The sequence below is a fragment of the Vulpes vulpes genome, chromosome 16 (assembly GCF_048418805.1).
Source record: "Vulpes vulpes isolate BD-2025 chromosome 16, VulVul3, whole genome shotgun sequence".
Taxonomy (NCBI): domain Eukaryota; kingdom Metazoa; phylum Chordata; class Mammalia; order Carnivora; family Canidae; genus Vulpes; species Vulpes vulpes.
The window spans coordinates 71,615,208-71,849,447 of NC_132795.1; the positions used below are offsets into that span (position 1 = coordinate 71,615,208).

A 234,240-nucleotide genomic window follows, 5' to 3' on the forward strand; every position below is an offset into this window, starting at 1 on the left:
TGTATTTTCATTTTCAGTTTAGTTCAAAATATTTTTAAATGTTTCTTGAGACTTTTTGATCCTTGTGTTATTTAGAAATGTGTTGTTTTAATCTCCAAACATTTGGAGATTTTCCCAGCTATCTTTCTGTTATTCATTTCTAGTTTAATTTCATGGTCTCAGAACATACTTTGTATGATTTCTATTCTTTTAAATTTGTTAAGGTGTATTTCATGGCCCAGAATGCAGTCTATCTTGGTGAATGTTTCATGTGCAATTGAGAAGAATGTATATTCTGCTCTTGTTGGATGAGTATCCTATAAATGTCAATTAGATCAAGTTGATTGATAGTGCTGTTGAGGTCATTCATATCCTTATGATTTTTTGTGCCTGCTCGATTTATGAATTACTGACAGAGGGTGTAAAAGCCTTCAACTATAATAGCAGATTTGTCTATTTCTCTTTTAAGTCCCATCAGCTTTTGTTTCATGTAGTTGGACACTCTGTTGTTAGGTACATATAAAGTACAGATTGTTATATCTTCTTGGAAAATTAACCCTTGGGATGCCTGGGTGACTCAGCGGTTGAGCACCTGCCTTTGGCTCAGGTCTTGATCCTGGGATCCAGGATCGAGTCCCACATCAGACTCCCTGTGAGGAGCCTGCTTCTCCCTCTATGTCTCTGCCTCTCTCTCAGTCTGTGTCTCTCATGAATAAATAAATAAATCTTTAAAAAAAAGAAAAGAAAATTAACCCTTTTATCAATATGTAATTGCTCTTTATCCCTGATAATATTCCTTGTTTAGAACTCTCTTGGATTAAAATTATTATAGCCATTCCAACTTTCTTTGAGTTAGTGCTAGCAAGGTATACCTTTTTCTACCCCACTACTTTTAACTGAGTCTTTATATTTGAAGTGGATTTTGTTGTACATAGTATCTAGTCTTGTTTTGTTTTAAATCCAACTTTAGGGGCACCTAGGTGGCTTAGTTGGTTGTGATCCCAGGGTCCTGGGATCTGTCTTGCATTAGGCTTGCTGCAGAAAGCCTGTTTCTCCTTCTGCCTGTGTCTCTGCCTCTCTGTGTGTCTCTCAGGGATAAACAAAATCTTAAAAAAAAAAAAAAAAACCTGAAAACATCTGTTGTTTAACTGGTATGTTTAGACCATTCACATTTAAAGTGATTTTTTAAAAAGATTTTATTTATTTATTCATGAGAGACACAGAGAGAGGCAGAGACATAGGCAGAGGGAGAGGGCAGGCTCTATGCAGGAAGCCTGATGTGGGACTTGATCCCGGGACTCCAGGATCATGACCTGGGTGTGAAGACAGACACTCAACCAGTGAGCCACCCAGGCGTCACTAAAGTGATTCTTACTATACTTGAATTAAAGTCTATGACTGCTGCTCCCATGTTTCTCACTCTTACATTAGTCCAAATAGCTTCTAGCAATTTATCAAAATTTCCATGTAAGTGTTCCTACTTTCTTATGGCATCCAAAAGTTTCTGCTCTGGGGAACCAGATCCTATGCTATATACTCCGGATATGCTTATCTCTAGATTTTTTGGGTGGTGGTTTGTCATGTAATCTCAGTTCTCTAATACATCTTAAAAAAAAAAAAGTTACTGATTCTTATAAGGATGGGAGTGATGACTTCCAAGGTCTCTAGAGATCAAAAGTGAAACTGGAAGTCCAAATTCCTTTTTTATATTCAGGATCATACTTAATATATATCTTAATCTCAAAATTACTGTCTTATTTAATGTGAAACATTGAACCCATTCCCATTAAAATTAGGAACAAAGCCGTTTCCCACTATTTTAGCTATGATATATTGGAGATATTAACCAAAGCAATTAAATAAGAGAAAAATGATTGGAGGAATAAAAATTACAAATAAAGAGTTAAAATGATATCTGTATGCAAATTATATGAAAAACCCAAGAAAATCAATGAAAAAATACCAATTCAAACAATAGGCCTCTTAGTACAGTAGAAGAATATACAATTAACATAAAAATCAATAAATTTCATATAAACAATAACCAGTATAAAAAGATAATAAATAAGGAGACTATTTACTATTGGAACAAAAACACACAAATAAAATACATAAAAATAGAAATGTGCATAAACTTATACAGTCAAATTTTGGGAACCTTCTGAAAGATTCCAATGTGACAATGAATAAATGGAATGATGTCCCAGGTCCTTAGATAAGATGACTCCCCATCAGAAATTATCCCCAAGTTTACATATAAGTTTAATGAGATCCCAATAAAGATATCAAGTTCCCCCTCCCCAGAGAACTATATAAGTTGATCCTAAAATGAAAAAATTAGTAAGCATCAATAGCTAAGAAAGCCCCAAAAGAGAAGAGTAATAGTGGTAGCCTTATTAGATTACAAAACAAAAGTTTAAACAAATAATGGGGTGGGGGCACCTGGGTGGTTCAGTCAGTTAATTGATCAACTCTTGATTTTAGCTCAAGTTATGATCTCTGGGTTGTGGGATTGAGCCCCATATTGGGGCCGTGTGCTCAGTGGGGAGTTTGCTGGAGATTCTTTCCCTCTCCCTCTGCCCCTCCTCCTCCTGGCACTCTAAATGAATACATACATACATACATACATACATAAAATCTTAACAAAAAATAACTACTGGAGTGTGTTAGGGGAATAGGCATCAACTTGAATGGGCTATAACTGGCCAAATCTGGAACAATTTACACATCAAAAAGGATGAGTATAATTAATTGCAAGATTACAATAAATAAATATTTATGAGTCCATTCAAATTTTCAAGAAAAAGGAGGAAAAACAAAAAGAGAAAGAAAAAGCTCATTTATCACCATTGGAGAGAACTATTAGATAATACTTTTTCTATGAATATTAGTAATTAAAGGGAAAGAATTAAGCATTTGCCTTCCCTTTCAAGGAAAAATGATAGTTTATTCCCAGTTGATATGGGCAGTTCTTTTTTTTTAAAGAAAAATGCCATCTAATCAATGTGGGAGAAAATATGGAATTAGAAAATCACTTCTTTGCAGCCCAATACAACAACCGATTCAGTACAAGATCATCCACGAATATTGAAACCGTTGGGTTAAAATGTTGAAGAGACTATTCACTTGCTAAAAAGTACTCAACAGCATGCACAGCGGAAAAAATGTGCTTTTACAATGGAGAGATCTGGCTGTCAGCACCTAGCCAAGGATTTAACTTATTATCAGCAGTAATGGGACAAACTGTACTTCCTGTTTTGCTTTTTTGTTTTTCTGTTTTTTTTTTTTAAGATTTTATTTATTTATTTGTGAGAGACACAGAGAGAGAGGCAGAGACATAGGCAGAAGGAGAAGCAGGTTCCATGCAGGGAGCCCAATGCAGAATTCTGTCCTGGGACTCCGGGATCACGACCTGAGCCGAAGGCAGATGCTCAGCTGCTGAGCCACTCAGGTGTCCCTGTTTTTTTGTTTTTAAGTAGGCTCCATGGCCGGTATGGGGCTTGAACTCATGACCCTGAGATCAAGAGTTGTGTGCTTTACCAACTGAGCTAGTCACACGCCTCTATACCTGTTATAATGGACTGTGAAGCAATATGTATGAATGGTTTTTGCCAGTGTGGACTGGGAAATGAAGGTAGCAGCGTCCAATCTGATCCCATAGTTTGAGAAGTGTGAGAATGGCACCTAGGTCCCATTGGGTAGTAATGGTTGTTTAAAAATGAAATTCAAGTATTATTTTTGCTTCATTTTACGTGTATTTTTTTTTTAATGTCTACTAAGTTGTTATGTCACAAATGCTTATTAAATTGTTTGGCCTTACTTCCTTTATAAATAAAACTGTTAGGTATTTCTTTTGCCCAAGAATGCTGTGAAAAAAAATTAATGAGGGATCCCTGGGTGGCGCAGCAGTTTGGCGCCTGCCTTTGGCCCAGGGCGCGATCTTGGAGACCCGGGATCGAATCCCACGTTGGGCTCCTGGTGCATGGAGCCTGCTTCTCCTTCTGCCTGTGTCTCTGCCTCTCTCTCTCTCTCTCTGTGACTATCATAAATAAATAAAAATTAAAAAAAAATTAAAAAAAAATTAATGAGCCTCAGTTCCATGATCAATCAATATAATCCCTCCCTTGAATACATCCTCAATTTCTTTGCCTTTTCTCTGTGCATTATACTTGCTTTGCAAAACCCCTACCCTGGTCAAATCCAACCCACTGCTTCCCCTGTGCCTGTACCTGGGCACCTGGACCTAATACAAGACTTCCTGACTGCCTCCAACCCTACGTTCCATGCAAGAGCCAGAGTGACTTTCTGAAGTTACTTTATCAGCTAATACTCTTTATGATTTGAGGTGCCTGGCTGGCTCAGTTGGAAGAGCAAGTGATCTTGGGGGTCTTGAGTTCAAGCCCCATGTTGGGTATAGAGATTATTTAAATAAATTAAAACAAACAAACAAACAAAACTTGTGGCACCTGGGTGGCTGTCAGTTAAGTGTCTGCCTTGGGCTCAGGTCATGATCTCAGGGTCCTGGGATGGAGCCCCTGCATTGGGCTCCTTGATCAGTGAGGAGTCTGCTTCTCCCTGTCCCTCTGTCCTTCCCCCCTCTTCCTACTTGTGCTCGCTCTGACTCAAATAAATAAAACCTTTAAAAACCAAAAACCAAAACCAAACAAAAACTTAAAGCCAAACAAACCCTTCAATGATTCATTACCCTTAGGATACAGTCAATACATTCATATACTGTAAGGGGCCCTTTATGCTCTTGCCCCTACTTGCCTCCCTAACCTCCTTTTTTCAATATACCCCCCACCTATATCCCTCTGTACTTTGCAGTTTCTGGAATGTTCCCTGTTCTCTTTCTCTTCTTTGCCTTTGCACATGGTGCCCTCTCCGTGGAGAGTGGCATTCCCATAGCCAACTCTACTAGTATCTCGGTCTTTACTGAGATGTCCCTCCCTCTAGGAAGCCTCCCTGACACCCATTCTGTGTTCCCATAGAACACTTTCCAGTGGCAGTCCTGAACCTGTACTGCTGGTGCCTGTTTAAAGATTTGCCTCCCCTTTCTACCCTGGAAACTTTTCACAAGCAGGAAGTGGATTTTGTTCTTTATTAACCAAAGAGTGAGTGGCATTCAGAATGCTCATCATTACTAATTGTTGAATCATCCTGAATTTTGTGAACTATGTTATTTAAATATATATACCTGTCCATGGTCTCTTTTTACTCTGTAAAAACAGATAATGTGTTTAGACAAATTAGGTCTTGGTAAACCAATTCTGGTTCCAAATTCCTTTCTAAGTTTCTGTGGGTTTGTGCTCATTCTTCCTTGTTATTATTTCATCTTTCAGCATAATGTGCTCAATGCCTTACAACCATCAGCATGATGGTTCTTTCCCATGAGTAAATCACAGGAGTTATTGTGTGTATATCACCCAAGGGACTTGAGTACAAATCTCTGTTTTAATGGTTTCATGTTTTTATTTTCTGTTTTTGGTATTTGAGAGACTAGATGTGGATGTTTTCAAGGAAAGTTTACTGCCAGATGCAGAGGTTAAAGGATAAGAGCCATGTCCTTTCCCAGGGCTATCCTTGCAAGTGTCTGCACTTTCATAGGCCCTTTGAGATGTCAGTAATGATAGAAATCTCAAAAATAAATTTTAATGAAGCTCAAAAAAGAGGAATAAGGTAGAGTTCCCCAAAACATCTCCCAAGTGTGGGAGTCCAGAGTGGCTCTCTCAGTTGCATTACCCAAAGGTCAGGCCAGTTCCCCTCAGACTGGGAAAGATGGTCCTCATGAGAATACATGGCAGTAAATGAAGGATGAATGTAGATGACTGGACAAAATTGAAATAAAAGGCTCTTCAGACATTGTTTAATATGTTATGGGATAGCATGTAACAGAATATTCCAGAATGAGCAAAAATAAAACTGACAAAATTATATGAAGGATTCTAGAGTTTGTATACATTTTTTTAAAATGTAGTTTTCGGCTCTCTTTTTATTCTATTTTTATGTAAGGAGCAATGTGATTTTTTTTCTTTCTTAGCAGAGGCTTTCTACTAGTTAGCACTGAAATGCAGTGACACCATCCTACCATATTTTATAAAGGTGTTGCCAAGGTCAGCGCAATGTGTTTCTTTCTTGAGAGAAAAAAAAATTCTCTAATAGGAGAGAGTGGGAAAGGAAATTGCAGTTGAAATACAATAGTACATTTCCTGTAGATTTCTCAAGTTTTTTTCAATTTGAAAATCAAGTTTTGCCATTTTTTGTTAACAATGCTGCCATTTAGGGGTACACATTAAAAAATAGTTAAGAGGTTACTACTGTCCTTCTGTGAGATCTCAGCAGATGAAGATTACCCTTAGTTGCAATGGGCAATTGATTGTGAGCCTGCTGAAAATACGCAATTTGTACTAAATTATGACGTCTCAGAAAAACATACCACTTGATTTTGCTGGGTTAGAGACAATACCGAAGTTAAAGTGCATCTATTAAGTCTACAAAATGGCAAAAACAGAAAAGGCTAGGATAAAAGGAACAAGTATTCGAATATTCTCTGAATTACCATTAAATCAGTCTCAGCTCCGCAAAATCAGTTTTCCAAAAAGTACCGTTTCCTAAGTACGTTCAAACTCTTCAAGTATCTTAGGTAAGGGACTAAGGGAAAGAAAGTGTTGGGGCTTTGCACCGAGGGTCGCTTCATTTTGCTCATTACAACAATAAAGACTAATAGTAACGTGGGATCTCTTGGCAAAGCGACACTGCCAAAAAGGGGGGAATTGGTCCTTATGGAACAATTGTCTTTTGCCGGAAGGCCTTCAATTAAAATTGTATTTAAGCATACACAGGATACGATTTTTTTTTTTTTTTAAACGATAGTCGAAAATTGCTTTCGAGTGTTCCCCCCGCGCTGCACGTGGGCTGGGCCACCCGCCGTCGGTCCGCAAACATCCAGGCGCAGTCCCGGGCGGACACTCACAGCGCAGCCAACAGCGCTGGCGTCCCCGCGGGAGCCGGCGACAACCGCTCAACTCCGTGGCGCAGTGTTCGCTCCCGCTAACTACGTGGGCCGTGGTGCTCGCTCGCTCCCTGACACAGCCGTGTCGGCTCGCGTGCGTCCCCTCCTCCGCTAGATGTCACTGTGAATCGGTCGCTAGCGGAGGGGGCACCGGGTTGCAGGTTGTCTTGAGACACTACGAGGGTTTCAGGCAAAGCATGGTCGGTCTCCTCCCGGGCTGGGGAGTGCCTCGCGCGGCGGGGGCGGGGGCGGGGGCGGGGGCGGGGGCGACCCTCGGAAGCGCAGGCAGCGCCCCCTCGGCGGCCCGCGGCGACCCAGGCGCGGCGGCCCGAGCGGGAGGCCAGCAGGCTGCGCCGTGGCAGGGCCGCCCTGCGCGCCGCGCTCCTCTCCGCCTCCGCGAGCGAGACGGTCACGTGCCGCGGAGGCGCTGCCCCCAGCGGGCGGCGGCGGGAGGGCGGCGGGGGCGGGGCCGGCCGCCGCGCAGCTCCGAGGCGCGGCGGCCGCGGGGCAGGGCGGCCCGGGGCGCGGCGCGGGGTGAGCGCGAGCCGAGGCGGGGACAGCCGGCCGCCAGCCGCGCGCCTCGGGCCGGCCGGCGCGCACGGGGGGAGTGGCGGGGGGGGCGGGGGCAGGGGGCGGAGCCAGGGGCGCGCGGGCGCGGAGGGGGAGGGGCGGGGCGGAGCTGCGGCGCGCGCGCCCGCCCGAGGGAGGGAGGGGCGGGAGCCGCGGCGGAGCGCGCGCAGGGCCGGCCGCCGTGAGCGTGGGGCGAGCGTGGGCCGCGGCGCGGCTGGGTGACTCCTTCCCGCGACCCTCTTCTCGGCCCCCGGCGGGGGCGCGGTGCGGCGGCCGCAGCGGCGCCGGAGCCCGCGAGGCCCAACGGGCGGCCGTGCCCGGGCATGGTGGCCCGGGGCAACGCGGAAGGTGAGCGACCCCCGGGCCGGCGGCGGGGTGGGGGAGGGGTGGGACCGGACACGCGTCGCCCGGAGGCGCCGCAGACCCGCCCGGCGGCGGCCCGAGCGCGGACGGCCCGAGGCGGGGCTGGGGAGGGCGCGCCGGCCCGGGCGCCGCAGGCCGTCCTCCCGCGGCCTGGGCGGCCCGCGGCGTCCCCGAGCGCGGCAGCCGCCGGGTTATGTAACGCGTGACCTCCCCTTCCCCCTCCGCCATGGCGCGGCCGGCCGGGCGCCGCCGACCCCGCCGCCCGCCGCCCGCCCGCGGCCGCGCCGCGCCCGAGAGCTGCCGGCGGCCCTTCCCCGGTGCTCCCGGGGCCCCGCCGGCGGACGCCACCCCCGGCCCCGCTCGCAGCGCGCCGCAAACTCCTTCCCCTGCGGCGGCGCCTGGGCCGGCCATTGAGCGCCGCGCCATTCATTCGTGCGCGCGTTCGGCCGCGGGTTCGTCGAGCGTCGCCGGGGTCCCCCGCCCGCCTCCCGCCTCCCGCCTCCCGCCTCCCGCAGCCCGAGCCTCCCCGCCCCCCCTCCCCCCCCCGGGGGTCCCGACCTCGGTGTTGCACTCTCCGACGGCGGTTTCGATTCACTTAGTTTTCCCTGTTCCCTTAGCGAGCAGGGCAGCCTTCCCCCGCTGTCCTTACAGGTGCCCTTTCCGCACTTCCCCTCGGCATTAAGATGACCGAGCGAGCCCTGCGTGGACCGAAGCGGGCCTTTCCCTGCATGTTTCGCTGCTCTTCACCCAAACCCGGTCTGTGAGGAAATAGAATACCTGAATATATCACACCTAAGTTGAGCCCCCCCCCCCCGCCCCTTGTTTAAAATAAAATAATTACAGATGGTGTAAGTTTATGATTTCTGTCGGTTGCACCTTCGCAGGGCATGTACAGAGTGGAGATGGTATCGTTTAGAGGGCACCTCCTGTAAAAGGACCCGTAACTAACTTTTAAGGACTTTTATGTAACGGTTCTTAATTCTGTGTGTCTGGTCTCTCTGGCCTCCCCACTCCAGTCTTGGGGGATTGGCCGTTTCTTCTTTAGGATTGGGCACACCGTAACGCTGGTTCTTGCTGGGAGTACGCAGAGGCCCATCCTGCGGCGGTCCGGCCCACCTGCTCTCCAGATTTCCCATCTCTGCTTCCCCACGAGCCTTGTCTTAGCCGGTGCAGGTGCTGCTAGCAGCGGTTCCCCCCTTAGGTTTCCTATGCTGGACTCTTGGAGGTTCACCTCGCAAGGACCCCAAGTCCCTAGGAGGACCTCCACTCAGTTCTTATTTATTTGCCACTCAGATTCTACGTGTGTCATGATGATTATCCTTTTGTCGGTGTCCTCTTTTTCTCTCCATCCATTCCAAACTCGTCTTTTGTCATAGAACTTTCATTTTATAGTAAACAATATGGTTAAGACTTTTTTTTTTTTCCTAAAAAGACAGGAATCACTCTTTTAGGATTAATGCGTATGATACCCCAAGTGGAAAATAATTTTTCCAAATTAATGTGTTTGAGTTGGTAGGATCACTCCATGCAAACTCCGTTTTGCAGAAGAAAAAGAAACCCCGTCCTCACGAGCAACATGTTCGTCATTAATAAGTTGGGAATACTTCATATATTTGATAGCTTTTTGACAGTTGCTGTAGTGGAAAGATCACTTTAGAGATAGATGTAGACTTAAATTCTGGTTTATTGGCTGTGTGACCTTGGACAATTTAGGTTATTAATATTTGATTTTTTTCCTTAGGTGTAGTATGAAGACATTATTTTCTACCTTGAGTAGCTAAGGATTAAACGAGTCTTTAAAAAATGTAAGGCATCTAATGAGTACTTGGTACACAGTGATGCTCGATAAATACATATTCCCTTTGGTATACTTTTTTTTTTTTAATTTGAATTCACAATTTAGAATGAGCCAGGATATGCTGGAAACAAAACATGAGAAGAGAGTTGATTAGAAGAGGTGCTAGGTACTTCTTGTCTCCAGGTAAATGAGTGAGCTCTAAGCTAAACAGTAGTAAGCTCTATCTGCTTCTCAAGAATGTAGGCATGTATGTGGCATGTTATACATTATAGAATATTGAACAGAACACATAAATGAAGGAAGTTTGGTTGGTTTTTGTTTTTTGTTTTGTTTTTTTAGAGAGAGAGTGAGCAGGGCTGGATAGGGTAGCAGAGGGAGAGGGAGAGAGAGAATATTAAGCAGGCTCCACTCAGGGTTTGATCTCACTACCCTGAGATCGTGACCTGAGCTGAAATTAAGAGTGGGACACTTAACTGAGCCGCCCAAGTCCCTCCTGAAGAAAATATGTTCTAATCTTTCCCCCCCTATATATAAGCACCAACTGAACCATTAACTTGGATATTAAAAAAGAATCTGATTTTTTCCAAGTCAAGTCAGGAAGAGGGGATGAAGATGACGGGAGGAAGCATGTTTTAAAAACTCTATTTTAGAAACAATTGAGTCCATGGTCTTCTTTTAGTGTTTCATCTGCTTAAAAACCATGAATCCTAGTCTGAGTTCCAGTACTTCTTCCTTAGGCTGTTGTAACAGTGCTTCCCTGATATCCCCGTTTCTCTTGCTTTTCTTCCTGACTGATCCCCACATAAAAGAGTGATCTTTTTATTTATTTGTTTTTTATTTTTTGATTTTATTTGACAGCACTCACGTGTGCCCTCAAGGATGAGCACGCTAGGGGGCAGAGAGAAGGAGAGGGACACGCAGACTTCCCGCTGAGCACGAAAAGGAAAAAGGGAGGGCTGGGTCCTAGGACCCTGAAGTCCTAACCTGAGCCCAAAGCAGCTGCTTAACTGACGGAGCCACCCAGGCTCCCCCACAGCTATTTTTTTAGAGATATAAATCATACTGTCATTCTTGTGCTCAAAAGCCTCTGAAAGCTTCCTGTACCCTAAGTATTGAATCAGAACTCTTTGCTGCAGCCTCTCGGGACATTACGTGATTTGGCAGCTACCAATCCTAAGTGGACCTCTTACTGTGTGACTTTTAATCACCCTGCCCCAGCCCCCTGATCCTTTTGCCATTTTTTGAACTAACCAAGCTGTTCCTACATTAGGGGTGTAAAACTTGGCTGTTCTCTTAGTTGAGCTACCCCTTCCTCCTCGTGGTTATCTTGCCTTTATATCTTCTGTTTTCTGGTCAGATGTCATCACCTCAGGCCTTCCCTGATCCCTTTCGTCTGCCACTTTTGATGCTTTCATTTTTATTTTTGTTCATAGCACTTATTGCTAGGTGAAGATACACTGTTTACTTATTTACCAGTTTTCCCCATAGACTTGTTTGCTCCAAGGCCTCTTTCCCACTAGAGGGCGGGGGCCTTGTCTGACTTGTTCTCACCATTGTGTCCCCAAAGCTCAGAATTCTTCCTGGCACACAGTAGGTGCTCAGCAAAGCTTGTTACATGAAAGAATGGTATGCTTAAACTCTGTTATGGAATCAGACAGGCTGGGTCAGCATCCTATCTCCTACTATTTACTCATTCTGTAGTCTTGGGCAAGTTAATATCTTTTGGTGCTTCGGTTTGCTTCTCTGTGAGATGGGGACCATATGTACCTTTTAGGATTGTGGTGAGTAATAATTGAGTTAATATACGTTTGGTGCTTAGAACAGGGTTATTTTGTAGTTTTTAGAAACAGTATTTGAAATTAGCTTGGAATCACTTACGATTTTGTGTTTCTGCAGGAGACAAAGGCATAATCATTGAAATTTGTATTTTGGTGTTATTTTTGGCCACCAAAGTCATTTGTATGGACCTATTTAAAAACATTTGTGGATGCCTAGAATGGATTAAAAAATAAACTGTTGGGATGCCTGGGTGGCTCAGCGGTTGAACGCCTGCCTTTGGCTCAGGGCGTGATCCCAGGATCTGGGATTGAGTCCCACATCGGGCTCCCTGCGAGGAGCCTGCTCCTCCCTCTGGCTGTCTCTGCCTCTCTGTGTGTCTCTCATGAATAAATAAATAAATCTTAAAAAAAAAAAAATTAACTGTTGAGGATGGCAACTAGTATTGGTCTTAATGTGGAACTCAGTTTTTTCATTCTCAGATCTGTGGAAGATGCTAGGAGAGATTATTTTAGCAGCTGCCCACCAGAGTAGCTTTTACATATTTCCCTTTGAAGTTCTGCTGGAGATAGGACTGTGGCGATGAAAGGACTTGCTGGAGGCTGAAGATGGAAAACCCTTGAAGATCCGGTTGAAGGATGAGTCCCAGAGTATTTGGGAAAGGGGAAGTGTTTTATCATCTTGTGTGTTCAGTTTGTTATTTTTCTTTATGGGTTTTCCCCCCAAAATTGCATTTGGTTCTTAATTAGAGCTTATAGTGATCCAACTATACTTTTTATATATATATATACATATATATACACACACACATATATATATACATATATATATACATATATATATATTTAAGATTTATTTTGAGAGAAAGCAAGTGTGTGCGACTGGGGGAGAGGGAGAGAGAGAATCCCAAGCAGACTGACATGGGCTCAATCTCATGATTCTGAGATCACAACCCTGAGGTTTTGACTGAAGCCAAAACCAAAAAAGGGGCACCTCAACCAATTGTGCCATCCAGGTGCTCTGACATCGCATCTTTTTTTTTTTTTCCCCTTTTCTCTTCATCTTTTCATAATGTGATTTAGTTTTTTCCTTAATGTTTTTATAGAAATTGAGAAGAAAGAATTAATGGGACAGACACTAGATGTAACAATTGATACTTTGAGCTAATGCAACTTGAATTCTTAGAAACTAAGTCTCCCTGTAGTAACCGCACTTGCTTGCTTCCAGTTATTTCTACTTAGGCCACATGTCTTTAGTAAAGCGCCTCTTTATAGGAACATGTTTTATTTCTTAGTCTGAACTTTAACCATTAGGATCCTATCTGTGGGCCCTAAACTTATGGAAAAAATCAAAATGTTGCTTCTCTGTGTAACATTTGTTCGAAAATTTAATAATTGCTAAATTACTTAACATTGTGTCAGGCCCTTTGCTAAGCCAGTGTCTCATTTAATATCCATAACCACTCTAAGGTAGGCACAGTTACAAAGAAACAGATAACGTTCCTTGGAGCCAGACACACAGGTAAGAAAGGAGCTAGGATATCAATCTATTCCTACCTCATTCTGTAACCCAGGGTCATAACCAGTTTGCTCTGAAGCACTTTTTTTTTTTTTTTTTCTGAAGCACATTTAAAACAAAGTTTCTCTTTGGAAACTTGTTAATATGTTTTATCATGTTAGTTTGTGTGTGGTGTTGCTCTAACTACAAGTAGTTTCATTGTTTGTGGCTAAGTTTGTTTTTGAAATTAACCCATACTTAAATACCTATATATTTTATTATAAGTGAAGAATGTTTTGATAGTCAAAATAATTTTCTTTTTCATTACAGAGTTACTGAAACAAGTCAAAGCATCTGTGTCGTGGAAGGTCAGCTTTATAAATAGTTTGAAAAAGTTTTGCATATAATAGATGTGATTTAAGAAAACATGGATATTTTTCAATTTGCTTAAGGCTAAAATATCAGATGGCAAGTAAACACTTAGTAAAAGCTAATGATTATGAAGTAGATCTTTATCATCTTTGTTTTTAATAAGGAGGATATTATTCAGTCAAAATATGTTTTCTCATGTAGTCAGGTAGCTGCCTATGCACACAGGATAGTTTGAGTAATTTTTTTAAGTTTGTTTGTTTTAAGAGAGAGAAAGCTTGCATACACACAAGCAGGGGAAGGGGCAGAGAGGAACTTCAGCAGACGTCTAGCTAAGCGCAGATTCCCCAAGTGGACTCTATCTCAGGCCCCTGAGATCATGATGTGAGCTGAAACCAAGAGTCCTGTGCTTAACTGAGCTACACAGATGCTCCTAGTTAGAGTAACTTCTAAAAAATATTTTATTTCCTTATTTTGAGAGACCAAGAGTGAGTGTCTGTGTTTTAGGGCACTGAGCAGGAGGAGGGGAAGAACCAGAGGAGGAAGCAGACTCCCCGCTGAGGTGGGGGAACGGGCTTGATCCCAAGACCCCAGGATCATGACCCTTAGCCCATGGCAAACACTTGACTGAGCCGCCCAGGCACCCCTAGCTTGAGTAACTTTTTAATTTTAATTTTATTTTTAAAAAAATTTTATTTATTTATTCATGAAAGACAGAGAGAGGCAGAGACACAGGCAGAGGGAGAAGCAGGCTCCATGCAGGGAGCCCCATGTGGGACTTGATCCAGGGTCTCCAGGATCAGGCCCTGGGCCAAAGGCAGGCGCCAAACCACTGAACCACCCAGAGATCCCCTTGAGTAACTTTTTAAAAGTCCATTCTGGTGTTGTGGCTTTATGGTTGAATTAAAGATTAGGTAGGGTGGGGGAAAGTTGATTGTCATGTGAATGATTATTTGAATCCAGTGTCTTTTTTTTTTTTTTTTTTAATTTATTTATGATAGTCACAGAGAGAGAGAGGCAGAGACATAGGCAGAGGGAGAAGCAGGCTCCATGCACTGGGAGCCCGACGTGGGATTCGATCCGGGGTCTCCAGGATCGCGCCCTGGGCCAAAGGCAGGCGCCAAACCGCTGCGCCACCCAGGGATCCCTGAATCCAGTGTCTTGAGTAACCAAAATGTTTCTTAGTGGCTTCAGTCATTCCTGATTATAACCAAGGCTAAAATGAACTTTTTGAAGATTTAGTCAGAAAATAGCTGAATCTATATTTTCTAAATTGCATCATTTCTACACTTGAAATTACTAAGAATGAACTTGATATATTTTTATCATTTAGGCATTCGTCTTAATTATTATTTAGATTCCTTTCCCTTTTAAATGTTTTTCATCAGACTTCTGAATTTTATCTTAAAATAAGTTCTATTTAAGCATTTTTCCAAAAAATTGAATCGGACAATCCTGAATTTAAAAAATATTTTAAGTTTCTTCCTTAATATTTATTTTTTAATTTTTAAAAAGATTTTATTTTATTTATTCATGACAGACACGCAGAGAGGCAGAGACACAGGCAGAGGGAGAAGCAGGCTCCCTGTGGGGAGTCCAGTGTGGGACTCGATCCTGGGACCTTGGGATCAAGACCTGAGCTGAAGGCTTAGCTACCCAGGTGTCCCTCTTCCTTAATATTTTTGAGAGCATAACCAAAAAAGTCCTTTACTCTTTGTAATGGTTTATGCCTTAAAAAGTGCTTTCCCTTGGCTTTTTCTCATTCAGTCCATATAGGAGAGAGATGAAACTGTGTATCCTGTTGTACAGCTGCCATGTGATTCTGGCATTAACTACCCATGGTTAGGGCAGACATTAGATTACCCACTCTAAGCTCAAGGGTTTCCAGGCCACCTGTACTTGTGACCAACTTGCTACAAATTTGGAAGTTCTCACTACTCCTTCAGATTTGATAATTTGCTAGAGTGGCTCGGAACTCAGGAAAGTGCTTGCATGAACTGTACTTGAAATATTTTTATTATAAATGATACAAATCAGGGCAATGATTTGATCCTAGAAGGAAGAGATCCCTAGAAGGAGGTCCAGAAAGGTCCCAAATATGAAGCTTCCATGTCATCAGGATGTGTTATCCTCCTGCTACATTGAAAAGTGATTATCAACCAGGGAAACTCACCTAAGCCTTGGTGTCCAGAGTTTTTATTGGAGTTTTATTACGTAGGCGTGATTAATTGAATAATTGGCCATGTGGTGAATCAGTCTCCAGCCTTTTCCTCTTCCAGGAGGTCAGGTTGATACCATGTGGCTCAAAGGCTCAGCCCTCCAATCACTTGACTGGTCTTTTTTTTCTTTCATTCTTAAGATTTTTTATTTATTCACTTGAGAGCGAGGGAGAGCGTATCTGAAGCCAACTCTGCGCTGAGCACAGAGCCACACTCCGGGCTTGATCACACAACTGCAATATCATGATCTCATGATATGAGCCAAAACCAAGAGTTTGTTTTTGAGCCATCCAGGTGCCCTTTGCTTGATGGCCTTTCAAGTGTGGCTAGCCCCATCTTGAAACAAAGAGCCCACTAAGAGTTGTATGTTAATATAAAAAGATATCTTACGGGCCCACCAAGGATAAGAAAGACACTTCTATCAGTTGTGAAATTCCAAAGATTTAGAGTCACCATCCCAGGAATCAGGGACAAAGGCCAGCCAAATTTTATATTGTACAATAATAGCTGAAGAAGTGTGAACAGACATTTGCCCAATTTGTGACAGTTGAAACTAGAACATATTTCTGTAGTAGTAGCCCAGTGATCTCCATTACTGAAAATTATAAAAGGTTGCATTTGAATATATTTATGTAGGTAGAAAGATTGCTTTCTCGTGAAAATTGTAACATTTTCTTTTATTGCTAAAATTGTGTTTAAAACCTGGGTCCATGTTCATTTGAGTTATATACTTACATAAATTGTGTTGTAGGTGAGTTTATAAACTACATACTTTTTAGTGTTTCAAAAGCTCAGTAATGTTGGCTGTGAAAGTTTCGTTTTTGGCATTTTTGAATTTGTAATTTTAGACTTAAGTTAGTAGTGTTAAGTGAGAATAAATCTAAATATGAGGTGAGATTTTGTTAGTGAGGTAGAGGTGTTGATAATTTATTGATTGGTTGTTAGTGTTGTAAAGTGTTTTTAGTAACTTAATTGCCATTTTGAATTTGAGCTCTTAAGTTAGTAGCTGTTGAGGTTTACAGTATTGAAGGTTGATAATGTTTTTTTGCGTATTGTTTATGCCCAATAGGAAATCTTATTTCTGATTGTTATGTTTAAAGGTTGTATTACATTCTGTTGGAACTCACTGAATGCTTCTCAGAAATAATCTATTAGCTAAACAAACTGTTTCATTGAGTAAGACCCCTAATGTTTTTTGAGGAATGCAGTATCCTATTGGAATGTCATATCATCTTAAAAATTAGTTCTTTTGTTGGTGTTTTGAATACGTGATAGGGAGTTCTTGGCAAAAAACAAAGGGAAAAGAGGCTAGAAAGTTAAAACAAAGGCAATTTCTTAAACATCCTACTTCATTTTCAGTCGTAGGTACATTTAGTATAAGGACTTGCAAGAAAAGAGATTTGTAGCAGTTGGAATGATAGCGTATCTACGAAATAGTGAGTTTGACCATATTTTTGAATTTCAGTTATTCAGAGGAATTTGTTTTTAGTTGTATGTCATTATACAAACTTCTGAGTTAGGAGTTCTAATTTATTTATTTAGGGATAGAAGACATAGGATGAGGACCTCTGCTAAGACGGGTTTATAGACAGGTTTGTAGATTAGGCTCAGGAGACAGAACTTCTGGTCCATGTGCAAGCCACCCCCACCCTCAGCATTTACATACACAAATTTATTCTTCCTTTCCTAACTTTTACAAAGGTTCAAACTCCTTAGTATGACTTTCAGAGCCTTGTGTTTTATTTCCTCAACTACCTTACAAGTTATCACTACCTCTGTCCATGTGTCAATCCAGAATTTGCCTTGAATTTCTTTTTTCTTTCTTGCTTTTGGTCATGAATATCCTTCTTCCTGAAATCCCGCCTCACCCTCTTGTGCCCATTAAAATCCTACTCCTTGTTCTTGGCGCATATCTGCCTCTTGAGTGAAGTCCTCTTGGATGGCTTCTCCAACATGAAATTTGTTGCTGTTTTCTCTGTGTGTTTGTTTATTCCTTCTTGTCACTGCCTTTGGTGTAGACTTCTGTAGTGTAGTTTCACACAGATCATTTTGCTCTAATAGATAACGTTGGATTTTGGTTTATACTTACTTCACTCACCTTGAAAATAAATTATAGTAAATGTTCTGTGAATATGGAGTAAACGGTTAGATCAGACCTGGAATTTGGGGAGAGGGAGTGCAAGGCACTGGATGGGAGAGATCTTACCTATAATCTAATCAGCATTTTGATCTGGTGAGTTGCATTTACTCCTGTTATTTTGAAATTCTTTCTCTTTGGTGTACATTATTGCAGCCTTCTTTCTATTTGATGTATACTTGATCTCCTCTGAACTCCTCCTTTACTTGTCTCTGTTTGCAGTTACCACTCTAGATACACTGCAGGCAAAATCAGTGGTTCTCTCATTGTGTACCCCAGACCTGCCACATCAGCATTTACTTTTCAGAAATGGAGATTCCTGGTTCCACTCCAGACCTACTGAATGAGAAATTTTGGAGTTGGGGCTCAGCAATCTTTGTTAACCGCGCTTCCAGAATATTGTGGTGCATGCTCAAGTATGAGAACTACTGAAGATGCAGTCCTCTCCTCTTTGATATTATCTCCTTTATTCTCCAGATATGCTCTGTCCTTGTTACTAAACGTCTGTGGCCTTTGGAATCCTTGATTTACTGCAACCTTGAACTTTCCTATGGATAATTATTTGGCTTCCCTGTGAGAATATACCACTTTTTTTTTTTTTTTAAGATTTTATTTATTTATTCACAAGAGACACAGAAAGAGGCAGAGACACAGGCAGAGGGAGAAGCAGGCTCCATGCAAGGAGCCTGACGTGGGACTCAATCCCAGGAATCTGGGATAAAGCCCTGAGCCAAAGGCAGATGCTCAACCAGTGAGCCGCCCTGGCGTCCCTATACCACTTCTTAATGAAGATCACTGGCTTTTTATTCCTTCTTTTAGACTCATTTTTTAATCATGTCTTCTGCAGAAGAACATACCTTTGTTTTCTTTACTTTGTAGCTTGAGCCTGCTTTTGGCCATGCTTCCTTTGAGATGCATGTGGGACATCCTGGTGGAGATTTTTTTTTTTTAAATGTACTTATTTGACACACAGAGCAAGCACGGGGCGGGGGAGGGGGGGGGGAAGCAGCAGGCATTGGGAGAGGGAGAAACCGGAGTCCCTGCTGAGCAAGGAGTCAGGTGTGGGGCTTAATCCTAGGACTCTGGCATCATGACATGAGCTGAAGGCAGATGCTTAACTGACTGAGCCACCCAGGTGCCCCTTGTAGAGATGTTTAATAAGCAATTGGGCCTCATGGTTTGGAGTTTTTTCAGAAAGTCAGGAAAATTGAGGGAAGGTGTTTAGAAATTAGTTGATTTTGCTGTACCCTGGAGAATCAGAGAAGGCAGTTCTTTGTACTTTATTAAAATAGTGGTCTTCATTTTTTTTTTCCCTTCTATGGAAGTCTGTAATTACACAGAAGAAAATTTTAGTAATTCTTTTAGAATGCCTCTTTCAACTTGTATTCAGATGACTGATTTTATGAAATCAATCCTATTTTTTATTTTTGTTGTTACAACAAAGAAGATGAGAGAAAAATTTTTGTTGTATTGAGTCATTTGGGATAAAAACTTCTTTTAATAAGATCAGCCTCAGACTGGGACATTACAAATATTTGTTATATGTTTTCATTTGTAATATATCCAAATATTTTTCTTACACATCTCATTTTTCTCTGTAGTTTATTTAAATACTGACATTGTATTAATGTCACTATATTATATTAAATACTGACAAAATATTAAAATGCTGAAATGTACTTCTATTCATGAGAGTACAAGGTAACCTGCTATAACAAAAACTTACAAACACAGTGATGCAAACAATAATGAAATTTTTCTTTTTCGTGTAGTAGTAGGTAGGCAGTCCACAGTGGATGAGGGACTGCATTTTATTTTTAAGGTTATTCATGGTCTTGGGTTCCTTCTGTTTGCTTAGCCATCCCCTGTGGTATTGTTCTAATTTTCAGGTTGAAGCCAAGTTACCTCATAGCTACATACCAGAAAGAGAAATAAATCCCTTCCTTTAAGAAGATGGCACAGATTTTTTTTTTTAACAGTATTATTCTGTTGGTATCTCACTATCCAGAACTTAGTCACATGGTTGCTCCTGATTTTAAAGGAGCTTAGGAAGTGTAGTCTCTAGTTGGTAACTCTGCTTCCCACTGGGGGTAGGGAGGGGGAGAAATGTTTTATTACTAAAAGAAAGAAAAGGAGAATGAATACTGGAGGACAGTTGTCATTCTCCCACTCCAGAGTTTGAGAGTACCAAGACCACTCTCGTATCTGGTATCAAGTGCAAGTTTGGGGATCCTCAAGACCACCCTCACTCAGGTACTCAGGTTCAAGAATTCTTTTTTTTTTTTTTTTTTATTTTAAATTATTTATTTATTCATGAGAGAGACAGAGAGGCAGAGACATAGGCAGAGGGAGAAGCAGGCTCCATGCAGGGAGCCCGATGTGGGACTTGATCCCAGGATCCCAGGATCACAACCTGAGCCAAAGGCAGATGCTCAACCACTGAGCCACCCAGGTGCCCAGGTTCAATAATTCATTAGAAGGACTCAGAACTCTTGAAAGCTGTTGTGCTCATGATTATGATTTATTCAGTGAAAGGCATAGATTAAAACCAGCCAAGGGAAAAGGCACATAAGACACAGGTAGAACTTCCACTTGTCCTCTTTCACTGGAGTCTGGGACAGCACTAACTTCTGGCAGCGAGTGACAGTACACACAAAGTATTGCCAACCAGGGAAGCTTACCCAAGCCTTATTGTCCAGAGTTTTTATTGGAGTTTGGTCATGTAGTTATGGTTGGCTGCCTATGTGCCTGACCTTTAGTCTCTAGTCTTTCAGGAGATTGATGATGCATGACCCAAAACTTCTACCATAAATCACATTGTTTGACTGTTTGCAGTGGCTCATAGTCCCTAGGTAAAGAAAGACATTTATGAAGCAGGACCTTCCAGGGGCTTAGAGATCACCTTCCAGAAACCAAGGGCAATGGCTAGTCCTCTTTTTGAGTAAGGTTAATTTTTTACTAGATAGCTGCTTCTGCAGATAGGCACATCTTGTTTTCCAGAAGCATAGACAGCATTGCATAGTATATATGCTTTCATTCTAAAAGCTTTTTATTCTTAAGTGAATAGATATATGGAATCATGTACATTTTAAAAACTGAAAGAGCCTGGGTTTTGTCAGGTTCAACTCTATCCACAGAAAGAACTGAATTTGACTGTGTGATTTGCTTAAGTTCAGAGAACCCATTTAACAAAGTTGATACTGTATTTGGATCTCAACTTCTTAGGAGTATGGACTTCTTAACATTTGGAGTCTAGATGGAACCTTATCTGTAGGACCTATTTTCTTCCTTTGTCCATGCATGTCTGTGAACTACTGTATCTGACCCACACAGATGCTAGATTCAAAGCATCTGTTTTAAATTGTATAAGGCTGGTTCAATTCAAGACGAATATTCTTACTTTTCAGAAGTTTATTATGTTGGTAATATTGTTAGTTTTTCCACTGAAGACTGGGGACTGTTACAAGTTAAGTGCGATTTTGTACCACAAACCAGCAATGCAGCCTTATTGAAAGCCTTTAGTCTTTCTACTCTAGCAGGCAGCCAGGTACAAAATAACTAGTATTTGGCTTACATACTCCACAGATATTTGTGAACATAAATAGTAAATGTAAAGACCTCTTTGAAAAAATGTAAGTACTAGAGAAGTTTAAAATACTACTAGTATGTTTAAATTTAAAGAACTTAAATGTTAAAAATTTCATACTTGAAGGAAATATAAACTGTCAGTCAAAAGGTGAATTTTTTTAAAGATTTTATTTATTTGAAAGAGAGTGAGTGAGCAGAAGTGAGCCTACGGTAGAGGGATGGGCAGAAGGAGAAGCAGACTCTGAGATCATGAACTGAGCCAAAGGCAGATGTTCAACTGACTGAGCCACCCAGCTGTCCCAAAAGGTGAAATTTTTAAAAGATGGTGGATATATGGTAATTTTCTCTTTCATTTTTTCTCTCCTGTATTTTCTCCATTTTCTGCAGTAAACATGCAGTTCTTTTATAAATAGAGTGAAGCAAACTTTAAAAAAGGACCCCTATCAAGACCAAATACTGGCAATATGACAAAGCAGTGTATCTTTGTATGATAAATCATGAATTCGGTGGATAATAGAAAATTTCTCAAGAAAAGATGGAAAGATCAGACTCACTTCTAGAAAGGTTTATGTACCCAAGTCTATCAGCTTTTGTTTAGACAGTGCTGTGTATGTTATAGCCACTTTTATTTGGTGGTTTAAAGTTCTCTGATTTCTGTGTGTATTTGGTGTGGATCAAGAAGTTACCTCCTATAGTTTAGGGATTCTTTCATTGCAGCAGAAACAGTTGGTCATAGGAAAATGTCTCAGTATACTGAAGGTGAGGGAACCAGGTTAAAAACTTTACGAGTCCTGTTAGGAAGAATACTTGGTTGAAATCTCTAGAAATTTTATATATTTTTCAAAGGTATTTTATTTTATTTTATTTTATTTTATTTTATTTTATTTTATTTTAAATTTTTATTTATCTATGATAGTCACAGAGAGAGAAAGAGAGAGAGGCAGAGACATAGGCAGAGGGAGAAGCAGGCTCCATGCACCGGGAGCCCGACGTGGGATTCGATCCCGGGTCTCCAGGATCGCGCCCTGGGCCAAAGGCAGGCGCCAAACCGCTGCGCCACCCAGGGATCCCTCAAAGGTATTTTAAATACATACAGTATTCTTAGGATGTAAACTGTCAGTTTGGTTTTGAATCTCTAAAAGCAAATACATGGTAAAGTCTAGAGCTGCTTGTTGTGCTTCTTGGTTATAGTTACAAGGGCCTGGGGATCCCTGGGTGGCTCAGCGGTTTAAGTGCCTGCCTTTGGCCCAAGGTGTGATCCTGGAGTCCCAGGATCAAGTCCCACATCAGGCTCCCTGCATGGAGCCTGCTTCTCCCTCTGCCTGTGTCTCTCTGCCTCTCTCTCTCTCTCTCTGTCTCTCATGAATAAATAAATACTCTCTCTCTGTCTCTCATGAATAAATAAAAATCTTTAAAAAAAAAAAAAGCTACAAGGGCCTAATGTCCATCACCTAGGTGTCTGATTTTTGTTTTTAATAGATTGATGAGAGTCTTCAAAGTTAAAGCCTGACTAGTGTGTGGATATGTCTAGAAGAGTCTACTTCTCTGGGTTATGAAATTCAAGAATCTCTGTGCCCTTGTAATTTCAGCAGTGTGGGAACTATATAGATCATGATGGTTTCTATGGTTGAATCAACCTAAAACCTCAGAACAGCTGTATTTTTCTATTTAAATATTATATAAAAAATTGTTTATCTGATTTTAAAGCCTTTACCATGTAAGGACAAATAAGAGCATGTTGGAGCAGTCATTGTCCAATCATGTTAGTGACTATGTGTTAGCACTTTGTTTACTTAGTCACTTCTATGGGCAGTACTTGGTCCTTATAAATTAGTTCTGCAAATGACTTCCCATTGTCTTCTCCAAGAAAAAAAAAATCCTACATATTGCTATATAGGTTCTTTCCCAGTGTTGTACTCCAAATGAACATTACAGTTACCCTCTTCTCTGTAGCTTGCCAGTCTCTGTGATCCCAGCTGCCTATGGAATGTTTCTAGTGTCAGAAGTCCTTTTTTCCTTTGCTTATTTTTTAAAATTTTATTTTTAAATTTTTAATTGAGGGAAAGTCACATGTAAAAGTTACCATTTTAACCATTAAAAAAATCTTTTTAGGGGCGCCCGGGTGGCTCAGTCATTGGGTGTCTGCCTTTGGCTCGGGTCAAGATCCCAGGGTGCTGCGATCGAGCCCCACATCAGGCTCCCTGCTCAGCGGGGAGCCTGCTTCTCCCATGCCCTCTGCTGTTCTCCTCACTTGTGCTCTCTAGTTTCCTCTGTCAAATAAATCCTAAAAAAAAAATTTTTTTTTTTAATTTTTTAAAGGTTTATTTGAGGTAGAGCACAAGTAAAGGGGAAGGGGCTGAGGGAGAGGGAGATGCATTTCCCTGCTGAGATGGGATCCATCCCAGGTTCCCCAAGATCATGATCTGAGCCGGAGGCAGACACTTAACCGACTGAGCCACCCAGGCACCCCATTTTTAACCATCTTTAGGTGGACTGTTCAGTGGCATTAGTACATTCACACTGTGTTATATAACTGTCACTGCCATCCATCTCCAGAATGCTTTTCATTCAATAGCTAAAACTCTACCCATTAAACTGTAGCTCTCCATTCCCATTCCCCTCAAAGCCCCTGGCAACTCTTGTTTTACTTTCTGTCTGACTACTTTAGGTACCTCATAAAAATGGAATCATAGCAGTGTTTCTCTTTTTATGACTGGCATAGTGTCTTCAAGGTTCATCCATGTTGCAGTGTTTGTCAGAATTTTCTTCCTTTTTAAGGCTGAATTATATTCCATTGTATGTATATGTCACATTTTCTTTATCCATTTATCCATCAATGAACACTTAAGTTGCTTTTTTTTTTTTTTTTGGTTTCAAATTTTTATTTGAATTCTAGTTACTTAACATATAGTGTAATAATATTGGTTACAGGGGTAGAGTTTAGTGATTCATCACTTACATACAACACCCAGTGCTCATCACAAGTGCCCTCCTTAATACTTCTCACCCATTTACCCACCTCCCTCCGTCAACCTTCAGTTTTTTTCTCTATAGTTAAGAGTCTCATGGTTTACGTCTCTCCTTTTTTTCTTCCCATATGTTCATGTTTTGTTTCTTAAATTCCAGGAGTGAAATCATACGGTATTCGTCTTTGACTTATTCCACTTAGCGTAATATACTCTAGTTCTACCCCACAGTGTTGCAAATGGCAGGATTTCATTCTTTTTGATGGCTGGGTAGTAAGTATTCCTGTGTGTGTGTGTGTGTGTATGTGTGTATGTGTGTATCTTTATCCATTCATAACTCAGTGGACATTTGGGATCTTTAGTTTGGGTATTGTTGATAATGTTGCTGTAAACATCAGGGTGCATGTGCCCCTTCAAATCTGTATTTTTTTCTCTCTTTTGTTTAAATATCCAGTAGTGCAGTTGCTGGGTCATAGTGTAGTTCTATTTTTAACTTTTTCAGGAACCTACATATTGTTTTCCAGAGTAGGTGTACCAGCTTGCACTCCCACCAACAGTATAAGTGAGTTCCCTTTTCTCCTCATCCTCACCAACATCTGTTGTTTGCTCTGTTGTTAATTTTAGCTGTTCTGACAGGTGTGAGATGGTATCTCATTGTGGTTTTGATTCGTATTTCCTTGATGGTGAGTGATGTTGAGCATCTTTTCATGTGTCTGTTAGTCTTCTGTATGTCTTCTTTGGAAAAAAGTCTATTCATGTTTTCTGCCCATTTTTTAACTGGATTATTTGTTTTCTGGGTGTTAAGTTTGAAACATTCTTTGTAGATTTTGGATACTAACACTTTATCAGATACCTCATTTGCAAATATCTTCTCACTTCTACCTTTTGCCTATTGTGAATAATACTGCTGTGAACATGGGTGTACAAATATCTCTTTGAGACTGTGCTTTCAGTTGTTTGGGGTATATACTCAGAAGTGTAATTGCTGGATCCTAGGGTAATTCTATTTTTAATTTTTTGAGGAACCACCATACTGTTTTCTGTAACAGCTACATCATTTTACATTCTTACCAACAGTGTACAAGGGTTCCAATTTCTCCACATCCTTGCCAACACTTATTTTCTGCTTTTTTTTTTTTTTTAAGATTGTATTTATTTATTCATGAGAGACACAGAGAGAGAGGCAGAGACATGGGCAGAGGGAGAAGCAGGCCCCATGCAGGGAGCTCCATATGGGACTCGGTCCTGGGACTCTGGGATCATGCCCTAAGCCAAAGGCAGACATTCAACCACTGAGGCACCCAGATGTCCCACCACTCAGCTATCCAGGGGTCTCTTCTGGTTTTTGATAGTATCCATCCTAATAGATAGGAAGTGATCTCACACTGTGGTTCTGATTTGCATTTACCTAATGATTGGTGATGTTGAGCATTTTTTCATGTGTTGCTTGGCCATTTGTATATTTTTAGAGAAATGTCCATTGAAATCATTTGCTCATTTTAAAATCAGTATTTTTTTTAAGAGAGAGCATGTAAGCGGGGGGTGGGGGTGGGGAGAGAATATCAACCAGGCTCCATGCCCAACTTGGAACCTGATATGGAGCTTGACTTCATGACCCTGAGATCATGACCTGAGCTGAAATCAAGATTTGGATGCTCAACCAACTGAGCTGCCCAGGTGCCCCAGTTTGTTTTTATTGTTAAATTATAGGAGTTCTTTATATATTCAGGATATTAAATTTCTTATCAGATTGATGATTCTAAAATCTTTTCTCTTGTGGGTTGCCTTTTCAGTTGATTGTGTCCTTTTTCTGCACAGTTTTAAATTCTGATATAGTCCAGTTTATCTGTTTTTCTTTTTGTTGACTGTGCTTTTGATGTCCTACCTATGCCATAGTTAATGTCATGAAGTTTTTCTCCTGTATTTTCTTTTAGAAGTTTTATTGTTTAGGTTTTTGATTCATTTTGAGGTAACTTTTTGTGTGGTATATCATAAGGATGCAACTTAATTCTGTTGCATGTGGATATCCAGTTTTCCCATTTCCTTTGGCAAAAAGACTGCTTTTCCCCAGTGAATGGTCATGGGGAAGTCTTCTTAAATACATATGTCTCTGGGGTGTATCATACCATAAACCAGTTATTAATAACTAGGTCCTTGGGATCCCTGGGTGGCGCAGCGGTTTGGCGCCTGCCTTTGGCCCAGGGCGCGATCCTGGAGACCCGGGATCGAATCCCACGTCAGGCTCCCGGTGCATGGAGCCTGCTTCTCCCTCTGCCTGTGTCTCTGCCTCTCTCCCTCTCTCTCTGTGTGTGACTATCATAAATAAATAAAAATTAAAAAATAAAAATTAAAAAAAAAATAACTAGGTCCTTAATTGTTAGCAGAGAATTGACAAGCTAAGGTAAAGAAAGAGACCTTGAAGAAGAAAAGAAAGATGTTGAGTATCAATATAGTAGAGAGCCAAAAGTAAACTTACTTTACTTCAGACATGCCTAGTGATGATCTGGGTGGCCACAGGCTACTTTCTTTGTATTTGTGTCATATGTATGAATTAGTATACTACTGTAATATATGCACATTAATTCATCCATTGCATATTCATTTGTATATTCCAATTCATTCTGCAGCTGTTTCTTAACGATTAAATGAAGATAAGATAAATCCATACATGTACACAACTAGACTAATAAAACTGCATAAAAGCCATTCAAAGAAAGTATATTTTGTTTTGTTTTATTTTATTTTAAAGAATTTATTTGAGTGAGAGAGAATGATCAGGAAGGAGGGGCAGAGGAAGAGGGAGAAACAGACTCCCCACTGAGCAGGGAAGCCCAATACAGAGCTCAATTCCAGGACCCTGAGATGATGACCTGAGCCATAGGCAGACTTAACCGACTGAACCATCCAGGCACCCCTAGCCTATATATTTTTGAATTACAGATCTGTAACTAACAGATTAACATCAATGAATATGTATTTGGGCAGTTTCTGGATATGTAGTGGGAGTTTTGCTGGTGTATAAACTGTTTAGAACCCTATATTAATAATTCTTCAGGAAATAGATGGAATACCACTTTTGCATGAAAATTATTCCTCCTGGTGATTAACATCATTCTGTGGGTAGGTATTAAAAGCCACCACTAATCATAATAAAGCAGACAGAAGTTTTGTGGGTTTTGTTTTGTTTTTTAGTAGGATTTGAGTAGCTGCTTTTAAGAAGCAGCACATTGGAAGTCCAGAGGGAACTGATAACTGTGTGCTCCAGCAAAAGATGAAATAAAGTTAGGGGAAAAGTCTGAATAAGTAATTTTGATATACTTTTTAATAAGCAGATCCTTCATAAGACTCTTCATAGGGTTTTGAATATCCCTGTTAAGAGAATGGAAGAGTCAGGCAGTTTTTAGCATTGCAAGGAATTTAGGGTCCCTGGGCTCATAAATACAGCTGCTGTCCTGTTCGGGCTCAGCTGGTTAGCTGTTATTCTTTGTTGACACTGGGGGCTGGGCATGACTGCACTGACAGCTTCTCATTTTGTTGGTCTTAATAATTTCATTACTTGAGGACTGGTTAATAGGTGAGTCTTTCAAGGGGTGGAACTATTCCATTTTCAGCACCTTTTGTTGTCATATATGGGAACACAGAACACAGCCAAAAGTTTTTAGTTATTCATTTTGGTTTTGGTCTTTTTCCATTGAGCTTTTTCTTTTTTTCTTCTTCTTCTTTTTTTTTTTTTTTTTTAGATTTTATTTATTTATACGAGAGACAGAGAGAGAGAGGGGCAGAGACATAGGCAGAGGGAGAAGCAGGCTCCATGCAGGGAGCCCGATATGGGACTCAATCCTGGGACTCCGGGATCATGCCCTGAGCCGAAGGCAGATGCTTAACTGCTGAGCCACCCAGGTGTCCCCCATTTGAGCTTTTTCTTATTCAGACCTCTGATCATTTAAAACTTTACAGAGCAGGTTGTTAAAATTGAGGTGGATTTAGAGAGTGGACTCTTACCTGCTTGCTCTTTACCCAAATTCTGTTTCCTCTGTGCTACATTCATCCTATATATTGAGTTCATGGTTCCATAGGGATTCTACTGAGCACTAGTCAGTCAGACTTTGCTTTGTAGGTGAAGAGATATGAAGCTCAGTGCTCTTGGATTCATCCCAAGTCATATAGCTAGGCAATGGTAAAACTGATTAAAGCCCAGATCTTGTGTCAGTAAATCTATTGCTCTTTCCATTATGTTGTACACCATGGATAATGCATTTAAAATAATGTTGTGTGTGCTTTATAATCTTCAAAGGGTTACCACACGTGTGGTCTCATTTGATTTTCACTCTGTGACTTGGTGGGGTAGATTAGTATAATAACAGCTAATGTTTATTGAAGGTATAACCTAAATGCTAGGGATAAAGGTACTTTTGCATATATGAGTCATTTTTTTATCCGTTTTTTAACTAGTTTTTTTTTTTTTTTAATTTTTTTTTATTTATTTATGATAGTCACAGAGAGAGAGAGAGGCAGAGACACAGGCGGAGGGAGAAGCAGGCTCCATGCATCGGGAGCCTGATATGGGATTTGATCCCGGGTCTCCAGGATCGCGCCCTGGGCCAAAGGCAGGCGCCAAACCGCTGCGCCACCCAGGGATCCCTTTTAACTAGTTTTTTAAAACCTTAGCAGTTGACTTCTGTCGATGCTGCATAAGATGTTCATAGGTTATTCTAGGTTGTTTATTACAGTTTCAGAAACATTTATCACTTTCCTCAAGGTCATCAAGCACTGTGGGACTAGACTGGGAATCCAGTCTGCAAGAATTTTATCAAGAAGACAATTTTTATTTACAAGTCTGATAATTGGATGGCTTGTTGATAAAGGGTTAGCAGAGTTAGTCAAGAGGACACGTAAGTCAGAGGTTGCTTAGAACAGAGAAGATGAGAACTGTGTGTGTTATTTTTTTTTTTTTTTTTTTTTTTGTTATTTTTGAGGATTATTACTATCAAGCTTTGGTATCCTGACTTAACTGCTCTTTTCCCTTCTATGGTAAGTCCAATTTGAAAAAGTAAACCAGTCATCTAGAGTGAAGAACTCTTGTCTTAAATATGGCTTGGGAGCCTCTTTTTTGAAGCTCCATACTGGTTTGCAGAAACATAAACCTTGACTTACCACTTTGTAAGAATAATAGGTTTTTATGTTAGCTGTTTCCTGATTTCACACTACAAAAGAAGCACTGTAGTCTTCAGAACCCCCTAAATGATTTATACTTAATCCCACCTGTTGGGTGGTTCTTGATAGCATCAAAAGCATGTATCATTGACTAATCTTGTCTGTGTACCATTTTGGGAGGAGGAAGTGTATCTTATTTCTGTTTATTAAACAGCACAGAATGTGTCAATCTTTGGAAAGGTGTTTTAAAATAAGAGAAATAGGAGCACCCTGCTGGCTCAGCCAGGAGAACATGTCCTTCTTGATCTTGGGGTTGTGAGGGTTTTTTTTGTTTTGTTTTGTTTTGTTTTAAGATTTTATTTATTTATTCATGAGAGACGCAAAGAGAGAGGCAGAGGGAGAAGCAGGCTCCATGCAGGAAGCCTAACATGGGACTTGATCCCGGGACTCCAGGATCATGCCCTGGGCAGAAGGTGGCACTAAACCGCTGAGCCACCGGGGCTGCCCGGGGTTGTGAGTTTGAGCCCCACATTGGATGTGAAAAAGAAAATAGAGAAATTAAAAAATAGGTAAGATTAAATATACAAGGTACAGTTTCAAATACAGATACACTGGGGTACACCGTACTGAGACATTACTCTTGCTACCTTCCTTTATTTCTTTCATATGCATTCATTTTCTTTATTCAGCAAGAATTTATTGACTTTCTATCATATGCAAGATTAATGACTTTTATATATATAGTATATTCTTCATATTTTTATTCTATAATGTTTTGAGTATGAGAAAGGAAAAGAGTGTGTGTCTAACTGAAGTAAGTGAAGTATGAATAATCTTTGATGCTGTGTACATATGAACAGAAGTGTGATAAGCCTACTTATTACTTGCTTCCTGTCATCTGGGTTTCTCTTTTATTGACCTTACAGTTTAGGTTGTCAGGTAGCTTTGCTGCATGCCAGATTGGTCTGTTACTACTCTTTGCCAGCATCATAGATGTAGGTTATGTAGTTTTCTTTGCATCCAGAGTTAGTTTTTCTTTTTCCTCCCTACCCTTCTTGCCTAAAATCTTTCCCTTCAGTTCATTTGTAGAGCTAGTTAGTATTTCCTTAATTGGTGCTCATTTCTTTTTAGATAAATATGTAAAATATTTGAACTCAAACAAAAATGTCTATAATTTTATTTATCTTAGTATTGCCTATGATAATATGGTGCTTTATACACAGTAATATTCCATTAGCTTTGATCTATGGGTAGTTTAATGTGATGTCCCTTATACACATTATCTGAATTATTTCTTAGATGCTATAATTATGAATGCTATGAGAAGTAATCTATAGTTGTCTGCTGAACTATCTAGCATCTATTGTTTGACAGAAGAGAGTTACACAACTGATGTCATACAAGAGTGACAGTGATAAATTGCTACTCCTAATATTCAGCATATGCCGGATTTGCAGTTAGGTTTTTTTTTTTAAAGATTTATTTATTTATTCAGAGAGAGAGAGAGAGAGAGAGAGAGAGGCAGAGGGAGAAGCAGGCTCCATGCCGGAAGCCTGACGTGGGACTCAATCCCGGGTCTCCAGGATCCCACCCTGGGCTGCAGGCAGTGCTAAACCGCTGTGCCACTGGGGCTGCCCTGTAGTTAGGTTTTTATCCCAATCCACTGTCATAGGTCATCTTAGTCTATACATAGATTATTTAAATGAATTTGATAGGACAAATTACCTTAAGTCTTTTCTGGAGTAAGTAAAGGAGATGTGCATAAATAAACATAGAGCATCACAACTGTTACATAATCAGATTCTAAAATTTGTTGCTAAAGTATATGGATATAGTGTTTTTTTATATTTGATTTCTGAAAATAGTTCTTTAGTGTGTCTTGCATAGAATACAAAAGGGAAATTGTGAAATAATTTTAATCTAAAATGGAGCCAGAGGATATGAAATGAAGAATCTTAAGCATATGCCCTCAGAGGAATGAACTTAAAAACTTAGGGACTGATTTCCTGTACGTGCCTGATGTACAGAAGATGGAGTTTTCTCTCTTGACCAATGAAGAGCTGCCAAGAATCTCTCCTCATCCTCATGCCTTTGAACTTACTGCTTGGACTCTAGCTTAGCTTCCCCCTTTGGCAGTCCTTGCCCATAAATACAGTCCATCCCAAATCCTCAACTTGTCTTATCCCAAACTTGCCTATAGCTTGGTAGAGCATACATTTCCCAAATTAGAATTCCTCTGCTTTTGTCAAATAAATTCAATTTCTGGTAATAAGAGCTTTCCTCAGTTTTCCTCTTTATTTAGGTTGACAGAAATCTAGTAGTCAACTACCCAAACCTCTTACAGTAAAAGACCCAGACAATATAATAATTGAAACTCAGAGAGATGGAAATGTCCCAGAGATCAATGAAACCAGTTAGTGGCAGAGCCTGGATTAGAAACGGTTCCTTATATCCTTACTCTTTTATTTATAATCTTTTGATTGACTTGTGCTTTATATTATGGTACCAAAAAAAAATCAAATTGATTGTCATTACTGTACTTTTATTCAGTCAGTATTTAACAATGGTTAATCCACATATTTATTGTTTTCCTTGCTGCATTTTTTTCCTGTATTCTTGACCTTCCAAGATAATTTTTCTTCTACCTGAGGGATGTATTTTCAGATTTCTTTTGCAGATGTGCTTGTGGCATTAGCTTCTGTTTTTATTTGCCCAAAATACCTTTATTTCATCTTTCTTGACAGCTTTTCTCTGGGTATAGAATTCTAAGTAATTCTTTTCTTTCAGCACTCCTGTCTTCTGACACTATTGTTTCTGCTGAAAAGACAGCTGTTGTTTAATTGGTTCTCCTTTGAATATTTTGAATGGATTCTCTGCCTTCCACACCCACGACAGCTACTTATTTATTTCATTGAACATAGTAAGCATAGTTTAATTTTTAATCTGGCTTAAAATCAGTATCTGGAGTCTGTGTAGGTCTGTTTTGTTTCTGTTGGTTCTCACTCTTGTGATCTTACTACTTAGTGTGTCTTGTTATATTTGTATGACAGACTTTATATTTTCAAAATGATTTTCAGAAACATGGGAAGGTTGGGATGTTGTCATCTTCCATAGAAGGTATACATTGCTTCAGCCAGATGCTTTGGAGCACTGAGGAGTCTGGGATCATCTTTTCGATTTTCTTTTTCCATTATAATTCCAGTATAGTTCACATACAGTGTTAGTTTCAGATGTACAATATAGTGATTCAGCAATTCTGTACATCACTCAATGCTCATCGTTAGTGTACTCTTTTATCCCCTTCACCTATTTCATCCATCCCCCCTCTCACCACCTTTCTAGTAACAGTTTGTTCTCAGTCTGTTTTTTGGCTTGTCTCTGTTTTGTTCCTTAAATTCCACTTATGAGTGAAATCATATGGTATTTGTCTTTTTCTAACTGGCTTATTTCACTTAGCATTATACTCTCTAGATGCATCCAGGTTGTTGCAAATGGCAAAATTTTATTTTTGTAATGGCTGAATAATATTCCATTGTAGTGTGTACACACACACACACACACACACCACCTCTTTATCCATTCATTTATCAGTGAATACTTGGGCTGTTTCCATAATTTGGCTATTGTAAATAATGCTACAATAAACATCTTTTCATTTTTTTTTTTTTTAATTTTTTATTTATTTATGATAGTCACACACACAGAGAGAGAGAGAGAGAGAGAGAGAGGCAGAGACACAGGCAGAGGGAGAAGTAGGCTCCATGCACCGGGAGCCTGACGTGGGATTCGATCCCGGGTCTCCAGGATCGCGCCCTGGGCCAAAGGCAGGCTAAACATCTTTTCAAATTAGTGTTTTCATATCTTTGGGTAAATACCCAGGAGTGAAATTACTGGATCATATAATTTACTTATTAGAAATAATATAATTTATTTTAAAAATCATTTAGTTTTTTGAGGACCTGTATACTGTTTTCCACAGTAGCTCTACCTGTTTGCATTTCCACCAACAGTGCAAGAGGATTCCTTTTCTCTATATCCTCACCAACACTTGTTTCTTGTGTTTTTGATTTTAGCCATTCTGGCAGGTGTGAAGTGATAGCTCATTGTAGTTTTCATTTGCATTTCCCTGATGACAAGTGGTGTTAGGCAACTTTTCATGTGTCTCTTGGCCATCTGTATGTCTTTGGAGAATGTCTGTGTCTTCTGGCCATTTTTAATTGGATTATTTTTTTTTTGGTATTGAGTTTTATAAGTTCTTTATATATATTGGATACTAGCTCTTATGGGATATGTCATTTGCAGATATATTCTCCCACTCAGTAGGTTGTCATTTGTTTTGTTGATTGTTTCCTTTGCTCTGCAGAAGCCTTTTATTTTGATGTAGTCTCAGTAGTTTATTTTTGCTTTACTATTTCTTGCCTCAGGAGACATATCTAGAAAAATCTTGCCAGAGCTGATGCTCTCTTCTAGGATTTTTATGGTTTCAGGTCTCACATTTAGTTCCTTAATCCAGTTTATTAAAAAAAAAAAAATCCAGTTTATTTTTGTTACATGGTTTTTTTTTTTTTTTTAATTTTATTTATTTATGATAGGCACACAGTGAGAGAGAGAGAAGCAGAGACATAGGCAGAGGGAGAAGCAGGCTCCATGCACCGGGAGCCTGATGTGGGATTCGATCCCGGGTCTCCAGGATCGCGCCCCGGGCCAAAGGCAGGCGCCAAACCGCTGCGCCACCCAGGGATCCCTGTTACATGGTTTAAGAAACGGACCTAGTTCCATTCTTTTGCATGTAGCTGTCTATTTTTCCCAACACTATTTGTTAAAGAGATTGTCTTTTTCCCATTGTGTATTCTTGCTTTCTTTGCCAAAGATTAATTAACCATATAATGGTGGGCTTATTTCTGGGTTCTCTTCTCTTCCATTGATGTTTGTGTCTGTTTTGGGGCCAGTACCATACTGTTTTGATTACTACAGCTTTGTAGTGTATCTTGAAACCTGAAATTGTGATACCTCCAGTTTTGTTTTGTTTTTTTTTTTTTTTTTTTCAAGATTGCTTTGGCTCTTTGGGATCTTTTGTGGTTCCATACAGATTTTAGGGTTATTTGTTCTAATTCTGTGAAATACGCTGTTGGTATTTAAATAGAGATTGTATCAAATCTGTATATTGCTTCAGGTAGTATTGCTTTAACAATATTGGTTCTACCATCCATAAGCGAGGAATATCTTTCCATTTGTTTTCATCTTCAGTTTCTTGCTTCCCTGTTTTATAGTTTTCAGAGTACAGGCTTTTCCCATCCTTGGTTAAGTTTATTCCTAGGTTATTTAGTTATTTATTTGGTGTAATTATAAATGGGGTTGTTTTATTAATATCTCTTTCTGTTCTGTTATTATTAGTGTATAGAAATGCAGCAGATTCCTGAATATTGATTTTGTATCCTGCAACCTTAACAAATTCGTTTATCAGTTTCAGTGGTTTTTTGGTGGAGTCTCTAGGGTTTTCTGCATACAGTATCATGTCATCTGTAAATAATGAAAGTTTTCTTCTTTACCAATTTGGATGCCTTTTATTCTTTCTGTTATCTAATTGTTGTGGCTCGAACTTCCAGTACTATTAAATAAAAGTTGTGAGAATGGACATCCTTGTCTTGTTCCTGATCTTAGGAAAAAAGCACTCAGTTTTTTTTTCACCATTGAATATGATGTTACCTGTGGGTTTTTTGAATATGACTTTGTTATGTTCTCTCTAAACCTATTTTGTTGAGGGTTTTTTGTCATGAGTGGCTGTTGTACTTTGTCAAATGCATTTTCTCCATCTATTGAAATGATCATAGGATTTTTCCCTTTTTTTTTTGTTGATGTGAATATTGAACCACCTTGCATACCTGCATCCCACTTGATCATAATGAATTATTTTTTTTAGTATATTGTTGGATTTAGTTTGCTAATATTTTTTTGAGGATTTTTGAATTAATGTTCATCAGATAATGGCCTGTAGTTTCCTTTTTTTAGTAGTGTCTTTATCTGGGTTTTTATATCCAGGTAATGCTGACCTCATAGAATGAGTTTGAAAGCTTTCCTTCCTCTTCATGTATTTGGGATAGTTTGAGAAGAATAGGTGTCATCTCTAATTTAAATGTGTTCTAAAATTCACCTGTGAGGCCATCTGGTCCTGGACTTTGGTTTGTTGGGAGTTTTTTGATTACTGATTCAATTTCATTGCTATTAATTGGTTTGTTCAGATTTTCTATTTCTTCCTGATTGAGTTTTGGGAAATTATTCTTTCTAGGAATTTATTTCTTCTAGATTGTCCAATTTGTTGGTATGTAATTTTTCATAGTCTTTTATAATCTGGGGTACCTTGGTGGCTCAGTTGGTTAAGTGGCTGCCTTCAGCTCAGGTCATGATCCCAGGGTCCTGGGATTGAGCCCTGCATCCAGTTCCAGCTCAGTGGGGAGTTGGTGTCTCCCTCTGCCCCTCCCCTCCCGCTTGTGCATGTGTATACTCTCATAAAATCTAAAAAGGAAAATATATTCTCTTATAATCTTTTATATTTCTGTGGTGGTGTTTGTTATTTCTCCTCTTTTATTCTGATTTTATTGATTTGAATCCTCTTTTTTTCTTAATTTTTTTTTTTAAATGAGTCTGGCTAAAAGTTTATCAGTTTTGTTGATTTTTTTTTGTTTGTTTCAAAGAACCAGCTCATGGTTTCATTGATCTGTTCTGTTTTTTTAATTTCTGTTTTGCTTATTTCTAAATAAATAATCGTTATTATTTCCTTCTTTCTCTACTGCTTTAGGATTTTGTTTTTTCTTTTTTTTTTCTACATCCTTTAGGTGTAAGGTTAGGTTCTTCATTTGAGATATTTCTTGCTTCTTGAGGTAGGCCTGTATTGCTATAAACTTCCCTCTTAGAACAGCTTTGGTGCCTTCCAAAGATTTTGGGCCATTGTGTTTTCATTTTCATTTGTCTTTAGGTATTTTTTAATTTCCTTCTTGGTTTCTTGGTTGAGTCATTCATTGTTTAGTAGCATGTTACTTCCATATATTTGTGTTCTTTAGGATCATCTTAAATTACCTTCAGAGATTGAAATAATCCAAGGCAAGATATGTTTTTTTGGCAAAATTGGGTGTACTTCCAGTTTACTTACTCCTAGGATCCTACTCCCAAGTGTGGAGATTTATATTCTTGGAGGATCCTTAAATTCCAATTTTGTTCCCTTACTATTTTTGTTCCCTTCTTGTTTTTTTCCCCCCAAACATGGTCCAGCTTTTCAACCACTTTTATAATTGCCACATGCCCTCAGAGGAAAAAGCTGTTCCAATCTGGGAAGGCCAGGTGAGGTGGCAGGTTTTCTTTTTCATCTTCTAAATCTTGACCCAGTAATTTTTCTTTATTTTCTGCACCTTCTATGCCTTTTTTTTTTTTTTTTAAATAATGTTTTGTCTAGATTTCCTCTTCCTCAGCAGGAAGGTTGATCCAAATAACCTAGTTTACTATTTGTTATGGGATTTCTCAAAAGCAGAATTTGGATGTATAAAATAAAATATGTTTCTTGTTTTTCTTTCCCCCCTTTTTTGGTCTTATTATTTGAATCCTGAACCAATATGAGTTTGCTGTACTTGGTCAAGTTAGTGGAAATGAAGAAATTACTAATTTCAGTGTCTCATTCCTTTTCCTTTCAAAGCTTAAAACGTTTGTCTGGAATAGCTATATTACTTTGGAATAGAGGAGGAACCTTTAAAATTTATTTATTTTGTAAAAAAATTTATTACAATTGTTTCATACTTTTCTACCCTCATTAAACCACTGTTAAGGATTTTTTTCATATTGGCCTTTTGCAATAGTTACCCAGTAGATCTTAAATGAATAACACTTTTAAATAAGTGATTAGCCAACTGAATTAAACTTTTTTATTTTTTTTATTTTTTTAATTTATGATAGGCACACAGTGAGAGAGAGAGAGAGAGAGAGAGGCAGAGACACAGGCAGAGGGAGAAGCAGGCTCCATGCACCGGGAGCCCGACGTGGGATTTGATCCCGGGTCTCCAGGATCGCGCCCTGGGCCAAAGGCAGGCGCTAAACCACTGCGCCACCCAGGGATCCCTGAATTAAACTTTTAAAATATATTTCATTCTTTAATTTACCTTCATTTAGCCAGTGAATTGTTGCCTTTAATTTTTGTGATTATGCATCCTTAACATATAATGGCCAGAACTCCCAAATTTTTTACTTCTAAGGAGAGTATAGATTGAGTTTATATGAATCAAGAACTATGTGCTAACATATTTCCCAGACTCCTTTTAGAGAAGTCTTGAGGGACTAAACAAAGTGAGTCTCTTAAAAACAGAACTATTTAGCAGAGCAAAATATGGTAGTTCTGGGACTCAAATGAACACATTGTATAGCCATGCCCCTACATTTGTCAGACTGAAAACAACACCATCTCTTCACAAGCATCCACGACCCCTAATCTGGGTTAATCCCCTTGCCTCCTATTTGCAGAGCTCTTGCTCATGCGCCTTTTCTCTCTATTGGACTTACATTTTTAAGAGACTGTCTATACATAACTTTTAGGCCTCTTTTAAGAGTAGACAGTAAAAATTCATAATTAATACGAATGTCAGCAAGGGAAAACTATAAACCATGCAATATATCAAATAAAGAAATATTCGAAAGAAAATATCTGCTGTTGTTTTTGGCTAAAGTGTCGTATTTTAAGGTGCACTCAGTAACAGATTCTTATAATCTGATTTGACTTGGATAAAGTAACAGAGCTTCTCCAGTAGCATATTAATTGGTACTAACTTTTACATTGTTAGTAGAAGAAAAATAACCTAAATAGAGGGCATGTTAATTTTGTGAAGGGCAATGCAGTCATGTCTCAAGATGTAGCCATATAGCTAGAAGAATTCTATAAGGAGTGTCATTAAGTGTCTGCTTTGACTTCTGAACAATTTATATCTTGCTAACCACTAAGCCAGCTGACACTTGAGATAAGCCATTATTTGGTCAGTTTGGTGGTTTAATAGGATAGTGGGTCAAGTGTAGCCTTAAGGAGAATGCCAGACTTAATAGTTTATTATAAGTGATAATCTTTCTACATTATTTCCCCTAGATGTGTTGTTTTAATTGATTTCTTTTAAGGGTTTTTGCATAATATATGAATTACATCTATTATGTGACTGCATTCTTAAGTGTCTAGTATGTAATAGCAAAGGCAGTATAATAGCCATTTCAGAGGGCAATTCATGAAGGAAAATGTTTTCTTGGGTTCTGTTAATACTAATTAATGTTAATGAGTAAGCATGGCCACATTAGTCTGATTTGGTGATTCTTTATGCATATGTATGTTAGGTTTGGTGCTTAGGAATACATAAAAGTTTTTACTATAAAATTAAATTTATAATAGTTATAATTTAAACCTGATACTTATCTATCAGAGTGTTTTAGGAACATTTTCATGTATGAAGCAGGAGAATATATGTTTTGGAAAACGTTTTAGCTTTCACAAATTGAATATTTGTGAAATATTTGAGTTTCTTTTAAATTCTCATTTTTCTTGATTTGAAATAAAATGTCAATAATTAGACATTATATTATAAAATTTACAGTTTTGTTTTGTTTTTTTCCCTTAATACAGAAGCTCCACCATGAGACGAGGTGGATGGAGGAGGCGAGCTGAAAATGATGGCTGGGAAAAATGGGTGTGTTTTAAAAGAATAAAATACTTATATTTAATTGTCTAGGTATTTTTCATTCTTCTTGTAGATTATATATTTTATTTTTTAAAAGTGTAAATCACTTTAGATACCAACTCTTCTGAGGTTTCACAACGTATTAAAAGTTTGTTTAAACTTTTTAACACTTGAACTTTATTTTATCCTAAGGAAATAAATGTTCTGGTACACAGATAATAATTTTGATAATTTTATTGCAGCATTGCTAGTAGTACTGAAAAACAGGAAAACATAAGATATATTGTAGGTAGGGGATTGGTCAAATAAATTACCTTTGTTCAACTATTATTTAGCTTTTTCTTCTTTCTTTCTTTCCTCCCCCTTCCTCTCCCCTTTCCCCTCCCTCTCCCCTTCCCGTCCCCCTTCCCCTCCCCCCCTCCTTTCTTCCTTCCTTCCTTCCTGAGAGAGTGGGGAGAGGGGCAGAGGAAAAGGGAGAGGATCTTAAGCAGGCTCCATGCCTAGTGTGGAGCCCAGTGTGGGGCTTGATCTCACAACCCTGAGGTCATGACCTGAGCTGAAAGCAAGAGTTGGGTGCTTAACCAACTGAGCCACCCAGGTGCCCCTTACCTTTATATTTATTTATTTTTATTTTATTTTATTTATTTTTTTTTACCTTTATATTTAAACATGGCAAGATGGCCTTGACTAAAAGGTATGATATAAAGGACTATTATATATGAGCCTGTTGTTCTAAAACCTCTATACTCTGAGACATAGTAATAAGCTTTCCAAGTAGATTGATTAGCTCCAGAATTTGGCCACTGAATCATTTATTTTAGTATCTACATGTATGGAGGGCTGTACTGGTTTGTTGAACTGTTTCATTTTACTTTAAGTTACTAATTTTAAGCTTCCTGTATTCAGAAGATAGTGGAAGCCAGTACTCTTACTGATCACTTGTCAACTTTTTAATTGGTTTAAATTTCAGTGTAACTTCTGCTGGACTTTGTAGATAAGAACAAGATTTTATGGTATTAAACATTATTTTTGACCTACCTTTCTCTGATTTTAAAGTAACTGTTATAAGAATGTGATAAAATAATTAAAAACTGAAAAAAAAATAAAAATTGAGTTGATAGAGGGGAAAGTCTTCCTTGACCTGCCTGTTTTATTGCCTTGCCTTATGGTTAATGTTTATAATTATACCTTATGTTGTCATCATATCTTGGTCACTAGCATAGAATAGGGTCAGTTTATTTATTTATTTGTTTGTTTAAATGTAAGTTTCCTTAAGGAAAGGGGCTGAAGAAAATATAACCTTTGTGATTGGTTTACCTTTTTTTAAATTCTAGGGTGGGTATATGGCTGCCAAGGTCCAGAAATTGGAAGAACAATTTCGATCAGATGCTACTATACAGAAGGATGGAACTTCATCTACGATTTTTAGTGGAGTGGCCATTTACGTTAATGGATATACAGGTTGAGTCCTTTTAACTTTTTAGGTACCCTATTTTGGCATGTAGTGTTATTAGGATTGAGAGTGATTTGTTTTAAACTCTGTTTTTATTTATCTTCTATATAAAAATGGTAAAATCCTCTGCTTAAAGTCTTTCACTTTTTCTTTTTGTACGCCCTGTACCTGCCATTGTGTTTTTCATTTTAATTTTTATTGAATTACCATAGTTTTAAAAAGCCAAAGGAGGTTGAAAATGGAAAACAGTAGTCGTCTTTCATAATCATCTGACTGGAAACTCATCACACATGTGTGAGGCATGTACACTGTAAGCTTCAGTATAGTGGGATCTGGTAGGGCCATTTCACCGGTGAACTGTAATTATCCATAGGTCTTTTTGAGCTGATTGGGGTAGAGGGTGGTGAGTGTGTTAGGTTTCCCAGAATCTTACTTAGAGAAGGTATAAACCTAGCTGCCAGCATTTTGGTTGTCACGGGGGAGAGATGGTGGCACAGTTCTCACAGTTTAGAAATAGAATTTCCTTTAATATTCCTCTTCATTTTTTATCCCCTCTATTCACTTCTCCCCTCCTGTATACGTGTTGTCATTGAGTCCATTCTCTGGAAGGGACAGGATGGTCTTCTTTGTGAGTCGGAGTGGAGATCTGGATTTCTGATTTGTCTCTTAGACATTTTAGCCATAAATTCCTTGTTTCATGACCTTTTCACATGGCCACTTTTGAAGGTGCCCAGTGCTTTTTCTGGGCACTGAGTTTCTCTTGCTTTCACTGGCACCAAGCCGACTCTTTTTGTTTCCACATAGCCAGCTTAGATTTTACCTTTCTCTAATCTATGAAGTCATTTATCACTTGTCTGTTGCCTCTCAGCTTTTATTACTAAAATTTTCATTCTCTTGATAATTCCTTTCCTCTTGAGATCATTGTAGTGGGTTTTTTTTTTTTTTCTTTTAAGTGAATCACTGTAAGTATTTGTGTCATTCTGTTATATTTATCCCTCTCTGCTTCTCAGCTGGCTGTACTTGCTTATCTGTAAGGTTTCTTTCTACATCACTTCCCCTCACTTGTCTGATTATCTTCCTCCTGGTGTAGGTGACTTCTAATGCTCCTGTGGAGCTAATGGCTCTTTAGTATCTTAGTATTTATTGGATCTAATTGTAGTTGCTTGTGTACTAGATAAGAGGAAGAGCTACATTTTCATTTTCATTACTGTTTTATCCTTGGTGTCTCTTCAGTGACTGGACATTAACTACTCAGGAAATATTTGTTGAATTAATGTTAAGTTTTAATTAACAGATACATTTTCCTGGTTAAGTTTTTTCAGGCATCATTGACAATGAATTTCATTTAAGAATGTTATCTCAAAATGAATGCTGGTGCAGCTTTGGGAAAGTTGGTAAATGCAACTTTTCTGCTTAGGTATCCTGGAATATTCAAGCTTCACAGACTTTCCTGAGATGCATTATAAAGATTAAAAGTGTTTTAAAAAAAAAGAAAAGAAAGGAAACATTGTGTGTTATATTAGCCAGTAATGGAAGTCCCCAGTTAATGGGGGTGCACTTATTCATATAAGAAGAAAGAGAGATAACCTTGTGTGAGGGAGGAAAAAAACAATAGCGATCACTACTACGGTTGGGAATCTGAAATTCTGATTCTACTTTTGTCACCAATTTTTGTGTGACCATAAGACGTTTTCTCTGTGGACACATTTTATTCAGACCCATTTTATCCCCATCCTTTTCATTATTAACCCTGTCCTTTTCATTATTTTCCCTGTCCTTTTCTTTAGGATAGGGATAATAATACTAATTTTTGCTCTTAGGATTTACATCATAATTCTACAAGTAAAGTTCCATTTTGTTGAATTTCATAGGGACATGCAAACTGTGATGATAGTTTTTTTTTTTTTTTGGAAAAATTTTGAGTTTTAATGAATATTCTGTCAGTTTGTAGATAAAAGAATTGACAACCTCTGTGTAATGAATTAGCAGTAGTCAATTAGTGCTTTAGATGCAGTAAGACTAGTGGAAACGCTATATTATTGTTGATTCTTAATCATGCTCCCCATAGACTTTAACACTTCAAGTTTTCTTGATTCCTTTAAAGTTCCCAGTTCTACCAACTGAACTTCTCTTTGGTGACTCCCATCCTTTGCAACCCAAGTAGCAGTGAACTTGAGATTAAGAAAAGATTCTGCATCTTTTGGATATTGTGTGTCTGTCAACCCATTTTTTTTCCCCCCAAAACATCTTTTCCCTGCTAAGGTTAACCTCTTGGCCTTCCATCCCGTTGTGTGTGTGTGTGTGTGTGTGTGTGTGTGTGTGTGTGTGTGTGTGTGTGTTTTAAGATTTATTTATTAATTTGAGAGAGAGCATGTGTGTGCATATGTTAGGAAGTGGACAGAGAGAAAATCTCAGGCAGGCTCTCTGTTGAGTGGAGCTTGACACAGGGCTCGATCATGACCTGAGCTGAAATCAAGAGTTGGATGCTTAACTGACTCGGCCACCCAGGCTCCCCATCCTGGTTTTAGGATTTAATTTATTTGAGAGAGAAAGAGAGCATATGAATGGGGTAGGAGCAGAGGGTGAGGGATAAGCAGACTCCTCACAAGGAGCAGGGAGTCCGACATGGGGCTCAATCTCAGAACCTGGGGGTCATGAACTGAGCTGAAGACAGATGCTTAACTTATTGAACCATCCAGGTGCCCCCCCATCCTGTTTTTTTAATTTAACTTTTTTTTCTAAGATAATTGTAAATTCATATGCCATAGTAAGAAATAATACTGAGACATACCATGAACTATTTGCCTGGTTTGTCTTGTTGGTAACATCTTATAAACCATAGTAAGATATCAATCAGGAAATGGACTTTGAAACAGTCAAGATAGAGAATGTTTCCACACCACAAAGATTCTTCATGCTACACTTTTATAGCCACACCTGCTTCCCTTTTGCTCTTAGCCCCTTTTTAATCCCTTTAACTACTAACCTGGTCTCCACTTCTATACTTTTTTCATTTCAAGAATGTTACATATATAGAATAAATTGCATATAGTATTTTAGGATTGGCTTTTTAAGTTCAGTGTAATATTCTGGAGAGTCATCCAAATTGTATATATCAGTAGTTTTTTCCTTTTTATTCCTTAGTTGTATTCCATTGTATCGGTGTTCCACAATTTGTTAACCATTTACCTGTTTAAGAACATATGGGTTATTTTCAAAACATACAATTTTGGCTCAGAACATTTGTGTATAGGTTTTGTGTGAACCTAAGTGTGCTATTGTTGGGTCATGCATATGGTAGTTGCCTGTTTAGTTTTTTTTTTTTTTTTTAAGATTTTATTTATTTATTCATGAGAGACAGAGAGAGAGAGAGAAGCAGAGCCCTAGGCAGAGGGAGAAGCAGCAGGCTCCCCACAAGGAGCTGGATGCAGGACTCGATCCCGGATCCTGGGATCAGGCCCTGAGCTGAAGGCAGACGCTCAACTGCTGAGCCACCCAGGTGTCCTTCCTGTTTAATTTTTTTTAAGAGACTGCTAAACTGTTTCTTCATAACTGTACTATTTTATTGTACATTCCCATTAGCAGTTTGTGAGTGACCCAGTTTCTCTGTATTCTTGTTTTGAGCGTTTTTTTAAACATTTTAATATATGTGTTCTGATATCTCATTGTGGTTTTTGTGTTGTAATTGTTCTGCATCTTCACCAGCACTTGATGAAGACAAATTGTTTTTTTGTTTTTTTTTCCAATTAATTTATATATTCTCGTAGATGTGTAGTGGTGTCTCATTGTGAGTTTATTTTGTATTTCCCCACTGTCTAATGATACTGAACATCTTTTGCTGTGTTTATTTGCCATCCGTATGTCCTCTTCAGTGAAATGTCTATACATGTCTTTTGCCCATTTTCTAGTGGGATTGTTTTATATACTTTAGAGTTTTGAGAGTTCTTTATATATTCGACGTGTTACTCCTTTGTCAGATAAGTGGTTTGCAGATATTTTTTGTCAGTCTGTTGCTTATCTTTCATCGTTTTCTCATGGTCTTTTGCAGAACAAAGTTAATTTTCTTGAGATCTAGTTTATCTATCTTTACCTTTATGAATTGTGCTTTCTTTTTTTTTCTTTTTCTTTTTTGTGCTTTCAATTCAGTAGTCTTTGCTTAGTACTACATCTCAATTTTTTCCCAAAATATTTTCATGGTTTTTATTTTATTTTATTTTATTTTATTTTATTTTATTTTATTTTATTTTATTTATTTTTTTCATGGTTTTATGTTTTACATTTAATAAGTTCATGATGCATTTTCAGTTAATTTTTATTAAATTTATTTTTTTGGTGGCCTGTGGATATCCAGTTGTTCTAGCTCTGCTTCTTAAAAAATTGTTTTCTTCCAATGGATTACTTTTGCACTTTTGTCAAAAATCAGTTGGACCTATCTGGTTCTCTGTTTTATTATATTAGTGCATGTGTCTCTCTTCACCAATACCAGCCACATGGTTTTGATTACTGTGCCTATAGGACTTAATATCAGGCAGAATGACTATTTCCATTTTCTTCTTTGCCAGGATTATTTTAACTATTCTAAGGCCAGTGCCTTTCCATATAAATTTTATAATAAGGTTGTCTGTGTTTATAAAATAAATACCTTGCTGAGATTGTGATAGGAATTACATTAAGCCTGTAGATCAATTTAAGGAGAATTGACATGTTTACTATGTTGAGTTTTCCAATCTGTGGAACTTCCATCCCATTTTACTCTGCTTTAGTTGATTGAACAATTGTATTTTCTATGTTGCTTGTGTGTTAGGAACTATAAACAGAGATGATGATTGCTGGAGAATGTGGGTTTTGTGATGAGTAAGTAATCTCAGAGTTTGGTAGAGAGGAAGATAGGTGGCAACACAGGAGAGAAGTTATTGCCTTTGAGAGATAGTCTGAGTCATTCATAGAGGAATTAACCCTTTAAGCTGGGTCTTGGATAAATAGGATCCTGATGTACATTTTCCCCTTTATATTCTCTAATTTTGGTCATTGGGCTTATTCTGATATTTTAGGTTTTTTCTTTATTCTTTCTTGTTTTTGAACTTCTGTTTGTGCTTTTGCCTCTTGTGATAAGCTTCTCCTCACTTCTGTGAATTGAAATTATATTCATCCATTAAGACTCAGATTACATTAGATTTTGTCTCCATCGCTAAACCAGTCCATAGTATTTAAATTTCATAGTATCATTGCTAGAAATATTTGACACCTAAGTCTTAAGTTGTCAGGCCTTATTTGTGTATTATGTTTTTTGGAATCAGAAAGCTCATTTTAGGGATCCCTGGGTGGCGCAGCGGTTTGGCGCCTGCCTTTGGCCCAGGGCGCGATCCTGGAGACCCGGGATCGAATCCCACATCGGGCTCCCGGTGCATGGAGCCTGCTTCTCCTTCCGCCTGTGTCTCTGCCTCTCTCTCTCTCTCTGTGACTATCATAAATAAAATAAAAAAAAAAAAAAAAAAAAAAAGAAAGCTCATTTTATGTCATAGCACCTAGCCAAGTGTGGATCAGAGGTAGCACTGTAGGACCTTAAATTTGCTATTCCATCTGATGTCCTTGGGTCTTAACCATTCTCATCTCTGATCAAATGTCACCTCCTCTGAGACTTTTCCCTGACCATCCTTATCTAAGATAAGTGTGTCTTGCCCTCCAGTTTCTTTCCTAACCCCTTGTCCAGCTTTATTCTCTTCATAGAATTTATTTGTACATGAACTGGTATCATTTATCTTATTAATCTTCTGTGTGCCCAGTGAAATAGAAGTACCATGAAGCACAGACAGGAATCTTGATCATTGCCATATCACAGGGGCTAGAACCTTGCCTGTCACATTGTAAAATGCTCAGTAAATATTAGCTAAGTAAATGAGTGAACAACAGGATTTTGTATTTGTACATCAGAATGTTAAAATATTTTCACTCATGCTAATTCGATTGTCTTCTTAAATCTTTAGGTTTTAATTAAGAAATAGGCTACATCCTAGGCTTTTACTGAATTATAATCTCTGGGAGATAGGTCTTGAACATGTTTATTTTGGTGAAAGCTCCCAGGTGAGCTAGTGCTTCAAATCTAGTGAAGTGTAATTGTTATCTTCTGTGGAGTGGGATTAGGACAGTTACTATGGCAAGAGGTGTTTTGGTTATTTTGAACTTTTTTCAATATGTGGGTAAAAGACCAGGTCCAATGGCTTTGGTATTGCTGAAGTTTGTGGGAAAAACAGATGAACAGGCAGATTCTTTGGCATTAATTGCAAAATGAACAAGGTAGTATGTAAGTATGGCATATTTAGAATTCAAGTGATAAGGATTTGTTTGAAAACTTTATCAACCTTACTTTGTTGTTTTCTGAACATGTCAATGTCATGGTTTAGGAAGAGTCCATTTAATGGTGGCAAACCAAGTTTTTCAGAAGTGTATGCTTCCCAGAAATTATTTTCTTCCTGTATATTTGTATCTTCTTTCATTTTTCAGTGAGACTCTATAATCTTGTAAATCAGAGATGTAGGCATTTCCCTTATAACGTGGGAGAGACTTGTAATTTATGCTACCCACTGTATTTTTGCCAGTGTCTAATAGGTGTTTCCACCTAGTAGTTACTCAAAATTGTTCTGTAGTTGTTTGAAACTTCTTCAGTTTTTGTTTGGTTAAGTGTATGTGGCTTTCAGTTGAATGTGATAAGTCTAAGGTAGTTAGGGAGGAAAGGAGTCAAGGGCGTAATAAGCATGGCTACTGGAGGAAGAGAAGAGTAATGGGTGGGAGTCAGAAGACAAAAGGGTCTGCACAATGGCTGTGTGATTATGGACAAATCACCTAATTTTTTTCTATTTCCTCATCAGTAACTATGCTAAATTATCTTTTCTAATTTGTAGGATTGTGAGACTCAAATGAAATAATGAAATAATGAAGGATATTACTACTGTAGAACCAAAGGAGGTGTAAGCAGCCATTTGGTTTACTTCTTTCTACCATGTATGTAGCACAACCAACATTTAATCAAGTTCTTTGGATATACAGAATGAAATGGTGCGCATAATGAATATTTTCTCATTAGAGATTTATCAAGGAAAACTTCTGTACAAGATTTTAAGTTTTTGTTTATAGAATTTGTTTTAACCAGATGATCAAAACTGTTCTTATAAACTGTGCTTAGAAACATGAAAGTGGTCTTCATGTGGCTCTTTTCCTGTTCTGTAATGACATTTGCTGTGATGGAATTTCACTTGCAGAGCTTTAGGCCTAAATTGTGGTCCTGTGATACATGCCTTTTACTTTACTGTGTGTGATTGTTTCTTACTATGGTTGGTTTTAGTTCTAAACTTTAGTTGCATTCAGAATATTCTTTAAAATTAACTGTAGGAGTATTGTGGAATATAATTTTAAACTTTGAGAAGATACTTTAGGATCCTAGAGTGCCTTCATTGTTACTAAGAACAACCATTATCATTTTACATAAGTAGTTCTGCTAAATAGTTTGAGTTTTTACAATGCCAGAAATCCTTTTATTGCAGTAGCAATACTTTTTCAAACCCAACGCTTTTATCCTTGTTAATGCTATTAACTTTTAGCTGACCTGCTACAGCAAATTATCTGACTTACATTTTATTCCCCCACCCCCACCCCACAGTAGTGTTCCTTAAGATAATGATGAAAAAGAACAATGAGAAGAGAAGAACTAGCTCTGACATCTCAAAAACTATTATAGAAGGCTGTAAGCATTTAAAACTTTGTGTAACTGGTATAAGAACAGGCAGATAGGGATCCCTGGGTGGCGCAGCGGTTTGGCGCCTGCCTTTGGCCCAGGACGCGATCCTGGAGACCCGGGATCGAATCCCACGTCGGGCTCCCGGTGCATGGAGCCTGCTTCTCCCTCTATGTCTCTGCCTTTCTCTCTCTCTCTCTCTCTCTCTCTGTGACTATCATAAATTAAAAAAAAAAAAAAAAAGAACAGGCAGATAAGTTGTTTAGAGTTGCTCAGCCATGTATTTTGTGGGGGCTTCTGGGTGGCTAAGTTGATTAAGTGTCCAACTCTTGATTTCACCTCAGGTTATGATTTCAGGGTTGTAAGCTCAGGCCCCACATTGGGCTCCACACTGGGCATGGAGCCTACTTAAAAAGAAGAAAAAGGAATTATATGTTATGTAAATTAGATATCATCTTTATACATATATATGTATGATTTATTGTAAGTTACATGCATTGTGTTTATTAAACCGAACAGCCTAGTCCTTCACTATTTAAAATATTCTAAGTTAGAAAGATTCACAGATGAGTGGAGGAGAGGGTCGGATTATTCAGTATAATTTGTTGCAACAAATTGGATGACTGCGAATAAGCTTATACATCAAAGTAATAGGACATAAAACACTAACATCCCAATAGATTAAAGGCAGGTTTCAAAAACAGTTTATTTCAGGAAATAGACCTGGGTCACAAATATGGAAATATATTCACCTTTACTGTTATATATTATATATATATATATATATAATGTTATATATTATATATACTGTATATATGTATATATATATGTGTGTATATATATATTATAATATATATATTATATATACTGTTATATATTATATATATATAATTATATATATTATAAATGTATAATGAAGCAGAGTTAAGTTTCTGCAAAGTTTTATTTAATTAAAAAAATTATTACGTGAATATATGCAGTGCAGGTATGGATGAAAGAAAATAACTGCTCCATTCATTGCTGGAGCAAGAGTGTGAGTTGGTAGACTTGTTTTGGAAACTGACATAATGAAACATGTAAAGGGACTTTAATATGCTTATAACCTTTGGCTTAGTAATTCTTAAAATAAGAGTCTCTTCTAAGCCCATGATCCTGATTGGCCTCCCAGTATAGGTTTATAGAAAAGATGATCTTATCACCTTGTTTTTATTTGAAAGAAAAGCTCTGCTTGAAAGCAAAAAGCATTGTATACGAATAGAAATTTAGTTATAAATTGTACTATCTATAAGATGACTTCATTAAAAAACTGGATAATTTGTAATAATACAGAATAATTTTTGGTAAGTGAAAAGGGTAGGATATAAAATGAGAAGTAGGGGATAATCAAACTGTTAGAAAAGCAGAGGAAAAAAATTTTTTATTTTTTTATTTTTTTTATTTATGATAGTCACAGAGAGAGAGAGAGAGAGAGGCAGAGACACAGGCAGAGGGAGAAGCAGGCTCCATGCACCGGGAGCCCGATGTGGGATTCGATCCCGGGTCTCCAGGATCGCGCCCTGGGCCAAAGGCAGGCGCCAAACCGCTGCACCACCCAGGGATCCCCGGAAAAAATTTTAGAAGCAAATCATCACAGTGGTAACTTTCTTTGGGCATAGAACTATGAGTGGTTTATTTTCTTCTTTTTTCTAGATTTTTTATTCTAGGCATGATTTTATTAGACTAGAGAATAATCTTTAATTCTGAACTTTAATGTTATTTATTTTGGGAAACATGAAATTACTATAGTGCCTTTGCTTTTTTTTTTTTTTTTTTTTTTGGCTTTTAGGCTGAACATTTAGGTATAGGAATATGTTACTTATAAGATAGTTTGTAGAAACAAAAACCAAATGATTTATGTAAATATTTCCAAATATACTATATGGTGGATTGTATTTTTGTTCACTGAAATCTGCTTTCCCTCTCTAGGGGAGGATTTTACTTCCCTACTTGTTGAAGTCAGGTTTGGTCATGTTCACAAAATGTGAGAAGAAATGGTATATATCAGGTTGGGGATAAAGCTTTAAAAATTAGTTTGTGCTTCATTATATCCTCTTTTTCTTTTGCCACAATGACTGACAGCATTCTAAATAGAGGTTGCTCCATCAGTCTGGATCTCAGAGTAAAGATGACCTGGAGCCACAGTTCCATGGACATAATGGAACGTGGGATAGACATGTTTGATGAGTGAAAAATAAACCTTTGTTTTAAGTCACTGTGATTTTTGAGGTCGTGTATTATGCAACATAATCTACCATCTCCTCTCTAAGCAGTATCTAAAATAGTGGATAGGAGAAATATCTAGAACAAATATTATATTTTAGGTTTTAGGTTTCGTAAAGTAGTCATCTTTGGCTTTTTTAATTTTATTTTTTAAAGATTTATTTACTAATTTTAGAGAGAGAGCACCCACACAAGCAGGGGGAGGGGCAGAGGAGAGGGAGAGAATCTCGAGCAGACTCCCTGCTGAGCACAAAGCCCAACACTGGCTTGATCTCACCACCCTGGGATTATGACTGGAGCTGAAATCAAGAGTTGGCTGCTTAACCAACTGAGCCACCCAGGTGCTCCTCTGGCTAGATTTTAGATCAGGGGTTGGCAAACTTTTTCTGTAAAGGGCCAGAGCTTTGTGGGCCATGCAACTCTCTTTTGGAACTACTCAGCTCTGCTGTTGTAGCCCGAGAGCCATAGACAATATGTAAATGAATGAGAGTGGCTGTGTTCCAAAAAAACACTTATTTACAAAAACAGGTGCGCCCAAGGGCCTTAATTTGCTGACCTTTTTTTTTAGACCACAGACTCAGAATCTTGGGATTAGAGGGAAATTTAAATCTTCAAATTAGTCCTTGTCTATGTGAGAATTCCTCTTCAATCTTGCTTAGTTACTGACAGGCCACCACCACTCAGCCTCTTGCAGTGACTCCAGTGTGATGGTATACTGTCCTGGGAGGCAAGCAAGTTCATTTTCCAGTAGGTCTGATTGTTTTAGTGAGCTAAAATGTGGATCCCTGTAGCTTCCATCCAAAATGTGGATCCTGTAGTTCTTTCTCTAGGACTCTAGAGCATAAATTCAAACCCTGTCATGTCCTCTCAGTGTGCTCTTCATACTAATTCACCCTACAGCTCTCAAACTCGATTATTCCTAGTTCTTTAAAAGTGTGCTTTCAACCCTGTGGCCACACTTCTCTCCAGTTCCTTAACAGCTTTTCTCATCATCTTTTCCTCAGCTTTCCTGGAATGTCAAAATCCTATTTAGTTTCCAGGTTCAGCTCAATCAAATGTTTATCGGCTCTCTGTTCCCACAGAACTTTTTTTCTGATAGAATATCTTGTGTTTAAAAAAGCATTTGTGGAATCCTTACTAAATTTTAAGTGAGATGCTTGAAAATATGGATACTGAGGATACACTCATGATTACGTAAGGTTTCTGCCTCCTTAAGTTATAAGTAATACCATAAGTGCTATTGGATGCCTGATTAAAGCTGCTGGTTGTTTTGAATTATTAAGTTCCAAAATACCTGAAAGGTTTTGCAGTCTTAAAATTATATGTATTTTTAAGTACACCAAGAACAGATAAATGAAACCTATATGTTATTTACTTGGGATGTTTTTTACCTTTTGTTGTTAGGTTAAGTAGTTTTTACATAGGCTTTGGGATAGAACTTCTTTTAAATAGTTGAAAATGCTAATAGTTCTAATGTGTGTGACTCCGGATTTTCTCACTCCTATGCTAAAAGGCAAAATGGTAATAGTTTATGTTACAAATTGAACTTTCAAAATAAAGTTTTATATAATATTACTTTGTTTGGTATTGGGGGATTTTTTGGTAACGGTTCATTTGAAATAGGGTTCTGCTATTTATAAAAAATTGAAAATCACTAATTTAGATGTCTCCATCTTCTTAAGGCAAAGCAGTTTCTTAATTTGTTTCCTTTGGTGTTTTATACATGACTGAAACATCACTTAATGCTTATTAGCCAGTATGACTTGATTTTGAGATCTATAGAGGACTCCCCCTGATTGAGTTTTACTGTACTTCTCTAATGAAGTTGGTCAGGGTCTAGCATATATTGCATCATAAATAGAATCAAATGTGTTCTAGGCATGTAGTTTGACCCAAGTGAGGTAGAGCAGAACCATCCCACTCGTGGTCTGCCCTCTGTATGTTTGCGTTGTTTGAGTTCATTATTTTGAGGGAGAGGAGGAGGTAAAGCTAATTAAAAAAAGGCAGAGACTTAACTTGGTTTAGTCATGTGAGACATCTTTGTCCTGTGTTGTGTATCAGTTCTCCTACATACTAAATGGTGCTGTTGTTTTAAAATAAAATGTGGAACGTCAGTTTTCACTGTCAAATTTTTCTCATTGAGATATTTTTTGGCCAAGATTACTTTGTCTCTTAAGTTAACTGTCTACTTTGTCACTCAGAAGTGTCACCACCTGTGTTCTTAGTCACGTCCTGAGTTGAGATACTGTGCAGTATAAAGCTGAGAACTCATTAATCTTCCTGTAGATAAACACTGCCTCTACAATCACTACTCTTGGTACTGTTTGCTGAGTTTCCAACATTGTCCTTAGGAGATACATTGTTATATGTTTGCAAAGCTTTCTTTCTAAGATATTTGTAAAATTATTAAATTGTACAGTCCTATTCCTGAGAAATACAGTTTAGGTGAAGAAGTCTCTTGTTGATCAGTTACTCTTTGATGGATCTTGTGTTTTGTCAAGAAAGGACATATAAATGCACATAGAAAAGAAAGGAGTGTATGTTCAAGCTATAAGTTTTATTTTTTATTTTATTTTTTTAAGCTATACGTTTTAGAACCTGTTTTTAGATTTATTAAAACTTGAAAATATTATTTGAATTTTGTATGCTTTATAAAAGAGCCTCCTTCAAGATGTTGAATTTTGGCTTTAAAGTATGTAATAGGAAACCTTCATGGTTTTGCTTTGGTTGAAGTATTTCTAGTTTTTGTGTACCAGTTCTCCAAATAAAATGGCAAAGCTTTAAAAAGTTTGGAAAAGTTGAGGGTTCTTGGGTGGCTCAGTCAGTTCAGAGTCCAACTCTTGGTTTCAGCACAGGTCATCATCTCAGAGTCCTGAGATTGCACTCCACATCAGGCTTTGTGCTCAGCAGACAGTCAGCTTGAGGATTCGCTCTTCTTCTGCTCCCTTCACCCCCAGTAAATAAATCTTTTTAAAAAAGTATCGGAAAGTTGATTGCATGTGCACTGACTCTAGGATTAATATGGAAATTTTTAATCTGCAGGTGGCTCCCATTATCTTCATTAATCTTTCTCTGCAACTTTTCTGAGGTTTAGAATATATATTGAGAGGCAATAAGTTGGAAAAGGAGCATGGGAACAGAAATCAAGGCTTGGATGTTAATTTAATTCTAGATTTTTTTCACTTATTAGCTAATCCTGTCTCTTAGAGCAGTGAGATTTTTACAAGCATCTTTAAAGTGTTAGTAGTAATAATAATGTTCTCCCAAGCTCTTACAATTACTGATTTTGCAGAATTGAAAATTAAATGTGAATAAAATGACAGACATAATAAAATTCAAGTTAATATTGTAATATGAATGGTGGTGTTTTGCTGAAACTAAATTCCTGTTTACAATATAGATGTGGTACTAACTGGTACGTAGCATATTCCTTTGTGTTTAGCATGGCTGTCAAAATGTGGTTTGCTTTTTTAAAAAATGTTTCGAATTATGGCATATTATACATAACAAAGCTTACCACTTTATTCTTAAAGTGTATAGTTTGGTAGTGTTAAGTATAGCCACCTTATTATACAACTGATCCCTAGAGCTTCTTTATGTTACAGAACTGAAACCTTATACACATTAAATGACCCTCCATTCCCCCCCCTCCACCCGCAACCACCATTCTACTTTTCTGTTGGCTGTGAATTTGACTATTTGAGATACCTCAAAGAAGTAGAATCATTCAGTATTTTTTTTTTTTTGTCACTATTTTATTTAGTGTAATAAGAGGTTCAAGGTTCAGGTTGTAGCATGTATTAGAACCTTCCTTTTTAAGGCTGAATTATATATCATTGTGTGTATGTACTATATTAGTGTGTAACATTTAAAGCTGTCCATGACAACAGCACTAGTACCTTCATAACAAAACCTGGGCATTAACATCTTGTGGCAGTGCTTTAGTTAGGAAATGATTATCCAAATAATCCTCCCCAGATGTATGTTTTCTGGTAAGAATAGTATTGAAATGAAATTAATAATCTCACACAGGACTTGTGATGCCAAGACTTAACTGTCAGTTTCCAGTGTTGGAATCACTGGTGGTGAGGAGTGAGATAAGGTATGTCAAGGACCTGACTAGAATAGGCCCTAAATTCATGTTGATTTTCTTTCCTCAGTTTTTTACCTGCTTTGGTTTATAAACCAGCTAATGACACTTTATTCTGCTCTGCATAGAGGTGGATGTTTTTAATAAATTTGACATATATATTGGTGCTACTAGAATGGACATGGGTCTACTGACCATGGGAAAGGAAAAAAATGACATTTTCAAGTTTTATTATCATGTTTAAAAATTTACCCTTGTTATTTTGTTTAGTAAAAATGTATTAAGAGCACTTACTCTATAAAGAGGATATGCCAAGTATTAATGCATCTCTTAAAAAACATATTTTGTTAAATATAATGGCTTAGGGAAACTGACATCTAATCTTAAATTTCTGTATCGGATATTTAGGATTATTGCTAGTAAAAATAGCTGTCAGATTGTTTTGTCATAGAGGAAATTTTCTGAGAATATTGATTCTGTATCATGTTTCAAACCACTGCTGTGTTTCCTCAGTAGGAAAGCTGTAGATGAAAAGAGTAGACTAGTTTCACTTTTTTTTTCAAATGTCTTGGATCTTCTGTGCCTGTATTTTAATGGACAGTTTGGGAGTTGATATAGACGTTGTAGGATATATGAGTAAATGAAAGCACTGACAGTATTGCTTGTTGAGAGATTAGAAGTGAAGACTCCTTAAATTTTTGCCTTCTGTTTACAGATTTTGTTAGCATATGATAGGATCAGGTATAGAACTTCAGTTACAGAGGATAAACTCAGTTGAGCAGGGAATCTGGTAAAATACACATAAAAGATAGTTTATTTTAACCAGGTCATCAAAGCACTATTACCGACTTTTTGATGGATAGTCAAGTTGGTTGTATAATACTTTTTTTTTTCTGTGATGGTATTTAATGTGATGGAAGCTGTTGGTAATTGAATATGAAGCAGTGATAGAAAACTTATCTGGAAGCCAAACAGATTCATAATAGTTTAGGTCTGAAAGGAACCTTGGGAATCATTTGCTCTAGTCATCCCATTTGACCTCTGTCACACTAAAGCATAAAGATAGTAGATACTTGTTAATTTTTACAGAGCTAGACTGAACTCAGGACTTTTGGTCTCCAGTTCACTGTGTTTCCCTTATACTACATATTTTATCTTGTAAAGACAGTATTTGCTTTTAAGTACTTTGTATTACTCGACCTTAAACTTACTGAATTTTATACCTGTCATGTGTGTACAAGACATTGGTGTTTATTAGATAATCAAGATATGTGATTTATTGACCTACCTTTTCCAGTGTCTTGCTAACATATATATGTATTTTTTAACTCATTTACATTTTTCTGCTTTAGTTCCTTCATCCATAAAATTGAGTGACCTGGTTTGCTTTTCTCTCACAAACTTGTAAAATAGTCTTCAAGTTTTGTTTGCTGGACATAATGGTTTTAGTACATAGATAGAATTATATAATAAATAGCTTTGTAAAGAATCTTAAGGATCATCTAGTTTAGCCTCTCGTTTTGTAAAGAGGAAACTGAGGCTAAATGGGATGGGTCAGTTGCCCAAGATATTACAACTTTTCAGCTGGAAACCATGCCTTTTTCATTTTTTCATTTTTTTTCTTTTTTTAAGATTTTATTTATTCATAAAACACAGAGAGAGGCAGAGACCTAGGCAGAGAGAGAAGCAGCCTTCCTGTGGGGAACCTGATGCAGGACTTGATCCCAGACCCTGGGATCAGCCCTGAGCTGAAGGCAGATGCTCAACCCCTGAAGCCACCCAAGTGTCCCAAAACCATGCTTTTCTATCCCGGTTAGCAACATGTTAAGGCTGATCAAGAGTTTTTGGAGACAGAAACCTGGACCTGAATTGTAGCTATCCCACTAGCTGTATGTGACTTTGGAAAGTTACCTTATTCTCTTTGATCTTTTAGTTTTTCTAATAATTAATCTACCTAAAGTTGATGTTATTTATAAGAAACCTTAAGTGCATTGATGAATAATAATTTACTTGTTGAAAAATTCAGTAAATCTCCAGAGAAATAATTTGATTGGCACATGTACCTTTAAAAAAATCTTTTGTTAGAACTGCTGCTTTTTTCTTTTTGTTTGTTTTTGTTTTTTCTTCTGGTAAAGTTGTTTTTGGGAGCCGCTGAGCCTCTGAGACACTCTTACTTAAAGGATCTTCCCCAAGATGTCATTGGTAACCTATGGTGATGATTTTTGTTGGTGATTAAGTTACTTTTTAAATATTCTAATGTATTTAAAAATAATATGTTCAGTGAGGATGTATAATGAGGGTTGAGAGATAATTTATTTACTGTTTGGTCTAGTTGGTTTAAGTTTATTTATACCAATATGGAAAATGAAATGGTTATTAAATCTCTACAGGCTCTTTTAGTTCTGACATTCTCTAGAGGGTAACACCAGTTGTAAAGATTTGGGGGATAAAATGTCTCTGAATAGTTTTTTGTTTTGTTGGATTTTTCATTTTCTTCTTTTGTTCTTGCTAATACATTAAGGACTTTCCTGAAGGAAAAGGTACTGGATGGTGGGCAACAAGATGATTTTTAAAGGTGGGATTATGAATTGAAAAATGTAATGATTTATAGGTAGAGAAAAGCCTCAGACATGGAGTTTTTTCCTTCTTTCTGCTTTTGGGGTAAGAGATGGTAATATAATAATGCTGGTAATAGGTGACACATAATTCTTACTTTGAGCATGGCACTTTTCTTAGCAATTTATAATTTTAGCTCTTAATCCCGTAACAGCCCTCTGAGGCACTATTATTATCAGTTTACATATGAGAAAAGTGAGGCCCTGGAAAGTTAAGTAACTTGCTTGAGGTCCACAATTTAGCAAGGGATTGAGCTAGGATTTGTGCCCACTCGATCTTGCTCTGGACCCTGTGCTATATGGCCTAATATGTTGAGTTACTGAGTAAATGTTTTGAAAATCGACATGGTAATACGACTCACACTCCACTTTTACTACAGGGGTGAAAACCCCAGGCAGAAGGCTTTGATGCATGGGAAATACCAGTAAATTCAGTAAATGTGTACTGAACACCTGCTTTGTGGCAGACATAATGGAAGTGAATAAAACAGACAAGGTTCCTGCCCTCAAGGAGCATGTGCTCAAGGGGGAAATCTAACAACAAATTGGGTAATTTCAAATTGTTACTGGTAGTATGAAGAAAATTACCTGGTGTAGTAGATTGGAGGGATGGGGTTACACAAAGCTTAGTGTCATAGAGGTTTCATGGGGTTGGATACTGTGTCTCCCAAACATTTTTTTCTCTACTTAGCCCACATCTGCTGAATTTAAGGAGCGTGTTAAACACAAAAATGAACTTATTGCGCAAATCTTCAGAGCTGTTGTTTATATTCTTTTGAACTTGTAATGTGGAAGTATGTTCTGTTGCTTGAAGAAATAGAGCCAGAGAGAAATACTGTTTTAAAAATATCAAAAAGTTATAAAAGTGAGGGCAGCCAGCAGCTACCATGCACGCCAGGCTTGGGGCTGGTGGAGTGGTTCCTGGCTGCTGTCCTTGGCGCATTAAATGGCAGTTCTGTGTTTGAAAAGTTAGGGCTACCATGTGTCAGCATCTGTGTTGTCTTCTACCATTTTTTGTATAGGGCTGGATCCTCAAGTCATACAATGCTTTAAAGGAGTTCTGCTGTCATTATAATTTATAATAACAACAATTTTTACATTGAGTACTTTCTATGTGCCAGGCTTATTTATTTGTAAAGAGGAGAAAGCTTTAAGGAGTTAAGTCCTTTTTCAAAGTAATACATCCAAAGAATGTTAAAGCCAAGATTAAATTCAGGTTGGTCTGACACCAGATTTCATGTAATCTTGCCTTTTAACTAGATTGGTTTTTATGGTCCACTTCACACTGAAGAATATGTACGAGTTTGCAAAGTGAACTTCAAGGAGCCTCCTTAATTTCATCCAGTAGGCCAGTAAATTGTCCAGGTTTCCCAGTTCCAAATTTCTGCAGTAATTCGATTTCAGAGAGCAAGTAGTAGAGGGGACAGTGCTTTTACAAGTATGCGTAAACAAAGTTAATGTTTTCTGTCAGCCTGTTTCCTATTTAAATCATTGAATACAATTAGAATTGGTTGAGGAAAGTTGTGGATTAACTTGTAAATACTTTTTTTTTGCATTTCCTTGCTTTTTATTGGATTTGGCGTCTGTTCATATTATGTTCTATCTAGCCTTTGAATTGGTACTTAATACTATTGTGTCAGCCAAATTTTGTAATCTTTAGGGTAAGAAAATAAGTAAACTATAGATTTTCGAATGGCTAGCTGTTTAATTTCCACTGTTTTACATTAAATCATTGTGATGCTCAAGTTTTTGTGATCCCCTAACTCCTGGAAACCTTATGAATTCTGAGTTAATTTTATTTAAAAGTTGTTTTCATTTCCCTTTTTAGTCCACTGTTGAGTTTGGTAAACACTAGCCGCATGTGTTAATAAACACTTGAAATGTGGCTGGTCTAAATTGACAAATGTTGTAAATGTAAAATACACGCTGTAGTATAAACAGAAATGTGAAATATCCCAGGTTTTTGTGTTGCTTACATGTTGAAGATGTTGAAGTGATGATTTGGGATCTGTGAGATTAAAAATATTATTAAAATTAATTTTACCTTTTATTCTGTTTTGTGAGTTTACTAGAAAATTTTAAATTACAGTGACTTGTATTTATGGTTCACATTATATTTGTATTGAGCAGTGCCAGTGCAATCAGTAACATCAAATGAATTGTATACTATAAGAATTTACCAAGACTTGACCAACCTGTCAACATTGTCTAAATGTTCTAAATATATCTTGTTAGTTTTTTTCTGATTCTAAAAACTAAAACTCCCCTAGTTACATAGTTACTATAATAAAAGTGTTTATTTAAATGTGTTGCTTAGACTTAAGATAAATCTGTTGGTTGGATAACAAAGTATCCTCCTGTGATGTCCCGTCCCCCCCCCCCCCCCGCCCCCGGGATATAGCTGTTTTGAGGAAGGTGTAATTTAGAACTTTCATTAGAATAATTAGGTTGGAAGAAACAAACTATTGAAAATAATTAGTTTAATGTGATGTTAGTAATACTGGTCATAACTTCAGTGAGTCAGACTTTTTATGCAAAAGCATAAACCATACTGATTGTTGTTTAAGATATTTTTCTATAGTTTTATTAAAAAATAATTTCAGAGATGGGGGCAGGGAAAAATAATTTGTTTTTTTTGGGGGGGGGGGGCGGAGGAATAATTTGAAACAAAACCGAAAAAGATGTTTCTTTTTCTGTGATTTTTTTTTTTTAATTGGTGAATTTATTTTTTGGCTTTGGTGCAAGTTCATATTGAGAAACTGAGTAAGATTATCTTCTTATATTTTCTTAAATAAAAATAAAAATTATTAAGCTTCATAAGAGTAGCCTTTTAGTAGCCCTACAGTAAGTCTGTTTGTTTATAGTAAGTTATGAGTGGTTTATCTATCTACTATTGTATTATTCTGAAGGAGGTGTAGGATTAATTGGAATCTCTGTAAAGTGATTTATAAATGATTTTATGGTAATTAATTTTTTAGAACATAAGATACCAATGTCAAGGTCATGTAGCTAAATATGGTCAGAAGTTTTAAAACATCTGCTCTGTTATTAATATTTGTTTCATTACTTGAGGTCCCTGTCTGCTCTGGGCATCTCTTAGCAGTAGGTTTTTTTTGTTGGTAGAGTGTCTCTACCAGGCAAGAGGATGTGCTAAAGCGACATAGCCTTATTTATCACTTTGTGATTTACCTCCCAATTTTGTTTACTGGCAACACAGCCCAGGAGGAAGTGGATCAGTGATAGATTCTTTAAGTTGGGCTTTATAAGGGGTTATTCAGTTAGGGTTTAACTTATATATAAAACTCTTAACATTATTTTAATATTAATCTTACAGATCCTTCTGCTGAGGAATTGAGAAAGCTAATGATGTTGCATGGAGGCCAATACCATGTGTATTATTCCAGATCCAAAACAACACACATTATTGCCACAAATCTTCCCAATGCCAAAATTAAAGAATTAAAGGGGGAAAAAGTAATTCGGCCAGAATGGATTGTAGAAAGGTAAGTTTAATTTTTTAATTAAATTTTAATAAGTTTTTAAAATTGGAATGCTTTTTATTTATATTATAAACACCTCACTTACATTGCCTCTTAAGGTTGAAAAATGATGTCTTAAACTGTTGTACTCTTTAACCTCACATTGATAATTTAGGTAACCTAATATGTTAGTGTTCTTGCATCCTCAGCTACCAGGAGTTAGGGGCGATGACTCAGGTAAGCAGCAGGAAGCAGTGATGGGAAGGGGTTGGCTAAACATGATGTTCGTTCAGAAAATGTTTATACATCTCTGATGGGCTCTGTACTTGGGAAATATCAGTGAAGTAAATAAAGATCCTTTCCCTACCTCTTGGAGTTTATGTACTACTGAATAAAACATAAAGTAATATTTCTTAGTATATAAGTAAATTATATGTTAAGAGTTAATACATGCTAAGGGAAAAAAAGAAGAGCCAGGGTACTGGACCTGGTGTACTAGAAGAGAAGGGACAGAGAGGAAGAGCAATTTGCAGTATTATTAATATGTTTTTCAGTTACATTATTGTTCTTTGTTGTTGGTTTAGAACTGATGTCATAAATCAGAGGTGATTCATACTAACTCCCTAAATTTAATTTGTCATCTGATGAGCCATAACTTAAGTGATTTATATTTTAAGTGATACATAATACATAAAAGTAATTGCTAGATTTATGAAAGTTCAAAGTGAAGATATTAAAATTCTCATTTGTAAAAGAAGGCTTAATATTGATATGCTGTGATTAGGTGAGAACTGTTAATTTGTACAAACTATCCAGCACAGTGCCTGGCACATTGTTAGATACATAATATATAAGAAGTTCCTTTCTAACTTTATTTTTATTCTTAACATTATTAAGTATTAGAAAATTAATTCCAAAATGACAAAACTGCATTTTTAAAAAGTGCATTTGGCTTTCAGAAAACCAAATGTATCTTATAGATTAAGGGTTTTTTTAAACTTTGGGGGATTAAGTTGACAGTTTATCCCTGGAACATCTTACTGATTTTCCTTTTCCTGTTTTCTTGTGATTTGTCCTTTCATTACGTAGGACCAATGAATATGACTTTTAGCTATGTGTCTCCTTAAAAAGGGAAGTGTGCAGTTTTCAGTATAAGAAGTTAGTATCATTCCAGAGTTAGGCTGTGTATTGTCATGTACAGACAATCCTATCATCATGTTAGGGCTAACATTGGATCTGAAAATATTAATCTGACTTTGGAGGGAATGGTGGAGATTCAAAGATAGTAGGAAAGTGGACTGAAAAGGGTGCTTGGTGGGTAGAACTTGATTTACTTAGAAAATGTAGTTTTCATTATAGCTGTTTTTGTTTTGTTTTGTTTTTCGTTTTAATACTTGCTTTTCCTTCTTGCCCTGAATGCAATTAGAGAATACAATTGAAAAAGCAACTTAAGGTAGTTATAAGTTTTAAAGTTTACCTGAATGGATTTTATTTCAGATTGAAGTCAGGCTTAATTATTTATTTTTAAATAACTGACGTGATTTTGGACATCCTGATTATATGGCCTGTTTGCTTCATTTTATATATGAGAAGGCAAAGCTACTAAGACTGACTTGCCCAGAAACATCAGGATTCAGAATCCAGATTTTCCTGACTCCTGTTTGGGTCTGCTCTTTGCCATTTAATTAAGCTTACTATAGATGAATTGGCCTATGTGGAAATGGATCAGCCTGGGCATACATCTTAATATATAAAACAAATGCCTAATGTCTACACATCTTAGCATGGAGTCCTTTTGGGAAACCACAGTACTGTTTTCTTTCATACTCTAATCCCAGTCTTGTTCATCTTGTCTTAGTAGTGTTTTGATGAGATTTTATTATACTTAAAATTTTAAGGACGCCTGGGTGGGTCAGCAGTTTAGCGCCTGCCTTTGGCCCAGGGCGAGGTCCTGGAGTCCGAGGATTGAGTCCCACATCGGGCTCCCTGCATGGAGCCTGCTTCTCCCTCTGCCTATGTCTCTGCCTCTCTCTGTGTGTCTCTCATGAATAAATAAAATCTAAAAAAAAAAAAAAAAAAAAAAAAAAAATTAAACATTATTTTAGTTATTTAATGGATGATACATGACATTCTTTTCTTTAATTGTTTTTCCTGTTTTTAGTTAGAGCAGTTTAAAAAGCAGCTATACCACTTTTGAGTGTGTAGGGTGATAGCTTTGCTTTGATTAGAATTCCCTGATGTCTGTCTGTGTATCATTAGACCAGAGTTAATGTGGGGGGAAGTCCTTTAAGGGAGAAGCCTGTGTGCATTAGGTTTAGGTATGAGATTATTTTACTAAAAACTTTGCCTTGCATATCTCACACTTATATATGGTATATTGTAAGTCAGGGATTTTAAAATTTTTGTCATATATAATTTCTTCAGATAATTTAATGACATTTGAACGATAGAATAGTTAATGAGGAGCTGCTGTGATTCACACCACTGCCTCATCAAGCCTGGCAATGCCATGGAGCACAGTTTAAAAACACTGTCCTCAGTTATTAAAGGCTGATTTTATTTTTGTTGTTTGTTTTGTGTTGAGTGTTTTGTAGCAGGGGACCCTGCCTCCTCTGGTTAGGTTTCCACACGGGTCTATTGGCAGCGTGAGTTGATGATTGTTGCAGTTCCATGGCCGGCTCATCGGGATCTCCTGGTGGGGGTGCCTGGTTCCCAATCAGATCTGCCCTTTCTTTTTAAGCTCCCAAACTATAATATGTTAGTACGTTTGTTAGTTACTTATGATACTACAAAGAGCTCATACTTCATATGGGCTAAAATGTTGTTTCTAATTACATTTACTACTAATATCACTGCTTATTCAGCTCACTTAAGTAAAAGTTGTGATTTCATCTTGTTTTTTTTTTTTCATTTCTCTTGTGTTTTTTATATCTTGCCTCAATTTATTCTTCATAGAAAATGTGTTTGATTCTAGTTTCTAGTATAGATTTGGCTTTTATTTTTAAATTGGTATTATTTACATTTCTCTCTCACAGTACTATAGAGTTCTTCTAAAACTATTTTTACTCGACTAGCTAGCCAACAGACACATTTCAGACTTTCCCCCAGGTTACTTGTAGGTAATACTGTATTAGAAAGTGTATTCTCTGTCTTCAGGTTCTCAAGAATGAATAGTTTACTCTCAGTATCTGTAGTAAACAAACATTCCATACTCTGTAGGAGAAGGGGCAAGAAGTTGTATACATTTTTTCATACTTGTTTATTTCCTTCCCTGAGCTCATAGTGTAGAAATTGGAAATCCTCATCCATTTTAGTTATTCTGGAAATACTTAGTATGTAAGATGAGCTTTGAGAAAGTCTTGATAATTCTATGTGAATTGTTTGGGAACTGTGGTAAATATTAAAAGCATGATGGTTAAAATATTGACTAGTCATAAGACTCCATGCATGCAGTTTTGTCATCCTACTCTGCAGTTACTTATTTTCCCCTCAGATTTTTGGCCACTAACTTTTAGAAGTTCACATGTATGTTTCTGCATGAGTAGAATGTCTTATTCTTAGAGCCACAAACACGGAGGGAGATGAACTAAACTAGGAAAATAAGTGGCTCGTTTTTGGTGAAAAGCTCCTATTATTCAGAACAAAAATTATTTTCATGAAGCTTATTTTCCCAAAGTATTGAACTCTTAAATTAGTGTTACTTTTTTGTTTCAGCATCAAGGCTGGACGACTGCTGTCCTGCATTCCCTATCAGCTGTACAGCAAGCAGTCCAACATGCAGAAAGGTCTCAACTTTAATCCTGCATGCAAAGCTGAGGAACCTGTGCCAGGTCCAAGCAGTGTAGCCAAACAGCTCAACAACAGGGTGTAAGTTTGTCTACATTGGAGAGTGTTGCAAAGCTGGGTTTTAGCAGTGGGTATAGCCCCTCCTTTGCTGAGATAGAAACAAACACAAAAACCTGGCCATTCATGTGTATTAAACATGTTTAAAATATGTGTGTAGGTATCTTGTCAAAAAATTATTTTTACTGTGAAAGTTTCATAAACAAAATATAAATAAGAAAGCTTTTCCAGGGATCCTTGGGTGGCTCAGTGGTTTAGTGCTGCCTTCAGCCCAGGGCATGATCCTGGAGACCTGGGATCGAGTCCCACATCAGGCTCCCTGCATGGAGTCTGCTTCTCCCTCTGCCTGTGTCTCTGCTTCTCTCTCTCCCTGTATCTCTCATGAATAAATAAATAAAATCTTAAAAAAAAAAAGAAAGAAAGAACGAAAGAAAGCTTTTCCAGGGGCACCTGGGTGGTTCAGTGGTTGATCATCTGCCTTTGGCTCAGGGTGTGATCCCGGGGTCTTGGGATTGAGTCCTGCATCAGGTTCCCCACAGGAAGGCTGCTTCTCCCTCTGCCTGTGTCTCTGCCTCTCCCTTTCTGTGTCTCATGAATAAATAAATAAGATCTTTAAAAAAAAAAAAAGGAAAAAAAAAAGAAAGCTTTTCCAGTTATTTTAGATTCCCATGTAAACTAATGAATCTTGGGATGCCTGGGTGGCTCAGCAGTTGAGCGTCTGCCTTCTGCTCAGGTGGTGATTATGGGTCTGGGGATCAAGTCTCACATTGGGCTCCTTGCCAGGAGCCCGCTTCTCCCCCTGCATGTGTGTCTGCTTCTCTCTCTGTGTCTCTCTTATTTATTTATGAATAAATAAAATAGTTTTTTAAAAAATAAACTAATGAATCTGAAGTTATTAGAAGTAAAATTTCCCATGGATTTTCCTGAAAGTAATTATTTCCACGGAAGTAATTTGCTGTGGAATGTTGCTTTCTCAAAAAACTGAACTAACTATGCCGGGTGTACTTTTGTTGTGTGGTCTATACATATGGAAAATGTTAACATTTCTAGGTAGTTTTTGAAAAATTCCAAATTCATAGCCATTTTACATATGTAAATATTTTTATAATGGTAAAAATTTACAGTTAGAGGTAACTCTAGACTTGAGTCTAAACTTGAGTCCATGTGACAGGTTTTTAAAAAATATTAAGCTTTAATTGCAATAATCTTGGGTAAAGTGGTTTCATGATTAATTGGTGTGTTGACTTAACATATATGTCAGGTGGTTCATTATCATTAGCCTTCCCCTTATTTATTAAATTGCTTGCTTTGGGAGTTGGATATATATATATATATATATATTTTTTTTTTTTTAAAGGCCAGGAGTCTAATTAACCTGTGGAGATCCAGTGTCACCACCTTCCATAGTTTTTGTTGTTATTTGTTTTTTAGCTTGTGTTCACTTATAAGCATATTCACATTTTTCACATTACATGATACTTTTGATTTTTTTTAGTAACATCAAGATGCACAACAAATAATATCAGAAAATGTTTCTGAACGTACTTGATATCTTTTTCTTACCCGCACTAATAAAAATAGAAAGTAGGTGTGTTTTTTTTTAAATTCTTTGTGCTAGTTTTAGCAAGAATTTATCCTGATAGATTGTACTTTTTTTTTTTTTTTTAGAGATGTTATTTATTTGAGAGAGAGTGAGAGTGAGCACAAGCAGGGGGAGAGGGAGAAGCAGACTCCCCACTGAGTGAGGAGCCTCATGCAGGGCTCAATCCCAGGATCCCAGAATCACAACCAGAGCCAAAGGCAGATGCCCAACCAAATGAGCGACCCAGGCTTCCCTAGATTTCACTTTTTAATCCATATACACTGTTGCCTAATTAATGTGTATCTACCAGTGATATATTTCCACTACACCTACTTTATGAATATCCATTTGTCTAGGCTGAAAAACCGAACTGCAGTACAGTAAGAATATATATTAGCGGTGTGTTTCTTGCCAATATATGCAATTCTGTTGCATATGTTGCTAGTATACTTGGAAAGAATCTTTACTGTTTGTGACACAGAAAACTAGATGTCAGGCTTTTTTGATTTACTTCACTTTTGTTGAAAGAATCTTTACTGTTTGTGACAAAACTAGATGTCAGGCTTTTCTGATTTACTTCACTTTTGTTGCTCTCTGTGATCATTATTGTTTGGTATATTTAATACGTTTTATAAATTCCTTTGAAATTCTTTTATGTGACTTCTTGTTCCCTTGTTTTCTCTTTATCTCAAGGGCCAGACATATAACAAATTAGGTTTTCTTTCCTTCCTCTTTTAATCGTTTCCTGTTCGTCGTCTTTTTCCCTTTCACTGGCATGATCGTCTGTGAGGACTGGACCTAATCAGTGTTGGCTGTCATATTCCATAAGATGGTTCAAACAGACAGAGCCAACCCAGAAATGGGTGGTAATGTTTTGCATTCTACTCATGTTTGTGACTTCTCTGTGTGTTCAGGTTGCTATTACTAATATATCATGTTGGACTTTAGATTAAACCTGCTAATACTGTGGTAACCTCACCAATGCCTGGGGACCATGTATCAGGCAGCCTTCTCTGGAGCCTGAACTATTAACTGGATTAATGATGTGGGTATTTTTCTAAGTGGACTGAATTACAGTTCTGTAATTCAGGTTTTTGTATTTGTGAGATGACTTTTTTGAATGCAAATGAATTTTGTCTTTATAGCAAACATCTAGAGGAGTCACAATGTGAATTTAGCTAAATTTTGTCATAGGCCCTGCATTTATAAATTTGTCATCAGGGATCTTGGTCCAGATTGCCTTGGACCACCTTAGCATCTGAATACACTTTTCTTAGAGATTAAATGCCATTTTCTTGGTTAATAAGTGAGTGTCCTCATTTTTCTAGGTATTTTTTTTTTCCTGAATTACCCATACACATTAACCTGGTCCTTACTTTTTATTTACTAATGCAACAATTGGCCCCATTAATGGATTAGTACATAGAGTCTGTCAGTCTTCCTGAATGAAACTTAACTGGCCCTAGGATTGTAGCAGTATTGGATTTAATGTGTTGAACAGTGCCTTACATAAAACTAAAACTAGGAATAATAATTCAAATAAAGTTTCTTAATCCATTTTTATGGGAGCTATTTATACTGAGTCCCATAATTTATTAACTCCCTAGTAAATGGCAGACACTGTGCCTCCAACTGGATATTTAGAGATTACAGATTCCATTTAATTTTTAGTGGGAAAAATAATTTAAAATAGTTCTTATTTTTCTTCAGTCTAAGATTCCATTGTATTTCTTCTTTGGGAGCAAACCCTTAAAAGACTGTTTATATTCTAGAATTTTCCTAGTTACCTTGCTACTTTGGTTTAGCTAAGAATTATCTTTTGTTAGAAGAGAAAGAATATAAAATTCATGGCTTAATTTTTCAGAGAAATCTTGAAGTGCATATCACTAAGACCATGTTTACATTAAAAATTGTTTTAGCCTGAAAGTCACACATTAATTGAAATTAAATCTTCTTTCCTGCTGTAGAAATCACATAATTAAGAAGATTGAGACAGAAAATGAAGTCAAAGTCAATGGAATGAACAGTTGGAATGAAGAAGATGCAAATAATGATTTTAGTTTAACAGAGCTAGAGCAGATCTTTCCAGGAAGGAAACAAAATGGAATTCCGCATCACAGAGACAGCGCTGCCATTTTTAATGGACACACTCCTAGCTCTAATGGTGCCTTAAAGACGCAGGATTGCTTGGTGCCCATGGGCAACAGTGTTGCCAGCAGGCTTTCTTCAGACTTCACCCAGGAGGAGGAGCAGGCTGAGAAAAATAGCACTGACTTCAGAGACTGCATCGTGCAGCAGTTCCAACAAAGCACTAGAAACACAGATACCGTGCGGAATCCACACAGAACTAATTCCTTCTCCTTATCACCTTTGCACAGTAACACTAAAATAAACGGTGCTCACCACTCTGCTGTTCAGGGGCCTTCAAGCACAAAAAGCACTTCTTCAGTACCTACTCTTAGCAAGGCAGCACCTTTAGTGCCATCCAAACCCTCAGATTGCAATTTTATTTCAGACTTCTATTCCCGCTCAAGACTGCATCACATATCAATGTGGAAGTGTGAATTGACTGAATTTGTCAATACCCTGCAAAGACAAAGTAGTGGTGTCTTTCCAGGAAGGGAAAAGTTAAAAAAAATGAAAACAGGCAGGTCTACACTTGTTGTAACTGACACAGGTAGATACTTACTAAAATTGTTTTCTTAAGAAACAATCATGCTTGACCATTTTGTTCTTGAGCTGTCATTGGTATTCTGATCAATACTAAGCTCTCATATAAGTCTTTAGGAATATCAGGTTATGTAAGTTATAGTAAGCATAGCAGATTATAGAAAGCTTTCTTATTTATTAAAGTATTTTCTTACAAATTTAGATTTAAATGTGGCTAACTGAATATTTTTAGGTAATTTAAACAGTAACAAGGTTGAGATTCTGAGCATTCATATGTAGACCTTTTCAGTTGTGGAAGTTTTGAAATGTGTGAAGTATTACATGTATTATATTCAGTGCATAAACTCCTGTAAGAATAAATTGGTTTGGCAAGAGTAACTGTTAATTCCAGAAGCTGGCATCTTAATGATTTTTAAATTATTAAATAACTGACATAATAGCTATTGTAATTATAGTGGTAAACTTGTAGTGAGATTAAGTATTTTCACATAAAAGTAGATGGGTTGATTGTATTTTGTTTTTTTTTTTTAATACTTGTTTTCAAAAGCAAACAAAACCAATGACAGGCTATATTCCTGTGCAGTCATTATCAAGAGTATCTGTTTTGAGGTTTTAGATGTTTTTACAGAATATACAGTTTTGTTTTGTTTTTTAGAGCGAGATCTCAGAGATTATCTAATACTACCCTTTAACTTAACAGCCATGGAAACTGAGGTACAGAGGGAAGCTCATGGTTTTGTCCTAGAAAGTGATAGATCTTCTCCATGTGGTGTTTTTCTGTTATGTTTGTTGTGTTTGATGTATTCCTAAATGCTTTGTTACTTATGAAATATTTTAGAATGATGTTATAGGTATTTGATTATCCACACATCATCCCTTGACCTTACATGGTAAAGGTCATTTAATTTTGAAAGCTTCAAAGAACTATTACAAATTAGTTTCATGAGTGGGAATAAAGTGATTAATTTTATATTGAATGAAAGCATTCAGTAGGTATATGGTATATATGTTCTGTACTATTTGAATGTTTAAAGCAGTTATTTTGGGTTGTTTACATTATGTGTATATAATACTTCAGAAGAATTATAAGATTTATTTTACAGATCATTTCTTGAGATAATGTAGAGGGTAGCAAGGAAGTTCATGGTTTTGGAGTTTGATAACATAGCCTGAATCTAAATCCTGGCTCTGCCGCTCTTATCCTGCAGGACCATGGGCCAGTTAGTTCACCTCTCTGGGTCTCAGTTTCCTCTTCACGGTAGAGTGGTAGGTAGTCCCTGCTGCTCACCTCATGGGCTTCTAAGCTTAGGGAAGATAACATGAACAAAGGCTTGGTGCCTTGCACATAGTGAGAACTTGGTAAAAAGCTTTCACAGTCAAAATGGAATAGTCTGGACCTTTGGAGAGTAAGGATAAGTTTTTGGAAGCTTATGAAGATCTACCTTCAGTACTAGTATTCTTTATCAGCGAAAAATTCTTTTATGAGATTAGAACTTTATATAAGCTCAGGGTTCTAATTCCAAGACTTGTGTACCCTGGAGGGCCAGTGAATAGGGCTAAGGATGAAACTGATAAAGAGGAAAGCTCTAGTTGTGGCTGGATTGGTTAAAATAACCCTGCTAAATCAAAATACGCAGCTCAGGATGATTGATTAGAAGGTAGGGTCCTTAGGAGAGGACACTCACCTTTATCTTCTTGAAAGTGGCATATATACTTCAGACCTGACTTTTAATAATGTTTAATGGCTTAAGGAGGAAAGTTTATATACATTATGTATATATACAAATTCTTATGTAGATTTTTGTTTCATAGACTTTTCTAAATACATCTAGGATATCAGTGTGATGGCTTGAGAGCTCAAATCAGAGTGCCTGGGGTTGATTACCAGCTCAGCCTCTCACTAGCTGCATAACATAATTATTAACAAATCATAATAGTAATCTGTGAAATGGGCATAATAAGATTACTTATCTCAGCATTGGTGTGGGAATTTACATACACGTCTTAAAACAGTGCATGATACCTACCAAACAATAACAGTGGGAAATTATACTGTTTTGTTTTTGTTTTTGTTTTTGTTTTTAATCAAGGAATGTTTGTAGACTACATGGAATACTGGTCATTTAAAGTTACTTAGCTCCAAGTGTAACTAAATATATGAAAACACCTTTATACACTTTAATAAAATATTGAGCGCACAGAAATAACTTTGGGATAAGTATTTAGCTATACTTTCGATTAAAAACTTAATTATTAGAATTCAGATTAGGAAAATATGGTATCTTCATAATTGGTTTCAAATTATGTTTGGAAACTGTCTATCTCTGAATTACTTTTAGAACCAAAGAAACAAATTTGACCTCTCTTGAAAATAATCTGTAATAGAGCCTATATTTTTTTTTGAAACTTCATTCTAATTATAGGCACTTAAAAAATACAGTTTCTAAAATTAACTAGACCTGATTTTTTAGAATACTAAAAATTAGTTTGGGGTTTGAACATTCTCTTTTTCCTTCTAGGAAATATGTCAGTATTGAGTTCACCCAGGCATCAGAGCTGTATAATGCATGTTGATATGGATTGCTTCTTTGTATCAGTGGGTATACGAAATAGACCAGATCTCAAAGGTCTGTATTCTTGTTTATATTTTAAGAAAATTAGCATTATTATAAATATATGTTCTAAAGGATCTAAAAATCTGCTTTAAGAAATACTTATTCTGGTTTTCCTTGGCAAAATAAATTTCTGCTTCCAACTTTTCTGGACTCAATTATCAAGAAAGATAAAAGGAAATTAGAAACATTTTTTTCTTCCTATAGGGTTCAGGTCTAGGGAATAATGAATAATAATCCTTCAGCCGAAGGATCTGTCATTCTAAGACTAATGTAGATTGGTACTGGGCATTTTCTGTATTTTTATATATATACTATTACTTTGTTATTAAATGGAAATTTTGTGGTAGCATATGGCTGCTACTTGGGTCACTGTGCTTTCTCTCTCTTGAATAAGCTTGATTAACTGTCCTGATGCTACTGCACATTCCCACCTTTTGGTTAGAGAGTAATTTTACATTATTGATTATTGCTAAGATATGCTGTCATCTTGGTTTTAATAGAATTTCAGGTATTTGTGAGCTAGGCAGTACTTTTAAAAATATTTATTCTGGATTTTTCAGTAGTTCTTTCTGTGCTTAAAGATGTAACTATTAGTGTTTTCTTTTGAGAGTCTAGTTTGTTCTTCCTTTAAGGAAAGCACAGAAGCTGCTCGGTTAATACCAGGGCTTTGTTTTTGTCAGTAGCACCTACTGCTTCAGCTTTGAAAGGAGCTTAGAATGTTGAAGAATTGAGCTTAACCTGATGAGTCACTCTGATGCATTATTTTTTTTTTATTCTTACAACACATGCATTCAGTAACATAATATATTAATTATCCGTGCTGTTGCTTTAAGAATCTTGTAATTGAATGCACATACAAAGAAATGATAAATGAAAGATTTTATAACTAAACCAAAAATTGAAGGGGGATTGTGTTCTCACATTGCGTTACATAGTAGGTCAGATTGTGGTTGATTTGTTTCTTTTGCTTTGTAAAATTGAAAGATTAGTTTAAATGTTACCTTTTCTGATATGAAATATAAAAAATTGAGATAAGAGTTGGTTTTTCTTTTCCTTTCCCACCTCTCCAATTCAAATCTGGAATCAGAGTTGACTTGTTTTCTACTACAAAAAGCCAAACAAGAACAAGGGGAAGCAAAGTGATAACGTTGCTTTTTAAGTTGAATACATGTATCAAAATTGACATAAATAGCTTGTTTTTAAGGGGGTATTGATAAATTTAGATGATCTTTGCATGGTAATTAATAATGTTTAGAGATGTTAAGCTTCTTTATGGATGAATGCCTAAGGAAAAACTGTATTTTTTAAATCTTGTGAAAAATTTTCCCTTACATGTTATCAGTGTTGTTAATATTCCTGTACTTAGATTTAAAAATAATTTTTTTCTTTTCCTACCAGGAAAACCAGTGGCTGTTACAAGTAACAGAGGCACAGGAAGGGCACCTTTACGTCCCGGTGCTAACCCCCAGCTGGAGTGGCAGTATTATCAGAATAAAATCCTGAAAGGCAAAGCAGGTACAAATGAGCTCTCTTTGAAGTCATAATGCTCCTGTTGAAGACGTCTGGATTTTGCTGCTGGTATTGTTGTTATAGTAATGAAAGAGTTGAAATAATTAGCTTTTTCATTCAAGGGTTTTAAAGGTGTCAGTGACATCTTAAGGCAAAAATCCGTATGCAGTACAAATGACTGGTTTATAGTCCTGCTTTGTTGAGTTGGATGATAGCATTTTCCTGGGACAGAGAGTGAAGAATGTTATAAGGTTTGATTAGTTTGCTTTGTATACATTTAGGTTGGGGATGAAAATAAAATCATGAACATCATTTTGTGGAATCCTCTAGACTGGAGAGTTAATTACTAGTTGTTTGGTCACTGATCACAGTAAAGACATGAAAGTTCATATTGCTAAAGATTTGCATGCGGCAGTGGAATAAAAAACAATAGGATTTCACTTATTGGAATAAAGATAAATACCAGAAATCATTCCCCATGTCTTTACTGAACCTGCTTCAATATTTTCTTGCCTCACTGGCTTTTGTATTTTTGCTATTAATTAAATAAAAATCATAACTTAGATGATTTACAATACTACTAAGATTTTTATATCTGTTTTCCCCCCTGAGTAAATTCTCTGAGAAATATTTGGTTAGAAATTAAATTCTTTGTCATTGATCAGTTTTCTCATGGTTGTCTGCAGAGCCAAAACATTTTTTAAATTAGTTTTCCAGAAAAATATTAATCAGAGAGTATCCAGAAATTTAGGTACAGTGAAATGGAAGGCAAGCAGTGAAATTTCATCCTGATTATTTCTGGTTCCTAGTTTTCAGTTATGAAAACGTGGGATTATTTTAGAAATGATCTCACTGAAATTAAGGCAAAAGGAAAACCACTGGACATTTCTGAGGACCTTTATGGGATTACAGTGTTTTTGTTGGTTGTGATTATCTGTTTACATAGTGTGAGTGCAAAAGACAGTAATGATAGGAGATAAATTTTTGTTTCATGTGTATCTGTATTTTCCCAATTTCCTAAAGGTTTTCTTGGTTTTTAAATCTTTTAAGAGATTTTTGAGATTCTAACATTTTGTGTGTCATGAGAAGATCTTGGAGTAGCCAGTATTGAGTTTGTTCATATTTAGTTGTTTGAGGTATGTGATAATATGGGTAGTTTCTTAAGTATTGGTAGTATGGTTTTGTGGTAGATTGGTTTTTCTTTTTGTATTTTCGGTGTGGCATTTAAAAGATGAAATCTTAAGTTCTAGAAAACCAATAAGTAGCTTAAGGAAATGCATAATACTTGTCACCTATTGGGCACTCAGTAAAAAAAAAAAAAAAATCAATGAACATTGAAAGAAGGAAAAATACCGTGGACTTAGCATTTCAGTAACGTCGGTCAGTTACCCAGCGCTCAGTTCCTACAGTGGGTAGAGTCTTGTGTTTGCTATACACGTCTGTAGTCTGGTAGTCTCCATCAAGAAGTTTGGCCGTGGCAAGCGTACGTTCCTTAGGAGTAGCGGAGAACTAGTCCTCTTATATCTTTCCTTCCTTCACAAGTGATCTGACCATATGCAGTTTATTAACAGAATACAGTCATTGGTTACTTGATTATCTTCACCAGTTTAACCACTGGATTTTCATAACATTGTAATGACCTTTTATAATTCACATCCCCTCCACTCTAAATGTGGGTGGTAAGTTAGGAGGTAAATATTAGGGGAAATATTGAAAATTCACTTGCCACTGAAAACTGTCAAAAATAGAGTTTTCTGTCACTAGAAAAGGTGAATTTGATACTTTGCATTTTATATTCTTTCTTTAACTTGATGTCATTCACTTTTATTTCCTAAGCCTTTGACCCATTAGGAACTTAACAAAATATTTGTAACATAAAATGAACAGATTGTCCTTTATTATAAAGTTTGGTTGCAGCTAACCTTGTACTTAGAACTTATTTTTTCAGTGCCTTTTTTCTTCTTTCCTTATTATTCCCTGATCTTTCTTTCTCTGGGTCCTTATCAGACATGACACAAAAATTTTAAAATATCGAGGATCTATTTAGGAATTAGAGTCTTTGGCTTCTGCACACTAACTTTAAAAAAAACTCAGTTCAGATGTTTCAGCTTGTGTGTCTAGGCAAAGCATTAGAACAAATAGCATCTTCAGCCCTTTATAGATAGAAACTTGAGTTTCTTGTTCGTCACATTCAAGAGCTCTTTGTCTAAACGGACCAGCATAACCAGGGGCTCTCCATCCATGACTTCCTTTGGAAGCTGCTTCCTCAGCTGTACTCAGCAGTGATGCTTCTCATTGATGACCTCATTTGGAATCCATTTATACTCAAGATTTTGTGGTTGGGGCCTTTTACCCCTTCTTGGATTCCAGGATGCAGATGTTTTCTTATCCCTTCAACAACTTCAGTGTTCATTCTAAAGAACAACAGTTTTTAAAATCGTGTTAGTCATAGATTTATTCTCAGCGATTTCTTTTTCACAGACTTGGGTCCTGGCCTCTGATTTCTCCAACCGTTCCTCCACATTCTCCATGTGCCCGTCTAGTTTGTCAAGTTTTGATGAGCAGTTCTCTACTTTGCCCTCCACTGAGGACAGTGTGTCCCTGAATTTCCCTGAATCTCCCTTGAAGCAACTCACTGCGCTCGTGGAGGGATCCACGCTCTCTGCTGCACTGTGGAAAAGGTCAGCCAGCCCAGTGAAGAGAACCATGAGGTGGTGCCTCTCAGGCAGGGCATTGGGAGCCCAAGGACTACAGACAGTTTTCTCACCCCAAGCATGATTTTTTTGTAATTTTCAAGACAAGTATCGTAGATTATTTAACTACACCTTCAAATAGAAGTCCCCTAACTCCACAGCTTTTAAAGCATAATAAGGTCATAGTGATACCTGTGTAATGCAGCTGGTTGTGGCTCTTCAAGCTTCAACTCTCTTTGTTGTTGTTTGGTTTAGTAGCAGCCTCTCTTGAACTGTGATGCTGACAATCTTGAAATTCTTGCAGATTTTCAGCGTAGAATAAGGACTATGAAAGCTGATATTTAGCCTTCTAAGATGCTTCAGTAAAACAGGGAAATCTGCTCCTCATTCTGTTTTTAATTTTTCATGGTATAACATATGTTTATCATAATATATCAGGAGTCATGGCTCAAATTATATTCTCTGCTGTTTTAATTTTTGAGGCAAGTGGGATTTGAGCCCATTAAGATACCTTATGGCTTGATTTGCATTTATGCTTTGTGTGTATGGGTGCTGGAATCCAAAAATGCTTATTTTGGTTGCATAGTTGGGTAAAAGATGTTGACAATTTCTGGAGTCAGACCTGGAACAGTTGTTTTAGACCACAAAGCCAGATACTTTGCCATGGTGCTTTAACTTGACTGATTTTTTCAGTGAACATTAGGTCTCTGAAATAAGCAGAAAAGAAATACTGGGTTTGCTGGTTACATATTATTACAATGTACTCAAAATAGGTTTGTCTAGATTTAATTGAAATGGTCTATCTTGGCTTGTTTCACTAATTAGTGGTATTTTTTGTTAATAGCATTAGAACTATGGCTGAGGAGATTGTGTTTCAAGAATATATATTTTTAAAGCATATTCTTAGAACATAGTAATATCCCAAGAGACCAAGAACTGAAGTTGTGTTTTAATCTTTCTCAATTGCTAGTGAAGCTAATGGTAAAGGAAGGACAGTGGCATGCAGTCAGTACTCTCTAGATATGTGCTTTTATAATCTTGTGAGAAACTGTACATTTGGTTTGGATATTGAGAGATACTAGTTAGTGGTACTGTTTAGGCTAGAGTTGTTTTCTGTAAAGCAGTTGATATTCTGATCACACTTAATGTTTTTAATTGAACATGCATTGTTAATCCGTTAAGTAGAATTTACTGGAAGGGGGGCAGTGTTGTGAAGTTCTTTTTCCTGATGTGTGTTCAGAAAAAAAATCTTAAGTGTAGGATGAAACCTCTTTATGATATGTGACCTAATGAATTGTTTGATCGAATGACTTGTAGGAAATTGATGTTTGTTGAGTGTGTTGTTAAGTAGCCTCCGGTTTTGCAGGTAGTTTATTTAGGAAACGGCAAAGAACATTCAGAGAAATGTGTATTTTCCATTAACTGTTTCCCATTACAGGGAGCTGTGTGATCTTTTCAAGAATATAGGAGGGGGTTCATCTTCCTGATAACTTTTCATCCTTTTTCATCTCAAGAGACTGTTAAAGGGATAGTTTATATTTATCTTTTGGTACATTTTGTAAACAAATCTTTGCTAAAATGGAACACTTTGAATGTATTATATGTGTTACATGATGAAGTATAGAATGGTGAAGTATAGAATGGAAGCAAACCATTTTAGAACTCTAGTTTTTTTTCTTTTATTGAGTTAGGAGACCAGTACTAATGGATACAACTATATCCGGAACTTATTAAACATTTGTGTATGAGAGGAATGGAAAATATATTTGAGTGAAAAGGAAAATGAATTTTTAACGTATAATCATTAAATTTTGTTATTTTTAAAGCAGAGATACCAGATTCATCAATGTGGGAGAACCAAGATTCTGCACAAGCAAATGGGATTGATTCTGTTTTGTCAAAGGCTGAGATTGCCTCTTGTAGTTATGAAGCCAGGTATGTGGAAATTAAGTGTGTTGTAATCTTTACGAATAGTTAACTTAATCATTTTTAGAGATTCTTTTGGTTTTTTTTTTTTAAAGTCTATTTATTTATGAGGGAGGGAGGGAGGGAGGGAGAAGCAGACTCCCTGCTGAGCAGGGAGCCCGACATGGGACCTGATTCCAGGACCTGATCATGACCCAAGCCGAAGGCAGGCACCTAACCCAACTGAGCCACCCCGGCGCCCCTAGAGATTCTTTTGAAGTGGATCAGATGTGCCAGTCAGGCCCATGTTACACATGTTATGGGAAGAAATATTTCAAGGCTTAATCCCCTTCATTCCTTTTCTCCTTTCACAAATGCTAGATAACTTTAAATAAATACCTCAGTTTACTGATGAATCAGTAGGTCTGACAGTGGAAACCAACAGAAATTAGACAATGTCATTTTTAAACCATTGTCTTTTGAAACGTAATTAAAGAATTCAATATTTAAAAAAAATTTAAAAGATTTTATTTATTTATTAGAGAGAGTACACACATGAGGAGAGAGGCAGGCAGAGGGGGAGAGAGAGAAAGGGAAAGAATCCCAAGCTAACTCTACACTGAGGGCAGAGCCCTACATGGAGCTTGATCCCACGACCCACCCCCGTCCCCCCACCAAGAGCATGACCTGAGCTGAAACCAAGGGTCAGACACTCAAATGAATGAGCCACCCAGGCACCCCAAAGAATTAGATGTTTTGTCATGGGAAAGGGACTTCATGGTCTTCTGATCTAATCATTCTTTTTTATAGCTAAGAAAAATCCCTTGTAATTTAAAACTCTAATAGTATTCAAAATAATGTTAAAACTGATCACCTGTTAAATTATAAGATAATAATTCCATATCGGCATACGCAGTAATCTCCACACTTAAAATTGTAGTGTTGTCAACTCATTAGTATCAACTTTGTATGTATAACTTTATATTGCAGTAAGCATAAACTCTCTTCACAGTGGGCTGTTTCAGTACAAGAAGAAACAGGCATATATACAAGTTCGTCATACTTAAAAAAAGAATCAGTCATTTAAAAATAATCAGTTGTACTAGTTGTAAGATAATCTAGTACAAAATCTAGTACAAATTTAGTTGTACTAGAGGTAATGAATTAATTTAAAAGAACAGTCTATTTTTTTCTTTCCTGGTAACTGAGCAGACATTTTTACCTTTATAACACAGCAGGTATTTACACATTGTTGGCAAGTATTCAAGTATTTAATTAAAAACAGAGTCCTCTATCAATTCTATTTTTTGGTCTTTTTTACTTACGGCTTTGTCATGCATACTTTTCTTTTTATTGAGGTATAGCTGACATACAACATTACAGTACTTTCAGGTGTACAGCATCATGATTTGATTTATTTAACATTTTTCAGTGCTGATTAAAAGTTGGGATTGTCTAAAAGGAACATAAAATATCTCAACATCATCTAACTGAAATAGTTTAAAATCTTGCCAATTATTTTATTTAAAAGATATTTAAGAAAACTTTGTAATCAAATAAGCATAATCATAAAATATTTAAGTTATTTTTCATTTACGACATGTGAAACTTTTAGTCCTAGACTAACTTTCCCTTTCTTACCAACAGAATTATGTTTTAATCTCTTGTTAGTTGATAATGTAGCCTGAGAGCCAAAAACTTAATAAAAACAGTAAGTCAAATACAGATGCATTCTGGATTACCGCATTTTTATCAGCCCAGGCAGTTTAGACTGAATTTGTGTTCATATGTGGAGAGTATGGTGAAGCTCAGACATGCTCTGTCAGCATTTGAGTTCTGCTCAACTGGTGATGAGATGAAAGCCCTACCCTCTCTGTACTGCCTACAAGCTGAGTTCTGGCTGGATGTGGGGAGTGGGGGATAGCAAGTCTACTTCAGGGGTAAAAGTGTTTTCCTGTTCCTGCTGGTTTTGGACTCTTGTCTAGGCTCTAGGCTTTTTTTGGTGTTTGGATATTGCAGTCCTATTGCATTAACTATTTCAAGCTGAATGTACTAGAAAATAATTGGGGTGACGATACTTGGGCCAAATACTATGCAGCAAGCCACTTAGGTGGCAGTTATTTTAAGGAGATTCATAAAGTGATGAAAATGAATTTGAGTGTAAGTTGGGAAATTGGCCCACAAGATCCACAGCAATTTGGTTTTGTTTCTTCCTTGTGATTTTCATTTTGTAGAAAGCTGTTGATAATGAAAGTCTAGAAAACAATTCTTGATATTCTTTTCTTGTGGTGGTCCAATAATTGTATTTTCCTTAGGTGAAAAGATTTTTAAAAAAATACATATATTCACAATTGTATCAGAGAAATGTTTCTAGGGTTGGAGTGGGGACTGGATTGTGGGGATGATCATCCCAGTTCTATACATTGGTGAGTTTCCAGTAGACACAGACTAATAATGGGTCTGCAAAGGAGGGTGTGTGCACATGAGATGGTAGAAATCCTGGAAAGGTAGGATGCATTAGAATATGCATTATTGTTAGTAGTTTTATTCACCAGAAGGCGTAAGCTTTATACATAAGTGAGAAGGTAGATACATGGATGAATGGGTAATAGAATCACGTATTTTTTAAGATCAAATCATTTTTTAATGTTTTTGTAAGGACGCTTTACTGTTCTTAGTGATATGGATACCTATTAACATATTGAATGGACAGAGCAGTGTCCACGTGCAGTGTGAACCTGCAAATAATCTGTTTTTGCATCACACACTGATGAAGTATTGGTAGTTTATCCTGCGTGGGACCTAGTGACAGGAATAGATAAGTCACTGTAGCAGAGAGTCACTTCAGACTGTTGTGTATTTGCCTTTACTCATTTATTTTATATGAACCAAATCCAGTTTCCCAACTACCAACTCAGAGTATTTTGCTTCCTTTAATTACAGGAAACCTCTTAGTCTTTCTTGTTTGTTTGTACTTCCTTATGGTGTCTAGTGGCACCTAAACATTTCTCTCCAAGACAAGTATGTGCATGAATACATTAAGTAGATGTATTATGTTTTGCTAAGTAATACGTCCCTGAGAATTTTTGAATACGTAAAAAATGAAATGAAATTATTGTAAATAAAAGAATATGGTATTTATAGCAATTACATAACATATTTTTTAAAAAAAATGAATTACCTTTAATTTGTAAGCTTAGCCTTTGCATGCCGAAGCTATATAACCAGCATTATTAAAAATGTCTTAAATTGTATGTACTTCTGTATAGACTTCAGAACTATTATACTTCCCTGCCTTACTGAACAAGGTCCATTGACTATATATAATCTATCCTTTGTTGGGTGAGTGCAGAATCATCCTTGTGAACATCATGCGATCTGTTTTGTTTACCATCTTTTGCCCACTATCCCACAAAATGCCTGAGACATAAATTTCTGTTGAATTAATGAAAAAAATCTTTACCATGCTGTTTGTTATTCATCGCTTCTTTTACTGTCACTTTTCCTTCCTATTAGATGTTTCTCGTCTACTGGGAACTTTGCAGTCAGATAATTTATTACTGTCTTCGTGTCCATAAGAAATGGATATGATTTTGCATTTACTTCTGAGTAACTTGGAAGATTCTTTTCCTTCTTGGCTCTCAGTGGTGGTCTGAGATGGGGAGGGTGCCAGAGACCTCTGAGTAATTGAAGCCTAGTATTTGTATATTGATTCTCCAAACTTAGTGTGGCTATACCACCATACTAAGTAAGCACTTGGTAAATATTTATTGAATGAATGTCTAGAATAACTATTTGATGTGTCTACATAGTAATAAGTAATCTGGTAAAACTAGTGCTTGTTATTTTGCTTGTTTTTACTTTAAAGTATTTTTCTTGATTCGTTGCAGAGTGGTCAAATGGAATTTTACTTAATTATGTATAATTCCATAATTATAGTTTTGTGCTGAATGCTCCAAATATCAGAGGTAATGTGGGGCATTGAGACACGCAAAAGATTTAAAATTTACCATTTTCAATTAGGTCCCTCAAAGTTCTGGAACCCTGGCTCCTGCCCAGAGTGATGTCCTACCATATACAATGCTGTTGGCATCTCAACCACTGTGGAGCCACTTCAGGAGCATGGAATTGGTCAATTGGGAATTGGGTGGTAATAGGATGAGTACATTTTGTCTGTTTGTCACATAGCACTGTTTTGTGTAGTTCTTTCGTTTATATTCTTTGTCTTTGGGGGATGAACCCTGGCCAAACTGTGCCATGTGTTAGGGGAAGAAAACCTCTTTTTGACAGCACATTCCTGCTCTGTGGTGGTTGTGATATCACCAGCATATGGCATGCTGGCATCTCTGCAAAGGGCCCAGAGGTCTGAGTCTTAGGAGAAATCTTCAGAGACAGACAAGCGCCAAACCTGGTCTTTTAATAACATATTTTGGCACATCTACACATGTCATTTACACTAATCAGGCAATTGTACAATTTTCCTTTGGGGGGGAAACAAACTTGTAAGTTTTTTTTAATGCTTGTTGTTTATCCCTAATGAGAATTAAGTGAAAATTATGTATTAGTGGCATGGGGAGATACTGTCAACATTTGGTATTTGGTTTTGCATTTGAAAGTTATTCCTAGTATAACCTCCCTTGTGTTTTATTCTTTCTCTAGACAAGTTGGCATCAAGAATGGAATGTTTTTTGGGCAAGCTAAACAACTTTGTCCTAATCTTCAGGCCGTTCCATATGATTTTCATGCATATAAAGAAGTTGCACGAACAATGTATGAAACACTGGCAAGGTACATCATATGCTGCAGTCACTTCTGTGTCTGTTCTTTTGCTTCTGTATCTGATACTGAAGAGAGTCTGGTGTTCTTTAGGGTTGTCAGGGCCACTTTTGGTGGACTCTTCTTTCTTTCAGGAACCCTATCGTCAGCAACTCCAGCAGTCAGTAGCTCAATCTTAAGATACATGTTTGCACTGCTCAGACTGTTCAGATGATTCTTGATGTCGGTGTAAACTGATTCTCTGCCTATATAACTTCAACTCAGTGGCTCTCGTTTTCTTCCTCTGGAACCAGACAGATGAAGGATTGGCATTTTTTAAATCTAGTTATTTTCTTTTATTACATTTGAATTATAGTTTTGTTTATAATCAGAACTGATGGATTAACAAGTAGAGATTCTAAAACCATTTATATTCTAAAATCATTAGGTTTGCCAAAAGTTAGTGTTTATAAAAGTTTTTAGTAATACTTTTAGGGTGGTTGATAGTTGGCTTGAGAAAAGGAGATTAACTTTTATGTACAGTATAGGATGATTGATTGATTGATTTTAAGATTTTATTCTTGAGAGAGACAAAGAGGCAGAGACCTAGGCAGAGAGAGAAGCAGGCTCCCTGTTAGGAGCCTAATACAGGACTCAGTCCTGGGATCCAGGATCACAACCTGAGTCCAAGGCAGACACTCAGCCTCTGACCCACCCAAGTGTCCTCAGCATTGATTCAAAACTCAAAATTTAAAATAAGTATATGGCAAGGAACGTATGCTCCAAAGCAGGAGTCGGCATATTTTTTCTGTAAAGGACTAGATAAGGTCTGTGTTCCAACTGCTGAACTCTGCTATATAAAGTGAAAGCCACAGACACATATATTAGTGAGTGGGTGTGACTGTGTTCTATTAAATACTTACCATAACAGCATCTGGACAGTAGGCCCCAAGGTTCATCAACCTTTGGAGGGTATTAATGTTCTGAAAGATAATTCTTGCACCTCTGTCTTCACTTCTTCCTCTCTCCTTTGCATTATTTTGAATATTTATTGAGTATCTATTAAATACAAATAACTGTTGATGACTGCTGATCCTGTAGAGAGAAACGAAATCCAGTGTCTACTTCAGCAGGAAAAAGAAAATAAAAGGACCAGATGAAATTATCTGGCATTAGTTTGAAGGTCTGAGTGCTGAATGATAAGCCATTTATAATCACAGCTATCTTTAAGATCCCACATATGGGAATGTTGGTGTTACCAGGGGAAAGTGTGTTTTTAAATCCGGTTTCACGGGGCAGCCCGGGTGGCTCAGCAGTTTAGTGCCACCTTCAGCCCAGGGCGTGATCCTGGAGTCCCGGGATCGAGTCCCACATCGGGCTCCCTTCATGAAGCCTGCTTTCTCCCTCTGCCTGTGTCTCTGCCTCTCTCTCTCTCTCTCTCTCTCTCTGTCTCTGTCTCTTATGAATAAATAAATAAAATCTTAAAAAAAAAAATCCTGTTCCAGCGCTGAGGTCGATAGAAGCATCCAGATGAGGGCTGGGAACGGATGACTGAGCTGGGGAGTGGTACTCCTCTGTTCTGTGTTATGAGTATTGAGGCATTCAGGCAGCTACCTACCTACCAGCCTGAGTCTCACATCAGGGAGATTTGAAAGAGAGCTGTGACACATACTGGTTCTGAGATCGTTTTAGTCTTTGGAGACATTGTCAGTGGCACGTGGCTATGCTTGGGGGGGGCGGGGATGTACAGTGTCATTCTCCTGCCACCCTTTGGAAATCCTACTTCGGCTTCGTATTATTTCTGCCTCAGGGCAGCTTTCACTGGGAAGCAGAATTCCTATCAGGTATACCCTTCTGCTCTTAGAGATTTCACCCTTAAGTGTAAACCAAATACTCATTTCTTAAATGAATACAGCCAACTCTGATTTGTAACCTGCAGTAAGGTGGTGAGATAAGGCATAGTGTATGTTAACCAGTAAGTTATTGAAGGTACGTTTTTGACCTTGAGGCCTTTCTGGTTGCCTTCCATTTGTGGTCTGCATATTTAATTACCTTTGGAGCCATAGGATAACTCTGCTCTTTCTTCCTCTCTAGCTAATAAAAACAAGTCTTTTGTGTCAGTAGATCATGACCAAAAGCCAAAGTATTTCCACATTAAGGGAATGGAGTTTGTGTCCTTTCAGACAGGTATTTGGGGGTGATTGGTCTTTATATCCTGTATCCTAGGCCTGCTACAGTAAAAGATATTCAGTTGTTGTGTTTTTGTTTAGGAGATCATCAATTACTTTGATTTATGCGATTTTTCTATCTGTTTAGGATTCTGGTAAACCATGTTTAAACAGTTCTTAGTTTAAATGTCACGATAGTTTTAATTTGCACACTACTTTTCAACTATTCAGAGCTTTACAAAGGTATCCTCAGCATAGAGAAACAGGAATGGTAATATCTGCTGCATTTTTGGTAGTTAATACAGAAAATGAGAAAATACTAATCAATAGGTTTTGCATTTAAAAATTAGGTGACTAAATAATGGCACTTAGGCCACTTTAATTAAAATGCTAATACTTTTTTTTTTTTTTAGCATTTTAAAAAGTCTTAAAAGGAAATATGAAGAAAGATGCCAGGGGAAGACTCGACCCTGCCACATTTGTGTCTACTAGAGGGCAAGCTGCCAGGTGATTCATTGCCTTTGCTTTGTGTCAACAGCTACACACATAACATCGAAGCTGTCAGTTGTGATGAAGCACTGGTAGATATCACTGAAATCCTTGCAGAGACCAGACTTACACCTGATGAATTTGCAAATGCTGTCCGCACAGAAATCAAAGACCAGACCAAATGTGCGGCCTCTGTTGGAATTGGTTAGTATCTAGCTTATCTTGTATTATTTATTGTACTCAAAGCATTGCTTTGTGATCATTGAATATCATTTAATTTTTTGGAGTAATTGTTCAGGTTGTTTTTTTTACTGTACTGCATAGGCCTCTGACTTCTAAGACCATTCTTAGCATTGGTCACATTTGTGCAATACATTAGGTAGAAGTGTTAGAAAGGTAAGTAAATGGATGATGATGATACTGTCTTTGGGTTAAACAAGTTGGAATATTTCTAGTTTTTCAAAAATGGGGAGAAGTGAATTCAGTATTTGTAAACATACTCTTTTTAAATGAACCAAAGCCTTCTTTAAAGCAATGTGGTTGGGGGTGATTGGGAGTTAAGTGTTACTGTGAGTCTTGTTGTAATTCAGTTACTTTATGAACTTCAGCTTCCTGGAGTACTCCACCAGTCCTGTCTTCACTCTCAATTCCAGAAGTCATCCTTATCAACTATTGGCCCTCAATGATTGTCCTGTCTCTCCCCACCCCTTGTTTTGTCTTTAACCCTTGTGCTTAGTTTCCTCAGCTACTTCTACCATTTGTCTGTCCTTGTTTGGTAGAGCCGTCTCTGACACCTCAGCTTCCCTGAGTCCCCTCCTTCTCTCAGAACATACTCTATTGAATAGCTCCTACCAGGATGCCTCTTTACTCGTGTTCTCTCCAGTATTCTGTAGTTCCAGGCATGGGAGGTAGATAGAACATCCTTTTAGCTTGTCATTGTTATTTCCAACCACTCCTCTTCCATTCTTATTCCTCTGAAGTTCTTGGTCTCATTTGTACCCTTGGGGTTTTAATTTCTGGAGAGAACTGAGTAATGACACAGAGAAGCCAATACTGTGGAAAGATTTTTATTACTTACACTTCCCAAGGGGGGAGGAGAAGGCATGCTGCACCATGCAGGGCCACGTGAGGAACCCCCAGTTTTGGTCAGGAGGCAGAAGCAGGAGTGACGGGAAATCCTAGACCAGAGCCTATATTGGGATTTCTGTGGGAAAAGCTGGGCTGAGTGGAATAAACAGCTTTGGATTCACTGTTTTGGATGATCCTGTGTTCCCCTTAGGCCTTTGTAAGCAGGGATCTGTAGTTGCCTTGGACCCTGCCTGGATGAGTTAGGGCAAGAAAATACCATCTTTGTGTGTGACCTTGGTAAGGAGAAGGTTGAGGGTGGCTGGCTTGCATATGCGAGGAGGGCTCCCAAAGGAGTTAGTTGTTTGCTATTCTTAGAAACTAGCTAGCACTGGGAGGGTCATCTCTCCCCAGCCAGCAAGAGTTTTAAGATATCAAAACATAAGATACAGAAAATAAAATAGATGATTAATACATTCATAGCATTCCTCTATTTCCTAGCTAGCAACCTTTCTGCTCCCCTGTTTGGCCTTCACATCCTTCCCAGCATTCATTTAGGGCTTATTTTCTGTTTTCCAGTATCCGGCATGGGTGTAGTTGTTTAAATTATACTTTTTAATTTATAGGTGTGACAATATGAGTACTGCATTCTTTTAGGCTCAATCAAGCAATTAAAATGAAAATCCCACGTGATACAATATTTCCACTCCTCACCCCCTTTTGCCTCTCCACAACTCACCACTGTTACCATTTTGGTGTCACTTTGCAGAACTTTTTCTCTTCATGAATATTTACGTATTTACCCTGGGAAAACACTGTTAAATAAGTCTCCCATAAAACTGAGGCCTGTCCATTTTTACGTCTTCCATAAATTCCAACATCCTCCTCTCTCAGACCCCTGACACCATCTCTGTCTCCTGTACCCTTTTCCTCTGTTCTGCTTTACTTCTCCATGTCCACACCATACTGTCACTATCTGTTTTTAAGACTCTCACACCCGCAGTTTCCACTGCACATGTTCTGATTATATAGTGAGACTTTAGGTTCTTCAGGCTCACTTGTTCCCCCTATCCAGTAGCATTCCTTTGGCTTTATTTTCCTGCTCACCCTGGACTCACTGATTGGCAGGATGATTGAATTTCTGATCATTATCCTTGTTGCCTGCATCTCCCATCATAAAGTTAGGGACTGCTTTTACCATTCCTTTACCAGAGTAGGAGATATTGAAATGACACTTATTTGGGAACAAGGGTAACCTCTGTCCAGTAACCATGTGGGCTATAATCTGTCATATTTAACAAAATTCTGCCAGTTTTACTGTATTTGAAATGATCAGAATTGCACAATTATTTTTCATTGTTTTTGAAAGAAATTTGATAGGTAACCTACCTGTAGATGTCTTTGTTAAGAAATTTAAAAATAATGGTGAATATTTTTTTAAAACTTTTTTTTTTTTACTTTATAGGTTCTAATATTCTCCTTGCTAGAATGGCAACTAGAAAAGCAAAACCAGATGGCCAGTACCACTTAAAACCAGAAGAAGTAGATGATTTTATCAGAGGTCAGCTAGTTAGTAATCTACCAGGTAAATACAGATCTTTGCTTTTTAACTTTGGTTTATTGTAAACATCTGTTAATGCTTTTCATAGTTTTATAACATTACTCTTTTTTCCACAACAGGAATCAATTTTTTTTATCTGTGATTGAGTGCCAAGAGAAACAGAATTTGAAATTCCTCAATTATTAATCCCCTCAGTTGACTAATTACGACCTGAATGTTATCTTTTACTTCTATTTCTCAAGTATTTTACTTTAAATATTTCTCACGTGGCAAGATCAGGGAATTCCTAGAAATCATTTTAAGGAGAATATGATAAAGTTGACTTCTGATCCTTTAAATCATAATTAAAATTGTACTTCTAGGTTAAATAGAAAGTTTTGAGAATTGGTTCCCCTGTTTATAAAATTGTATTAATGGACTCGTGACAGGTTTCTGAGTTTAGTAAACAAATTGCTTTAAAAGTAGAAAATATATAAATCCTATCAGGAAGAATAAAACCTAAAGATGAAGTAATTACATTTTGCTAACTCAGAGGTAGAAGTAAAATTAAAATGTCCATCTTCACCTTTCTCCGCTAAGGGCCAGGACGCTTTGTTATTTTATATCGTGTGTAGTTACTGCATGGCTAACTTAGCTTGTAAAAATCTTTCCATAGAGAAATCATCAAATTTAATTAATTATAACTGAAAATCAGTTGCCCTTTTGGGACCTTGAAGAGATGCAGTTTTTTTGTGTAGTACAATTCATTTCACAATAATTATAGGACAGTTCCTGTCACAGTTACTAAATATTTAGATTTATTTGCTCTGGTAGATAGCTCTTTCTAGGAAATTTCTCTAAACCATGCAGTAATCCTTGATACTGTTTCAGATAATCCTATTTGTTAAAAAACACACTGTTAGTTTCACAAAGCTCCTGTGTATTTATGGTGGAGAGAGCTCAAGACGATGCATTTTTGATGTTTTTTAAATCCATTTGCTTGCAAAAGTGGATTTAGTGATATATTCTTAAGCTTAATAAAAGTATATCTGAAGCAACCTAGAATGTTCTATTACAGGCTATCAAATATTAAATGACCAAAATGCCACTTTATGGTAGATTATTTTGAAAGCTTCCTGACCCCCTATTTACTAATAACTTAAAAAAATGTATTAGTGTTGGAAATCTGAAATAGTACATTTTGATAGTTAGAGATTGAATTGGAAGAATAATTAACCTTATAAAATCAAGCTGGCAAATTGCCTCATTAGACAGTACAGTTTGTTTTAATAACACATGTTACTGCAGGCTTATGTAAGAAGGAACTAGTATAGTAAGTGTATTTAAAGCCGCATGTGAAATCCACATTTAGACTTCCTCTTCTAGCCATCTCTGTTAGTTTCCTAAGGCTGCCGTAACAAAATGGCACCGACTTGGTGTCTTAAGTAACAGAAATTTATTTTCTCAAGATTCCTAGAGCTGGAAGTCCAGCCCTGTCAGCAGGGTTGTTTGTCTACTCCCTGTGTTGTCACGTAGTCTTTTTTCTTTATGTGTCTATGACCTAACCTCTTCTTAAAGGGTCAGACTGGATTAGGACCCACTTGAATATGACCTCATTACCTTGCTTACCTCTTTCTTTTTTTTTTTTTTTTTTTTAAATTTATGATAGTCACAGAGAGAGAGAGAGAGGCAGAGACACAGGCGGAGGGAGAAGCAGGCTCCATGCACCGGGAGCCCGATGTGGGATTCGATCCCGGGTCTCCAGGATCGCGCCCCGGGCCAAAGGCAGGCGCCAAACCGCTGCACCACCCAGGGATCCCTGCTTACCTCTTTCAAGGCCCTATCTCTAGTTACAGTTGTCACATTCTGCTGTATCGAGTATTAGAATTTCAACATACGAATTTTAAGAAGACACAATTCAGTCTGTAACACCGTCTTTAAACTGAATCATTTTGGTTTGGTTTGGTGGTGTGTTTGTTGTTTTTACACGCAGTGTTTAGTTCCTGAACCTAGTAATCTTAACCTTTCACTTTAGTTTGCTTGCTGGCTAGAGGGGCTTTATTTCTTGAAGGGCAAATGTGAAATTCTGTGTCCTGGTCAGATTCTTAAGCCTTGAATTCCCTAAGGGATGCCTGGAATATGGTGGGAAGGCAGCCAGATTAGTTCCCTCTGGCAAGCCACCTTCCTGTGTGGCCTCCTCTCTCCTTCAAAACCAGATTGTATCACCCCAAAATTCTTCATGTGATGTGTGTTGACTTTTATCAAATTCCCAAATTCTTAATCAGATTTCGAACCTTTCAGGCACACACAATGTCACCTTTTGCTGTTGTTAGGCCTGTATTGAAGATGGCATTGTAACCATCTTTTTCCAAAGTGTGCTCTTATAGAATGCAGGCTGTTCCATTAAAAAAAGATTTCACGTGCATACGGGAAGCATCCCTGGTGGAGGGCCCACAAAGTAAAAGTTGAGAATTTTTAAAATATAAAGTAACCTATTTATCTTTGTTAAAAAGTAGCAATTTCCCAGATATTTGAAGATGAATATATAGTGCCTGTTAACATCTTGTAAAACATGCTTTAGGGAAATTTTGCTCTCTAACCAATAGCCAGAAGAAAGTCAGGATGAATACACCTGACCTGTTGTCCTCTACAAGCTCTCTCTGGCCCTCTGTGCCCATAAATCTTTACTTGGCACACAGTGTGTCTAGGACAATATTCACAATTATTGTAGCTACATGAGAAGTAGAAAACGCATTACTAGTAAATTTATGTTTTAGGGGACTCTACAGAATGATGATTATATATTGTAACAAATTATGTGAGGAGATCTATTTAATGAAAGAAAGGATCCTCCCTACTATTTAAATACAATAACTGTTCCTGGGAGTTCTTTGGTTCTTTGCCTGGCCTTTCAACTCATGCATATGCCTTTACCTTGAGGCCCTTCTGCATCTGGTTCAGCCAACCCTGAGTTTGGGCTCTTAGCCTGTGGTTGCCATCTCTTTAGCCATCTCAGAGAAACACCACGGCCATGTAGCCCTACATAAAGATCTGCCTTGATCTTTAAGTGAAGCTAGTAAAATTTAAAGTTAAATTAATTACAGTCAAATAAAATTAAAATTTCGTTCCTCATTTGCACTAGCCCCATTTCGGTGCTCAACAGCCACACGTAGCAAGTGCCTACTGGATTGGACAGCACAGATGGAGAACACTTTTATCATCACAGAAAGTTCTGGGCGGTGCTAATTTAGATGGTGAAAACCTGATGTTTTGGAATTTTATTCTTCTGTGTCCGCTATACTGTCAAGTCTGCTTGCCAGGGGAGACATTTCTGGCTATTTTTGACTTAGTGTAATAGTTCCCCTTCAAGGACAGCAAGTCTGTCCCAGTGGCTTGACCAGAGCTTCCACATCTTCTTTTTTTTTTTTTTTTCCCTCCTCTCCTTCTCAGAGACTGGGTCCTAAGCTAACATATTTTCCTTCACTTTTTCCTTTTTCCGTCGATGCACTCAATTTGACGGTAAAGACCCTGTTACTTTGTCTTTAGAGGTGCCACTGTCTCTAATAAATGCTTACATGATGCAGTCAGTTAAACCAGTGACCCCTGTTTTGCTGCTGATGAATTTTTCCTCCCCCCACCCCCCCCTGCATAGTACGGATTAGAGGTAGACCCCCCTCCGCCCACGTGCCTCCCTCTGCTGCTCGACTTCAGGCCCATTCCATTTTGTTAGGTGAGCTTGCAGTGGATGGGGTCTTTCTGTCCTCCCTAGAGGGACAGTTTACTTAGATTAGGTTGATTAGGTTCATTTGGTGTTATTTAGTATGATAGCCTTTTGTACCTACTAGCAAACAATAATTCTCTTCCACTGTATTGAAGATACTCTTAAAAACATTAGGTTTTTCTCCTGCCCCACCCCAGCACACATAGAATCAATCTAGGATTGTTGCCTCTTGCTGATTTTTCAAGTCCATGAGATGTATGAGTTCTCCAGATCTCTAAAGGAGATATCGTGATCACAGTTTGAGAGTGGGGCAACAGAGACCCCCCCCCCCAAAAAAAACCACCTTTCCTGAACATAAATAGTGTGTAGAGTGTCTGACTTTGGCCAGCTTATGATTTGCTTCTTACCTTATGTTTCTCCTCTCTGCCTTGAAAAATACTCAGATGGATTTCACTTAGAGTTTCACCTTTTTGTAAATGGTATTCCTCTGACCAATTTTGATGTTAAAACAGACTCTGGTATTCTTTCTTATTCTCTGTTCTTACTTGAACTTTAAAATGGCACACATGGGAGGCAGTGCCCTTAATACCATTCATCTAGATCCATGAGGGAATAGCTTTTCTTGGTTTAAACTTGTCTTGCCCACCTCTAGGGCCATAGATCTTCTGTGTAAAGTTGATAGTCTCCCAACCTTATGTCATATGTAAGTGTTTCAAGAGGTTGTCCTGGCAGAACCTGGACTAGTGTCCTCTACTGAAGACCATTCAGAGAACAGCCATTAGAAGGATGATAATCGAGTGATTAGCAGAATAGAGCCGACTTTACTCTGAGCTCTTTCTCACGATCCTGTGGAAGACTAGAAACACTCTTCCTCATTGGTGGAAATTACTGGTTTGATAGTGTGCAGACCATTTTGATAAGAATTTGAGTTTCCCTGGGTTACTTTTCAGTATCTCTTCTAGATATGTGTACCTTTGTTAAGATTTTGGGCAAATTGAGGGTGACAGAACTCATCAGTACCCTCCAGGTGAGGCTCAAACCTGGCATCTGGAAGAGAAGATCACAGGGACACAAAGTGTCCAGCTTTGTCATTCACGCATGTGCTGCATGCTGGCCCAGCTGTAGGAGGGTTGAGACCTCATCAAGGAGATAAACTTCATTGATAAAAGGAATCTGTCTTGCTCCCTCTACCCACCCCCTGCTTAGGAATCTTTATTCCCAGGTCACTTTGTCCAGTATGACAGCAGTAACGTTTTTGGGTTTGGATCTGTGTCATAAGTTCTTGTGTAGTTTCCATTCATAGAAAATGAGGCTGAAACTATTGTCAAGTTTGGCCATCACCGAAATCGTAGTAGAATCCCTAACAGTTGTGAGTCCCCTCACATGTAGGTCATACTGTAGGCCCGTTTAAAGAAGTCTGTAAGTTCATTAGTTGATTTTTCAAATAAGATGGAAATCTTGATATTACTCAGTAATAAAGATGGCATTCTTTATTATATAGTCAGTGTATATAGTGTATGTAGTCAGTGTAACTGACGAACTTAAGTCAGTTACACATATTTGAGAAGGTTCACCTATATGTGGAGCTCAAATTGAGTAGATTCTAGAAATAACTTTGCTAGCATTTGCACTAAAAAATTCTTTAGTCTATGAGCTGCTTCACTATGTCACTTAAAAATTTTAAGGGAGGGCAGCCCGGGTGGCTCAGCGGTTTAGCACTGTCTTCGGCCCAGGGTCTGATCCTGGAGACCCGCGATCGAGTTCCGCATCGGGCTCCCTGTGTGGAGCCTGCTTCTCCCTCTGCCTGTGTCTCTGCCTCTCTCTCTCTGTGTCTCTCATGGATAAATAAATAAAATCTTAAAAAAAAAAAAAAATTTTAAGGGAGATTATTTTAAACTAGTTATTTTGTCTATGAATATTATTATTTCACATTGCTAAATTGTTTTTAATGGTTTTTGTGCAGAATTAAAGAACTATATGTATCCCTTTTTCTAGGAGTTGGACGTTCGATGGAATCTAAGTTGAACTCTTTGGGAATTAAAACTTGTGGAGACTTACAATATATGACAATGGCAAAACTCCAAAAAGAATTTGGTCCCAAAACAGGTCAGATGCTTTATCGGTTCTGCCGAGGTTTGGATGATAGACCAGTTCGAACGGAAAAGGAAAGAAAATCTATTTCAGCTGAGATCAACTATGGAATAAGGTTTACCCAGGTAAAACTTAACTCTTCACAAGTTTTATCTATTTATTTCCTGTTATTTATCTTTTCACATAGTCCCATTTCTCCAACTAGCCCATAGACTCTGGATGCTTGAAGTTAAGACTTTACTCTGTTATTCCTGCAGCTTGCAGAATGTTTGTTTTTAGTAGACCCCTAGTGGGATTTAAATAGTATACATGTTTGTGTTTTGAAAGTGAAAATACTTGAGAATTGTTCAGTGTGTAGGAAAATAGCGTGGAAGTTTTTCTGTTTTACTTTCCATAGCCAAAAGAAGCGGAAGCTTTTCTTCTGAATCTTTCAGAAGAAATTCAGCGACGACTTGAGGCTGCCCATGTAAAGGGTAAACGCCTGACGCTCAAGGTCATGGTGCGAAAGTCTGGGGCCCCAGTAGAAACTGCAAAATTTGGAGGCCATGGGATTTGTGACAACATCACCAGGTAAGCTTATGTATAAAAGGAGTTTGGCTAATTGATATTTTGGTTAGTTTATTATAATTAATAGAAAAAGAAGAAAAGCAAGGAAGAGTCTGAATAAAGATCTGTTACCAGATATTTAGCCCAAGGCCATTGCCATTGTTCACTGCCTTCAGGTTCCGTTAGTCATAGGAACCTGTATGCCTGACCTTCAGAGGGAGTCTTTTGGCCGTGAACTTCTGTGCACAGACAGAAGAAAAGGGTGGCAACAGTTGTGAGTGGCGCCAGGGTCTGGAGGGAAAGGTCAGTATGGTGATTCAGAAAATGATTTTAATGAGACATTTACTTTACTTAAGGGAGGTATAGTTTCTGTTTCTGAAATGAATAATTATTATAGTCTCTACAAACTGGTAGAAAGCATTTAAAAGCTTTTTGTTTTGTTTTGTTTTGTTTTTAATGTGAGGACTGTTAATACAGAACTTCATGTCAGGGCACCTGGGTGGCTCAGTCAGTTGGACATCTGCCTTATAGGCTCAGGTCATGATCCTAGGGTCCTGGGATCAAGCCCTGTGTCAGCCTCCCTGCTCAGTGGGGAGTCTGCTTCTTTCTTTTCCTCTGCCTTTCCCCCTGCTTATGTTCTGTGCCCTCTGCTTGTGTTCTCTCACATACACTCTCTCTCAAATAAATAAAATCTTTTTTTTTTTAAGATTTTATTTATTTATTCATGAGAGACACAGAGAGAGACAGAGACACAGGCAGAGGGAGAAGCAGGCTCCCCACAAGGAGCCCGGTGTGGGACTCGATCCAGCATCCCGGGATCACACCCTAGGCCAAAGGCAGGCGCTCAACCACTGAGCCACCCAGACATCCCAAATAAATAAAATCTTAAAAAAAGAAAATAACTTCATGTAAAGCTTGTGACCAATATGAAAATAATTTTGCGTGCCATTTTATATACCAACGGTACACTGTATTTTATCTGTCAAATCCACCAAAGCTTTGAAATTTCTGACCCTGAAAGCTACAGGTAAAGAATTGTCTAAAAAAAAAAAAAAAAACCAAACCCCAAAAAACAAAAGTAAAAAACCAGTTTTGTTAAGTGTAGCTTATGCCAACTGTGGAAATAATGTTTGTGTGTATGGTGCTGTTGGCCAGTCACAAGAGGACTGTTCACAGGCAGTGTCCAGCTTTGTCATTCATGCATGTATTCACCATGAAAACAAGGTTCATAAATTATACCTGAGACAACATATTTATAAAATATGTTTTTATGTAGTTGTTAATCTTTTTTTTTAAGATTTTATTATTTATTCATGAGAGAGAGAGAGAGAGAGAGGCAGACACAGGCAGAGGGAGAAGCAGGCTCCATGCAGGAAGTCTGATGGTGGGACTCGATCCCAGGACTCCAGGATCAGGCCCTGGGCTGAAGGCAGCGCTAAACCACTGGGCCACCCAGGCTGCCCCTGTAGTTGGTAATCTTTAACTGTTTATTTTCCTATTTTAATAACCATTTTGATATACCTGTATTTCAAGTGGTAAATTGTGTTAGTGATCATTTCTATAATAAGTTGGTTGTTAGCCCTAACTCTGGAATAGAATGATCTCTTTACACGTGGTTTCTATTGGAAAATCAGATCTACTTTATTAATACTTTTTTGGAAATGTAACCTGGAACTTGATTTGTTCAAGGTACATGGGAAAGATCATCCAAAAATTAAATGATTTTTCTTTGGAAAGAGAACTGGCAGTAGAGTTTCTTCTTTTTGTGTATGTGTTTTTATTCATTTTTATTTTATTATTATTTTTTGTTGTGTATGTGTTTTTAAGTATCTTATAGTTACTTAGCATTGTGTATTTTGTGGGTTCACTCTCTACCCTTAATAAGATAATGAACCTTCATTTGGTCCTTTTTGAGAATCCAGGTACTCTAAAAATGTAATTTTTACATTAAAAAAAACTAAAATTAATTATACTTTATCCTGCCTGCCCCCAGTTGAAGGATAATTTTCAGCCTTTTTATAAGCACATTATCTGCTTGCTGTTGTTGGTATTAGTTCCCTTTTTGTCCTAAACTTAAAAAGTTTTATTAGGAAAATTTAAAACATATGTAATAGTAGAAAGAACAGTAGACTGAACGAACCCATCACTTGATTCCAGTAGTTGCTGTCAGCTTCTCTGATACCATCCTTCCTCCCCTTCTTCCCGATAATTTTGAAGCAGATCTCTGATCCCATCTTATTTCTTCCGTAAATATTTCAGCATTCATCTGTAATATGGTGAGGACTCATTGTTTAGTCACCAAAGGACAGTTCACCATCTACAATGCATAGCTAGTGGCCAAGTGTACATTTTGCTGTGCCCTTAAAATATTTACTTTAGAGAAAATGATAAAAAAGAGCACATGATTAATCAAAACAGGTGTAGTTTTATAAATGTTACCAACATACAGACCATTTGTTAAACCATTAACTTCAACCTAACATTTCAGTGGTGTTTTAACTGATGAGGAATGTTTTAGGTGAGCGATTATGAAATATGCTAACACTGACCATATATTTCCTCTACTTCCCTGGTTGACACACTGTTTCCTGTGGACCACATCCAGCCTTGGGCCTCTTTTCATGTGGTTTTCATGAGCCAAGAATGATATTTATATAGTAGTTTGTGAAAAGTGAAGACTGTGAGAGGGACCATAAAGCATAGGCAGTTTACTCCTGGCCCTTAACAGAAAAAGTTCCAAGCCTCTGTTATAGTCCCTATTAAGAAGTGGTACTCCACATTCCATGATTCTGTGACCTCTTGTCAAAGCTACGAGGCAGTCATGTGCTGCCTAGACTCTGATGTTCTAATTACTGTAGAGGAAGGACACATTTTTAATTGCTTATCAAAGAGCCATAGGTACACTGAGATATGTGGCTTATTACATAGGGAAAGTTTTCTTTTACACACACACACACACACACACACACACACACACACACACAGTCCCTTAGTCCCTTACACTGCTTCTCTTCCATTGCCTGTTCCTGTTTGCACGCCTCCTGGGGCTGACCACATGTCCGCTACAACCACATTCCCTTCTTTTGGAACTTGTTTGTTCTGCACTTACTGAGCATCTTGTTTTGGTTTGTTGGCTTTTTTGTGAACTCCCCACTGAGTGTGTCCCCACATTCCCTTCTCTTGTGTTTCAGCACAAGTTAATCAACTGGCTTGATCTTTATTCTTGGAGTGCTCTCTTGGGGCCCCCAGCATGCCAGTGCGATCTAGATTAGTTCAAACCAGTACTGCAGAGTGGGGGGCACAGGGTATCCCTTTTCTGTGATTGCCACAGGACCCTTGTTTCCTGGATTCCTGGTGTCATTCTGCTAGTACCTAGTGAGAAAGAATGATTGCATGGGTGTGAATTGTTTTGAATCTGCCTATCTACATGCTCAGTAGTTCTGAAGTTACATTTCCTTAGACTCCATTGTCACCTTTTTCGCAGGATTACTTTTGAGAAGCTTAGTGCTCTTTTTTTTTTTTTTTTTAAAGATTTTTTATTTTTCTATTCATGAGGGAGAGAGAGACAGAGGCAGAGGGAGAAGCAGGCTCCACGCAGGAGCCCAACTCAGGACTCTATCCCGGGTCTCCAGGATCAGGCCCCGGGCTGAAGGCGGCGCCAAACCGCTGAGCCACCCGTGCTGCCCATTTAGTGCTCTTTTGATTGCCTATTCTTTACAGATTGTTTTTTCTGGAACTTTCAGAACTCTAATTCAGGGGCTCTGAAATTTTATTTGACCTTACTGTGCCAGGTAACTTCGTCAATATTAGTTTATTTCTAACATTTTAAACTTTTTTCTTAATTCTTTGGACATTTAAATATGTTATTTCACAGATGCCACATTCTCTTATCTCTTAAATATTCTTCTATTTCCTGTGTAATTTTTTCTCCCAATTCTTCTCTTTTGACTGCTTTTATATTAGCTGTTTTCTTCCACCATCTGTCTGATAGTTCGTGGCTGACTGTCCATATGTGAACTCCTCAAGTTTTATTTGGAACCTCTAGATTCACAGTGGGACACATAGACCAATGGGCGTCATCATAGATGAATGGTTGAAGGGCTTGATCTTTGGTTACCACAACCAGCTGTATCTGTGGTCTTGCTGTTAAGGCTTATCAATAGGCCCCTTGTGGGATCTTCCCATTTGCTGCCTGTAGTTGGTGAGCAGATGTGAAGATGGCAGCTAGCATTCCGGTTACTTAATAGGAAGAGCCGTCTGAGTGGGAAGAGTGTACATCTTTTGAGTGAGGTGCCTCCCACCTCCCTTGGCCACGCATGAGGTCTCCTAGCTCTCAGCATCGACATCCAGTGTATAGTGCATCCTACATAGGAGGGGCTATCTGTGGGTTGGCCATACATGCACATTCTCCACCCCTCCACTGGTACCTGATATCTCTAATCACAGAGTGTTTTTGAGGTTCTGTAGCATAAATTGGCTTATTTCAAGTTGGCTCTTTGCTTTAGGCATAGGAGACATATTTGGTAACTTAGTATTTACCGATTTGCTTTCAGTATGTAAACTATGATTAACATTTTTCCTCTATCTTGTCTCCTCTCCTACTTGTATTTTAAGACCATTTTTAAATCAATTTTTCGAGTTTATGCTATTTATTTTTATTGTTTAAGAGTTTATGCTATTTAAAAGTCATTTTAAGATAGTTTAGTGGTGTTCTGAAAGGATATGAAGATAAATGCATTAAACCACCATGGTCTACTAAAAATCTTGCTTTCAGTAAAGTTCTTCTGTATTTATTTGTGTGAAATAAAGACAGGGGGATTCATCATTCTTTCATAGCAATCTCAAAACACTATTTACATTTATGTTTTAGTAGCAACATAATATTGTTATTTGTATATATAGGCATTAACTACATCTTTTTAAAAACTTTTTTTCCAATTTGTTTTTAGTTGGCCAGGTCTTCTTTGTCTCTATCTCAAAGTCCCAGTGTTCTATATGATTTTTCTTTTACTCCTTGCTGTCTGTCAGTGTAGTTAATTTGTGATTATTGGCTTCCTTGAAGGAAGACTATCTCATCTCATTCATTTTTAAGGATTATATATTGGTACTTAATTATTTAAACTTTGTTACTTTCTTTATGACTTTCCTATACATCTTTAAACCATGCAGTACTTGTGAGGTACCAGTGAATATATAGGAGGTAGCTTTTGTTCCTTTAAAAAAGTGAATTCTATCACTTACAGGACCGTAACTCTTGACCAGGCCACAGATAGTGCAAAGATAATTGGAAAAGCTACACTAAATATGTTTCATACAATGAAACTAAATATATCGGATATGAGAGGGGTAAGTATATAACTTTAAAATTCTGACTTTCTTTCTATAATGTTTTTCTCATTTAAGGCTTGAACTAAGAATGGCTTGGGGGGGTGGGCAGACAGTTTATGTGCATATTTTCAGCTCCTTTAGAGTAATACCAGGAAGATAGAAACTGAAAAATTCTTGACTTTATCATCTGACCGGATATTTTTCAAATTTGTTCTGAAAGCTCATTTTGTTTCCTGCCTAGAATAATTTTGTACCTTGAACTTTTACAGATCTTTTAATTAACCAAGGGCTTATTTTACATATATTATCTGCTTTCTGTTCTCACTCCCCTAGAAGTAGATGGGACTGAGGAGTGTAGAACTGCAAATAAATCTTATACCTTTAAGGTCTTTTTTAATCAAATTCATTCTTATGTCTCTTGGTGCTCCAGAAGGAAGTATTTACCACAGGCACACAAACATGCCTTTGGGACATGTTGAGAGGGTATCAAAAATGTAAAAACCTTAATTTTCTTAAGGATGAACCTTTGTAGTAGGTTCTGTGTGTGTAGATGTACGTGAATGAAAGGCTTTCATTTGTTATTTCATCAACTCACTGGCTTGGTGTGGCATTTTTGGAAGAATTAAAGAATTACTAAGCCAGACACGATTAAAACTTCTCCCTGAAATACTGTTATAATAAGGCTTTCTGGTGGTGTGGGGGCACAGTTATCTATGCCTGGGGCACTGCCCATCCCACCCTACCCACACCCATTTATTTGAAAAGTATTTTAAACAGAAAAATGATAAATGAAGACTGCAAGTAGACCACCTCTTATAGAGGTCTTGTGGTTTTTTTAATGTTAAAAATGTAGTTGATTAGAACTTCAGTGGGATATAAAAGTACTAAACTTTTTTGGATTTTTTATTTTGAAGAGATTGCAATATACTTGGATAGAATTGGATACCCCAAGATTGAGGTGAATAACTGCTCACTAGCTAATTAGTAGTTTTGGTAAAAAATCATACAGAAGGCTGTTTGAATGTTTCCACTAATCTTTTATTCTAGAAATAGGATCTAGAATACCTTTTTAAAAAGAGCTGAGAAGTTTGCTTAGTTGAATTCATATTCTAGCTTCACTTTTCCTGGAACACATTTTCACTTCTGGTTCTAGGTTGGGATTCATGTCAATCAGTTGGTTCCCACCAATCCAAACCCTTCTGCATGCCCCAGTCGCCCATCAGTTCAGTCAGGCCACTTTCCTGGTGGGTCACACTCTGTCCTGGATCTCTTCCAAGTTCAGAAAGCTAAGAAATCCACCGAAGAGGAGCACAAAGAAGGTCAGTGGTCATCAGTGTGGTTCTTGTTTTGGTGCTGCTTTTATCCTTAGGCGGGCTAATAAGTTAATTCAAGAGTTGTCTGGCATGGCTCTATGTGCCTCTTAAAGAAAACACTGGCATTCTAGATTATGATGAAACAATAGTATAAGTTCATTTTACTTAGTGTATTAAAGTAATCCATATTATCCCATACCTAAGGATCTGAGGAAGCTATTTTATGTATTTTCTATACTTTCAGTATTTCTGGCTGCTATGGATCTGGAAATATCCTCCGCCTCTAGAAATTGCACTTTCTTGCCATCTTTTTCTACACACCTGACATCAAGTGTCAGTCCAGTTACTAGCAAAGCCGAGTCTTCAGGGAAATGGAATGGTCTACATTCTCCCATCAGTTTAAAATCAAGAATTAACCTGAGTATAGAGGTTCCGTCACCTTCCCAGGTATATTTTTATAGTTCTACGTATGATTTAAGTGCAAAAGCAGACATTTTTAGTTAGTATAGGCAAGAAGGGGAGAGGGCTACCTGTTAGGATAGATCAAGGGCAGATCACAGTGTTACCAAATTTCAAATGAGAAATATCAAGGTAGGAGAAAGGTGGTGCTTTTGGCAAAGATCTGTGACTCTTGGAAGTTGTAGAACATGGTTGCAAGCCAGTTCTGCAGACTGCCAGTCAGTAACCACTTTACCTCTTTGTAGCGGCAGTAATCATGTGGATTTAACTCTATTCAGCAATACAGCTTTGGTGGTGAGTTGTAGGGGCCTCTGTCCAAGGTTTTTCTTGCAGCATTTGCAAATGGTTCCGTCTGTAGGGTGAACGATTTTCCTAACGTAAGCTAGTAATTCTGTTGGTGTGTGCTGTAAGTGTGGAACACTGTTGGAACTTTTGCTCCTTGCAAGGTAAGATAGCTCTTTAAGCTATATTGGGAAAGTCCATTTCCCTGCTCCACTTCGTAGTAGGAGGCTGAAGGAAACACACATGCTGGCTGTAAGGCTCAGAAACGGACACTTGATACTTTTGCACTGGGTCCCGGATGCTAGTGAGTCATCCAAAAGTAGTTGTTCCTGGCAAAGTAGAACGTTGGCCTAGCCAGCTTAATGGGATTCCAGGTTTCTAAATGGAAGTGCACAGGTGCATAGAGGAATCTGGTATGTAGGCTAGAGAAAGGGAGATTTCCACAATCTCTCTTGTCTAACACGGTATTGTCAGAACCAGATTTATTTGTATTTGGGGGCAGATAGTCTACTGTGTGAGAGGTAAACTTCTCACCCAGGGCTCTGCGATCCCACTCCTAGGCGTTGGCCCTTGCCCCCTGGGTGAGGTCCAAGATACGAGGTTGACACGGGTTTGTGGGGTCTGGGCTTGTGTGTGGACTTGCCTGATTGGCGGTGCTGCCTCCCTAGACTTCACGTGTTGCTACTACTCAGGCTGCGATGGCAAGAGGCCAGCGGCCTTCCGAAAGTGTGCTGCTTTGGAGGATTTGCTTTCCTAGCCTGCTCCGCTGCGCCTCTTGCTTATTATCCAGAATGTGCTAGCATTCAGTCCTAACCTCCTCTCTGAGCATGCTGTGACTCCAGACTCATGTGGGATCTTACAGCTCGACCAGTCTGTTCTAGAAGCACTTCCGCCTGATCTCCGGGAGCAAGTAGAGCAGGTCTGTGCTGTTCAGCAAGGAGAGCTGCATGGCGACAAAAGGAAAGAGCCAGTAAACGGCTGCAATACAGGAATTTTGCCACAACCAGTTGGGACGGTTTTGTTACAAATACCAGAACCTCAAGAATCTAACAGTGATGCGGGAATTAATGTCATAGCCCTTCCAGCATTTTCACAGGTTAGTCAAACTACAGACCTTCTACCCTGACTATGCTCACCCTTCCTACTGCAGCCCAGGACCTGTCTCACTTCCGCTTTTCCTTTGGATCCTACACTCCCCATAGCATACACCATATCCACTGCTACATCATCTAAAGGACAGACTGGCAGAGAAGAGGGAGCATGTGGTATGTGGATGCTTACAATCTCCACCCAGACATACAACACATTGTTTCTACTTTCTTGCCCAGTGGTGACCATTGGGCCACACTTGAAATAACTGGGTAGAGATCTGTAATTGTAGACTAGAGACACTAAGACAGTCTTTTAAGTTTGGTGTTTGAAAAGATACTGCCCGTGAGCCTGTCTTCTTGTGTTTTGCCTTTCGTTTTCTAGTAATGCTGCTTACCCGGATGGTTCTGCTGTGGTTTGGTTTTATTCAAGTCAGTTCTTAGCTGTAAGTTTTTTTATTCTCACCCTAAAACCAGGATACAGTGAGCTTCAATATTGAGGACCTATCAAGAATTCACACAGATCAGAGAAACATGATTTGAAAACAAAATCTGTTTTGTGAAAAATAGAGCATCAACTCCATTTTGACTTTGAACCTTCTCTTTCTCACTAGGTGGACCCTGAGGTGTTTGCGGCACTTCCTGCAGAGCTTCAGAAGGAGCTGAAGGCAGCTTATGATCAAAGACAAAGGCAGGGGGAGAACACCGCTCAGCAGCAGCCGGCCACCGCGTCAGGTAAGCCCGGGAAGGGACTTGAAACAACCGAAGATAAGAAAAGAGATCATAGGGTGTGGTTACTGCAGCAGGTAACAGCCGGCGTCTGAGCTGCTGGTCCAGCTAAGAGCTCTTTGTATTGAAGGGAACGAGTACATGATGTGCCAAGTGTTGTCACAGTCCTGGCTGGATTTGTATCTGTAACTTCTTGACTGGAAAACACCTTCATTTCAGAAAAAGTCTGAATTATTACCAGAAATAGGTTGATATATCCAAGAGTGTAGGTTTAAATTTTTTTTTTTAATTTATTCATGATAGACATAGAGGCAGAGGGAGAAGCAGGCTCCATGCAGGGAGCCCTACGTGGACTCGATCCCGGGACTCCAGGATCACACCCTGTGCCAAAGGCAGGCGCTAAACCGCTGAGCCACCCAGGGATCCCAACAGTGTAGGTTTAAAACAAGAAATGTGGAAGTGTCTGAACAAGCATTATAGTATGGCCTGAACTGTTATCCTTCACCTGTTGAATTTCCAGTTAATCCTGATGGGCCCCTCTTTATAGACTAGATTTTAATAGGTGACGAGCACAGGTAGTGGGAGCCCTAGAGTCTGCGCTTACCGCCAGGTACTGCATCCCAGTCTTGCTAAGGGGCCTGTGTTGGGATGTGTGCACGCATGCATAGGGGCTATATTTAAGGAGGAACAAGAACTTGTATTGTCTGAACATACTTTGTTGACAATCTCACGTTCGTATTCTTACAGTGCCAAAGAATCCGTTACGTCAGCTAAAACCAGCAGCAGTGAAAGAAAAGAAACGAAACAAGAAGAAAAATCCCATCAGTCCCCCCAAAAAGATCCAGAGTCCTTTGAAAAACAAGTTGCTTAATAGTCCTGTGAAAACTCTGCCTGGGGCCTGTGGGAGTCCTCAGAAATTAATTGATGGGATTCTAAAACATGAAGGTCCTGCTTCTGAGAAACCTCTGGTAATAGTTCTCATACTCTTTAAACTTTGACCTCTTCTTTTACCAGATTTTAATGTTGTACTTGCTGTTACGTATAAATACAGCACTTTTTATCGTTTGTTTTCTTTAACAGGGAGAACTCTCTGCTTCCACTTCAGGTGTGCCAGGCCTCTCTGGTTTGCAGCCTGAGCCAGTTGGCTGTGGGAGACCCCCAGCACCAAACCTGGCAGGAGCTGTTGAATTCAGTGATGTGAAGACCTTGCTCAAAGAATGGATAACTACCATTTCAGGTTGGCTTGGCCGGCGGGACAGTCGCAGACTGAGATATAACAACAGTTCTAGATTTTAGAACATGAACAGACTCGACTGTAGAAATGGAACTCATTTTTCTAAATCTGGTAGGCTAAAACCAGCCACCCTCTAACCTTTCAAACTCTGGGGCCGACTTTGAAAAGTGCCTTAACTATAGACCATTTGTTTGACGGCTCTAAGTCAGTGGGAGAGCTTACAGAAATGCGAGTCTCCTTTATCCCTGCAGCTAGCTGTCTTTAAAAGGAGGCTGGTCCTTATTTGAAGTTTTTCCCCCTCTCTAGATCCAATGGAAGAAGACATTCTGCAAGTTGTGAAATATTGTACTGATCTAATAGAGGAAAAAGATTTGGAAAAACTGGACCTAGTTATAAAATACATGAAAAGGTAATTATTCGATATTTTTATCAGAACAAGAAAATCAGGCATCTCACACAGCTACTCAAGGGGAAGCAGAGTAGCTTTTACACTTCTGGGCAAGCTGCTAACTGTACTCTTTAGAGTTAGTGAAAAGGGGATACTCTATGTTTTGAATCCCAAAGAAATGCCATAATACAAGCAAAAGATTGTTCCCCTCGAGATTTATATGGCTTAAAACCATAGTAGGTACTTTTGAGCATTCTAGGGATTTGGCCAAAATTGGTTCTTATATAAAAACATTAAAACCCTGATGATTTATGTTCAGCTGATTCTTGTGGGAGGAGGAGTCCATCACCTTACCTGATGTCTTTTCTTAACCCACCTTTTAGGTTGATGCAGCAGTCGGTGGAATCGGTTTGGAACATGGCATTTGACTTTATTCTTGACAACGTTCAGGTGGTTTTACAACAAACTTATGGAAGCACATTAAAAGTTACATAAATATCACCAGGGAGCCTGGTGCTCTCTGCTAGCTGTGCCATAAGTGCTTGTGAGGTATTTGCAAAGTGCATGATAGTAATGCTTGGAGTTTTTATAATTTTAAAATTTTGTTTTTAAGCAAGTGTTTTGTACATTTCTTTTCAATAAGTGCCAAATTTGTCAGTATTGCATGTAAATAATTGTGTTAATTCTTTTACTGTAGTATAGATTCTATTTACAAAATGTTTGTTTATAAAGTTTTATGGATTTTTACAGTGAAGTGTTTACAGTTGTTTAATAAAGAACTGTATGTATATTTTGTACAGGCTCCTTTTTGTGAATCCTTTAGGAAGCAAATCCTGCACTGTTAATTCTATTTAAAGGCTGAGGAAACCTACAAGCAGACCATTGTTACAGGCTCCGTACTAAGCTTTGAAATTCCTGAGAGGTCCCAGACTGGGATTCTACTTGTTCCGGGTAAAGCCTCTAAATAATCTTATCACTCTTGTCCCCAAGCATGAACACAGGAGCATGTTAAGAAAATCTTCTTTACTTCTTCTAAGTGGAGGGATTTACACATTTTAAATTAGAACACACACATAATTGAATAATAAGCTTTTCCTGGGAAAAAGATGTCCCACAGATGTTTGAGCGGTCTCATCTCTGCTTCTACTATCCCTGGAGAAGCTTCAGTAGTAGTGAAGAATGGTACAGATTTTCTAGACTATGCTATACCATAATACTTGAAAAATATAATTTATAATCCTGTGCCAGTGAATACGTGGGGACATTTTCTTCAAAACACCCCACACTGCCCTTAGCACTGTGCTATACATAGGTAGTCCAATATGAGAGATCTGTGACCAAAATTCATCCCCCACTAACAGATTCCTTGCCGTGGGGAAAATTTCACGTGGACTTGCCACACTCTTCGGGAAAACTAGCTAAATCCAATTACTGCTATCAACAAATCATGATGTCTCCGCAACAGCTTAGGAGCACTAAGCAAGCCCCAACAGTCCATCAGCTCCCTACTGACTGCCCCATCAGGGAACGTACGCATGATAGGATTTTCTAGGACAAACTAGACCAAGATTGATGTACAAAAATTCTAACACTGACGTGTGCTGGCACACAAGGTATTACATACACCAAAGCTGATGACTCGTGGAGAGAAGCTATGCTAGCATGGAAGCCTAACAGCTCACTGGTGGATGTCTGTTTTCTTTATTGGTAGTTCAGAATTGTGCTGATTACAGTGGACTCTCAGGACTATACAAGCAGTAAATAGCAGCCAGCTACGCTTTACACCATGGTTTCACACAAAGCAGATAAAGAGATATCAGAGTGCCTAATTTTCTATTTTAAAAAATTCCTAAGGGCATACGGCAGAAGAATGCTGGAAAAAAAAATCACCGTGGGAAGGGATATGCATAAATAAAGAAGTATTTCTTACATCAAAAAAGTCCCATGAATCACAAAATCTGCAGAAGCTTGGTTAATCAAATACTGCAGTACTGATTTAATCAGTATAAAATCGAAAGAGCTTTAGATCTGTAATAAAAATCCAAATTTGGGTTAGGGCAAACTTTAAAACAGCAGCCAGTAGAGAAGGGTCGGGAAAGGAGGGGGCAGGTGAACAGGCACGTTGGAACTGTGGGGACATGTAATCGACCACTGTCAAACCAGTGTAAGTTTCTTGGTTTCTCATGGAAAACATTTTATACACCTATTTTTTTCCTTCCATACTTAAGTTCGTCAGTGTCCAGATACATCCGTCTTGTTTTTCTTGGTGATTTTACAACATAATATTGCATTTATTCCAATTTCCTGCCCCATGTGGAAAAATTAGATGATTTCAAATACTTTCTTCAGCTCCACAATAAGCTGCCAGTCACTCTTCTGCATCTCATCTCTGAACCAGTCTTTGAGGGCATCGATGGACTGCCGGCTGATCTGCAAGCCCGAGGCACAGACAGGGTCAGGAACAGGGTAACCATTACATGCCGAGGACAAGCGTGGGGCCTGTCACCAGATACTGCCCATTAAAAAGAAACCTTAGCTAAAGATAAGTGCAGTGCTCGTCTGCCTATTTGGAGTAGTGGACTGAGGAGGCCCCTTCCTCAACAAAGCCAGGGCCCCCTCACAGACCTGCCCCTACCCTGAGAAGCAGCTAATCCTCTCAGAGTGCACAGGTCCAAACTTCCAGCCCTAAGAGCTAGTGCATAAAGGTAGCCAGAGAAGAGTTGACCCCCCCCTTCCCCACCCCTTTCCTAAAATGGGCCACTTTGAGGGAGACACTTACCTTACTGACAAGAATGTCTGTAGCTTCAAAATGTCTTCCATACATTTTGGGAGATTCACCAGGGATAGGTTCTATTTTGACACAGACTTCTTGTCCTTTTTTTGCGACATCCACTTGTTTATGGTTTATTTCAATACTTGTTACTATTCCAATGTCAACAAACTGTAAAATAAGAACTGCAGTGTAAGCAGAGGAATCCTGCCAGTCACAGGCACTGCAACTGGACAGCTGAAATAAAAACTGGAGCAAAAGAGCCAGTTTAAAAGCCCTGGCTCTGTGACCTTCTCTAGCACTCATCACTGCAGTTTTCTCACTGGGAAACTAGGCAATGACACCACCACATCCCCCCTGGCCTTCACAAGATGGCTGTGAAGATCATGTGCTTTAGATAACCTGGGAAGTGCCCTGTCAGTCCAGTGTGGCTTACTACTACTGCCTATCCTTTCACACTACAGGTGCCATATTGCGAGAGAATGGCAGGCACAACACTTCTCAATTAGAAATGAGCTTGGAGTGGGCGGTATGGTGAGCAAGGGGATTGGGGATTACGTCAGGGTGGCAGCCAGGGACACATCACATGGGGTCCCATAGGCTGTTAGAGGATCAAAGTTGTTGAGTGGTCTGAGCTTAGTGACCATGCAGGAGAAAACCACTCCACTGCCTGCCTTGTGAAGAGATAAAGGAGAGTAAGAGTGAAACCAAGGGCTTTGATGTGGCAAAAGCCACAAATAATTGCTGCAAGCAAATGTCCTTAGTCCACTGAAATGGTATAAAAGCAACGGCTCCTGGAAGTAAGTCCTAGTGCTCAGATGACTTCTAAGTGCCATTTCCCACTAAAGGAACCAGGTGTGAGGCAGTGAAAGTACTAGATGAGCCCAGAACAGCAGCACCATAAAGGAAGAAGATGCTCCACGTGCTGTGTGTTAAGTGCTGAAGTAACCAGCTTGAATGGGCTCCCGCTGACCAGAATGGAGAACTGGGGTTTCAAAAATACTGGTATTGGATGGTAACATCAAATTTTATATTTTTCAAATTTTATTTTTAAAAAGTGACTGTGTATAAGGTACCTAATGAAAAGTTGGGGGTGGGGGTGGAGGGTGGGGATCACAATGTTACAAACATTGTATAACTGCCTTAGGCAAGGATTACCAATCACTAAATCTACCAGGATACAGACTGTTGAAACAGGATATTCACAGGTACTCAAAGTGCCCCAGAGATTACTTAGTAATTACAAAGGGAGACAGATGTGTTTCTATTGGCAGTGCTGAGGCAACAGCACCTTCCCCAGGAAAGGAAGATGGCATCGCCACAGTAAGAAAGCCTGTGTGACAGGGCAGGAGGTGCTTGGGAACACCTGCGCATACAGTATCTGTTCCAACAACTATAACTTCTGTATAGTGAGGAGGAAACCATCAGACAAATCCAAGTTGAGAAATAATCTGCAAAACAACTGGACTCTACAGAAAGGATGGGAGGGGCTGTTTCTACTGGGACTAAAACCTGTAATAACCAAAAGCAAAGCCCCTTGAAGGGATCTGGGGCCAGATGGGCAGGTGGCATTAGGAAAGACATTTGGGACAACTGGGGAAATGTGAGAACTATAAACTATAGGACATTAACTCAATTTTTCTTAGGTATGACGCTAATCTCAAGGGAAGGAATGAGTGAGTGTTGGTTATTCTATAAACTTTTCCCCAGGCTTGAAACTTTAAAACATTTTTTACAAGGGCAATAATTCACAGTACCTTGCAACTTTCATTTGCTGAAGCAATAATACTTGGTGCTAGGAATCAACAGTGGCACTTGTACTGAGGTATAAAACAGACGGCGACAAGCTGTGCTTGTCGCCACTCCTGGACTCCCCATTTTACTCATTTAAGAGACCATACTTGTTTTCAAAGTACAACCAGAACTTACATTTTTGCTAGGGACGCACATGGGTGTCCCCTGTTTCACCTGACCTGCTTCCACAGTCACTCCCATCACTATTGGGTCTCGAGAATTAAAAATATACTGGGGGAGGATTTTCATCTTGCAGGGAAATACTGCTATATGCCTAAAAGGAAAAAAGAAAACCCAAGAATTTTGAAGCTGACCAAACCACTTAAACATTAAAAACAAATACAAGTAAGTATGAGGCTTCTGTTGGATAAAAGCAATACCCCCCAGGGGGTGCCAGAGGAGCAAGAAAGACGCTGCTGACAGTGGTCAGTGGTGTCTGTTCTGGTCCAGGCCACCTGCCTGGAATGCTTCATCCCCTCACCATCTTCTTCCCTTCCCTCCCTCCATGCTGTTGCTTCCCAAGTCTTAAAAAAGCTGCCTCCCTGGAGCACTGAGCCCTGCCCCTAAATTTAGATGGGAGTTTAGAACCTTGATGGAACCCACAGGCAGTATCCTGGGGACCACAGACATCGAACAACAGCCACTCTCTCCATACCATGTCCCCCAATCAGGTGATCCAAAAGGCCACTATTTTCCTGCTTATTAGCAAGCATGTGCTCAGTATACTTTCAGTGTCTAGCAGTCTTCTCTAACCAAGTCTTTTTGTTTCCAGTTTCATGATTTTTTTTTTTTTTTAAGATTTTATTTATTCATGAGATACACCCAAAGAGAGGCAGAGGGAGAAGCAGGCCCCATGCAGGAAGCCCGATGTGGGACTCTATCCTGGTACTCTAGGATCACACCCCGAGCTGAAGGCAAACGCTCAACCGCTGAGCCACCCAGGTGTCCCAGTTTCATGATTTCAAGCGAGCATATCTCAATCTCCTAACACTCACCTGGCAATTCTACTTTAAATATGTAGCCCAAATTGAGCCACCCTCTGTCTTACCTGGAACACTGGGAGCTCAACAAGGGCCTTCATGGACTCGCTGAGATCCTCCCTAAGGGCCATACAGAGTCCCACCAACTTCTCTGACCCCATCTCCTACTGCTCCCCATCATTCTCAACGTGGCTGCCCCCAAGGGCTGCCCTGCTGCCTGAACAGCTCACTTCATTCCCTCCAGATCTCTATTTGAAGGGGAGACCTACAGAGCTGAGCTGCTGCCCCCTGCCACACTGCTGGTCACGTCTCTTCCCTGAATTAGGGTTTTCCTCTTCCGCTCTTTGGCACTTACCCTACTTCTCATGTATTCACTACTTGTATCCCCTGAGCTGCAAGAGGAAGGTGGGGGGTGGGGGGGACCTGGTCAGGGTCACTGCTGACTTGTCCAGCACCTGCAGTGAGCCACCATGTTACATGGGGCAAGCTGTGAGGTCAGCTGGAGAAGCAAGCTCTCTTCCAATAGAATACTTCCCTTCATTTCAGTCCCTCACCTTCCACATTCTCATATTGTTCCTTCCTTCCTGTGTAATACCAGTTAAGGAACTCCAAACAAGAGGATTTTAGCAACTACTCACCAATTGATGAGACCCAGGTCTGCCAATTTGAAAATTAAAAACTAAAAGGCTACAGAGCTTTGTTAACACACTGCTGGAATGCCTCAGATGGGCAGAATTTATGGTTTTTAATACATTCCATCAGGATGCAGCCTCTTCTGTTTGAGCAAATGCCATGCGCTTCTACTGTCCACGTACCTTTCTTGCACAGATGTCCCCCACAGGTCTGAAGTTTGCCTATTGCCACCTTGCTTTTACAAAAGACCTACATTAGTACCTGCTTTCTCTAACCTCTGAGGAGAATTTTGCTTTTATGAAAAAAGGCAAAAAGCAAAAACATTTAGCATTTGTTTTACAGTGAGCCATTAAGAGTCAGCGGGCACCCCAAAGAGTGGCCCCGCTGAGCTTGTTCCCAGGGACCACACTCAGCATCTCACTATCATGCTGCCGGAGCTGTGTCTGTCTATGAGCAATTGGCCTTCACCTCAATTTTTTTTTTTTAAATCTGCTATCAAGATGTGTCCTAAGATAGCAGAAAAGCATGAGAGAGATTATAGTTTGAGCCTAGGAGTGTTCAAAAATTTCCCATATGAATTAATGGTAATTGCTTCTTCCCTTCATGCCATTTTGGCTTATGGAAGGTTTCACAGGAATGCTCTTTCAGGATAGTGGACGCAGCCTGCATTTGGTAATTCTTAACCACTTCATTGCCAAAGACCCGAAGTAAGTAAAATCACCAACTTACTTAAATTCTTCTTGTTTCTGTTTCTTGTAGTCTTGTCTATATTTCGTAAAGGCATCAAATAAATGATAAATAATTTCTGCACTAAAAATTCTAACTCCTAAACTATCAGCCATTTCTTGTGCATCCCGTTCAATTCTCACATCAAAGGCCAAAATTACTGCATACCTGAAAGGTTCAAACACAATAAAGATCATTTGGTGAAACACAGAGTATGTCACGAAGGACTGTTTGAAGACAACAAGTAATATGAAAGCCTTCACAGCAGAAGAGAAATTACTTACTGGGGATCATGTTCTAGCATCACTGAAGCCTTCATAACATCTTTTTTATGGACTGGACCAATGTTAATTCCTGCATACTGTAGAAAGGGAATTTCTGAGCTTAAATGCCTGTGTCCGGTAAAAGAAACAGAACCACCAACCACAACTACCACAGACTCCTATAGAGTCAGGTAGAAATACTTACGGGCACTTCTGATGTTTTTAGAAATTCAAGTAGAGCTTCCAAAGATCCCAGCGTAGATGCTTGAACATAGACTCCTTTTTCTTCCAACTTGATAGCATTTAGCGTCTGCTTTAACTCATGGATCAACTCATCCTTGAAAAGAAATTAAATTTGACAAGGTTGTGAATGCATCTCTATCAGCAATGCCTTAGAATTAAGCTGCATTTCTTTTTTTTTTTTTTTTAAGATTTTATTTATTTATTCATTGGAGAGAGAGAGAGAGGCAGAGACACAGGCAGAGGGAGAAGCAGGCTCCATGCAGGGAGCCCGACGTGGGACTCGATCCCAGGTCTCCAGAATCACGCCTTGGGCCCAAGGTGGCGCTAAACTGCTGAGCCACTCAGGCTGCCCACATTTCTGTTTTTTTAAAATTAAGTATTCACCTGAAAATAGGAAACCAAAGCTAAGAAAAAGTAAGACGTAGCAGAACCTGTGCTAGAAAAGAGGCAGCGATTCGGGGGCCAAATCTGAGCTGTGTCCCACACTTCACCTTTGTCTTACACTTCCTAGTACTGAGATCTATTGAGCTTCTGCTGTGCTTCACAAATAAGGTAGACTAGGTGAGCAGAATGAAACAAAAATAATCTTTTCAAAGTTAAAAGCACTTTATCAATATAATGTGTTATGGAAGCCCACAGAGTCTGCTTGAGTGTCTTTCCTGAAATGCCTCAGCATCCTCTTCCTCTGTCACTGCTCCTTTAGAGACGAAGAGATTTTCCCTAGGAATAAGGACAGTCACATCCAAGCCATGAAGGATGCAGAAGTCCATGCCACAGCTGGGACTGGCTGCAGAGGAAGGCTGGCCCTCTTCTCACGGGCCCTAAGGTGGACTGATTCCCTGATGGTGGTGACTTGATGCTGCCAGGACACAAGATAAGCTAATATGCTAGGAACAGAGAGCCATCTTCTCTTTGGCAAGTGAGTATATCAACTCAAAGTTTCCTTTTGGGAAACTATGCTAGACTCCAGTGGGCATCTACTCCTACAGACACATACACAAGCTTTAAAACGACTCCTACTTCCTTGTAATATTTTGAGTTTTGTCTGCGTATTCTGACATCTAAAAACATGAACTACTTCTGGTCTTAGATTCATTTTTTATTTAAATAAAGTGTATATTTTAGAATTCTAGTGTATATAAATATTACTTATGTTAATTCACAGGACTGTGCAAACTGAAGTAATCTAAAAGCATCAACTATTTGCTATGAGCCTCCAGGTAAAGCTTCACAAAGACAAAGGTGCCCACTTCATCCATCATTACTAGGATGTGTCCTGCGGACACACCAGCAGGACCTCCAGTAACTCTAGAGGGGAAAAAAATTTTTAAGTAACTTACTTTAAGAACTGGGATTTCATCTTCTTTATAAGCCACCAGGAGGGGTAAACCAGCCAATGTCTTCTCTAGGTCTTTTCCAAGAATCTTAACCCCCTGAGCTGCTTCTACTTCTTTATGCTTTTCATACTGGTTCTGTAGAGATCAAAACATTTGTTACCACATTTATTTGCAAAGTGGTTGGCAGTAGGAGATGATGTGAGATAATATTTTTAGGATCATGGGGTAGGGAAATTTTTCTTGGACACAAAGCAATAAACACAAAAGATTGATAAATTCACACTAAAATGAAAGATTTCTGTTTCTTAAGATACCATAGAAAAGGTGAAATGACAAGTCACAGAGTAGGAGAAGATGCTGCGATGCATACAAGCCACTAACAAACTAGTCTCCTGACTATACAGACTATTCCCTAATTAATCAAGTCAGACAATGCTGGAGCACAGAGACATTTCACAAAGGAATGAACTTCAATGGTTAATAAACATACAAAATGCCCAACCATATTTCAATCAGGCAAGTACCAAATGAAACAACGAGCTACCAGATTTGAACATTTAAAAATCTGACAGCATCAAAGAGCTGACAGAAGTGAAATAATGAAAACTCTAATATACTGCAGGTGAAAGTGTAACTTGTTGGACTCACTGTGGACAACAGTGTGGCCTTATCCAGTAAAACTGGAGCTGAGCATAAGTGAGGACTCAGCAATTCACTCCTAGGCATATACCCTGCAGAATCTTGCACAATTGCACCAAGAGATAATACAATTATGTTTGTAGCAACAATACTGTTTGTAATAGCAAAAATTTAAAACCTGGAGATAGCCTACAGTTGCCATCAACAGGAGGACAGATAAATAAACCATGATTTTAAATATATATATACATATACATACATACACATTTTTTTTTTAGATTTTATTTATTTATTCATGAGAGACACAGAGAGAGCAGAGACACAGGCAGAGGAAGAAGCAGGCTCCATGCAGGGAGCCCAATGCGGGACTCGATCCCAGGTCTCCAGGATCATGCCCTAAGCCAGAGGTAGACGATTAACCGCTAAGCCACCCAGGCGTCCCAACCATGATATATTTATGCAGTAGAATATCCCACAAAAAAATGACCTATAGCTATATGCAAAAACATGGGTAAATCTTAAAGGTGTTTTGTTTTGGTTCTTTGACTAGAAGAAGCCAGATACAATGGAAATGAGAATGATCCCACTTATATGAAGTCCATACACAATTTTTAGGGGCACACACTCAGGTATTAAAAAACTATTTTTTAAAGGCTATTAATTACTACCATAAAAATTGAAACATGGTTAACTTTTAGGAAGGTGTGGGGGTGGCTTACACCAATGAGAGGCACACAGGCTTCCAGGGTGTCAGCAATGATCTATTCTTCATCTGTTTGTCTGCTTTTTAAAAATCTGTTGAACTTTTCTATGTTTTGTGTAGTTTTCTGTATTTATTTCATCATAAAAAATGTTTAAAAACTAGTCAGGGTAGAACCAAAACAATATACTTCAGTTCTCATGGAAAGCTCAGATGAAAAATAAGAACATGCATACATCTCCACCCTGATGGATGATCCCTTCCGCATGAAGATACCTAATATAGGACAAGGAGCGAGGGCGTATTAGGCCAGGCAGCTCTTGAAGTGAGGAAGTGACCTCAACAGAATTTACACTGTATATGTCCCCATGTGTCAACATTTACCACCTAGGCTTACCTTCACCCTTAATTCCTTCATAGGAGGAGGTAATAGGAGGCCTCGAATCTGAGTTACAATGGGCCCTTCTACTCCAGGAACAATAATTGTATCTCCTTCCTTCAAACGCCCATTGATCAGTATCACATCTATAGTGGTGCCCATTCCTGGTAGAGCCTTAACCTGAGAGACATAAGTGTAAAGGGAATGAGAAATATGATATACTATGCTGACTGAATCTAAAAGCAGAAGACATCCCCACCCAAGAACTCACTGTTAAAGGAATAAAAGAAAATAAACTGAAAAACCCATCAGTACCTCCATAACCTGTGCTCTTAGCTCCTCACAGTGTGCAAGTCTCTTGCTTAACATGGTCTGAGTTAACTCGACAAGAAGGTAGATCAGACTTCCCATACCATCACCAGTATGCGCAGAGGTAGGTACCAAGGACACAAAAGTACGGGGATCCTTATTCTCATAAAACAAAGCTGCATTCAAACCCTAGAAACATAAAAAGCAAAAATCATTCCAAAAGGCCAAGCTGTGGAAGGAAACATCCAGAACAGTATGACTGATTAGATGACAGGCAAGTAGCTTGTCTTTCTGAAATTCCTCAAAAACACTCAAGAGATCATGCATATTATGTAGTTCTTTCACAAAAAAAGTAATTTCTTTCCAGGTTTTCTTTTTCTTTTTATCGATTGGGAGGGAGGGGCAGAAGGGGAAGGGGAGGGGGAGGGGGAGGGAGAGGGAATAGGAAAGAGAAGGGGAAAGGAGGGAGAGGGGTGGGGGGAGGGAAGGAGAGAGGGAGAGAGAGAGAGAGAGAGAGAGAGAGAGAGAGAGAGAGAGAGAGAGAATATCTCAAGCAGAAAGCCAGATGCAGGGCTTGATCTCACAACCCTGAGATCATTGGCCTAACTGAAAACTAGAGACAGACACTTAACAGACTGAGTGATCCAGGCACCTCTTCAAATCAACTTTATTTTTAAAAATAAACAGTCAGATTATAAAAACAGATCTTTGAAGTATTAGCTAATTTAAAAAGAAAAAGGGATAGGGAAAAGAATGGAGAACACTCCTTGGCATTGATAAGGGAACAGAACCAACATTAGTGAAAATGTTGGCTTTAGTATAAGGACAATAGAACAAAAGTAAAAATATTCTATGATATAGACTCTTCATCAAGAAGGAAAAGTTTTCTTACCTGCTGTGCAAATTCCACAATAATAGCCTTTGCTCGCTCCTCAAATTCATCTTTTGTATTCTTTTTCTGCTTCTTTAAAGTAGCAGCCACATCAGAGTCAGGGCTCTTTTTCCAATCATACAACCTATCAATCTGGAAAAAAAAAAAATTCATGAGAAACATCTTTAAAACATTCAAAACACTTAGGAATTTAATTAAGGTTAAAGCTTCTAAAAATTCCTAATGTATATTAAATATATTCAGGAGAGTGTGAATTACTAATATTTTATTATACCAAAAAGCCTGTATAATAACCTGCTTAACTGCATCCCCTCTTAAATTAGAAACTTCTGAGGTAACATGCTGCCCATCAGCTTCCAAACCAATTTATGAAAGGCTGTCATTTGTTTGCAAAAGATGAGATCCTAGAATTATCTTAGGATAATATACTTATTAGTGTATTTTTTTTTTTTGAATTCCAAAATGGCTTTGTTTAGTAGTCAGAATAATAGCAAGTATCATCAGGAAAATTATACACCAAAAAAATAGAAAATAAAAGATAATTACATCCTATTTTAGAGAACAGCCCATCTGAATTTTTATTGCTCAAATTTTCCTTCACTTTTCAAGTGTGATAAATGGGTATAGAGAGGAAAAACTATTTAGTAGTAAAAACAAATAAAATCTGTTTCCTCAGTCTAGAACCACAAGAGTCTGCCCAAATCTGAATGCTACAGAGGAGAAAAATTAGTTAAGCAGAAATAGCCCCAGAAATGACAAAGATGTTGTAATTAGCATATGAGGTCCTTAAAATAGTTATTATAAGATATGTGACTTTAAAGGAAAAACATGAAACCTGTGGACCTAAAAATATATATATTATTTGAAATAAAAATTCACTGGATAAGCTTAATAGCAAACTACATGTTACAAAAGACTGGAGACCTTGAAGATGTAGCAATAAATACTATCCCAACTGAAGCATATGAAAAAAGATGAAAGAAAACCTCACTTATGAAAAATATAACCAAAATTTTTTTTAATTGATGAAGACTACAAGTTCGTAGATCTAAGAAAAACAAACCAAAGTAGGATAAACAAATTATTACATAATCTCAATTGTGAACCCTTAAAATTTCTTAAAAGCAATCAAAGCAAAAGGAAGACATATTACATACAGGGAAACAAAGACAACTAGACATAAAAACCATAAAGCAATGATGAAGGAAAAAAATTTTTTATAGAAGGAAAAAAATTTTAAACCTAGAAGTCTGTATCAAGTAAAAATATTCAGGAAATAATTTGATTCAAATGATAATAAAAGCACAATATACCTAAGCAGTGTTTTTTTTTTTTAAAGATTTTATTTATTCCTAGAGATAGAGAGAGTGCTCACTTGTAAGCACAAGTGAGGGGAGGAGCAAAGGGAAATGGACAAATGGACTCTGCCCTTAGCACAGAACCCAATACGGTGCCCAATCCCATGACCCTGAGAGCACAACCTGAGTCAAAATCAATAGTTGGATGCTTAATCGACTGAGTCACCAGGAACCCCTCAGCAATGCTTTTAACAGTGTGCAAAACATACCCTTAAATGCTTCTATTAGACAAGAAAAAATATCTGAAATCAACAATCTAAGATTCTACCTTAAGAAGTTAGAAGAAGACATGACAACTAAAACAGAAAGAAAGAAAAATGATGAAATTAACACTGGAAATCAAGGAGATAAAAAACAATGAGCTGGTTCTTGGAAACAAATTTCTATACTAATTAGAGAAAAATAAAAACTAAAATAACCTGTACTTGTTTAAAGAGATTCTATGCAGATCTGGTTCCTGGTGAATTCTACCAAACATTTTATCATTTATACACACACACACACACACACACACACACACACACACACAAACTCTTTCAGAAAATGAAGGAGGAAATATTTCTCAATTCATCTTACAAGGCAACATTACTCTGATATCAAAATCAGACAAAAGACACTACAGGAAAGGAAAATTATATAGCAAAATCATTCATGAATATGGACACAAAAATCATCAGCAACAACTTATCAAATCAAACCTGGCAATATATGAAAGGGATACTACATCATGACCAAGTAGGTTTATTCTAGTGATGTAAGGTTGGTTTAACATTTAAAAATAGTGCTGGAACAACTGAGTATCATCCACATGCAAAAAAACAATCTTGACACAACACAGGTCTTTCATGTAACAAAAATTAACTCAGAATAATCACAGACCTAAATGTAACATACAAAACTCTAAAACTCCTACAAAACACAGAAGAAAATGTGATGGTCTTGACTCTTTAGATACTACACTAAAGGCATGATCCATGAAAGAAAGATAAGCTAAACTTTATTAAAATTAAAAACTTCTGTGAAACAGAGAGTGAGTCTAGAAAGTGAAATAAGAAGCCAGACTGGGAGAAAACATGTGCAAAAGTCATCTGATAAAGAAATTGTTTCCAAAATATATTAACTCTTAAAACTCAAAAGTAAGAAAACAAAGAATCCAATTTAAAAATGTGCCAATGGGACGGACGCCTGGTTGGCTCAGCAGTTTGGCACCTGCCTTCAGCCCAGGACATGATCCTGGAGACCTGGGATCGAGTGCCATGTCAGGCTCCCTCCATGGAGCCTGCTTCTCCTTCTGCCTGTGTCTCTGCCTCTCTCTCTCTGTCTCTCCTGAATGAATGAATGAATGAATGAATGAATGAATGAATGAATGAATAAATCTTTTTAAAAAATGTACCAATGAATTTGACACCTCAGAAATGGCAAATAAGCACGTGAAAAGACATTCCACATCTCAAGAGAACATCTTCAGGAAACATATTAAAACAACAATGAATACCACAATATACCTATTAGATGTAGTCCAAAACACAATACCAAATGCTGGTCAAGATGTAGAGCAACAGGAATTCTTATTCGTTGCTGGTAGGCTTGCAATTACACTTACAACCACTTGAGAAAAGTTCAGCAGTTTCTTGCAAAACTAAACATGCTTACCATACAATCCACCATCACACTCCTGGGTATTTACCCAGAGGAGCTAAAAAACATGTCCATGCACAAATCCGCACCTCTGTAAACAGAGGTTTACAGCAGCTTCAATACTAACTGCCAAACTTGCAAGCAACCAAGATGCCCTTCAATGGATGAATCAATAAAACTGTAGTGCATCCAGACAATGGAATTATTAAACAAAATGAATGAGCTAAAAGTAAAAAAGAAAAAAAAAAAGAGCCATGAAGCCATGAAAACACATAGAGGAAAGTTTAATTCCTATTTTTAAGTGAAAGAAGGTGATCTGATAAACCTTATTCCAGAATGCTGTACAATCCCAACTATATGACACTCTGGAAAAGGCAAAACTATGCAGATAGTAAAAAGATCAAGGATCTTTAGGGGGGACTGGGAGGTGGGAGAACAAACAGCAGAGCAGTAAGATTTTCAAGGTCGTGATAATACTTTATGACACCAAAATGATGGATACAGGTCATTATACATTTGTCTAAACCCATAGAATGTACAACACCAAGAAGTAAACTATGGACTTTGGTTGATTATAAGTCAATGAATTTTCATCAATTATAACATACCACACCCTGGTGTGGGAGGGAGTGTACAGAAAATGGGGGAGACTGTTTCTGGGGGAGGAAAGGTATGTGGGAAATCTCTGTACCTTCTCTTCAAAATTGCTGTAAATGTTAAATGGCTCTAAAAATAATAATAATAATAAAGTCTTGATAATAAAAAGTAAAGTCCCCTCAAAACAGCAACATTAGTTCATCTTATGGAAGAGGAAAGCCACATAAATATCTCAAGAGATGGAGAAGAGCCATCTGACAAAAATCAAAACTCATGACTTAAAAAAACCACAAATAGCACTTTAAATAACCTACGGCTGACATTATATATAACTGGTGGAAGACCAAGGACTTCCCCCAAGATGGAGCAGAAAGCAAAGTGTCTGTCATTATTTCTCTTCAACATTGTTCTAGAAGTTAGAGCAGTAAGGAAGGGGAAAATTTACAGAGCACACACATGAAGGGAAAAAATAAAATAGCTATTTGCAGATAATATAATTGTATAGATGGAAAATCCCACATGATCTACAAAAGAAGCTAGTAGGCCTAATCAGTGAATTTAATAAGATCACAAAATTAAAAATGAATACATAAAACTCAAATATGTTCCTATATAAATTTAAAACTAGAAATTTAAAATTTTAAAATGGTATTTACAATAGCACCAAAACCATGGCATACTATGAGATAAATTTAGAAAAATATGTCTAACACATGGACACCAAATATCACCAAAAGAAAATAATTAAGTAAATGTAGAAATATCATGTTCACTTATCAGAGGACTCAATTTTGATAAAATGTCAGTTCTTACAGAATTCATCTACAATTCAAATCAAAATTCTAGAAGGCTTTCTGTAAAAACTAAGAGGAAGATCCCAAACTTTATATGAAAATTCAAGGACCCTAAAATAACCAAAACAATTTTGAGAAACAAAAAGTTAAATGACCACTATCTGCTTCCAAGACATTACTATAAAACTATTATAATCAAGATAGGGTAGTAGTGGCATAAGGTCAGTGGGAGAGAGAAGATAAATACCAAAAAGGAACATATATTACATGCATGGCTTAATTAATTTTCAACAAAGATTCAAAAATAATTCAATGGAGAACTTCTGGTCCAAGATGACAAGATATAGGAAGACAATGAACTCACCACCTCAATGGATACACCAAATCTAACCTATTTACAGAGCAATTCATCCTGAAGAACTAAGAGCTGACTAAACAGCTTCTACAAACAAAGACCACATGGAGAACGGCAAAACAGACCAAGACACTAAACAGAGAACCCCCATCCACAACACTGCGAACTGCTGAATGGAGGGACAGTATTGAGGGACTGTGAGCAGGTTTGTCTACCCTGAGGTACAGAAAAAAAAAAAAAAAAACTATGGCTTGAAAGGACAATTAGAACATAAATCAGTTCTAGAACCTTGCCTAACAGCAGAGGGAACTGCTGAAACCCTCTCCCAGTACTGTCAAGAGGAACTGTCTAGTGCCAGTCTACATTCCCCTCCACCCTGACAGCACAAACAGGGGCATGGTCCAGGCATTCTAGCTGGCCTAACACCTCAGTGAGCCCAGAATCCCTAGCCCACACTAGCCCAAGCCATCCCATCAAGGTAGCTACAGTGCAATGCATACCAGGACATGCTTGGCCAGCCCACACTACAGCTCCAGCAGTCTTGTCAAGGTGACACAAACAAAACACCCTAGAACACTCCAAGACCACACTACCTCAGATCCAGACAACTTGCCAGGGCACCTCTGGTATAGAGCATGTCAGAATCCGGTAACATGCTCCCACCCCATATCAGCTTAGACTCCAGACAAATCGCCAGAGAACTTCCTGCACAGAATACCCAAGAACACCCTTGCCCACACCCACCTTGGCTTCAGCCACCCTACTGGGGTGCCCCCACATGGAGAGCCGTGGAAGACCCCTAGCTTGCTTGTACTTCAGGTTCAGCTGTACTCCCTGGGTGCCGTTAGTGCAGGACTGTCCCAGCCTGTGCCCACTCAGTTTCAGCTGTCCCATCAGAGTATTCTCTGCAGAGAGCCCCAGAATCCTGTGTCTAACATCCACTTCAGCTCTGTGATGCTAGGGTACCCTCTGAAAAGATAGTCCTGGGACACCCTAGCTTTCACCCATTTCACCTCCAGTTGTGCTGTCCTCTGGGTGGAGAGCTGCAGGAATACCTAGCTTGAATGCACTTCAGTTCTGATTATCATACCGGGGTAGCCCCAACATGGGAGTGTGCCAAGACCCACAGCTCATGAACACCACAGTTCTAGCCAGCCACCCAAATTCAATAAGCACAGGAACCCGTACACAAGATCATTCCCTCTAGTTAAGGAAAATAGCTGTTCCACCTAATTCATACAAACAGAGGAAGAAATCAAAACAAAATGACAAAAGAATATATGCCAAACAAAAGAACGAGACAAAAACCTCAGAAAGAATTAAATGAAATGGAGGTGAGCAATATGCCTGATAAAGAATTCCAATTAATGGTAATGAAGATGCTAACCGTACTGGAGAGAACCATGAATGAACTCAGAACTTCAAAAAAGACATAGAAAACATTTTTTAAAAAATCAGAGTTGAAAAATATAATAACTAGAATGAAAATACAATAGAAGGGCACCTAGATGGCTCAGCTGGTTAGCCATATGCCTTTGGCTCAGGTCACGATACCAGAGCCCTAGGACTGAGTCCTGCATCAGGCTCCCTATTCAGCAAGGGGTCTGCTTTTCCCTCTCCCTCTGCCCCTCCACCCTGCTGTGTGCATAGTCTCTCTCCCTCTCAAATAAATAAATATTTTAAAAAATACATTAGAGAGAATCAACAGATTTAAGGATGCATAAGAATTGTTTAGTGATCCAGAAAACAGGGAAATGGAAAGCACCAAAACTGAACAGAAAAAATACAAAGAATTAAAAAATGAGGATAGATAAGAGATCTATCTACTATCAGGCAAACAAACATTCTCTTTATAGAGATCCCATAAGGAGAGGACAGAAAGGGACAGAAAACTTACTTCAGGAAGTAATACCTGAAAACTTCCCTAGCCCTTAGAAGGAAACAAACATCCAGGTCCAGGAAGCACGCAAAGTTCCAAACAAGATGACCCCAAGGTGGTCCATATTGTAACACATAGTTAATATATAAAAGATGAAAAAGAAGGAGTTTTAAAAGCAACAAAAGAAACAACTAGTTATATGCAAAAGAATCTTATAAGGCTACTACTATCAGCTGATTTTTCAGCAGAAATTTGCAGGCCACAAAGGAGCAGAAAAGAACTACAACCAAGAACATTATACCCAGCAAGATCATTCAGAATTGAAGGACAGAGTTTCCCAGACAGGGGTGCCTGGGTGGCTAGGCTGGTTAAGTGCTGGTTAAGCATCTCTCTTTGGCTCAGGTCAAGATCTCAGGGTCCTGGGATCCAACCCCATGTTGGGCTCCTTGCTTCTCCCTCTGCCCTCCCGCCATCATGCTTGCACTCTTTCTCTGTAGTAAATAAAATCTTAAAAAGAAAAAAAAAGTTTTCCAGGCAAATGAAAAGTTAAAGGACTTCTTCACCACTATACCAGCCTTACAAGAAATGCCAAAGAGATTTCTGTAGGTGGAAAAGAAAAGGCGGGCAGCCCCGGTGGCTTGGCGGTTTAGTGCCACCTTCAGCCCGGGGTGTGATCCTGGAGACCCGGGATCGAATCCCATGTCGGGCTGCCAGCATGGAGCCTGCTTCTCTCTCTCTCTGTCTCTGTCTCTCTCTCTCAAATAAAATAAAAATGAAGTTCTTCTGGACTATGTTCAAATGAGTGTGACCACCAAGTTAATATAGACTACTATATACTTTGGATGTTATAGATGAAATTCATGGTAACAACAAACCAAAACCGTAATAGACATACAAAAGAGCTCCAATTGTGACACTAAAGAAAACCATTAATCACAAAAAAAAAAAAAAAAGAGCAAGAGAAGGAAAAGAGAACTACAAAAACAACCAGAAAGCAATTGACAAAATGGCAATAAGTACATACCTATTCATAATTACTTTAAATGTAAATGGTCTGAATGCTCCTTTCAAAAAAACAAAGGGTGACACAATGGTTAAGAAAATAGAACCCATTTATTTGCTGCTTACCAGAAACCCACTTTAGCCCTAAAAACACATGCAGAGTGAAAGAGAAGGGAAAGAAAAAGCTATACAACGTGAATGGAAGTGGAAATGAAAACAACAACAACAACAAAACAAAACTCGGGGCAGCAATGCTTAAATCAGACAAAAGACTTTAAAACAAAGACTACTGGGGCGCCTGGGTGGCTCAGTGGTTAAGTGTCTGCCTTTGTAAAACTCAGCACGTGGTTCTAGGGACCTGGGATTGAGTATCACATTGGGCTTCCTGTGGGGAGCCTGCTCTTCCCTCTGCCTATGTCTCTCATGAATAACTAAATCTTAAAAAAAAAAACAAAAAAACACACACAAAGATTTTTACAAGAGACAAAGAACGGCGCTACATAATAAAGAAATCAATCCAATAAGATGATACTACAACTGTAAATACTTACGCACCTAAAAGAGCATCTAAATACATAAAGCCATTATTAACAGACATAAAGGGAAAAACTGCAAGTAATACAAGAATAGTAAGGGGCTTTAATACCCCATTTATCTCTATGGATAGATCATCCAGGTATAAAAAAAAAATCAATAAAAATAAAGTGTAATGACACATCTGACCAAATGGACTTAACAGTACATGCCGAGAAACAAAAGACTACATTCTTTTCAAGTGCACATGAACATTCTTCATGATAAAAACTCAAGGAAAGATCATTAGGTCACAAAACAAGTTTCAATAAACTTAAGAATGAAATCACATCAATCCTTTCCAACCAAAACAGAATAAAAAAATAAATAAATGACAAGGGAAAAACCAGAAAAAACGTGAGGGCTAAACAACATGGTACTGAACAACCAGTGGGTCAATGAAGTATTCAAAGAGGAAATTTAAAAAAACACCTTGAGACAAATAAAAATGAAAATACAACAATCCAAAATCTTCGTGATACAGTGAAAACAGTTATAAGAAAAAACTCATAGCAATTCAGGCTTATCTCAAGAAAGAAAAATCTCAAATAAACAATCTAACCTTATACTTAAAGGGACTGGGGGAAAACAACAACAACAAAAAAGCCTAAAGTTAGTAAAAGGAAGAGAATAATACACATCAGAGAAGAAATAAATGAAAGAGACTATAAAAACAATAGATCAGTGGAACCAAGAGATAGTTTTTTGGAAAGAAACAAAAATTAATAAACCTTTAGACTCTTTGAGAAAAAAAGAGGACTCAAAATCAGCAACAAGTAACTGACACCACAGAAATACAAAGGACCATGAATCTGTTACATAAAAATAATATGCAGGGGCAATTGGATGACTTAGTCCATTAAGCATCTGCCTTCAGCTCAGGTCATGATCCCCGAATCCTGGGATCAAGGCCCCTGCTTAGTGGAGAGTCTACTTCTCCCTCTGCCCCTCCCCCTGCTGGTGCTCGCTCGCACTCTCTCTCTCTCTCTCTCTCTCTCTCAAATCTTCAAAAAAAATTATATGCCAACAACTTTAACAACTTAGAAGAAATGAATAAACCAGAAAATCAATAAAACAAAACCCAAACAGACCAGTTACCAGTAACAAAATTGAACCAATAATCAAAACGATCCCAACACACAAAAGTCTAGGACTTCTGAAACCAAATGGCTTCACAGGTGAATTCTACCTAACATTTATTTTATTCTTTAAAGATTTTATTTATTTATTTATTCATGAGAGACACACAGAGAGGCAGAGACACAGGCAGAGGGTGAAGCAGGCTCCATGCAGGGAGCCCGATGTGGGACTCGATCCTGGGTCTCCAGGATCACGCCCTGGGCCAAACGCAGGTGCTAAACCGCTAAGCTACCCAGAGATCCCTCTACCTAACATTTAAAGAATAGTTAATACCAATTTTCCTCTTGTACTATTCCAAAAACAGATAAGGAAGGATAATTTCCAAATACATTCCATGATGCCAGTATTAACCCAATTCCAAAACAAGACAAAGACACTACCAAAAAAAAAAACAAAAAAAAAAAAGAAAGAAAAGAAAACTACAGGCTAATGCCTCTGATGAACACAGATGCAAAAGTCCTCAACAAAATATTAGCAAGCCAAATTCAACAATACATTGAAAATGATCATTCACCACAATCAAGTGGGATTTATTCTGGGGATGCAAAGATGGTTCAATATCCAAAATCAGTCAAGGTGATGCACCACATGAACAAAATAAAGGACAAAAGTCATAAAATCATCTCAACAGGTTCAGAAAATGCATCTGACAAACACCAACATCTGTTCATGATAAAAACTCAACAAAGTGGGTTTAGAGGGAACATACCTCAACATGATAAAGGCCATATATAACAAACCCACAGCTAACATCATACTCAATGGTGAAAAACTGAAAGCTTTTCCTCTAAGATCAGGAACAGAGCAAGAATGTCCATTCTTGCCACTTTTATTCAATATAACACAGGAAGTCCCAATAGTAGCAGACACACAAGAAATAAAAGGCACCCAAATTGGTAAGAAAGGGATAAAACCATCACTGTTAGTGCACGACAGGATAATATACAGAGATTCTGCTAAAAAAAAATTATTAGAATGCATGAATTCAGTAAAGTTGGGGAATACAAAATTAACATACAAAAATCTCTTGCATTTCTATACACTAATAATTAAGTAGGAGAAAGGCAAGAAAATCATCCCATTTACAGTTGTACCAGAAAGAATAAAAAGTATCTAGGAACAAATTTAACCCAGAAGGTAAAAACTGGTACTCTGAAAACTCTAGGACACTTGTAACGGGAAAATGACACAAACAAATGGAAAGATATACCACACTCATGGATGGAAGAATACTGTTATAATGTTCATTCTACCCAAAGCAATTTACAGATTCAATGCAATCCCTATCAAAGTACCAATAGCAATTTTCACAGAACTGCAACCAATAATCCTAAAAATGTGTACAGAATCAGAAAGGCTCCAAATAGCTAAAGCATTCTTGGAAAAACAAAACAAAACAAAACAAAACAAAACAAAAAACAAAGCTGGAGTTAGCACAATCTTGGATTTCAAGCAATGTTACAAAACTACAGCAATGAAAACAGTGATATTGGCACAAAAAACAGACACAATTCAACGGAACGGAGAGCCCAGAAATAAACCAATGCTTATAGGGTCTATCTATTACAAAGGAGAAAGGAATATACAATGGGGAAAAGACAGTCTCTTAAATAAATGATGCTAGGAAATCTGGACAACTACATGTAAAAGAGTAAAACTGAACCACTTTCTAACATCATACACAAAATAAACTCAAAATGTAATAAAGACCTAAATGTAAGACCTGAAACCATAAAACTCCTAGAAAAGAACACAGTAATTTCTCTGACATTGACTATAGCAATATTTTTCGTTTCCTTTTTTTAAGATTCATTTATTTATTTATTTGAAACAGAGTGAGCATGAGCAGGAGGGGCGGAGGGGCACAGAGCCTGATGTGGGGCTCAATTTCACAACCCTGAAATCACAACCTAGGCTGAAACCAAAAGTCAGACACCCAAGTGTCTCCAAAGGCAAGGTAAACAGAAATAAACCATTGGGACTACACCAAAAGAAAAACGTTTTGTAAAGTGATGGAAACCCATCAACAAAAGAAAAACACAATCTACTGAATGACAGAAGATATCTGCAAAGGATATATCCAATAAAGAGTTAATATCAGGCATATATAAAGAACATATACACAGCAACATCGCAAAACACAAATGATCCAAATAAAACAATGGGCAGAGAACCTAGATATTTCTCCAAAGACACAGAGATGGCTAACGGACACATGAAAAGATGCTCAATGTCACTAATCATCAGGGAAATAAAACCACAATGAAACGTCACCTTATTATAAAGTCAGAGTGGCTAGTTTAAAAAAGACAATAAATAATAAGTGTTGGTGAGGATGTGCAGGAAAGGGAACTCTGGTGCACTATTGGTGGGAATGTAAATTGGTGCAACCAATCAATGTGAAAAACAGTATGGAGACTCCTCAAAATATTAAAAATAGAAATACCATCATGATCGAGTAATCCCACTACTAGATATTTATCTAAAGAAAATGAAAACATTAATTAAAAGAGAAGATGCACCCCTATGTTTATTGCATCATTATTTACAATAGCCAGGATATGGAAGCAACCTAAGTGATCACTGATAGTTAAATGGATAAAGATGTGGTACATATGTGTACACACACACACACACACGCACTCTGGAGTATTACTCAGCCATAAAAATGAATGAGAGCTTGTCATTTACAATACTGATAGACCCAGAGGATATTATGCTAAGTGAAATTAGCCTGACAGAGAAAGACAAATACTATATGATTTCACTAATAATGTGGAATTAAAAAGAAAACAAAACTAAAACAAGCAAACAAGTAGAAACAGTTCATAAGCAGAACAAAGTGATGGTTATCACATTTCTACCATGAACAAAAATTAACTGAAAATACCACAGACTTAATTGTTAAATATCTAGAAACACTGAAAATTTTTTCATAAATTGGGGTGGTTAAAGATTACTTACAGAGAATCTAAAAAGCACAAATTATAAAAAAAATTTCTCATACACTGGACTTCACCAAAATTAGAAATCTGTGCTTTTCAAAACACATCACTAAGAAAATGAAAACCCAAGTCCTTGACTACAAGTATGTACCCACAATACAAACCACTGACAAAGGACTTATATCAACAATAAAGAACTCTTAAATTCAATAGTAAGACAACAATCCAGTAAAAATAATGAGATTTTAAAATAGTTACTTCACAAAGAGTGGTAAATGCATGAAAAGATTTTTGAGGCCATTAGGCATCAAAAAAATGCAAATTAAACCACAATAAAATTTAGTATTACACACTTATTACACTTGCTGTATGTAAAACAGATGTTGCCAAGAATGTGCAGAATTGAAATCTTAAAATATAAAATCGTATAAACTCTTTGAGAAAATGTCATTTTCTCATTAAATAGAACATATACAACTTACTTGAACCACCAACTTTCTTTTTAAATATTTACTCAAAGTAAGTAAATTTCAACTCAAAGATGTGTAGGAATGTTGATAGCTGCTTTGTTAATAACCTAAAGTAGAATCAACCCACAATTTCTTCAGTGTGTAGTATTAATCAAGATGATGAACTATCACTCATCAGTGAAAAGGAACCAACAATGGTATATGCAACATGGATAAATATAAAATAACAAGAGTAGAAGAAAATGCCAGACCCAAAAGAGTACACACTACATAATTTCATTATTATGAAAATATAAAGCAGACAAAATTAGTCTATAGTAATAGACTATAGTTCTTGGAGTTGAAAAGGGGGTAGGCTTACTAATAAGGAACATGAATGAACATTCTGGGAATATGGAGATGATCTATATTCTGATGGTGGTGGTTATATGTATGTATAAATTAGTTAAAATACACTGAACTTAGCCTGAGTACATATTCTTATATGAAAGTTATACTATGACACATTTGTTTAATCACAAAAATTTAAGAAGCATGTATTCACATTTAATTCTTCAGGGGGGCTTACCTTATTGAGTGCAACAATGAAGGGACATTTTTTAGATTTCAGAAGATTAATAGATTCAATTGTCTGGGGCTCCAAACCATGCATAATGTCAACAACTAAAATAGCAATATCACAAAGAGAGCTTCCTCTGTTTCTCAGATTACTGTTGAAAAGAGGAAAAAATGCATAAATAGAAAATCTTGAAATTACTTTTACCTAAAGAAACAAGTAATTAATTTTTTGTAAAATCTGAATCAAAAAAGCAAAATGAAGTGCATGCATTAAAATTTAAATGCTGTTAGTCCTTAACTTGTCAAATGCTTATCAGACAGTGAACTGACATCAGCTGGAATAAGTTAGTTCCAGAAGTTACTCCAGTATTTCTGCAAATTGTACTGGCCAAGTTTTTTGTGCTAAGGAATATAGCCAAGAGACAACAGAATAAGTTCCACATATAATGGGTTTCACAGAAGACAGACCAAGTATTTATTAGGACTTAGTCTTTCAAAAGAGAAAAGATATCCATAAAAAACAAGTATCCAAATAAATTACTACTTATTCAGTAAGGCACATATAATGATTGGTAGTTTAGACTACAGATTTTAAAATACTACCCTAAAATTAAGTAATCAGACTTTCTCACTCACTGAACTTTAAGACTTAATGGTTTCTAGCAGTCAGCTTGATGACAAATAACCCAAGTTGCTCTTACCTGAAAGACTCATGCCCAGGAGTATCAATAATGAGCATTCCTGGAATTCGTACATTCTCTCTATCAAACTAGGAAAGATGGGGAAAAGTGGAGAGCTTAATTAAGGAAGTCAAAACAATGGCAATTTCTTTATAAAAACAATTATTCTGCCATGGAAACTGAAAAACATCACCACTTCCTTCTCTAAATAAATGGTTTTCAACAGTCAGTGAATCAACTAGCAAAGCACAACAGTCAATATTTTCATTAATCAAAAGGAGTTTGCAGGGGGGAAATATGAAATGAGAAAACATTCTCTTTGTTAAAGTCATAAAACCATGGTGTATCCCAATTTTGAGATTATCAATAAGTAACAAATGACAGCAGCCATGCAGGAGTGCTTATCTATAAAAAAGTGACAGGTGGGCAGCCCCGGTGGCTTAGCAGTTTAGCGCCACCTTCAGCCCAGGGCGTGATCCTGGAGACCCGGGATCGAGTCCAAGGTCAGGCTCCCTGCATGGAGCCTGCTTCTCCCTCTGCCTGTGTTTCTCTCTCTCTCTCTCTCTCTCTCTCTCTCTGTGTCTCCAATAAATAAATAAAATCTTAAAAAAATAAAATAAAAGGTGACAAGCAAGAAGAAATTCTGACTACCTGAAAAATATATCTGGTCCAACTTTAAAGCAATTCTAACTTTGAAAAATATCTCAAAGTATGTTTTAAAGAAAATTTGCTACATCAACCTAAAATATTAAAGAAAGACTGCTTTATTTAAATAACATCATAAGCATTTGATTTTCTGGACAAAGTTCTTTAATGAATGGAAAAAAAATTATAATATGCCCAATAAGGACTTTCTCTTTTAACCTAAAGAGTGGTATTGACCAACAAAATTCTTACACACTTTTTTTTTTACTTGCTTATCTATACTTTTTCTCAATCTTCAAATGGTTTTTCAAAATCTTATCTCCTGATCTAGGTCAAAATGATTCAAATGTAAAACATCTCATATTTGTATTCTGATGATCTTAAATCAACATTCACTGATCACTGTAATTACTTCCACTTCAGTATCTGGAATACAAACAATATAATTCTCATATAAAAGTTATCCTGAAAACTTTAATACAGACCTAAAGTAACACCAGATTTCAAATTCTGGCAAGCGGCAGAAAAAGCTGATATAAAATCCCCAATGACTAACTCATAGAAATACGAGATAAATTATAAATTTAGAAGATAAATTTTATTTTATTTTATTTTATTTTATTTTTTAGAAGATAAATTTTAAATTGTGAATTTGAAAAACTAATTCAAGAAAACTGTCCTAAAATAAAGATTTTTAAACATACTGAAATGGAACTGGAAAATTTCCATATAATTGGAAAAACAATCCAAAACAATCAAAGCCAAGATGCAGAAAGACCACACTACTTCTAAAAGATGAAAACCAACTTATGATCAAACTTGAAAGGCAATATTTTATGTGAGAAGAAACTAGAGTAACAGTTAAGACATTTAAGGAAAGAAAACGTGAATAAGGGTTTTCTATGTAGCCAACTGACTTTCCAGGAAGAAAGCCACAAAGTAACTATGGGATATTCAAAAACTCAAAGAATATTATTCCTCTTCTTCTTTCCATAGGAATCTACCAGGAAACAAGCTTCATAAAACATAATCTCAAACAAAAAAACAAAACCCTCCACAAATTAGAGACAAACTTGTAGACCCTTTCTCTTAAAATAATTAAAAACAAAGAAAGAAGAGGGAGGCATTAGTATGTAATAATTTATGCTCTGGGTGTCAGTTAACTGTTTTGTTACTTCTCAGTTCCAAACTTGCTTATTTCACCTGCTCTGTGATAATGGAACTAGGGAAGTTTTACAAGGCTCAGTTCCAAGCCTAGAGGCAAGGTATGTATAAGATGAGCCTAAAATATCCTGCTCCATCAAACAGCATGGATGCAACCAAAGACTACTAAAACTGAATCAAAAAAGACTCAGGAGTCAATCCCTGGACAAAGAGGAGACTATCTCACCAGATGAATAAGTGAATTAAAACAGTAAGTATGTTTAAACCCAGGAGCTTATAATAAGACAAAACCAAACCACTCTTTATTTTAAAAAATGTAAATAAAAGTAGAGGATCAGGCATTTATTCTACCTTCACTATACATACTGTCCTGAGTAACCAAACAACAGACTAGGTAGTTTCTCTGTAGATATAATTCAATAAATAAATATGGATGATGGGCTTGCAACCTCTAACACATTAAAAGGTAGAGATACTTTAAAAGCTCCTCCTAAGTAGAAGAAGAGTGTTTTGATTGGAAAGGGACATAATAGAGGTCTTCTGAGGTAAAGGCCAAGGTTCTATCTCTTAACATAGGTGACCATAAAAGTGTTTGCTTTATGACTCATTAAGCTTTACCTTAAGCTTATAGGATTTTCTTTATTGTGTTATATTTTGGATAATTAAACTGAGTATCTTCAAAGTAGAAAACATTAGAGAGATAAAGAAAATACAATCAATTTGATAGAAGAAAAAAGGGTGGAGGAAGAAAAGTTTTTCAACATGGAAATCTACAGTAAAAGTGTTAAAACATGCAGGGGTACAATATACTCTAACTTCAAAATAGCAATTGCCTTTGGGAGCAAGAGGAAAGGAAATGAAAAGTGAGGGCTCCTATAACATCTAATGTTTTTTGTTAAAAAAAAAACCTAAAGGAAAATCCAACAAAGTGGCACAAGTGTTAATTATGAATAGGAAACATATGGATCTTTATAATATTCTTTCTTTTCTACATCTGAAATAATTTATTCCTTTATTTCTGTTAGAGATTAAAACACACCATATAGAGTATACTTACATTTTTAATCATCTTAGTCTGTTCATTAATAGCTTCAAGGGGAACATTGGTGGCCCCAATTTGTTGAGTAATACCACCTGCTTCACCATCTTGTACATGTGTGTGACGAAGCTAGGATAAGACAGCAGATTGAGAATTGTATTTCAAAATATAAAAAGCAGCAAAAGCATTAAGAAAGTAGCAACCTATTTAATGTAAAAGAACTACCTGTATGTGCTTTGGTTTCTATTAGTTTTTTACAAGGTATAATTCACTTAACTTAAAAAGTTATATCAAGGCTAACAATACTTTCTTACTTTATCTAGAATTTTTGTCTTCCCTGTGTCCACATGTCCAAGTACACAAATAACAGGAGCTCTTAGCTTTTCTGTATTTACATTTTTACTATGTTCAAGTCGCCGTTTCTAGGAATGAAAAAAAATCACAAAATTATTATTTCAAACCCTATCATTACTGTTCTTTAAACTATGTTGGTCTTAGCAAGGGGATACCACAACCTTCATCCAAGTTCTTCGTTTATTTAACTACACATAATTATTGCATTTCACTTACAACATAAACTTTTCAATTTAATTCCCATCACAGTACCTCTGGACAAAGAAAAACCTATTTAAATAAATTTCAGGGCAACACTGTCAAATATGAGTAGAAATAATGTAAAATTTTGGCTCTGACACTCTGAACACTTTTATACATTTCTTATTTAATAGAATACAAGAAAATTGATCTTATATTCAATTCAGTATACATACAGTACTCACTCTAGCTTACGTGGGGGTTTACATAAAAGGTGATATATTTTTGCATTCAAACAATTTCATTAGAACTTCAAAACTATAAAATATCTTAAAGCAATTTATTTTTAAACTTTATCCATCCAGTGTACAAACCCGATAAAACCTTTCAATTCAGAGGGTTGATTTCATCTTCAGCCTAAGATGTCCAACGGTATTTCCTACCTTCCTAAGATACCACTTATTAGGCATGAGAACCATGTCCTTGCATCACAATGTATTTCTCTTGTAGCATTTACCTAGATACTTCAGCTTTCAAAGAACCAAACAAAAACACACATGACAGCAGCTCTTTGAAATGCCAACTTTCATGTACAGTAAAGCTGGCATTCAAATGAGTGAGATAAGACTTTCATCAAAATTATGAAGTATAAAAAAATATGAAATAATTTACAAAACATTTTCCATCTAAAAACCATTTTTGTAAAAGTTCTTTATTTTCATTTCTATCACTTAACACTGGATATTTCTATAGAAAATAGAATGAAAAAAGATTTTGGAATGTCAAAAATCAGATGCATTTACTAACAAGGAATACTACACAAGAGTTTTATACTCTCTCTGACTCAAATGCAAACATCATAACTTTAGTTAGAATTTGATATGGTTTACCTTTTTCTCCCACATTTGGTATAGCATTAAAATTTTCTGGAGGACAGTGCAGTATAGACTTTAACTCAAAAATTATATCTATAAGTATTTGTCCTGAAGCAATGACATAAGCATAGAGAAATACATGTGTACAACAGTGTTTGTTCACTGCAGCATTGTCTGTAACAGCAAAAATTAATAAGCACTTAATCATCTGTAGCTAGGGATTTCTTAATGAGTGTTTCCTCAATCCCAGGGCTGAACCCTATCTGGTTGCATAGAATCACTTACAGGGATGCCTGGGTGGCTCAGCAGTTGAGCATCTGCCTTTGGCTGAGGGCGTGATCCCGGATTCCCGGGTTTGAGTCCCACATCAGGCTCCTTGCATGGAGCCTGCTTCTCCCTCTGCCTGTGTCTCTCTCTCTCATGAATAAATAAATAAAATCCACCCGCCCCCCCAAAAAAAACCTTAGAAATTCCTATCAGCAATGGAGATTCTTAGGATATCTGGTACAGATTTTAGAAAATTGTATGTAGAAATGTTTTGGAACCATGAAATTTATTATAGACTTAATTTTATCTCTTCCAAATTCATACATCCAATCCCTAACTACCAATGCGACTGCATTTAGAGACAGGCCCTTTAAGAAGTAATTAAAGTTAAATGGGTAGAGTCTTAATCCAATAAAACAGGTATCCTTACAAGAGAAGAAACAAGAAAAATCTCTCTCTGCACATGCTCAGAGTAAAGACCATATCACTCAGTGAGAAGGCATCCATCTACAAACCAAGAAGAGAGCTTTCACCAGGAAAAAACCCTGCTGGCCCTTTCATCTTGAATTTTTAGCCTCAAGAGTGCCCAGAATAAAATCTCTATTGTTGAAGGCACCTAGTCCAAGAAGATCAAAAAGATAGAAACCTTTCACTAGTTTGACGAAGGAAGCAAAGAAAAAAAAAAAGAGACACAAATCACGAAAATCAGAGTCAAAAGACACGACTACTAACTTTACACAAAGGATTATAAAAGAATAACATAAACAACTTTACGCTTACAACTTAGATAAAACACAATAGTGAAAAAGGCAAAAATTACTGAGAACGACTCAAGATGAAAAAGAAAATATGACAAAAAGGTAAAAACATAACATGTAAAGAAAACTGAATCAGAAATCTAGTCGTGGGGCACCAGGGTAGCTCAGGGGTTGAGCACCTGCCTTTGGCTCAGGTTGTGATCACTGGTTCCTGGGATCCAGTCCTGCATCAGGCTACCCACAGGGAGTCTGCTTCACCCTCTGCCCATGTATCTGCCTCTCTCTCTCTGTGTCTCATGAATAAATAAAATCTTAAAAAAAAAAAAAAAGTCTTCCCAAATAAAAACTTTTTGTTAGTAAATTTTGCCAAACACTTAAAACAGGAAAAACAATCTTTCACAAACTCTTGCAGAAAAGAGGAAGAAGGAACACATCCTGACTAATCCTAGGAAGCTAATTTTAAACTGACACCAAAGCCAGACAAATCGTATGAAAAGATACCTACTAATTAACATCCCTCATGGGTAGAGATCACAGTAACGTCAACAAAATATTACAAACCAAATCCAGTAACATATTAAAGAGGATTATATACCAGGATCAAGTGGGATTTATTCTAGGAATGCAAGGTTGGGCTTAAATTTGTAAAACAATATAATACATCATATATTAATACAAAAAAGAAAAAAGAATCTCAATAAACATAGAAAAGGTGCCCATCTCCACTCATGATATGAACTTTTAACAAATTAGGAAAAGGGAAGATCCTCAAACTGATAAAGGGCACTACCAAAAATTTAATGAGAAGATCCTAAGGTTGCATCATAGTTAATGATGAAAATCTGAATGCTTTCCCCACAAAGACTAAAAACAAGGCAAGTATTGCTCTCACCACTTCTATTCAATAATGTATTGTTCTAGCTAGTGAAATCAGGCAAGAAAAAGTACAATGAGACTGGAAGAATTAAAACTGTCCTTGATGGAGAACATGCCACTGATATAGGAAATACTAAGGAATTCACAAAAAATTATTAGAAAAACTATTTCAATACAGTTACAGAACATGGGATTTATAAAATTCAACTGTATTTCTTTATACTAGAAATGAAAAAAAATTTAAAAACTGTGAACCTAGAGAGGAGGCAAGATGGCTGAAGAGTAAGGATCTAAGTTTCATCTGGTCCACCAAATTTAGCTAGATAACTTTCAAACCATCCTGAACATCTATAAATTCAACCTGAGATGTAAAAAAAGAACAGCTGGAATGCTACAGAAAGAAAAAAAGTGATTCCTTCTTACAAGGTAGGAGTGTGGAGAAAAGCAGAAGGGGAGCCTTTATAATATAAGCTGGCTGCAGGACAGCCATACAGTGCACAATCAGGACCTTTAGAAATTTGTTCCCAAGTCTTCCTGCCTGAAAAATGCTCAGTAGTGAAAGAGAGCAGAATCGCAGGAGGGGCAGTGAAGTCTCAATATTCCCAGAGACACAGAATGAACGAAGGTGCCAGGGAGAAAGCTCAACTTGTGCCATAAACCATAAACTGAGGTCAGATGGTGGGACTGATGTTGTCCTAAGTCCCAGTAAAGGACTGGAACGCAGCAACCCTCCACGGGCACCTAGGAGAGGCAGAGCAGATGCACACTCCAGTGGGTGAGCGCTCTCTGCCCCAGGGTCTGGCAGCAGACAGAAGTGGGCTATCCACGTTCCCTCTAGGAGAGGCAGAGCTGGGGAGTGCACAAGATGGCAATGCCTCTCCCAGAACTCTCCAAATTGTAGGAATCAGTGCCCACAAGCTTTCCAAGGAGGATCTGAGCCACTGTGCACTAAGAGACTGCTGGCTGGAGATCTGTCAACCGCCAGCTTTTTTTCTTTCACCCTGGAGAGGCACGGCTTCTAGAGAACAAAGGTCTCACAGGATAAACAGCTCAGGAGGAGCCCAGCTACCTGGCAAGGGGTGGGGCATCTCTGCCCAGGCACAGACACTTAAGAATTAGCATAGCAGGCCCATCCCCCAAAAGAACAGCTGGAAGAACAGGGGAATAGCAAGTCTACTGATCAAGCAGCACTGGGAAACTCCAGGACTGAGGGAAAATAGTATTATACAGATTTCAAGGTTTTTTTCCTTATAATTCACTTATCTTTCAGGTTAAAAATTTCCAATATTTTCTTTTTTCCTGTCTTAACTATAATATTTTATCAATTCTTCCCTTTTAAGTTTTTTCCTTTTTGACATTCATGTCATAGATACATCCTTCATTTTTGGCTTCCTTTCAATGTATTCAATTTAATCTTTGTAGATATAAAAGTTTTGGGGTTTTATTGTGTTTCGCTTTATAATTTCAGAATTTAGTACTTTCTAAAATATGGAACAAAATACATTCAAAACCAAGTAGATCACCTTCTTGGCCCACTTGAGACTATATTCTCTCCCCCACCACTTCCTTCCCCACCTTTTTAAATTTTTACTTTTTTTGGTTTGTTTTTCACTTTCATGGCCTTTTTGTTTTCTGGTCCTTGACCTCTTTGGAATTGTCTAGGGTGTATTTTACTTAGGTCGTGGCTGATGTTCTTGACTCTGCCCACTCCTACAGCCATTCTGTACTGAACAAAATGACTAGAAGGAAGAATTCACCACAAAAGAAAGAACCAGAAGTAATAGTCTCTGCCACAGATCTAATGGATACGGATTTAAGTAAAATGTCAGAGATATAATTCAGGATTACAATTATAAAATTATTGGTGGCTCTTGGAAAATGCATGACTCTAGAGATTCTCTTACTGCAGAACTGAGATCTAATCAGACCAAAATTAAAAATACTTTAACTGAAATTCAGTCTAACCTGGATACTCTAGGGATGCCTGCGTATCTCAGTGATTGAGTATCTGCCTTCAGCTCAGGGCATGATTCTGGGGTCCAGGATCAAGTCCCAAATCGGGCTCCTTGCAGGGAGCCTGCTTCTCCCTCTGGCTATATCTCTCCCTCTCTCTGTGTGTCTCTTACGAATAAATAAAATCTTAAAAAAATTTTTAATAGAAATAAAAAACCTGGATGCTCTAACAGCCAAAGTTAATGAAATAAAAGAGAGAGTGAGTGACATAGAAGACAAACTGATGGAAAGGAAGGATGCTGAGGAAAAAGGGAAAAACAATTAAGAGCCCATGAGGAGAGATTCTGGAAAATAAGTGACAGTTTGAGAAGGAATAATATTCGTCTTCTTGGATTCCAGAGTATGGAGAGAGAGGTCCACAAAGTGTATTTGAACAAATCACAGCTAAGAACTTCCCTAATCTGAGGAAGAAAAGAGGCATTCGTATCTAAGAGATACAGAAGACCCCCTCGACACACAAAATCAACAAAAACTGATCAACACCATGACATATAATAGTGAAGCTTGAAAATTTCAGAAATAAAGAGAAAATCCTAAAAGCAGCTCGAGACAAGATTTCTAACTTATATGGGGAGAAATATCAGATTAACAGCAGACCTATCCACAGAGACCTGGCAAGCCAGAAAGGGCTAGCATGATATATTCAGTGTACTAAACAATAAAAACATGCAGCCAAGAATACTTTATCTAGAAAGGCTGTCATTCAGAATAAAAGGAGAGATAGGGAGCTTCCAGGATAGACAGAAACTGAAAGAATATGTGATCACCAAACAAGCTCTGCAAGAAATATTAAGGGGGACCCTATAAGTGAAGGAGGAAGGCCAAGGAAACAATGTGCAAAAACAGAGGCTGTATAAGTAATACTATGAATTCATATCTTTCAAATTCATATCTAAATTCATATCTTTCAATAGTTACTCTGAACTTAAATGGGCTAAATGATCCAAACAAAAGACACAGGGTATTAGACTGGATAAAAAAGTAAGACCCATCCAAATGCTGTCTACAAGAGACTAATTTTAGACCTAAGGACACATACAGACAGAAAATGAAGGGGTAGAGAACCATTTATCATTCAAATGGCTTTCAAAAGAAAGCTGGGGTAGCAATCCTCAGATTAGATAAATTAGATTGTAAACCAAATACTGTAATAAGAGATGAAGAGGGACACTGTAGCATACTAAACGGGTCTATCCAACAAGAAGACCTAAAAATGATGAATATTTATGCCCTAATGTGGGAGCAGCCAAGTATATCAACCAACTAATAAAGTTAAGAGATGCATAGATAATAATACATTAAGTAGGAAATTTCAACATGATACTCTAGGCAAAGGACAGAGCTTCTAAGCAGAACATCACCAAAGAAACAAGGGCTCTGAATGACACACTGGACCAAATGCATTTCACAGAACATTCCATCCTAATGCAACTGAATACACATTCTTCTCAAGTGCACAGGGAACTTTCTCCAGAATACACCATATACTGGGTCACAAAACAGGTCTCAACCAATACCAAAAGACTGGGATTATTCCCCACATATTTTCAGACCACAATGCTTCGAAACTAGAACTCAATCACAGGAAGAAATCTGGAATGAATTCAAACACTTACTTGGAGTTTAAAGAGCATCCTACTAAAAGATGAATAGATCAACCAGGAAATTAGAGAAGAATTAAAAAGATTCACGGAACTAATGAAAATGAAAGCACAACTGTTCAAAATCTTTGGGATACAGCAAAGGTAGTCATGTAAGAGAGAAATATATCTCAATACAAGCCTCCATCGAAAAACAGGAAAAATTTCAAATATACAAGCTAACCTTATACCTAAAGGACCTGTACAAAGAAGAGCAAACAAATTCTAAACCAAACAGAAGAAGAGAAATAATAAAGATTAGAGCATAACTCAATGAATTAGAGAATAAGAGAAATGTAGAACAGACCAATGAAAGCATCAGCTGGTCTCTGGATGAATTAATTAGATAAACCTCTAGGCAGATTTATTAAAAAGAAAAGAGAGGAACACCTGGGTGGCTCAGTGACAGAGTGTCTGCCTTCGGCTCAGGTCGTGATACTGGGTTCCTGGGATCGAGTCCCCCATCAGGCTTCCTACAAGGAGCCTGCTTCTCTCTCTGCCTATGTCTCTGCCTCTCTGTATCTCTCGTGAATAAATAAATAAAATATTTAAAAAAAGAAAAAAAGAAAAAAGACTCAAAAGCATGAATGAAAGAGGAGTGATCACAACCAATGCCAAAGAAATACAAACAATTTTAAAAATGTATTATGAGCAACTATATGCCAACAAATTTGGCAATCTGGAAGAAACGGATGCATTCCTCAAAACCTACAAATTATCAAAACTGAAACAGGAAGAAATAGAAAATCTAAAGTGAGGAAACTGAAGCAATCATCAAAAACCTCCTAAGAAACAAAAGTCCAGGGCCAGATGTCTTCCCAGGGGGATTCTACCAAACATTTAAAGAAGAAATAATACCTATCCTACTAAAGCTATTTCAAAGGATAGAAATGGAAGGAATACTTCCAAGTTAATTCTATTGAGGCAGCCATTACCTTGATCCCAAAACCAAAGACCTCACCAAAAAAGAGAATTACAAACCAGTATCCCTGATGAAAATGGATGCAAAAATTCTCACCAAGATACCAACCAATAGGATCCAACAGTACATTAAGATGACTATTCACCAAGACCAAGCGGGACTTATCTCTGGGATGCAAGGGTGGGTTCGACATTTGTAAAACAATCAGTGTGGTAGATCACATCAATAAAAGAAAAGAACCATATGATCCTCTCAACAGATGCTTTCTCTAAAGCATCTGACAAAATACAGTATGCATTCCTGATTAAAATTCTTCAAAGTGTAAAGACAGAGGGAACATATCTCAAGATCATAAAACCATTTATGAAAAGCCCACAGTGAGTATCATTCTCAATGGGGAAAAACAGAGCTTTTCCCCTAAGGTCAGAAACATGACAGGGATGCCCACTCTCGCCACTGTTATTCAACATAGTACTAGAAAGTCCTAGCCTCAGCAATCAGACAGCAGAAAGAAAGAAAAGGCATTCAAATGGGCAAAGAAGTCCTCAAACTCTCCCTCTTGCAGATGACATGATACTGTATATAGAAAACACAAAAGACTCTACCCAAAAATTGCTACAACTCATATAGCAATTTAGCAAGGTGGCAAGATCACAGAAATCAGTGCACAGAAATCAGTTACATTTCTATACGCTAACAACGAGACTAAAGAAAGAGAAATTAGGGAATCAATTCCATTTACAATTGCACTCAAAACCATAAGATACTTAGGAATAAACCTAATCAAAGAGGTAAAGGATCTATTCTCCCAAATCTACAGAACACTTATGAAAGAAATCGAAAAAGACACAAAGAGATGGAAAAACATTCCATGTTCATGGACTGGAAGAATAAATACTGTGAAAATGTCTATGCTACCAGAGCAATTTACATATTCAATGCAATCCCTATCAAAATACCATGGACTTTCTTCACAGAGTTGAAACAAATAAGCCTAAGATTTATATGGAACCAGAAAAGACTCCAAATAGACAGAGGAATGTTGAAAAAGAAAACTAAAGCTGGGGGCATTACTATACCTGACTTCACACTGTATTACAAAGCTGTGATCAAGATCATACAAAGCTGTATGGTACTGGCACAAAAACAGATGCAAAGATCAATGGAACAGAAAACCCAGAAATGAAGCCTCAACTCTATGATCAACTCATCTTCAACACAGCAGGAAAGAATATCCAATGGAAAAAAGACAGTCTCTTCAATAAATGGTGTTGGGCAATTGGACAGCCAGCCACATGCAAAAGAATGAAACCGGACCATTCTCTTACACCATACACAAAGATAAACTCAAAATGGTTGAAAAATCTAAATGTGAGACAATAATCCATCAAAATCCTAGAGGAGAACACCGGCAACAACCTCTTTGAACTTGGCCACAGCAACTTCTTGCAAGACACATCTATGAAAGCAAGGGAAACAAAAGCAAAAATGAACTATTGGGACTTCAAGATAAAAAGCTTCTGCACAACAGAGGAAACAGTCAAAAAAACTAAAAGGTAACCTATAGAATAGAAGATATTTGCAGATGACATATCAGATAAATCGCTAGTATCCAAGATCTATAAAGAATGTATCAAACTTAACACCCAAGAAACAAACAATCCAGGCATGAAATGGGCAGAAGACATGAACAGACATTTCTCCAAAGAAGACCTATACACGGCCAACAAGCACATGAAAAAATGCTTCACATCACTTGCCATCAGAGAAATATAAATCAAAACCACAATGAGATACCCCTTTACACCAGTGAGAGTGACTAACAAGACCGGAAACAACAAATGTTGGCAAGCATGTGGAGAAAGGGGAACCCTCTTGCGCTGTTGGTGGGAATGCAAGCTGGTGCAACCACTCTGGAAAGCAGTGTAGAGGTTCCTTAAGAAGTTAAAAATAGAGCTACTCTAAGGCCCAGCAACTGCACTACTGGGTATTCACCCCAAAGATACAGATGTAGTGAAACAACAGGACACCTGCACCCCAATGTTCATAGCAGCAATGTCCACAATAGCCAAACTGTGGAACAAGCCACAATGTCCTTAGATGAATGGATAAAGAAGATGTGGTGTGTGTATACACACACACACACACACACACACACACACACACAATGGAATATTTCTCAGCCATCACAAAGGATGAATATATACCATTTATTTCGACGTGGATGGAACTGGAGGATATTATGCTGAGTGAAATAAGTCAATCAGAGAAAGACAATTATCATATGGTTTTACTCATACGTGGAACATAAGACATAGTGAAAGGGACCATAAGGAAAGGAGAGAAACTGAGTGGGGAAAAAATTAGAGAGAAAGGCAAACCATGAGAGACTCCTAACTTTGGGAAACAAACAAAGGGTTGTGGAAGGGGAGGTGGGTGGGGGGATGGGGTAACTGGTGACAGGCACTAAGGAAGGCAAAAGATGAGCTACGCACTGGGTGTTATACTATATGCTGGCAAACTGAATTTAAATTTTTTTTGAATTTAAATATTTTTTTAAATTGTGAACCCATTTGCAATAGCATTGAAAACAATAAAATACCTAGTAATAAATTTAATAAAAGAATCGCAAATCTTAAACTGTGAAAAGTATAAGACACTACTGGAAGAAACTGTAAAAGATCCAAATGAATAGAGAATCAGCCTATTTACATAGACTGGAAGATTCAATATTGTTAAAATAGATGATAATTCTCCCTAAAATCGATCTATAATTTCAACACAATCTCCATCTAAATCTGAGCAAGCCTTCTGCAGGAATTGACAAGGTGACCACAAAATTTATATTGAAAAGCAAGTTACAATAGCCAAAACAATCTTAAAAAGGAATAATAATATTGGAAGAGTTACATTTCCCTACCTCAAAACTTACTATAAAACTACAGTAATCAAGACAGTGTGGTACTGGCATAAGAACAGATAATACACCTGAGTGAAACAGAACTGAAAGTCCAGAAATAAATCCTCGTATTTCTGACCCATTGACTTGTCAAAGATGCCAAAACAATTCAATAGGAAAAGGATAGCTTTTTCAACCAATAGTGCTAGTTAAATTAATTAAAAAATGAGTTTAGTCTCTGACCCATCATACATAAAACTGATCTTAAAACAGATCAGAGATAGAGCTAAAGACAGAAGAAACTAAAGGCATAAATTTAGGAAAAAAAATAGGACAAAATATTCATGACCTTGAGTCAGACAATGATTTATCTAAAACAACACTAGAAGGAAATTTTGATAAACTAGATGTTAACAAAATTAAAAACTTATTCACCTCAAAAGAAACTTAAAACTCTTACAACTCAATAATAAAAAGACAAATTACAAAATTTTTAAAAATGGACAAAAATTTGAATAATGTTTCACCAATGAAGATACAGTAATGGTCAATAAGCACACTGAGAAATGTTAAACATCACAGAAATACAAATTAAAATCACAATAAGATATACTACTTCATATCCTCTAGAATGGCTATAATTGAAAAGACAGATATTAAAAAGTTTTAATGAGGATGGAGAGAAACTACTAGAACCTTCAACTGGTAGGAATCTGTAATTGTGCAGCCACTCTAGAAAATAGTTTCTGAAAAAGTTAAATGCAAATTTATGATCTAGCAATTTTATTATTAGGAATATATCAAAGAAAGAAAGGAAAAAAGAAAAGACAAGACACATTTCTATATAAAGGCTTACATGCAAATGTATACCATTTATAATAGCTAAAAAACTGGAAACTCAAATGTTCTGTAATTAGTGAATAGAGAATATGGTATACTTATAGAGCACTATTTGGCAATAAAAATTAACAAAACTGATACAGCTACCACATAAATAAACAGGGTAAGTGAAATAAGCTAGACAACAAAAGATCACATATTATATGATTGAATTTATAGTAGTCCCTCCTTATCCAGGGGGTGATACATTCCAAGACCCCCAATGGATGCCTGAAACTGGATAGTACCAAACCCCATACGTACTATGTTTTCTCATATATATACCTATGATGAAGTTAAATTTAGGGATGCCTGGTGGCTCAGTTGGTTAAGCATCTGACTCTTAATTTCAGATCGGGTCATGATCTCAGGGTTGTGAGATGGAGTCATGCATCAGGCTCTGTGGTGGGCATGGAACCTGCTTAACATTCTCTCTCCCCCTCTGTGCTCCCCTCCCCCCCCAAAAAATAAATTAAATTTATAAATTAGGCACAGTAAGAGATTACCAGTAACTAGTAATAAAACAGAACAATATACTGGAAAAAAGTTATGTGAATGTGATCTCTCTCAAAGTAACTGTATTTACCCTTCTGATATAAGATTATAAAATACGTACATAATGAGATGAAGTGAGGTGAATGACATAGTGTTAGGCTACTACTGACTTCTGACAATACATGAGTATCATCTGCTTCCAGAGTGCAGTTGACCACAGGTAACTGAAACCATGTAAAGCAAAACTGGATGGTGGGACTCCAAGGGTGGGAGTGAGGAATAAGGAATGATTACAAATTGGCACATGAAATCTTTTTAGGGTGATGAAAATATTCTGAAGTTGACTTATGATAACAGATGCACAATTCTACAAATTTACAAAATATCATTAAACTGTACACTTTAATCAATTCTTTGGTATATAAATCATATCTCAACAAAAGTGCTTAAAAAATTGTTGGGTGAAGAGGTCCATAGCATATTGATATGTGAAACAAAGATATGTCTATAAAATTTATTATTTTAGCTTTAATTAAACATTTTTAAAAACTTGAACCTCAAGTACAGAACTATGAACAAGTCTGGAAGTGAGATAATGGAGAAACCTTTTTTTTCTGCTCATAACCACAGTCTTTAAATCATCAAACACATTACAAACTGTCTCTCACACATGGGTACAGAGCAAAGGAATTGGCTTGAGTAGGTGCTATGAGAAGCAGCAATTGTAAGTGCGAAGGGAGGGGAACGCCACTGGTATCTAGTGGATGGAGGGCAGGGATGCTGCTTAACATTCTAAATTAAGAAGTCTGTCCCCCACAACAGAATTATATGGCCTAATGATGTCAATAGTGACAGGAGTGAGAAATCCCAACTTACAATAACAGACCTTAGTCCTTCAGAAATTCAAAAAATGTATCCCTTTAATAGACTTTATAGAAAAATGAGGCAAAACTGATATACAAGTTATTTTTTAAAAATCTAATTAAGAAACTGGAAAATTAAAATTATAAATGAAAATTTTAAAAAGCTAAAATTGTTTTTAGCTTTAAAATTCTTTAGCATCCTCAAGCAAACTAGTTTTTAGTATATTGTTTATGCTAGGCTTATGCTAAGCTGACATAATTAACAAAAACTCTCAAGTCTATTGTATAAGTGGAAAAATAGAGTAAGCCTGCTAGGTAATGTACACTTTAATAAATAGATGCCTCATTAACTCAACAAATTTCAACAATTAACATGAGCAGATGCCTCCACAGTGACTAACCTAAAATAGGCAAGGCAAATACTAGTCTAACTAGTGTTTATGACTAGAGGGTATATGATCAGAGTATCCCTGTACACCTTTAAGCCATCATTTAAAGAGCACATCAAAATTTGGAGAAAACAAGAAAAAAAAAACGATGAAACAGTATACCATTCTGGATTAGGTGAGGGAGTAAGGTTCTTGGGTTAGATCACTGTCAGAGACCCACTGTCTAACCCACAGTCATGAATATTTTGTCTTGTTTTTTTCTAATTATATACCTTTAGTTTGTTAAATCTTTAGCTCTCCCTGATCTGTTTTAATAACTTTTATATATGATTTGGAGTCAGAGACAAACTCATTTTTTATTAATTTAACTAGCACCATTGGTTGAAAAAGCTATCCTTTTCCCACTGAATTGATCTGGCATCTTTGACAAATCAACAGGTCAGAAATAGGAGGATCTATTTCTGGACTCTCAGTTCTGTTTCACTCATGTGTATTTTCTGTTCTTATGCTAGTACCACACTCTCTTTAGTTCAGAGAACAATTCTGATGATCCCAGATGAGGAACAGTGAGGAAAGGAAAAAAGAGAAAGGGGAAAATAAATACCTCAATCCTCCGTTTGGCTTTGTCATAAGCCCGTTCTTCTTTAGTTCGATCATCATCAGAGTCGTATTCAGATTCTGAACTCATTTCTTTACTTGGTTTTTTATCTAACATTTTCCCTGCATCCTTCTCATCGGACACCTTTTCATCTTCTTCATCACCTTCACTGCCTTCACTTTCTCCTTCCTCTTCCTCTTCCTCTTCACTCTCTTCTTCTTCACTCTCTTCTTCCTCCTCTTCCTCTTCCTCCTCAGGGTTTTCTTTTACTTCTATATGCACAGTATTTTCTTCTTTCAGGAAACAAAGATTTTAAAATAAATGAAAGTTAAAAATGGAGATCAACATTATAAACCTTAAAGGGAAAATACTAGTAAGGGTGCACTAAATCTGGCAGTAACATTATAAAACATCATGAATGCTAACTTGTTTTTATGCATCATAAATTCAAAGTACTGATCACACATTTGCTACAATGAAGACTGCCATTTAACAGTAAACACTTAATGTTACTGAGCCAGACTATAAGCAGAATAAGAACCAAGGGAGCAGGGGTGCCTGGGTGGCTCAGGGGTTGAGCATCACATCTACCTTTGGCTCAGGGCATGATCCCAGGGTCCTGGAATCGAGTTCTGCATCAGGTTCCCCACAGGGAAGCCTGCTTCTCCATCTATCTACATCTCTGCCTCTCTGTGTCGCTCATGAATAAATAATATCTTAAAAAAAAAAAAAAAACGAAGGGAAGGGAACACAACGCTTATTCTTTCTGTTGGGGTCATCTACCGATTCTGTCCTTGATCTTAGCCAAAAGGCAAAGAAGCAGTGGTCATTTGTTGATTCTGGAGGAGGCAGCTTAAAAGCTAAACAGTGCTTAGCCTATTAATGAGGGGCGGTGCACAAGGTGGACAGACATTGGGTAAATACTCTTTTTATGGAATGAAATATCGGAGAACTGAACACTAACAGAATGAATAGGAAATAAATAGGACTTCCCTGTTATTGGCCAATCACCTTCAGATTCTATTCTTATCAATTCTAAATCTGGAATAAAATGATTCCATATTGCTAATTCATTTAGACTCCTGGTGAATGTACACAAAAATTTTCTCTGGAGAAAAATACTGTCCTTGATGTCAAATTATTCCTACAGCTTTACAAGTATAATGTCCAACACAATATATGAAAATAACAAGCCATGTGAAAAAAACATTTCACACAATAGAAGCTAGCATACACAAACCCAGAGGACTTCTATATGCCAAAGTTATAAAACCAAAACTGAGGGGCATCTGGGTGGCTCAGTTGGTTGAGCGTCCAACTCTTGGTTTTGGCTCAGGTCATGAGATTGAGCCTCACGGTGGGGCTGCTTGAGAGGCTCTCTCTGCCCCTGCCCTGCTTTCGCTCTCTAAAATAAATGAATAAACCTATTCAAAAATTTTAAAAATGGGGTACCCCCAGTGGCCCAGCAGTTTGGCGCCTTCAGCCCGTGGTGTGATCCTAGACACCCGGGATCAAGTCCCACATCAGGCTCCCTGCATGGAGCCTGCTTCTCTCCCTCTCCCTGGGACTCTGCCTCTCTCTCTCTCTGTCTGTCATGAATAAATAAATAAAATATTTAAAAAATATTTTTTTTCATGACTCTATCATTTAGGAAGCAAAAGATTAAAAAATATAGAAAGTAAAAAACTATAAAAAATAGTTAAATGGATTATCTAAAACTAGAAGGTACTGGGGACAAAAGTAAGAACCCAAAAGATGGATTTAACAGGAGTGTAAACAGCGAAAGAGAAAATTAGTGAACCAGAAGACAGATAAGAAACACTCTAGAATGAACCATGGACACTCAATTAGGTGGATAAAACAGAAATGATACATTGATACAAGAAGGTACATAATAGGAATAACTAGAATTCCTGAGGAGAAATAATGGCTCATAACATTATAAAACCACACACTGATAAGTCTCTACAGGCAGAATTAGTAAAAGAGAATTGACCCAGGGCACCTCATACTAAAACTGCTAAAAACCAAAGACACATGAAAACTTTAGGTTGATACCTAACGTTAGGTTGACTTCTCAACAGAAACAATGAAAGCTAACACAAGGGAATAGTACCTTCAAAATGTTAAACAGAATTTCAACAAAAAATTCTTCACTCAGTAAATACACCCTTCACGAATAAAGATGAGATAAAGGTATTTTTTAGGAAAGCAAAAATGGAATGCCTCACTAACAGATTCATACTAAAGGAAACTCTAAAAGGTATTCTTCAGACAAGGACAAATGATTTCAAATGGAAGATGAGAGATGCAAAAAGAAATGAACTACAACAAAGAACAGACAATATGAGTAAACTTAACCTATGATTGGATTTAATAAAGAATTAAAATATGGGAATGATGATATATAAACTGAGAAGTGCATAAATTTATTCATGTATTCTGTGGTCTTTGAATTGCACAGAAAGAGGGTAACGTTAAACAGTGATAGTTAAAGGGATCCCTGGGTGGCGCAGCGGTTTAGCGCCTGCCTTTGGCCCAGGGCGCGATCCTGGAGACCCAGGATCGAATCCCACATCGGGCTCCCAGTGCATGGAGCCTGCTTCTCCCTCTGCCTATGTCTCTGCCTCTCTCTCTCTGTCTCTCTCTCTCTCTGTGTGTGACTATCATAGATAAATAAAAAAATTTAAAAAAAAAAAGTGATAGTTAAAGATCCACGTTAAAAGTCTCTAGAGTAACAACTAAAATTAAGCAGAAAAGTATACCACTTCCAAGCTCATGAAAGGAGGAAAATACAGAATTTATAAAACAACAGTCTCAAAGATGGTTATAAAGGACAAAAAAACATAAAGATAAATATCTTTCATTAATCACATCAAGAGTTAAATGTAATGGGCTAAGTAGCCTAGGTAAAATATGACTGATAAACTAGATTTAAAACTCTCAACTATGTGTGATTTAAGGAGACAGAGAAAGTAATAAATACAGGGAAAAAAAAGATCATGTAAATCAAAGCTGTATCGCTAGATCAGTATCGGATGAAATAAGCTTTAAGGCAAAAAGCACTGCTAAAAATAAAATATAAATATAACAACAGAGTAACAAATCAATGAGTCACTTCATCAAAAAAATATGAGAATGTATTCACCCAATAATATAGGACTAAAATGTATCAAACAAAATTAACAGAACTCAGGGAGAAATGGACAATCTACTTTATCGTATATTTTAACCCACTACTCTCAGTAACAGAAAGAAAAGGTAGCCCAGAATTTAAAAAAAAAATCTCAGAATAAAAAAGAGTTGAACAAAATGATGAGCAACATGGATGAAATACAGTTTACCCTTTAACAATATGGGGATTAGGCATGTTGATGTCCCCCTGTGCAGTCAGAAATCCATGTATAATTTTTGACTCCTCGAAAACTACTAACAGCCTATTACTGACCATAATACTTTTTAATAACATAAACAGTTGACTGATACATATTTTGTATGTGTATTACATACTGTAGTCTTACAATAAATGAAACCAGGCATATAAAAATGTTGTAAAGAAAATCTTAAAGAAAAATTTATAGCACTGTATTTTTAAAAAAATCTGCATGTAAATAGACTCCTGCAGTTTTTTCTTTTTTTTTTTTAAGATTTTATTTGTTTATCCATGAGACACACACAGAGAGAGGAAGAGACACAGGCAGAGGGAGAAACAGGCTCTCTGGGGAAGCCCGATGTGGGACTCAATCCCAGGACCCAGGGATCACAACCTGAGCCAAAGGCAGACATTCAAGCACTACGCTACCCAGGTGCCTTGACTCCTGCATTTGAAATCCATGTTGTTCAAGGGTTACCTCTACAGAGAACAAGGCACACAACTACTACAGAATATAAATTCCTTCCAAGCACATATTAAACACAATAACTAACCATGTGTTGGGTTGTAAATTAAGTCTCGATGTATTTCAAAATATAGAACCATGTAGGTTCTCTGATCTCAATGAAGTAACAATAATTAGAAAATCCCACTTTTATAAATTAAGAACTACACTTCCATTAATCAAGTAATATATATTAAAATGGAAATTAAAAAAGTAACATCAGAATTTGTGAAATTTTGCTAAAGCAATACTAAAAAGAAAAATTTAGTTTTTAAAAAATATTTTAGGGACCAGGATAGGGAAGAAAAGGAACCCCCTTGTGCTAGTGGTGGGAATGCAACCTGGTGCAGCCACTGTGGAAACAGTATGCAGGTTCTTCAAAAAATTAAAAATAGAGGACACCTGGGTGGCCCAGCAGTTGAGCACCTGCCTTCAGCCCAGGAAGTGATCCTAGAGTCCTGGGATCGGGTCCTGCATCGGGCTCCCTCCATGGAGCCTACTTCTCTCTCTGCCTATGTCTTTTCTTCTCTCTCTCGGTCTCTCTCATAAATAAAGAAAATCTTTTTAAAAAAATTAAAAATAGAACTATCTTATGACCTGGTAGTCACATTACCAGGTATTTATTCAAAAAATACAAAAACACTAATTCAAAACACATTACCAGGTATCTATTCAAAAAATACAAAAACACTAATACATGCACCCCTATGTTTATAGTAGCATTACTTATAATAACCAAGATATGGAAGCAACTCAAATGTCCAGTGACAGATGAATGGATAGACAAGATGTGGTGTATGTATGCAATGGAATACTATGCAGCCATAAAAAAGAATGAAATCCAGTCACTTGCAACAACAGGCATGAAGCTAGAGAGTATAATGCTAAACGAAATACATCTGTCAGAGAAAGACAAATACATGATTTCACTCATGGGATTTAAGAAACAAAACAAATGAACAAAGGGCAAAAAAAAACCCAGAAAGAGACATATTAAGAAATGGACTCTTAACTACAGAAAACAAACTGATGGTTACCACAGGATAGAAGTCTGGGGCAAGGTAGGGCCTGGGGTAATGGGGGGGGGGGGGTTAAATGGGTGATGGGAATTAAAGAGTATACTTGTTCTGATGAGCACAGGGAAATACATGGAATTGTTGAATCACTATATCATACACCTGAAACTAACATAACATTGCATGTTAACTAACAATTAAAACTTAGAAGAAAAAATATTAGGAAAAAAACCTGAAAAAAAAAAAAAAAAAAAAAAACAAATATCTACCTCAAGATGCTAGGGAAAACCCCAAGCAAGTTAAAACCAAAGAAAGTAGATTTAATATAGGACATAAAGAAAAGACAAAAATTACTTATTCATATAGATTAGGCACTATTTATTTGTATTGCCTTTGTATTATATTTTAAGTTAAAGTGCTTCTTATAGGCTAGCTTTAATAATCCAATCCCATCTACAACATGATTCTGAAAAAAAGGTATTTTTTAAAAAGATTTTATTAATTTGAGAGAGATAACAACAGAGAGCACAAGCTGAAGGAAAGGGCAGAGGGAAAAGAAAAGCAGACTCCCCACTAAGCAGGAAGCCAGACGCAGGGCTTGATCCCAGACCACTGGGATCATGACTGCAGCTGAAGCCATCTGCTTCAAAAAATGTATTTTAAATCCTAGGGGTCCCTAAAAAACCATTTATTCATAAAATGAGGATCCACATGAGGATTTGGGAAGCATGGCAGTGGAAATATCCAAGACTAATTTTTATTCCCAGAAACGTTCACAGAGCTTTCATAATCAGAAGTCACTTCCTTTAATTATACAAATGTCTAGAGGCACCTGGGTGGCTCAGTCGGGTTAAGCATATGCTCAGTTAGGAGTTGGCTTCTCCCTTTCCCTCTGCCCTCCCACCTCTGGCTCATGCTCTCTTTCTCACACACTCTCTCTCAAGTAAATAAGATCTTAATAATTAAAAAAAAAAAAAAAAAACCACCTCTAATAACTATTAGATATATCAACGTGTACTTATGAGCTATTCACCTTTTTCTCTCTCTTCATCACTGGCCATAGCTTCCCAATCATCCAATCCAGTATCTTCAGTTTCTTCTTCCTCTTCTGTAAATAAAGGTTTGTGTTAAAGACATAGAAATCATCCAGAAATTGGGTTTACTTTTAGATAAAAGTAGAAAATTATGCTGACATTAAAAATGTTTTAATTATGCAAAAATATATACTATTTTGTCATCTTTGGAACTATTTTCTCAATATAGCTAGCATGTTATAATTTAGTATTACCAAATGCTACATAGTTTTTTAGAATTTGGAATATACCAAATTAAAACTCAACCCAGATTTCATATTTGACATAATTAAAGTATTAGAAACTCAGACACTGAAATGTTCTGTTCGATTTTAAAAAAGGATAGACGATTACACTCAGTTCTTGAGGAGAAATGAAATTTCACAATAGTCCTCCTAACCTCATCTATGGTCTTGCTTTCTGCAGTTTGTTACCCAAAATGAACTATGGTCTGGAAGCCTTTCCTTCCAACATATCATTAGGTCAATGGTAGTCTAACATTACATCACATTGCCTACATCATTCATCTTACTTCATCTTGTCATAGGGATATGTATCATCTCACATCATAACAAGAAGAGTATAGTAAAATAAGGTGTTTTTTTTTTAAATTTTTATTTATTTATGATAGTCACACACACACAGAGAGAGAGAGAGAGGCAGAGACACAGGCAGAGGGAGAAGCAGGCTCCATGCACCGGGAGCCCGATGTGGGACTCGATCCCGGGTCTCCAGGATCGCGCCCTGGACCAAAGGCAGGTGCCAAACCGCTGCACCACCCAGGGATCCCTAAAATAAGGTATTTTAACAGAGACTATATTCACATAACTTCTTATAGTATATTGTTCTAAATGTTCATATTATTATTTATTGCTGTTCATCTCCTACTGTGCTGAATTTGTAAGTTTAACTATCATAATTATGTATATATAGGAAAAAGCAGTATAGAGAGTTAGGACTATATGCAGTTTCAAGCAGCCACTGGATGCCTGAAAGAGAAGAGAGTACTATTTACCATATCTTCATTTTAATCTTTCAAACTCATACCTCACACCTAAGAATTCACTACTTATTTTATTGCTTTAACTTCTACAGATACATACAAGTACTACTTAAATCACATAGGTGTAGGTACAAAGCTACACCTCTACTCCAGTTAAAAATAAGAACAAGAGTATTTGCTGACAATCCAAAAATATCCGGAAAGGTATAATTTTGAATATTTAAAACTTAATACTCAACATTAATGGCTCATTTTACTGACATACAATAAAGCAAAACTATTCTCAAATTAAAGATGAAGGTGCCACAAGTGGTATTTACTTCCCTGTACTAATTATTATTTGCCAACAAATTTGGATAAGTCATCTTGAGGAAATGAGGCAGGTACATGTACCCAAAATATCTTTCCACATTAACAATTCTTTTTACTGCTACAAATGTCCTCTAAAATCATGGACTGCCATCAAGCTATCAACCTGAATTTCTCTAATGTCATCATGTTAAGCTGAGTTGTGCCAGGTGAACTTTTTATACTTTTTATACTAAGAATAGAAGGGGAGAAAGAAGGAAAGGAACTATCAATGATACCTTTCACCAGTGTGGGTCAGTCTTGATATTCTCTTGCTATTTATTCTCACTCCGAACTTTAAACAGTGGAGATTCTCTTGATTTTGTTACCAAAATGTAGCTAGCCACTGGCTCGCCTGTCAATATCTAGTCCAATGAGTTAAAACAATGTTTATCTTTAAAAAAAAAAAAAAAAAGCCAAAGACTTTCTCCAACTTCAAAACACATACACACAGACTGAATAAACTGAATCCTCTTGCTGATTTAGTAAATTGAAGCTGACCTCTAAGGAGGTTTAAAAATGCCAAATTTTACAGCACTCTTAAAAAGTTCTCATTAAAACGTTTCCAGTTTCCACAGGATTAAATAAAGAACATCAGGGGGCATCTGGATGGCTCAAGTGTCTGCCTTTGGCTCAGGTCATGGGATCAAGCAAGACCCAACTGGAGTCCTGGGATCAAGACCCATACTGGGCCTGCTCAGGCTTGTCCCTCTCCCTCTGCCCTGCTCTTGAGCACATGCACTCCATCTCTCTCAAATAAATAAAACCTTAAAAAAAAAGAAAAAGGAAGAAGAAGAACTTTAGGTCTTCTTGGCACCACCTAAGACTTCTGGCCCATAAATAAAAGCATCAGAAAAAAATTCAAAAACTTCTATCCTTCTCGACATTTTACTGACACTACTAAAAACGAACTCAAGTCTCACTCCTACACTTTTTCAAGTGGAGCCCAGCATGGAGTCTGAAACTCATGGGCGCTCAAACTCAAAATCATGAGATCATAACCTGAGCCATGACCAGAGTCAAATACTCAACCAACTGAGCCTCCCAGGTGCCCCTACACTTTTGCAAAATGGAAAATGAAAGAAATGGTTTAGAGTATGAAGAATACCATCCTGCTAGATATTTGCTTTCCTTAAATTAATGAGGACTAAGACGATTTCTGACATATCAGTGCTATTTAATAGGAAACAATTAGTCAGTGCTACTGGCCTGGTTCAACAGGAGGTGGTGTCTCTTCCTTTTCTGGAACTCCTTGTTCCACAACTTCTACAGCAGCACTTAATTCTATTGGTTCAGATACTGAAAAAAATGGCAGAAACCAAGTTAATACTTTTTCAGTGCATAATTTCTGTTAGGATACTTTGTTAAGTCATGAGTAAAATCCAATAATACAAACCTAAGTTCTTTAGCAAGTTTAAAAACTGTTTAAATACCAGTCATATATTTCACAGGAAATAGCAATTTTTCTTTCTGCTCAAGGAACAATGTAAAATTACAAAAGGCTCAATGGAAACAAGAAAAATAATGATAGGGAAGAACAGTTGTTTCTGGGTAGGATCTAGGTTTTACAAACAAAAGCACTTTTCCTTTAACCTGTCATTTAAATCAGTTGAGAATGATTAACAAAAGAAAATAAGGTACAGGAAATAAGTTTTAATATGTAATTCTGATTTGTGATTTTTCTTTTTAAAAGATTATTTTGAAGGTTGTAGAAAAAAGGCAAACAAAACTGTTTTTAAATCACAGGTCATTTTGTATACAAACCTTCTTTATTTTCTAGCTGCTGTAATGTTTTTTTCTTCTTTTTATCTTCATAAATTGGCCTTTTCTTTGGCAAAGAGTCTTTTGATGGCACTTCAACACCTAAGGGATAAGAACAAAATACTCTAGATTTATGCTATTTGTGTATCATCTAAGAAATACTTAAAAAGGTGACATTTACCTCAGAGATACATACCCTGAAATATAAATGCACATTGATAGAAAAATCTCTTTTCTATATAAAGTTTTTAAATTTACACAAACTTAAATTCTACTTTCTGGATGTCCAATTCTAGGACTTTCGACAAATGTATAGAGTTATTATACACAACAAAGATGCAAAACCGTGCTGTTCTATGTAGTCAAACCCTACTCACATCCTTAGGCCCTGGCAAACTTACCTGTTCTCTAGCTCCAAAGATTTGCTTTTTACAAATGTCACAGAAACAAAACCTGACAGTCTGGGCTGTTGTCACCATGATGGATTTTAGAGTAATCCTCATGGTTTTATGTACTAATTATTGTATTTACTACCACTTCATTTCTTTTTATTGCATTCCATAGTATGGATATACTATAGTTCCATTATTCTGTAGACAACTGAAGGACATCGGAATCATTTCCAGTTTTTGACAATTATGAATAAAGCTGCTATGACCATTTATATGCAGGTTTCTTTTTTTTTAATTTATTTTTTTAAATTTTTTTTTAAATTTATTTATGATAGTCACACAGAGAGAGAGAGGCAGAGACATAGGCAGAGGGAGAAGCAGGCTCCATGCACCGGGAGCCCGACATGGGATTCGATCCCGGGTCTCCAGGATCGCGCCCTGGGCCAAAGGCAGGCGCTAAACCGCTGCGCCACCCAGGGATCCCCTATATGCAGGTTTCTATGTAAACATTTCTCTGGAGTAAATATTTCGGAGAATGATGGGACATTAGATAAATATGTATTTAGTTTTGTAAGAAACTGTCAACTGGGGCAGCCCCAGTGCTCAGCAGTTTAACGCCACCTTCAGCCCAGGGCATGATCCTGGAGACCCGGGATCAAGGCCCACATCAGGCTCTCTGCATGGAGCCTGCTTCTCCCTCTGCGTGTGTCTCTGCCTCTCTCTGTGTCTCTCATGAATAAATAAAAAAAAAATAAAAATAAAAAATCTTAAAAAAAAAAAGAAACCGCAAACTGTTTTCCAAATTGACTTTACAGCTTTGCATTCCAACCAGTGAGACAGGTGAGTTCCAACTGTTTTGCACGCTTGCCAGAAAAAGAGCATATTTAAATTCATGTATTTCAATAAATATGTAGTGCTATCTCATTGTGGTCTTTTTTTTTTTTAAGATTTTATTTATTTATTCATGAGAGACAGACAGAGAGAGCAAACGAGAGAGAGAGGGAGAGAGGCAGAGACACAGGCAGAGGGAGAAGCAGGCTCCATGCAGGGAGCCCGACGTGGGACTCGATCCTGTGTCTCCAGGATCACACACTGGACCGAAAGTGGCGCTAAACCATTGAGCCACCAGGGCTGCCCTCATTGTGGTCTTAATTTGAATTTCCCTAATGACTAATGTTAAACATTCTCTTCATTGCTTATATTTTCTTGAAGCGTCTGTTCAAATCTTTTGCCCATTTTTAAATGGAGTTGTTACTTTTCTTATTGTTGAAGATTCAGTTATCTTCACATATTTTGCATTATTAATCCTTGTCAGATAAGCGATTCTCAGGTATTGTCTTTGAATTCTCTCAGTGGTGACTTTTGCAGAGCAAATTTTTGACTGGATTTTCCCAAATTTGTTTACTTTTATGAATTATGCTTTGAAGTTAAATTAAGCACTGACACAAGACAAGATCACAAAGAATTTCTACTAATTTTTCCCCTCTAGTTTTATAGTTGTACATTTCATATTTAGGTTTACAATCTTTTGAGTTAATTTTTATACAATGTGTAATATTTAGGACTAGGCTTTTGCGTTTGAGTTTTTGTTTTTGCATCTAGATACCCAAAGGTTCCAGCATCAGTTGTTGCAAATATCATACTTTACTTACTAAACTGCCTTTTACCTATGACAGAAAAATTAAAAACAAAATACCCAAACTGACCATATTCTGATGACTCTACTGATCTGCTTTATTGCTGCTTTTGGCATTATCACATTGCACTGATTACCACAGCTTTATAGTAAGTCTTGAAATCAGGTATTTTGAGCCCTCCATGTATATTATTTTCAAAAATATCCTGGCCATTCTAACTCCTTCACCTTTTCATACACATTTAAGAAACAGCTTATAGATACAAAATATCCTGCTGCAAATTTGACTGGGACTACACTGAATTTAGAGATCACTTTGGAGAACTGATAATCTCAAAAGTATTAAGTTTTCCAATTGTGAATGCAACATTTCTCCATTTACAAAGGCTTTTGATTATTTTCATCAATATTTTAGAGTTTTCAGCATATAGATCCCACAAATATTAGAATTGTAAGGAAGGATTTCAAAATTTATTTGGGTGGGTGCTACTACAAATAATACTGTCTTGATTTTCAGCTGTTAATTACTAGCATACAGATATACAATTGATATTTGCACATTGGCCCTATCTGTAACCTTGTTAATCTCACTTATTAGTTGTAGGTTTTGTGTTTTTTCAGTTCTAGATTCAGTGGTATTTTCTAGGTAGACCCCTATTATGTGTGAATAGAGTTTTACTTCTTCCAATCTGTATACCGTTCAGTTGTTTTTTTTTTTCTCTAATTGCCTACGCTAAGATGTTCTAGTACAACATGGAATGATTGTGGTTTTTTTTAAAGATTTTATTTATTTATTTATTTATTTATTTGAGACAGACACAGAGAGAGAGAGAGGCAGAAACACAGGCAGACGGAGAAGCAGGCTCCATGCAGGAAGCCTGATGTGGGACTCGATCCTGGGTCTCCAGGTTCACACCCTGAGCTGAAGGAAGGTGCTAAACCACTGAGCCACCAGGGCTGTCCAATGATTGTGGTTAAGAGTTGACATCCTTGCCTTAATTACAGTATTAGAGTTTAGCAGTTACAATTCATCATTAAGTGCCACAGTTGTATATTTTTTTGTAGATCTCTTTTAGCAAAATAAGAAACTTTTCTATTTCCAGTTTGTGAATTCCTAGAATACATAGATATTGAATTGTCAGATGATTTTTCTCCGTTCATAAAATGATCATGTAGTTTTTCTTCTTTAAATACATTTACTGATTTTCAAAACTGAACCAGACTTCATTCCCAGGGTAAAACCCAGCTCATCATGATAAATTATATGAGTTTTGATACTTTTTATCTTTAAAGAATACCCCTATTTTAATCTAAGCTTTTTTTTTTAAATTTAAAAACAATTTTTTGTTGTTTATTTATTCATGAGAGACACAGACAGAGAGGCAGAGACACAGGGAGAGGGAGAGGCAGGCTCCATGCAGGGAGCCTGACGTGGGACTCGATCCTTGGTCCCACGCTGAAGGCGGTGCTAAACCGAGGAGCCACTGGGGCTGCCCATTACCTAAGCTTTTGAATCTATTAGCATGGAGCTGTTCATAGTATTGCCTTATCATTTTAATACCTTAGATCTGTAACGATATCCCTCCCCATGCTTCTCTGCTGGTATCAGTAATTTGTGTCTTTTTTTTCCCAGGCATTCTAGAAGTTTATCAATTGTATTGATATTTTCAAAGTACTAACTTCTGGCTTCAATGATTCTCTTAGTCTTGTTTTACATTCTGTTGCTTTCTGCATTTTTTTCTTTCCACTTACTATGCTCTTCTATTTTTTTAGTTTAAGATGGAAGCTTAGACTATCGATTTGACTTTTTCTAAAGCAAGCATTACTATTTCTAAAGCAAGAATTACTATGAATTCCACTCTAAGCACTGCTTTAGCTACAGCCCACAAATGCTGATATGCCGTATTATTTTTCCTGCCGAATTCAAGATACTAATTTTCACTAAGACTTCCTCCTGGACTCACAGCTTAGTAAGAAGTGTCATTTAATTTCCAAATAGTTCTTGATTTTTTAGATATTTCTATTATTCACTTCTAGTTTAATTCTGTTTTGGTTCCCCCCCCCCAAAAAAAAAGTACTGTGTGATTTCAATTCTTTTAAATCTTTTAATGTTTATTTTATGGCCCCCAAAATGGCCTATCTTGGTGAATGTGAACTTGTGATTAGGTTTTCTTTCCTCTTTCTTTCTTTCTTTCTTTCTTTCTTTCTTTCTTTCTTTCTTTCTTTCTTTTCTTTCTCTCTGTCTCTCTCTCTCTCTCCCCCTTCCTTTCTTTCAAGAGAAAGGGAGAATAGGAGCAGTGGTGGAGCGGCAAAGGAAATGACAGAGAATCTTTTTTTTTTTTTTAAGATTTATTTTTATTTTATGATAGAGAGAGAGATAGGCAGAGGAAGAAGCAGGCTCCATGCCAGGAGCCCGATGCTGTACTCGATCCCAGGACTCCAGGACCGCACCCTGGGCCAAAGGCAGGCGTGAAACCACTGAGCCACCCAGGGATCCCCAGGCAGAGAGAATCTTAAGCAGGCTCCAAGCTCAGCATGGATCCTACAATTCTGAGATCATGACCTGAGCCAAAATCAAGACTCAGAAGCTTAACTGACTAAGCCACCCAAGTGCCTCAGGACTGTTTTATTTTTTGATGAATTCACTTTTTATTATGCAATACAGCTATTTTTGGTAATTTTACTTGTTCTGAAGTACTTCAGACTAATGTAACAACTCCAGTTTTCATTTGACATCTGTTTTTACCATTCTGTCTAAATCAGTATACTTGGGCAGCCCCAGTGGCTCAGCGGTTTAGTGCTGCCTTCAGCCTGGGCTGTGATCCTGGAGACCTGGGATCAAGTCCCACATCAGGCTCCCTGCATGGAGCCTGCTTCTCCCTCTGTGTGTGTCTCTGCCTCTCTCTCTGTGTGTGTCTGTCATGAATAAATAAATAAAATCTTAAAAAAAAAAAAAAAAAAAACAGTATACTTAAAGGGCAACTGGGGAGCTCAGTTGGCTAAGTATCTGCCTTCAGCCCAGACATGATCCCAGTCTTAGGACTGAGCCCCACATTGGACTCCCCTGTTCAGCAGGGAGCCTGCTTCTCCCCTCAACTCATGTTCTCTCTCTCTCTCTCTCTCACATGTTCTCTCAAATAAATAAAATATTTTTTAAAAAATCAGTATACTTAAAGTGGATTCATTGTAGATAACACATAGCAAGCTGGCTCTTGTTTTCTGACAATCTGTTTTAACTGACATATTTAGATTACTATATTTTAATTATTATGGTTAGTTTTAGCCCTATCATTTTATTATTTGATTGGTTTGTTCCCCGTTTTCCACTTCCCTTTTCACCTTCTCCCGCTTTCTTCTGGATTATTTTATTATTTTTTAGAGTTCCTCTTTAAGGGATGCCTGGGTGGCTCAGCCGTTGAGTGTCTGCCTTCAGCTCAGGGCATGGTCCTGGGATCAAATCCCACATCAGGCTCCCTGCGAGGAGTCTGCTTCTCCCTCTGCCTATGTCTCTGACTCTCTCACTGTGTTTCTCATGAATAAAAAAGTAAATAAAATCTTTAAAAAAAAAATTTCCTCTCATCTACTGATTTTGGGGTTTAATTTTATTTAATGGCTGCTACAGAAATTACAACATATTATTACTTTCCACAGTATACTTAGAATGAGTATTTTACGTGGTATAGGAGCCATTCAGAGGTATATCTGGGGCTTGGGCAGTGGTTTATATCATGGTTCAGTCCTTAAAGTACTATCCTTTTTTGGGTCTGTTCTAAACCCACAGAGCTATATTATAAAACCCTGGGATTTATATTTATTTATCAGTAAGATTATAAGATTCTTCAACCACTTCTCACCTCTCCAGTTTCCTCTATGCTCTCCAACTCCCAGGAGCCCCCTTCTCTGGGGGCCAAAAAGAGGAATTCCTTCAGGAATTTTATCCTTTATATGTCATCATATTCCACGTAAGTGGAGCTGCAATTTGGCCCCAAGAGAAAAAAGGGAAAAAATAATAGTCCCTTCAAACTCCTCAGACATCACAGACCCCCTTCCCTGATTCTTCTGGTCAAAAAGAAGTATAACCATATGAGTGCGCCATTCTGTTATTAAAACATCAATGAAGGGATCCCTGGGCGGCACAGCAGTTTAGCGCCTGCCTTTGGCCCAGGGCGCGATCCTGGAGACCCGGGATCGAATCCCACATTAGGCTCCCGGTGCATGGAGCCTGCTTCTCCCTCTGCCTATGTCTCTGCCTCTCTCTCTCTCTGTCTGTATGACTATCATAAATAAATTTTTTAAAAAAATTAAAAAATAAAATAAAACATCAATGAACAATGTATTCAATTCAAAATAAACAGAATAAGAACTTTACATTTACATTTGAAAGGGCAGGAATTTTGGAATTCTTTTTCCCACATCTCCCAAAAGGTCCACAAAACTTCCACTATCTCTATTTATTCCATACATATTGGGCTATGAACTGAAACAGAAAACTAAAAAAGTAGAAAAGCCAAAAAGAAGCCACAGTTGAAAAAAGGTAAATTCTACCTTTAACCTATCCTTTTCACTTTATAATAAATGCCTCTAGCAATCTGACAGGAACAGCAAAAATTTAAAAGTAGATCTTAATTTAACACCTATTCTTCCTAATACTTTAATAGTAATGAAAAATTTGCCACTATTTATATATCTTTTGATCATAATTATAATTTATCAGCCATGTTTAAATTGAACTCTCAAATTTAAACATGAAAGTGGCATGACATAGCAAATAAACAGCATCAGGTAATCTGCACATTTCAGAGTAATATGGTCACTGATTTTTTTTTTGAAAGATTTTTATTTATTTATGAGAGAGAGAGAGAGAGAGAGGCAGAGACACAGGCAGAGGGAGAAGCAGGCTCCATGCAGGGAGCCCGATGTGGGACTCGATCCCGGGTCTCCAGGATCACGCCCTGGGCCGAAGGCGGCGCTAAATGGCTGAGCCACCGGGCTGCCCTGATCTGTATTTAAACAAGAGGTTTTAGTCTTTGAAAGATAAAATGAAAACATGACATTCACAAAATGTTATCTTCGTAGTGAACTCTAAAATGAAATTATGTAGTAAATAATGCCTCCCCCAGGCCCTGCCATCCATGTCCTAATCTACAAAACATGTGAATGTTACCTAACATGCCAAAAAAGACACTATAGATGTGAATAAGGCTAAGGATCCAGAGATGAGAGAGATTATTCTGGATTACCCAGGTGAACCCAGCCTAATCACATGAGTCCCTTAAAAGTGAAGAACTTTTCACTAAAGTACAGGCTGAGGTCAGAGGAAGATGTACCTATGGAAAAACAGCCTATGCAACACTGACAGCTCTAAAGATGAAAGAAGGGGTCATGAGCCAAGTAATGTGAATGCTTCTAGAAGACAAGGTAATGAATTCTATCCTAGAAACTCCAGAAAGGAATGCAGGCCTACCAAAACCTTACTTAACCCAATGACACCTATGTCAGACTTCTGATCCAGAGAATTCTAAAGTAATAATTTTAAGCCACTAAATTTGTGGTAATTTGTTACAGCACAAATAGAAAACTTATATTAAGTGTAACAAGTTTCCATTACCACTACAAAACATAGTTAATGTCTACTTTTTTTCAACTAAGGCCAGCTTCATAGCTGGTTAAAAGCAAGTAAAGTAAGATTCAATTACAAACTGACTTATCCAAAATGAAAAGGTTAGCATCAGATCACCAATTTGTTTTTGTCTGAATCCATGGTTCTTACTATTCAGTTTTGAACATTTCACATTTTCTCTTAAATAAAGCAAACAAATTTTATCAAATTAAGACATGGTAGTAAAAATCAATGTCAAATCTGATTTGCATATAAACTTACTGAGTCTGAAGAGAATACATCTTTATCTATCATCAGTTAGTAGTGAATCCCAGAAATAGAATGGTTCCCTATTACAATCCTTCCTCTCCATTCCTATAACAAACTCTTAAGAGAGGTTCTCCACCACCTGCTGAATTACTGACAGTTTCTCACAGGGCAGAAATTTTTTAAGACAACAGTAAAAACTATTTACTATGGGGTTTGAATGACATTGTTACTAGAGAGAAATTACTTAAAATGTTCTTAACTTTAAAGTATGAATGTGGGCAGCCCAGCTGGCTCAGCAGTTTAGTGCTGCCTCCAACCAAGGGCCTGATCCTGGAGATCCAGGATAGAGTCCCACATTGGGCTCCCTTCATGGAGCCTGCTTCTCCCTCTGCCTGTGTCCCTGCCTCTCTCTGTGTGTCTCTCATGAATAAATATTTTTTAAAAATAAAATAAAAATAAAGTATGAACGTATGTATGTACGTATGTATATATGTGAGAACTGAGATTGGTTAGAATTATAAAACTAGAGCTATCAGTCTGGTAAGACAAACTAAAGTAAAAACATAAAGCCAGCTGACAATATGGAGATAATCAAGTTGACCAGAGTTTTCCTTGCCCAGTAGCCTCTACCTACTAAGTCAAAGTATGGACCTTGGAGGGAAACTATAGGCTAGATGACCTGAGAAGGGTGGTCCCAACAACACTGCAGACTTAAATTGCTCTAGTTAGGGATGTTTAATAAACTCTTGTATTTACAGTCAATACCAAGACTTGTGTGTTCTGATTCACCATTCACTTCGCCAACTGAGACATTACAATCAAATTCTCATAGAAAAAAAAAATTCACATAGAAACTCTTTGCCTGAAATGAGTTGATTTCAAATTATTTGTAAAGTACTTTCTATACGCTGAGTAGCTATAGGCTAAATAAAGATTACAGAACTGACTGAAAAGGTAATCTGCTATACAATTCACAGTAATTACCTGAAAACATCTGCAGAAACCTACACTCTCAAAGAACACATTCTGGGCTCAATAAACAAGTTTTATATTATCCGGTAATGAATGTGGCACCTGCTCTTTATCCAACAAGGTAGCTTTGAAACATATGATGAAACAGAACAATCTAACTTCATTTTATGAGATAATTCAATAAGCAGACTGTAGAGGGCCTTTAATATAAAGCTAAGAAGTTTGGACTTCTTATCAATGGACAATAGGGAATCAGAGAGTAAACACTGAGCAACACTATGAAAAACAAGAAGAGATTAAGAGCAGAGATGCCACTAGAGAGACTATCTCTTCCAAGCCTGTCCTAATGATCATCATTTTAAATTATAGGGGAGGGCAGCACCTGACTGGCTCAGTTGGTGGAACATGCATCTACTGATCTTGGAGTCCTGAGTTCAAACACTTCACTAGGGGGGTAGTGTTTGCTTAAATAATTTTCATCTAATCTCATAAGTACAAGTCAAACTACTACATAAAACATTACTAAGACTGGCAAATTACTCTCATACCAATTTCTTCATGACTGCTTTTAGCTTTCCAGATAGTCACCAGTCAAATCTGATAACTGGATGCTAGTTATACTCATAATTGTTCTCTAATTTCATCTTAATATTATATCCCCAATTAAGAATAAAACTATCTGAAATCTAAGTACTGTGTTTCTCTATATTTACTACTCTCAGCTGAACATACAATGTATAGTTAAGAGGTGATCACACAGATCAGTTTAAATCACAGCTCCACAATTTTGGGCAAACTGTTACAACTCAGAAGAGTCTTCATTTCTTCATTTATATCATGGGAATGAAAATATCTATAATATTTTTATGAGGAGGGATGCCTGGGTGGCTCAGCGGTTGAGCATCTGCCTTTGGCTCAGGGTGGATCCCTGGGATCCAGGCTCAAGTTCCGCATCAGGCTCCTTTTGGGGAGCCTGCTTCTCCCTCTGCCTATGTCTCTCCCATTCTCTTTCTCTCTGTGGTTCTCATGAATAAATAAATCAAATCTTTAAAAAAAAATTTTTTATGAGGAAATAGACAACGTTAAAGGTTTAAGACAGCATCAGTTACATAATAAATACACAATATATAGGACCTATTACTGTAATTATAGCATAAGCTCTATGGTGGAGTGTCTGCCTTTTGGCTCAGGGTGTGATTCTGGGGTACCAGGATCAAGTCCCACATCAGGCTCTCTGCATGGAGCCTGCTTCTCCTCCCTCTTCCAGTGTCTTTGCCTCTCTCTCTGTGTCTCTCATGAATAAATAAATAAATTGTTTAAAAAAAAATAAAAAGAAAGAAAGAGAAAAGGGGGCAAAGAATACTGTGGTCTTGTGGAAAAACTCACAGGGACCAACCTGAATGAGCCCACTAGTCCCCTGCTGGCCAAAGATGGGACAATTTGAATATAAAAAACATAACTTCATGAGATATAAACATATTATCTAAAACCCCACTAAAAGAAAATGATACACATCTAAAAAACAAAATTACACTCTTGATCACCTTTGGAAGCTGCTAAGACACGAATTTACTATTCTGAAAATTAATAAAGGAAAAGAGTTAAGCAGTTATTCTGGCTTTCCTGCATGAAATACCTTTCGGGGAAAGCTATAAAAGGAAGATTGTAGGGCAGCCTGGGTGGCTCAGCGGTTTAGCGCCGCCTTCAGCCCAGGGCGTGATCCTGGAGACCCGGGACAAGTCCCGTGTCGAGCTCCCTGCATGGAGCCTGCTTCTCCCTCTGCCTGTGTCTCTGCCTCTCTCTCTCTCGAATAAATAAATAAAATCTAAAAAAAAAAGGGAAGATTGTAGCTAATAAATTCAGAAGGAATGACTATCACAACTCTGCAATTCTCAGGGAAATACTGGATATAGGCAATGATCACCAGGTGGATATTAAATTATTAGGCTAGATACTAAATTATTATTAGAAGTCAGTGCAATACTTTATATAATGGACAAAGCTGCCAATACCTAAACCCAATGATCAGTCTTGACCTCACTAGAAGTGAGACAAACAGATTGCATGCCTATTGACATGAGGCAAAAGTACATAATACCATTCGAAAAAAGCTAGGTTGCTAGACCTAAGAAATTATAAGGGACAGAGAAGTATATCAGTCAACAACAGAATGCCATTAGATAAATCCAAAATACGAGAAATTCTAAAGAATAATCCAGTATCTGCAACTAATGGCCTGCGAAAAACAAGGATGGGTAGTGGTATCAGTGAGAGACAGACGTATCAACCAAATGCAATGGGGTGGATCTAATCTGGATCCTGATTTGAACAAATCAATTATTAAAAACATTCTGGAGATAAGGGGCAAAACATAGAAAATTAGATGCTGTCAAGGAATTAATTTTGTTCTATGTAATAATATGAATTCTACTTAATGTTAAAAAAAAATCCTTACTTGTTAAAGATATATACTAAAGGAAAATACAAGAAAAACACTATGGTGTTTAGAATTCACTTTAAAATACTCCAGGAAAAAAAAAATGGTGTGAATTGAGAGAGAGCAAACAAAAACCATAAATGGGGCAGCCCTGGTGGCTCAGTGGTTTAGTGCCACCTTTGGCCCAGTGCCTGATCCTGGAGACCTGGGATCGAGTCCCACGTCAGGCTCCCTACGTGGAGCCTGCTTCTCTGCCTGTCTCTCTGCCGCCCGCCCCCCCCATCTCTCATGAATAAATAAATAAATAAAATCTTTAAAAACAAACAAAAAAAAAACATAAATGTTGGCAATTGTTGAAACTGAGTGACAGGTACTTGGGCTCCATTTTACCATATTCTCTATTTTTATTTTGGGGGACAAAAAAAACTTACAGACATACTATCATTTACACATAAATTTTCATCATTACATAGAAGTCATTCCTCAGAATAATGTAATTATCTTACACATTTATTTTTTTTTTTAAAGTAAGCCCTACACCCAGCGTGGGACTTGAACTCATGACCCTGAAACCAAGAGTTACATGTACTACCAACTGAGCCAGCCAGGTGACCCTATTCTTTACATTTGTATTTTACTTTTTCCACAGCACTTTCATAGGAATTTTCTGACTTAATTCAGTTCTCCTTTCAATCATTACAGATCTATTAACTGTATGACAGAAGCTTCCATACTGTTCAGTTAATCAAAAATTAACTTACTACTTACCCTGAGCTTGTAGAAGTTTAAGGGTAGCTTCAGCTCTGGCTCTGGCTTCTCTCTGGGATTTAGTTAAAAGTTTCCCTTCTTTTTTTAAGCGTTCTTTTCTTTCTTTCTCTTTTTGCTTTTTCCTTTCTCTCTTTTCTTGTTCTAGTCTTTCCTGCATTAGAGTACATAAATAAGATAAAAATTGTATTGGCATAATTATAAAATTTAAATGTAAAGAACACACACTCAAATGTAAAGCTCTGAAGATACACGCAAAGTATTACATTGGAATACCCAAAAGAAAATACTTTAACAGTTGTACATAATAATTATTAATATCACATGAAAGTAGACTAGGTATTGGCAAGGATACATAACCAATTTCTGCATCTGAGGAAATAAAGGTAGGATTTTTTGTATTGCTTCACCTTGTTTATATCAGAATATTAACATAATTACTATATAACTATGACATTTTTAGAATTAGATACAGAGTATCAGAATAGTATTAGATATTAGAATAAGGTATCTTACAGAGCAGAGACTTTTAAATTAAACACTTCTAAGTTAAACTTCATGAAAACATACCTCTTCTTTACGCTTGGCTTCTAACTCTTCAAGTCGTTTTATGCGTTCCTCCTCTTCTCTCTTCTGCCGTTCTTCTTCTTCTTTAAGCTTAGCCAGAGCTTCTTGCATAGCTTTTACTGTTGCTTTGCTAGGTCCTTTTTTCTTCTCTTTCTCTTTTTCTTCCTTTTCTCCTTTCTTTTTCTTCTTATCTTTTTTCTTTTTGTCTCCTTCATTGTCATCTTCAAAAAAGAACAGAGGCAAAGTGTTTTTTTAAAAGTTGTTTCCTGAAGCAGTGATAAGCAAACCCCAGAATTCAAGGACCATATTGGCCTAAGGCTGATGCCAGCAACAAGGTAAGATCTGTAGCTGTATCAAGGGGTACCCAGAATAGCTCAGAACTGTGCAGTTGCCTCCTTTAGAAGCCCACAAGTTGGTGTTACTTTAAATGGTCCTGGGGGATCCAAAAAACAGGAGGATCCTTACAGCAGGAAGAAGATATAGTCTATATGTAATGTATCTCTTAATCCATGGTATACCTGAATTCCTGCCCAAATTCTGTTGCTAATTTTTCCTCTCTAGGATGGGGATAGGAATGATGCCTACCTTAAGGGGATATTAGGAGGACAAAATAAAATATATAATTATATTCTAAGAGCTCTACAGCATTAAATTTTATGCTACTTTTGTGGTGTTACTCCTCAAAGATGTCCAGATAATAAAAATTTGGTTAAAAAAGATAGGTCAATTAAAAAAAAAAAAAAAAGAAAGAAAGAAAGAGAGAAAAAAAGAAAGAAAACTTCGTGTGAATCATTTGGTCTTTATTCTCCTTCTGAGGCTCAGGAGGAAAATTTTAGCTAGAAAGCTTTTTTTTGTTAATTGGTTCTGGCACGAAAACTTCTCACTGTTGGTTTAAAAATGTTAACTAATTTTAACACTTCTATTTCATAAATCAAAATGGGTATTTAAAATCAGGAAAGAATTTGCAAAAATAAGAAAAAAAATTTTAATAGGAAAGTAATTATTTGACAGATATATCAAAAGGAATAAATTTATAATTAAGCAACTTCCAGTCCTTATCATCAACAAAATTGTTTTCACAGTGAAATTCTATAAAAATCCTAATGTACACAAACCATTTGAAGATATTTTATGCTATTTAAATGTTTAACAATGAAAGTCAAAAGTACTTAGATGTAATTTTTAAAAGTCCTCTTCTTAAAATTTAAGTCTCTTTACAGCCAAGGACAGAAACCAACATGACTTGGATTCATAGCCTGGGGTAAAACTCAGGCCTTCAGCCCTTTCCTCGATAATATTACCAACCTTCAGCAGCTGTGGGAGTCTCTCCTTTCTCTTCAGAGGCAGGGACTGCTCCGGTATCAAGAGTCACTTTGGATTTCACAGCTTCTTCTTCAGATTTCTTTTGAGATTGTTTACTCTGATCCTTTTTCCCAGTCTCTAGCTCTTCTTTTTCTTTCAGCTTCCGTAGTTTTGCTTTTTCTTCATCTCTCTTTTTTCTTTCACGCTCTTTCTTTTCTGCCTTCTTTTGGGCCACCGTCTTAATTTTGAAGGAGGAATCATCATCTTCATTCCCACTCTCCACATTAGGACCTGGCTTATTTTTTTGATTTTTTTTCTGTCCTTTTCTGGACTGTAAAAATTCATCTGATTCATCACCACTTTCACCTGAAGAATTTACTCGGGAACGCTCTTTAACTCTTTTACTGTTATCCTCATCTTCTTCTGACCCATCCCCCCTTTTATTTGATTTCTGCACTTTCCCTTTAGCTTTTTTAGAAAGTTTATTAAAATCATCATCATCATCATCACTCCCAGAGTACATTTCCACTTTTGACTTTGCAGTCTTTTTTGATTTTGAATCTTTATCTTCACATTCTTCACTATCATTATCATCAAAACTTTGTTTTTTGCCTTTTTGTCCTTTCTTTTTTTTATCTTGTTTTGAAGTGGACTCTTCTTCATTATTTTCTGTTGGCTAAAAAAATTCCATTGTTAAAAATTATGTCATATTTTATTTTTTTAAGATAACGGAGACTCCTCAATCATGTACTTTACTAAGTACACATGGAAAATATTCTCAAAATAACTTCAAAATAAGGTCCTTTTTATAAGAATATAAAACTTGCCCAGACTAAGCACCAGAAGCTAGCCTAGGCCTCAGGCACATTTCATATTCACTGTAAATTTTAGAATCCAGGTGCTATGAAGCAAGACTCATGACTCTGCATTTACTACCTTCTTCAAATGGCATACAAAACCTATGAGGAAATTAAAAGAAAAAAAAATATGCCTATCACTTTCCCCTTACTTTGAAGCTATCCAAATTCAAAGAATGAAAATAAAGACTATTGGATATGGGAAATGTTCTATCTCCAAATATTGTATCTGTGAAAGGTTTTAAAACACATTATTTCTTTCCTAAAAATTATTTTCCCTCTTTGGCATCAGAATTTATAGAAACCTTTAACTAACATATTCACACTGCTCAAAAGCTTCAAAAACAGCTCCCTAAAACTGGCACTAGCACACAGAATAGGTAACAATGGTCTGTTTTTCACCTTTACTGCAGCACTTTCTCTGTCAGCTTTGATGCCTTGAGCTTCCCAAGACAATTCTTCCAGTTCTTTCAGGATATCATCTTCACTAGAAAATGATTAAAATATATTTTGAGGCACAGATTTAGTTTAATAAGTCAATCTAGTACCAAAGCTAATAAAAATCAAAGTCTTGAAACTTTGAAATATATACTTACTCAAAGTCTTGCCTTTTTTTCTCCTTTTTCTTTTTCCCCTTTGATTTTTGAGGTTCCTGTTCCTTGGCAGCACCAGCTCCTTCTATTTCTGCAGCCAAGGCATCAAGATCAATGTCATCCTTGGCACTTAAACAAAAACAAAAAAGACCAAAATGTTACTCGAGAGCAAAATAATCTATCACGTTAACAGTGAACTTTTAAATCACTCAGCAAGTTCTTTCAAGACAACACTTGAGTAGTATCTACTTATCAATCAGCCTCCCTGCGTCTGTTTCAATATGGTTATACTCAGAACTATAATAAATAGCTCCAAGTAAATCTAGGTAACAAGAGAAGGAAATCAACTTTGGTTGATATTTTTAATGTGTGCCTGAAACAAATTATTTATAAAATAGAGAGCTTAAAAGATAAAATGAGTCTTATTACTTTACTAATAGCAACACCTAACTATTTGAACAGCTATTCATTTTTACTTGGAATAGTAGAAATTTTAGCGCTGGAAAGAACTTTAGAGACCTTCTAGTCTATTATCTCATTTTACAAACAAAAAAACTAAGATGCACAAAGTCTGAATGCCTTGGGCAAAATGTGACCATACATCTAATCTAAATGAATTAGGAATGGTTTACTAAATAAAACATGTAACATCCAAAAACCCAGAACCAAATCTGCTCACAATCTTTTACATTCTTGGTTCTGTCCCACAATGTCCTCACCTACAAATATTGGAATAAATCAAACTAAGTTTCCATTAAAAACTACAAAAAACTAAGGAGGTCAGTCAGCCTGAGACCTACAAATATGAAAGGTAGATGAATCCAAATAAACGATACAATAAGAAAACAAAGACTTCATGCAACATGACCCCCTACTTTTGCACACTTTATTATAAAAGTGCTTCATTTCAGCAAAGAAAATTTAAGAATAAGTTTTAGCTTTATTAATAATTATAATTTAAGATTAATAAGACATTGAGGATATAAAATTTACTTTCAAGGATCTTGGAAGAGACAGATAGCAAATCAATAAACCAGGAATTGCAAAATGCCAAATGCCAAGTGAAGGAATTTATGCTTTCATAATAGTTGTCCAGACTGAAATATATTCCCTTTTGTCCTATATTTTAGACAATGTGTTTGAGGAAGATTATATAACACTGAACTGCTGCATTTGAAGTCATCTTTCTGAAGCATGAAATCCACAAGCAGAAAGTCAGACATTTCCTGGCAGAGGACAGGCCTAGAACCAAGTACTGAAAGAGTAACAAGAGTTGGCTGGACAAAGCAGATGTGCGTATCAGACACAAGAAGTACAAAAACCTAAAGACAAAGAGCATGATGTCTTAAGAAGATTCATAAAAGAGTATCTGAACCAACTGAAATGTTTCTCATAAGTTATATATTTCTTGACCCAAGATCAAGAGATCCAGTAAAAGGGTAGGAACTAGACAAGTTATATTTAGCAATTTTCCCAGATAATAATGGGCCCAATATAAATAGTTATTCTTCTTTTTTAATAAATATAAAAACCAAGGCACAGAGAATTCACCCAGGATCAAGGCAGAGATGAGATTTGAACCCAGAAGTTCTGATTCCACAGTAAGAGCTCTTAACTCTGCTTACATAATCAAATTTGCATTTTAGAAAGCTACCTCTAGTATGAGGTAGAATCCCAACTAGTCAGGAAGCAGGAAGACCAGTTAGGGAGCTTTTATAGTTAATTATAATGAGAAATAATGAACACCAGACCTGCAGCAGTAGCAGGCAAGATGATGTAAGACACCTATTGAGGGGATCAATCAGCATGTAAGCGACCGACTGGATGGACTGTATACAGAAGAAAAAAAAAATCAAGAACCATCCTTAGGTCTCATTAAGTAACAGAAACTTAAGCCTGGCCAAGCATCAACCAGCAGTATCTCAAAGGCATTTCTGTCAGTATTTCATACCATAAAACCTTCTAAAAATAGGGTGAGATGGGAAGATGGTTAATGACTAAAGCTTGACACCTCACCTCCAAAAATTTGCCAGATCTCAACTGAACTACATTCATCTTATCAGAATAGCTTGTGACTAAGCTATATTTCCAGAGCATTTACTTGGTATAATTTAGCTTTATGACAAGTATTACTGAAACAAACATCTCCAGAGTAACAGTATATAGGACTACCTTTGTATGCTGTTGAGTCTGAAAGGCTTCCTCTGCCTAGTAATGAAAGACTTACAGTTTTTGAGTGCTTATCGTATACTAAAGCATTGTGCTGATCAACTGCTAGATATACTATATATCATTTACTCCAACTTTATGAAGTTAAGCTTAAAGATGCTAGAACTTACACAAGGCTAGAAAATAGCAAACCAAGAACTCAAGCACAAGTCTGACACCAGAATTGTACTACCTTCCTTAAAAATGGGAAATCAGGGGGCCGGCCAGCCGGCCTGGGGGTGGGGGGGTGGGAGGGGCTATAAAAAAAAATGGGAAATCATGAGGGCACCTAGGTGGCTCAGCGGTTGAGTGTCTGCCTTCGGCTCAGGTCGTGATCTTGGGGTCCTGGGATTGAGTCCTGCATCGGGTTCCCCACAGGGAATCTCCCTCTCCCTAGGTCTCTGACCCCCTCTCTCTGTCTCTCATGAATAAATAAATAAATAATTTTAAAAAGGGGGGATATATCAAGTTTCTGAAATTGTTTGAAAAACTCAAACATAGCTACAAAATACATCAGTGATACACAACACAACTTAAGTCTTAACCACGATGGTTTCTAAAGTGTTCCTTCAATATGTACTGAACTTTCTGCCCCAGTCTCAAGAAGAGGTCCTAAAAAGTCAACCATACTACAATGACTGGACACGAAAGTGACATACATATCGTATCAGTGATGTAAGTTGAAACTGTATACTTACATTTTCAGTGATACTCCTATATCCACCCACTACAAACTACAGCTTTAAGATTTCAATAAACTTAGAGAGTCAAATCTAAAATCCAGTCATGTTGATAATAAAAGCTTTAAAACCTTTAAGAATTCTGTAAAAGCATTTTTCTGTAGGTATGTCTTTCTGCAAACCACTTATTTTCCCCCTTAACAAAGCTGTAACATTTCTATTGTTTCCTGTGACAGCCCTCAATTCTTTATATTTACCACTGTTTAACAGAAATAAAAGGCAATTTCCTACTGTACTCATGTTTTCACAGGCCACATTCCTCCACTAAGACAATAAAAATGTTACAACTTAGTGGCCTTAAAAAATAAAGTTATTAAAAAGTTATGTGTAGATTTTTAAGAAACAAAGTATTTTCTAAAGTGGGTTTATCATTTAACATTCACATCAGCACCATGTGGAGATTTCCATTCTTTTTGAACATCCAAATCAGTATTTGATATTATGGCTACTATTCCTTTAAGATACTCTAATAGATTATATGGTGATACCTCCTCATAGTTTTCAGTTGCATTTCCTTAAAGGCTAGGGTAATTAAACATCTCATCATGTGTTATCATTTATACATACTAGTCAATGAATTGTCTGTTCATATCTTTTGCCTATTTTGTAATTGGACTTGGGCTGATTTAATGTTGAGTTTTGAGAACTCTTTTTATGTTCTGAGTCATTGGTTAAATATGGTTTATATATATTTTCTTCCAGCCTGTAGCTCATCTTTCAACAGGGTAAAATTTTTATCAAAGCAAAAAAATTTTTAATTTTCATGAGATATCTTTAACAAAATTCCCTTTATGAATCATGCTTTTGGTGTCATAACTAAGAATGTTTCACTATGCCCTAGGTCTTAAAAATAAAACCTGTTATCTTCAAAAGTTGTGTACCTTAATGTTTTATATTTAAATCTAGGATCCATTTTAATCTAGTACCTATAGGTACTCAAGTTATTCCAGCAACATTTTAAATTATCCATCCTATACTGAACTGCCTTTGCACTTTTGTCAAAAATCGCTTAGCTGTATTTGTACAGGGCTATTCCTGAGCTCTTTATTCTGCTCTACTGATCTATGTGTCTCTCTCCCTCTGACATTAACAGTCATGATTAATGGAACTACACAATAAGTTTTGAAATCGGGTGGAATGATTCCTTCCCTTTATTATTCACTGTAAGAATTGTGTTTTATCTATTTTCAACTTTAACTTTTCAAATATATTTTAGAATAATCTTGTGTGTGTGTGTGTGTGTGTGTGTATACACACACACAACCTTGCTAAAATTTTAATAGAAATTGTGTTAACTATATACAAAGATCTGAAGAGAACATCTTCATTAGTTAAGTTCATACAGTGGAAGACAATAGGTTTCTCCATTAATTTAGATCATTGATTTCTTTCATCAGTGCTTTAACATTTTCACAAAGCTAGTATTTTTTTAAATAATGGGAAATTTTAAAATTCAATTTCTACGTACACATTACGAATGTGTAAAAATATGATTAGATCCTTATGTTGATCTGGTATACTGCAACCTTGCTGAACTCACATATTAGTTCTAAGAGTTTTAAAATAGATTGAGATTTTCTAGAAACATCATTCATTTGCATATAAGAACAGTTTTAATCCTTTCTGATCTGCACTCTTTTTATTTTTCTTTCTTTATTGCACTGACTAGAACTAGTGCTATGTTGACAGTGGTGAAAGCAAACATCCTTGCCTTGTTCCCAATCTCAGAGAAAAACAAGTTTTTCACCTCTAAATATGTGAGGTACAGGTTTTTCATATTCTTTTTCAATATAAAAAGGTTTCCCTCCGTTTCTAGTTTTCTGAGTTTATTATGAATGGGTGATATATTTTGGCTAAAACTTTCTGTATCAAAAACAAAAGAATTTTTAAAAGTTTTCTGGATCAATTAGTATAATCATAAATAATTTTTCTTCTTTAACCTGTCAATGGGGCATGTTTACGTTGATTGGTTTCTGAATAATGAACCAGTCTTGCATCACCTGAATTCACTTGTTCATGGTATTTCTTTTTATATAATGCCAAGATATATTTATACTCAATTCTATTTGTTAATATAATATCACTAGCAACTTTTGCGATCTAGATTTATAAGGATATCAGCTTGTAGTTTTCTTTTTGTGCATACCACTTCTGACTGGCTTTTGTATCAGGGTAATACTAGTTTCATAAAAAGATCTTGGAAGGGTCTCCTCTCCCATTTTCCAGAAATGACTGTATAGAATTGATATTAATTCTTTAAACATTTGGTAGAAATCTCCAGTAAAACAGCCACACTCTGGAGATATGTTTCTCAGAACATTTTAAATTATGTATTCAACTTCCTTAAAATGCATAAGGCTCTTCAAATTGTCTATTTCGGGACACCTGGGTGGCTCAGCAGTTTAGCGCCTGCCTTCCACCCAGGGCGTGATCCTGGAGTCCGGGATCGAGTCTGACATCAGGCTCCCTGCATGGAGCCTGCTTCTCCCTCCGCCTGTGTCTCTGCCTCTCTCTCTGTGTCTCTCATGAATGAATAAATACAATGTTTAAAACAACAACAACAAATTGTCTATTTCATTTTGGTGAGTTTCAATAGTTTGAGAAGTTAATCTATTTCATCAAAGTTATCAAAGTCATGTATATAGAGTTATTCAAAGTACCTCTTTTTTAATCCTTTTGATGTGTGGCTATAATACCATCCCCTATTTCATCCTTAAAGGCCTCTACCTAGTAAACAAGTTGAGTCACTAATTTGTAACCTTCCAAAAGAAAGCTCTAGGCCCAAGTAATTTTACTGGTGAATTACAGCACTTGAAAAAAAAAAAAGCAAAGTCTTAACTCATTCTGGGAGGCATTACCCCAATACCAAAACCAAAAACAGGGTAAGGAAAACTACAAATATCACTGAACAACAAAGATGTCAAAGCCCTCAAAAAAAATTAGGAGATTGAAACCCACAATGTATAAAATGAATTTTACACTACAACCAACTGGAATTTATTTCAGATATGCAAGATTTAAATACAAGAAATACTGTGAACTACCATATGCCAACAGATTCGATAACTTAAGATGAAATGGACCAATTCCTAGACAAACTACTAAAATAGATTCAAAAAAGCAGAAAATCTGAATAAGAGCAGCCCCGGTGGCACAGCGGTTTAGCACCTCCTGCTCGGGGTGTGATCCTGGGGACTCAGGGTCGAGTCCCACGTTGGGCTCCCTGCATGGAGCCTGCTGCTTCTCCCTCTGCCTATCTCTGCCCCCCGCCCCCCCCTGCCTCTCGTGAATAAATAAGTAAAAAAAAAAAAAAAATCTGAATAAACCTTAACAAGTAACGGAATCATTAATCTAAAAGTTTCCTACTAAGAAAAGCCCAGGCCCAGATAGCTTCACTGGTGAATTCTAGGGTACATTAAAGAATTAACTTCGATCCTTCACAAACTCTTTTTGCTCAGAGAAAAAGAGAAGGGGGGAGGAGGTGGAAGAGAAAAGAGAACACTGAGGTCAATATTATCCAGATAACAAAACTAGACAAAGACATAAGGTACAGATGAGTATTGGTATGTACAAATATTCTCAACAAAATACTATCAAACCAAATCCAGCCACATAAAGAAAAAGACTACATATCACAAACAAGCAGAATTCAGGAATGTAAGGTTGGATTTAATATACATAAAAGCAGTACTACCAACCACATCAACAGGCTATGGGGAAAAAAAAAACCTACAATCATACTAACTGCCACACAAAATTTTATAAAAACCAACCAATTTTATAAATTTTATAAAACCAACACCTATTCATATAAAAATACTCAGCAAATAAAAGAGATCAAGACCTAAACAGAAGGATATTTCATGATCATGAACTGAAGATAATATAGTTGTCAATTCTTGCTCTCATGATCTATTCAACCACTTTGCAAATATCAACAAACTGATCTGACATATTAAATGAAAAAGCAAAAGACTGAATAGTCAAAACAATACTTCAAAACAAAGTTGGAGGACTCTACCCTATTTCAAGACTTACTAAAAAGCTTATTATCAAGACAATGGAGTAAAAAAAAAGCAAATTCTGTTGATCTTGGGTTTGGCAATGAGGTTTAAGATAAAATATAAACCAAAAGCAGAACCCTTAAGAGAAAAAATGGTAATTTGAACTCTATTTAAAACTTTTCCTGAGAAGAATACTGATAAGAAAATGAAAACACAAACTGCACAGTAAGAGAAAGAGAAAACACAGGAATACCTTCCTTTATTGTGCTTCATGGATACTCTGTTTACAAACTAAAGATTTGTGGCAAGCCTGCATGGGGTATTTTTCCAAGAACACTTGCTCACCCACATAAGACAGCAAACTTAATAAATGTTGTGTGTGTTCAGACTGTCCCACCAACCAGCCATTTCCACCATGTATATCCTTCTCCTCAGGACTCCCTATTCTGAGATGCATCAGTATTGAAATTAAGCCAACTGATAACCCTACACTGGACTCTTAGGTGTTCAAGGAAGTGTTATACACCTCTCACTTTAAATCGAAAGCTGGAAATGATTAAGCTCAGTGAAAAAAGTATGTTGAAAGCTGAGACAGGCTGAAAATTAGACCCCTTTTACCAACCAGCCAGCCTAACTGTGAATGCAAAGGATAAGCTCTTAAAGAAAATTAAAAGTGCTTCTCCAGTGAACACACAAATAATAAAGTGAAACAACCTTATCTTATGGAGAAAGTTTTAGTGGCCTAGACAGATGATCAATCAGCCACACATTTCCTTAAGCCAAAGACTAATCAAGAATGCCCTAACTCTCTTCAATTCATTGAAGGCTCAGGGAAGTGAGGAAACTGCAAAAGAGAAGTATGAAGCTAGCAGAGGTTTGGTTCATGAGGATGAAGGAAAGAAGCCATCTTCCATAACATCGAGAAACAGGGTGAAGAAGCAAGATGTAGAAACTGGCAAGTCATCCAGGAGATCTAGCTCAAACCATGACTGAAAGTGGCTACAGTGAACAACAGGTTTTCAAGTGTAGACAGAACAGCCTCACAATGGAAGATGCCATATACAACTTTCATAGCAGCTCACGGATGAAAGTAATTTTGGTTTACCAAGTCTCATTATGTAAGAAATATATTTTGTTAGGCTATAGCTGCCATAGATAGTGATTCCTCTGATGGATCTGAGCACAGAAAATTGAAAACCTTCTGGAAAGGATTCACCATTCTAGGTATCATAAAAACATTTATGATTCACGTGTAAGGATCAAAAATACCAACATTAACAAAAATTTGGAAGTCAGTTGATTCAAACCCTCATGGGTCATTTTGAGGGGTTCAAGACTTCAGTGGAGGAAGTAACTGTAGATGTGGTTGGAAACAGCAAGAAAATTAGAAGTGGAACCTGAAGATATAACTGAAATGCAATCTCATGATAAAATTTTAACAGATGGAGTTGCTGCTTATGGATGAGAAAAGAAATGATTTCTTGAGATGGAATTTACTCTAGGTGAAAATGCTGTGAAGACCATTGAAATGACAATGGATTTAAAATATTACATAAACTTAACTGATAAAGCAGCAATGGGATTTGTTGCAATTTTCAAAGAAGTTCTGCTGTGAGTAAAAACACAAACGCTATCAAACAGCATCGCACGCCACAGAAATATTCATGAAAAAGTCAACTGATAAAGATTATTGCTGTCCTCTTTTAAGAAACTGCCACAACCACCCCAACTTCAGAAACTACCAACCAGTGTGATCAATCAGCAGTCATTAACAGAGGCAAGACCCTACTCCAACAATTATGAACTGCTTAGCATTTTCTAGCAATAAAGTACTTTTACGTTAATGTACATCCTTTTAGACATTATTTTTTGCACACAATAGACTACAGTTAGACTACAGTATATTATAAACATAATTTTCATATGCACTAGGAAACCTGAAAACTGATTTGACTTGGTTTATTGCAGTGGTCTAGAATCAAATTTGTAATATCTCTGAGGTATGCCTGTATTTGCAAAACACTACTGGCTGAAGTACTTGTATCCAAAATGTGGGGGGGGAAATTTTTTAAACAATAAAAAAAAAGAACCCAATTAAAATATGAATAAAGATCTTCATAGTCACTTGACAAAAAAGATACATAAGTGGCAAAAGAAAAAAAGAGATAAAATGTTCATCATTTGTCATTAGGAAATGCAAATTAAAACAAAGAGATAGCACTTCATACCTACCAGAATGACTGAAATCCAAGAAACTGGCAGTATCAATTGCTGGTGACAATGCAAAATAGCTGATTCTAGGCTTCGGGTGAGCATGGAGCATCTTGTAATACCAGAAAGTAAGTGATTAACATCTCCTCCCTATCTATCCCTCCCATCCCTACCAAAAACAATGAGTGTGTAACCAAAAGAATGTAGAAACCAAGTGAAAGAGCACTAGATGGCCAACAAGAGGAAAAAATTAATTTCTTAATTAGAGCAACAAATATAGTATTAGATTATAAGCCAAAGTATAAAATATTATCCCCAAGTCCATACTATTAAGAGGTAAATGAATAAGTGGAGAGACAAGTCTCCGATGCAGAAGAATTCTAAGTCATACCATCATCAAGGAAATGGATAGTTTCCCACCTAAGTATAAGCAACGTATATACAGTGGTTTACTTCCAAAGAGTACAGTATGGGAAAAGGAAGAAAAGAGTAACTTACAACTGAAAAGCCTGACAAATACAGCCAAACGATCAAAGTCAGAATAATGATATGTTGATGTCTTCTCAAATATAAGAGGGTCCAAGGAAAAATGACAATCATTTACAAACACTCCACAGAAAATATTTTGCTGTAAATCTAAGAAAACATGTACAGAATTTGTATGCTGAAAATTACAAAATGTTAATAAAAGAAATTCAAGACAATCTTACTAAAATGAAGAGATACATCAAGTTCATGAACTAGAAGACTCAACACAGTAAAGATGTCAAGATGTCAGTTCTGCCCAAAAATGACATTCAAGTTTTAGCAATTCCAACAAAAATCTCAACAAGATTTGTGGGACATTGCCAATATACACAAGACTACCATAAAATTTATATGGAAAACTAAAACAACCAGAATTGCTAATACATTTTGGAAAAGGGCTAAATAAAAGATGACTTTAGCAAATTTTGAGACTAAATCTATAGCTAGAATAACCAAGACAGTGGTTTTTCAGACGTAAAGAAACAAGTATCAATAGAACAGAAGAGGGAATCTCAACTGAAAAAGGTGCAGAAAGCAAATGAAGAGAGAATGACAGCCTTTCAACAAATGATGCTGGAGCAAATGGACATCTATTCATACAAAAAAAATTAACTCTAATCTCAGTACTTATACAAAAATGAACTCAAGATACAGAACAGACCTAAATGTAAAACACAAAAAGTATAATTTAGCGGGGTGGGGGTGGGGGGTGGAAGTGAGATGGGGACAGGGACGACACAACATTTGGGATCAGCACTAAGCAGTTTTAAGACTTCCTGAAATTAAAGGTACAATCCAAAATAAATTGGGACCTCATCAAAAAAACAAAAAAAACAAACCTGGGGCCTTATCAAAATCAAAAACTTTAGGGTGCCTCAGTGGCTCACTTAAGCATCTGCCTTCAGCTCAGGTCCTGATCCCAGGGTCCCCCACATCAGGCTTTCTCCTGAGCAGGGAATCTGCTTCTCCCTCTCCCTCTATTCCTCGCCCCTGTTCATGCTCGCTCCTCTCTAATTAAAAAATGAAATATTTAAAAAAATAAAAAATAAAAATAAAATAAACTTTGGCTATGCACGAGACCATCTGAAGAGAATGAGAAAACAAACCACAGAGAAGGAGAAAATATTTGTGAGCCACATTCTAGAAAAGGACTGGTATCTAGAATACATAAATAAAACTCAACAGTAAAAAACCTAATAATGTGATTTAGAAAATGGGCAAAGGCATGAAAAGACATTTCACTGAAGAGCACTTACATATGGCAAATAAAAATGTTCCACATCATCAGGCATTTGGGAAATACAAAATGATATCACTACACACCTCTTGACAAAAAAGTGATAATAACCAATGTTGGTGAGTATATACAGGATCTGAATTATTCACACATTGCTGGTGGAAATGTAAACTGGTATACAGCCACTCTGAAAAGTAGTCTGTAATGTTCTTATAAAACTAAAAATGTACTTACCATATGACCCAGCAACTGTACTCTTGTGCATTTATCCCTTAGCAATGAAAACTTATCTCATGCAGAATCTTGTACACAAATGTTTGTAGTGGTTTTATTTGCAATAGCCAAAAATAAAAAATAATTCAAATGTCCTTTAATGAGTGACTGGTTAAATAAACTGGTTCATCCCCATTCCATGGAATACCATGAAGCAATAAAATGTAAAAAACTATCAGTACATGCAACAACTTGGATGAAATCACAAAAGAATTAGGCTGACTGGAAAGAAGCCAATCCCCAAAGGTCACGTATATACAAGATTCCATTTATACAACATTTTAAAAAGAAAAAATTTTACAAATGTAGAACAGATTCGAGGTTACCAAAGGTTGGGATGGGCAAGGAAGGGGAGGCACATAGGAAGGAGATGAATACAGTCACGCATGAACAACATGAGGGATTCCTACAGTGATGTTCTGTATTTTGACTAGGGTAGTGAATACACAAATACACAGGTGAAAATCTGTATAGCACTAAACACAAATGAAGCTGAGCAATTTGAATATGGTCAGTGAATTGTATCAATGTTAATATCCAACTTCCAGCATTGTATAGTCTTGCAAGATGTTACCATGGTGGGGAAACTGGGTAAAAGGTATAAAGATCTCTCTGTATTATCTTTTTACAACTACATGTGAATCTATAATTATCTTAAAAGTTTCATTAAAATGGCAAGTCAAATTGAGGAAAAAAATTTTGCAATACATAAACCTGATATAGGATTTGTCTGTAATACATAAAAAAAAAAAAAACAAGCCAATATGAAACAATGTAATTTTTTAAATGGATGAATGATTTGAACAGTTAACCAAATAAGATTCAAAAATGGCAAATAAGCACATAACAAGATGGTCAACGTAAGAAAATGTCAATTAAAGCCACAATGAGATGCCACTACACAGCCAACAAAATGACTAAAAGACTGATAAACTAGTATTGAGAGAGGATGTGAAGCAACTGGAACACATCCCTAGAGGGAATGCAAAATTGGCACAGCCACTTTGGAAGAGACAGTTTGGCAGTTTTTTAAAGTTAAACATACACACTTACCATATGACCCAGCAATCCCACTCCTAGGTATTTACCTAAGAGAAATGAAAACATATGTCCACACAAAGACTTGTACTTAAATATTCACAGGTTTATTCATAATCACAAGAAGCTGCAAACAACGCAAATATCTACCAGATAATTATAAACAAATTGTCATCTATCCACATACTGCACTACTACTTAACAATAAAAGAATTAGTGTTACATATACCAACATGGATAATCTCAGAAGTATTACATTATAAGTGAAACTCTGCCAGCCAATAAAGGCTATATACTGATTCTACTTTTATGAATTTCCGGAAAAGGGAAAACTATGGTGACACCCCCCTCCCCAAAAAAGAGGAGAACAACAACAACAACAACAACAACAATACAAAAGCAAAAAACTCCGGTGACTTCTGGCCAAAAGCCAGTTGTAGGGGAAAAGAACTGCCTACAAAAGGGTCATAAAGAAACTTTTTGGGCTAATGGAAATATTCCTGTATGACTACGGTGAGGGATACAGAACTGTACACATTTATCAAAACTTATCAACTGCACCCTTAAAATTCGTGAATTTTATGTCAATTACACCTCAAAAAAAAGTGTTAATTTGAATTTCTAGTAATACTATAAAAACAGCTGAGAAGTTACAGAGTGCATTTTTATCAGTTTAAACACTTATGGTTAAAAGCATGTAAAACCAAGTATAAATCATTTACCCATTTTTATCCCATTTTTATAAGTTATGAAAAATAAAAATAAGCCTGTATCTCGTAACACCTTAATTTCTATTAACGTGATATAATGTATAACTAAAATAATCTTACTATGAAGTAATCTTTTACAAACATGGTATTTCTTGGGGTTCCTGGGTGGCTCAGTCGGTTAAGTGTCTGACTCTTGGTTTTGGCTCATGTCATGATCTCAGAGTTGTGAGATCAAGCCAGGCACTGGACTCTGCACTCAGCACAGTCTGCCTGAGATTCTCTCTCCCTTGTCCCTCTTGCTCATGCTCACTCATTTTCTCTCTCTAAAATAAATCTTTAAAAACAGGCTATTTCTTTATTAACTGTATTCAGGCATAGACTCAACTTTGTTTTGGGCTTCTCAGAATTAAATAAAAATCATAGATAAAAACATACTCCATTTTCAGATCAACAGAGTAAAGCCTTTTGAAGACACAAAACTTTACCCAAAAAAAGTTCACTGAAAACAAATAAAAGAAAAATTAACCTATGTGCAAATCTCCTCTCAATTCCAAATTTGGCAAATTTAATAATGACAGGCATTTTCCACTAAAAAGTCTAATATAAAGTTAGACAAGAACATAGAAAATGCAACTCTTGCCAAACTATTCCATAAAAAGTCTTCAAGCTTCCTAAGACTTTCCCCTATCAACCCCCTTCTCCAGTGCCTCACTACCCCCTGTGGATCTTTTACAATCTGGCTCAAAAGGTCTCTGACACTGAGAAATGGGGGTCTGTCATCTTCACTTTAACATGGGGCTGTGTAAATAATCTATAGACTATGGCATAAATGATGTTATAGTTCCTGGACCCACACCTTTCCCTGGCAGCATCTACTTCACGACTTTTGAGATATTCACTGACAAATTAATGAGGATGTCCAGACCACAGAGAGATCAAAGATGTTCCAGCTGAAGTCCCAACCAAGAGTTACTATCATCATACACCGGAAGTGAAGTGCCAAATGAAGTAGTCTTTAAGATGACTCCCTTACAGCCACCATTTATCTGCAATCACATGAGAGACCCCAAGTGAGATGCACCTGAGCCCAGTCAGAACCAAGAGATAATGATTTTTATTATTTTAAGCCACTAAGTTTAGAATGACTTATGATGTAAAAATAAATGGAGCACCTATGTATTTCTTCCTATTCCTAATCAATACCAAGGCCTATAAAAAATGGAAAGCACTTCTACAGAAAGAGATAAAATCCAAAACACAACACTCCTTCCTCTCTACTCACCCATGATGGAAAATATAAATTAACCATAATCTCAAAGCACTGAGAGAAAGAACAGTCATGGATAACCGTGTTACTACCTCTTTTCACTTTACTTCGGTTTCTGCTCATCCCCCTAACTTTTATTAAGATTTTGGGATGCCTGGGTGGCTCAGTGGTTGAGCGTCTGCCTTCGGCTCAGGGAATGATCCCGGAGTCCCAGGATCGAGTCCCACATCGGGCTCCTTGCATGGAGCCTGCTTCTCCCTTTGCCTGTGTCTCTGCCTCTCTCTCTCTCTCTCTCTCTCTCTCTCTCATAAATAAATAAAATCTTAAAAAAAAAAAAAAAGATTTTATTTGAGAGAAAGACAGTGCGTGTGCATACACATGAGCAGGTTTGGGGTGGAGGAGCAGAGGGGAAAGGGGGAGAGAGAGAAAATCTGAAACAGACTTTGGCTGAGGGCAGAGCCCAACTCAGGCTTGACTCCAGGACCCTAAAATCATGACCTGAGCTGAAATCAAGGGTCTGACATACTTAACTGACTAAACCACCTGGGTGCCCCTCATCTCCCCAACTCTCACCAACAGTAACAAACAAGAGGAAAAGCATAATGAGAAATCCCATTTTTTACTCCTAACTCTATCTTACCAACATTAGTAGCAATAAGGGAAGCAAAGAAACAGACCTGCCTATATGTCTTTTAGCATTTCTCCAATCTCCATCTCTTCTTACCCAGCATTCCTTGATCATCAACAGTTACATGTGCAAAGAAGAAAAATAAGACAAAAGAAGGAAAAGCCTCAATAATCATTGCTCCTCACTAGCTCCCATCACTGGCATAACCAGTAACTCCCAAAAGTGCTCACTTCCTACTCCCTCAATGGAGTTCTATCTTATACAACCCATTAATTCAGAGCTACCTATACATACCTTGGGAAGGGGGAAAAAAGCCCTCCCAGCTTACAATTTTTTTATGAACTAAGTTCTGACATCTTTAAAAGGTATAGGAAACCATACTGCTACTTTCATTGTACAATGCAAACAGAATATATCTTACTGCCTTCCACAAAATTCAGCCTAATTCATCACTTTCTAAATACCTATGTTAAAGTGACAGTGCAAGAACAAGCACAAGTATCATATTACAGACCCTCAAATACACATAACCTAAGTTCATTCATAGTATAGATTCTAACATGTCTAACTATAAAAATCAATCTAAGGCATTTTTTTCTTTCAAACTGGAGTACTCTCAATGCGAGTGAGGGAATACAAGGGGAGAAATGGGATGCAGGATTATGGGTAATTTCAGAAGTCTAAAAATTCTCTTGTTTTATCTGTTAATTTCAATTTGATTATTAAAGATTTAAGATAAACATACCACAAACCATACAAATGCCAATTTATCACACTGTACTGTCACAGAATATCAACCCGAGCTTCTGTTTGCAAACCTCCACTTGACTTAAGATGAAAGAGATCAGGAGCAAACTTAATATGTAAACATTTAACCAACAAAAGAGGTTATAAAACAAAACTTAAAATCATTAGTTCAAATTGAAAAAGTTATTAGAAAAACTGAGTGCTTGCTGAACTCAAAAGAAGTCCATTACGGAGGCAGTATATTCACAATAAAATGGTCAATTTAGAGCCTGCTACTCAAAAAATTACTCCATGATAAGCAGCATCAATATCATCTCATTAGAAATCCAAAACCTCAGGTCCCACCCCAGACTCAGTGAATCAAAATATCCATTTTAACGAGATCCACAAGTGAATCACATTAAAGTTTGCGAAGCACCAATTTAAAGCAGTAACACAAGGGCGCCTGGGTGTCTCAGTAAGTTAAACATCTGCCATCAGCTAGGGCCATGATCCCAGCGTCCTGGGATCAGAGCCCCAAATAAGACGCTCTGCTCAGTGGAGAGCCTGCTTCTCCCTCTCCCTCTGCCTGCTGCTCCCCCTGGTTGTGCTCTGTCAAATAAATAAATAAAATCTTTAAAAAAAAGAACAACATAACGGAATCGTCTTTCATGTCAATGCTGCAAATTTAAACTTAAAAAAAAAAACTTATAGTTCTTACTATTTGATACGAGTATTTGAGGTCTCACATTTGCATAAGAAATACAAGTTTATATTTAGCATTATGCCTGTAGTTATATATAAATGCTATTGATAACTTAGGCTAACACTCTGAATTAGTATCTTAAGAAAGGACATAATTTATGCTCTAAAGTAATTGTTCAGGGGATCCTGGGTGGCTCAGTCAGTTAAGCATCTGCTTTAGGCTCAGGTCATGATCCCAGGGTCCTGGGATCCAGCCCCACATCTAATAAGGGTCAAGTATCCAGAATATACAAAGAATTCTTAAAACTCAACCTTAAAAATACAACTTAAAAATGAGTAAAGAACTTACACAGAATTTGTCCAAACAAGACATACAAATTGTTAGTGAATACATTTAAAAAATGTTCATCATTAGTAACCAGGGAAATGCAAATCAATACCACTTCACAATTACTAGGATGGCTATTAAAAAAAAGGGAGGGGGACAAATGCACTGGCAAAGGTATGAAGAAATAAGAACCCTTTTACATTGCTGGTGGAAATGTAAAATGGTGTTGCCACTGTAAGAAGTCTGGTGATTCTTCCAGCAACATTTTTCACAAAACTAGAACAAATAATACTAAAACTTAAATGGAACCACAAAAGACTACAACTAGCCAAAGCAAGCTTGAAAGGGGGGAAAAAGCTATAGTATTCACAATCCCTGATTTCATGACATACAAAGCTGTAGTAATCAAAACAGTACGATACTGGAACAAAAACAGACATACAGAAGAGCCCTAAATTAATTAAATTATATGATTAATTAATCTATGACAAAGCAGGCAAGATATAAAATGGGGAAAAGACAGTCTATTCAATAGTCCTGGGAAACCTGGACATGTAAAGAACAAAACTGGACCACTTTCTAACATCACACACAAAAATAAATTCAAAACAGATTAAAGACCTAAATGTAAGACCTGAAACCATAAAATTCCTAGAAGAGAACACAGGTAGTAATTTCCCTGACATCAGCTGTAGCAACATTTTTCTAGATGTCTCCTAAGGCAAGAATATATTGGACTATATTGAAATAAACTTGTGCAGTGAAGGAAACCATCAACATAACCTAAAGAAAACCTATTGAATGGAAGAAAATATCTGCAAATGATATATCCAATAAGGAATTAATATTCAAAATGAATACAGAACTTCTACAATCCAACACACACAAAAAAAACCCCAAATAATCTGATTAAAAATAGGCAGAGGACCTGAAGAGACTTTTCCAAAGACATCTAGATGGCCAACAGACATAGGAAAAAATGCTCAACATCACTCATCATCAGGGAAATGCAAATCAAAAGCACAATGAGTTATCACCTTATGACTGTCAAAATGGATAGTATCAAAAACACATTAAGTGTTGGTGAGGATGTAGAGGAAAAAAGAACCCTCGTGCATTGTTAGTGGGAAAGTAAATCGGTACAGCCACTGTGGAAAACAGTATGGAGGTTCCTCAAAAACTTAAAAACAGAAATATGGCGGGACACCTGGGTGGCTCAGCGGTTGGGCACCTGCCTTTGGTTCAGGTCTGATACCAGGATGCAGGATCAAGTCCCACATTGGACTCCCTGCGAGGAGCCTGCTTCTCCCTCTGCTTATGTGTCTGCCTCTCTCTCTCTCTCTCTCTCTCTCTCTGTGTGTGTGTGTGTGTGTGTGTGTGTGTGCCTATCACGAATAAATAAATCTTTAAAAAAAATAGAAATACGATATGATCCAGTAATTTCACTAGCTACTTACTCAAGCCAAATGAAAACACGAATTCAAAAGGATATATGCAACCCAATATTTACTGCAACTTTATAATAGTCAAGATATGGAAGTAATCCAAGTGTCCCATCGACAGACAAATTAATTAGGAAAATGTGGTATGTGTTTAAAATGAAATATCATGCAGCCATAAGAAAGGACGAGATCTTACCATTTATGACATGAATAGACTGAGAAGGTATTATGGTAAGTGAAAAAAAGTCAGATTTACAAAGACAAATACCATATAATTTCACCCATGTGGAATCTAAAAAAATAACCATGAATAAATAAAAAGCAGAATTAGATCTATAAATATGGAGACCAAATTGATGGTTGCCAGAGGGGAAAGGACAGAAGAATGGGTAGAACATGTTAAAAAAAAAAAAGAGAGAGAGAGAGAGAGAAAAGCACATGATCATCTCAGATGAAGAAACAGCATTTAACAAAATCCAACACTTTTTCATGGTAAAAACATCCTACGAGCTAGGAATAGAATGGAAATTCCTCAACCTGGAAAAGGGCATCCATGCAAAACACAGTTAACATCATACCTAATGAGTAAATACTGAAAGCTTTTCCCGCTTAAGATCAGAAACAAGGGATCCCTGGGTGGCGCAGTGGTTTGGCGCTTGCCTTTGGCCCAGGGCGCGATCCTGGAGACCCGGGATCGAATCCCACATCAGGCTCCCGGTGCATGGAGCCTGTTTCTCCCTCTGCCTATGTCTCTGCCTCTCTCTGTGACTATCATAAATAAATAAAAATTAAAAAAAAAAAAAACAAGTACATTAAGAAAAAAAAGATCAGAAACAAGGATGTCTACTCTCCCCACTTCTAGTCGACATTGTACTGCAGAATCTAGCCAAAGCATTAAGCAAGACAGAGAAGCAAAAGACACTTAGACTAGAAAAAGTAGAAACTATTTGAACTTGCAGATGACATGACCACGTACATAGAATCCACACACACACAAGACCATTTGAGCTAATAAATGAGCTCAGTATGACTGGAGGATAGAAGATCAATATACTAAAATTAATTGTATTTAAGTAAGGCACTAGTAATGAACAATCTGAAAATGAACTTAAAATAATTCCATTAGCAATAGTGTAAAAAATGAACTAAATGCTTAGGAATAATTTTTTAAAAGAACGGCAAATGTTGTACTCTGAAAACTAAAAATCAATCACTGAAACTGAAGACCTAAATAGGTGGAAAGACATCCTTGGTTCATGGATTAGAAGGCATAATATTGGCAATACTCTCAAAATTGATCTACTAAGGATACGCAATCAATCCAGTCAAAATCCTAGATGCCTTCTTTTTTGTCGCAGAAACTGAAGTCAACATTTTGTTGAAATGTTATTCCTAACATTTGTATGGAAATGTAAGGGACACAGAATAGCCAAAACCATTTCAAAAAGAAGTTAGAAAAATCACAATTTCCAATTTGTAAACTTACTACAAAACTACAGCAATCAAGACAGTGTGGTACTGCCATAAAGACAAAAGACCTATGGAACAATATCGAGTCCAGAAAGAAACCCCTACACATGGTTGATTTCGACAAGGAATTAGAATACTCAAACATCTAAACATAAAAGCTAAAACTATAAAGCTACTAGAAAGAAAACATAGTCTGCATGACTTAGGATTTGGTGATAGTTTCTTAGCTCTAACACAAAAAGCACATGCAACCAAAGAAAAAATAGATAAATCAGACTTCATCAAAATTAACCTTTGTGCTACAAAGAACACCATCAAGAATGTGAAAAGACAGGGACGCCTGGGTGGCTCAGCGGCTGAGAGTCTGTCTGCCTTTGAGCGTGATCCCAGGGTCCCAGGCTTCCAGCATGGAGCCTGCTTCTCCCTCTGCCTATGTCTCTGCCTCTCTCTCTCTCTCTCTCTCTCATGAATAAATAAAATCTAAAAAAAAAAAAAGAGAGAGAGAGAGAATGTGAAAGGACAGGGGCACCTGGCTGATTGAGTCAGTAGAGCATGCAACTCTTGACCTCAGGGTTGAGTCTGAGCCCCACACTGTGTGTAAATATTACTTAAAATCATTTTAAAAAGGGGGGTGGGAACGACAACCTCCTAAAGGAGAAAATACTCCACAGAATGGGACAAAATATTTGCAAACCATATCTGATAAAGGATCTGTATCTAAAATATATGAACTCATATTCTTCAAGAATAAAGAAGATAATTTAAAAACAAGCAAAGAATCTGAATAGACAATTCTCCAAACAAGTTTACAAGTGTCCAATAAGTGCATAAGGACATACTCAACATCTTAAGCCATCATGGAATGCAAACTAAAATCCCAGTAAGACACCACTGAACACCCACTAGAATGGCTATAAATGGCAAAGTCAGCTGATAACAAGTATTGATGAAGATGCAGAGAAATTGGAATTTTAATACACTGTTGATTGGAATGTAAAATCGAGCAGGAACTTTGGCAGCTCCTGAAAAAAGTTAACTGCCTAGCAGTTTCTGAAGAAGTTAAACACAGTTACCTATCACCCAACAATTTCACTCCTAGATATAAACCCCCAAACTGAAAACATATGTCCACACAAAAACTTGTATAGGTATTTTTATAGCAGTATGATTCATAATAGCCCCAAATGTGGAACCCCAATGTCCATCAACAGATGAATGGGTAAATCAAATGCAGTCTATTCATATAATCTTAGAATGTGATTCTAGACTCAGAAGAAATGCCAACTACAGTTATCATCAGTCATATCTATTAGCTTCACCAAAGCTCAGTACCTGAAGCCTAATGATATAAATTTGAGTTAAAACAGTACTCAATTGTATTTTTAAAGACTACTATATAAAGTTTACAGTTTGAATAAAGCTTCAGAAATAGAAAAGCCAAACCAAGATTTTAAACCTCAGGAGAAAGTATGTTTCTATCACCAAAAGGAGGACTGAAAATCCATTTTTCCAAAAAATAACTGCTACCCAGTGAAAAATAGGGATTCCTCTGAAAGAACATATCTGAAATGGGAAGAACTAAAACATTAAATTGTCATTGCTTTCACTTTAAACATACAGACAACAATCAGTTACATAATTAAATTGGTTACAGGAAAAAGAAATTCTTTAAAGAGATTTTGACACTGATTGACCTACAGACAATGGCTGTCATTTTTCTATTTGCCCTTCTTTTTGAGTTCTTAATCTTTAATAGTTGTTTCACCAGTAAACATCCTACGCAGATACTAATTTTTCTTTGGAGAGTCTATATTTTGGAATATCAAGATTTCTTAAATCAGCTACCACACCACAGTAAAAAGCTACAGGTTCTAGAGTCAGATTTGGCTTAATAGCTGAGATTATAAACCTCTAGCACATTATTATATTAAATTTCACTTTCCTCTTCTATATATTATATAGCTCTTAAATCTACATATAATAGCTTTTAAATCTCTATACTTCTCCATTCCTCCCAGATTCTCAAACTAGTTATAACATGGTTATTGGTTCTACATTAAATACTTTCATTAAAATTACATAAATACTGTGGTTACTGCTAGGACAAGCTGCATTACTGTGATTAATACTGTTTAATAAGGTTCAAAATACCCATGTATTTTGTACTATAACTTTTCTATAGTTCTTATTTGTCACAGGGCATAAATTAGAAAAGGTGAGAAAAAGGAGTCATTTGGGTGTGACTAAAACATTTGAAACACTAAAACACTGAAAACATTTGTACTGTCTTTAACTTTCTCTCTACTCCTCCCCTTCTTTACTATTTACCTATTATCACAAACTAATAACCTAATCACAATGTAGTCCTCACCCTTTACAAAGCTAATTCTAATAGAATTAGAATTAATTCTAATTAATTGGCCGGCCAGTAGGCTGGTCAAACACAAGATAACCATCTTAAAAGTTTTCTTATTAAGAATAAAAAAATTACTACATTAACAGCCATCAAATCATAGGATATCTAGAAATAAGCCAAACAAGAAATAGTCTAAAGACCCATATTTAAAAAAGAAAAAATTTTACTGGTATACAATTAACCAAATAGAGAAGCATGTCTTACTAGTAATTTGTTTACCACTATATTTGGAGCACCTAGAACAACACTTAGCACTTAAGTGATTAATTAGACAATTTCTTGAATGAGATGATTTAATACCAAAAAGATGTCAAGTGTACTAAATATTCTAAAAACATAATGGGACTCTCAATTAAAACCAATCCCAAAAGATTTTTAATAGAACTTGATAAATTCACCTATTACATTAAAAAAGAAAAATAAAAATAAAATAAAATAAAATAAAAAGAAAAAAGAAAAATCATAAATGGGTGAACTTTCAAGAGTATGAACTTGACTACAGATGTCTTAAGTTGCCCTTGAGTAATTCTTAAGCATTTTGATTTTCTGTTAGACAAACATTAATGATGGTCAAAAAGCTTGGAAAATGTCTCACAAAGCCCCAAATCAGCTGTCCTTAAAGTAGTCCCCAAGATCTGTTCAGGGGGTCTAAACTAATTCAAGAGATCAAAAGTATTTTCAAAATAATACTAAGAGGCTATTAGTCTTTTTCATTCTCATTTTCTCACAAGTGTACAGTGGAGTTTTCCAGAGGTCACATGATGTGCAATATTGCTACAACACTGAATGCAGGAGCAGATGATAACCAAGCTCTCTTCTACTACTAAGCCAGACAGGTGGTTTGCAAAAATGTTCAGTATCAGTCTTCTCATTATTTTTTGAAAACAATTACTTAACAACGCTACTTACGTTAATATGTAATGTGTCTATTACGTTTTTGTTTTGTTTTTTTTAGTAAACTCTTTGCCCAAGGTGGGGCTGAACTTGCAACCCCAAGATCAAGAGTTGCACACTCTAACAACTTAACTAGCCAGGCGCCACCTCATTTTATTTTTAAATTTATAACTATTTGGGACCCTGGGTGGCTCAGCAGTTGAGCCTCTGCCTTTGGCTCGGGGCGTGATCCCAGAGTCCCAGGATCGAGTCCCACATCAGGCTTCCTGCATGGAGCCTGCTTCTCCCTCTGCCTAGGTCTCTGCCTCTCTCTTTCTCTCTGTGTCTCTCATGAATAAATAAATAAAACATTTTTAAAAAATAATAAATGTATTAACTATTCTAAGACCTTTTAACTTGTAATATAGTAAGTATTCCATATAACTTACCTACATAGCAAAAATCTTTTCAGGTCCTTAGTAACTTAAGAGGTTAGAGGGGTGCAAGGACCAAAAAGTTTGAGAACTGCTGTTCTAACCCAACCACTGACACTCAGTTCTTCAGTTAAACAATGTTTTGCTTACCTTATAGATCAAATCCAAGAATGAAAGAAACTTAGATAAATAAAGCACAACTAGTGGGCAAGCAACATCAAAAACAGCTGCATCAGTTCCCCAGAGATCACCATTAAAGAAGGCTAAAATTACTACAAGCTAACAATGAAAGTTTGTCATCTGCTTTTTTTTTTAAGATTTATTTATTTATTTATTTATTTATTTATTTATTTACGATAGACGGGGGGGAGGGGGGGGGAGAGACACAGGAGGAAGGAGAAGCAGGCTCCACGCCAGGAGCCCAACGCGGGACTCGATCCCGGGACTCCAGGATCGCGCCCTGGGCCAAAGGCAGGCGCTAAACCGCTAAGCCACCCAGGGATCCCGTCATCTGCTTTCTTATTCATTTATGGCAAAGTAGGACTTCTCCTTCCACATAGCAATTTCCTAAAGTATCAGTACAAGTTAAGTCAAGAAAACTCTTGGATTATAGATCTTTTTCTCTTTTTTGATCTGATATGTAGAGGGATTTTTTTTATTATTAATTCAGGTATATACAAATGAGAAATAAATTTCTTTGTTGAGCTAGACCATTTGGACTGTTTGCCACTTGGCCGACTCCCTCTCTGGAAAGCTCTTGACTACCAGCTATACTCAGAGATCCTTCTGGGGAGGTTCTTTAAGTAGAGCACCATGTCTTTTTTTTTTTTTTATCACAGGGGAGGGACCCTGGTACCCCAATCATACCTGACTAGAATAAATGTCTAACATTAGGGCAACCATCTAAAGGTTAGGCAACTGGGCAGCCTGCGTGGCTCAGCAGTTTAGCGCCGCCGCCTTTGGCCCAGGGCGCGATCCTGGGGACCCGGGATCGAGTCCCACGTCGGGCTCTCTGCATGGAGCCTGCTTCTCCCTCTGCCTGTGTCTCTGCCTTTCTCTGTCTCTCTCATGAATAAATAAATACAAATCTTTAAAAAAGAAAAAGAAAAAGAAAAGGTTAGGCAACTGTTTCATAGATAGCTAGAACTTAAGAAACCAGGGAATTTAATTTGCCAGTAATGATAAGAACACTAAGTTAAAACAAATAGAGGAGTCACTATATTGGTTCACTGCTGGTGTACAGAACCACAGCAAGAAATAACCAGATGCTGAACATACCCTAGAACTCTATGAAATACTTCAAGGCCTTGTAGTTCCTGAGTAACATTCCCACCTTCATATCTGATGGTGAGACAGATGAAATAATTATCTTCCTCCTGTATCCTTTTTGGGGGTATTAATCCTATAAAGGTGACATACCAACTTCCTTATAGTCTGAAAAATATAACTACCACACTTAGGGGATCAAACAAAAAAGGGACCAGAATAAAGAACTGGAGGCTATGAAAAACTAACCTAGATCCTGATAAGAGAACGTCAGTCATACTGTGCAAACAGAAAGAACAGAACATCACTAGAACATACAAGATCTCATAACGTATATTGGCCATATATTTTATACGATCTATAGATACTGAATCTTAGCCCTTATTTCACCAAGAGTTTCTCTAGTCTACTGAAAAGTCAGGAAAACTTGCTGAATATCTTATTAAAATCTCATTCGGGGGGAATGCCTGGGTGGCTCAGCGGTTTAGCGCCTGCCTTCTGCCCAGGACGTGATCCTGGAGTCGCGGGATCGAGTCCCACATCAGGCTCTCTGCATGGAGCCTGCTTCTCCCTCTGCTTGTGTCTCTGCCTCTCTCTTTCTCTGAGTCTCTCATGAATAAATAAAACCTTTAAAAATCAATCAATCAATCAATCAATCAATCTCATTCTCAGAATTACACAAGCCAGAATAAAATTTGAGAATTTTTTTTTTATTTATTCACGAGACACACAGAAAGAGAGAGGCAGAGACACAAGCAGAGGGAGAAACCGGTTCCATGCAGGAAGCCCAATGTGGGACTCAATCTTGGGACTCCAGGATCACGCCCTGAGCCAAAGGCAGAGGCTCAACCACTGAGCCATTCAGGCATCCCGAGAATTCAGTTTTTAAACAAAAGTCACTAATACAACAAAACATATGTTCCTCAAATAAAATTAGATACTCAGATGAAATAAAGCCTAATTTTATATGAACACCAAGTGGTTGAGAAGGTAAAATAAGGATTAAATGTAAGGATTAAAACAAAGTATTTTTTGTTCTTTCCAATCCGAAAAGTGACTTGATGCCCTATCTTGGTAACTAATAAGCAGCTGCTCATTTCTCACCTAGTTTCTACCCAGAAATATGCTCAACTTAGCACAGCTTGAAAGGGAAGGGGTGGTAGGATGAATGCAAAATCTATAAAGTGGGGATCTTGGGACACCTGGGTGGCTCAGCGGTTGGTCGGCTGCCTTCGGTTCAGGTCATGATCCCGGGATCCAGGATGGAGACCCGCATGCGGCTCCTTCGAAGAGCCTGCTTCTCCCTCTGCCTATGTCTCTGCCTCTCTCTGTCTCTCTCTCATGAATAAATAAATCTTTAAAAAAGAAATGTGGGGATCTTTATTCAAGAGAGTAAAACCAGATAAGTATCTTATTTTACACAAACAAAAATATTAATCCTAAAATAGAGCTCTCTCCTAGACTTTCTTCCCAAACTAGGTCTTTGTTTCTTTTACAAATATGCAAAATATCCTTGAAGAAAACTGTATTTAAACAAACAGAAGATCAAAGCAAACTAATTCACAAGTAGTAGAACTTCCCTGTCCAACCCCTGCTGCGTATCTTCGCTGTTCTCCTTCCCTCCAAAATACCTTACAAGGCATGCCAAAGTAAAAAGGCCAAGTAGTTCCAAGTCAAAGGAGGACCTCTGCAAAACCTGGGATTTCTTAGATATTTGAAAAGCATTCAAGCAAAGGAGTCCATTTAGCATTTGAAAACCACCAAAACTTGATACTGGCATATGAGAAAATAATTACAAATTACAATGTAATTTTCAATTACATTGCCACCACTTTCCCTTAAAAATGAGCCAAAATATAAGACCACAGATTAGTGTGAGGGAGGAAAATCAGTAGTAGCATTATTTCTACACTACCAAATCAATCATTCAACAACAGGCTCCAGCGTCTGCACTTTATATCACTTATCAAAAACTTTATTAATCAGTAAGAAACACTTTTTCCTAAAAATAAACAAAAGTATCTACCCTCAGAACAGTTTTTTTTTCCATTATGAAAGAGCTTAGAAAGTAAAAGATGTAAATAAAGAAATAACACAGATATGTATTTTTTTAATCTACAGAATGGAGTTCTGTAATTCTGAACCAAACAAATGGAAGCGCAAAAAAAAAAAAATTTTTTTTTTAAATAATGAAATTAAACTGAGCGAATACTCAATAATATTTAAGAAGTCCTTCTTACTATTCCTTAGGCTTGATGATAGCATTACAGTTCTTTCTTCCCTCAAGTATTTATCTTTCAGATACACCTAAAGGATTAACACATGAAAATTGAGATGGTTTTAAAATATCTAGTAGAGGGCAGCCCCCGTGCCGCAGCGGTTTAGCGCCGCCTGCAGCCTGGGGTGTGATCCTGGAGACCAGGGATAGAGTCCCCACGTCAGGCTCCCTGCACGGAGCCTGCTTCTCCCTCTGCCTGTGTCTCTGCCTCTCTTTCTCTGTGTCTCTATGAATAAATAAATAAAAAATCTTAAAAAAAAAATATCTAGTAGATAGAACAGAAATAATCATGTGAGAACTATGATTGAAGCTGGCTAATTGCTATACGAAGCTTCATTATATCAAATATATTTTTTGTACACAGCTGAAGCGTCAAAACGTCAGTCAAAAGAGAAATTTTCGTCCCACTAAATCACCCAGAATTCTGCTTATTTTCTCTCATTTACCTGGTCTGATTAACAGGTTCTAGTCTGCAAGCCAATTAACTGCCTCCAACAGACCTGTAGCTGAAATACAAGATTCATCTTGCTGTCTTTTAATTCTACTCATCAGCTAGGTGAGTGCCAGGTGAGCAAACAACACAGGAATTTATCATTAGTAATCTTATTTTAACCTCAAGACCTGATACCCACTTTGTGTCAAAATGAACTACCATAAGTTGTTGTTTTTGGTGGGTTGTTTTTTTCTTTTTTTAACTTTACTCTCCCCTTAGTATCCGAACTAAATTTGGTCAGTGGTATAAAAGGTGAAACATAACAGACGTTCACACCCCCCACCCCCCAGCTAGTAAACTCTGAATAAGAGTCAAAGAATTCAATAGAATGCGACACGCAGAAATGTTGCAAAAGTCTCGGGGTACGTAACTCTCCATACACCCTTACACTCCCTCCCCCCCTTCCCCCCCCCCCCCCAAAAAAAAAGCCTTTTAACTGGTTAGAAAGGAGAGACCCCGGTTGGTTGGTTTTGTCTCCTCCTCCTTCCTTAGGGGGAGGTGCTAAAGAGCAAAGAAATCACCAAAAGACAGGCCGGAAGAAGGAAAGCGAAAAGCATGGAGTCTGGACAACTAGACGTTAAGTAACTGAGAACTATAACCAAATGATAGGAAGTGAAGAGGGAGCTGCCTGTGAAACACCTCCCTGTAACCCCAACTCACCTGAGCGGCTCAGACTTTACCGACCTGGCTGAAGGCACACTCACACTCCAACTCGCCTCTCCTCAAGTATTCGCCGGTACAAAGGCACGGAAAGAACTCTTCCTGACCCTCGCCAATCGCAGCGCCGCAAACACAACTCAGGCTGGCCGCGGCCACGCTGGCCGGGCAGTCCCTGGGCCAGCGAGGCCACCGGAGCCCCTCCCCGCGGGGCAGGGGACCCCCCAGACCACCGCCCCGCCCCTGAGGTACCAGAGCCCTCCTTCCGGGCCGGACGAGGAGCAGCGACCGGACCGAGTCTCGACTGAGGAACCCGCCCGCCGCCGAGGCCCTCCGCGCCGGTCCGGAACTGCGGTCGTGGCCCCGTGCCGCCCATTCGGGACCCAGGCCCGGGGCCCCGCGGCGCCGGGCGCGAGCCTCGCCCCCGGGCCGCCCCGCGCCGGCCGAACCCGCGCGAACCCCTGAGCTGCGCCGGACGCCGCCGCGGACCCAGTCACTGGCTACCTGTCTTCGCTCTTGTTTTTCTGCTTCTTCCCCATCGTGTGTCAGCGGCGCTCGCGGCCCCAGCCCCTCTATTCGGTCTCTCACAGCCCCGCTGTCCCCCCGCCGACTTTGGTCTCTCCGCGGCTCGGCTCCCCTCGCGCTGCCGCCGCTCGCACCCGGCTCTCCACAGACCCGCGCACTGGGACAGGGCACATATGGTGTGAGCTCTCAGTGCGCAAGCGCATCGCCCCGCCGCCTCGGCGTGGGGACGCAGGGCGCGGCTCATCGAGAGCTGCGCTTCGGGTAGAGCGTCTCCGGCCGACCCGCCGCCAGGCGGGACCCGAGCGCCCCCTTTCCGCAAGCGTCCGCCGCGCGCGGGTTACAGCTGCGTCTCCCGGTTCTAGAACTCGGAGACAATGAGGCTGAAAGCTCCAGCTCAGCGGCGGAACGCAGGCTTGGAGTTTGGAGCTCTGTTCGGAAGTCGGCCTTGCGCTTCGCTTCCACCTCTCTATCTTCGTATTCTCAACCGCACGCGGGTCGCTAAAGAACCACTCTAGGTCATATATCGAGGACACATTGGGCCTCTCGATAACGTCCATGAATTATCAAGTCTGTTCGGTCACTAAAAAATAATGACCGCGAACGAAACAAGGACACACCATTAGCTCCCCGAACTAGATCTTAGTCTTAACGCTCAAGGCGACAGCAGTATCTAAGAATTTGTTAGGGAAGTCAAAAGGGAACCTACTAGGATAGTAAACCCGTTCAATGTCTGGATCTGGACGGTGTTAACTATGTAAACACTAACCATGCTGTGTAAGTTATACCTCAACTTAAAAAAAAAAAAAAAAGTTCATTAAACACAAAGGAAGTGAAGTTGGAATGTCACTCCGGAGCAAGATCGTAGCCATCCCGTTTCCGATGTAACATGACGTGTCCTGAGGCTGCGAGCCTAAGTCCGACGCGGCCAGGCTGAGCACCGACGAACTACAACCTCCAGCATACTTTGCTCCCCGGCGCGTGGGCGGTTTACCTAGAGCCAGGCTAAAAGTCCGAAACCTCCGGGGGGGGCGGGAGGGAGGGAGCTGCGCACGCGCAGAGGCGCTCCCCGCACGCACGCCCTCCTCCCCCGCCCCACTTCCTCGGGCGTCTCAGGTTGTATCGCGTGAGGGCCGCAGCCAAAGGGGAGACGGAAGTGACGGCCGGTTCGCAGTCACGGGCAGCTGCTGCGAGGGTGAAGCCAGACTGGACTGCCTTCCTGGAGCGGCTGGTTCCTCACTTCTCCGGTGTCACCGAGAGCTCAGGTGAGGCAGAGGATGGTGTTAAAAAAACCGGCCACCGCCCCCCCGTGCTGAGGGACACTTCGCCACTCAACATCCGGCCCGGGCGGGGGAGGGGCGCGGCCCAGACGTCGGTGTCGGTGAGGCGGAGGCGGCTTCGGCGCATGCGCCGCGGGAGGTGTTGAAGTCCGGGCCACCTGCCTCAAGCCTTCGGCTGTCCCTGGGGCTCTGGGAGTGGCGGGGAAGCCTCAGGGAGGGCTCCTCGGGTGCAGTGAAGGTTGTTTGGACGGGTGCGTGTAAGGGAGGCAAGGAAACGGTTAGGTGATTTGAAGACAAGGCCCTTCCGACCGTTCCCGATGAACTGTAAAAAGGAATCGGGTTTGTGGTTTGAAGGATGAAAAGTTATCAGGATCGCTACCCCATCTCCCTTCCCTTTTGTGAATGTGGTGACCACCGTCACCTGTCCCCAGAACAGCCCGTGTTACTGGCTTCTGTCCCCAGTTATCCCAGAATTAAAGTCTGAGTTCAGTCTCCTAAAACTTAAGGGATAAGCATCCGCTGTAGCTTCAGTAAGAACAGGTTCTGACATATAATAACTCAGTGTTTCGATAACCAATTTTCTGCCTCATCCGGCCCCAGCCCTAAGGGAAACAATCGTACTGACGTTTTTCTTTGGAGGTAGGAAGTGTGAGATTATTTTTACCATATTTGAAATACAATTCCTTAAAAATACATAGCATTTATGAGGAGCTTACAGTTTATTCATTTATTTTTTAATTTTATTTATTCACGAGAGAGAGAGAGAGAGAGGCAGAGGGAGAAGCACGCTCCATGCAGGGAGCCCGACTTGGGACTCGATCCAGGGTCTCCAGGATCAGGCCTTGGACTGAAGGCGGCGCTAAACCGCTAAGCCACGCAGGCTGCCCAGTTTGGTTTTTTTTTAAGTCAGATACTTTTGAAACTTAAGGATAATTTGAACAAAAAGTAGGCACATCTTCATTCAAAAGTATTTTTTGAGCACCAGCTGTGTTCCAAGCATTGCTAGCTCTGGGGATACAAAAATGAAATCAATTGTGCTTTTCCTGCGAAGAAAAAAGAATCAGAAGTGAAGTTTGCAAGACTACTGCTTTTGATTTCAACAGTTGTAGAGAGTTTGTGTGGGCCAGGCTATATGTCAGTAACTTGGTCAGTGAGTTCACGGTTTATTAAGATTTTCTTCAGTAGTATTTGCAATTGTGTCATAGTTGAGATGCAACAGCTTCCTGCTTTCATAAGCAAGTTATAAATTATATTTCTGTAGTAATAACCCATGGGTACACATAAAATTTCCATCTGTTGATGACAGAAAATATTACATCTTATAGAATGTGTAATTAAGATAGAATTTCCTTTCCTATCTGAATTAGATTGTTTTTAAACTCCTACCTTACATAAAGGAGTGTTGGAAAAATAAGTATTTTTAACACTTGGAGTGATCCTGTTTCACATCAAAGTTAAGAACACTGTCAGTAGATCCGTACCAGTATTGATCTTTTGTTAGGGCATAGGAGAAAAGCAGTGAAACTAAAGTTTGGGGAACACCAGGTGTAAATTGTTCTTTACCTAATTTGTACATAAATTGTGATGCAGTTTCTCAGAGGTTAAATGAAAATCATTTAGGTAGAGACCTTGAAAAATACGTTGTTGGCTCAACTCTGTTCTATACTGAAGCAAAGTTTGTTTTGTAGATGTATATGTAAAACCTCACTGCACTTAAACTTTACCGCATCATTATTCAGTCGTTCCTGCTTTATTTCTCTTCTGGTTTAAACAAAGAAGCACTATCAATTTATGTCACTAGGTAGAACTCCAACTACTCATTACTCTCTGGTCTTAAAGACTTGTTTTTTGCTTTGTTGTAGTGAAGCACAAACTAAATCAGAAGCACCTAAACTTTGTTCTAAGTAATATTTGAGTGGTGTGACTATAACCTATTGAAAATTCAATTTTAAAAGATTTCAATAAGGGATGTCTTGGTGGGTTAGTCAGTTAAAATGTCCTACTCTTGATTTCAGCCCAGGTTTATGATCCCAGGATTGTGAGACAGAGCCCTGAGTCGGGCTCTCACCGAACACACAGTCTGCTTAATATTCTCCCTCTCTGCCTTCCCCTCCCTTCCCCTCTCTCCCTCAATCAATCAATCAATCAAAACATTTAAGTAAAAATTCTTTTTTTTTTAAAGATTTTATTTATTTATTAGAGACAGAGAGGCAGAGGGTAGAAGCAGGCTCCATGCAGGGAGCCCGACGTGGGACTCGATCCCCGGTCTCTAGGATCACGCGTGGGCTGAAGGAGGCACCAAACCGCTAAGCCACCAGGGCTGCCTTAAGTAAAAATTCTTAAGCGTAACACAAAATGTTTGGTTGTCAGAACTCTTTGTGGAGTGCAAATTATACACTTGCTAGAATTTTTTAAAATGAGAGAAGAAACTTTATCTTTTTTTCCCCCCCAACTTTGCACACTTTCTTCCTAGCACCAAGGCTGAACTGTACCATTTAGAAGAATGGAAGCTAATGCATCTGTTGACATGTTTTCAAAAGTCCTGGAAAACCAATTGCTTCAGACCACCAAACTAGTAGAAGAACATTTGGATTCTGAAATTCAGAAACTGGATCAGATGGACGAGGATGAATTGGAACGCCTCAAAGAAAAGAGACTTGAGGCGTTAAGGAAAGCTCAACAGCAGAAACAAGTAACCTCTCTGCCCTGCTTTCTGAAATTACTTTAACAGTATGCTCCTAACAACTTATATATACATGTGCTGAAGTACTTTTATATTTCAGTCCTTATTTCTAGAGTTGTTTTCATTTTTTGCTTCAGAGTACTATCACTGTTAAAAATTTGCTGGGAAAAAATTAGTTTTAAAGCGCATTAAAAATTAGTTTGTTCAGTATGTTAATCTACAGTCGAGTAAAAGAAACATGCACCCAAGATCGTGTTTTGAGCTCAGATTGGTTGTTGAGGAGAGAGTGGCCTAGGTAGAGCATAGGAAGCACTGTCAGTGGTTTTCCTTTTAGGTGATTAATTGTAAAGCCAGTTATAATTTAGCTGTACTCATTGTAAGTGAGGCGAGAGCTGTAAGGCCATTGACATGGTAGAAATTATTTCAGGCATTTCCATTGTAACATTTACATGGCTTATTTGTTCAAAAGAATGCATGCTGGGTCACCAAAGAAGGGTGGCCACAACTCTATTCTTGTTGGTCTCTTGTTGGAGTATGAGTGTGGAAAAGACTCTAATCAAAACATTGGGTTAAATTCTGTTTTTGATTTAAAAATGTTTGCATTGCTTTATGTTACACTGTAATAGATTATTATCAGTTCTTATTCCTCTTCAGTTGGCTGTGAATAAAAAAAACTTTCTAACTTTTCTAAAGAAACAGGGAGTTTTGTTTGTGCTCCCTGTAGCATCTGTTTGATTATGTTTATACTTGGTATTTATAAGAATTGCTAAAAGGAAAGAATCGTCTATAGTGTGCCTGAGTTTCTATTTTTATATCTTGAGTTTTCTAGAATAGGGGTTGTGTGTGTGTCTATATATGGTTTTGAAGCCAGGAGACTTTTTTTAATATAATGCTAATAATTACCTAAGGTAATGTATGATGAGATTCTGCTAAAACTCCTATTTCATGATCACAGTTAAGTAACACTACTTAATAGGCCTGTGCCAATCAATATTCCTCAGTCAACCAAGCACCCTCTTACTGTTATGGCACCTTGTGACATAGGACTTAGGTAGTGAGCAGAAGGACAGGTGAGATAAAGGAAGAGCCCATCCAAAAGCTTGGGGTATAGCCACTAAGTGAGAGCTAGATGCTCAGCTGCCAGCCCTTGGGTAGGTTCAGCCTGCACTGTGATCTCTGCTCATCCTGCTAAATTCCATTCGGCAGATGCCCTGTGGAGCATGACCTCTTTAAAAGAGTACAGGGGTGTGCTGAGTGTCTTGGGAAAGATGCCCTGTGTTGGAGGTTCAGAGTAGGCTTGCCTCCGAGGGAACTTCGAAAGGTTCAAGTTTTCCACCTGTTGGTTAAACATATGAGAATTAATAAAAAGAGCTTTTTAGAAAAACACTTTTTTTTTTTTAAGGGCAATGATATCGGTAAGTCAAGAAAAGTCATGAAATGTTACATGCCATTAACGAATTGTATTTGAGAGTTTAAATTGTTTATAAAAGCTTGACCAAAGAAATGTCACATAAGGAGAAAACACCAGGACTTCCTGTGAGCATCAGCTTAGCATAAGTCAGTGTGAAATGGATTCCAAAATTCTTAATACAGCCTGTATTAGCTTAAGTCCAGAGGAAGAAAGGAGATGGCACTCCTGCCACCTTCTTGGTGGACCACTTCTGGAGGGCTGCCTATAGACTTCTGCCACCTTTTAAAGGGAAAGGGGGAAATTAGTTCAGAGGAGGATAATCAATAAGAGTAAGAGATGTTAAAAAAAAAAAAAAAAGAGAGAGAGTAAGAGATGTAGCAATCATTTCATACGAGAAACAGCCAAAAGAAAATGGAGAGGTAGAAAAGAAAGGACATAGGTGAGACAGGATGTCTGAAGGGCTAACATATGAAAGACATTAGAACTTTTCTCTCTAATCCTAGGTCCAAGCTGGCATCCACAGACCAAAGTTACAGATATATTGCAGTTCAGTGTGAGAAGACCCTTCAAAAAATGAGAGAGCATACATGCAACTGGTTTTGAAGCACCTGTGCCAGACACTGTTAGAGATATTTTCATGTAGAGTCTTACTTTCACAACTCAGTGAGATAGTTGCTTTGTAATCTCCACTTTACAAATGAGGAAATGGAGACTCAAAAGACTATTAAAATTCTTAGCCTAATAAGTGGTAGAATAATTACTCAAACCCATGCTTTCTACCTGCAAGCCCAATGCTCTTTTTATTAAAACCAGCTGCCTAAAAAAAAGGAAGCAAGCTTCCAATTGAGATGATGAACCTTTCCAGTAGCAGGAAGCTTGAGAAGCAAAGGTCTGTCAGGCATGGTTGATACATTGGGTTGAGAAGTTGCGTTAGATGACTCATGGGATCTGTATTGTTTCTGGACATCACGTGAGAAGACAATATTTTCTTCCTATGATACTATCCCATTGGTGGCCAGAATAGAAGTGGTTCCTACTGCTCTGAGCAAACAGGGCTTTTGAGCTGCAAAGCTGCAGTAACCAACCCCCCTTCTCCCCTACAAAGACCAAGTAGCTTTATCTGATGAGCATAATTTTTCAAAGCTTTGCAGTAACTTAGACCTAATGCTTCTGACTTTAGTTGAGTGCAGAGAAATTAAATGGATATTTATATTTTAAGTCTCTTGAATCTAAATTTTTAAAGTTCTAAGAAAACATGTATGAAGTTACCATGGATTGTCTTAAACACAAACCATGCTGAGAGATTAGTCCCTGCTCAGAGACTGTTTGCACTTGACAGTAGAGGCATAGGAGAGTAAATAAGAGGAATTGATTTCTCTACAAGATAAAATCAACTTCATTACAGGACATTATAGTGATTTAGACACAAAATGTAAAGTACTGAAAAATATGTCAAGTATGTAATATTTCCCTTTTCTCCAAATTAGGAATGGCTTTCAAAAGGACATGGGGAATACAGAGAAATCCCTAGTGAGAGAGACTTTTTTCAAGAAGTCAAGGAGAGTAAAAAAGTGGTTTGCCATTTCTACAGAGACTCCACATTCAGGTAACTTTGTTTCCACCAGTGAGTTGTTTAAAATGATGAAGTCTTTGAGTAGAAATACACTAATATAATAGAAAATTTTCAGAAATTAGAGGAACTACTTTTTAAGTTGTTTCTTGGTACTTCTGTAAAAGTCTGTTAAACAGTTGCTATGTTGAAGATTAACTTAAAACCCATTACACTCTTCCTCAGCATGCAGCTCATGGGGAGACAGTAGTTTGGCCAAGCCTTTCATTAGAAGCATCGTTGGGAGTGCCAGACTTGGCTTGAAGGAGAGGAAAGTGATTTCTTTTGGATAGCCCAGATCTACAAGCCTCTCTATGGAGGCAGAGCCCTTGTAAAATGAAAATACCCCTAGAAAGGGTTATATCTTAACCCTTTCTTTCTTTTAACTCTCAAATTTGATTAGTTGCCAACTTTGAAAAATTGAGAGATACAAATTTTTTTTTTAAATCCAGATTTCAGATTTTTTTAAAAATCGAATAACTTAATAGGAGGCCTAGAATTCAGTAGGAAAGCAGTTTGCTGATACTGAATAGTAGCTGCCTCCCTAGACAGACACATACTCCAGTGTAGAGTCTCCATCCATTCACTGTTGTCTCCACCCTGCCCTCTCCTCCCATTTCCATTACCTGCTCAGCCTTTGTCTTTAACTCACCATCCAGTAACATGGTTACTAATTAACATCTTTCAAGGATTGCCTGCCTGAGATTTACTGATTAAGGTAATATAAATGAAAGAAGAAAAAACAATTTAAAAAAATTTTTTTTAAATGAAAGAAAATGTTGAGATGGTGAAATCCCTGTAAAGGAAGGTATGGGAATGGATTAGGAAAGAAAAGGGTAGGGGCAGCCTGGGTGGCTCAGCGGTTTAGCGCCGTCTTCAGTCCAGGGCCTGATCCTGGAGACCTAGGATCGAGTCCCACGTCAGGGTCCCTGCGTGGAGCCTGCTTCTCCCTCTGCCTCTCTCTCCCCCTCTCTCTCTCAAGAATAAATAAATCTTTAAAAGGGAAGAAAAGGGTATCAGAGAAAGCCTCTGTCACTGTGGTACTCTATCCTCTCCTATTGGCACACATTTCTCAAGTTGCCAACCTCTGACATACATGGTGAGGTGATATGTTAATATTAGTCTCTAAGATTGATACCATTTGATGTTTATTAGATGTTTTTGACCACTAGATTGTTTTGTGACAGCAGAGAGTTTGCCTGTATCATGGTTCACCATGCTCCCAGGAGCAGCAATGGCTGACACATAGTAGGTGCTCAGTAAATATATTTGATGGATGTATAAACAGTGCAAAACAGTACAACCCCAGGAATACTTACCTTCAAGCAAAAATGAAAACTCAAGAGGTACCTGGCTGGCTCAGCCAGTAGAACATCTGACTCTTGAGCCCCTTGTTGGGTATAGAGATTGCTTAAAAAATAGAAAAAAGGAAAACAAAAAAATCATTAGAAAATTTCATATACAAGTCTAATACAGATTTCAGAATTCTTGGTATATAGTAGACTGTATATTCCGTGTATAAAACCCTGGAACAGGGCAACCCCGGGTGGATCAGCGGTTTAGCGCCGCCTTTAGCCCAGGGTGTGATCCTGGAGACCTGGGATCAAGGCCCACGTTGGGCTCCCTGCATGGAGCCTGCTTCTCCCTCTGCCTGTGTCTCTGCCTCTCTCTCTCTCTCTCTGTGTCTCTCATGACTGAATAAATAAATAATTACATCTTTTAATTATTGTGGTGGGGAGAGGATGATCCTGGGAACTGGGGAATTTCTCCCCCTTGAGAATCCAACCATCAAACACCTTCCAACAGAAAACACAGACATAGAATACCATTTCCATCAACTCCTGAAGTCACAGGTATATTGCAAAGGGAGGAAGTTATCTAGCAATGAGCCTGCAGCCTAAAGTGAACTGACAACCTGCTCTCCCCTGCCTACTTGATTTCCATCTCTCTATATTTTGGCCTTGAAGGTTGTTTGCACATGTTATTATTAATTATTTTTTCTTCATAAGCCTTAAAGTATCCAAAGTAAGTAAACTTTATTATACTCTATTTGATAATTTCTTGGCAAATGAAAGTACAGACAATTAAAAAAAAAATCTTTAAAAAAAAAAACAAAAAAACCCTGGAACATTCATAATGTCCCTTTGAGGTAGTTATAATTCCAGTGCTTCATGTATGGATGGTCGACTAAGACTTGGAGAGATTAGGTGTCTCACCTAATGTCATTCATCTAGTAAATGATAGAAGAGGATTCAAAACCAGAATTTAAGCCTAAGCTGTTTTAACTACACCGCGACTGCTGCTTCTGGGTTTTAAAAAAGTGGATTAATTAACAAATGGTACAATCATAGATTCACTTAAAATAGGTTGTATGCAACTCCATTGAAACATGGAGTTGATTTATCTACTGGTTTTTGAGAACATATTTCTCTCATAATGGCTCATTTATCATTTGTTTTAGCTTCATTCAGGAACCATTTGTTAATTTGTTCTCTTGTACCATTCATTTTCTCTTGTACCAGCGATTCAGTGCCTGCCTTCAGCCCAGGGCGTGATCCTGGAGTCCCAGGATCAAGTCCCACATCTGACTCCCTATGGGGAGCCTGCTTCTCCCTCTGCATGTGTCTCTGCCTCTCTCTCTCTCTCTCTCTCTCTCTCACTCTCTGTGTGTCTCTCATGAATAAACAAATAAAATTTAAAAAATAAATAAATAAAAGCTGACTTTAATGAACACTGTGATGAAGAACTGCTCAAAAAGATTATTACAGAGTCGGTTTCAGGAACACTAAAGGATCAACCAGTTTAAAGTACATTTTAACTTACAGAAAATGCTATTTCCATATTTCTTTTCAATAGAAAGTGACAATGTACTACTGGTATTTTTCATTTCTTCAAAACCATATGAGCATATTTATAATCCTTATCCTTATGCTTCTTAATGATAGTTGCACAGTTAGAAGAGTTCCTTGGTGACGTCCTTTGGTCTGACTTCCAAATATGGTATTGTGTATACATTTCTAATTCTGAAAAGTCACTTCTGAGTTCTATCAAGTCAGATTGGTCACCCTTCAAGCTCTGTGTATGAGACACCAGAAAACATACATAAGAGAAATGATAGTTTTCTTTTTTTTTTTTTTTTTAAGATTTTGTTTATTTATTCATGAGACCCAGAGAGAGAGAGAGAGAGAGAGAGAGGCAGAGACATAGGCAGAGGGAGAAACAGGCTCCACACAGGGAGCCTGATGTGGGACTCGATCCCAGGTCTCCAGGATCACTCCCTGGGCTGAAGGTGGTGCTAAACCACTGAGCCACCTGGGCTGCCCAGTTTTTTTTGTTCTTACCATGAACATGACAACTTCATGAACTACTTAGGACCGAAAGCATATATTTAGTATAAGTATCATGAGGCACAACTGACTTTCTAGAATATTGGATTATTTTCCTGCCTCTTATAATCAGTTTAGCTAACCTGTGAAATGAAATGAGGTCATCCAATGCAAGCATGGGTTGGCTGCCAAATTATGAGACTCAAACAGAAAATTAGATGTATCTTTAGGATACTTATTTTTAAAATGAAAAATCTGTTGTTTTAGCTTTTGATTCTCTATATGCTGTTATTTACAGGTGTAAAATATTAGACCGACATTTGGTGATACTGTCTAAGAAACATCTTGAGACCAAATTTCTGAAGCTGAATGTGGAAAAAGCACCTTTCCTTTGTGAGAGACTACGTATCAAAGTCATTCCCACACTAGCACTGGTAAAAGATGGAAAAACACAAGATTATGTTGTTGGATTTACTGACCTAGGAAATACAGATGACTTCACCACAGAAACTTTAGAATGGAGGCTGGGTTGTTCCGATATTCTCAATTACAGGTAATTTTTAGCAAAACAATTTGATTTTAATTCCATACTCAGTTGATATTTATAGAGAATTTTTTTATGTTAACATTCATTTTATGAAGCTAAGTAAGGTCTTCTGGCTGAGATGTAGAAAATGTTTCACAAATGAAAAGCATATTTCTTAAAGTGTACATTAAGCATGATCTTACAACAAAATCAGAGTTACAGATAAAATTGAGTTTTGGAGTATACCTACCTATTATAAAAACTTTCATCCTAACAGATCCTATTGAATCTAATTTTCTAATAGTCTGGAAACCCAAAATGACACTTCAGAATTGACTCTTCCCTGATTTAGACCAGATTACTCAAATTGATAATGAGTTATCTTTGAACATCAGATTTTTTTAATGTAGGTATTCCTGTTTTGTAGAATCTAGTAAAATGTATAATCTCAATCATGTAATGAGCTTAAATTACTTATTGTGGAAACAGTCTCAATTTGAAAACAATCTAAAATTCAACTTCCATTTTTCATTCATCTCCTTGTCCACTTTGCCAGATAGTTTACCTGATCCCACAAATCAGAGCATATCATCTTGTCATCTGTGCCTGTTTTTGATTTATAGAATTAACAGATAAAATTATACAATTATTCTATTGTCATAGCACCTTTCAGTAAGTAGAAAGTTCTCTCCTCTTTTCCCTGTCCCTTTTTCTCTGAATCTCCCCTATGTTGTAGAACTTGATTTCAGAGTTTTAGGTTTTACTTAATAACAAATAAAATATTAATATCTATTAAATGAATTTTGAAATAATTTTAAACTTTAAACAAGCTGGAAACTAGCACAAAGAATTCTCATATACCTATTGCCCATATGTCTCAGTTCTAAACATTTTACATTTGCTTTATCATTCTTTTCCTGAATACACGATTTTTTTTTAAACCATTTAAGTGGAGATGTATTATCCCTTTACTGCTAAATATCTCCTTGTGTATTTTCCAACAATAAGGGCTTTTTCTTATGTAACCATAGTAGAGTTGTTAAGATATCATAATATTATGTAATATTATATATTTCAAATTCTACCACTGTCCCAAATAATGTCCTACATACTAAAATGTTGCATGTAGTTACCATGTATTTTTAGTTTCCATTAACCTTGTCTTATTTTTCAGTACTTTGACATTTCTGAAGAGTACAAGCTAGTTATTTTGTAGAGTATCCTTCAATTTGGGTTTGTCTAATGTTTCAAGATTAGGTGTAGACCATGCATGTTCTCATGGGTATATAATAAAAGCGATGTTGTATTCTTCTCAGTATACCACAGCAAGAGGTATAGGGTGTTTTATTTCTGCTGATAACTGAGCCCTGGTTAACAAGTTATCTACCAAGCCATATGGTGATTTAAGAACAACTTTTCCATATCCCACATTAATTTACTTTTTCATTTATTTCTATTAGAATGGGCAGCGGCTTATCTTAGCCAATGGGTTGTAGTTAGTTACTAATACTTATTTTGAAACCTAAATTGCCCCAGATTTGGCCAGTGAGAGGCCCTCTCATGCAGACTTCAGTGTTCTTTTTACATGGCCCCATAGTTCTTTAAGCACTTTTTTTTTTTAAGATTTTATTTATTTATTCATGAGAATACACAGAGAGGAGAGAGAGAGAGGCAGAGACACAGGCACAGGGAGAAGCAGGCGCCATTCAGGGAGCCCGACGAGTGGGACTCGATCCCAGTCTCTAGGATCAATCCCTGGGCTGAAGGCGGCTCTAAACGGCTGAGCCACCTGGGCTGCCCAAGCACTCTTTCTGATGCAGATAAGTGGTCTTAGACAAACTCTCCCTAGGATTGGCTATTTCTCCAAGGAACCAAGGTTCTTTTCTGTAGCAAATGGTATTTCAAAACCAGAATCTAGGTGCCAGGAATATTCCTAGATATTTTTAAAGAAGAAGTTGTCTCATTTATTTCTTAAGCATCATTGAAAATTTTTATACCAATTCCAGGTTAATGATAAAGAGTTCCATAAGTTTTATTGATGTTTGTCTAAACATTAAAAGATGTGAAACAGGATCATACCAGCCATAATAAGCTGTCAAAAATAGAGCATCATTTTCCTGTGTCATTCTTACAGTGAAAATAATCTAATCCAAGTTGAACACATCCAAAACAGGTGGAAAAACTGTTTCATTTCTTTCTGTGCTTTTCAGTCGAAATTCAGTAGGTACATCCTATGAGATAGTCAGTGATTAATGATAAAAAGAAAACATTGATCTAAAACATTTAATAATACAAAATAAGGTTTAAAACTCTTAACCAGCAGTATAAATAATATATATAGATCTTCCTTGACACCAGGATTTTCTTTAAAATAGGTTAGTAAGAAAAGAGATTTTTGTGTAGGTTAGCATACCAACTGTACTAAATCATAAAGAATAAATGCTTTTCAAATTTGTTTTATTTTTAGTGGAAATTTAATGGAGCCACCATTTCAGAGCCAAAAGAAATTCGGAACAAACTTCACAAAGCTGGAAAAGAAAACTATCCGAGGGAAGAAATATGATTCAGACTCTGATGATGATTAGAAATTAGTTGTAATTCTTTGTAAATTGTCTTTTTATTTCTGCTTACTTCAGAATTGATGTGTTTTCTAAATCCCGTTGGTTTTGATACATTGGTCATTTGATGGTCATGTTCTAGGGTTTTGTACATTTTCATCACATTGAAAGACATCTTCAGTATTTTCTGTGTGGCACTCATGTTTAAGTTGAAGACAACGTCTGCATTCTTAAATTATCCAACAAGAGTCTGGATTCTCTATTTTTGAGATTGATTTTATCACAATATGATTCTTAAGTCTTTATACCATTCACAGTTGTGTTTTTAATCTACTACATTGGAAATAGGAATTCAACAGACTATTCCAGGACTAATTCTTAACACAGCACTATTTACTTTATACAACAGGTCAAACAACATTTACTGGTGTAACAGACTCACTTGTAAATGAATTATAAACACTCTTCTGGAATATATTTAACTATTAAAGAACTGCTTATTTATTCTGTAGGCTGTGTGTTGATGATGAATCAACTAATGGCAGCAGAAAGCTTTTTCGGGTTTTGAGCACATTGCCTTATTTAAAGGGTTCTGATTGCTTGTATTTTAAGACATGCATTTAAAAATAGGAAGGGGCAGCCGGATGGCTCAGTCAGTTAAATGTCCGACTCTTGATTTCAGCTCAGATCAGGAGCTCAGGCCCTTGGGATTGAGCCCTGCATCTGGCTCTGTGCTCAGTGGATGATCTACTTAAGATTCTCTCCCTCTGCAGCCCACCCCCCTTCATATGCACTCTTTAAAAAAAATAATAATAATAATTAAGCACAATTGGAATAGCAGCATGAGGAAATCTGCAGAGGAGCATCAGAGGCTATACAGTGCAGAGTAAATTAAATAGTCCAGTGAAGTCACTAAACAAGTAAGTGCTGGGGAGATGAGTCTCCAGAGCTGCTATATTATCTAAACTGTCCACTTTTCAGCAAAAACTTAAAAAATCTGTGGAGAAACAGTAAAGTGTGTCCCATAAACGAGATTTGAAAACAGTAAAAAGAAACTTTTAGTGGACCCGGATGTTGGAAGCAGAAAAAAAACCTTCAAAGCAGCTATCATATTTAAAAAAAAAAAAAACTGAAAGAAACCATGCTTGGAAGTAAAGGTATAATATTTCATCAAATAGAGAACAAAGGGGCAGCCCAGGTGGCTCAGCGGTTTAGCACCACCTTCAGCCCAGAGTGTGATCCTGGAGACTCAGGATCAAGTCCCACATCAGGTTCCCTGCATGGAGCCTGCTCCCTCTGCCTGTATCTCTGCTTCTCTCTCTCTCTCTCTCTCTCTGTGTGTCTCATGAATAAATAAAATCTATTAAAAAAAATAAAAAGATCAAAGGATGTATTTTAGAAGAACTAAATAATGCAAATAATACAGTCTGGAGAGTAGGAGAAAAGGAAATGAAAAATAGCTTCAGAGTAACATGAATCCTCAAATTCGTGTAAGGAAAGTACCTAGAGGAGAAGAGAAGCGGAAAAATTGTTAGAAGAAATAATGCTTAAAAATACCAGATTTTGGGGGGGAAATCTGAAAAGAGTAAGTTCTTACATAAAGTAGAATGGTCTACATTCACACACATGTCAGACTACAAATGTTGAAAGATCTTGAAAAAAAAATACCATCATGTACAAGAAAACCCCATTAACAACTGATTTATCAGGAGACTTGAAGGCAGTAGGATAACATGTAGAGTGCTGGAAAGGAAAAAACTATCAACCAAGAATTTTCTATCTAAAAAACTATCCTTCAGAAATGAAGGCGATGAGGAAATGAAATTCCCACATTTTAAGAATTCCTAGGAAACCAATCTTAGAAGAAATACTGAAGTTTTTTGAGGCTGAAAGGAAATGAGACAATACAATAATTTAAATCCTAATGAAAAAAACTTCCAATAAAGGTAATTATGTAGGAAATTACAAAAGGCATTGTAATGTCCTATTCTTCCCTCAGCTGATTTAAAAACTAATTCTATAAGACAATATGTAATTGTGGCATTATCTATAGCATAGAAATGTATATTTGTGACACCATAAAGCAGGTGGTAGAAGCAAAACTGTATTTTTTTTTTTAAGATTTTATTTATTTATTCATGAGAGAGAGAGAGAGAGAGGCAGAAACAGGCTGAGGGAGAAGCAGGCTCCATGCAGAAAGCCAGACGGACTTGATCCCAGGTCTCCAGGATCAGGCCCTGGGCTGAAGGTGGCACTAAACCACTGAGCCACCCAGGCTGCCTGTAAAGCTGTATTTCAATAATGAAGCCACAGGAAGAAATGAGAACATGAAATGGTAAATTAAAAGGTTAATATAAAAACTATAAAAATATACCCATTCTTCCAACCTTTATAACAAAATTAAAATTATTACAACAATGTATTGATAAATTTTTAATATAGAGAGATACAACATGTATAACAAAAAGAAGCTTTATAGGAGTAACATTTCTGTATTTCACTGGAATTAAGTTACTATAAAACTAAAGTAGATTTTGACAAGCTATATACTTGTAAGGCCTATAGTGACCACTGAGAAAATTTTTAAAATACAAAAAATGATTAATAAAAGGAATCAAAATATTACACTAGAAAGTATTCAGTTGTGGGGCACCTGGGTGACTCAGTTGGTTAGGTGTCTTTTAATTTCAGCGCAGGTCTTGATTTTAGGGTCATGAGTTCAAGCCCTGTGTTGGGCCCCAACTGGGTGTAAAGCCTACATTTAAATATTTTTAATTAAAAATAAAACTGTTGAACAAAGGGAAAAAAAAGGTATATGACATATATAGGAAACAAAGCAAAACACATAAATCCAACCATATAAACAGCAACATTACATGTGAGTGGATTAAACAAATATTAAAAGTGGATTACCAAAACAAGATTTAAATATATACTGTCCATGGGAGACACATTTTGGATTCAAAAATGAAAATACAATGAAAAAACTACCATGCAAACAGCAACCATCGAAGAGCTGAAGTGGCTAAACAAAGATTTGAAAATAAAAACTTAAAAAAAAAAAACTTAAAAAAAATGAAAATAAAAACTTCCTACAGAAAGAGGCTCATTTTATAGTGAGATAAAAGAGAATCCATCAGGAAGCTATTAACAATTGTAAACATTTCTGCACCTCACAACACAGCCCATAAATTCTTAACAACTCTGTATTTGCTGTCAGAATTCTGAAGCAAAACTTGACAGAAGTGACAGGAAAGTAGACAATTCAACAATAATAGAGACATGACCCAACTTTCAACAATGAATAGAGAAAGAGTCAACAAGGAAGAAGAAGACATGAACAGCACTATAAACCAACTATACCTAACATATCTATAGAACATTCATATACCAACAGCACAATTCTCAAGACCACATGGAACATTCTCCAAGACAGATCATATGCCAGAACACAAAACAAGCCTCAGTAAATGCAAAAGTTATTGAAATAAAAAATCTGTTCTCTGGTCACGATGAAATGAAATTACAAATAAGTAACAAATCTGGAAAATTAAAAAATGTATAGAAATTAATGCACTCCAAAATTTGACCAATGGATCAAAGGGAAAATCACAAGATAAATTAGGAAATCTGTAGAGATATTTGAAAATAAAAATGCAACATACCAAAGCTTATGGAATGCCACTAAAGCAGCACTTAAAGGGAAATCATAGGGATCCCTGGGTGGCGCAGCGGTTTGGCACCTGCCTTTGGCCCAGGGCGCGATCCTGGAGACCCGGGATCGAATCCCACATCGGGCTCCCGGTGCATGGAGCCTGCTTCTCCCTCTGCCTGTGTCTCTGCCTCTCTGTCTCTCTCTGTGTGACTATCATGAATAAATAAATAAAATCTTAAAAAAAAAAAAAAGGGAAATCATAGCAGTAAACACCCCTGTGAAACATACAAAGAAATCAAACTTCACCTTAAAACCTTGGGAAAAGAATAAACCTGAAACAAGCAGGGGAGGTAAAACTTTTTAAAGTACAGTAATCTAGACTGTGCTGCAGCAGACATAAAGACAAACATAAATCAACGTAATTGATTGGGTCCAAAAATAACAACTTGTGGTCAATTAATGTTTGGCAGAGGTGTGAAGAGAATTCAAATGGGAAAGAATCTCTTCAACAAATGGCACTGGAACAACTAAATATGGTTTGAAAGGAAGTTGAAACTCTATCTCGCACAATATACAAAATTTAACTTAACAGGGATCAGAGACCTGTGCTATATGGATGAACCTTAAAAACATTATGCTAAGTTAAAGAAGCCCATCACAAAAGACTGCATGTATGATAATATTTATATATGAAATGTCCAGAAAACTTATATCTATAGGAACAGAAAGTAAATTAATGGTTGGATAAGACAGGACGTTTCCAGGGACTGGGAGTGATAGATGTTTGTACAGGGTTTCTTTTGGTATGGTGAAAATGTCCTAAACTTGATTTGGTGATGGTTGCAGAACTCAGTGAATATACTAAATTATAATTCACAAAATATGCAATTTATCCATTTAAAGTATACATCTCAATAAAGCATTTTATAGATGATATAACAACAAATATAAAAGTAAATGACAAGACAATAGGAATATGAAAAAGCCAATAGAGCTCAGGAAAGAAATAATAGAAACATTTCACAAATGAAGCTTAAAGGAGAAAAAAATTACAGGAGGAAAGAGACAACAGGAAGAGTTAAAAGGACTCTTTAGGAAAAAAAAATGTTAACTATGGGAAGCTAGGCAAAGAAGATCCAGTATATTTATAATAAGAATCTGTGAAGAATAAAACCAAAGGAATTGAATAGGAAGATGGTCCTAAAGTGATAATTCAATACAACTACTGAAATAATAAGATTTGAACTTACATATTGGAGAGGCATCCCAAATACTTGTACAATTGACCCATAATAGACACTACTGAGAAATACTCTATTTAAACTACTGACTTTTAAAGGAGAAGAAGAAAGTAAGGTTTTGGTCATTCAGGCAAAAACTCCAGGTCATCTATATGGGAAAGAAAATTGAGTTAGCATTGGGATTTATCCATTACACTTTGTGGATAATGAAGAAGAAATGAAGAAATGAAGTGGCGTATTTAATATATTTAAAGAGTGGAAATGTGAACTAAGGATTTTATATTCAGCCAACTGAACTTCCAGAAATAAGACCATATATAAAGTTATGATTATGCAAAATATTAGAGAATATTGTAATGAGTAATCTATTGAACAACAAGCTTCATACACCAGGAAATGATTGGAGAATTTCCAATATGAGGCTTTTGGAAGTATGTAATATATTTACCCTTAATACTAAATCCAGGGGATCCCTGGGTGGCTCAGCAGTTTCGCGCCTGCCTTTAGCCCAGGGCGCAATCCTGGAGTCCCGGAATTGAGTCCCGCGTCGGGCTCCTGGCGTGGAGCCTGCTTCTCCCTCTGCCTCTCTCTCTCTCTCTCTCTCTCTCTCTCTCTCTCTCTGTATCATAAATAAAAATAAATCTTTAAAAAAAAACTAAATCCAATTCTGGTCAGCAAAAAAATTATAGAATAGGCAGTTCCAAGGGCACATTCTGCAACCCCCGCCACCCCCTACACACACAATTGGGAAAAAAAATCAAGCATAAACTGTCAACTTTTTCATAATTATGGAAAATTATGGAAAAGTCAAAATTTAACAACCAAGGAAATACTGAATCAAGAAAAGAATTTAAGAACAGTAGGAAATCTTTTTGCCATTTTTATTTGCCTTTGTCCTGCCCCCTTCCTGAGTGTGTGGTAGTCTTAAAAACAGCAGCCTGCTTTCCCAGTGGGGGAATCCTACTCTCAGATACTGGAGAGAGCAGAATAGACTCTATTTGCAGAGAACTCTTTGTTCTTACCTGTCTGGGGATTACTTGAAGAACTGAAACAGGGAATTCATTTCTGTTTTGCCTAACTCAGAACTCCAGGAAGAAAAGCAGCAGGCATTCCTTAAAAACTTTTTAAGGTCAATAAGCAACATGCAGCCACTCGGGGCAAAAGATTATGGTTAAAGTATACAATAGAGCACCAGAGCCTGTGAGGATAACCTGGGGAGAGAGTTTCTTTGCTATATTCAAAGCGACACTTTTACACAGGAATTTCAAAAGTTACGTGAATATCCAAGGTAGGATGCATGGTCTGAAAAGACCAGAGAAGACTCGAAGCTTTCACTTCAAGCTGATCTCTATGTTCAGTGAAAGCAAGAAATGAAGGTGAAGGCAGAGGTGTAGATACTCTGACCAAGTATCCCAGTCCAGAGTGACAGGGGCTTTTATTCTGCCTATTTCCCTCCTCCCTCTCTCTCTTTTGGTGTTCAAGGAAATTTCTATTAAAAGCTGAACACAAGCTAAATGTACAGACACTTCAAAGCATGAAGGACAAGAAAATACAGACTTTACAAAAATTGTTCAAAAAAGTCACTGAACAGCTATACCAACATCATGCAATAAAAAAATGAAAGGCTGTAGGGAGGGTAAAGAACCTGGTTTCCTGAGTTAACACATTATAATATAAAAATATCCAGTTTACAACAACAACAAAAAATAATGAAGCATGTAAATAACATATGACTGGCCCATTCACAGCAGAAATTAACAGAAACTCTCTATGAGGAACACACACATTGGACTAGCTAGACAAACTTTAAGTCAACTGTTCTAAATATATTAAAATACTTTTACGAAAAACATGGACAAAAGCTATAGGAAACCAGAAGAACAAATTATAAACAGGATATCAATAAAAAGATTAAAAAATAGGGCAGCCCGGGTGGCTCAGCAGTTCAGTACCGCCTTCAGCTCAGGGCGTGATCCTGGAGACCTGGGATTGAGTTCCACGTCAGGCTTCCTGCATGGAGCCTGCTTCTCCCTCTGCCTGTGTGTGTCTCTGCCTCTCTCTCTCTCTCTCTCTCTCTGTGTCTCTCATGAATAAATAACTTTTTTTAAAAATGATAAAAATTATAAAAAGGAGCTATGAAGGAAATTCTGCAGCTGAAAAGTACGATAACTAAAATGAAAAATTCACCAGAGAGTTTCCATTGCAGATTTTAGCAAGCAGAAGAAAGAACTGGTGGATGTAAAGATGAGTCAATTTCTATTATCAAGTCTGAGTAACAGAAAAAACAATGAAGAAAAATGAACAGAGCCTAAAAGACCCGTGGCACCTAGTTCAACCCCACCATGATATACATAATGAGATTTCCAAAGAAGGACAGAAAAAATTTAAACAGTGGCTGGTCCCAATTTTGATAAAAGACACAAATCTATATTTAAGAAGCTTAACACCTTCAAGAAGGATAAACACAAAGAAATCCCCATTACAATTAAATTGTTGAAAACCAAAGACAAAGAGAGAAACTTGAAAGCAGAGAATCAACTTACCATGTACAAGGAATCCGCAATAATGTTAACAAATTTCTCCTAAAAAACCATGGAGACAAAGTGGAGTGACATTTTTAAAGTAATGACAGAAAAAATACCAACAAGGAAGTTTATATTTGGGATAACTTTATTTTTTTAAGATTTTATTTATTTATTCATGAGAGAGAGAGAAGGGGGCAGAGACACAGGCAGAGGGAGAAGCCGGCTCCATGCAGGGAGCCTGACATGGGACTGGATTGGGGTCTCCAGGATCATGCCCTGGGCTGAAGGCTGCACTAAACCCCTGAGCTCCCTGGGGGCCCTAGAGCATTCTATTCTTAACAAGATTTGCCCTCAGGAAAAACTATTACCAAAGCCTAACCTGCTGGGCTTTTATCAGGGCTTAATGGCCCTGGGAAAAGGATATCCTCAACTCCAGCCCCCTCTTGCCATCTCGTCCCACCTCAGAGAGGGGGGAAGCATGTGTGATGTTCACAGTCCAGAAGTACAGTCTCACTAGAACTTAGAGAAATAACCATAGGAACAAAACACCTTACCACCTCCCACATCTTAGCACATTCTTAAAGGTCTAAGGCTGTTCATTACTAAGTTGGAAGAATGGCACTACCCAACTTCAAGACCTATGATAGAGCCACAGTAATCAAGATAGTGTAGTGTTGGTTAAAGAATAGACAAATAGATCAGAGGAACAGAATGAAAAGCCCAGAAATGAACCCACATAAGTTTAGTCCACTGATCTCAACAAAGGAGCAAAGGCAATACAGTGGAGCAAAGATAGGGCTCTTCAATAAATGATGCTGGAAAAACTGGATATCTACATGCAAAAACAAAAAGAAAAGAAAAGAGAAAAGAAAAAAATCTAGACCAGACTTTACACCCTTCACAAAAATTAACTCAAAATGTATCACAGAACTAAAGGCAAAACACAAAACTATAAAACTCCTAAAAGATAATGTAAGAGAAAATCGGATACCTTGGGTATGGTGATGAGTTTTTAGACATACCATCAAAGAGTCCATGAATGAAAGAATTAATAAGCTGGACTTCATTACAATTAAAAGTTTATTTTTTTAAAAAATTTATTCATGAGACACAAAGAGGGGGGGCAGAGACATAGGCAGAGGGAGAAGCAGACTCCCTGCATAGAGCCCTATGTAGGGCTCAATCCCAGGACCCCGGGATCACGACTTGAGTTGAAGGCAGACACTCAACCACTGAGCCACCCAGGTGCCCCACAATTAAAAGTTTCTGCCCCGTGAAAACAAATGTCAAGAGAATGAGGAGACAAATTATAAACTGGGAGAAAATTTTTCAAAAATACACATCTGACAAAGGACCATTATCCGAAATATACAAAAACTCTTAAAACTCAGCAATAAGAAAACAAACAACCCAATTAAAAGATGGGCCAAAGAGCTGAACAGGCACCTCCCCAAAAAACATATACATATGATAAATAAGCACATGAAAAGATGTTCCTCCTCAAGTGTCATCAGGGAAATGCAAATTGAAACAGTGATAAACCACTACATCCTTATTAGAATGGCCAAAATCCAAAACACAACACCAAATTCTGGTGAGGAGGTGGAGCAACAGGAACATGCATTCATTGCTGGTAAGAATGCAAATTGGTACAGCCAGCTTAGGCGACAGCCCACAACTTTTTAGAAAACTAAACATGCTCTTGCCATACAACCCAGAAATTACATTCCTCACTATTTACCAAAAGGAGCTGAAAACTTATTTCCATACAAAATCTAACACATGAATATTTACAGCAGCTTTATTCATGCTTGCTAAAACTTATGAGCTGTCATGAATGTCTTTAGTAAGTGAATGAATAAAAACTGTGGTATATCCAGACAACAAGGTAGTATTCAGTCCCAGAAAGAAATGACTTTTTTTCTTTTTTTTTTTTACATTGAGAAATGAGCTATTGAGCAATGAAAAAACATGAAGGAAATTTAAGTGCATATTACAAAGTGAAAGAAACTAATCTGAAAAGGCTACAACTACAGGACATTCTGGAAAAGACAGTATGATGGAGACAATAAGAAGAGTGATTACCAGGGGCTAAAGGAGAGGGAGGTATGAAAAGGTACAGCAGAGAGGATTTTTAGGGCAGTGAAACTACTCTGTATGATACTATAATAATGAATACATGTCATTATACATTTGTCCAAACCCATAGAAAAGTCAACACCAAGAATGAGCCCTAATATAAATTATGGATTTGGGGTAATAATGATGTGTCAATGTAGGTCATCGTTGTAACAAATGTACTACTCTGGCAGAGAGTGCTAATAATGGGGGAGGCTGTGCATAAGTGGGAACATAGAATATGTACCTTCCACTCAATTTTCCTGTAACATATTTAAAACTACTCTAAAAATAATTTCTGGGGTGCCTGGGTGGTTCAGTCAGTTGAGCATCTCAAGGTCCTGGGATCAAGCCCTGAATGGGGCTTTGTACTCAGCAGGGAGTCTGCTTATCCCTCTCCTCCTCCTCCTGCCCCTACCCCTACTTGTACACATATACTCTCTCATAAATAAATAAATAAATAAATAAATAAATAAATAAATAAATAAATAAATCTTTAAAAATAATTTCTATTTTGGGGGTGCCTGGGTGGTACAGTTGATTAAACATCTGACTCTAAGTTTCAGCTCAGGCTGTGATCTCAGGGTCATGAGATCGAACCCCACATCTGATTCCATGCTCAGTTTGGAGTCACTTAAGACTGTCCCCCTGTCCCTCTGCCCCTCTCCATGTCTCTCTCTATTAAAATAAATAAATCTTTAAAAAATAATTTATATTTTTTAAAAAGAGAGTATCTCAAATTAATAAGCTAACATTACATGTTAAGTCATAAAGGAAGAGCAAATGAAACTGAAATCTAGCAGGAGATACTAAATATTAAAGCAGAGATAAATGAAATAGAAATTGATAAATAGAATTGATGAAACCGAAAGTGGTTCTTTGAAAAGATCAACAAAATTGGCGAACTGATAGCTAGACCAATAAAGAAAAAGATGTGAATAAATAATATCAGAAATGAACATGAGGACATTATTGAAATTAAAAGGAATATTATAAGAGAATATTATGAATTATACACCAACAAACAAGGTAACACAGATGAAATGGACAAATTCCTAGAAAATATACAACTTACCAAAACTGACTCAAGAAGGTCTGGAAAATCTAAACAGACCTATATTGAGTAAAGAGATTGAATTAGTCCATTTTAAAAAAGAGACAGATTGAATTAGTAATAAAATCTTCCAACAACAACAAAAAAATCCAGCACCATCTGGTTTACCAGTGAATTCTATCAAACATTTAAAGAACTAATCCTTCAAAAACCCTTCCAAAAAATAGAAAAGAAGGAAACAACTTCTAATATATTCTATGAGGCCATATTACCCAGGTACAAAGCCAGACACAGTAAAGAACAAGAAGCCAATGTCACTTATAGGTATATTGTGGCACTTGGGTGGCTCAGTCAGTTAAGCATCTGCTTATGGCTCAGGTCATGATCCCATGGTCCTGGGTCCAGCCCCCTGCTCCAAGAAGACCTTGCTTCTCCTTCCATTGCCCCGTCCCCACTCATGTGCTCTCTCTTAAATAAATAAATAAATAAATAAATAAATAAATAAATAAATAAATAAAATCTTTTTCTTTTAAAGTATAGATGCAGGGCAGCCCGGGTGGCTCAGCGGTTTAGCGCCGCCTTCAGCCCAGGATGTGATATTGGAGACCCGGGATTGAGTCCCACGTCTGGCTCCCTGCATGGAGCCTGCTTCTCCCTCTGCCTGTGTCTCTGCCTCTCCCTCTCTCTGTGACTCTCATGAATAAACAAAAATCTTTTAAAAAAACAAATAAGGGCAGCCCCTGTGGCGCAGCGGTTTAGGGCCGCCTGTAGCCCAGGGCGTGATCCTGGAGACCCTGCATGGAGTCCCACGTCGGGCTCTCTGCATGGTGCCTGCTTCTCCCTCTGCCTGTGTCTCTGCCTCTCTCTCTCTCTGCGTCTCTATGAATAAATAAATAAAATCTTTTTAAATAATCAAAATAAATAAATAAATAAACAAATAAATAAATAATAAAGTTAGATGCACAAATTCTCCACGAAATACTTGCACAGTAATCCAACAGCATAATAAAAGGATTTTGCAGTATGACCAAATAGGATTTATTCCAGGATGCAAAGATGGTTCAACATTACAAAAAAAAAAAAAAAAAAATCAATTTAGTAGAAAAAAATTACCTAACACAATCATTTGTGCAGAAAAAGCTTTGAACATATCTAATGCACTTGCATAATAACACTCAGAAAACTAGGATGGGAAAAAACTTCCTCATGATGATTTATGTAAAACATCAAAGCTATTCATACTCCATGGTCAAAGACTGAAGTTTCCCCCTAAGATCAGGAACAAGACAAGGATGCATGATTTCACCACTGTTATTCAACATTGTACTGGTAGTTCTTGCCAAGAACAATTAGGCAAGAAAAAGAGTGGAAAGGCATCCAAATTGGGAAGAATCAATTTATCTCTATTTGCAGATGACATGATCCTATGAATGGAAAATCCCAAAGAATACACAAACAGCCAGAAAAAAATTAGTATTAGAACTAATAAATAAATTTAGCAAAGTTGCAGTGTATAAGATTAACACAAAAAATTCTGCTGTGTGCTGACAATACAATTGTAAAGAACAATCAGAAAAGAAAATTAAGAAAACAATTAACAATTAAATGTACAATAGCACCCAAAGAATAGAATACCTAGGAATAAACTTAATCAAGTAAATGAAATATTTGTACACTGAAAACTATACATCACTGAATGAAGACAAAAAAATTGAAATTATATTCATGAATTGGCAGATATAATATTTTAGGATAGCAATACTATGGAAAAGCAATCTACAGACTCAATACAATCCCTATCAAAATTCCAATGCCCCTTTTTGGCAAAAATGGGAAAAACTAATCCTCAATATAATCCATATGAATTACAACTCAACAACAAAAATGAGCAAATGACTTGAATAGCTATTTTCTCAAAGAAGGTACGTGGATAGCCAACAAGCATATGAAAGACGCTTAACAGCATTAGTCATAGGTAAATGCAAATCAAAATCACAATGAGGTACCACTTCATTCCCACTAGAATGACTATATATTTTTTTAAAAAAGCAAAGAACAAGTGTTAATATGAATGTAGATTACATTACATTGCTTGTACATTATTGGTGAAACGTAAAATGGTACAGCTGCGGTGGAAAATAATTGGGTAGTTCCTTAAAGAGTTAAACATAGAATTACCATGTGACCTAGCAATTGAATTCTAGGTATATCCCCCAAATAACTGAAAACAGCTACTCAGACAAGTGTCTGAGTATGCATGTTCACAGCAGCATTATTCATAATAGCCAAAAGATGGAAACAACCAAAAATCCATCAATGGATGAATGGATAAACATTGTGATATACATATACAGTACAATATTATTCAGTAACAGAAAATAATGAAGTACTAATACAAACTACAGCATGAATGAATCTCAAAAGCATTATTCCACATGAAAGCAGACACAAAGGTCACATACTGTAGGATTCCTTTTACAGGAAATATCCAGAATAGGTAAATCCATAGAGCAGACTGGTGGTTGCAGAGGGCTGGGGGAAGACGGTATGTGTCGTGAGTACGGGGTTTCCTTTTGGGGTGATGAAAACATATTAGAACTAGACAGAGGGCAGCCCAAGTGGCTCAGCGGTTTAGCGCCACCTTCAGCTCAGGGCATGATCCTGGAGACCTGGGATCGAGTCCCACGTCAGGCTTCCTGCACGGAGCTTGCTTCTCCCTCTCTGTGTGGGTCTCTAATGAATAAATAAATAAAATCTTTAAAATAAATAAAAAAGTAGATAGAGGAGTTGGTTGTACAACATTTTGAATGAACTCAATGTTACTAACTCATACACTTTAAAATCATTTTGTTATCTGAATTTCACTTGAATTTTTAAAAAATGTAAATTCAAGTTGTGGAAATAAGGGTTACAGAATAGTTTATAATCATTACATGCTCTGACACCAACTTCCCACACAGTAGAAGATTCACATGTTACTCTTGACTCCCCCAAAACTTAACTACTAACAGCCTACTCTTTATCAGGCTCCTTACAAATAACATATTTGTACTATATCCTGTATTCTTATGACAAAGTAAGCTAGAGGAAAGAAAATATTTAAAAACTCATAAGTGGGGTAGCCCACATGGTTCAGCAGTTTGGCGCCTTTAGCCCAGGGAGTTATCCTGGAGACCTAGGATAGAGGAGCCTGCTTCTCCCTCTGCCTGTGTCTCTCGTGAATAAATAAATAAAATCTTAAAAATCTTAAAAAAAAAAAAAAAGCAACTCATGAGTGGGAGAAAATGCATTTACAATACTATACTGTATCAAAAAAAATCCACATGTAAATGGACCCATGTAGTCCAAACCCCTGCTGTTCATGGGGTAGCTGTATTTTGACCATCAAAAGATTAAGAAGTAACACTGCAAGTTTTAGGACCCTGCCTTAAGAGACCAACAGCTTCCACTTTCTGACCCTCAACTACTTGCTTTTATTTTTAAATTTTATTTTTTTAAATTTCATTCATTTACTCATGAGAGACACAGAGAGGCAAAGACATAAGCAGAGGGAGAAGCAGGCTCCCTGTGGGGAGCCCAATGCAGGACTCCATCCTAAGACCCTGGGATCACAACCTGACCCAAAGGCAGACACACAACCACTGAGCCACCCAGGCATCCAAGTACTTGCCTTTAGAACATGGCTACCCAGAGGTGGACACCTGTAGTCTGTAGGTCTGAGCAGTCCTGTGGAGAGACCCATGCAGCCAACAACCCTGGCTTAGTTTTCTACCTCCAGCTAGTACCAGCTTGCCAGCCACGTGAGTGAGTGACCCACTTGGAGGTGGATTCTCCAGTTCGAGTGTCTGAGCTGATGCCTCATTGAGAAGAGAGAAGCCACCTCTCGTGAGCCCAGCCAAAACTGCAGATTCACAAAAGCATTATTTTGTTGTGGTTCTAAGCCTCAGAGATTTGGGTTGCTTTGTCCTACAGAAACAGACAGCTGAAACACCCTTCTTTGATTTTGCTTTTCCATGTGTCACCTCACTTTTGACAGAGATCTCATTTTTTTTAAACCAGAACTTATGTTCTTGAGCCTTTCTCTGTTTTGGCCACTTGTTTTGTGAGTAGTAACTTATAACCAAGTTCTAATAACTTATTAAAATATTTAAAATATGTGAGAATAGGATTGTCCTAAATTTTTATGTTTTGGGTGACTTTTTTCTGATGAGAGATCTTCACTGTGATTTGTTGTTCATGCTTTTATTATTTTATCTTTTTTTTTGAAACTGTTGATTCCTTTCTGACCAACAATTACTTTTTATTTATTTTTATTTTTTTAATTTTTAATTTTCAATTTTTATGTAGGTATGTATGTATTTATTTATTTATTTTCAACAATTACTTTTAAATGAGAAGAATTATTCTTGAAATTGTCCTTTGCAGGAGTTTTGGAAGAGGCTAGTATGGGGTTTCAGGCTAGCAGGAAATCCCTTACAACACAGGATGGTATGTGTGAAGGACATATTTTCACTTAACATTCTCCCAACCACAAGAGATTAGTGTCCCTCATGGTGGGACAATACAGAGTCTCTGGCCCAGGTTGCTTTGCCTCCTGCACACAGAGCTTCAGTGTGTCATTTACCCTTGCCTCTTCCACATCTTTCTGGTAGCAGACGCCAGGGTGGTTGGGTTTTCCCACCAGATGTTTTGCCACCCATGCTAGGCACTTTCCTACATGACATACAGAGGCCCTGTGTGCAGGTCATTCCCAAAAGATGCTGCTACATAATCTTCATTTCTATAAAAAAATTTTAAGGCATTTAAGATTATTTTTTTAGTAAACTGCACACCCACTGTGGAGCCAAACATGAGGCCTGAACTTACTACCCTGAGATCAAGACCTGAGCTGAGGTCAAGTGTCAAACGCTTATCTGACTGGTCCACCCAGGTGTCCCAAATTTTTAAAATTTTGAATCATGTGTGTTTTATCGTACCCATTTATAACATTCTAATTGCACTATAGATGAATAAAACCAAGATAAGTTGATTTTGTGCTTAGTTCAGATTTTTAAAAATAAAAATAATAATCATACTAGGTAGATTACAGTAACACTCAGCTGGGGAACAATGAGCCGACTTGATTTAAATACTGATACCTCTACAAGAGCTAAAGTCCCTTCTTCACTGTCTCCTATGTCACTGCCTAATGGTGTCCAGGATAAATCTTAACACCAAGTGTCGAAGACCTTTCATAGCACTAAAGTGTGTAGTGAGGAATACAGCCAGGAACAGGCCTAACTATTTAACACAGACTAGTAGTCCAGACTTTTACTTGATCTCAGTTGAAAAAAAATGTTAAATCTAACACCTTTCTTATTTTCGAGCTCTATTTTCTCTTAACAGCTATAGTTCTCAATTCCCACACATCTGAGCGATGTGCCACATCTGTCAGCACATTTGCTGTTACAGGGATTCTTAATCGCAAGCTCACAGTTTCTCAAGGTGTGTTCTACTGATGCTTACATGCAGTAGAATCTTAGACAAGCCTTTGGACAATAGTGCACTCAATTGCTCAAAGACTTAAGGCCTCCCCTCAAATGTACTGGATCAGTCCGTAGGGTTGAAACCAGGGAGTCAATCCCTTTAACAAAAGCCCTCGGTCTTCAAGCTCAAGTTTGAGAACCATTGCCTAGGACATCATCTTAGACTTAGAAATTGAGATTGAAAAACTCAACAACAGGGCAATTCTTATCTTCCCCATCTCCACCTCTATCTGGTGAGAATCATTGCTCAGAGCAAGAGCTTGTTTCTCTTTTGGTCACTCTCGGTGATCTCAGAAAATCTCCATCAGTGTTCCATTTCCCCAGCTCATTAGCCCCAGCAGGGTGTTCCTTTGTCATTTTGTGTGTAAGTTATAGAATATGAAGTCAAAACATGATTTTCTGAACTAAGCAGCCTCTGATGCCTATGGCACAAACTCAATTTTTTTTTAAAGATGAGATCTTAAATCTCATCTATTAATTAATTAATTAATTTATTTATTAATGAGAGACAGAGAGAGAGGCAGAGACACAGGCAGAGGGAGAAGCAGGCCCCATGCAGAGAGCCCAATGTGAGACTAGATCCTGGGTCTCCAGGATCACACTCCGGGCTGAAGGCGGCGCTAAACCGCTGGGCCACCGGGGGTGCCCCAAACTTGATTCTAATTAATTCCTATGAACAGAGTCCTCTGCATTCCTGAAAGTTGTATTCATGTCATTTCATAATGTAGCTAACCACTTCCTCCTTAATAAAAAGCAAGCTAAGATTTAAAAAGACCAATTGCTTAAGTTCTAGCATTTTAATCTTTGATAAAGGGCCTATGGGGGACATTTTCAGAGAAACTTCATCATCAAAAGGGTGATAGGACTCAAAGGAAAAAAGCTATGCAGAAACTGTCTAAAAATTCAGACATCTAACAGGTAACAAAATGAAATTATAGTACATCTTCTGTCTCATTGTAACATTTAAAGGCCATGCTTTAGGTTTGCCACAGCTCAGTTCTACTTTTAAACTTCCTCCTTCTATTTTTCTTGCTTAGAAAGGGACTCATTTGCTTTTGTGATAGGTTTCTGCTCTCCGAGGATAAATATTTCCATTCTGTTCCTTGGTAACTGCACTCTAAGAACATGATGTAATTGCATGCTATTTTGGGTTTGGAACTATTTTTACACAATATTTGCCTTTGTCCTGGCTCTCTGGTTTTGTCAAGTGATTTAAGCCAATGCTGCTACTCAGTGTGAGCCAAGACAGGCAGCATCAGCATCACTTGTGAGCTTGTTAGAAATGCAAATGCTCAAGCCCCACCATAGACTTACTGAATCCAAATTTCAAGGAGATGGCATTCTGAATTTCAACAATGCTTCCAAGAGATTGTACTATATGCCACAAGTTGTAATGGAAGCAGTTATGAAAGGATTTAGCCTTGTGCTAAGAAAAAGAACATCTACCCTTTTGAGATGATCATCTATTTTCTTCTGAAAATTAACTGACCCATTTATTTAATTCTTAGATTCCCATTTTCAACTATTTCAGAAATCAATGAAGAGACTATACCAAAATTATACTGATCATCTAATGTTTACATTTATAATTCCAAGAGTTTTGGATTTTTGCTCCTTTGGTCATTACTATGAACACTAATTATCTCCGCATATTATTAAAGATGATTTTGCTAATTATTTATTTTGGATTGTGCAGATATAGGCTATCCTCATATTTAAGATTATTGTGATAAAATTGCCGTCTTTATGGTTGTAGAACTTTTTTTACTTCAGTATATATTTTGAATAGAATGAGTTACTCTATATTGTATCAACTTGACTGCGAACACCTTGAGGGTAGGGACTAAGTTTTCTTCATGTTTTCAATTTCCTTCTTACTGTGTAGCCTGGTATTTAGGTTAAAAAAGAGCTTAAAAGATTTGTATTGAATTTGAGTAAAACAACAACAGCAACAACAAAAACAGAAAACCTATTCCAATAATTAATTTAATCTTGGTTTGATATGCGTCTTTGTGGTCAGAGTAATAAGCCCTACATACATATAGATATAGATATCTAGATATCTTTTCATTTTACAAAATACTTTCACCTAAGTTTTCCCATTTGAGCCTCAAAAAGTGTTGCGTAATTAGTGCAAAAGTTAGCACCCCCATTTTGCAAATGAGAAAACTGAAGTGCCAAGAAATTAAATCTTTTTACCCTGTAAGATTGCTCATCTATAAGCAGGTGGGTGGCAGGGTGGAAGTCTATGGTCTTTAAGCTTCTTTCCTTTAAATATGTTAAGGTTTAAAAAAATTAAGATGTTAGGGTTTAGTTATTCTACTCCAATATTCAAAGTAGCCATGCAGATCAAAATTTGCTCGATGCCAGAGCAACCTTAGAGAAGTATTCATACAGTTTTAGATACAGGATTACTAATTAACGCTTGAGTCAGGGTTTTTCAACATTGTCACTATTTATATTTTGGATTAGATAATCCTTTGTTATATAGGAGTTGACTGTGCTGTGTATTGTGGAACGCAGGGTAGAGGGTAGAGAAGTTATAGGGTAGAGAAGTTATTCCCTACTCCCCTCATGACCAACTCAATAAACAGTGTGGCTAAATAAAAGAAAGTAGCATACTGAGAATGCAGACAACTGACCAGTGAACCTTTCACAGACCAGATGAGGAAATACACATTGTTCCCCTGCACCTCAACCCTTACCCCAGTTTGTTTATGTTAAGTGTCCTGTCTGAATGACACTGACAGAGACAGTTGGACAATGTTTGCTACAATTGTGGGGACAGTATGTATTGCCATCTAAAATATTATTTTCTAAATATGTTTCATAAGAGTATAACCCAATTCTTAGGAAACAAGAGTTGCTTCTCAGTCCAAACAAAGGCCACAGGACAATTCTAATAATGACTTAACTCTAACTTGTTCAGTCATATCCATTGAAAAAAAAAAAAAAGGGTACCTCATGGGTCAGTCCAATTAGCACGCTAGAAAGGCTGGTTGCTGTGAGGTTCTGGAACCAGCCTCTGGGAAACTTGTCATATATTCCTTACTGCCCAAACCAGTTCTGCCCATTGACCCAAGTCTTCAATCTTTATATAATTGTTGAGATTGGATAACTCACCTGTCTACTTGACTGTCTTTCTACTTACTCTGTTCAGCTCTAGATGAGAGGTACCACTTTCTCTGAGTGTTAAATAACTATTCTGACTTATTGAATGACACAATTTTAGGACTCACCAAAGAAAGACTGGAGGCACAGTGGCAAGGAATGTGGGTCTGAGCAAGGGCAGTACCAGATAAGATGGAAGAAAGCAAAGAAAGTTGCTAGAGATATTTGGGGAAAGGGTAGGGTTTGAGGATTGACTGGATGTGGTGCCTCAGGTGCTGGAGGTGGGTAGAAGGGGTAGTTGAAAATAACTAACCTGAGTACCTTTCCTTAACCAATCTAGGAGATCCAAGGAAAGAAGTGGTAGTGGGGGTGGGGGGCGATGGAGAGAAGAGAATACAAGAGGAATTAAGAAAAAAATATTAGCAGTTCAAAATGCTGTAAAGGTGAATGAAGATAAGAAGAGACAATGCAAAGGTCATTAACAATTATTAAGGGAACCGATTCCATAGTGCCCTCAGTACTAAAATCCTACTTTCATTACCTGTAATTGAAAAACACAATCATATGATGGATTTTGGTTGAGTTATGAACTTATTTATATGCAGTCTTTTAATGGTCCAAAAGTAAATCACCTGATTGATGAATCACCTTTTTTGAATCACCATTATTGAATAAAAATATATAATAAAATGAAACTGCTCCGGAAAACCCATAATGTACTGTCATGATTGTCTTTGGGAGAGAAACCAAAGATTGGGTGGTTATAGGAATGAACTGAGGCATAAGAAGGGAATATGTAAGGGATATTAATAATTTCAGAGAAATTTAGAAGGGACAGGAGAAAGCACTGCTTAGGTTGTCAGAGGCAGGCTGGAATTGCTCTTGCTGAGGAGGATCTGAGGTACCCTGCAGAGATCAGGACAGTCTCTGGATTTTTTTTTTTATGGAATATGCTGTTAATAAATAAACTGCATACTTTTCATCAGACTAATAATGATTTTGATGGTTGATCTGCTGAGGGAATATGGTTTTGAAAATAGACATTTGAAGGTAATATTGAAATGATTGAATTTCTATGACCTGATTACTATATCCTAAAGAGCTAGGGGAAAGTAGACAGTGGGAGGAAGACTTGATTGGCTATTTTTATTGTTATTTTTCTGGTTTTAAGAAAAAGGTAAATATCAGTCAATCATAGAAATAGGAAACATGACAAGTAGGAATGTCGTGTAATCTCATCTTTCAGTGATTACCTCTTTCAAGATTTGGTGCATTTCCCCCCAGTTTTTATTATCTATTTTTTTTAAATTTTTTATTTATTTATGATAGTCACAGAGAGAGAGAGAGAGAGGCAGAGACACAGGCGGAGGGAGAAGCAGGCTCCATGCACCGGGAGCCTGATGTGGGATTCGATCCCGGGTCTC

General features: G+C 37.5%; 3 protein-coding genes across 17 annotated transcripts; 2 read left to right on the forward strand and 1 right to left on the reverse strand.

The window, feature by feature from the left end:
- Window positions 1-7,708: 7,708 nt before the first annotated feature.
- REV1 (REV1 DNA directed polymerase) lies at window positions 7,709-105,549 on the forward strand. 13 transcript variants are annotated; one of them, XM_072743012.1, is made up of 24 exons: window positions 7,760-7,909; window positions 39,069-39,132; window positions 40,458-40,584; window positions 47,476-47,541; window positions 60,604-60,772; window positions 64,463-64,615; window positions 68,141-68,850; window positions 71,363-71,470; window positions 72,857-72,973; window positions 77,490-77,595; window positions 82,225-82,353; window positions 85,027-85,181; window positions 87,508-87,627; window positions 93,299-93,519; window positions 93,792-93,964; window positions 99,184-99,286; window positions 100,422-100,587; window positions 100,826-101,028; window positions 102,185-102,418; window positions 103,025-103,145; window positions 103,887-104,107; window positions 104,220-104,376; window positions 104,680-104,782; window positions 105,145-105,549. In XM_072743012.1, exons 5-24 carry the CDS (start codon window positions 60,633-60,635, stop codon window positions 105,254-105,256), a joined length of 3,552 nt encoding a protein of 1,183 aa, XP_072599113.1. In that variant the 5' UTR covers window positions 7,760-7,909; window positions 39,069-39,132; window positions 40,458-40,584; window positions 47,476-47,541; window positions 60,604-60,632; the 3' UTR covers window positions 105,257-105,549. The 13 variants fall into 13 exon arrangements, with proteins under 13 accessions (XP_072599107.1, XP_072599109.1, XP_072599114.1 ...); XM_072743009.1 differs by having other exon boundaries at window positions 7,833-7,909; window positions 47,476-47,575; window positions 77,487-77,595; XM_072743010.1 differs by having other exon boundaries at window positions 7,877-7,909; window positions 47,476-47,629; window positions 77,487-77,595.
- A 1,184-nt stretch (window positions 105,550-106,733) lies between these two features.
- On the reverse strand, window positions 106,734-200,417 carry EIF5B (eukaryotic translation initiation factor 5B). Of its 3 annotated transcripts, none has more exons than XM_025992461.2 (24): window positions 200,177-200,417; window positions 171,744-171,869; window positions 171,550-171,634; window positions 170,294-170,966; window positions 168,992-169,209; window positions 168,425-168,575; window positions 156,354-156,452; window positions 155,799-155,888; window positions 153,199-153,273; window positions 147,278-147,564; window positions 133,578-133,685; window positions 133,282-133,392; window positions 130,437-130,504; window positions 129,746-129,887; window positions 116,427-116,558; window positions 115,541-115,723; window positions 115,244-115,405; window positions 113,511-113,642; window positions 112,133-112,264; window positions 111,949-112,025; window positions 111,668-111,832; window positions 109,461-109,599; window positions 107,541-107,702; window positions 106,734-107,191 (listed from the first exon to the last, which is right to left on the reverse strand). In XM_025992461.2, the coding sequence occupies exons 1-24, from the start codon at window positions 200,209-200,211 to the stop codon at window positions 107,084-107,086; spliced, it is 3,660 nt and encodes a 1,219-aa protein (XP_025848246.1). In that variant the 5' UTR covers window positions 200,212-200,417; the 3' UTR covers window positions 106,734-107,083. The 3 variants fall into 3 exon arrangements, with proteins under 3 accessions (XP_025848246.1, XP_025848247.1, XP_072599120.1); XM_025992462.2 differs by having other exon boundaries at window positions 147,278-147,561; window positions 200,177-200,414; XM_072743019.1 differs by lacking the exon at window positions 200,177-200,417 and adding an exon at window positions 183,995-184,031.
- Window positions 200,418-201,218: 801 nt separating this feature from the next.
- On the forward strand, window positions 201,219-214,098 carry TXNDC9 (thioredoxin domain containing 9). The gene is made up of 5 exons (XM_025992463.2): window positions 201,219-201,459; window positions 203,948-204,166; window positions 207,056-207,174; window positions 210,802-211,056; window positions 213,497-214,098. The coding sequence occupies exons 2-5, from the start codon at window positions 203,978-203,980 to the stop codon at window positions 213,612-213,614; spliced, it is 681 nt and encodes a 226-aa protein (XP_025848248.1). The 5' UTR covers window positions 201,219-201,459; window positions 203,948-203,977; the 3' UTR covers window positions 213,615-214,098.
- The last annotated feature ends 20,142 nt before the right edge of the window (window positions 214,099-234,240 follow it).

What these genes read in the sequence shown, in the direction of transcription:
- TXNDC9 (XM_025992463.2), top strand. Translation starts at nt 203,978, where the DNA reads ATGGAAGCTAATGCATCTGTTGACATGTTTTCAAAAGTCCTGGAAAAC. An exon ending in AAGCTCAACAGCAGAAACAA is followed by an intron (nt 204,167 to 207,055) that starts GTAACCTCTCTG and finishes TCTCCAAATTAG; the next exon opens with GAATGGCTTTCAAAAGGACA. An exon ending in TCCGATATTCTCAATTACAG is followed by an intron (nt 211,057 to 213,496) that starts GTAATTTTTAGC and finishes TTTTATTTTTAG; the next exon opens with TGGAAATTTAATGGAGCCAC.
- REV1 (XM_072743006.1), top strand. Translation starts at nt 39,079, where the DNA reads ATGAGACGAGGTGGATGGAGGAGGCGAGCTGAAAATGATGGCTGGGAA. An exon ending in ATGATGGCTGGGAAAAATGG is followed by an intron (nt 39,133 to 40,457) that starts GTGTGTTTTAAA and finishes TTTAAATTCTAG; the next exon opens with GGTGGGTATATGGCTGCCAA. An exon ending in CTGCTTCTGAGAAACCTCTG is followed by an intron (nt 104,108 to 104,219) that starts GTAATAGTTCTC and finishes TTTCTTTAACAG; the next exon opens with GGAGAACTCTCTGCTTCCAC.
- EIF5B (XM_025992461.2), bottom strand. Translation starts at nt 200,211, where the DNA reads ATGGGGAAGAAGCAGAAAAACAAGAGCGAAGACAG. An exon ending in GAGAAAGTGCTGCAGTAAAG is followed by an intron (nt 170,967 to 171,549) that starts GTGAAAAACAGA and finishes GAATTTTTTTAG; the next exon opens with CCAACAGAAAATAATGAAGA. An exon ending in TGATGAAGAGAGAGAAAAAG is followed by an intron (nt 147,565 to 153,198) that starts GTGAATAGCTCA and finishes GTTTCCTGAAAG; the next exon opens with AAGAAAATACTGTGCATATA.